Genomic DNA, 288,358 nt, shown 5'->3' on the forward strand with positions numbered 1-288,358 from the left:
TCCAAGTGCTATCAAGGCAGTGTTTCAACCTCAAACCTTTTCCAGGTTTCACTGATCAGCTTTAGAGTTCTCTGCAGGTTACATCCTATAGTTAAAAATGGGCAAGACCTTGAGTTCAGATCCTACTATTGAAAAATAAAAATAGCCGGGCGCTGGTGGCTCACGCCTGTAATCCTAGCTACTCAGGAGGCTGAGATCTGAGGATCGCGGTTCAAAGCCAGCCCGGGCAGGAGAGACCGTGAGACTCCTATCTCCAATAAACCACCAGAAAACCGGAAGTGGCGCTGTAGCTCAAGTGGTAGAGCGCTCGCCTTGAGCTGAAGAGCTGAGGGACAGCGCCCAGGCCCAGAGTTCAAGCCCCATGACCGACAAAAAAAAAAAAAAAGAAAAGAAAAATAAAAATGGTCAGGAGCCAAGCATTGCAGTTCCCATCTGCAATCCCAACACTTCTGAAGCTAAAACTGAAGGAATTTGGGCTGGGAAGATGGCTTAGTGGTAGAGTGTTTGCCTAGCATGCATGAAGCCCTGGGCTCCATTACTCAATATCACATAAACAGAAAAAAACAGAAGTGGCACTGTGGCTCAAGTGGTAGAGTGCTAGCCTTGAGCAAAAGAAGCTCAAGGGGGCTGGGAAGGTGGCTCAGGGGTAGAGTGCTTGCCTTGCATGCATGAGGCCCTGGGTTCGATTCCCCAGCACCACATAAGCAGAAAAAGCTGGAAGTGGTGCTGTGGCTCAAGTGGTAGAGCACTAGCCTTGAACTGAAGAGCTGAGGGACAGCCCCCAGGCCCAGAGTTCAGGCACCATGACTGGCAAAAAAAAAAAAAAAAAAAGAAGAAGAAGAAGCTCAAGGATAGTGCCCAGGCCTTGAGTTCAAGTCCTAGGACTGGCAAAAAAAAAAAAAAAAAAAAGGAGAAATGAGTTGAAGGTAAGACTCTGGGGGTAAAAATGGGCAAGAATTAACATTTGAACTCAGTGGTAGCATTTGTGATTTGCATGAGAAGCCCTAGATTCGGTTCTCTGCACTGCAAATAATAATGATAATAATACCTAAGAAATGTCATGCTCTCCCTGTAGGAAAGAGAGTTAAGACTTGATCATAAGGCAGAAGCCTGGAAGAATTTTAAATATAACCTCACAAAGGTTTCTTCTGTCTCCCCCACAACTCCTCCCTGCTTCCTTTTAGAACTGCAGCTCATCTTTACACTTTAAAAAAATTTTTTAGTTCCAGTCCTGGGGCCTGAACTGAGGGTTTGAGCACTGTCCCTGAGCTAGAGGTTACCGCTCTACCACTTGAGCCACAGCTCTACTTCCAGTTTTTTGGTAATTAATAGGAGTTAAGAGTCTCATGGACTTGCCTGCTGGGCTAGCTTCAAACCACAACCCTCAGATCTCAGACTATTGAGTAGCTAGGATTACAGGGGTGAGCCATTAGTACCTAGCAAATGGTTTTCTTTTCCTTTTTTGAGCAGGAGATTTTATTGCAAAGTGAAAGAAAAAGGCCCCTCAGAAGAGTGAGTAGTAGGACCTGGAAATCAAGTCTGCTTTGGCTACTGGTATGTGTGTGGGCTCTCTCTCCCTTTACCCTGAGTCAGTCCACCTAGGACCTATTTGATCAGTTTAATTTATAGGCAGCATTTCAACTAGTCAGGAATGGTTTGGACAATTTTCCAGAACCCTGGGCAGGGAAGGGTCAGTATCCAAGAATGCTGATAAGCATGTAATGAGGACCCTCCCAGCTCCGGCTTCTGAGAAGACTGGTTGGGAGATGGCTGTAAGCTCTCACTATGTAGAGAATACTAATGAACCCACTAATATGTTACAATCTATAAGGCAGGTTAAGCAAAGTTACAAGACATATGATCAATAAATAAAAATTAATTGTATTTATATTAGGAGTGAGAAGTTTAAAACTAAAATACAAATAAATTCAAATTACAGTGCTATCGAGCTGGGAGCCAGTGGCTCATGCTTATGATCCTAACCATTCAAGAGGCTGAGATCTGAGGATCAAGATTTAAAGCCAGCTTGGGAAGGCAAATTTGAGAGACTATCTCCAATTAACCAGCAAAGAATGAAGACTGGAGGTGTGGTTTGAGTCATGAAGCTGTAAGCCAAAAACTGAATGAGAACAAGAGGTCCTGAGTTCAATCTCCTGAACTGGCACACACTGGCACATGTATGCACGCATGTGCGTGCACACACACACAGACACAGACACACACACACACACACACCCTAGCATCAGAAAGGTTTAAAAACAGATAAATTTAAGAGGAGAAATATAATATTGATATACTGAAAACAATAAAACATTAAGAGTTTAGAGAAGATCTACAGCAATGGGGAGACTATGCCAATAGTAATGAAGTCTAATATTGCTAAGATTACTATACTCCTCAAATTTATCTATACATTCAATTAACTTCCTATCAAAATCCTATCTGGATTTTTTTGTAGAGTTTGACAGGATGATCCTAAAATTTGTGTGGAAAAGAAAAGAACTCAAAATACTCCAAATATTCTTGAGAGAAGGATAATAAAGTTGGAGGATTCATACTTCTCAATTTCAAAACTTGCTACAACACTCAAAACAGTGTGGTACTGGCATTAAAAAGGCATGTAAATCAGTAGAATAGAATGGAAAGACAACAACAGTGCTAAAATAATTCAGTGAGGAAAGAATTACCTTTTTAATTAAAAAGAAAAATGAGGGTTGGGGATTTAGCTCAGGGGAAGAGCAGTTAAGGCCCTGTGTTTGGGGCTCAGCTTTGAAAAAAAAAAAAGTCTGGAAGAAATGGATATCCACACACAAATAAGTTGGACTTCTACCTGCCACCATGTACAAAAATTAAGTCAAGCCAGGCACTGGTGACTCACACCTGTAATCCTACTCAAAAGGCTGAGATCTGAGGATTGAGATTCAAAGCCAGCCGTGAGACTTTTATCTCCAATTAACCACCAGAAAACCAGAAGTGGCAGTGAGGCTCAAGTGATAGAGTGCTTGCCTTGAGCTGAAGAGCTGAAGGACAGCAGCTAGGCCTCAAGTTCAAGACCCACGACCAACAACAAACAAAGGTCAAAATGGGGGCTGGGAAGGTGGCTCAGTGGTAGAGCGCTTGCCTTGCATGCATGAGGCCCTGGGTTCAATTCCCCAGCACCATATAAGCAAAAAGAAAAAGAAAGCCAGAAGTGGTGCTGTGGCTCAAGTGGTAGAGCAGTAGCCTTGAGCTGAAGAGCTGAGGGACAGAACCCAGGCCCAGAGTTCAGGCCCACGACCGGACCCCCCCCCCCGCCCCCCAAAAAAAGTCAAAATGAATCAATGAACTAAATATAAGAATTAAAACAATATAATATTGAAGAAAGAACTGGTGTAAGTCTTCCTGACCTTGTATTAGCAATGGTCTTTTAGCTGTGATACCTAACCCACAAGAAGCCATGTGAAAATAAGTTGGACTCTATTAAAGAACACTACGATTGGTTCTTCCTTCAGAGCACTTCAGTGACTGGAAGAAGTAAACACTACAGGACAATGTGGATAGAGCTATGATGACACAGATTGCTATGGACATGTTAGACCAGGAAAATTACAATATGGTGATGAAGAACAAACACACTGAAATTACAATCACATTGAAATTGTATGCACATTGCTTCATGCCTGTAAATCACAGCACTGAGAAAGCTAAGGTTAGAGGATCATGAGTTTTAGGCCAGCTTGGGCTACATAGTAAGTTTTGTTTTGTTTCTATCTATATAGTCCTGCCTAGGAAGCAAAATGAAATCACCACTACAACGAAAAGAAGTGGGATGGTTGAGGTTAACTCAAGGTTCTGCCATTAACTAAGTGAATGACCTGAAGTTTCTTTTCTTAATTTTTTTTTTGGGGGGGGTTAGTCATAGGGCCTGAACTCTGGACCTGTGCGCTGTCCCTCACTCTTCAGCTCAAGGCTAGTGCTCTAGGGGCTGGGAAGGTGGCTCAGTGGTAGAGTGCTTGCCTTGCATGCCTGAGGCCCTAGGTTCGATTCCTCAGCACCACATAAGCAAAAAGAAAAAAATGCCAGAAGTGGCGCTGTGGCTCAAGTGGTAGAGCGCTAGCCTTGAGCTGAAGAGCTGAGGGACAGCGCAGAGGCCCAGAGTTCAGGCCCCATGACCAGACCCAAAAAAAAAAAAAAAAGGCTAGTGCTCTACCACTTGAGTCACACCACCACTTCCAGCTTTTTCTGCTTATGTGGTGCTGAGGAATGGAACCCAGGACTTCATGCATGCAAGGCAAGCACTCTACCACTGAGCCACCTTCCTAACCCCTTCTTAATGGTTGTTTATTTTTTTGTGTCCGGTCATGGTGCCTGAACTCTGGGCCTGGGCGCTGTCCCTCAGCTCTTCAGCTCAAGGCTAGCACACTACCACTTGAGCCACAGCGCCACTTCCGGCTTTTTTCTTTTTGCTTATGTGGTGCTGAGGAATCGAACCCAGGGCCTCGAGCATGCAAAGCAAGCGCTCTACCACTGAGCCACCTTCCCAGCCCCCTTCTTAATGTTTTTAAGCCTTACTTTACTCAGTAAAATGGATATTCTAGCAATGATCAGGTAATGAAATGCTGAATATAAAAAAAGCCTTTCAGCCATGTGCCTGCTCACACAGATAATCTTGGTACTCAGGAAACTGAGCTCTGAGGATCACGGTTTGAAGCCAGCCTGGTCAGGAAAGTCCATCAGACTTTTATCTCCAAAAAACTACCAAATAAGCCAAAGTGGAGCTATGCCAGAATGCTAGCCTTGAGCAAAAAGAAGCTCAAGAACAGAGCCTAGGCCCTGAGTTCAAGCCCCCAATGCTGGCATACACACACACACACACACACACACACACACACACACACACACACACACACACACACACAAATGCGTGCGCGTGCGCCCGCAAGAGCCCTTCAAAAAGTGATACTAAGGCCAGGCACCTGTAGCTCACGCCTGTAATCCTAGCTACTCAGGAGGCTGAGATCTGAGGATCATGGTTCAAAGCCAGCCTGGGCAGGAAAATCCATGAGACTCTTATCTCCAATAAAACCTCTAGAAAACTGGAAGTGGCGTTGTGGCTCAAGCAGTAGAGCACTGGCTTTGAGCTGAAGAGTGCAGGGACAGCACCCAAGCCCAGAGTTCAAGCCCCATGACTAATTAAAAAAAAAAAAGTGATACTAAGCTTAGTTATTATTATTATTATTATTTTTTTTGTCGGTTGTGGGGCTTGAACTCTGGGCCTGGGCGTTGTCCCTCAGCTCTTCAGCTCAAGGGGAGCGCTCTACCACTTGAGCTACAGCTAAGCTTAGTTATTATTATTAGAGGAAGATTGGGACTCCTTAATGCAGTGTTGAAGTCTTAAATATGTGTTAACATGTCAAATATAAAAAAGCTTCTCTTGCCAGGCACTGGTGGTTCACACCTGTAATCCTAGCTACTCAGGAAGCTGAGATCTGAGGATCATAGTTCAAAGCCAGCCCCGGCAGGAAAGTCCGTGAGACTCTTATCTCCAATTAACCACTAGAAAACCGGAAGTGGTGCTGTGGCTCCAGTGGTAGAGCACTAGCCCTGAGCTGAAGAGCTGAGGGACAGCGCCCAGGCCCCAAGTTCAAGCTCCAGGACTGAACAAAAACAAAACAACAAAAAAAAAACCACCTGGCCAGGCACTGGTGGCTCACACCTGTAATCCTAGCTACTCAAGAGGTTGAGATATGAGGATTGCGATTCAAAGCTAGCTGGGGCAGGAAAGTCCGAGAGACTCTTATCTCCAATAAACCACTAGTAAACCGGGAGTGGCCCTGTGGCTCAAGTGGTAGAGCACTTGCCTTGAGCTGAAGAGCACAGGGACAGCACTCAAGCCCAGAGTTCAAGCCCCATGACCAAAAACAAAACAAACAAACAAAAAAAACAACTGGTACCAGGGGCTTCGAATGTAAAAGTGATAGAGTGCTTGCCTAACATGCATGAAGCCCTGGGTTCCATTCCTCAGTACACATAAACAGAAAAAGCTGTAAGTGGTGCTGTGGATCAAGTGGTAGAGTGCTAGCCTTGAGCAAAAAAGCTCAGGGACAGTGCCCTGCCCTTGAGTTCAAGCCACAGGACTAGCCAAAAAAAAGATTTCTATATATTTTTTGTACCCGTTCTGGGACTTGAACTCAGGGCTTCAACATTGTCCCTGGGCATTTGCGCTCAGGCTACTGCTTTACTACTTTAAGCCACAGAGCCATTTCTAGCCTTTAGGTAGTTAAGTGGAGATAAGAATCTCATGGACTTTCTTTTTGTGGTCTGGCTTTGAACTAGGACTGGCTTGAACTGCAATCAAATCCTAGGATTTCAGCCTCCTGAATAGGTAGGTATAAGCCACTAACATTTAGCTCTATATATTCTTTCCTCTATGGAAATAAGTTAATGGAGTCTAGAAATGCCCTGGTTGGCACAAGATGATACCATAGACTGAGGTTAGCTATTGTGTTTTCTTTACCACAAGAGGGCACCAATCAGTCAAATCATCCTGCCAGTATGAATCAATATAGACAGCTCTAAGAAATTGTGCTTTTCTTTGACAAAAAAGCTTTGAGCACCTAGCATGCAGTAAACATTGGAGTAACTTATATATGATCATACAATGTATAGTCTTGACAAGCACCTACCATGCCTGAGACAGCCCAGACATGGAGGTGGAGGGTGGGGTTCAATGTGCTATTTTGTGATAGGGATTGTCTTGTCTTCCTGCCCTTGGCTGTGAGTCTGGGAGAACAATTACTTAGTGTCTACTTTGTGTCAGATGGTGTGCTGGTTGCTGAGATACAGGATGAATAAGATACACTTGCAGCCTACTACTAGATAAAATGTCTTTGCAGGTTATGATAAAAAGACTTGAGCTAGTTCTGTGGAACTGTAGTTCCTCTGACCTGAGAATGCAGAGCCTTGAATACAAAATACACTAACACATGAAGCTGCCAGCCTTCCAACTTAGAGCCATACCCACAGTAGATACTGGGTACTGAGTTTGTGAGTTGATTTGAGCGGAAGGAACAGCTTCTGCTCTGAAGTGGCAGGTGTATGTTTCAGTGGGGTTAGACTAAGGATCTATCATCCTATAAATTAGGGTGGGGCTATGATGAATTAATGTGGGTGAGCTGCTTTGAAGATGAGCTTTCTGCCTCTTTATCTACTCACAGCCTTGCTATTAAAGGTGTCACCATCATCTCTGAGGTTTCCAGGTCAGCAATCTTCTTGTCCCTAAATTGAATGGTGGAGGAAGGGAAGCCAGAACTAAGCATACATCATCATTTTGGGAGGAAGTGCTGCTTTGACTAGGACACACTTCTTCCTTGAGGGGAGCTCTAATTCCAGTGGGGTTTGGTCTCAAGACCTAGACAGTATTGTAGGTTACAGAATGATGCTCTAAATTACAGTTTGTTTCTTAAACCTCATTTATGGGTGGCGAGACATCAAAAAAATGAAGGAGTGCTTCTTAAGTTTGGATTATACCACACTTAGTACATACAACATACAAGGGGGTGGAGAAGAGGAAGAATTAATCTACAGCGGAAGTACCTGACATACTACCTCAGCCAGTAATTAAGGTCAACATAAACAATGCTAAGTCATGTTGCTTTATTATTGGCTTTGATGTGATGTGATGAAAATGGCATTTTACACCACCCTCTTTGATCTTTCCCTTAAAAAAAAAACAAACACAGCCCCAGTCTTACTATGAGAGAAAAAAAAAACCCAAATCCTAGTTGAGGAATTGTCTACAAAAACTTTGACCTAAAGCCGGGCACTGGTGGCTCATGCCTGTAATCCTAGCTACTCAGGAGGCTGAGATCTGAGGATCATGGTGCAAAGCCAGACTGGGCAGAAAAGGCTGTGAGACTATTATCTCCAATAAACCACTACAAAACCAGAAGTGGCGCTGTGGCTCAAGTGGTAGAGTGCTCGCCTTGAGCTGAAGAGCTCAGGGATAGTGCCCAAGCCCAGAATTCAAGCCCCACGACCGACAAAACAAAATCACCCCCCCCCAAAAAAAAAAAACCAAAAAAACTTTGACCTAGCTGAGTGTGGTGGCTGGAATTCCAGCATTCAGGAAGTGGAGGCAGAGTATTGAGTGTTTGGGGTCCCCTTGGAATATATAGAAACCTTGAGGCTAGTCTGAGCTACAGAGAACATCTGAAAACAAAAGAAAACAAAACTAACCAAGATGGTTCAAAATTTTTTAAATCAAGCCAGGCGCTGGTGGCTCACATCTGTAATCCTAGCTACTCAAGATGCTGATATCTGAGGATTGCGGTTCAAAGGCAGCCTGGGCAGGAAAGTTCGTGAGACTTATCTCCAATTTACCACTAGAAAACCAAAGTGGCTCTGTGGCTCAAAGTGGTAGGTAGAGCACTAACCTTGGGCTGAAGAGCTCAGGGACAGTGCCTGGAGTTCAAGTCCCACAACTGACAAAAATAAAAAATAAATAAAATAAAAATCATTAAGAAGAAAACTGAGACAAATGTCAATAAATAGGAAAACTAAATGTGGTTTGGTAGCTTAGATGGAATCCTGGAACAGAAAAATATTGTTAGGTAAGAACTAAATAAATATGACTAAAGGGTGAACTTGAGTTAATAGTAATGTATCAATATTGGCTTATTAATTGCATAAATAGACTATCTAATGTAATAGGGCGACCGGTGCCAGTGACTCACACACATGCCTGTAATCTTAGCTACTCAGGAGGCTAAGATCTGAGGATAAAGATAAGAGTCTCATGGTGGGGAGAAAAATGAGGGAGGGGACAATAAGTTTGACAAGGAATGTACTATCTTATGTATGTAACTGTTAAGCCCTCTGTACATCACCTTGACAATAAAATTAAATAATAGAAAAAGTCTTATGGCCTTTCCTGCCCCTGCTAGCTTTGAAGTGAGATCCTCAAATCTCAGCATCAGTAACTAGTGTTATACGTCTCTGAGCGATTAGCACTCAGCTTAATCTAAAACTTCTCTAAAAATAAAGTGAATTAAAGAAAAGAAAAGGTGGTATCCAGAATACAGCTATGCCTTTATTTAAAAAAAAAAAAGTTCCCTTTCTTTTTTTGCTTGTGTACTGAGGCTTGAAATCAGGGCCTGGGTGCTATAACTCCCCCCACCCCTCAAAGTTGGCACTCTACCACTTGAGTCACAGATCCACTTCTGGTGTTCTGCCGGTTAATAAGATATAATAATCACAGACTTTCATGCCTGGGCTGGCTTTGAACAGGCAACCGGCTTAAAGTTCCTCTTTATAGATAATTTACCATATATAGTAAATGCTGTACATAGATGATCTCATTTAATCATTACAATTTGTTGTGTTAGGTGTAATTAAATCTGCTTTTAAAGAAGCTGATGAAACAAAGAGAGGTAATATGAATTGGAACAAGGTTCTTTCGATCCCCAAATGGTGCAGGTGGAACTCTCCCAATAGCCTGCCTTCCTAAAAGAGTCTAAGTCACAAAGACTGAAGACTTTGCACGCCTCATTTCAATCACGATTGTTTTTCAAAGTTGCTCAGTTCCTGGTTCAAGCTGAATGGACCTATAGAGGGAGGATCAAAGTCCAAACACAAGTGCTGGCCCCAAATCCCTCTGAGGAGGCCCAGGAACTCAGAATATCTATTTCGCAGTCTTTTCTGGTAACTTCTAGTCTTTAAGAAGGGAAGTGGGAGTTTCTCTTTTGGGAACTCTTCCTCCGTGCGGCCTGGTGGATGACTTGCCCAGGGGCACACTGTCTGGCCTGGGGATCTGCATGGGGGGGGGGGAGAGATGTCGGCCAGGCTGGTTCCTGCTTTTCAGATCCACACCGTTTCATCATCATCTCCAAGTCAAGAACCCACAAAGTGCAGGGACTGCAGACCGGGCGTCCTCCAGGGGGGCCCGGAGGCTGGCGGCCGCGGACCCGCAGCGGGGAGGGTGCGGGGCGCTCTAGAACCCGAGGTTCCTTCCGGGACGCGGACGCGCCTGGGGCACCGCGGCGTCGGGCCGCACAACAGTCGCACAGGGGCCGAGGCGATCCCCGTCCGTCCGTGTGGGGGCCCCCGCGGCCGCCAGGCCCGGGAAGGGCGGGGGACGCGCGCCCGCGTCACAAAGCGCCGCCACCTTGCCGGCAAGCAGGGAGGAGGCGGGCAAGTGGGAGGAGGAGGACGAGAAGCAGGAGGAGGAGGGAGAGGCGGGCGGCTGAGGGAGGGAGGGGCGCGCGCAGGCGCGTCGGGCCGCAGCCACCGAGAGCCGCCCCCCTCCCGGCGCGCCCCTCCTCCCGCTCTCCCTCCCTCCCGCCCTCCCGCCCTCCCTCCTTCTCGGGCGCTCCCGCGGCGCGCGGCGCTCACGCTCTCCACCTCCGCCCCTCCCCCCGCGCCGCCGCCGCGCCGCCGCCGCCGCCGCTGCCCGGAGACCCCCGCGCCGCGCTCCCCTCCCCCCGGCCCTGCGCGCCCTCCGACCCGGGCGGCCCCCGAGGAGAAGGCGAGGGCGAGCGAGCGAGCGAGCGCGGTGCTCCCGGGTGGGCCCGGCCCCCTCTCCTCATCGCCGGCCCCCACGGTCGCCTTCGTCCGCTTCCATCTCCGCTCCCCCCCCTCCCCTCCAAGTAGAGGCCCCCTCGGGGGGGGGGAGGCCCCGGACCGGGAGCGAATTCCCCGAACTCCCGCCACCTCCCCCCCCCTCCCCGCTCGGCCCGAGTGTGAAGAGCAGGGCCCCGGCCGGCCTGCGTCGAGCGTGAGGAGGACCCCGGGCGGGCCCACGGGCCGTCTGGGGCCTGGTCCCGTCCGCCCGCCGGGCGTGTGAAGACAGGGGCCCGGTGCGCGGCCCGGCCCGGCCCGCGGGCGAGCGGAGGGGAGGGGCCTGGTGCGGCCCGGCCGGTGCGCGAGGACTGGGGCCCCGGCCCCGCACGGCCGCCGCCGCCGCCGCCGCGATGGCCCAGCAGCAGATGACCAGCTCGCAGAAGGCCCTGATGCTCGAGCTGAAATCCCTGCAGGAGGAACCGGTGGAGGGCTTCCGGATCACCCTGGTGGACGAGTCCGACCTCTACAACTGGGAGGTAGCCATCTTCGGACCCCCCAACACCCTCTACGAAGGCGGCTACTTTAAGGTATTCCCCACCCCCCCTCCGAGCCGCGGCTTCCCCGGCCCCAGGCCTCGGCTCCCTGTCGCTTGGGGGCTGTTTGTAAACTGGGCGGGGAGGGGGCTAGGAGTGTGAGCGCAGCACCCCCCCCCCCCCGGTGGAGGCAGGAAGGCCTGGCTCACTCAGTGCCTTTTCTTTGTCATGGGGCGGGGGCGGGAGGCCAGGCTGCACCGGGAAACGGGAAAGCCTCCCCCTGGCTGGGGTACTGACTACTGAGGAGAGGATGGCTGTCTTTGTTTTGTTTCTCCAGCTGAGGGGGTTTGGAAAGGGAGATGTCTTCTCCTTCTCGATCTCCCCTCTGGGCCCTCTCTGCGCAGGCTGGAACTGCCCCAGAGGGCAGGGTGACCTGCACTTACTGGATTGGACTTTTTTTTTTAGAGGAAGGGGTAGTGGTGGGAGAGGTGCCTGTCATTCCTGAGGCCCTGACCTTTTGAGTATTCCTTGAGCTTCTTGGGTAGTGAGAGTTCCAACTTTATATTCTAGTGGGTAGTAATGAAAAGGGAGTGATATGTGTGTGTGTGTGTGTGTCTGAATATATGTACACCAAGGTGCTCCGTTTTCTTGCCAATCTCCATCGGAGGGAATTTTAATTTAGCTTTCTTTCTGGTCTTACTCTACATTTACCTCGGTCAGTGTTTCTTTTCAATAATGCCCTTTGTCCTCACCCTGCCGCCACCAAGTTTACTAGCTTTTATTTATTTCCCCTTTTGGAGAAACATCCACAAAGGGTGGATCATGACATGTTGGAGACATTATTCAGTTTCTCCCTTTAGGGAGTTAACGTTGAAAGCTTTTGTGCCCAGGTGGTTAACTCCACCAGAATGGGGTCAGCTCACAGATGAAAAGTATCTTAGAGGAGGCGATTCTTGGGGTGAGATGGCTCCTGAGGCAGGCATTGTAGACATTGTTTCTATTGTTTTCCATGAATTATTCTGGAATCCAGTGGTTTTTGTTCTAACTCCAAGGTAGAGAACTTGGAGATGACTGATTTTATTTTCCTTTTTTTTTACTTGAGCATATTTGCAGGGTGGGCTCCCAGTCTGAAGATTAGAATGTTTTACATTGTGGGGACAGAGCTAGAGGAAATGAATGTTAAGGAATTATTTATTTTTTTAATTTCCAAAATTAAGTAAAATAGGCCTGTGAGTCAATTTTAGTTTGTTTTGAAGGGAGGGGTTATTTTGGCACAAGTTTTAAACGAGTTATCTTAGTCATGTAGTTGTGATGTGTATTTTTAGGACTACCCAATTACTTAACTCTTATTTTCTACCCTTCAAAAGGTATAAGCTTCTGTTTCTGGCTTCAAATTGGGTCAACTTTGTTTAATATTTATGTCTGTGATAGTCACTGAATATCTAGTAAAAAGACATTTTTAGGATATTATGTAAGAGTTGTATCCTTACCAATTATTTGCTTCATTTTTGTGGTCAGCATACACGTATACTTTTCAGTTGGAGATATTTAAAATTACTAACTAAAGGTACAAGTTATTAGTGACAAAATAATAGAAGATAGAAAAGATATTACCCTATCCATGTTGAGACACATACTCTATTTAAAGATGCTGGAAATAGTCACAAATGGAATTTGTTTTGACTTTTCTAACAATTTTTTTTTTTTTAGTAAAATCTACTGGCCAACTTTTGTGGATCAAGTTTAATTTCCAACAAGTATTTTTTAGTCAGGTGCCAGAAGCTCACCCCTGCAATCTTAGCTACTCAGGAGGCTGAGATCTGAGGCTTATGGTTTGAAGCTAATCTGGGGAAGAAAGTCTGTGAGACTCTTATCTCCAGTTAACTACCAAAAAAGCCAGATGTGAATCTCTGGCTCAAGTGGAAGAGTGCTGTCCCTTGAGCAAAAAAGCTCAGGGACAGTGCTCAGGCCCTGAATTCAAACCTTAGGACCCGCACGAAAAAAAGTATTTTGTTTGGGACAACTAACACTAAGGTAAATAGTACTAGTTAGATAATAATATTACTCCATAGCAGTTTGCTAAAAACAAAGCAAATATATGTGAAAGAAGGGATTGGAAATTAACATATTTTGCCTGGTATTTAATTGGTAACAGAGCATAGTAAACCCTCCTTAATGTGAAATTGGTAATAAAGAAGATACTCCCTATTCTGTGTGTACACTGATTTAGAATGCTTGCCTAGCATACTGGAGGCCCTGCCCTGGGTTTGATCTATACATAGACACACAGACATTTAATAATGTGATAATTTTCATTTTCTTTAGTAGTTTATTGGGAATAAGAATTTCATGCTGGGCGTCGGTGGCTCACACCTGTAATCCTAGCTACTCAGGAGGCTGAGATCTGAGGATCTCGGTTCAAAGCCAGCCCGGGCAGGAAAGTCCTTGAAACTCTTATCTCTAATAAAACCACCGAAAACCGGAAGCGGCGCTGTAGCTCAAATGGTGGATGGAGCGCTAGCCTTGAGCTGAAGAGCTGAGGGACAGCGCCCAGGCTCAGAGTTCAAGCCCCACGACTGACCAAAAAAAAAAAAAAAATCACAGATTTTTCTGCCAGGGCTGGCTTTGAACTGGGAGCCTCAGATCTCAGCATCCTGAATAGTGAGTATTACAGGAGTGAGCTGTTGGCACCAGTTTTAATTCGTGTTAGTTTTGTTTTGAATTTTGGGGGTTAGAGATTGAACCAGAGTCTTTCCTGCTCTTCCTGCTTTACCTTTGATTCTCAAATATGCTTTATATTTTTGTTTTGTGTGAGAAATTTGTTAAGTTGCATTTCTTATATTTTGTCCCTATTGTATTGCCTTTTATCTGATTAATCCTTAGCTGAAAAAAAGGCAAATTCATGGTCATTGTTTTTTATTTCACTGTTTTTTGTCTTAAAACAAGGCTTTTAGTGTATTCCATTACAGCTGCAGTTAAAAGTGGCACAGGCTGGGTGCTGGTGGCTCATTCCTGTGCAGGAAAGTCCATGAAACTTATCTCCAGTTAACCACCAAAAGCTGTAAGTGGAGCTGTGGCTCCAAGTGTTAAAGCACTAGCAAAAGAAGCTCAGGGACAATGTCCAGGTCCTGACACCCCTCCACCCCAGTGCACACAAAGATGGCACAGATTTTTTTTTTTTGATCAGTCTTGGGGCTTGAACTCAGGGCCTGGGTACTGTCCCTGAATTTTTGTGCTCAAGGCTAATGCTCTATTACTGGGAGCCACAGATCCACTTCCTGTTTTCTGGTGGTTAACTGGAGATAAGAGTCTCCCTGTCTTTCCTGCCAGGGCTGGCTTTGATCCAAGATCCTCAGAACTCAGCCTGCTGAGTAGCTAGGAGTTATAAATGTGAGCCTCCAGCTCCTAGCTTGTGCAGCTCTTATCAAATAATATAGTCTATTTTCAAATTAAACTTAACCACTGTATAAGACAGTCTCTTGAAGGCATTGGGGCCATCTGTCATTCTTTAAATTTTTGATCAACTACTCTAGCTTGAAGATATTCATAGATTATTAATTGATCTTTTTCATCATGAAATGACTGGTTTAATCATTGTGATCTGTGTTGGGGACAGATTTCTTAGAATTTTCATGATTTCTCAGAATTTTTAGTATTGTCCTGTTATTTTCTGTTATGATGTGATTCTTAGCTTTGTGTTAGCTGGTAATGGGTACATATGGACAAAAGTAGTTTCTTTGTCATATTATTAAAAAAATCTTATTAGTGCTTGTATTTGTAAAGGGAAATTTCTTTTTTTTTTGCCTTTTTTATTTTTTTGGTCAGTCCTGAGGCATGGGCGCTATCCCTCAGCTCTTCAGCTCAAGACAAGTGCTCTACCACTTGAGCCACAGAGCCACTTTTGGTTTTCTAGTGGTTTATTGGAGATGAGTCTCATGGACTTTCCTGCCGGGGTTGGCTTTGAACCGTGATCCTTAGATCTCAGCCTCTTCAGTAGCTAGGATTACAGGTGTGAGCCACCAGTGCTCGGCAACCTATTATTATTAGTATTATTATTATTATTTTGTTGTTGTTGTTCCTGAGTTCTTCAGCTCAAGGTGAGTGTTCTACCACTTGAGCCACAGAGCTACTTCTGGTTTTCTGGTGGTTAATTGGAGATGAGGGACTTTCCAGTCGAGGCTGGCCTTGAACCGTGATCTTCAGATTTCAGCCTTCTGAGTAGCTAGGATTACAGGTGTGAGTCACCAGCACTGACTTTAAAAAAAAAAATTTTTTTTTTGCCAGTCAGGGCCTGGGCACTGTCCCTGAGATTCTTTTTTTTTTTTTTTTTGTTGGTTGTGGGGCCTGAACTCTGGACCAAGGTGCTGTCCCTCAGCTCTTTAGCTCAAGGCTAACAACTCTACCACTTGAGCCACAGCACCACTTCTGGGTTTTTCTGCTTATGTGGTGCTGAGGAATCGAACACAGGGCCTCATGCATGCAAGGCAAACACTCTACTACTGAGCCACCTTCCCAGCCCCCCCTGAGTTTCTTTTACTCAAGGTTAGCACTCTACCACTTGAGCCACAGTGCCACTTACAGCCTTTCCTGTTTATGTGGTGTTGAGTAATTGAAGCCAGGGCTTCATGCATGCTAGGCAAGCACTCTACCTCTAAGCCACATTCCCAGCCCCTCTGGTGTTTGTTTTTTGGTATGCTGGTCCTAGGGTTTGAATTCAGATTCTAGGCACTGTTCTGAGCTCTTTTGCTCATGTCTAGCACTGCACTCTACCATTTGAGCCACAGCTCCTTTTTTTTTTTTTTTTTTTGGTGCTGGTTATGGTGCTTGAACTCAGGGCCTGGGTGCTGGCATTGATCTTTTGTGTATAAAGCTAGCATTCTACCACTTGAGCCGCAGCTCCACATTTGGCTCTTTTTTGGCTAACTAATCACAAAAAAAGACAGAAGTGGCATTGTGGTTCAAGTGGTAGAATGCAAGCCTTGAGCAAAAGAAGCTCTGGGACAGGAGTTCAAGCCCCAGATCAGCACAAAAAAGAAAAAGAAAAAAAAGGGAACTGTCTTTTGAAGTAACTCCTGATAATGATCATAACTTAAGTGTGAGTTGCTTCAGTATAAAACCTCTTTGGAACTCCTGTATCTGAAAGGATGATAGCAATGAGTCTAGAGTCAGAAAATGAGAGTGCCTCCTTTATAATATAAAAGTTTTAAGTAATAAAGAGCCTGGTGCCAGTGGCTAATGCCTATACCACTCAGGAGAATGAGATCTGAAGGACTGTGTTTGAGAGCAGCCCTGGCAGAAAAGTCCAGGAGATTCTATCTCCAAAAATAACCAGCAGAAGCTGGGCTGGAGGTGAGGCTCAAATGGTAGAGCTGTAGCCCAGCAAGTAAGCCACACTGGCATGGAGCTGAGAGTTAAAATCCTGGGGCAGTGGGGGGTGGGGGGGAATTTAAATATTAAAAGCTTTTAAGTATTGAGGCTAACATTTTCTTTTTTGCCATTCCTGGGGCTTGCACTCTGCATGCTATCCCTGAGCTGCTTTTGTTCAAGGGTAGTAGTGCTCTACCACTTGAGTCATGCCACTTCTTTTTCTGTGATTAATTGGAATTAATTGGAGCTAAGAGTCCTATGGACTTTCCTGCCTGGGCTGGCTTCAAACTGTGATCCTCAGATCTCAGCCTCTTTAGTAGCTAGGATTACAGGCATAAGCTACCAATGCCCAGCCTAACTTTCTGTGTTTTTATTTTATTCATAATTTGAGGTGATGAAGTATATTTTAAAATAAATGTTGCTGGTGTTAGTGCACACCTGTAGTCTCAGCTATTTGTGAGGCTGAGGCAGCAGGATTGTTTTGGGGGAGAGGGGGTTTGAACTCAAGGACTGAGCACACTGTCCTTGAACTTTTTGCTCAAGGCTAGTGCTCTGCCACTGGAGCCACAGCTCTGCTTCTGGCTTTTTGCTGGTTAATGGAGATGAGTCTTATGGACTTTGCTGCCTGGGCTGGCTTCAAACAGCAGTCTTCAGATTTTTTTTTTTTTTTTTTTTTGGTCGGTAGTGGGACTTGAACTCTGGGCCTGGGCGCTGTCCCTCAGCTCTTCAGCTCAAGGCGAGCGCTCTACCACTTGAGCTACAGCGCCACTTCCGGTTTTCTTGTGGTTTATTGGAGATAGGAGTCTCACAGTCTCTCCTGCCCGGGCTGGCTTTGAACCGCGATCCTCAGATCTCAGCCTCCTGAGTAGCTAGGATTACAGGCGTGAGCCACCAGCGCCCGGCAGTCTTCAGATTTTATCTTCCTGGGTGGCTAGGAATGTAGATGTGAGCCACTGGCGACCAGCTAGGAGGATCATTTTGAGTCTAGGAGTTCTGGGTTGTATATTACTATGCTGATTGGGTATCTGCACTACACTAATGTGGTGAATTTCTACCAGTGGGGGATTACCAGGTTACCTAAGGAGAGGTAAACCACCCTAGGATGGAAACAGCAGTTCATTAGTGAGACTGTACCTGTGAGTAGCCACTGAACTCTAATCTGGGTAACATACTGAGTGAGACTCTTTATCTTTTTGTATGTGTGTGTATTCGTTTTGTGCTCAAGGTTAGTGTTCTACCACTTGAGCCACAACTCCATTTCTGGCTGTTTGTGGTTAACTGGAGATATGAGTCTCTTGAAGGGCTGGGAATGTGGCTTAGTGGTAGAGTGCTTGCCTTGTATGCATAAAGCCCTGGGTTCTATTCCTCAGTACCACATAAACAGAAAAGGCCGGAAGTGGTATTGTGGCTCAAGTGGTAGAGTGCTAGCCTTGAGTTAAAAAAAAAAAAAAGCTCAGGGACAGTGCCCAGGCCCTGAGTTCAAGCCCCAGGACTGGCCAAAAAAAAAAAAAAAAAAAAAAAGTCTCACGGACTTTCCTGCCTGGGCTGGCTTTGAACCACGATTCTCAGAATAGTTAGATTCTCCTGAGTAGTTAGAATTACAGGTATGAGCCACCAGCACCCAGCCCTTCTTATCAGTTAATTTTGGTGACATCTTTTTAAAAATTAGCATATGTTAGTGTTGTACCTGGGGAGTTGGGTGTGACATTTCTACATGTGTAAATAATTGTATCAACCTCATTCTGTTACTCCCCCGTCCTATTGCCCCTTTATAAAACCATTTCAACAGGTTTTGTTCTATTTTCATACATGCAAAAGAACTTTGACCATATTCATCCTCATCTATCCTCTTCTTACCTGCCCCTCTAGGGTCCATCTGTCCCTTTGCCTCTCCAAGATTGTTTTTCATTCTTTTTTTTTTTTTTTTTAATGGTCCTGGGCTTGAACTTTAGGCCTTGGCACTGTCTCTGAGCTTTTTTGTTCAATGCTAGCACTTTACTACTTGAGCTACAGCTCTACTTGCTTTTTGTGATTAATTGCATATAAGAGTCTCACAGACTTTCCTGCCTTGGCTGGCTTTGAACCACAATCCTCAGATCTCAGCCTCCTGAATAGCTAGGATTACAGGCCTGAGTCACCAGCACCCTGTTCTCCCCTTTTATTTATTTATTTATTTATTTATTTATCTATCTATCTATTTATTTGTTTATATTTTTGCAGACCTGGGGCTTGAATTCAGGGCCTGAGCACTGTCCCTGAGCTGCTTTTGCGGCCTTTTCTGTTTATGTGGTACTGAGCAATGAAACCCAGGACATACTAGCCAAGCACTCTACCACTAAGCCACATTCCAAGCCTCTTATTTTTAAGTTTTTAATGTATATTAATTGACTCAAGGGAATTTACTGTTATATTTTAGATGTACATATATTTTGCTTGGAGTAATCATTGTTTTTCCTTTTCCCTTGCCCTTCAACCCCTTATTGATCAGTAGTTTACAGCATCTCCATATATAGTTGCACTGTATTTCAGAATTATTCACTTTCCATCTCTATTCTTTTCCAGTCATCCTTTTACATTGTCCCATAGTTAGAATCATGTTCTATGTATGTATATATGTGTGTATAATATATATAAACCATATATTTATACACACATATATATATACACACACGTACATGTACAGGAATATTTTTTTGTCTTTCAGTTCTAGGTTTTACATATGAGCAAAAACATCAAATATTTGTTTTTTTTTTAAATTTGTTTGCTTGTTTTTTTCCTTGTGCTGATACTAAGGCTTGAATTCAAGCCTTGCTTGCCCTTTATCACTAACAACCTCATTCTCTCTTATCATTTGAGCCATACCTCCAGTTCAGGCTTTTTGCTAGTTTATTGAAAATAAGAGTCTGAAGGATTTGCCTATCCAGGCTGATAGTGATAGTGAGTTGTGATCCTTAGGTCTCAGCCTTCAGCCCTCTGAGTAGCTAGGATTATGGACATGAACTACAGGTGCCTGACAAGCCATTGGTACTGGTGCTTAAACTGGATGCTAGATGCTGTCCCCTTACTTGGCTTTTTTTGCTAAAGGGTGGTACCCTACCACTTGAGCCACAGCTCCATTTCCAGCTTTGTGGTGATTAATGAAAGATAAGAGTACCATTGACTTTGTGCCCATGCTGGCTTTGAATAACTATCCTCAGATCCTCAGATCTCAGCTTCCTGAGTAGCTAAGATTGCAGGCATAAGCCATCAGTGGTTGGCAGTAAAATTTAGTTTTAAGTGTACTAGATCTTCTATGAATTAAAAATTATTAGGCTGGGAAGGTGGCTCTGTACATATAATGTATATAATCAAACTCAGTCCTTCTGTCATTTTTTCCTCTCCCCTCAGTGGCTCAGTGGTAGAGTGCTTATCTTGCATGCATGAGGCCCTAGGTTCGATTCCTGAGCACCACATAAGCTGGAAAAAAAAAAAAAGCCGGACGTGGCACTGTGACTCAAGTGGTAGAGCGCTCTCCTTGAGCTGAAGAGCACAGGGTCAGCGCCCAAGCCCAGAGTTCAAGCCCCACGACCAACCAAAAAATAAACTATTTCAACTATTTCACCCTCATTCATCCTGTCCATTTGCTTTTTCTTCTTCCCCTGATATTATCACTCACAGCTCCATACAACAACCTGTTTTACTTTCTTGTCATTCATTTCTTTTTTTTTTTTTTTTTTTGGGTCGGTCCTGGGGCTTGAACTCTGGGCCTGGGCCCTGTCCCTCAGCTCTTCAGCTCAAGGCTAGCACTCTACCACTTGAACCACAGCACCACTTCCGCTTTTTTTCAGTGGTTTATTGGAGATAAGAGTCTTACGAACTTTCCTGCCTGGGCTGGCTTCGAACTATGATCTTCAGGTGTGAGCCACTGGTGCCCAGCTGCTGGACATACATTTTAGCACACATCCTTAGAATTGTTTCTTTTCTTTGAAATTAAATATTTTATGTGTGTGTGTGTGGGGGGGCATATTGCAGGCACTTTACTTTTTGAGCCACATCCTCAAACCTGAAATGAAATATTTTATTTTTTATTTTACTTCTTGTTTCAGGCAAGGCAAAATTTATTTCTGTGCAGAAGGATGTGCCACTGGCAAGCAAGCACCTGAAATGAAATATTTTAGACTTACAAACGCAGTTGAGCTCAGTATGTGTGCATCTGTAGTCTAAGCTATTTAGAATGCTTGTGGGCTGGGAAGGTGGCTCAGTGGTAGAGCGCTTGCATTCATGAGGCCCTGGGTTCGATTCCTCAGCACCACATAAGCAAAAAGAAAAAAGCCGAAGTGGTGCTGTGGCTCAAGTGGTAGAGCGCTAGCCTTGAGCTGAAGAGTTGAGGGACAGCGCCCAGGCCCAGAGTTCAGGCCCCACGACCACACCCGCCCCCCCTAAAAAAGCTTGAGTCCAGAAATTCAAGACCAGCCAGGGCAATGTAGCAAGACCCCATCTCAAACCAAAACAAAAATAAAAAACAATAAGGAAAATAAATTAATGGATTAATATAATGAATATACATAAACATTATAAAATGTGTTTTAAAAGTGTATTGGTAGCTGGGTGCTGGTGACTCATGCGTGTAATCGTAGCTACGTAGGAGGCTGAGATCTGAGGATCACAGTTAAGGTCCATGAGACTCTTACCTCTAGTTAACCACCAGAAAACTGATAGTGGCGCTGTGACTCAAGTGGTAGAGCACTTGCCTTGAGCTGAAGAGCTAAAGACAGCACCCAGGTCCAGAGTTTAAGCCCCAATGACTGAGCAAAAAAAAAACCCCAAAAGTATTGGTACATAATACTGCAAATATGTGGGGTTTTTTTAGTAGATGTTTATAGAAATAGATTTTATGGGTCAAACTGTTAATATGTAGAGATTTTTAAATGATTTCCACAAAAAAAATGAAATTAAAGCAAGTTCTTACAGGATATTTTTGATTTTTTTTTTTTCTGAATGATATCCATCCTTGAATGGTGTTGAGTATTAAATGCTGGTATTTTTCAGTAACCTTCATTTACAGGAAAACAAAGTGTGGCATGTTTCATGCTTCATTTAGTATAAGCAAGGATTCCCAATATTTAGTGGTCTTTTTTTTTTTGGCCAGTCCTGGGGCTTGAACTCTGGGCCTAGGACACTGTCCCTGAGCTTCTTTTTGCTCAAGGCTAGTGCTCTACCACTTGAGCCACAGCACCACTTCCAGCTTTTTCTGTATATGTGGTACTGAGGGCTTCATACATGCTAGGCAAGCTGTCTACCACTAACCCACATTCCCAGCCCTGTGTACATGTTTTATTAGGATTAAAATATTTGAAGAACCATTGTCTCATTGGCACATCAAAATTAGATAATACTACTGTGAAGCAACGTTTCTATTCCTGGGATTCATTGTGATTCTGTTTTGCTTTAGGAGTAGTAGAATGCCTTTTAAAGATACATGTCTATACCTTTTTTTTTTTTCTTCTGATTGTACTGGAGTTTGTGCATACTAAGCAGATGTACTACCTCTTGAGCCATACCCCTATACCATAGGGATTTTTATTATTTATTTATTTATTTTTGTCAGTTGTGAGGCCTGAACTCTAGGCCTGGGCGCTGTCCCTCAGCTCTTCAGCTCAAAGCTAGCTCTCTACCACTTGAGCCACAGCGCCACTTCTGGCTTTTTTTTTTTTTTGGGTCCGGTCGTGGGGCCTGAACTCTGGGCCTGGGCGCTGTCCCTCAGCTCTTCAGCTCAAGGCTAGCGCTCTACCACTGGAGCCACAGTGCCACTTCTGGCTTTTTTTTTCGTTTTGCTTATGTGGTGCTGGGGAATCAAACCCAGGGCCTCAGGCATGCAAGGCAAGCGCTCTACCACTGAGCCACCTTCCCAGCCCAGGAATTTTTTTTTAAAATAGATTGTATAACCTTAAGTCTTTGTGTACCTGTGTGTTTGTTTCATTTTGTTTTGGTTTTTGAGATTGGGTCTTTGTTGTTGTTGTTGTTGTTCTGGGTTTTTTGTTTCGTTTTTCTTGGGGGTCTGGTCGTGGGGCCTTAACTATGGGCCTGGGCGCTGTCCCTCAGCTCTTCAGCTCAAGACTAGCACTCTACCACTTGAGCCATAGCGCCACTTCCGGCTTTTTTCTTTTTGTTTCTGTGGTGCTGGGGAATTGAACCCAGGGCCTCATGCATGCAAGGCAAGCGCTCTACCACTGAGCCACCTTCCCAGCCCTGTTTTTTTTTTTTTTTTGGTGTGCTTATTTTTTTGAGACATATCTCAGTGAATTTCTACCTGGCCTGGAATTCTTGTTCCTTTTGTCTCATACTACTTAGTAGTGCTAGGATTTAGGCTGGCTGAGGCAGGTGTGTACCACATTGTGTAATTTGTGTATACTATGTTTGTAATGAATAATTTTACCTTAGTTCAGACAAAGCAGTTAACCTTAGAGCACATCTAATTTCTTTCCTCCTTCCTTGCTCTCTTTCTCATAGTGGATAGAGCAAGTACTGTAAGTACTGAACTACACTCTATACTTCAACCAGTTAATGTGTTTCTAAGTTAGAAATGTTTACCTTAGTAAAGGAGAACGTTAGTAGAAACTTGAATATTTTACTTTCTTAGGTAATATGTTACCTAAAGAATTACTTGGGGGCCTATGTAAAATTATTTGGGGGCCTATTACTGTGAGTTTTCTTAACCTTTTTTTTTTTTTTTGATGGTCATGGGGTTTGAACTCTGGGCCTGGGCACTGTCCCTCAGCTCTTCAGCTCAAGGCTAGTGCTCTACTTGAGCCACAGCGCCACTTCTATTTTTCTATTTATGTGGTGCTGTGGAATTGAACCCATACCTAATGCATGCAAGGGAAGCACTCTACCACTGAGCCACCTTCCCAACCCTTAACCTTTTGTGAAACAAAATACTGTTAGCTTTGGAAATAAGTAATATATTTGAATTTTTTTCATGGTTTATATCAAGTACTTTCATGTACAATTAAGTAATTATATAACTGTTAGACACTATTGTAGGAATCTAGGATACAGTTAATAAAGCAGACTATTCCTTTATGGAATTTTAACATTTTAGTGGAAGAATAGACAATGAACAAGAAGTTTATTAAGTGTAAAAGTGTATTAAGATAAAAATGAAGCAGAGAAATAGGATCGGAAGTTGGGAAGAATATATAAATATGTGTGTATGTGTGTGTGTGTGTTGTGTGTGTACACGTATGTATGTATTATGCCGGTCGTGGGGCTTGAACTCTCAGGGTATGAGCAATGTCTCTGAGCATTTTTTGCTCCAGGCTGGTGCTCTGCCACTTGAGCCATGGCACCACTTCCAGCCTTTTAGCTAATTGGAGATAAGAGTCTCATACTTGGGCTGGCTTTTTTTTTTTTTTTTTTTAGGGAGGCCTTAGGTCTTGAACTTAGGGCCTGGGCACTGTCCTTGAGCCTCTTTGTGCTCAAGGAAAGCACTCTACCACTTGAGCCACAGCGCCACTTCCAGGTTTTTCTGTTTATGTGGTGCTGAGGAATGGAACCCAGAGCTTCATGCATGCTAGGCAAGCACTCTACCACTGAGCCAACTTCCCAGCCCCTATCTCAGCCTCTTGAGTAACTAGGATTACAGATGTGAATTTCTAATGCTGGCTTGGATGGATGGACTGTTTTTAAAAATTGCTACTGCTTTTCTACTATTTAGTTATCCAAAAGATAACTAGGAAAGTAGGGCACATCCTTGATTCTTTGCTTTTATCTTTTCCTTTTGACTATGTTGTTAGTTCTCTATTCTCTAACAGAACCAGCTATTTTTGAATTATAAAGTCAGTGGATTAAAACAGTTAATCAATAGAAATGTTATTATTGATGTTTAAATTGTCCTATCTTTGGGTAGTCAAGGTGGTAGAGCACCTGCCTAACAAGTACAAGGCTCTAAAGTTCAAATCCTTAGTACCTCCAAAAAAAGAGAAAATTGCTCTTGAGTGACTTGATTCATTTTTTTTTTTTTGTCAGTCGTGGGGCTTGAACTCTGGGCCTGGGCGCTGTCCCTCAGCTCTTCAGCTCAAGGCAAGCGATCTACCACTTGAGCTACAGCGCCACTTCTGGTTTTCTGGTGGTTTATTGGAGATAGGAGTCTCACGGTCTCTCCTGCCCGGGCTGGCTTTGAACTATGATCCTCAGATCTCAGCCTCCTGAGTAGCTAGGATTACAGGCGTGAGCCACCAGCGCCCGGCTTGATTCATTTCTTGTAGGATTTGTAGCACCCTTGCCTTGGTATGACCAAGTAGACTAGGCTTATATTTTACTTTTCTTACTCTAGCTTTGTAACCTTCGTTTCTATACTAAACTCTGATTTTAGTGGGAGATGGTATGGGAAATAGTATTGGAGAACCTAATGTGAGCATTTAGGATGCTGCAGTGGTTTTGGATGTGTTTTGTTTCCCAATGATTCATGTATTAAAAACTTGGTCCTTGGGCTGGGAAGGAGGCTCAGTGGTAGAGCGCTTGCCTTGTATGCATGAGGCCCTGGGATCGATTCCTCAGCACCATATAAGCAGAAAAAAAAGCTGGAAGTGGCGCTGTGGCTCCAGTGGTAGAGCGCTAGCCTTGAGCTGAAGAGCTGAGGGACAGTGCCCAGGCCCAGAGTTCAGGCCCATGACCAGACCCCCCCTCCAAAAAAAAAAAAAAACAAAATAAACCCCAAAACAACAAACTAACTTGGTCCTCGCTGGGTGCTGATGTCTCACACCTGTAATCCTAGCTACTCAGGAAGCTGAGATTTGAAGGATCACAGCAGAGTAGCTAGGATTTACAGGTGTAAAAGACTAGTGCCTCACTGGATTCTGTTTCATTGGATTCTATTTATGCTAGTTGCTATGAAGTTCTTACCAGAGTATGAGTTGATAGCAAGGCATACCTTTGAACTATAAAGCCTTGAGCTTCTCTTTCCATACTATCAAACCCGTAGTAATTTGTTATAGCAACAGAAAATAGACCAATACAAATGTAGATGTATTGTGAGTTGTTGTTTCTTTTCTTTTTTTATTTTTTTGGGTCCGGTCGTGGGGCCTGAACTCTGGGCCTGGGCGCTGTCCCTCAGCTCTTCAGCTCAAGGCTAGCGCTCTACCACTTGAGCCACAGCACCACTTCCGGCTTTTTTCTTTTTGCTTATGTGGTGCTGAGGAATGGAACCCAGGGCTTCATGCATGCAAGGCAAGCGCTCTACCACTGAGCCACCTTCCCAGCCCCGTGAGTTGTTGTTCCTTTGTCCTTTTGAGATAGGTTTGTGTAGTACCAGCTGGCCTGGAACTAGCAGTCCTTCTGCCAGTGTTGAGTTTACAAGCCTGTAGTACCACTATGCCCAGCTGTCATTTTTCCATGTATATACAGACATGTAAATTTTTTTAAACTCATGTATACTACACCTGAATATCTGTTCTTCCTGTACTCAAAATCCTAATTCTTTCTTTCTTTCTTTCCTTCCTTCCTTCCTTCCTTCCTTCTTTTCTTTTGGTCGGTTGAGCTCTTCAGCTCAAGGCTAGTGCTCTAAAGTGCACTTAAGTGCACTTAAGCCACAGTTCCACTTCCAGCTTTTTGTCTGCTTATGTGGTGCTGCAGAATTGAACCCAGGGCCCAAGCATTCTACCACTGAGCCACCTTTCCAGCCCCTCAAAAGAGGGCATAATGAATTGAAATATACTCACTGTTAACTGTTTCCTCTGATATATAAATCTCAGAATAAAATCCTAGTATTACCTTTACCAATGTGACTTCTTTCTTTCTTTCTTTCTTTCTTTCTTTCTTTCTTTCTTTCTTTCTTTCTTTCTTTCTTTCTTTCTTTCTTTCTTTTCTTTCTTTCTTTCCTTTCTTTCTTTCTTTCTTTCTTTCGTCTTGGGCCTTGAACTCTGGGCTTAGGCACTATGCGAGCGCTCTACTGCTTGAGCCACAGTGGTTTATTGGAGATAAGAGTCTCACGGACTTTTCTGCCCGGGCTGGCTTTGGACCGTGATCCTCAAATCTCAGCTTCCTGAGTAGCTAGGTTTACAGGCCTGAGCTACCGGTGCCCGGCTTCTTTTTTTTTTTTTTTGGTCAGTTGTGGGGCTTGAACTCTGGGCCTGGGCACTGTCCCTGAGCTCTTTAGCTCAAGGGTAGCTCTCTACCACTTGAGCCAAAATGCCGCCTCCAGTTTTCTGGTGGTTTATTAGAGATGAGAGTCTCACAGACTTTCCTCCTTGGGCTGGCTTTGAACCACAATCCTCAGATCTCAGCCTCCTGAGTAGCTAGGATTACAGGTGTGAGCCACCAGTGCCTGGCTTACCAATATAACTTCTGAGAATTCACATAAATTGCTCCATATGTTGTCCCCACTCTCTCCATATTATATTTGCATAATATTGATACTGTGAGAATATATAGTCATTACATACTGTAATACTATTTTGTTCTTGGTGGTGGTACTGAGGCTTGAACCGAGGGCCTTGTGCTCTCACTTGACTTATTTGTTCAAGGCTGTCACTTTAACACGAACCACATCTTCACTTTGGTTTTTTTTTTTGTTTTTTGTTTTTTTTTTTGGTCAGTCATGGAGCTTGAACTCGGCCTGGGCGCTATCCCTCAGCTCTTCAGCTCAAGGCGAGCGCTCTACCACTTGAGCTACAGCACCACTTCCGGTTTTCTAGTGGTTTATTGGAAATAAGAGTCTCATGGACTTTCCTGCCTGGGCTGGCTTTGAACCGTGATCCTCAGATCTCAGCCTCCTGAGTAGCTAGGATTCCAGGCATGAGCCTCCAGCCCGGCTATTCACTTTGGGTTTTTGATGGATATTTGGAAATAGCGTTTCACTGGTTTGTCTACCTGGGCTGATGTTGAACCATCACCCTCAGGTCTCAGTCTCCTGAGTAGGTAGAATAGACATGACGCATTAGCACTAGTCTGACTTCATTTCTTGTTTTTACTTTGAATAACAGAAAGAATGTAACATAGTGTGACATTACTTATTCAAATGATTTTAGTTTTCCAGTTTTATGTTTACTGTGTATGTTTTACATGGGAGTACTGTTTTATTTTATGATTTTAAATTCATTAAGAAGCATTATGGGCTACTCAGGAGGCTGAGATCTGAGGATCAAGGTTCAAAGCCAGCCCGGGCAGGAGAGACCGTGAGACTTCTATCTCCAATAAACCACTAGAAAACCGGAAGCGGCGCTGTAGCTCAAGTGGTAGAGCGCTTGCCTTGAGCTGAAGAGCTGAGGGACAGCGCCCAGGCCCAGAGTTCAAGCCCCACGACCGACCAAAAAAAATAAAAAAAAGAAGCATTATGGGCCAGGCTCTCGTGGGTCTTACCTGTGATTCTTTTTTTTTTTTTTTTTTTGCTGGTCGTGGGGCCTGAACTCTGGGCCTGGCTGCTGTCCCTCAGCTCTTCAGCTCCAGGCTACCACTTGAGCCACAGCCCCACTTCCAGCTTTTTCTGCTTATGTGGTGCAGAGGAATGGAACCCAGGGCCTCATGCATGCAAAGCAATCACTCTACCACTGACCCACCTTCCCAGCCATCTTACCTGTAATTCTAACTGTTCAGGAGACAGATCTGAGGATTGAGATTTGAAGGCAGTCCTAGCAGGAAAGTCCGTGATACTCTTATTTCCAATTAACCACCAAAAAGCTGAATGTGGAACTCAAAACAAAAAGTAAGGGACAGTGCTCAGGCTTTGAATTAAAGCTCCTGTACTGGCACAAAAAACAAAACAAAAAATCTAATTTTCAAAGCCATTTGGTTTTTTTTTTTGGGTCCGGTCGTGGGGCCTGAACTCTGGGCCTGGGCGCTGTCCCTCAGCTCTTCAGCTCAAGGCTAGCACTCTACTACTTGAGCCACAGTGCCACTTCCGCCTTTTCTTTTTGCTTATGTGGTGCTGAGGAATTGAACCCAGGGCCTCAGGCATGCAAGGCAAGCGCTCTACCACTTAGCCACCTTCCCAGCCCCCCATTTGGTGTTTTTATAACAGTGGTTCATCTTCAGAAAAAATTCTTAGCCCTAGCTCAAAAAGTTTTAGTAAAATACTACTGTCAAGCCATTGAATTAATGTGAATAAGGACATGTCAAGATATTTAGCTTCTATTTGGGTACCTAATGGTTTTAATATACAAAAGTGAATGAAATTCATCTTTTTGTACCACTTGTCAATTACACAGGATAGTTTCTAGTATTTTCAGCAAGTACATGCTAATAAATACTAAGACATATAAATCTGAAACACTTGGTTACGTTTATAATTATTTTCAGAAATTTTGTAAATTTTATACAAATAACTCTTTTTCTGTCCACACATACTTATTGTTGCCATCAAATGTAATGTAGAGTCTACTTCAGGTTGTACTGAATTAGTGTTTTCTCCAGTGTGAAAATATTTTTGCCTGTAGCTGTTCTAAATAAACATTCATATAGTCTTAATTCTTCAGTCTGTTGAAACTGTATTGACTGGTCAAATAAACAGCAACTGAGCCGTATCACAGTGTCAGTGATACTGCTGACTCATGTAGAGCCAGGGTAAAATACTCAAAATCATTTGTCTTGTTTTTTAGCCATTGATACTGCTCCCAATATTTGTAACTTCCTGAGTACTATTTTCTTCAAAAGGTTAATAAACTTGAACAAGTTTATTTTCTCTGGAGAAAATTCTTTGCTCTAGTCACACACTGTTAATTCACCATTAGTCACCATTAGTCAGTAGCTAATAAGTTACTACCCTAGTTTGGTTGTAGTTTATTTTCTGAAGAAATTTTGTTGTGATGAAATAAATACTCCACTAAGAATTCCCAATTTTTTTGTTCTACTTTCTTGTGATTTGAGGATTGTTGTAAATAATTTAATTTGGTAATGTCATTCTTCTTAACATAGTTATTATTAAATAACAAAAAGAATACTTTGCCATCTAATTTGATAACAGAACACTCCATTGTGCCTAAAAATGTGACATTTGAAGTTCATTTTATTTCCATATACTCAGTTATGAAATGATAGTAAAAATTAAAATTTCTTAGTACTTAAAGCACTTGTCAGACAAGTGATATTATTGATTTTTGGTATACTATGCAGGAAACAATAGGAAACCATGAGAATGCCACATGTAGTCTGGGAGACTACTGAACTCTGCCATTGTACTATTAAAGAAGCTGAACGTGGAGCTGTAGGTAACTAACATTGAACAAAAAAACTCGGGCAGCACCCAGGCCCTGAGTTCAAGCCCCAGGACTGGAACCAAAACAAACAAAATAATTGAATGTGGCTGTGACAGTTGCAGTAAAAGTTTTTGGATATTGAAATCTGTTACTAATTCTTTTGTATTTAATCACATACTTCTGCTTATGTGGTGTTGAGGAATCGAACCCAGAGCCTCATGCATGCAAGGCAAGCACTTTACCATTGAGCCACCTTCCCAGCCCCATTTTTTTGAAAGTAAAATTTTATTGTTATTTATTATGGTGTTGTATAGGGGGTTACCATTTCATAAGTCAGGTAATGAATACTTTTTTTTTTGGACAGTATCACCTCCATTCACTTTCCCCCAGTTTCTCCTTCATGTCTATACCTACAAGTTGCATAGTTTATTTTCCACATAGTGTCTACTGAGTATAATGCCTGCATTTGTTTTATTGATGTACTTTTTTTTTTTTTTTGCTGGTCGTTGGGCTTGAACGCTGGGGCCTGGCTTCTTCATCTAGGCAAGTACCCTACCAATTGAGCCACAGCGCCACTTCCGGTTTTCTGGTGGTTAATTGGAGATGAGTCTCAGACTTTCTCGCCTGGGCTGGTTTTGAACCACAGTCCTCAGATCTCAGCTTCCTGAGTAGCTAGGATTACAGACATGAGCCACTGGAGGGGCCTGGTTTTATATCTGTATCTTTATATATTGCTTCTGGTCTGTTTCTTTCCATTTGTACACAATCACATATTGGACCTTTTGACTATATTTCACCATATTTTACACTCTGTTCTGGCACAAGTCTGTAGGTGTGTGTGTGGTACCGAGGTTTAAACTTAGAGGATCTCATACTTGCTAGGCAAGTATTTTAACACTTGAGTCACACTCCTAAACCATTTTGCTTTATTTTTCAGATGAAAGTCCTTTTTTCCTGGGGCTGGCCTCAGACGCCTACCACCTATGACCTCTCACATAGCCGAAGCTACTGGTTGCATGCCAGTATTGACTAGTTTTTTTGTTGAGAATGGGGTATTGCTTTTTTTTTGTTGTTGTTGTTGGTCATGGGAACTCTGGACCTGGTTGCTGTCCCTGAGCTCTTCAGCTCAAGGCCAGAGCTTTACCACTTGAGCCATAGAGTCACCTCCGGTTTTCTGGTGGTTAACTGGAGATAAGAATTTTACAGACTTTCCTGCCTGGGCTGGCTTTGAACCAGGATCTCAACCTCCTGAGTAGGTAGGATTACAGAGCCACAGGTACCCAACTCCGAGAGACTCTTATCTCCAATTACCATCAGAAAACTGGAAGTGTTGCTGTGACTCAAGTGGTAGAGCACTTGCCTTGAGCTAACAGAGCTCAGGGACAGTGCCCAGACCCAGAGTTCAAGTCCCACGACCACCAATAACAGCAACAAAAAAGAACTCTAGGGTTAAGGATAGTCCTCCAAAAATGTTGTTCTTTCTGTTGGGTATATAGGTGGTACTAGCTGTTCACCTCAAGCCAATCAAGGATGGCTTTAGTTTGAAATGGGGTTTTATTGTGGTGTTTGTATTGTTGTTGATGTTGCTTATACTGAGGCTTGAAACTCAGGACCTTACACTCTCCTTCAGTCTTTTTTTTTTCTTTTTGGTTGGTCGTGGGGCTTGAACTCTGGGCCTGGGCACTGTCCCTCAGCTCTTCAGTTCAAGGCAAGTGCTCTACCGCTCGAGCTACAGCGCCACTTCCGGTGTTCTAATGGTTTTATTGGAGATAAGAGTCTCATGGACTTCCCTTCCTGGGCTGGCTTTGAATCGGGATCCTCAGATCTCAGCCTCCTGAGTAGCTAGGATTACAGGCTTGAGCCACCGGTACCCAGCTTTTTTTTTTTTTTTTTTTTTAAACTCACAGCTGGCATTCTACCAATTTAGCCTTACCTCCAGTCTGGCACTTTGCTTGTTAATGGAAGATGGAGTCTCACAGGCTTTTCTGCCTAAGCTGGAGGTGATTCTGTGGGCCTTAGCCTCCTGAGTAGCTAGGATTATAGGTCTGCACCAGTAGTACATCCTTACCTAGCTTGGGATTTTGTTGTTGTTATTATTGATTTTTTTTAATTTTAGACAAGGTCTTGTTGTTTAACACAGGCTGGCATCAAACTCAACATCACTGCCTTTCCCCTGAATGCTAGGATAGATTAGTTTTTATGTAAGACCTGGCCAGTCTCGATGTCCTTGTGCTTAGGGTGTGCCCTTCCTGGGCTGTTGATGAGGTAAAGTGATCTTTTGTTGCCTTAGCTTTTCAGATAAATTATTGAATTAATTAAGAGTGGACTGGGCACCAGAATACCCAAAAAACTCAGCTTTTGGGGGGGAGTGGGAGTGGTTGGGGAGGTGATGGTGTTATTGAGTATGAACTCAGGGGACTCGCTACCAACTTGAGCTATCTATTTTAAAACCTTTAAAGGAATGCCAGGCACTGGTGATTCATGCCTGTAATCCTTCCTAGCTACTCAGGAGGCTGAGATCTGAGGATTGCAATTTGAAACCAGCCTGGGCAGGAAACTCTTGACTCTTCTCTCCAATTAACTACCGCAGCTCAAGTGTTACAACACTCGCCTTGAGCAAAGAAGCACAGAGGCAGTACCCTGAGTTCAAGCCCTATGGGGTCCCCCCCCAATAAAGTAAAACTTCTAAAGTGTTCAGTATGTGTTCTAAAGTAGGCCAGTATTGGGCTTGAGCCGTAGGGCTTTTGCATTCCTTGGCTTTTTCACTCAGTGCTGGTACTCTACCACTTAAATCACACCTTCCAATTCTGGCTTTTTGCTGGTTAGTTAGAGATAACAGTCTTCATGGATTTGTCTACCTCAACTGGCTTCTAACCCCAATCCTCCAATCTCATCCTCCTCCTATGTAGCTAGGATTCTAGGCAGGAGCCACCAGTATCTGGCTATCCCTCCCTCTTTCCCTTCCTTCCTGAACTCAAAACCTCAAACTTGCTTAGCTTTTTTAATTCACAGCAGATGCTCTACCACTTGATCCACTTCCCTAGTTCTGTTTGTTTGTTTTTTTAATGTTTTTTTTTTTTTGTTTTTTTGTTTTTTTGTTTTTTTTTTTTGGGTCCAGTCGTGGGACCTGAACTCTGGGCCTGGGCGCTGTCCCTCAGCTCTTCAGCTCAAGGCTAGTGCTCTACCACTTGAGCCACAGCGCCACTTCCGGCTTTTTCTTTTTGCTTATGTGGTGCTGAGGAATCGAACCCAGGGCCTTGAGCATGCAAGGCAAGCGCTCTACCACTGAGCCACCTTCCCAGCCCCTGTTTTTTTAATGTTTAGAGGACCTGTCTGCCTGGTCTTGGTTCAAACCTTGATCCTCTGATTGACTCAACCTTCTGAGTAGCTAGGTAGCTACCACCAGACTTTTTTTGTTGGTGGTGGTGGTATTAAGGTTTCAGCTCAAATGGTGCTGGCGTTTCAACTCAGGCTTCATGCTTGCTTAGGCAGGTGCTATCACCCTTGAGTCACATTTCCAGCCCTTGTTGATGGTTCTTTTCTTTTTGAGATTGGGTTTACAAAATATCCTAGACCTTGGTCCTTATATTTAATCTTCCCATCATAGCTGTGATGACGTGTTGTTACCACATATAGCATTTATTGATTGATTTTGATTGTCCCCAATTTTCATGCCCAGGCTAGTCTAGAACCATGATCCTCCTGATCTGTGCCTCCCAGGTAGGAATATGGTCATGCTGCATCAGCACCTGGCCTTAAGCACTTTTAAATCCTTCATTTCAGCTTCAAATTGGGCTTGTTTCTTTTTCTCTTAGAATTCCTCTGCCGAGGCCTGGCCTGATTCTCTCAGATTTGCAAATGCCCCTCAGAAAAAGAAAATGCCTTCAATTTTATTTATTTATTATTTTTACCAGTCCTGGGGCTTGAACTCAGGACCTGGGCACTGTTCCTGAACTGCTTTTTTGCTCAAGGCCTGGTCCTCTACCATTTGAGCCACAACACCACTTCTGGCTTTTTCTGTTTATGTGGTACTGAGGAATCGACCCCAGGGCATCATGCATACTAGGCAAGCACTCTACTACAAAGCCACATTCCCAGCCTCTGCATTCTAGGATTACAGGTGTACATCTCTGTGCTTAGCTGTATATTGTTTAATTGCATGCTTATGTTGACATAAATGGAATTATTTTCATGTATAACTGAAAATACTAAAATATGGTCAAAATATAGTAGTCATAGTCTAGAATGGTGATTATATGATTGGTGGTAGGAATCTCCCTACCATAAGGAGAAAGGTGAAGATAATTTAAGAACACAAAATATGATATAATGTTATTTTTATCCTGGAGGAATTGAATCTACTTGATTCAAATATGATACAATCTTGGCTGTGGTTTGCTGCCACCTGGTGGCAGTTGTCTTCAGTGTAAATAAGTGGGACCAAACCTAGCTGGCTAAGACTTCCAGGCATTGGCAGCAGTTTCAAGCAAGGTTAGTTGATGCCAGCTTCTTTGGCACAATCCTGGGAGATTGGGCCAGGAGAATACTGAAAATGAAAAATCTCTTTCTTTACCCCTGCTTTCTAAGACAGGTGGCCTTGCTTTTGGCTTCCAGGCTTTGCCTCTGTGAGGGTGGGAATAACGGGTGAGGAGAAGTGTTAACTACTCTATCAGTGGTTTTTATTTTATCTCTTTGAAAATATGTACTTGCTATTTTTTTCAAGTTAGTATGTATATATGAATATTTAATTTTTGACAAAGAAAAAAATGAGTAAAAATAGAAGGCCTAGCTATCTCTGGAATAGGAGGAAAAATATTAAGTAGGTAGTTCATGTAGAAAATATTTTCTAGCACTTAATTTTTTTTTCAGGCAGTATTTATATAGTCTATCAGCAGTACTAGTTACCTCTTTCAAAGCAAGACTTACCTGGCTTTATATTTCTTTATTATGTATTCCCATCACTTTCAAATTTAGATGGACTTATCCAACCTATAAGCACTTTATTTTTGTTTTGCGTTTCCTTTTACTTATTTTTGTGCTGATACTGGGCCTTGAACCTTGGGGCTTCATGCTTTTACTGCTTTTCTATTGAAGGCTGGGCATTCTGTCATGTTGAAACATCTTCACTTTTGCTGGTTAATTGTAGATAAGAGTCTCATTAATTTTTTTGCTTGGGCTGGTTTTGGACCATGATTCTGAACCATGATCTTCATATCTTAGCCTCCTAAGTAGCTAGGATTATAGGTATGAGCCACTAACACCCATCCTTTTAATAGTTTTGAAGTAAGGTTTCACTACAGAGCCCAGGCTACTCTTAATACTTGTTATGTTATTCAGGTTAGCCTTGAACAACTCTCCTGCTTTATTCTCTGAAGTGCTGGGATTACAAGTTTATTAAAATTTGTATAGCAGTCCATAAACCCTTAAATTCTTTTTTGGGTATCAAATCCAGAGGTTAAGTTTACCATAATACTTTGTTTATATCTACTTTGTCATTGATATGTGCAAATTACTTCTCTTATTTTACTTCCTTCTTTTTCTCCCTACCCCGTTTGCATTTTTTTTCCTTCCTAGGCAACCTTTCCAATGTGATTTTTTCCCCCTTGTTCCTACAAAATCTGTATTGTTAATCTTTATATAATTTTGATATTATTTCTCATACTTCATTCTGTGTTTTCCCATTAAGCAGTGTTAGTGATCCATCCATGTTGTTACACATATACCTTGTCTAAAAGAGTAATAAGCAACTTCATCTCCAAAATAGCCAGCAAAAAGCTGAGCTGGAGTTATGGCTCAGGTGGTAGAACACCAGTGAAACAAGGAAGCAGAGTGAGAGCAAGGGCCTGAATTCAAACTCTAGCTACCGTCCTATTTTCCTTCCTGCCTTCTTTCCTCTTCCTCTTTCTTTCTTTCTTTCTTTCTTTCTTCCTTCCTTCCTTCCTTCCTTCCTTCCTTCCTTCCTTCCTTCCTTCCTTCCTTTCTTTCTTTCTTTCTTTCTTTCTTTCTTTCTTTCTTTCTTTCTTTCTTTCTTTCTTTCTTTCTTTCTTTCTTTCTTTCCAGTCCTGGAGCTTGAACTCAGGACCTAGCCACTGTCCCTGTGTTATGCCTAGGTCGCAGGACCCTCACCAAGAAGACCACCGAGAGTCAGACTCTACAGCTGTTTTATTTAAACGGGCTGTAGCTAAGGCCTCGTCCTACACTCCGACACAGCGGAGCCCAGGAGGAGAGCCCCAAGCTAAAGATTTGCAGGTCTTATAAAGGCACACAACTAGGTGGTTTAGCACCACGCGTTGCTCTGCTACAAACAAGCAACAAGTGGTCACTGACTCAAAACTTTAACCCTTCATTCTCCCCCTTGACTTATGGTCCTGAGACACAATCTTGTGGCTTTGGCCCAAAACTAAACTCCAACAGCTCTTGATCTTGAACGGGTATAGTACCTCTCTGACTTAACCATACTATTAAACAATAGTACCAATAACAATCAGTCCATTTTTCTTTTCTTGAGGCATATGCGGAGTGGTTGGGTAGGATGCTTGGAAACTTCCCATGTTTCCCCACGGTCATCCAGCGCAAAGGGGTCAGCCGGTCTGGCGTGGGAGCAGTGGATCCAAGCAGCAATGTGGTCCACCTTAAGGGCAGTAGGTGTAGCCAGTAGCACCATGTAAGGTCCCTTCCACCGTGGTTCCAGAGATCTCAAGTTGTGCCTTCGAACAAATACTCAGTCCCCTAGTTTAAACGAATGGGAGGGGGGCGGGTAGGAATAGAAGCAGAATCATATAATGCTCTAAGCTGGGGCCACATACTTTTATGCACCAGCTGTAAATAGTCAAGTTTACACAGAAATTCAGTATCATCCAAATCAGCAAGCAATTCAGTCTGAAGGCTAGGGATAATGGGTGAAGGGTGTCCATACATTATTTCAAAAGGAGTAAAGCCAAGCTGATAGGGTGAATTTCTTACTCTAAACAGGGCAAAAGGAAGGAACGATACCCAGTCTGCGCCAGTCTCCAAGGCCAATTTAGTTAAAGTCTCTTTTAGAGTCCGATTCATTCTTTCTACCTTCCCTGAACTCTGGGGTCTATAAGCACAGTGCCAATCCGTCCCCAGTTCCGTGGCTATTCCCTGACTTTTGAGACAAAGGCCACTTCATTGTCCCACCCGATGGTGGATGGGAAGCCGTACCTGGGTAGGATTTCTTCCAGGATCTTCTTAGCCACGACGTTCGCGGTCTCATGCTTTGTTGGGTAGGCTTCAACCCATACTGAAAAGGTGTCTACGAAAACTAGCAAACATTTATATCCAAATTTTCCAGTTTTAATTTCTGTGAAGTCTACTTCCCAATACATACCTGGCCTATCTCCACGGAGGCGAGCTCCTTTTGTAACCGGTTGATTGGGGGCATTGGTGAGCTGACAGGCTTTACAATTATGTCCTCAATGAGTTGATTTCCTTGCCTAATTTTTACTTCTGAGTGTCGGAGCAAGTCCTGCATTCTTTGGGTTCCCATGTGAGAGACCCGATGGATTCTTTTTTTTTTTTTTTTTTTTTTTGGGTCCAGTCATGGGGCCTGAACTTTGGGCCAGGGCGCTGTCCCTCAGCTCTTCAGCTCAAGGCTAGCGCTCTACCACTTGAGCCATAGCGCCACTTCTCTGGCTCTTTTTCTTTTTGCTTATGTAGTGCTGGGTAATCGAACCCAGGGCCTCAGGCATGCAAGGCAAACGCTCTACCACTGAGCCACCTTCCCAGCCCCCGATGGATTCTCTTAAGAATCCCCTTGCCCAATCTTCGTGGCAAGATAAGTTTCCCCTCACCAGTTTTCCACCAGTCTTTGTTTCCTTCTCTGTCCGGGGGTTTATAGGCCATGGGAATTTTCTTTATCCACTCCAAGTCTTCTTGGGAGTACTGAGGCTCAGGAGGCAAAGCTCATGGCCCTGAGTCTACTAGAGTCAGTACTTCCACTCTGGGCTGGAGGGCTACCTCTTTAGCTGCCTGATCGGCCAACTTATTTCCTTTGGTTATAGAATCAGTTCCCTTTTCATGGCCAGGGCAGTGCATAATGGCAATATTTGCTGGTTCCCATATGGCCCAGATGAGGCTTAAAATTTCTTGTTTGTTTTTAATAGTCTTTCCCTCAGCCGGGCGTTGGTGGCTCACGCCTGTAATCCTAGCTACTCAGGAGGCTGAGATCTGAGGATCGCGGTTCAAAGCCAGCCCGGGCAGGAGAGACCGTGAGACTCCTATCTCCAATAAACCACCAGAAAACCGGAAGTGGCGCTGTAGCTCAAGTGGTAGAGCGCTCGCCTTGAGCTGAAGAGCTGAGGGACAGCGCCCAGGCCCGGAGTTCAAGCCCCATGACCGACAAAAAAAAAAAAAAAAGTCTTTCCCTCAGCTGTCAGCAGCCCCCTCTCTTGGTAAATGGCTCCATGGACATGCACGGTGGCAAAAGCATACCAACTGTCCATGTAAATGTTTAGTCTCTTCCGTTTTCCCATTTGAAGGGCTTTTGTTAGTGCCACTAGCTCTGCTCTTTGTGCAGACGTTCCCTGGGGGAGTGCTTCTGCCCACACTATGTCAGTGTCCTTGGTGACTGCTGCGCCCTCGTACCTTTTTCCATCTTGAATGAAACTGCTGCCGTCTGTGAACCAGGTATGCTGCTGAGCATACCTGGCGAGTCCAACAAGTCTGGCTTCTTTTCCTTGGCCCGGTCTCTATTTTCATGCTCAATTTCATGTTCTCTGTCCTTCTTTTCCTGTCTTTGCTCCTCTGTCTTTCTCTTATTGTAAACCTTTTCTGCCTTGGCTACTAGATCCCTAATAGACTTCTCACCAAGTCTGTCTAGAGCCTGCAACTTTCGCTTTATGTCTGGTGCAGCTTGATTTATATAGGCAAACATAATCATCTGAGCTGACTCCTGGGTCTCAAGATCATATGGGGTATATTGACTAAAAGCTTCCATGAGCCACTCAAGATATGCTGCCGGACTTTCACTTCCTCCTTGTCTAACATCATAAACTTTGGCCATATTAGTAGGTCGGCGAGCCGCCACCTTGAGACCTGCCAACAGAGCCTGGCAGTAGACGAGTTGCTTCCTACCTTCAACCGTATTGTAGTCCCATGTTGGTCGGATCTCAGGAAAATAGGCAGCGATCAGGGCAGGATCTGTGATGGGCGCTCCTGTGGGGCCAGGGATATGTTTCCGGGCAGCCTTTCAGATACGGTCTCTCTCTTCGGTGGTAAAAAGGACCTGTAAAAGCTGACTGCAATCATCCCAAGTGGGCTGATGAGTAAAGAGAATAGTTTCAAGCAAACGAATTAAATCCTGGGGTTTCTCAGAAAAGGGGGCATTTTGGGTGCGCCAATTGTATAGATCACTGGTAGAAAATGGCCAATATTGGAGTTGCTGTTGACCATCTGCATCTACAGGACCTACGGCACATAAGGGAAAAACAGCTGCACTAGAAGGGAGGCTGATCCCACGGTGTTGTCGAGTGACTGGCTCCTCAGAAACTTTAAGGGCAGGTGCTGAGGGTTCGGCTGCTGGTTCTATAGCTCCCTCCTCCTCTTGATCATTCTCAGGCTCTGCAGAAGGAACCTGGGAAGGGGAGTATGGGGGAGGAAACATTTCTTCAAGTTATCTCCCTGAAAAACTGGGGGGTACAATTTCTTTTCCTCTTTCTTAGTTTCTTTTTGTAAGTCTAGGGGGCTAGATGGAGGGTTGCCCATGGTTTCCAGTCCCATCAGTGGTACAGTCCAAAAAACAAAGAGTACAAACAAAACATACACAGGCCTGAAAGCTTATGAAGTGGAGATCTCCCGAATTGGTCCTCTGACTCCTGTCACGGTGGGGTTCCACACCTCCCCACACCCCACAGTAGAAGGAGCGGATCCACAGTGGGCGAGTTGGGCCTCGGTTAGGAGACCTCTTGGTCAGTTCTGGCCCAACACCGAACCGACCCCCGCCCGACAATTCACAGGGGCGAGGGTCCAATGACCACCCCACCCCTCCCCCCCCCCCCCCCCCCGCCCCACACGGCAGGGTTCCAAGGACCCCCCCCCCCCCCCCCCGCCCCACACGGCAGGGTTCCAAGGACCCCCCACTCCACACGCAGGGTTACCCCCGCCCCACAGGAGGATCTGGGACGTCTCCCAGTTCCTCCAGGGTTGTCGTGCAAGCGTGTCCGCTTCTACAACCCCTTATGAATTGGAGCGGCCCTCCTCACAAGGAAAAACAAAAGTAAAACAGACAAACGACAGGACAAGACAAATTAACAAAGACATCGTTGTTTTACCTTTGGAGTCTGAGGTCTCGGGGGTCTTTGGGGGGATCCCGGATGAGCCCCCACTAATATGTTATGCCTAGGTCGCAGGACCCCCACCAAGAAGACCACCGAGAGTCAGACTCTACAGCTGTTTTATTTAAGAGGGCTGCAGCTCCGGCCTCGTCCTACACCTGAAGCTTCTTTTGCTCAAGGCTAGCACTCTACCATTTGAGCCACAGCACCGTTTCTGGTTTTTTCTGTGTATTGAGGAATCGAATTCAGAGCTTCATGCATGCTAGGCAAGCACTCTTATCACTAAGCTACCTTCCCAACCCGATTTTTTTTTTTTTTTTTTGCTTGTTGTGGGGTCCACTTAGGGCTTGGGCACTGTCCCTGAGCTTCTTTCACTCAAGGCTACCACTCTGCCACTTGAGCCACAGCTCAACTTCCAGCTTTTTTTTGTAATTTATTGGAGGTAAGAGTCTCATGACTTTCCTGCCCCTTCCGGCTTCAAACCGTGATCCTCATATCTCAGCCTCCTAAGGATTATAGCCTCCTAGGATTACAGATATGAGCCACCAGCACCTGGCTCTCCAGTACCAATTGAAAAAAATTCTAAGCCTTGTCAATTTATTAAATTTGGGTTACTATATTGATATCTGTTCTCTTGTATCTTTGTTAAAAAGATGTGCTTTAAGTAGATGCTTCTTTCAAGGCCAGTGTATATCCTTCAAATAAATATTTTCCTTTTTTTTAAATTAAATTAAATTTAATTTGTGAACATACTGTACAGAGGGGTTACAATTACATGGGCAGGATAATGCGTACATTTCTTACCAAGCATTGCAGCCTCCTCCTTTGTTTACCCTTCACATTCCTTCCCAGCCTCCCCCCTCCCCCCCAAAATATTTTCCTTTTTGAACACTTGTGACCAAAAGAGATATTTTACTATTCGTTCCCTTCCCTGTCTCCTTCCCTCCCTCTTTAGGTATAGATATTCTGGATCAATTCTCATTTGAGTCAAGTAGGAAAGTTAGAAGAAAATATGCACCAGGCACCAGTGAGTTATGCCTGTAATCTAGCTACTCAAGATACTGGGATCTGAGTATCACAGTTGGAAGCCAGCCTGGGCAGAAAAGTTTCCATGAGACTTTTAGCCCCAATTAACCACTCAAAAATCGGAAGTGGAGCTGTGGCTCAAAGTGGCAGAGTGCTAGGCTTGAGCAAAAGAGCTCAAGGACAGCATCCAGGCCCTGAGTCAAGCCCCACAACCAACAAAAAAAAAAGAAGAAAAGATGCCTTTTTTTTTTTTTTTTAAGGTGATTTTGTAGCTTAGTGAGGGAGTTTGAAACTGAAAAGAGGGCCAATGTGCTTTTAATCAATATATTAACAGAGTGTTTATCTCTGAATTTCTGGTTCCTATTTCCCTTGCCTCACTTTCCTTAATTTGTCCTACTTCAGTGACAAAAAAGAGTACAGTAATTAGTGCAGATGTCATTTTTTTCTTAAATATTTTCTTTTATGATAGAGATTGAACCCAGAGCCTTGCACATGCAAGACAAGCACTCTACTACTGAGGGGACACCTTCAGTCCTTTCTTGAATATTTTTAATCTCAAATTGCTGTTTCAACACAGATGAAAATCCTTTGGTGGGAAAGACCAACTATGTTTTTTATTTAAACTGTATGTTTTTTCATTGTCCTCTTTAAAACTTGATTATGGAAAATATAAGTGTAAAAGAGTGGAATGGATGTTAAAATGAACCCTGATGGGCTGGGGTTGTAACTCAGTGGAAGAGTACTTGCCTAGCATGTGAATGGTCTTGAGTTCTGTCCCTAGCATTGCCGAAACAACCCTCATTTGCCTGTTAACAAGCTTAGTGGTGATCATTTTGTCTATTTTGTTTTCTGCTTGTAGTTTCTTTGAGGCTCATATGATTTTACTTCTAAGTAATTCAACATGCTTCTTCAACTGTGTGTGTGTGTGTGTGTGTGTGTGTGTGTGTGTGTGTGTGTGTGTGTGTGTTGTGTACATGTGTGTATGTACGCACGCGCGCACACACACGTGTGTGTGCTGGTCCTGGGGCCTGAATTTATGGCATGAGTACTGTCTGTGAGTTTTTCTGCTCAAGATTAGTACTCTACCACTTCTGGCTTCACCTCTGGCTTTTTGGGTAGTTTAGTGGAGTTTCCTCCTGAACTGGTTTTGAACTATAATCCTCAGAGCTCAGCTTTCTGAGCACTGGTGCTCAGTCAATTGTGGTTTTATTATCACTAACTAGAAGACTTTTTTTTTTGGATCCAAGACTGGAGCTTGAACTTGGTATCTGATGGTTTTGCTCATTGGCTAAGGCTCTTACCGACTGAGCCATGCCTTCAACCTCTACAAGATAGTCTTTTTTTTTTTAAGTGTTCTTACTTTGTGAAATAAAAGCTGAGGATATTAATTATAATGTTTCCTTTGTATTTGCTTTATTCAAATTGCGTTTGTTGTTTAATTTTGAGATTTTCCTCAAATGTCTCATTTTGTTTTGCCCTTTATTCATATTTCATATTTATTACTCTTTATTACCAAAAAGTAATAAATGGAAAATTGTGAATACAGCTTGCTGATAAATGAGCCTCAACAAGTTGAGGAGCCCCCAAATGTCAATATCTAGCCTTTTTTTTTCTTGAGTAAATAGTTTGTATTGAGAATAATCCTCTAATCTCCACTTATGGAATACAGGGTTGGTTCTGGGTTGTGTAGTAGAGTGACATAGCTTGTGGTTTTATCATTTAGTTACAGATTACTTAATTTCTGCTTTTAATTAATCTACTGCTTTTAATGCTAGCTACTCAGGTTTTATCGTTTAGTTACAGATTACTTAATTTCTGCTTTTAATTAATCTACTGCTTTTAATGCTAGCTACTCAGGATGCTGAGATATGAGGATTGTGGTTCAAAGCTAGCTAGGGCAGGAAAGTCTGTGACTCTTATCTCTTAATGAACTACTCAAAAAAAGCTGGAAGTTGGGGCTGGGAAAGTGGCTCAGTGGTAGAGAGCTTGCCTTGCATGCATGCGGTGCCCTCCTGGGTTCTATTCCCCAGCACCACATAAGCAAAAAGAAAAAAAGCTGGAAGTGGCGCTGTGGCTCAAGTGGTAGCGCTAGCCTTGAGCTGAAGAGTTGAGGGACAGCGCCCAGGCCCAGATCCAGGCCCCACAACCGGACCAAAAAAAAAAAAAAAAGCTGGAAGTGGAGTTGTGGCCTAAGTAGTAGAGTACTAGTCTCAATCAAGGAAGTTCAGGGAAAACGCTTAGGCCCTGAGTTCAAGCCCCAGGACTGGCACAAAAGCAAAACTAAAAAATTCTAACCTAATTTCTAGTTTTTTTTCTTTTTCTTTCTTTCTTTTTTTTTTTTTTTTTTTTTTTTTGCTGGTCATGGGGCCTGAACTCGGGGTCTGGGCGCTGTCCCTCAGCTCTTCAGCTCAAGGCTAGCGCTCTACCACTGGAGCCACAGCACCACTTCCGGCTTTTTCTGCTTCTGTGGTGCTGAGGAATCGAACCCAGGGCCTCATGCATGCAAGGCAAGCACTCTACCACTGAGCCACCTTCCCAGCCTCTCTAACCCAATTTCTATTCAAAGTTAGTGGTTCTCTGGTTTAACCTTTGCTGAATATAAATCTTTAGTCTTCTGTTATCTGGGAACAGTCATTTTCTGAAAGGCTGAAGGAAATAATCTAGGTGTTTAATTTGTTAACTTCCTTTATATATCCTTTCATCTTTCAGTTTCAGCCCCAACTCCCACCTTGACTTTCAGAAGTACTAAGTGTTCTGTTCCTAAGTCTTTCTAGGTTTTTCTATATGCATGAACTTGGTTCAACTCCTTGTTCTACATCTCCCACACACTTAGGCTTCAGTCTTGTGGTGTCTGTTAGATCTCTTTATCGAATTACTTCTTTCTCCCAAATTTACTTTGTGAGCTTATATGTTCTCCCAACTTTATTTTGTGAGCTTATAAGTTTGTTTTATTATTCTTGCTGTCAATAAGGTTTTTGAAGAGAGTAGGGATGAAATAAAGCTCATTTTTCTGTATTTAAAATGAAATTGAACCGGGTGCCTATGGCTCACACCTGTAATCCTAGTTACTCAGGAGGCTGAGATCATGGTTCAAAGCCAGCTTGAGCAGGAAAGTCCGTGAGACTCTTTGTCTCCAGTACACCACTAAAAAACCAGAAGTGGTGCTGTGGTTCAAGTGGTAGAGCACTCGCCTTGAGCTGAAGAGGTGAAGGACAGCACCCAAGCCCAGAATTCAAGTCCCATGACTGACCAAATAAATAAATAAATATTGACTTAGCTTTGTGCAGGTGGCTCACTCCTGTAATCCTAGCCACTCAGGAGGCTGAAATCTTAGTATTGCAGTTCAAAGCCTGCACAGGCAGGAAAGTCTGTAAGTCTTCTATCTCCAATTAACCACGTAAAATCAGGAAGTAGAGCTATGACTCAATGTGGTAGATTGCTAGCTGTGAGTGAAAAAGCTCAAAGATAGTGCCCAGGCCCTGAGTTCAAGTCTCATGACCAACAGAAAGAGTACTGAGTTAATTTCCTGTAATAAACTACACTGGAAAGTTATAATATAGTTATTTATATTATTTGTTTAGCTGTGTTTGTATAAAATCAGCTAGCTGATTAGACTGGCAAGATTGTTAACCCTTTTTTTTTTTCTATACAAAACTTGATAATTTTTTTCTAGTGATGGGAATTGACGCTGGAGCCTCAGACATGGTAGGAAACAGTTCTGTTACTGAGTTAGATTCTTTTTTGTTGTTGTTGTTGGTCGCGGGGCTTGAACTCTGGGCCTGAGTGCTGTCCCTCAGTTCTTCAGCTCAAGGCTAGCTAGCGCTCTACCACTTGAGCTACAGCGCCACCAGTTCCAGTTTTCTGGTGGTTTATTGGAGATAAGAGTTTCACGGACTTTCTTGCCCAGGCTGGCTTTGAACCTTGATCCTCAGATCTCAGCCTCCTGAGTAGCTAGGATTACAGGCATGAGCCACAGGCACCCGGCTTCTGAGTTACATTCTTTTTTTTTTTTAATTTTTATTTTTTTATTGTGAAAATACTGTATAGAGGGGTTACAATTACATGGGCAATTGAGTTACATTCTTTTTTTTTTTTTTTGGGTCCAGTCGTGGGGCCTGAACTCTGGGCCTGGACACTGTCCCTCAGCTCTTCAGCTCAAGGCTAGCGCTCTACCACTTGACCTATAGCGCCACTTCTGGCTTTTTTTCTTATGTGGTGCTGGGGAATCGAACCCAAGGCCTCATGCATGGAAGGCATGCGCTTTACCACTGAGCCATCTTCCCAGCTCCTTGAGTTACATTCTTAACACCTCTTTTTTTCTGTGTGTCAGGTACTGGAGCTTGAACTCAGGCCTTGTACTCTTGCTTAGTCTTGAGATTTGTGTGTCCCAGTTGACTCTCAACCAAGATCCTCAGATCTTAGCCTAGCCTCGCCTCGCCTCCCCCTCCCCCTCCCCCTCCCCCTCCCCTCCCCCCTCCTCTCCTCTCCTGTTTTCCCTTTACTCCTCTGCCCTCCATTCCCTTCTCCTCTGCCTCCTGATTAGCTAGTATTATAGACATAAGTCACTGGCATGGGCTCTCTACCCTCCCACCCCCACTTTACTCCTTCATTTAGTGCTGATTCTAGGGCTTGAACTGAGAGCCTCCAGCTCTTGCTCTGTTGTTTATGATTTTTCTTAGGCCTGGTGCCACATCTCTCCAGTCTAGCTTTTTACTGGTTAATTAGGAGATAAAGTCTTGTGGACTTTTCTGCTGGATTGGCTTTGAATTTCAGTCCTCATATCTCAGCTTCTGAGCAGGCTAGGATTTCAGATATGAGTGCCTGGTTCCTATGTTTTTAAAAAAACTTTTTTGAAATATGGTTGTCTGAACAAGTTGATTCTTCTGACTTCAGCCTCATTAGTGCTGAGATTATAGTCATATGCCACTGCTCCTGAATAAAAAAGTTGTTTTTTTAAAAATGGTATATGAATCAAGCTGGGTGCTTGATTACAGGCTCATTCCTGTTATCCTAGCTACTCAGGAGGGTGAGAACTGAGGATCGTGGTTCAGAGCATCCTGGGCAGGAAAGTTCATGAGACTCTTACCTCCAATTAACCATCAGAAAACTGAAAGTAGCATTGTGGCTTAAAGTGGTAGAGCACTAGTCTTGAGGTTGAAGAGCTCAGGGACCTCATCCAGGCCCAGAGTTCAAGCCCCACGACCATCAACAACAAAATAGTATATGAGAATTATTTGGCCTATAGTAGCATACAATGTTCAGTTCTTTAATAATGACTAAAGCCTATCAGGTATGTGACTTAATGTCTGAAATGCTAGCTGTTTGAGAGACACAAATTGGGAGGATCAAGGTCTAAGACTAGTTTGTGCAAAAACTTAGTGAGACTGTCTCAAGGAATCTTAAGCTGGGCCTGGTTCACATTTGTAATTCCAATAGGTAGAAGGTTTGTGGCTCTGATGAAAAATGGACTATCTTTGAAAAAAAGTGAAAAGGACTGGGGCATGGCTCAAGTAGCAAGCGTGAGGCTCTTTGTTTAAACTTTAGTACTTCTCTTAAACTTAAGTACATATTCTCTCTTTTTTTGGGGGGGGGGTATCCAGTTGTGGGGCCTTAACTCTGGGCCTGGGCGCTGTCCCTCATCTCTTCAGCTCAAGGCTAGTGCTCTACCACTTAAGCCACAGCACCACTTCCGGCTTTTTTCTTTTTGCTTATGTGGTGCTGAGGAATCGAACGCAGGGCCTCTGGCATGCAAGGCAAGCGCTCTACCACTGAGGCACCTTCCCAGCCCACTTAAGTACGTATTCTCTTAAGAATATGTTCTTTCTTTTTTGGGGGGGGGGTCCGGTTGTGGGGCCTGAACTCTGGACCTGGGTGCTATCTCTCGGCTCTTTAGCTCAAGGCTAGCGCTCTACCACTTGAGCCACAGTGCCACTTCCGGGTTTTTTTCTTTTTGCTTATGTGGTGTTGAGGAATTGAACCCAGGGCCTCATGCATGCAAGGTAAGCGCTCTACCACTGAGCCACCTTTCCAGCCCCATGTTATTTCTTAAGTGTGTTAGGAAGTATTGATCATATTCTAAATCCTAGATGTGAACTTTACATTAATTTAAAAATTACTTTTCAGCTAGGTTCACATGACTCATGCCCGTAGTTTTAGCTACTCAGGAGGTTGAGACCTGATCTTAGTGCAAAGCCAGCTCCAGAAAAGTCTGTGGGACTCTTATCTTCAAAAAGACAGAAGTGGAGATATGGCTCAGGTGGTAGAGCCACCAGCCTTGAGCAACAAAGCTGAAATACTGGTCCTGAGTTGAAGCCCCAGTACCACTCCCACCCCAAGCCCAACCCTCCCCAAAACATTTTTTTTTCAACTCGGAATATATAATAAAAGTTAACTTATGGAAGTTCTGTATATAGCTCAATAGTAGAGCATCTGTCTGGAATGTACAAACAAGGATGTGGGTTTGATCTCTTATAGTTAGCATTATGATTTGAATTTAAAGCTTGCTTGCTTAGTTGTCACTGTTATTTGAACCATGTCTAGCCCTACTTTTTGCTGGTAATTTTTGAGATTAAGTCTGGAAGACAGTTCTTTGAACCTTTATCTTTTGGATCTCAGCCTACTGGGCATCTATTACAGAAGCCACTAGCACCTGGCTAAAAGTAAGTTTTGATACAGTGTCTTGAGGTACCTTGAAAATGCTAGCAGGGGGGCTGGGAAGGTAGCTCAGTGGTAGAGTGCTTGCCTTTCATGCATGAGGCCCTGGGTTCAGTTTCTCAGTACTACATAACCAGAAAAAGCTGGAAGTGGTGCTGTGGTTCAAGTGGTAGAGTGCTGGCCTTGAGCTGAAGAGCTGAGGGACAGTGCCCAGACCCAGAGTTCAAGCCTCACAACCAACAACAACAACAAAAATACTAGCAGGAAGATTAAATTAGATTTGCTGCTTTTTTGTTTTTGTTTTTGTTTTTTTTGTTTTATTGTCAGTCATAGGGCTTGAACTCTGGACCTGGGCGCTGTCCCTCAGCTCTTCAGCTCAAGACTAGCACTTTACCACTTGAGCCACAGCACCACTTCATAAATTAGATTTTGAAGAGTAGCTGGTTGTCATTATCACAAAATAGTGCTTTTTCAGAAGATGTCTTAACTTGGCATTGTAGCCAGAGGTTAATGAAAATGTAAAGATGATTACTAGAGCAATTTTGTTTAGCTTTAGTTGCTTGAAAAGTAATCTATAATACGGTATAGATGTTAATGTGTTGTATGTATTTTTATTTCACTGGGGATTGAATCCAGGGTCTCATTCATGCTTTACCACAGAGTTATACCTCCAGCCTTTATATATATATATATAGTATGTTTGTTTGTTTTTTGGAGAAAGGGTGTATATAGGCTGCCCTGGAATTTGGAATCCTTCCTATTTCAGCCTCAAGTAGCTGAGATTGTATGCATGCACCACTCCACTGAGCTTAGTTAGCTACATTGAATTTCTAATTAGAATTATTGTATTATATTGTGAGATTATGACAGATTATAGTCTTTTTTTATGCTGGTAATGACTTGAATTCAGGGACTCAACTCTTGCTTAGCTTTTTCTGTTCAAGGCTGGTGCTCTAGCACTAGAGCTATACTTCCCCTTCTGTTGCTTTTGGCTGCCTAATTAGGGATAAGAATCACTTGGATTTGTTTACCCAGGCTCACTTCAAAATGCAATCTTCAGATGTCAGCCTCTTAAGTAGCTAGGATTACAAGTATATGTATGAGCCACTGGTGCCAGGCTAATAGTGTATTTACTTTACATTTGGGTTTGTGGAAGAGTTCATTTGTTTTAATCTTGTAATTGCTTTTTTTTTGAATGAAGATCTTAACTTGATTCTGGTCTGGAATTCCTTATATAGCGAAGTCTGTCCTTAATCTTGTGATTCTCAGTCTCTCTAGTGATAAAATTATTGCCACCGCATATGCCACCACAATTAGCTAATGCCCCACTTTTAATTTTTAAAAACAGTAGGTAGTCCTCATGTGAATAGAGAAAAACTTATGTCTTGATCATACCAGTGTAACTTAAAAAATACAAGTTAAGAGCCAAGTGTTAGTAGCTCATACCTATAATGCTTGCTACTTAGTTGGCTGAGATCTGAGGATTGCAATTTTAAGCTAGCCAGGGTAGAAAAATTTGAGAGACTGTTATCTTCCAATTAGCTATCAAAAAATTGGAAGTGGAGCTGTGGCTCTAGCTTGGCCCCAGCCCTAAGTTCAAGGTTCAAGTCCCCAGACCAGCACCAAAATTGTGTGTGTGTGTGTGTGTGTGTGTGTGTGTGTGTGTGTGTGTGTGTGTGTGTGTGTGTGTGTGTGTGTGTGTGTGTGTGTGTGTGTAAATATATGTAGGGCTGGCAATCCTCACCTGTAAAAAAAAAATCTCAAACATTTAATACATCAAATATACATCATAACTTAGCCTAGCCAATGTTAGTAGTACTTCAGGGCAAGATAATCTTCATATAAAACTTATGTTACAATAAACTATTGAATATCCTTTGTAATTTCTTGAGTATTTGCATCCAAAAGAATGTTGACTATGTAGTACAATGTAAAATATCAACATTGGGCTGGGAAGGCGGTAGAGCGCTTGCCTTGCATGCCTGAGGCCCTGGGATCCATTCCTCAGCACCGCATAAGCAAAAAGAAAAAAGCAAGTGGCGCTGTGGCTCAAGTGGTAAAGCACTAGCCTTGAGCTGAAGAGCTGAGGGACAGCGCCCAGGCCCAGAGTTCAGGCCTCACGACTGGACCCAATAAATGAATGAATAAATAAAATATCAATATTTTACCTGTTTTGGTTCCATAGCTTGTTGATATTGCCCTGTATTATGAGACAATGGCATATTTGTCAGCCTGAAAAAAGAGCCTGAGAAAAGATCAAAGTTCAAAATTTAAAGTATGGTTTCTACTCAGTATTTTCTCACAGGGTGTCAGTTAAAAAATGATAAGTTGAACCTTTGTAAGGAAGTCAGAGACACTATGTATACTGTGGATTATGAATTATGTTTGTTTCTTTGGAAACAGTAATACAAGTATTTTGAAAATATCAAAAACCTTTGAGGCTGGGAAGGTGGCTCAGTGGTAGAGTGCTTGCCTTGCATGCATGAAGCCCTGGGTTCGATTCCTCAGCACCACATAAGCAGAAAAACCCGGAAGTGGTGCTGTGGCTCAAGCAGTAGGGCACTAGCCTTGAGCTGAAGAGCTGAGGGACAGCGCCCAGGCCCAGATTTCAGGCCCCACAAGCAGAAAAAAAAAAAAAAAAGAAAGAAAAAAAGCCTTTGATATTTGATATTTAGATTTTTAGTTTTATAATGTTCATTACTGGTTTGAGGAAGGCTCAAGTGGTGAAGTTTCTGCAAATGTGAGGTTCTAGGTTCAATCACCAATACTACAAGTAAAAAGTTTATTATCAGATACAAAATTCCTTTTGTGTAGTTTATCTTTGGTAGACAAAGAATTCTCTTATACCTGCTCAAAACTGACATATACTCATTTATGACAAGTAAACTCTGAAGTATGGCTTAATATTTAAATTTTTTCAGGCTCATTGCCCAATTTTATTTTTTTCTTCTCCTTGTGTTGGTACTGGAACTTGAATTCAGGGCCTGGACACGGTCCTGAGCTTTTTCACTCAAATTTGGTGCTCCACTCCTTGAGCCAAGGCTCCCCTTCTGGCTTTCTGGTGGTTAATTGGAGAGAAAAGTCTCACAGTCTTTACTGGTGGACTGGTTTTGAACCAAACTCTCATATCTCAGCCTCCTGAGAGCCTGGGATTGCAGGTGTGAGCTCCTAGGACCTGGCATTTAAGCTACAGTTTCAAGAAGTATGTCTGCATAATTTTGAAATGTTGTATTTATTGAGCATTAATTAATGCATGCGACTCTCATTTAAGTTCACCATGGAGAAAATTTTTTTAAAAGATAGAATTGTTACATTGTCTGAATTCAAGACTTTTACTGCTTCCATCTTATTGCTTGTCATAGCTTGCTTAAAATGGTTTGTATCTTCTTGGTTCAACTTTGGCAGCTCATATGGATCTAGAAAATGTATCCATCTCCTTAAGATGTTTCCCTTTTTCTTGTATAGGTTTTCTTTTTTTCTTTCTTTTTTTTTCTTTTTTGGATCCAGTCGCGGGGCCTGAACTCTGGGCCTGGGCACTGTCCCTCAGCTCTTCAGCTCAGGGCTAGCGCTCTACCACTTGAGCCACAGGGCCACTTCCGGCTTTTTTTTTCTTTTTGCTTATGTGGTGCTGAGGAATCGAACCCAGAGCCTCAGGCATGCAAGGCAAGCGCTCTACCACTGAGCCACCTTCCCAGCCCCCCTTGTATAGGTTTTCAAAGTATCCTCTGATGATATTTTGGATTTCTTTAGTATTTATTGTGACTTTCCCTTTTTCACCTCTAAATTGATTTGCATCACTTCTCCTAAAAAAAATTTTTTTTGTTATTTTTAAGCTGTTGTAAGTCAGGTAATTGAGTACTTTTTTTGGACAATGTCATCCTTTCCTTCTCTCTCTCTCTCTCTCTCTCTCTCTCTCTCCCCTCTCTCTCTCTCTCTCTTTAAGGGAGCTAGGGGGAACTATTTTTTTTTTTTTTTTTTTGGGTCCAGTTGTGGGGCCTAAACTCTGGGCCTGGGCGCTGTCCCTCAGCTCTTCAGCTCAAGGCTAGCGCTCTACCACTTGAGCCACAGCACCACTTCCGGCTTTTTTTCTTTTTGCTTATGTGGTGCTGAGGAATGGAACCCAGGGCCTCAGGCATGCAAGGCAAGGGCTCTACCACTGAGCCACCTTCCCAACCCCTAGGGGTACTATCTCAGTAACTTTGTTTCATTGATTCTTTGTAGGTTTTTTTATTTTTTTTTATTTTTTATTTTTGTCGGTCGTGGGGCTTGAACTCTGGGCCTGGGCGCTGTCCCTCAGCTCTTCAGCTCAAGGTGAGCGCTCTACCACTTGAGCTACAGCGCCACTTCCGGTTTTCTGGTGGTTTATTGGAGATAGGAGTCTCATGGTCTCTCCTGCCCGGGCTGGCTTTGAACCGCGATCCTCAGATCTCAGCCTCCTGAGTAGCTAGGATTACAGGCGTGAGCCACCAGCGCCCGGCTTCTTTGTAGGTTTTTTAAGTTTCTATTTCATTAACTTCTGCCCTAATTTTTACTATTTCTACTAGTTTGGTTTGTTTGAGTTGAATTGAATCAGTTATGTATTTGAATGTTCCTTTCCCCCACCCCTAAGCTTTTTGATTTCTTTCTCTCTCTATTTCTTCAGTGATCTACCAGTTATCCAACAATGTGTTATTAAGTTTCCATATGTTTGATATATTTTCTGTATTACCTTTTGCCTGTTGAGTTCTCATTTAACTCCATTATACTCAGACATGAGATTATTTCAGTTTTCTTGTGTTTGCTCAGACTTAAAGTATGTCCTAGAATTTTATCTGTTTTGGAGACAGTTCCATGGGTATATTGTGGGGTTACTGGGTAAATATTCTGTAGATATCTGTTAAGTCCATTTGGTTTGTGGTGTCATTTAAATCTGCATTTTCTTTGCTTATCTTCTGTTTGGATGACTTATTATTTATTGTTAAAGTCTCCCACTGTTATTGTGTTGGGAATCTTACCAAGGAGTTTTTGTTTAATGAACCTGAGTATGATGTATATTGCATATTGCATGAATGTGTTGATGCTTATATATTGACAACTGTAATTTCCTTTTCATGAATCACTTCCTTTTTTTTTTGTTGTTGTTGTTGTTGTCAGTGGTGGGCTTGAACTCTGGGCCTAGGTACTCTGAGCTCTTTCACTAACGCTAGCATTCTAGCACTTTGAGCCACAGTGCCACTTCTGGTTTTCTGGTGTTTTAATTGGAAATAAGAGTCTCATGGAATTTCCTGCCCCAGCTGGCTTTGAACTGCAATCTTCTGATCTCAGCTTCCTGAGTAGTTAGGATGAGAAGTGTGAGCCACCAATGCCTGGTAATCATTTCCTTTATTAATATGAAATGACCTTTTCTGAATGATTTTAACTTGAAGTCAGCATTAGCAGATAGATGTAAGTAGGGCTACTCCTGTTTACTTTCAGGGTGCATTTTCTTGGAAAGGCTTTTTTGGTCCTTTTACTCTCAACTATTTTTGTCTTTATCAGTGGTCTGTTTCTTGAAGGCAACAAATAGTTGGACCTTGTTTTCTTTTTTTTTAATTGTGAAAATACTGTATAGAGGAGTTACAATTACATGAGCAAGGTAATGAGTACATTTCTTATCAAACATTGTTGCCGCCTCCTCTGTTATCCCTCCCCCCCAAAGTTGTAAAGTTCGTTTTAATGATTGTTTCAGTGGGTCCACCTGTATCTCTATTTAAACCATTTGATGATTTCTTTGTTGCTTTGTATGTCTCTCCCCCACAGTATAACCCCTGCTTTCACTGTATTTGATGTTGGTATAATTTGTGGAAGGGAAGGGAAAGACCTTGTTTTCTTATCCAAGCTACTATTCAAGCTCTCTCTCTCTCTCTGTGCCAGTCTTAGAGCTTGAACTCAGGGCCTGAGCTGCTTTTTTTTAAAAATTTTTTTGGTCCAGTCATGGGGCCTGAACTCTGGGCCTGGGCGCTGTCCCTCAGCTCTTCAGCTCAAGGCTAGCGCTCTACCGCTTGAGCCACAGCGCCACTTCTGGCTTTTTTCTTTTTGCTTATGTGGTGCTGAGGAATTGAACCCAGGGCCTCAGGCATTCAAGGCAAGTGATCTACCACTGAGCCATCTTCCCAGCGCCCCCCCCCCCCCCCCCCGGGGCCTGAGCTTCTTTACTGAAGGCTAGCGCTTTGCCACTTGAACCACAGCTCCATTTCTGGAGATGAAGTTTCATGGGCTTTTCTGTTTTGGGCTGGCTTTAAACTGCAATTCTCAGATCTCAGCCTCCTGTGTAGGTAGAATTATAAATGGTTGTCACCAGCACCCAGCCTGTTCTGTCTTTCAGTTGGAGAGTTGAGCTCAGTAACATGTGTATTTCCTCTTCCTGTTTTGCTGTTCATCTAGAAGGGTATATTCATTCCTGTATTATTTTCTTCTTAAGCTAGGCTTCCCTTAGATATTTTTTGTACTGCTAGTTTAGTGATAATAAATTCCTTTAGATGGGCTGGGAAGGTGGCTCAGTGGTAGAGCGCTTGCCTTGCATGCCTGAGGCCCTGGGTTCGATTCCTCAGCACCACATAAGCAAAAAGAAAAAAGCCGGAAGTGGCGCTATGGCTCAAGTGGTAGAGCGCTAGCCTTGAGCTGAAGAGCTGAGGGACAGCGCCCAGGCCCAGAGTTCAGGCCCCATGACCGGACTCCCCCCCCAAAAAAAATTCCTTTAGTTGATGTTTATTATGGAACTTTTTTAATTTTTCCACCAGTTATGAAGGGTAGCTTAAATCTAGGTTGATAATTGTCCTTTAGGGCTTGAATATAGGATATTTCTATATCCTTCTTTCACTTAAGTACTTGCATCAAGAAATCTGCTGTTACTCTAAATGAGTCTGCCATTGTAGGTCACCTTCCTCTTTTGCTGCTTCCTATAATCTTATTTGTTCTGTGTATTTAGTGTTTTTACCATTATATATCTAAGGGTATTTCTTCACTGATCTTGTTTGGAGTTCTGTATGTCTATATCACATGGACAAAACTCTTAAGGTTGAGGAAGTTTTTTGCCCTTTTTTTTGAATAATTTATCAGTGCCTTTATTTTCATTTCTTCTCCCTCATCTAATTCCATTATGTATAAAGTTGTTCTTTTGAAGGAGTCTGAGAGCTCTTTAAGTCCTGGTGTCTCGTGTGTGTGTGTGTGTGTGTGTGTGTGTGTGTGTGTGTGTGTGTGTGTGTGTGTGTGTGTGTGTGTGTGTGTGTGTGTGTGTGTGTGTGTGTGTGTGTGTGTGTGTGTGTGTGTGTGTGTGTGTGTGTGTGTGTGTGTGTGTCGTAAGTCCTGGTGTCTCATGTGTGTGTGTGTGTGTGTGTGTCGTGTGTGTGTGTGTCCAATGTGTTTGAATGTTTGATCTAATTCCTCTGCTTTATTTTCAACATCTGATACTTTTTTTTTTTTTCAACATCTGATACTCTTGACTCAAACTTTTTCTGTTCTGTTTCCCTAGGTATCCAATGAGCTTTTTTACTTGGGCAGTTGAGGTCCTCTAAGATTTCAGTTTGATTTTTTCCCCCAAGATTTCCATATCTTTATTGAATTCTTCTTTCACATTCTGCATTACCATCTGTTTTTATTCTCCTTTGTTCTTGCTGTTTGAATCTTTTATGAATCTGTAAAGTTGTTTAACTATCAGTATCTTTATTTCACTAAGCATTCTTGTCATTGTTTGGAGTTATGTTGTGTGAGTGGGGCTTTTTTTTGGGGGGGGGGGTGCTGGTTTGAGGGCTTGAACACAGGGCCAGGGCGTTCTCCCTTAGTTGCTTTGCTCAAGGCTGGTGCTCTACCATTTGAGCTACAGCTCCACTTCTGGCATTTTGGTGGCTAATTGAAGATAAGAGCCTTATAAATTTTTTTGCCTGGGCTGGCTTCAATCTGTCATTATCAGGTATTAGCTTCCTGAGTAGCAAGGATTATAGGTGTGAACTACTGACACCTGTCTAATTTTTTTCTTTATTATTATTTTTTTATTTTTAATTTTATTTTTATTGTGAAAATACCATACAGAGGGGTTACAATTACATGGGCAAGATAATGAGTACATTTCTTATCAAGCATTGTTGCCTCCTCCTTTGTTTCCCCATACCATCCCTTCCCATCTTCCCCTACCTCCGAATTTCTTTATTATTTTTTAAATTTAAATATTATTGTAAAGTGGTGTACAGAGGGGTTACAGTTATGTAAGTAAGGTAATGAGTACCTTTATTTTTGAAAAGTGTTACCCCCTCCCTCATTTTCTCCCAATATTTTATTTTATTCTTTTGGGGGGTCTGGTCGTGGGGCCTGAACTCTGGGCCTGAGCACTGTCACCTATCTAATTTTTGAGGGAAACATATTGCTGTGTGTTTATTCATGAATTTTGTGTGGTTTGTGCCGCACATCTGGGTCCAGAATCTGGAGATTTAAATCTCCTATCTCCTTTTAGTTGGTGGTTTCTTGTAGTTTCCTTAAAATGGGTGATGGCTATGTGGTGGTATATAAACTGGAAGGGTGAATCTTGGCTGACAGTCAATTTCAGAACTACATTGCAACACTATTTCAAAGGCTTCTTCCTGTATGTGGAACTCTTCTCAGTTGGGTGAGGAAATTTGTTTTCAAAGGTTATTGGTAAATCATGTTATTGTGTTTGTGGCAAACTCTTAATTGAGACCAGTCACCACCACTGCTTCAAATTTTTTAGAATAATGTGAGATCCAAGGTGTATCTTTATTCTCTAGGAAGATTTTGTTGTTGGTGGTGGTGGTCGTGGGGCTTAAACTTAGGGCCTGGGCACTATCCCCAAGTTTTTTCACTGAAGGCTAGCCACTCTACCACTTTGAGCCACAGTGTCACTTCTGGTTTTTAGGTGGTTAATTGGAGATGTCTCAGACTTCCCTGCCTGGGTTTGGCTTTGAACTGTGATCCTCACATCTTAGCTTCCTGAGTAGCTAGTATTATAGGGGTGAGCCACCCATCTTTTCTAGGAAGATTTTTCTTTCTTTCTTTCTTTTTTTTTTTTTTTGGTCCAGTTGTGGGGCCTGAACTCTGGGCCTGAGCACTGTCCCTCAGCTCTTCAGCTCAAGGCTAGTGCCCTACCACTTGAGCCACAGCGCCACTTCCGGCTTTTTTCTTTTTGCTTATGTGGTGCTAAGGAATCGAACCCAGGGCCTCAGGCATGCAAGGCAAGCGCTCTACCACTGAGCCACCTTCCCAGCCCCAGGAAGATTTTTCTTAACCAGGGTGATAGGAAGAGATACAGCTGACTTCTCCCATTTTTCACATTGAACTGACCTTTTCTTTTTAGAGCTTCTGCACAGCTATAGAGCATAGGATTGGAGAAGGTTAATTTAAAACTCCAAAACTTTTTGTTTTGTTTTTTAAATTAAGTTTAGCTGTTTTTCGCGAATTGTTGGAAGCTTTTTGTTTTCTCTCCCATCCTTTTGACAGTCTTGATAAGTGACCAAAGCTAGATTCAAACTCAAGATCCTTGTGCTGGCACAACATATGTACATTTCTGAGTTTGGCTATTTTCAAGAATTCTAAAAAAGTTCATCTTTACTTTTTTTTTTTTTTTTTTTTGGTGCCAATCCTAGGGCTTCAGCTCAGGGCCTGGACAATGCCCCTCAGCTTTTTTGCTCAAGACTACCTAGTAGTCTTATTGTTTGAGGCATAGCTTCACTTCTGGGTTTTGTTTTTCTTTTTTATATTGGAGATAAGAGTCTCCTTAGATCTCAGCCTTCTGAGTAGGATTGCAGGCGTGAGCCATCGGTGCCTGGACATCTTTATGATTTTTGGCAAATTTCTCATTGCTTTTTTAGTAGATAACTTTTTTTGGCGGGGGGGGGGGGTGGTCGCACCAGTCCTGGGGCTTGAACTTCAGGACTGTTCCTGGGTCTCTTTGTGCTTAAGGCTAGCACTCTACCATTTGAGCCACAGTGCCACTTCTGGCTTTTTCTGAGTAGTTTATTAGAGATAAGAGTCTCTCACAGACTTTCTTGCCTGCACTGGCTTTGAACTACAGTCCTCAGATCTCAGCCTACTGAGTAGCTGGGATTACAGGCATGAGCCACTGGTGCCCAGCTAGCAAAGAACTTTGGAGGGCTCACCAAAGATACTCACTACAATAGTATCCATAATTGCAAACATGTGGGAAGCTGGATTGGGGATTTGGCTCAGTGGTAGAGTGCTTTGCTTGCCTGGTATACTTGAGTCCCTGAGTTTGGTCCCTAACAGCACCAAAATAAGAAACAAAAGAGAAGCACCCTAAATGCTCCAAAATAATTAAATCATTAAAAAAAAAGCTCATCTATATGAATATGATGGAATATGTATTTATCATATATATGATAGAATATTGTGTTAATGAGGCTGGGAATGTGGCTTAGTGGGGTTGACTCCTCAGTACCACAGAAACAGAAAAAGCCAGAAGTGGCGCTGTGCTTAAGTGGTAGAATGTTAGCTTTTAGCAAAAAGAAGCTCAGGGACAGTGCCCAGGCTCTGAGTTCAAGCCCCAGGACCAGCACAGAAAAGAAAAATCTTTACATTTATGATCATTAGGATTAACACAGTATTTTTTTGGGGGGGGGCATCCTGGGGCTTGAACTTAGGGCCTGGGCACTGTCAAGCTCAGGGTTAGCACTTTACTTCTTGAGCCACTGTTCCACTTCTGGTTTTTTTTGTTAGTTAATTGGAGATAAGGGTCTCAGAGGCTTTCCTGCCCAGCCTGGCTTTGAGCTGCAATTCTCGATTTCAGCTTCCCAGTTAGCTAGGATTATAGACATGAGCCACTGTTGCTTGGCTTAAAAGTATTTTTTTTTTGTAAGGAAATGAAAACATGGATAAAGCAGAAAACTATTATAAGGAACTACATCAGAATGCTGTTATTTCTAGGTGAGAAGATAATATTTAAACTATGTGAGTAAAAAGAAAAATATACTACCTTTTCATTTTTGATGCTGTACAGAATGGCCTTATTAGTTGTTTATTGCTATTAAAAAAATCAGTATTCCATGTTAGGTATGTAGCTCAGTGGTCAAGTGCTTGCCTAGCTTGTGAAAGAAGGGCTCTGGATTCCATCCCCAGCACTTCAGAACAAAAAAGAAAAACAATGGATGTAACATGCATTCCCATGAGTTGAATTAAAAATTATAATACTTCAGTTTTGATAGTGTAACATAGTCTCATATATGTTTGAAGGATTCCTCAAAGATCATGCTTTTATAACTGCATCACTAGGGATAGTAAATTATAAATGAGTTACTTTATACTTAGGAGTATGCTTTATAGAAAGAAGCTTTGTTTCTTTGGGAGTTTAACAGGGTGAAGTATTAGATGAATTAGTTTCATTTATTAGCATGTCTTTCTTTTTTTTTCAGGCACATATTAAATTTCCTATTGACTATCCATATTCACCACCTACCTTCAGATTCTTGACCAAAATGTGGCACCCCAACATTTATGAGGTAAGCAATGTAATCATAAATTTGTGTGTAGATTTATTTTCCTGGTTAATTCTTAAAATAGACTGGGACTGGGAATGGAGCTCAGTGACAGTATTCAGTTAGCATACAAAACACCCTGAGTTCCATCCCCCACACCACACTTGTACACAGTTGTTCTTTTAAAGCTCTCTGTATGTCATTATGTACTATAGCCATACAGAAGTGTTCATGATTTTTGTACATTCAGTTAATAGTCTCTAAGTTTAATTATCTAAAATTGAAGTGGATTTATAATACCTAGAATGTATTATCTAATTATTGAGGCTTTAAACCTATTACCTTATTGCTGAGATTACAGTACACATGTGTTAATGTAGGCATCTAAATATTTAATAAAGGCATATAAATTTATTTGTGTACCTATCCTCTAACTTCACAGCCAGGGTCACCTGTTGATCAGAGATTCAGCTTTTTGGGGGGATTTATTCTACATTTGGACTGGCCTCCTTTCAGGAGTTACTGCTGAACATTTGAAAGCCTTTTTTGGAATAAATCCAAGGTGAGGTTCTTCTGAACAAATCAACATGCCTGCAGAAACTAGCATTACCTTAGGTGATTGAAACATATTAGCTTCAGGCTAAGTCATAACATTGCAAGAATAATGTACTAGCATAATGGAGCAGCTTTTAAGTTTCACACATGTGCTTTTTCTGTAATTCCTGACTTTTTTTCTGTTCTCTCCTTTGCCCTCTTTCCGACTCTTTCTTTTGTGACAGGATTTCATACTGTATCTCAGGCTAGCCTTGAATTGGGGCTATTCTAGTCTAAGCCTCATATCTGCTGTGATTTCTTTTTTTCAAATAGGTCATACTAGTACTGAAAAGGTAATACAGTTTTCCTTTCCAGAAATAGTAAGTTCCTAGGGTATTAGTGGTTTGATTTTGTTTTGGAATTTAAAATAATAAACATTAGAGAAAATACAATTCTGTATAACAAAGTTTACCCAATTGTAGGAGAGGTATGTAGAACTAATTTATTATTTCTTAAGATTAAACTGTCAATAGTCTCAGAAGAATACTTAGTACCTTAGGTTCACTGTGTTGCTATAGCAAAATACCTTAGTTTGAGTAGTTATTGAGCAATTAAATTATATTGCTTATATTGGTGCTGAGAGTTGGGAAGACTAAGAACAAAGTGCCAGCAGATTTAGTGACTCCTGAGAATTTTTGTTCTATTGAGATAATGCCTTGATGCTTTATCACATCGCTGAAGAGGTATAGCAGCTTTCTTTTGCATCTTTTTTGTTGTTCTTGTTGGTCCTGGGGCTTGAACTCATGGTCTGGGTGCTGAGCTTTTTTGCTTAAGGTTAGGACTCTACCACTTGAGCCACAGCTCCACTTTTTGGTGGTTAATTGGAAATAAAGGTTTCACAGACTTTCCTGCCCAGGTTGGCTTTGAACCTTAATCCTCAGATTTTAGCTTCCTACTGAGTAGGCAGAATTACAGGTATTAGCCACCAGCACCTAGTGCTGGCTTCAAACTGCAGTCTTCACATCTCAGCATCCTGAGTAGCAAGGATTATAGCTGTGAGCCACTAGCACTTAACTTTTGCAGGTTTTTGTTGTTGTTGTTGTTTTGCCTGTCCCAGGGTTTGAACTCAGGGCCTGGATTCTCTTTGAGCCTCTTTTTGTTCAAGGCTAGCACTCTACCACATGAACCATAGTGCCATTTCCAGCCTTTTCTTAATAACTTATTGAAGAGTTCACAGACTCTTGTCCAGGCTAGTTTCAAACCATGATCCTCAGATCTCAGCCTCCTGAGTAGCTAGAATTACAGGTGTGAGTTGCTGGCACCTGGCTTTTTTTTACATCTTTTATAAGGGCACCAATCCTAATCATGAATATAGAGTGTGAAGACCCCACTTTTTTGTATGTGTGCGTGTTCTACTTGTTTTTGGTGGTTAATTGGATAAGTCTCAGAGACTTGTCTCTCTGAGCTTGGCTTACCCCACTTACCATGATTTGTTCTATCTCCATCCATTTCCCTGCAAACGACATAATACTCTTTCTAGTGGCTGTGTTGAAATTCCATTTATAAGTACTGCAGTTTTTGAATCATCTATTGTAGGACAGAATTGAATTTCTTTTTTTACTCCAGTCGTAGGGCTTGAACTCTGGGCCTGGTTCCTCAGCTCTTCAGCTCAGGTGAGCACTCTACCACTTGAGCCACAGCACCACTTCTGGTTTTCTGGTGGTTTATTGGAGATAAGAGTCTTAGGGACATTCCTGCCCAGGCTGGCTTTGAACCAGGATCCTCAGCTCTCAGCCTCCTGAGTAGCTAGGATTACAGGTGTGAGCCACTGGCGCCCGGCAAACCTGAGAGACTCTTAACTCCAATTAACTAGTAAAAAGCTGGTACCTAGGGAAGGATGCCTGAATTGGTTTGCTTCTTATTCCCTATGCAGAGAAGGATGTATGCTAACGCACATAGAGTAGGAACCTCTAAATAATACTGAAGTGCTACATACACCTGGCTATTAGCCAACAGAGGAAAGGATTATGTTTGATTTATGGTTGTTGTACATAACTTTTATTTTTTAAATTGATTATTTTGGATTGAATTCAAAGCCTTGGGCTTACTTGAGCAAGTTCTCTGACACATGAGCCAAGGATTTTATTTTTTGTGCTGGTGTACTGGTGCTTGAACTCAGGGTCTTACGCTTTTTGATGGTTAGTTGGGAATAAGAGTCCCATGGCCTTTCCTGGTTTGGCTTCAAACCATGATCCTCAAATTTTAGCCTCCTTAAGTAGCTGGGATTACAGGTGTGAGTCACTGGCTTCTGGCTGCTCTACTTTTTTTTTTTTTGCCGGTCATGGGGCCTGAACTCTGGGCCTGGGCGCTGTCCCTCAGCTCTTGAGCTCAAGGCTAGTGCTCTAACACTTGAGCCACAGCGGCACTTCTGGCTTTTTCTGCTTATGTGGTGCTGAGGAATCGAACCCAGGGCCTCATGCATGCAAGGCAAGCACTCTACCACTGAGCCACCTTCCCAGCCCCTGGGGATGATTCTTTTATGGTATTAATATGCCTAAATTTAGCTGCTTAGCAGACTCATTAATTGAATTTGGGTAGAGTCTGGGCTAGATGTTTCATTTATTTCTATATTTATTTATTTGTTTGTTTGTTTGTTGGTTGGTCGTGGGGCTTGAACTCTGGGCCTGGGCACTGTCCCTCAGCTCTTCAGCTCAAGGCTAGTGCTCTACCACTTGAGCCATCTCTAGTTTTTTGGTGGTTAATTGGAGATAAGAGTCTCACGGACTTTCCTGCCTAGGCTGGCTTTGAACTGTGATCCTCAGATCTCTTTAACCTCTTGAGTAACTAGGATTACAGGCATGAGCCACTGGTGCCAGCCTGGGCTAGACATTTTATTTTATTTATTTTTTTATTTTTTATTTTTTATTTTTTTGCCGGTCATGGGGCCTGAACTCGGGGTCTGGGCACTGTCCCTCAGCTCTTCAGCTCAAGGCTAGCGCTCTACCACTGGAGCCACAGCGCCACTTCCGGCTTTTTCTGTTTATGTGGTGCTGAGGAATCGAACCCAGGGCCTCATGCTTGCAAGGCATGCACTCTACCACTGAGCCACCTTTCTAGCCCCTGGGCTAGACATTTTAATTTCACATTTTTTTCTTACTATTTTGAATTTCATCTCTCTCTTTTTTTTTTTTTTTTTTCTGATGCTTTGTTTATCCAAGCTGGCTGGCTAGGAACTCTTGAGATCTTCCCATCTCCAAAATTCTAGGGTTGTAGTCTTGTGCACCATCACATCCAGCTGCTTTATTGATCCTAGGGATCCAACCAGAGCATGCATTTTACCACGAGCCCTACTCCCTTACCTCTTACGTTTTAGAACTTCCTTTCTAGAAGCCAAGAACTCCTCCCTACCTGGCTCCTTCTTTCTTTCCCCTTCACTCCCATCACCTCCCCTCTTCCCTTCCCTTCCCTGCTCTTCCCACAGTTTGTCACGATAAAATTTACATACAAGCTGGGTGTGAGTGGCTTTTGCCTGTAAACCTAGCTACCGAGGATGCTGACATCTGAGGATCTCCATTCAAAGCCAGCCCATAGGAATGTTTTGTGAGACTCTTATTACAAAAAAAAAGTGGAGCTGTAGCTCACTTGAGCCCTAGCCTTGAACAAAATACCCTTAGAAACAGTGCCCAGGTGAAGTTCAATCTGGGGATTGAACCAGCATGCATCATATTGTGAACATGTGCGCATAGGCAGGCGTGCGTGCGTGCGTGCGTGCGTGAGTGTGTGTGTGTATGCACATGCACGCACCCCCCATATACATCACATCCATTAACCTTTAAAAATAACTATTATTATTAATGTGTTGTACAGAGGGATTACCATTTCTTAAGTCAGGTAATGAGTACATTTCTAATTTTTGAACAATTATTTTCTTTTTCTTTTTTTTTTTTTTGGGGGGTCCGGTCGTGGGGCCTGAACTCTGAGCCTGGGCGCTGTCCCTCAGCTCTTTAGCTCAAGGCTAGCACTCTACCACTTTGAACCACAGCGCCACTTCCGGCTTTTCTCTTTTTGCTTATGTGGTGCAGAGGAATCGAACCTAGGGCATCATGCATGCAAGGCAAGCGCTCTACCACTGAGCCACCTTCCCAGCCCACATAGGTTCTTTTCTACATAGTGTATACTGAATAGCATGGTTGTGTTTGTTCATCCTTGCTTCGTCCCTTAAAACAAAAGCCTTTTAAATGAAGGATTCAGTTGAAAATGTAACTCAGTTGTAATGTGCTTTCCTGGCATATATGAGCTTGGGTTTGATCCCTAGCACTACAAAAAGTAATGATATATAGTATTTTTTTTTTTAATCAGTCATTGGGCTTGAACTCTGGGCCTGGGCACTGTCCCTCAGCTCTTTAGCTCAAGGTAAGTGCTCTACCATTTGAGCCACAGCGCTACTTCTGGTTAATTGGAGATAAGAGTCTCATGCACTTTCCTTGCCTGGGTTGGCTTTGAACTGCCATACTCAGATCTCAGCCTCCTGAGTAGCTAGGATTATAGGCGTGAGCCAACAGTGCCTGGCTTTAAAGTAAGTTCTTAATGTTGTACAATTGCTATGTCTAGTAGCTATAAAGTCTATTACTCTAACGTAAAGCGTTCTACTTACTATATAGTTTCTTCCCATTCTATTATCTCCATATTCTCTAGCAACTACCAGTTTGCTGTCTGCTTATATATTGTGGATATCTAATATAAATGGACTTACAGTATAAAATATGTGATTCTTTATCTGGCTTCTTTAACATGTTTTGAAGAGTCATCTTCTTGGTACTATTTTATCATTATTTATTTATTTATCATTATTTCACTGTTTCCAGTCCTGGGCCTGAACTCAGTCAGGGCTTGGGTGTTCTCCCTTAGCTTTTTTGCTCAAGGCTAGCACTCTACCACTTGAGCCATTTCTGGCTTCCAACCTTCCCCCCCAGAGCCAAAGACTGAACTCAGGGCCCTGCTTTCCCTGGCAAATGTTCTTCCACTGAGCTAAATCCCCAATTCTCATTTCTGGCTTTTTGGTGGTTAATTGGAGGTAAGAGTATTTCCTTCTGCTGGCTTCAAATCATGATCCTCAGATCTCTAGTAGCTAGGATTATAGGTGTGAACCACTAGTTCCTGGTACTTCATTACCTTTTATGGCTGAATCTTATTCCATTGTATCGATATGCAAATTAGTTTATACAGTTATTTGTTCATGGACATTACTTCAGAGAGGAACAATGGAGTTAAATGGGAACGCTGTCTAGCTTGTTTGAAGAGCTTTTTTCTTTTTTTGTTCTAGTACTTAACCATCTTGTTATTCTTACGAATACTATCTTACTGAGAATTCCAGTTCCTCTAACGCCTCATAATATTAGTTATTTTCTCTTTTTTTTTTTTTTTTTCGTGTTTGTTTGGTTGGTCGTGGGGCTTGAACTCTGGGCTTGGGTGCTGTCCCTGTGCTTTTCAGCCCAAGGCAAGCGTTCTACTGCTTGAGCCACAGCACCACTTCCTGTTTTCTAGTGGTTTATTGGAAATAAGAGTCTCATGGACTTTCCTGCCTGGGCTGGCTTTGAACCTCGATCCTCAGATCTCAGCCTCCTGAGTAGCTAGGATTACAGGCATGAACCACTGGTGCCTGACTTATTTTCTCTTTTCAAGTATAGTCATGCTAGAAAAAAAAAATAAAAACAAAACCAAATGTAGCTATACTAATCTTTCATTGTGATTTTGATTTGTAATTCCCTAATATCCAGAACATCCTTTCATTTACTTATTGGCCATTTGTGAGTTTTTTTTTGTTGTTGTTGTTTTTGTTTTGGTCCAGTCGTGGGGCCTGGATCTGGGCCTGGGCGCTGTCCCTCAACTCTTCAGCTCAAGGCTAGCGCTCTACCACTTGAGCCACAGCACCACTTCTGGCTTTTTTCTTTTTGCTTATGTGGTGCTGAGGAATGGAACCCAGGGCCTCAGGCATGCAAGGCAAGTGCTTTACCACTGAGCCACCTTCCCAGCCCCCCATTTGTGTATTTTTATTGTAGAAATGATTGTGCTTTACCTATTAAATACATACCCATCATACCCATATGTATGTATTTAAAGACAGATTTTCAGGTTGTCCAGCTTTTGTTGACTAGGCTGTCCTCAAACTCCTGGATAAAGTGATCTTCCTGCCTTTGTTTCTCAAATTGCTGGTAACTATTGCTGTGTACTCCTGTGCTCAACTTTGTCTGTTTTTTTTTTGTTTTTTGTTTTAATTGTCAAGGTGATGTATAGAGGTGTTATAGTTACTGGGTAAGGTACTGAGTACATTCCTTGTCAAACAATGGTACCCTCCCTCATTTTTCTCCCACTTTCCCTCCCTCCCCCCTTTGTCCATTTCTTAGTCAGGTTGTTTATCTTTTTGTTACTGAGTTTTTGGAGTTCCTTATATAGTACAGGTATTATAAACCTTCGTTAGATTTGATTTGCAATTTTTTTCCCATTTTATGTGTTACCTTTTCACTTTCTTCATGTTTTTTAAATGTGCACATTTTTTTTCATTAATTAACTGATTTAATTGGGCAGTACTGGTGTTTGAACTAAATCTAGTGCTTACTAGGCAAAATGTTCCAGTATTTGAGCAGTATCCTGAGTAATTTTCAGTTTTAACGTAGTCTAGCTTCGTTTAATTTTGCTACTGGAGACTGAACTCAGAGACTTCTACTTCCTTGGCAGCGCTCTATGATTTGACCTAAGCCCCTAGCCTGGCCCAGTTTATTTTTTCCCATAATGGCACTCAGCTAAGATAAGCCACCTTACCACATATCTAAAATTTTTACTCTATCACTTAAGCATTTTATGCTTTTGAAACTTTCCTGCCTTGAGCTGTCCATGAACCAATATCTTCTTGATACCAGCTTTCCTGAGTATCTGGGATTTGAGACTTTGGCCATCAGCACCTGGCTTTCATATGTTTAATTTGAGTTTGCATTTTTCTGATAGCTCAAGCTATTTAACATTTTCTAATGATTTATTGGCCATTTGTACTTCCTCATTTGAAAAATGTGTGTTTTTAATTGATTAGATTATTTCTTTTGGTATTTTAATTTTTTTCCAGGTTCTTTTAAGTAGTGTAGATATTAAGCCCCTGTAAGATAAATAGCTGTCAAAGAGGTTTTTTCTAATTCTTTTGGCTGTCTTTTCAGTCTGGTAATTGTTTCCTTTGCTGTGCAGAAGCTTCTTAATTTGATGCGTTCCCATTTGTCAGTCTTGCTCTTATTTCCTGAGTGATGAAGTATTTTCCTCGAGTAGTTTCAAAGTTATATAAAGGGTTTTGAGCCATTTTTAATGATTATTATACAGGATTAGATCTAGTTACAGTCTTTGCCATACACATTGCTGTTTATTCCCAGCACCACTTTTCTGAAATGATTTTGGTATCTTTATGATAAATCAGATGTCTCTAGTTGTATGAATTTACATATAGGTCTCCTTTTGTATTCCATTGATCTACATGTTTTTGGGCCATGTCATTGTTACGATTGCTCTGTAGTATAATTTGAAATGAAATACTGTGATACTTTCAATGTTGCTTTTTTTTTTTTTTTTTTTTTTTTGTCGGTCGTGGGGCTTGAACTCTGGGCCTGGGCGCTGTCCCTCAGCTCTCCAGCTCAAGGCGAGCGCTCTACCACTTGAGCTACAGCGCCACTTCCGGTTTTCTGGTGGTTTATTGGAGATAGGAGTCTCACGGTCTTTCCTGCCCGGGCTGGCTTTGAACCACGATCCTCAGATCTCAGCCTCCTGAGTAGCTAGGATTACAGGCGTGAGCCACCAGCGCCCGGCTGTTGCTTTTTTTTTTTTTGCTCAGGATTGCTTTGGCTATTTGGGGTCTTCTGTGTTTCCATATAAGTTTCAGAATTTTTTCTATTCTATGAAGAATGGTATTGAGATTACTACTATTGGTTTTCTTTAGTACTTCTGGGATTTACAGCATTGCTCTTGCTAGCCTACTTCTTAAGCCATGCCTCCAGTCCTGTCATTGGAATTTTTATGGAGGTTACATTGAATCTGTAGATCAATGCAATATGTTCATTTTCCCAGTATGAATTCTGAGGATCTATGAACAGTTCTTGCCATCTCTTACAGTTTTTTCAGTGTTTTGTAGTTTTGTTATCTCTTACCTTCTTAGTTTTATTTCTATTTTATTTTTCCTTTTTGAAATTGAGTGGGATTTTTTTCCCTAATTTCAGAGAGAGAGAGGAAAGAGAGAGAGAGAGAGAGAGAGAGAGAGAGAGAGTGTAGTTCTATGGCTTGAACTCGGGGCCTGAGTACTTTCCTTGCTCTCCTGATTTCTTTTTTCGATGAGTGGTAGGGGTTTTTTTTTTTTTTGGTATATATTTTTTTATTGTAAAAGTACTGTACAGAGGGGTTACAGATACATGAGTAAGGTAATGAGTACATTTCCTATCGAGTGTTGTTACCTCCTCCTTTGTTTTTTCCCTACCATCCCTTCCCTCCCCAAGGGTTGGTTTCTTTAAATTGGTATATGGAAAAGCTGCTGGTATTAGTATGTTGATGTTGTATTCTGCTTCTCTGAAAGTGTCAGATCTGAGAGATCTGAGAAGTTCTGTGGTAGAGTCTTCAGGATCTTTTAGATACCGGGTTCTATAGTCTACAAAGAGAAATAATCTGACATCTTCTTGCCAATTTGTCTTATTTTTGCCTTTCCTTTGGTTAAAAATTCAAGCACAATATTAAATGAGTGGAGAGGGGATGGGAATGTGGCTTAGTGGTAGAGTGCTTGCCTAGTATGCACGAAGCCCTGGGTTCCATTGCTCAGTACCACATAAACAGCAAAGGCCAGAAGTGGCACTTTGGCTCAAGTGGTAGAGCGAAAGAAGCTCAGAGACAGTGCCCAGGTGCTTGAGTTCAAGCCCCAAGACTGGAGGGAAAAACAAAAAAAGAATGGAAAAAGTACATAAAGGCACAATGCCTATGTGTCTCTGATCGTATAACAATATTTATCAAAATGAACTCCCAAGAAATGGAAACGAGGTTTTTTTCTTTGTTGTTGTTTTTGTTTTCTTAGTCTTGCTTGCACATTTGTCTTGTTTGCCCTCTTTGGGGGGGGGCACAGAAATGGAAGGACAAAGGGGGAACAACTGCATCACTGGAACTCTCTGGGATCCTATGTTGAAAATGAACTGTACAACTTATGGGTGGGAACAGGAGAGAAAAACTAGGGGAGAGAGAAGAAAGGGGTGACATTGTCTAAAGAGAAATGCACTTATTACCGACTTAGGACACTGTAATCCCTCAGTACATCACATAATTTTTTTTAAAAAAGAGAATATTTTAAAATTTAAAAAATAATAAAAAAAAGAAAGTAGCCAGGCACCCTGTGGCTCATACTTGTAATCCTAGTCACTCAGGAGTCAGATCTGAGGATTGAGTTTGAAGCCAGCCCAAGCAGGAAAGTCTGGAAGACTTATTTCCAATTAACCATCAAAACGTTAGAAGTGGAGCTCTGGCTCAAGTGGTAGAGCACCAGCCTTAGAGCAAAAAATAAAAAAAGCTCAGGGACAGCATCTAGACCCTTAATTCAAATCCCAGGATTGGCATTAAAAAAAAGAGAGAGAAATTAGAAATCCTTTTCCTCTTTATTTTTATTTATTTATTTTGTTAGTCGTGGGGCTTGAACTCTGGGCCTGGACACTGTCCCTGAGCTCCTCAGCCACAAGGCTACTTCTGGCTTTTTCTGCTTATGTGGTGCTGAGGAATCGATCCAGGGCCCCATGCATGCAAGGCAAGCGCTCTACCACTGAGCTACCTCCCCAGCCCTTATTTCTTTTTTTTGGGGGGGGAGGGGGGGGTCTAGTCGTGGAGCCTGAACTCTGGGCCTGGGCGCTGTCCCTCAGCTCTTCAGCTCAAGGCTAGCGCTCTTCCACTTGAGCGACAGCACCACTTCCGGCCTTTTTCTTTTTGCTTATGTGGTGCTGAGGAATCAAACCCAGGGCCTCATGCATGCAAGGCAAACACTCTACCACTGAGCCACCTTCCCAGTCCATTATTTCTAATTTTTAAAGAAAGGTTTTTACCTAATATAACTTGTGCATAATTATTTTTGTATATATCCTCTATTAAATTCAGGTAGGATCATAATTCCTAATTTCTTCAGGGATTTGTCATAAAGATACTGCATTTTGTCAGAGGCTTTTTCTGGATCTATTGAGATAATTATTGTCTTTGATTTTATTCAAGTGTGGTGTACTGGAAGGAAACTTGGAAACTTGTTCATGGTGTATGGTTGTGTATATGTACATGCATGTGTATGCCAGCATGTGCAACAGTCCTGGAGCTTGAACTTGGGGCCTGGGCATGCTGTCCCTGAGTTTTTTTTGCACATAGCTAGCTAGTACTCTACCACTTAAGCCACACTTGCATTTCTAACTTTTTGTTGGTTAATTGGAGATAGTCTTACAGACTTTCCTGCCCTTACTAGCTTTGAACCACAATTCTCAGATCTCAGCCTTCTACTGTGAGGATTACAGATATGAGCCACTGGTACCCAGCCTTAAACTTTTTTTAGTAACCTCAAACTTTAGATTTTCCTGCCTCAGTCTCCTGAATGCTAGAATTTTGTGTGTGTGACCATATCTGGCTTATAAATCACTTTTTAGGTATTTATGTAGTGTGATATTTGTGTCTTGTAGAATGGAGATGTATGCATTTCGATTCTTCATCCACCTGTAGATGACCCACAGAGTGGAGAACTCCCCTCAGAAAGGTGGAATCCTACTCAGAACGTGAGGTAAGGTGCTAATACTTTTTGTTGTTCTGTTCTACTTCATTTTGCTCTTGAGACAGTCTTACTATGTTGCCCAGGCTGACTTCGAAAACTCCTGCTTTTAGCCTCCCAAATAGCTGTGACTATAGAAGCCTACCAGTTGATGTATTTTTGTGTGAACTTAATTCATTGTCTTTTAACTTGTGTGACAGGAAGTTTCCTATGTTAGGTTGGTTTTTCTTCCGCTAGTTTTTTTTGGGGTGAGTGTGTGCGCGCGCGCGTGTATGTGCACACTTTGCGTGCGAATGTGTGTGCCCGCATATGTGCCTGTCCTGGGGAACCCACTCAGGACCTGACACTGTCCCTGTGCTTTTTAAAAAAAACAAACAAACAAACACCCACTTCTGGCTTTTTGGTGGTTAATTGCAGGTAAGAGTCTTACAGACTTTCCTGCCTGGGCTGGCTTCAAACTGAGATCTTCAAATCTCAGCGTCTGAGTAGTTAGGATTATAAATGTGAGCCACTGGCCCTCGACACTTTCAGTTTTAAGAAGTATTTGAAGTTTCATCTAAATGTCTTGACCTTTAATACATGTGACTCCAACTTCCTTAGAGTTCACTATTGGAGGAATTTTTTTTTTTTTTTTTTTTTTTTTGGGTCCGGTCGTGGGGCCCTGAACTCTGAGCCTGTCCCTCAGCTCTTCAGCTCAAGGCTAACGCTCTACCACTCCAGCCACAGCATCACTTCCGGCATTTTTCTTTTTGCTTATGTGGTGCTGAGGAATAGAACCCCGGGCCTCAGGCATGCAAGGCAAGCGCTCTACCACTGAGCCACCTTCCCAGCCCCTATGGAGGAAATTTTTGAGCTAGAATTCTTTTACATTGATTAAGTTCAAGCCCATGATTTTTTGGTTACCTTTCCCCTTCCTTTTCTCTTTCCTTCCCTCTAGCCCTTTCTCTTCCCTTTCCTTTTGGTGTATGTCTCTCTGTCTCTGTCCAGGGCTTGAACTTATAGCCTGGGCACTGTCCCTGATCTGTTTGGCTCAAGGCCTGGTGCTCTATCACTGGACACTGGAGCCATAGCTCCTCTTAATGGCTTTCTTTTTTGGTGGTTAATTGGAGATACTAGTCTGGGCTGGCTTCAAATCACTATCCTCAGACCACAGTCTCCTGAGTCGCTGGAATTGCAGATGTGAGACACTGGTACCTACCTTTTTATCTTTTTAAAAATTACCATATAGTAGTTGTACAAAGGGCTTCCATTGTAAAATCTCCCCACATGCATGCATTTTACTAATTCCACACACCTTGTATTGTTCGCCTCTATCCCACTCCTCCTGCCCCAAAATAATTTCATCAGATTTAATTGTTCTGTTTTCAGACACGCAAACAAACTCCTTCACTCATAATCACCTTTATTCATTCTCCTTGTTAGTCCTCCCCCACTCACTGGCACATCTTTCCTCAGTGATGTGAGAATATTGCCTTATTGAGGATCCTCACTACCATCGTTTCTTTTCTTTTCCTTCCCTTTTTTCCCCTCCCTCTCTCCCTTCTGCCCCTCCCCGCCCTTCTCTTTGTTAGTTGTGAGGCTTGAACTATAGGCCTGGGCGCTGTCCCTCAGTTCTTCAGTTCAAGGCGAGGGCTCTACCAGTTGAGCCACAGTGCTACTTTTGGTTTTCTGGTGGTTAATTGGAGATACGAATCTCATGGACTTTCCTGCCTGGGCTGGCTTTGAATCGGGATCCTCAGATCTCAGCCTCCTGAGTAGCTAGGATTACAGGCATGAGTCACCTTTTTTTTTTTTTTTATACCTGATTTTTTTTTAATTTAATTTTATTTGTGAACATACTGTACAGAGGAGTTACAATTACATGGGCAGGATAATGCATACATTTCTTACCAAGCATTGCAGCCTCCTCCTTTGTTTACCCTTCACATCCCTTCCCAGCCTCCCCCCTCCCCCCCACCTTTTGTTTTTTAAGTAGTTGTACAAAGGGATCTCGGTTCAATGAGTCGATTTATGAATACAATGTACCTTGATTGAGGGCAGCTTTAACCCAGTCATTTTCTAGTTTACTGGTCTGTCCTTGGAAAGATTATAAATGGGAGATTAAAAGAACTCAAAGATTGGAAGGGTCAGTATAGAATACAAAGTCAATACAAGTGGTTTCATTGCACATTCCATTTCCTTGTGGCATTAGAATTGGGCTTTATTTTCCACACATCAGCTTAACACAAAATTATGTCCCATAAAATGCAGTCCAAATCTGTGTGTGTGTGCGCTCGCATGCGTGTGTGCGTACACTCGTGTGAAGTTGAAGTGAGCTAAACTTGCATTTTTACAAATGAGCCCTTTCTACCTCTCATATACTGCCTGGAGGGATATATGCATACACATACAGTTTTAATCCTGAAAAATTCTGAACTTTGCTGACCAAAATAAGATGGTTAGAGCTAAGATTTCCGTACCATTTCAGCCCCTTCCCAGAAACTCACAGAAAGGATTATATGCATGACGATTAATTCTTCTTGCTTCCGCAAAAGAAAATTCCATTTCTACCACTCATTTGTTTAGCCTTTTGAAATTCATTGTCCTTTTCTAGGTTGGAAGTAGCTATGTCTTGTCTACAAGTGTCAAATTTTGTTTTGTATCAGTCAATATTTGGGAAATCATGATTGGTCTATGTGCAAGTCTTTAAATTTTATATTACTTTGAAACTTTGCTTCTTTGAGGTTGGCATCCTTGCCACCTTGTCTAGGTATAAGAGGTCTGTAGTCTGCGAGGTGACAGCATGCTGATCTTTCAGTCTCTTTTCTCCACCCAGTTCTCACTACTTAGTAAGGTTTGTTTGAGGTCTCTTACATGTACATTCTGCAACCGAGTGGCTTTAAATAACACTGTTGGGACTGGTTGGGAGAAAGAGAAACCAATAATGCGTGTGTGTGTGTGTGTGTGTGTGTGTGTGTGTGTGTGTGTGTGTGTGTGTGTGTGTGTGTGTGTGTGTGTGTGTGTGTGTGTGTGTGTGTGTGAGTGATGTGTTCCCACATATGTAAGCACTTGCTGGTACTGGGGCTGAGAAACCAATAATGCGTGTGTGTGTGTGTGTGTGTGTGTGTGTGTGTGTGTGTGTGTGTGTGTGTGTGTGTGTGTGTGTGTGTGTGTGTGTGTGTGTGTGTGTGTGTGTGTGATGTGTACCCACATATGTAAGCACTTGCTGGTACTGGGGCTTGAACTCAGGGCCACACTTTCTCACTTGGCTTTTCACTCAAGGCTGGCACTTGAGCCACACCTCTATTTCCAGCTTTTTGGTGGTAAATTGGAGATCAGTCTCACAGAGCTGGACACTGATGGCTCACACCTATAATCCTAGCTACTCAGGAGGCTGAGATCTGAGGATTGTGGTTCAAAGCCAGCCCAGGCAAGGAAAGTCCATGAGACTCTTATCTCCAATTAACCACCAAAAAAACTGGAAGTGGCACTGTGGCTCAAGTGGTAGAGCACTAGCCTTGAGATGAAGAGCTCAGGGACAGCACCCAGGCCCAGGGTTCAAGTCCCCATGGAAGTTTGGAATGTCTTAGAGCCCTTTATTTGCCTTAGAGGCCTCTTCTGCGGTTCCTGGAACTTTAGTCTGTTAAGATTGACTGTTTGAAATTGCTGAATGTTGTATGAATCGACTGGAACTATTAGCACTGGGCAGTCAAGGATGGCGTCTAAATTGCTCACCATATGTTTGACATCTTACTTGGTGCCTCTGAAAGAGAGTAGGTAGTTAGTGACTATTTTTTGTAAGGTAGATTATTCAAGAGATCAGCTCTCCAAAGGCTTTTCTTTTCCTCTATTCTCTTGAGAAAATTGTTTTCCTTTGCTTATAGGTATAAAGTAGTTAATATTTTTCAGATGTCTTAAGTGCCCACAATACAAATAGGATAACTGGTATGTTTATCTTCTTCCATGAGAAAATAGCCTTAAAACTAAAGTATTTTATGTTTTTCTTTCTTTTTTTTTTTTTTTGGTCCGGTCGTGGGCCTGAACTCTGGGCCTGGGCGCTGTCCCTCAGCTCTTCAGCTCAAGGCTAGTGCTCTTCCACTTGAGCCAAAGCGCCACTTCCGGCTTTTTTTCTTTTTGCTTATGTGGTGCTGAGGAATCGAACCCAGGGCCTCGGCATGCATCCAAGGCAAGCGCTCTACCACTGAGCCACCTTCCCAGCCCCAGTTTTATGCTTTGCTTTTCCTGCTCCACCTAAGTTTAAGTAATCTATTAATACATGGTATTTGAAAGCTTCCAGATACCTGCTTTTTGCAGGATGGAACATGTAGGCAGTTGAGACAGTTCGTTCTAGCAATCATGCATTCCTTGCAATCTGACCTCCATGCCAGATTCATGTATTTGCTCTGCCCTGTCCCCCAGCCAGCAGACTTTTCTTTTGACTGTTGTAGCCCAGGCTAGCCTCAAACTCTAGTGGTCTTCTTGAAGAGGTTGAGTGTACCAACATGCCTGGTAAGCACCTGGTTCTCTAGCCTCGACAGCTGAATACTGAAAACATTTGATTATCTAAGACCTTAAATTGTATTGGAAAATTTGATGTGAGTATTCACAGCTGATCCTTTTCCCCTATTTTCAGGACTATCCTATTAAGTGTAATCTCACTGCTTAATGAGCCCAACACCTTCTCCCCAGCCAATGTGGATGCTTCGGTTATGTTCAGGAAATGGAGGGACAGCAAAGGAAAAGACAAAGAATATGCTGAAATCATTAGGTAAGGTACTTTGTTTTGTCTTTTTATTACTTCATCTTTCTATAAACCAAAACGTATTCTGGAGCCAAGGGTTTAAATCAGATTTAAATATCCTGACCACTGCAGGATGATTCCTCTCAGTTATATTTATAGTATACAAAAGGAAGGTTTCTGCTTGAATCCTCAAAATAGCGCTGAAACAGATCTAGTTTCCTAGGAACCAGCACTTCCAGATTCTTGGATTATCTGTATCTATCTATATCTGTCTATCTCTATCATCTATCTGTTGCTGGTCCTGAACTCTGTCCCTGAGTTCCTTTTGCTCAAGACTATCATTCTATCACTTGAGCCACAGAGCCACTTCCAGCTTTTTCTGTGATTAATTGGAGTCCCACAAACTTTCTTGCCTGAGCTTGCTCAAATCATGAGTCTCAGATCTCAGCCTCCTGAGTAACTCTAGAATGCAGGTGTGAGCCACTGGGGCCCAGATTTTATTTTATTTGTTTGAGACAAAGCTTCATTCACTTGTAATCTAGACTGGCCTTAAACTCATGACTCTCCTACCTTAGCCTCTTGAGTGCTTGGATTACAGGCTTGTACCACTATGCCTGGTTTAACTTGTAGCTTAACTGGTCTGTTTTGCAGGATTTCCTTCCTAGCCACCTTAAGAACCCTCTTTTGGCTTTTGTGTCGGTTAAATGTAGTAACCATGTTTATCCAGAGCATCAGACATTGCAGGTATACTACATACACTTGTATGAAAGACAGTAATTTTTAATAATGAAGTCCCATGATTTAAAGATTCTTTTGGCCATGGTGGCAAACATCTGCTGGATATCATTATTGTTAACAATAGTAATGTGGTAAAACTGATCTAGAACAAGAACCAGAATCTACTGTTGGTGTTGGCACATTTCACGTGACCACTTATCAGTTAACATTTGGGATGTTTAATGTCTCCATCTGTATAAAAGTAAGAAAATGGGCCAGGATTTCATTTCCCTGTCAGATGCTTCGGAAGATAGAAGGGTTACATAATGGCCAAGAATTTTGCAAAACTTTCAAGCCCCCTTCCCCTCCACAGTACTGACATTTGAACTTGGTTCATCCTTTGGACATCCAAAAGACATTTGGCGTTTAAAGTGGCTAGAACTCAGAAGAAATAGCTGACTTGTGATTTGAGAATTATCACTATAAATGGAGAGTGACTAGAACCATAGGAACAGGTAAGATGTGTCAGGAGAATGGTGAGAGCACAGAGTGAAGCCAGAAGCCTCAGGAACAACTGTGTAATGCATGCGAGTTAGGAGGGACAGAAGAGGATCTTTCCAGGTTAAATCAGGAAACTAATGTTCTTTTTTTAAAATTATTATTATTTTTGCCAAACCTGGGGCTTGAACTCAGGGTCCGGACACTGTCCCTGAGATTCTTTTTTGCTCAAAGCTAGCACTCTACCACTTGAGCCACAGTGCCTGTTTTGGAACTGTATTTCGAGGTTGTATTTTAAGGTTTAAAATATAGCATTAAGGAGAACGGAGCTAGTTGCAGTGGCATACACTTGTAATCCCAACTCTTCAGGATGAGTATATCATTGTTCAACCCATGAGATCAAAATGTTAGAAAGGCCCTTGTCTCAATAAGATGAACCTAATGGTAAAGATCTTCTCCTAATCTGTTGGCTGTCTTTTCTAGTTTAGAAACTGTGTCCTTTGCTGTGTAGAACCTTCTTAGTTTTATGTAATCCCATTTGTTGTCTCTCCCTGGGATTCTAAAAATATTCTTACCTATAAGTCCTAATGTTTCTCCTACTCCCTTCTAGTAGTTTGAAAGTTTCAGGTCTGACAATGAGGTGTTTGACACACTTTGAGTTGATACTTATGCAGTTTAGTTTTCTACATATGGATGTCCAATTTTCCCAACACCAGTTATTGAAGAGGCTATCTTTTTTTCTACTGTATGTATACTTTGGCTCCTTTGTCAACTATCAGATAACTGTAACTATATGGCTTTATTTCTGGGTCATCTAGTATGTTCATTGATCTTTGAAATTGTTTTTGTGCCATACCAACCTGTTTTCGTTATTTTGAGGGCTATCATTGTGATACCACTTGCATTGCTTTATTTGCTTAAAATTTGGCTATTCAAGGTCTTGAATGTTCCAAATATTAATTTGGAACATTATTGGGATTTTGATGGAGATTGCTTTAAATTTGTAGATCATCATTTGGCTGTATGGCCATTTTCACATGATCAATTCTACCTATCCATAAGCATGGTAGTTCTTTCCATTTCCTGATATCATCTTTGATTTCTTTCCTCAGATTGGTTTATTTACTATGCTGGTCCTGGGACTTGAAATCTGGGCCTGGGCACTGGCCCTTAACTTTTGTGCTCAAGGCTAGCATTCTACCACTTTAGCCACAGCTACATTTCCAGCTCTTTGGTGTTTAATTGGGAGATTAGATTTTCACTGATTTTTCCGCTCAGGATAATTGATCTTAGCCTCTTTAGTAGCTAGTAGCAGGTGTGAGCCACTGGCATCCAGCCCTTTCTTTAGATTTTTATAGTTTTCACTATAGAGGTATTTTTTGTCTCATTGGTTAGGTTTATTTCTAAATATTTTACTTTTTTTGAGGCTATTGCAAATGGAATTTTTTCTGATTTCCCTCTGATTGTAACATTGATGGTATACAAAAAAGCTACTGATTTTTTGTGGTTGTGTATCCTGCTAGTTGCCCAAGTTATTGGTCAACTCTAGGAGCTTGGGGGTGAAGTCATTGAGGTCCTTTAGATATAGGATCATGTTGTCTGCAAATAGGGATAGTTTGACTTCCTTCCCTATGTGAATCCTCTCTTTTATGTCTTTCTCTTGACTTACTGTTCTGGCTAGAAATTCCATATATTGAAAAGGAGTGGACATCTTTGCCTTGTTCTGATTGAAATTGGTTGTTTCTGTACCATAAAGCCTTTATTATGTTGAGGTGTTTTCTTCCTATTCCTACCTTCTCCACAGCTTTAAACATGAACAGATGTTAGATTCTATTGAAGGTTCTTTCTCATCTATTGAAACAATCATTTGTGATTGTCTTTGGCTCTGTTAAATTATGTTTATTTACATATATTAAACCAGCCTTGCATTTCTGAGATAAAACTTGACTTATTTTTGATGAGTTGCTGAATACTCTTGGCAAGTATTTTATTAAGGAGCTTTGTATCTGTGTTCATCAGAGATTGATTGGTCTTCTGTTGTTGGGCCCCTTACTGGTTTGGGATGAGTGTAATGCTGGTTTCATAAAATGTGTGTTGTAGTAATCCTTCCGCTTTATTTTGTATGTTTCAAGAACACTGGTTTATTCAAGGAAACATGTTCTGATATTTTGTTAATTTCTTCTTGATTTGGGTGGTACGGAGATTTGAACTCAAGTTGTTTACTTTTTCTTCCAATCTTGATTACTAGTTGTTGTTGTTGTTTTTTTTGTCGGTTGTGGGGCTTGAACTCTGGGCCTAGGTGCTGTCCCTGCGCCTGCACTCTTCAGCTCAAGGTCAGCGCTCTACCTCTTGAGCCACAGCGCCACTTCCGGTTTTCTAGTGGTTTTTGGAGATCAGAGTCTTACAGACTTTTCTGCCTGGGCTGGCTTTGAACCATGATCCTCAGATCTCAGTCTCCTGAGTAGCTAGGATTACAGGTGTGAGCCACTGGTGCCCAGCTTGACTAGTTTGTTTTTTAAAAATGCAATTTTAGGCTGGGAATGTGGCTTAGTGGTAGAGTGCTTGCATATTCATGAAGCCCTGGGTTTGATTCCTTAGCACCACACAAGCAGAAAAAGCCCAAAGTGACACTGTGGCTCAAGAGGTCAAGTGCTAGCCTTGAGCAAAAGGAAGCTGAGGGACAGTGCCCAGGCCCTGAGTTCAAGCCCCAGGACTGGCCTAAATAAATAAATAAATTAATTAAAAACCTAAACCCATTTTATTGTTATTATTAAGGTGATACACAGGGGAGTTAACCATTTCATAAGTCAGGTAATGAGTATAATATCACCCCTTCCTTCACTTTTTCCCAGTTTCCCTCTCTGTCCCTGCCCACAAGTTACATAGTTCACACTAATCCTATATGGAGAATAATGTGAAGAGTGGTATGAAAGTGACTGGATGGCTACTTGCCATTGAGCTGCCCATGGAGCTGGGGTATAGTTCAGCTATCTAGTGCAGTACCCCCAACTCAAAAAAAAAGGTTATCAGGGAAAGCCTTTTTTAAATTGACATAAACCAAGGAGGGAGATCAGAGGAAGAAACTGATCTAGACAGAAAAGGCATCTATATCCAAGCATTAAAAAAAGATTGGGCTCTCTGGGTGCCGGAGAGTCATGTCTGTAATACTAAGTACGAAGGTGGCAGAGACCTAAAGATCACAGTTTGAAGCCAACCCAAACAGGAAACTAGAGTACTTGAGTGCCTGGGGTTCTGTTTCTATACCACCAGAGAATTTATTAAGGGCTGCATAATGACTTGGTGGTAAAAAAAGGAACCCTTCCTCCAAAAACAGAATGTCTACTATTTAAGAACCATTGTTTTAAATTTTTCAGGTTTTTTTATCCCCCAAAGAAGGTCATTTATATTAAGTGAGCATATTAAAGGCCTTTTGTGTATGTACAGGGAATCTGCCAGATACTTTTAGGCAAGCAACAAAGTTTGGAAAGCAAATGGAGAAGGAGTCTTGATTAAAGCCAGTTATAAAATACATCTTTAAGACAGAGACTTACAATCATTTTTATGTCATCCTACCTTCAGGAAACAGGTTTCAGCTACTAAGGCCGAAGCAGAAAAAGATGGCGTGAAGGTCCCCACAACTCTGGCGGAATACTGCATCAAAACTAAAGTGCCTTCCAATGACAACAGCTCAGATTTGCTTTATGACGACTTGTATGATGATGACATTGATGATGAAGATGAGGAGGAGGAAGATGCCGACTGTTACGACGATGATGATTCTGGGAATGAGGAGTCGTGACGGGCTCCTTCAATGGCCCTGTACTGCCCTGCCGTCTCAGGCCAAAGGGAGGGGAGCCAAGTGGGGACCTAGCAGTGGCCCCTCAGCAAAAACTTATTCACAGGGGGTGGGGAAAACAGACATCTCCTGCTGACTCCCCTATGGATCTCAGTTTGCTCCTTTTTATGGACCTTTAATGGAGAGAAAGTAACCCTCCACAGAATGTCTGAATTCTTGCATTCATTATCCTTCCATCACTGTATTGATTTTTTTCCCCCTAAAAAACCACCATCATCCAAACTCCCACCTCACTTCGTGTCTACAAGAATGTTCACAGCAAAACACATTTGATCTGATTTTAGATTCCTGAAGAATTAGTTAAAGACATTTAATGTGTTTAAAGCTGGGAACCCATTGGGAGTTCATAAGTGCTGCATATATACTGGGTAGCAAAAGAAAATGGAAAAACAAAACAAAAACAAAAAAACCACAAAACAAACTAAAAAATCCTTTTCTTTCTTTCTTTTTTTTTGCCAAGGTTTAGCTGCTCATCTACATTAGTGTGCGTGCATATTTGTTCAGACCCATTGTAGTAAATTTTGTTTCTTTCCCTTCCTAAGGCTGGGATATGGCGGGCATCAGGGACTTACTTCATGCTAAGCCTGATGAAATGCGCTTCTTCTGCCTCCATGAAATCATCTGAACATGGTGGCCTCAGTTATTCTGAGGAGAGAAATCAGATTTTGTTTTTTGAAATCAATTGGGATCTAAAGCCTGAAATAAATATTCATACTTTACATAGACCTGAGCACTTGGTTGCTATTTATTTTAAAGGTAGGGTTATTTTTATCCCCACCAGGGAGTGGGACAAATGGGGAGGAAATGTGTGGATTTTTAGTGATGAGAACAAAGGGTTTTTTCTTTAAATCACACCAGTTTTGGTTGATGCTACTGAGGGAAAAAGTCAAACTACTGGTGGCCACGATTGGGAGAGAAAACACCTGTTTATGTATTTAACTTGGCCTTCCCCTCAAAGATTCATTCTCACCATGAGGTTTTGTTGTTGTTATTTTAATTTTAGCCACTTTTAACTACTCAGTATTAATCTTAGGTGCATGTGTTAAGGTTTTGGTTTTCATTGAGCTGCTTATAGTGATAAATGTGGAAGTGTGTGAGACATGAGTGACTGGTTCTTGCTTTCTTCAAATTGGATGTGATCTGGATTTTTTTCTTTCAATGTACTTTGGCTGTGGAGTGCAAACAGAAATTGTGCATGGAGCTTCCCCTGGGCTTTTCTTTTCTGGTAGGGTAGGGCCCAGGGAGGTGACTGCTGGCAGTTTTCAGCCCAGGCAAGGCTAGATTTTTTTGACCATACAATTGCAGCTTTGTTTCCCAGGTCTTAATCAAGTGTTGCTTCAATCAAGATTGAGATCCAATAGCCTTCACCATCCAGGGACTTCAGAATTTGAAGGTGATTTTTATTACTAGGGTATGCAAGTTCATACTGTTCTTTGGGGAAAACCTATAATGCAAAATCAGATTTCAGAAGGAAAACAGCAAGGATTGACTGCAGTCCTGCATAAGATCCCTGTGCACCAGTATCATCTTTTTCTTCAGATCATAGTTCAGAAAGAACCAAAGGGCAGATTAGGGACAGGAATAGGTTGATCCTAGGATGTCCAGAGTAGATGATCCTTACTTCCGTAGCTCCTCCTTCCTTTCTGATCTCAGGGTTTTCATTCACTCTTCAAACTCTCCCAAACATATGCTATTTCCCAGAAGCCCTCTCTAGCCTCTAAAGCTTGGTCTTTTATTAAATGGGAATGTTTTAACATGTTACGATTCTTAAGGGACTCTGTTGAGCCTGGTCCCAGAATCTCTATTTAATCCCCACAGAGTTGCTATTTGTACCCTTGATTACTTAATCGAGGAACAGAGCAGCTGTGCAGGAGTGCAAACTCTCCTAAAAGGATATTAGAACTAGCTTGTTGCTCCCTAACACTTAAATGCTTCCAGATAACCTGCAAACCTAGAGCCAAAGCCTCTCAATGCTCTGATTTACCTCCCCACCCCACAAGTTTACAGCCAGTAGGTTGGTCTCATTCTCATAGAGCTCTAAAATTCAGCCTTCTGTTCCCCTTACTTACTGCTGAAACGTCTTACTCCCAAGTTAGTCCAGGCACCTCGGCATTTTGGGAGGTGCTGTGATGTTCAGCTGTCCCATTAGGCCCTGTTTAGCATGTGTTGCATGTTGACTCAGGGAGCCAGAGAGCCAAGTGGAAGTTGTACCTCTCAGCACTTCTTGGTGTTACTGTTGTTGGCTGGGTGTGCCTCTGATGATACAACCAGTTCCAGGAGACTGGGGTGTGCTGACTTGTTGGCAGGTAGACATTCTGGTAGTTTAGATGAGTTATAAAACCCAGATGATGCTGGTTCCAGACTTGTCCCTGAGAACATATCCAGTGGAAAAATACTTGAGTATGTTTTCTCTTTGGGAGAGTGGATGGGAGTCTCAGGCTCACGCCAGAACCTTTTGAGTACACTTGTACTGCTTATTTGGTGTGAAATGAACTCAGAGTCCTTTGTTTTTAGATTGCTTTTGATTCTAATTGAGGCCTCAGTGAATTCTCTTCAGTTCCATGTATTTTGAAGCTCAGTGGAGAAAGTATAATATCATGATTCCATTGTTGCTTTTCCGAGTTTCCCTTCCTTTCCTATCATTCCAGAGTTCTTTTCTACCTTTTTTTTTTCTTTAGTCCTTTCTTTTCTTTCCCCCTTCCCTGGCAATTATTTGCTCTTTTACTTGCTGGTTTCTTTACGTTTGAGTATGTATCTAGTAAAAGATTGGAAGGGGACAGCTTACAGTTCTCTGCTGAAAATTAACTCTCCACCCTCCTATCCTGATTTTTTTAAAAAGGTTTACATTTACAACTAAAAAGATTCAGATGCAATTTTCAACTACTCTGAAACCAGCAAGATACACCTGACTTTAATAGTTTTCGTAGATGAAATTGTAGATGTTTTTCTTCAGTTTAACTTATGAGAAAAGATTTATCTGATGCATTTTCTGTTGACTTCCCCTTTAGTGGTTTTGTCTTTTTTTTTTTTTTTTTTGCCCATCTGTCTACTAATAAAATGTGAAATAAAATATACCTGTATTGCTACTTCCCCATGGCATGACCCTCTTTTTTTCCTTGTGTTAAAACTAAAAGATGGCCGGGCGCTGGTGGCTCACGCCTGTAATCCTAGCTACTCAGGAGGCTGAGATCTGAGGATCGTGGTTCAAAGCCAGCCTGGGCAGGAAAAGTCCATGAGACTCTTATCTCCAAATAATCATAGAAAAAGCTAGAAGTGGTGGTGCTGCAGTTCAAGTGGTGGAGTACAACCCTTGAACAAAAGGAGCTTAGGGACAGCGCCCAGACTCAAGTTCTAGGCCCAGTTCCTGGGGTGGGGGTGGAGGGGGAGGGCTTAAAAGGTGGACTCAAATTTTGTTACCTTGATTATGCTCAGTTGAAATTTAAAACCACCACAAAAACTGGCTGACCTTCCTAGAACATAACCGTCCCCAATGAGACATGGCCATTTGCTAAAATGGATTCTGAAATATAGGGCACAAGTCTCTGAAGAGATAGAGGGCGGAAACATCTTGTTTTTGTCATTTGTATTCCCAACTTTCTGTCGCTAGTAAATGGCAGGGAATCAAGTAAGGTCACTTTAATAAAAGTCCCTATTAAGTTTTAGTTGTGGACATTTGCCATTTTTCTAGCCAGCATCTTGTGTGTGTCCCATTTGAGCATTATTTCTGATCAAAATGGGGGGGAGAATTCCATGATCCTCTAGCCAGTTCTGAAACAGTAACTTGACCAGTACCTGTCAATCCTTATCTGAAATGATCCTGGAATACTTCTGATACTCAGCCTGTACTTGCTTGCAGCAGCACTCCATTTTGCTTACAAGCCTACTCTGAAGTTGTGACTTAGGATTGAAATTAAAGGCTGTAATTCTTGGAGTAACTTTTTCAGACCCTAACATCACTTCTAACATGCCTCCTAACATCACTCATGAATCATCTGTCTCAGCAGAGCCTCTGACTGGCAGTGTACACTGGAGATAGAGAATAGGTACACCATAGTTCTTAACCCTGTGCTTACTCCAGGTTTTAAAAAGGTTTGGAAAAGAACTTACCCTCTCCTAGCAGTCCTATTGACAGTGCCTGATTTCCACCCCCACCCCAGTTCTGGGGCTTGAACTCAGGGCCTGGGCACCCGTCCCTAAGCTTGGTTGTTTTTTGTTTTTTTTTTTTGCTCAAGGCTAGCAATCTACCACTTGGACTACAGGGCCACTTCCGGCCTTTTCTGTGTATATGGTACTGAGGAATCGAACCAAGGGATTCATGCATGCTAGGCAAGCACTCTAAGCCACACTGAGCTGAATTGTCAAGACAAGCTGTATTAACTTCCATTAACAGTGTGGACCCTGAAGAACTTTGTCTTTTCAGCCCTAACATTTGGGCTCAGAAAGCCCAGCAGAGAAGGAACTACAATAGGCTTGCCAGGTCTAATTGGTCCCAGGAAATTCCAGGGTGCCACCCCTCAGCCACACCACACAGAGACGAAGCATGCTCTCAGAACTTTATTAGGTGGAATCTGGGCAAGGGGAAACCCCCAAAACAGTTGCCTACCTGGTGCAGGACAACTGGCATAGAGGAGCCTTTACTTGGAGACGGGCTTTCACTGAAGTGGAAGCAGATCTTTGATTCTTTTTTCAAAGGGGAGCGGACTGGATGAACATCTGAGACCCAGTTTGAATTATTTGTAAAATGGTCGGCCAGAAAGAGGCAAGTCTCTAGGGATAGGACTGGACCAAGCGGAAGCCCTGGGTTTATGTTGGACAGGGGATCATCTCTGCTATTCCCAGATCAAGATTTGGTGGAAGAGGGACCTTGACAAATGACGAAAGGACCAGTTTCTCAAAAAAAAAAAAAAAAAAAAAAACAGGTATAAAGTAATTACAGAAGGGAGAAAACAAATAATGGTTCACAGGGAGATAAGTCGTGATTCTTCATTGGTACCTGACCCCAATACTCAAACTGCCTGAACTAGTCCTCCAGTGGCTGCTGCCCCTCGCAGCTCCCAGGACAGGGGCCGTGTGGAATGCCTGAAGGCAGAAGAGCTGTCGGGGCTTACTTGCTACAGTGAGGAGGGGTCTGAATTAGGAGAGCAGAGTTGGCTGCCACCTGAACCACACCCCCCCCCCCTCAGGCTTCTATCACATTTACAAATACATACATAAATTACATTACATACAATAGCAAGTCTGGGAGGCAGGCTCCCCGTAGAGGCTCAGCTGACATCGTTTACAAGTCTCAAGGGCACTGGGCTCCCAGAAATGTGCTCCGTGTGCTCTCTCCTGCCGAGGGTAAGCCCTGCCCCAGAGCCCACCCTTTCTTCGGGGGTCTAATTTGTCCAGTATGGTGAGTTCCCATAGGTAGGTTTGGAAGCTTGAGACTTGGGCTGCAGGGAGTTGGGCTGGTTGCGTTGACCCGAGCCACTCTGAAGAAGAGGAGGAAAAAAGGCTGTCAGAGCAGGAGGAGAAACCCCAGGCCAGGGCCAGGAAGGCACCTACATCACTGCACTCACCTGGGCATCCTGCGGAAGGTGGTGGTGCAGCAGCTGTGAGTGAGGCTGCTGGTGGGCTGGCAGGATATGCAGGAATGGTGGGGGTGCATAGCCAGCAGCTGCTCCAGGAGCCAGGGCTCCTGTGGAGCCCAAGGCCGAGGGTAGGCTGAAAGGTGGAGGCGTGCCTGCATGAAATCCCTGCTTGTCAAAGGTCTGCCAGGCAAAGATGACAACATGATGATCAGATTGAGCTATACTTGGATCGACCTACCTGCCCACCTTGGTTCATCCCCTCACCTGTGTCTTGTTATAGACCGAACCAGTCATATCAGGGAGGCCAGTGGCACTTGAAGATGCAGATGCTCCTAGGAGGAAAAGTAGTTCCTCCTTTGGCATTTGGACGCAGCTCCAGGGCCACTGCGGTAGCCCTGCCTGACACAGGGTCAGGAAGGAGATAACTACTCCAGCATTTTATATTGGGAAGCAGGGATAAACACTACCTTTGCCAGGCCCAGAACCAGCGGACTTGTTTGGTGCCTGTGATGATCCGCCATAGCCACCCTTGGTGTAGTCTCCTGCGGCTGTCCCCTGGGCTAAGTCGTCATAACCTAGCACAGCAGAGTGGAAGAAGCTAAGTGTGGCTAAGCAGTCCTGCCCTGCCCTGCCCTGTGTGTGTGTCTGTGCTGGGAGCGCCCTTACCAGTGCTGTAGCCATGCTGGCCATAACCACTGGCCTGCTGGAAAGGGGTGGGAGGGGTGCTGAGGTTCACACCATGCTGCTTGGCAGAGGCTGGCGGGACCTAGTGGAGAAAGCAGATGAGTGCAATGTATGTTGGACATGAAGGCAGATGGGGATGGTCTAGATGAGATGAAATGGGGTCATAATGCCTTCTTCCGCACTTTGCTTCCAGGATCTGTACTACAGGTCCTGGTTTTTAACCTAGAGGGGAAGGAACTGCACAGATACTCACGAACATAGTGGGCCCATACTGGAAGGCACTGGGCATGCTTGTATAATAGGGGAGGCCGGTGTAGCTGTAGCCAGGTGGCAGTGCAGGATTCAAAAAGGGCTGCTGGGCTGTGTGGTGGGCCTGGGCTTGGCTCTGCTGTGGCTGAGCTGGTGTGGTAGGGGGTGCAGGAGATGCAGAATCACCTCGGCCAAACTTTGTGACATCACCTGGAAGATAAACACTGAACCTGTATGACCAGAGAAAATTCCAGCCTGGCTCCTGCAAACATAAGCAGGTCTGGCTATCAGCGTCCATATGGGCAGCTTAAAACAAAATCAAAACACTCAGCACTCTGCCTTCCAGCCTCCTGTAGTCAGCTGCAGGCCAGCCCATACTCTCCCGCGCTAAACCACTGAAGTCCAACTAACCTGAATATGGATTATTAGCTAGGCTTCCATCTCGGCTGGCAAGGGCTGTGGGTGCAGCAAAAGGAATTCCATAATAATCCTAGGATAGATAAGGAGACTTAATTGGGCAAGGGTGTCACCTCATTCTCAGCAATAGTACAGACAACTGTAAGTCAACGGTACCCACGGGGCTGTGGCACTTGGGAGCCCCTTTTGCTGACAAGCATGTGGACAGACAAGCCCTTTGGCTCACATCTATGGTATACCATGGCCAGGTACTTGATGAACATTACAGGCTCAACCAACTCTACTGGCTTTTCCTGTGTCAGAAACTCCATAAAGAGCAGCCAGAAATGTTGATGAAACAGAATAGACCTGAAAAAGCAGATCAGAGAGGAAGAGCCTAGACCGTCTAAAGGAGGACAGGGAGCAGGGCTGGACGCCCAACTGACCTCCCTACATTGCTATGGCAACACACTGACACTGTAGTGGACTAGGGTTAAGAACGGCAGGCACGACAGTTTGGAGTCAAAAGCCAAAACACACGGGGCTGGGAAGGTGGCTCAGTGGTAGAGCGCTTGCCTTGCATGCTTGAGGCCCTGGGTTCGATTCCTCAGCACCACATAAGCAAAAAGAAAAAAGCCGGAAGTGGCGCTGTGGCTCAAGTGGTAGAGCGCTAGCCTTGAGCTGAAGAGCTGAGGGACAGCGCCCAGGCCCAGAGTTCAGGCCCCACGACCAGACCCCCCCCCCCCAAAAAAAAAAGCCAAAACACAGTGGAACCTTGAAGACAGGGGAACTGCCCAGAGCCTTGCCATCTCGGGCTTTGGCAGTTCAGGACACAGCTAGTGTCTGAGTCACAAACAAAATTCGTCCTTGGAAACTGGGCGCCAGGGGCTCACGGCTGTAATCCTAGCTACTCAGGAGGCTGAGATCTGAGAATCATGGTTCAAAGCCAACCCAGGCAAGTAAAGCCCGTGAGACTCTTATCTCCAGTTAACCACCAAAAACCCGGAAATGGCACTGTGGTTCAAAAAGAGTTCAGGGACAGCACCCAGTCCCAGAGTTCAAGCCCCATGACTGACCACACACACCCCAAAAAATTCCTCCTTGTTAGGAATGACACTTAAATCCTTTGGCCATGTCTATAGGTCACCCAGGAAACCTAGAGAATCCCCAGCCTCAAACCCCAAGAAGTGGCGGGCCTGCTGAACCGCATGGGTCTCCTGGGAACACAATCGGAGGCAGCCCAGGAGGAGGAGCCTTTTCACAGAAGAAAAAACGAGGCACAAAAATAGCAAAGGCTATGAAAGGACTCAATTAAAAGTTCCATATCTCAAATGTAGATTCAATGGAAGAAAAAGCAAAGGAGTCCTATGAATAAAAACAGAAAACCAGAAAGAGCCCCAAAGGCAGCCTGAATCCTTGCTGGCACCCCATTGAGTAGCTCTTGGGGGCTTTTCATGGCTGCTCTTTAGGGGTTCTGAGGAGACCTGCCAGCAAGGCCGCAGACAGCCTCTTGCCACTGAAGATGACTCTAGAAGGTAGAGAAAAAGAGGGTCCCTCCTGGTACACAGCTCTGTGGGCCTGGCAAAGGACAGGTAAAACTTCACTGGGGACAAAGCCCCCTTCCTCTGGAACAGAAAAGATGACATCCTGTGGTCCAACTGTCTCTGATGTGACTTTGGCTTTCCTAGGTTAGACCAAGTGCTTCATCCTCGTCAGCCAGGGTAATGTAGCAACCCTAGACCTACACAGTGAGACATCAAAGTGGGCATTCTTTTTTTTTTTTTTTTTTGGGTCCAGTCGTGGGGCCTGAACTCTGGGCCTGGGCGCTGTCCCTCAGCTCAAGGCTAGCACTCTACCACTTGAGCCACAGCTCCACTTCCGGCTTTTTTCCTTTTGCTTATGTGGTGCTGAGGAATCAAACCCAGGGCCTCAGGCATGCAAGGCAAGAGCTCTACCACTGAGCCACCTTCCCAGCCCCAAAGTGGGCATTCTTTTAAATGAAGATGAGGTACACTAAAGATGGTCAGTTCCAGCTGAACTTGCTTAAAAGTTCAAGGCCAACCTCAGCTTCTCCAGTGAGAGAAGAAAAACATACATACAGATATAGATATATGGGGAGAGAAAAAGAGAGAGAGAACATGAGAAAGAAAAAATTGGCTATGGAAGTGTTGCTGTGGTTCAAGTGGTAAAGTGCTAGCCTTATTTACAAAGAGGCTCAGGGACAGTGCCTAGGCCCTGAGTTCAAGCCCCATAACTGACAAAAGAAAAAAGTTGGCTTAAGCAAAGCATTAACTGTAGATTTCTATCAGTTTTATAGAAGTAAAATGTTTGGCTGAGCAGTGGTGGCTCATGTCTGTAATCTTAGCTACTCAAGAGGCTGAGATGTGAAGATCACAGTTTAAAGCCAGCCCAGGCAGGAAAAAAAGTCCATGACGCTCTTATCTCCAATTAACCACCAAAAGCCAGAAATGGAGCTGTGGCTCATGTGATAGATCACTACTCTTGAGCACAAAAGCTAAGGGACAGCATCCAGGCCCTGAGTTTAAGTCCCAAGACTGGCCCCCACACAAAAAAAGTATGAAAAAATAGCACAAATACCAAGAAAGGTGGAATGAAAATATGTTCTTGAAAGGATTTTATTTTTTTTTTTGCTGGTCGTGGGGCCTGAACTCTGGACCTGCGCACTGTCCCTCAGCTCTTCACCTCAAGGCTAGTACTCTACCACTTGAGCCACAGCGCTACTTCCAGCTTTTTCTGCTTATGTGGTGCTGAGGAATCAAACCCAGGGCCTCATGCATGCAAGGCAAGCACTCTACCACTGAGCCACCTTCCCAGCCCATAAAAATTTTTAATTTTTTTTGGGGGGTCCGGTCATGGGGCCTGAACTCTGGGCCTGGGCGCTGTCCCTCAGCTCTTCAGCTCAAGGCTAGTGCTCTACCACTGGAGCCACAGTGCCACTTCTGGCTTTTTTTTTCGTTTTGCTTATGTGGTGCTGGGGAATCAAACCCAGGGCCTCAGGCATGCAAGGCAAGCGCTCTACCACTGAGCCACCTTCCCAGCCCCTTGAAAGGATTTTATATTATACATAAAGTGTTATAACAAAAAAAGACATGTAATGAAAAGCCCAAAACAAGCTCTAAGAAAATATATAGAACAGATGAAACAGAATAAAAATAGAAAGCAGATAGACTTAAGTCCATTTATCTGAACAATTACATTAAATCCGAATGGTATGAACAACTCCAATTAAGAGATAAGGAGATTAAAAAAAAAAAGAAGAAGAAGAAGCAAGAGATTTAAAAAGGCAACAAAAAAAGCTTGACTGGTGGCTCACACCTGTAATCCAAGCTTCTTGGGAGGCTGAGATCTAAGCATTAAGGTTTTAAGCTAGCCTAGGCAGACAAATCCATGAGATTCTTATCTCCAATTAACCAGCATAAAAACTGGAAGTGAAGATGTGGTTCATGTAGTAAAGTGGCAGCCTTAAGTGAAAAAGCTAAGCAAAAACAAGAAGCCCAGGGGCTGGGAAGGTGGCTCAGTGGTAGGGTGCTTGCCTTGCATGCCTGACGCCCTGGGTTCGATTCCCCAGCACCACATAAGCAAAAAGAAAAAAGCTGGAAGTGGCAGTGTGGCTCAAGTGGTAGAGCGCTAGCCTTGAGCTGAAGAGCTGAGGGACAGCGTCCAGTTTCCCAGGAATGAGCGCATAATACTCATCTAATGAAACTCTAACCATCCCAGGTACACCACCAGTGGTGGTCAGGGTATTCCACAGGCCAGTGATCCTGAAGACTTAGCAGGGTAGCAGTCAAGACCAACGGAGGGAAAGACCCAGTCTAAATGGCCAACTCACCATGGGCAGCCGAGACTGCAGCATCTGGAGCTCATCATAGCCATAGATCTGCATGAGAACCAAAAATGTATTAGTGACTACAACCTACCTACCAACCTCTAGGAAGTCCATGCCCATCAAGGGGTCAAAACAAAGTCAGAGGCATAAGTCACATGCAGAAATGGGACTTGGATCAGCTACTATGTGATCTGCCTGGATGAAGGAAGATGTGTAAGGAATCAGAGGGGTAGACAGGGAGTGAAAAGCAGCCCAAGGTGGGCCCCCTTGGCCCAACCCACAACCCCCTCAGGCTCTACTAGGTGCCAGCCCCTAAGCCAGCCAGAAGCTCCACTGGGCACTCACCGGGTAGGCAGGAAGCAGTCCTCCAGGGCCCACGAGGTACTGGTTGTGCAGCAGGGGAGGCACCCCTTGAGGCAGGTTTGGAGGTGCTTTGCCTGAAGAAGGGAAAATGAAATGGGGTGGCACAATCACCACGCAAGTGAAAATTCCCTGGCTGCTTTGGGAGGAAGCACAGGTCTCTGAAGTCACTGTTGGTGACAGTGCTGCTCCAAATGTGCCATGGCTACAAGGGCAGGGCAGTGCCTGGGGCATGCGTAGGTTCATGCTAGCAAGTGACCCAGGGAAGACACAAAACATAAGTCACCATATTTTGGATGTTTCAAAGCAAGAGAGACACATTCTCTTGCCCTCCAATGCCAAAGAACACACTGCACTGAATAAACAAACTGTTTCCTCACAACAGAAGGAAGTCATGCAGTTCAGCCCACTATAACAGTCTAGGTCTGGTGACAGACAATTGGTCACATAAAATGACCAGAAGCAGCCCATGCTAGCATAAAAGTTGTCAGGAATGGGAGAGCTGATCAGCCTTACGAGGTCAATAAATACAATGGCTAAGACAGGGCAAGAGTGAGCGTGGGATCTTCTGAGGGACAGCCTTCCTACAAAGCCAAGTTCGTATATTTAAGGGAACCAGAAAGGCTCCTGGGGCACATACCTGAGGTCACCAAGGGCGTGGCCCTGGTGCTACTGCTAGGTGCGCTCACAGTGGTCCCGCCCAGGCAGAGGCTGTTCACAGTGCTCATGCTCCCAGGCAGGCTGACACCCGAGGACTGGGCACTCGAGGCAGAGGTTGCTGCCGTTGAGAAGGTGACCGAGGACTGGAGGGGAGGGGTGCTCTCCACACTGGCATGCTGGCAAAACAAAAGCCAGGACACATGGATCTAGAGGTAAAGAAGAAGATGCTGGGAGAGACTGGCCAGGCCTTTGAGCCTGCAGTCTCATGGCACAGCAGGCAGATGACGATGCCAGGGACTCGGGTCAGAAGCTCAGTGATCATTGTGGCCTGTCTATGGCCAGATTTGGGCATCAGGACTTACAAAGTAGAACATTAGGATCACTAACACTGAACTGTGATCAATGCCTCTAATCCTGCAAGTTGCTCATGCTTTGGTATCTGAAACAGGGCACCGGAATACTAGGCAGACTTCAGACCAAAAATGAACACAGACCACTTAAATATGGGGGCAGAACTCACCTCACAGACCAACTGGTCCCACAGGTGGTAACCTAGCTCAAACCATAATCTTTGGACTTCCTATTAGACTTCTTGATACTTTAGCCTGGAAACCACAGGAAGCCATGAAAAGCTTTTAATTGCAAACCTAGTAACAGCCTAGAGTCTGGATGTGCTTCACAGTTGCTACCTAAAAGGGTATAGCTAATCACTATGCCTGTTTAACAAGATCAACCTGGGAAGGACAAAATTCAGCAGAAAGTACCAGGTCTGCTTTCTGGAAGGGCATCAAGCACTGAGGTTGGTGGAAAAGAGGCACCAGATTGGATAAAATTCCAAATAGGTAGGAAAACACCTAAAGACCAACACCAGTCTCTATACCAGATGGTGTGCTGTACACAGACACTCCCAGAGAACATGAACATGAAGACCCTAGAAGAAAGGGTAAGGCTGCCGCTACTCAGTCCCTGTGCATATCCCACCACCTTCCTCATTAAGGAACAAGCAGAAATGATTCTCTAAGCTCCTTCAGTGCAGAACCAGGGTGGGGAAGGTCTCATGAGAGGCAGGTGTAGGACACATTGTTCTCTTAAGCTCCTAAGTCTCAAACTTCTTTAAGAAGCCAGACTTGCACCCCAGACTACCTGTCACAGAAATAAAGAGGTCTCTCCAAGGCTCAGAAGAGTTACTAGACATGCAACCTTATACAGAAGGAAGAAAAATTCTCCATCCAGAAGAGAAGCATCTGATTGCTGAGAAGGCATTCAGAAAGCTTTCCTTCACTGATCCACACAGGGGCCATCTCTGCCCCTCGCACTGTGAGGACGCCATACCCCAGGCTCATCTGACTCCTATCTGTTGCTAAAGGGCCCACTCAGCCTGCCCTGGGCAGCTAGCTCCCCAAGGAGCAAGTGAAGGAGAAAACAGTGAGATTTCCTTTATAATTCTAGAAAGATCTAAGGTACACTATGAAAGAAAAGATATATTTGACTACATTAAAAAGACAAACAATGATACGACAAACCTAAGTGGAATATATGTACCTTTCACCAAAATTGACTACTAGTATCCCTAATTTCAATGTTCTTAAGAGATTAAGGACCCAACAAAAATGAACCTAAAATATAAACAACTCACAAAAAAAGTAAACTCAATGTCTATTTAAATGTCCAAATGTAAAATGTAATATGACTATAAAATATAAAATGTCAAATTAAGTTAGTTTAAAAAGAAGGCTGAGGGCTGGGAAGGTGGCTCAGTGGTAGAGCGCTTGCCTTGCATGCCTGAGGCCCTGGGTTTGATTCCTCAGCACCACATAAGCAAAAAGAAAAAAGCCGGAAGTGGCACTGTGGCTCAAGTGGTAGAACGCTAGCCTTGAGCTGAAGAGTTCAGGCCCCACAACTGGACCCCCCAATAAAACAAAAAACAATAAATAAATAAAAAGAAAAAGAAGGCTGACATGGTGTGGTAGTGCACAACTAAAATCCAAGCTACTATAGATGCAGAAACAGGCAGTTTTGAAGCAAATGTGGGTAAAAAAGTGAGACTCTCAACAAAAACAAGACGGGCATCATGATCATGGTGAATGTCTATCATTCCAGTTACTTGAGAGGCAGAGATAGGAGGACTGTGGCTAGGAGAAAGTATGAGACTTTACCTGAAAAATTAAAAGCTAAAGGACTGGGGACATAGATCAAGTAGTTAAGTGCCTGCCTAACAAGGACAAATTAAATTCAAACCCCAGTACAGAAAAAGAAGTAGTATCTCTATCCCTGAAGGGCTATTTTTTTTTTTTACTACAAATTGGAAAAATGCCAACATACAATGAGACCACTTTAAGAAGGCTGTGGGAATAAAGGCATTCTTATGTGGGCTGCCTTTGAACTTCTATCCTTAGACCTCAGCCTCCTGAGTAGCTGGGATTGTAAGGTGTGAGTCATCAGTGCTCGTTTTTTCTATAAGAGTCCTATAAGAGTCTCATGGACTTTCCTGCCTAGGCTGGCTTTGAACCATAATCCTCAGATCTTAGCCTACTGAATAGTTAGGATTACAAGAGTAAACCACAAGCACCCAGGCACATTAATTTTTGGGAGGCATATTTTCATGAAATTAAGGGCAGGGAAACATTCAGATCACACAAAGATTTAAGCATAGCTGATGACAACTTGGGATTCTTCATATCAACTGAGCTACAGAATGTTATGTGTGGAAAATAATTGTTTTTGAAATTCCTTTCAGTTTTCAATATACATATGTATTTGTATCACATTTGGTCAAAACTATATTTAATAAATGTGCAAATAATATAGGCTTCCTATACAAGGCAACACTAGCATCAAGACAAAAAAAAGGGGGGGGGGGCTGGAAATGTGGCTTAGTGGTAGAGTGCTTGCCTAGCATGCATGAAGCCCTGGGTTCAATTCCTTAGTACCACATAAACAGAAAAAGCTGAAAGTGGCACTGTGGCTCAAGTGGTAGAGTGTCAGCCTTGAACAAAAGAAGCTCAGGGACAGTGCCTAAGCCCTGAGTATCAAGCCTCAGGACTGGCAAAAAAAAAAAAAAAAAAAAAAGCCAACTGTCAGTGGTTTGCACATGTAGTCTTAGCTTCTTGGGAGACTGAGAACAGGAGGAGGATGGTTTGAGGCCAGCCAGAGAAGAAAAATTTTAGACCCTTTCTAAATCTAGCTAGGGCTCAGTATTATATCCTGTTACCTCAAGCTACATGGGAGGTGGAGAAGGAGAATCATGGTTTTATGCTAACACAGTGTACAGTTCACTACAAGTACAAGAGCAGGAGGTTCCCAGATATAGGACTGGAGTCAGGGAGACAGCTCCTCAGCACTCATGGTGAGGGTGGCATGACCAAAGGCAGAGGCAGGTATCCACACTGTGCTCCATGGTGAAGATGGCATCCTATGTGGTTTATGAGAAAAGATCATGTTTGAGATTTTACTTAGAAGATCAGACACAGAGATGGAATTGCCACCATCTTACTTTGCAGTTGATTCTTTTACTATCTTCCTGCCTCTCAAATTCATCTCTAACCAAATCCTGCCTCCTTGTGGACCTGCTACTCCAACTTGCCTGCAGCCTTGTTGCCCAGGAGCCAGCATTCTGTGTGGCCCAGCATTTCCTGTCTGTGCTAGCTCCTACCCACCTCCTCTCCAGTCTACCACCACTCCTTCTACCTCATCACCGGCCCAACCCACATCCCCTAAAACAATGCTTCAATTTCATAGATCAAATTACAGTTCTTAGTTACAAAGAGAAACCATGATCTGGGGTTACTCTTTGGTACACAGAGGACACATCCTAGCTGACACCTCCACTTGGAATGTCTCCTGACCTGGCTTCTGCTTGACTTTTTGTGCCCCCCGCCCCTTCAGATTTCCAAGCTACTCAGGAGACTGAGGTCTCAACATCAAGATTCAAAGCCTGCCTGTGTGAGACTCTTATTTCCAATTAACCAGCAAAAAACCACAAGTAGAGGTGTGGCTCAAGTGCTAGAGTGCTTGCCTTGAGGGGAAGGGGCACGGGGGAAACAGCAGAGTGCCAGACCCCAAGTTCAAACCCTAGTGGTGTCACATGCAAGTAATTTTAATCAAACATGCGTGAACATAGAAAGCTCTACCCTACTGGGTAGGAATATCTCCTGTAAGGAAAGAGGAACATAGTAAGCTCTTGGGTACAAGGCTCACTGCTAAAGCCCTCCTGAGAGCACATGGGTCTGAGGCAGTACTTCCAAGGAGTCAGACCTCAGTAAGCAAGCTGGTCACCACAGAGCCCAGGAATCAGCACATAGAACCATGGAACTGCATAAAGACACCTCAGCTAAGAGACTCCAGATTGTCTCAGATCTTCAAAATGCATCAACTAAAGCCTCAGCTTCACATGGGAAACTGCCAGTGTGCCAGGGAGGGTGGTCTGAGGATACTTACTGTGTGCGGTGTACTCGAGGATCGTGCTGTAGGCACAGAGGAGAGGCTGCTCTGGTGGCTCGAGAGGGAACTAGAAGACAAAAGAGAAGACCAAATGTCCACTCAAACAAGCTTCTCCACACGAGTCAGGTCTCTCTGGCTTGAATGGCTACAATGAAGCTTATGCCCATCCTGGGGAAGCCTGACCTTCAGACCTCCTGCCCTCAGAACCTAGTGACGAGGTCCTGGTGTTTAGGAATGACCTAAAGGATCCCTTGCCATGAGATCTGATGTATCCTGGCCAAAACTTCCACAGGCAAGTTCAGAAAACAAGAGATTCCTTTGCTCTTGCAGAGAGAATAAAAACAGTACCACACTGGGGTTGGGAAGGTGGCTCAGTGGTAGAGCGCTTGCCTTGCATGCTCGAGGCCCTGGGTTCGATTCCTCAGTACCACATAAGAAAAAAGCTGGAAGTAGCGCTGTGGCTCAAGTGGTAGAGCGTTAGCCTTGAGCTGAAGAGCTGAGGGAGAGCGCCCAGACCCAGAGTTCAGGCCCCACGACCGGACCCAAAAAAAAGAAAAACAAACCAAAACAGTATCACACTGCCAACTCTGCCATACTTAAGAACTCATAAAATGACACAATATGACAGAGTAAGAACCTGATTTCTCATCATGTCCAGAGGCCAATCCCAACTAAAGGGGCTAAAAGAAACTGTACACTGAAGATATAGGTAACAAACAAACCCATTTTCCTACATCTTGTTCTCTGGAGCCATGACAAGTGCAAGTCAGACCTCTGCTCAGAAATCCAACCTCATTCTTATTCCACGTCACAGCAACCTGGCTGAGAGCTGGGGACAAGTTAGGCTTATAGCATCTGCCTGAGGTCCAAGGAAAGTGCAGGAGTCCAAGGCCCCAACCCTTCCCAGGAGACCCAGATCTCTATTGCAGCAGAGGCATTACAAGCAGTTAGTTTTCACATCTGGTACTTTTGAGACCTGGCCAGCCCCAAACCTAAACTAGGGTACTAAGGGAAAAGCTCAAAGCATCATGTAAGGGCCTACAAATGGATTTTGTTCATGGGAACAACCCTTTGAAGGGGTTCAAGGACTTTGCCCCAATGTACTTCTCACTTTAGGCCCACAGTTCCTCCATACCTGCTAAGCTGAGAGAGGGAACTGCTGGCCAGGTCACCAGGCTGGGACAAGGAGGGCAAAGTGGCAGTGTGCTGGGATGCAGAGGGCAGAAGCGCAGTGCAGGAGGTGGTGCTGGGCAGGGAACCCACAGATGGGAGGGTGGAAGGAGGGTCTGTTGTCTTTGGAGCTGGAACGGATGAAGTAGCTGTAAGAAACAAATGCATTGAGGTCCTGAACCAACACTGATTATTGGAAATATGCTCAGTATCTTGTGACATGTTAGGCTCAGATGACACATATAAAGTTATATAACCTAGGACAATTCCCAAGCATATCACCAGATGGCTCCATCTCTGTCAGACTGTACTACTGAAACTGTGAGATGACTGGACATGCAAGATTTGAACCCAAAACAGGCAATGACATTTTAATAATCATTCACTGTCCTGTGAACATACCTGTCCCACCTACTGACACCTAACATTTGCAGCAACCAGAAAGGAAAATAGATGCTGAGATTGGTATACATAATTACAAGCTAAGGCCAATTTTCCTCCAAAGGCTCAACAGAGAAGAGTGCAGAGCTGACTAGCAAGCCACTCCATGGTGCTTTCATCTACCTCGCACCAATGCAAATGGGTATCAGCTCGGAGCAAGTGGGTACGAGAATGCAGAGTGTACACACTGTGGAGATGTCTATAACTGACTATAATATGCAGAAAGAAAACATGTTGCTGCTCGATACCTACTTCCAAATGCCCTGCAAGAACATCCTTGGAATGTGCTTCAACAGTTTACTCTCGAGGCACATAAACAATTTATTGGATTTCAGAACGGTCACGGACATAACCTGACTGGTGGGAAAGACTCAGCTTCATTTTGTCCACACATACAATTCAGATATGTGCTTGGAAGAACATCACCGTCTTTCCCTTCTGCCAGGCTCTATATAAGCACCAGGGGCAGCACTCTGACAGGAAGAACAAGAAGCAGCAGGCCAACTGTCTTTAGGTCAATTCTTGAGAGTCCTTTGCATTCCTAAGTCCTCCCTCTCATTGACAGGTTATTCCAAAGATTAATTTGGTTCTTAGACAGTCAGATAAAGACAAAATTGCTGGACCTCACCTGAAAGTACTCGCCTGAATTTGGGGATGACCTGACAATAAGCCCACAGTAAAGCTCCCTCTCAAAGAACAAGAGATGGGAAGGAAGGGGAGGAACAGATGGCAGAGAGTACTGAAAATAAAAACCAATCTTAGTTGGTCAGGGTGGCTCACATATGTAATCTCAGCTACTTAGGAGACCAGAAAGATCGCATTTTGAGGCCAACCACAGACAGATGCACCAAGGGTTGGGTGCTGTGGCTCAAATAGTAAGGTCCTGAGTATAAATGTCAATGCCACTTCCCAAAAAAACAAAATAATTAAAAATAAACCCAAACTGTTTTAGTTACATATGTTTTCTAGATACTTCATATATTTATTACCCCACTTAAAACTTCCAAACCATTTAGGACCTCTCTATATGTTCTCAACCCCATGACTGATCAGAAGAAATTTGTCACCATAGCTGCTGGAGGGAGATGTCCCTTAAATCCAACAAGCTCAGAGCTCCTCATCTCTCAAAACAGTTCTAACAGCCTAGCATTATCATCAAACACAAATTCTGGAGCTTTAAACCTATCATTTCAACTGCAACGGAGGATTACCCTGGTCTAAATATCTCTATTCATACTCTATATCCCCAAAACTCTATTTAAAAACAAAAACAAAACAAAACAAAAGAAAGACAATTTGCCTTGTGAAGGTTAAAATGTGTTTGTTACTTTAGTAAGTATCACTATCCCACAATACTGTAAAATTTGTGAAAATTTATGTAATCAATTTCAATAAAAAAAATTATTTAAAAAAAGGCTTTAGGGATAGAGGCATGGCTATCAAGGTGAGGAACTGAGTTCAATTGCCACTACTGGGGAGGAAGAGGGAGTAAAGCCATCAAGAAACAGGCTTCCATGGAAGCAGATGTCTGTAATCCTAGCACTCAGGGTAGGAGTGTCACAAGTTCAAAGCCAGCCTGGACTACAGAGTGAGACTCTATCTGCTTCTTCCTCCTCCACCTCAAAAAAAAAAAATCTGGCTTCTAGATCCACAGGGGATATCTATTTGCCTTACTTAATGATAAAAGAAAACTACTATCAACAAGCACAGACAAGCTAAAAACAACTAACAGGGATTCACCTGAGGATTCTCCAGTAATCACTGAGCTGTTATAGGTATAGAAGAAAAGGATCCTCATTTTCCTGTGCAGCATCCACAGTAAACAACACTTAGGTCTCTTCCTAAGCAATAGTCCTTCAGGTCTTGTAAACAAAAAGCACAGTCATTTTCTGTACTAAGGATAATTTCTTCTGTAGAAGTCCTTGATTATTTTAAAACATTACTGATGTGATAGCCCTTTCACCAACTTGGAATCTGTCTGTCAAAGCATCTTTGAAATGAGTAACATATATTGCACTGTGGTGCAGTCTAATATGGCAGAATAACAGAAGATCACCTCCGTTTTGTGGCTGTGATATTTCTACTATACTACCAGCTATAATTTGCTCACATAGGAACTTCATGCTAACTTTACTGATTTTGCCACAGAAAGAGGGATGAGTCTGTCTTAATTTTTTTTGTTGTTGTTCCAATGAAGTGGAAGTATATGGTGGCATATTCCTGTTTTCTCAGGCAAGAGGATCTTGAGGCTAGCTTGGACTATACAGTAAGACCTGCTTCAAAAAAAAAAAAAAGAGGGGGCTGAGGCATGGCTGAAGTGGTAGAGTACATCCCTTGCAAGCCTGAGGCCCACAGCTTAAACTCCATTATGTCAAAAAATTAATTAAGGGGCTGGGAAGGTGGCTCAGTGGTAGAGCGCTTGCCTTGCATGCCTGAGGCCCTGGGTTCGATTCCTCAGCACCACACAGGCAAAAAGAAAAAAAGCCGGAAGTGGCGCTGTGGCTCAAGCGGTAGAGCGCTAGCCCTGGGCTGAAGAGCTGAGGAACAGCGCCCAGGCCTAGAGTTCAGGCCCCACGACCAGACCAAAAAAAAAAAAAAAATTAATTAAGTACTTAATTAATAGGGTAGAGAGAAAGGAAAGAGTGAAGTTTCCAAGAAAAATACAAAAGGGCTGTTTGGGTTGGTTTGTTTTTTTAGTTATTCAATTGGCCAATTGGTATTTTCCTCATTATATCACCTACATCACCATGTTTCTTTGATTTCTGCCAGCCATATAGTTAGCTGATATACTCACTAGTGTCTAGTGTCTGCTGACTTCGTCCACCACCATGTCCATTCTACAAGGAACAGAAGAGAAAGTAAGTGTACCCATGTACATACCCACATGATTACCCAGATGATTACTGGGATCTAGCAGTAATCATATGAAGTACAGATTACTGAAGAAACAATTCTGTTTTATCCTCCAAACAACGAACTCTAATAAATCCCAAGGAGCTGACATTATTTGTTGTTGTTGTTTGTTTGTTGTTTTTTTTGGGTCCGGTTGTGGGGCCTGAACTCTGGGCCTGGGTGCTGTCCCTCAGCTCTTCAGCTCAAGGCTAGTACTCTACCACTTGAGCCACGGTGCCACTTCCGGCTTTTTTCTTTTTGCTTATGTGGTGCTGAGGAATTGAACCCAGGGCCTCATGCATGCAAGGCAAGCGTTCTACCACTGAGCCACCTTCCCAGCCCCGCTGACATTATTTGAAAATCAGATTTAGTATTTGGGGAAGAGGACATAGCAATGAGATAGTCTTAAAATATCCAACTATATAAGGAATATATACCCATTAAAGAACATAGTACCTTTTTTTTTTTTTTTTTTTTGCCAGTCCTATTGTTTGAACTCAGGACCTGAGCACTGACCTTGAGCCTCTGTGCTCAAAGCTAGCGCTCTACCACTTGAGCCATAGCACTACTTCCATTTTTTTCACAGTAGTTTACTGGTGGTAAGAGTCCCGTGGGCTTTTGGGCCTGGGCTGGTTTCAAACTGTGATCCTCAGATCTCAGCTTCCTGAGTAGCTAGGATAACAAGAGTGAGCCACCAGTGTCCAGCTGCACCATTATATTTAAATCACCAGATACCTTTATTGTCTCATGCAAATTCTGCCACTTGTACAAGAAAGAAAATGTTAACCAAATGCAAAAAATGTAACTCCCATACTGGGAATTAACAGGTTTGCTTGCATGTTTGTTTGGCAGTACTGGGATTTTTTTAATTTTTAATTTTTGCCAGGCCTGGGGACTGAACTCAGGGCCTGGGCACTGTCCCTGAGCTGCTTTTTCTTCAAGGCTAGCACTCTACCACTTGAACCACAGTGCCACTTCCAGCTTTTTCTGTTTAGGCGGTACTAAGGAATCAAACTCAGGGCTTCATGCATGCTAGGCAAGCAGTCTACTACTAAGCCACATTCCCAGCCTCACAAAATATATTTTTATGATAACTGCATAAAATATATTTATTTTTATAGTATGTGTGCCAGATTAAAAAATCAAAAGGGATATGAAACAGTATTTATCACAGCTGAGGAATATTTCACTTCATCTTGAAAATCATTTTAAAAATTAAAATGATGGACTAGTCTGTGGTTTAAGTGGTAGAGCAAACAGGAGGCCTAGATTCAATCTCCAAGACCGCGAAAAAAGTTCTACAACCATAAGAGCTGGAGATGCAGCTCAGTAATACAGTGCCTGCCTTGCATGAACAAAGCCTTCAGTCTCTAGCACTATAAAAAATAAAGTACAACAGATGGACAGACACAACAGAGGGCTGCATGCTTCTAGGAGAAGAATGTAGAAGTTCAAAACACTCAAGTATCAAGGGTCCAGGGAAATCAGAATCAATAGCTGAAAGCAGAATGAAATGGGCAGTGATGTGGACAAAGATAGCTTGAACTAAAGCTAGAGCTGGGACTGAAATATCCTGGAGAAGAAGGGGACTGACGTATAGCTAGCAAAGGGCCTGATTATGCTTCAGAAATAGCATACCACCAACACTGTTAAAGAGAACTTTTTGCAATAATGGAAATACCTGTGTTTGCATTTTTTTGTGTAAGAACTACTACTATTAATTTACTCATTCAGTCTCACTAGCTTTGCCTCACCTAGACTTGAGCTTACAATCCTCTGACCTATATCTTTGATTTAGCTAATGTGTGTTTGTAGTTCTGGGCACACATTCATTGTTCAAGCTGGAGATGTCTACTATAACCAACCTCATGCATTACAAAGATTTTACTCAAATGGCTGGTCAATCTGCAAAATAAAAATCCTATCCAAAGGCATAATGCCTAAACCACAAACTAACTTTTTTTTTTTTGGTAGGTCATGCGGCTTGAACTCTAGGCCTGGGCGCTGTCCCTCAGCTCTTCAGCTCAAGGTAAGCACTCTTCCACAGCACCACTTCCAGTTTTCTTGGAGTTAATTGGAGACCAGAGTCTCACCGGGACTTTCCTACCTGGGCTGGCTTTGAACTGTGATCTTCAGATCTCAGCCTTCTGAGTAGCTAGAATTACAGGTGTGAGCCACCAGCGCCCGGCTACCACACTGACTTTTAAAGAGGATATCCAAAGAGGAGAAACTCAGAAAACTACTTACTGTGATGGTTCCAGGAGTTGACTCCGATGGACTTACAGAGCTTTGGTATGCGATCCTGTTGTGCACAGAACTCTGGTCATAGGAGGAAGACGTTGTTACTGGGCTAGTAGAGCTCAGGGCTGAGCTGGTCAGACTAGAGGAGGTAATGACTGAAGTTGTATAGGTGGTGTTCTGTACAGCACTGGTCATTGGTAAAGAGGTATTCAAAGGATCACTAAAAACAGTAAAGGGTATGGAGATAAACATTATGCCATTTGATTTAAGTAAAACCACAAAATCCATTTATAGTCATCTTCTAAATTAAATGAACATATAACATTTATATTACTATATTATGTGTTACAATTCAATTTCAAACACACACACACGCACACACACGATCCACCTGATTTAACTAACAAGTAGAAATTGTTAAAACTCTAGGTAACTTTGGATTTGAAAGGGATTAAATAAGTGTATGAAAACCAGAGAAGTGGGCAGGGTGAGAGAATATAGGAATACCCAGAACCAAAGCCAAAATACTGTATTTCTCTCTATTCTGTGTATGTGTCTGGAAGTCTATGCACACATTTATGTCCATGCTGGAGATATCTGCTACAACCAAATGCATGAACTCTTGCCTCTGTATGTGGAAACACTAACTGATAATACCTCAAATCTGGGATTTTTATTTGTAAAATTCCACTGGCTGTGGATAACACAGTGGATAACACCTGTATTTCTAGCTACTCAGGAGGTAGAGATGGAGAGGATCACAGTTCAAGGCCAACTAGGGCAAAAAGTTTGAGACCCTTATCTCTACCAACAGCTATCTGAGTTTAGATATGTTGGAACTGGAAGTGTGGCTCAAGGGGTAGAGCACCAGCTGTGAATGAAAGGCTGAGTGAGGTCCTGAATTCAGGCCCAATACCATCACCAAACCAAAATATACCAAATAAAAGCAATAGCTGGGCCTGGTGGTGGTGTCCTTGTCATCCAAGCTACTCTAGAAGCCTACATAACAGAATTATAGTCCAAGACAGTCCACATCTACTCAAAAAAGAATGAAATCAAAAAGGGCTGAGAGTATGGTTCAAATGGAAGAGCCTAGTGGAGTGCGAGTTCAAACTCCAATATGTACCTATGTATATAAATTCCACTGGAGAAAAGATGTGCAAAACTTGAGCTCTTCCCACATTACTGCAGTTGTAGAAAAAGCAAGTTATTCAAATAGTTAAAGATACAATAACCATAGGACCCACACATTCTGTTCCTCGGACATGTTCAAAAGAATGGAAAGCACACAAAATGCATAACTGAATGTACCCAGCAGCATAATTCACTATCATCAGAACAGGAAATAAACCAAATGTTTATCAACTAATGAATAGATAGGTACAATTTGGTAAGATGTATAATAAAACTTTGGCAATAAAGTATAAAACTTAGCTGGGGCATTGGTGTCCAGGCCTGTAATCCTAGCTACTCAGGAGGCTGAGAGCCAAAGATCACAATTCAAAAGCCAGAAAAGTTTGTGAGATCCAGCTCCAAAATAACCAACAATTGTCAGGTGCTGGTGGCTCACGCCTGTAATCCTGGCTACTCAGGAGGCTGAGATCTGAGTGAGGATTGAGGTTCAAAGCCAGTCAAGGCAGGAAAGTTCCTGAGACTTTTATCTCTCCAATTAATCACAAAAAAAGCTGGTAGTGGCACTATGGCTTAAGTGGTAGAGTGCTAGCCTTGAGCAGAAGAAGCTCAGGTTCAGTGATCAGACCCGGAGTTCAAGCACCAAGATTAGCAAACATAATAATAAGTAACAACAAAAGGCTGGGCCAGAAGCATGTCTAAGGTGGTAGAGAAGTACCAAACAAGCAAATATAGCAACCATGAGACCCTAAGTTCAAACTCCAATTTCAGGAAGGAATAAACCTTGAGAACTAGCGTGTAATGTCCAAATTAGGCAAATCCTGAGATACATTGTTAAGAGATGACAATAAATAAGAAAGTCTGATCCCAATTTTTTTTTTTGGGGGGGGGCGGGGGGGAGGGTCCGGTCGTGGGGCCTGAACTCTGGGCTCTACCACTTGAGCCACAGCGCCACTTCCGGCTTTATTTTTTGCTTATGTGGTGCTGAGGAATCGAACCCAGGGCCTCATGCATGCAAGGCAAGCGCTGTACCACTGAGCCACCTTCCCAGACCTAAATAAGAAATTCTGAATGTATGCTATAGGTTATGGGGGGAGGGAGGAGAAGTCCTAGAATTAAAAATCACTGATAGTAGCCGGGCGCTGGTGGCTCACGCCTGTAATCCTAGCTACTCAGGAGGCTGAGATCTGAGGAGATCTGCCAGCTGAGATCTGCCGGCTGAGATCTGCCAGCCCGGGCAGGAGAGACCGTGAGACTCCTATCTCCAATAAACCACCAGAAAACCGGAAGTGGCGCTGTAGCTCAAGTGGTAGAGTGCTCGCCTTGAGCTGAAGAGCTGAGGGACAGCGCCCAGGCCCAGAGTTCAAGCCCCACGACTGACCCAAAAAAAAAAAAAAAAAAAAAAAAAAAAAATCACTGATGGCTTCTCATACTCATTAACACAGGATTACACTATCTCCAACAAGGAATTTCTTTTTTTTTTTTTTTATCCAACAAGGAATTTCTTAGGACTGTTTTGTTGTTTTACAAACTAAGAACTAAAGTCAGTCAAAATAAGAAAAGTAGTTAAGTTTTGTACCTTACAGACTTCGAATATAAGCTGATGGGAATTTGATTACTATTTTCACTATTTGCAGATGATCCAAACTCAGAGAGAGAAGGTTCTGTTCCAAATTCCAAGGCCCCAAACTGAACATTTAATCCTGTGATGTCTGTTGAACCAGGCATTTCCACTGCAGAAGCTGGAACCTGAAAAAGTAGAGCTGTCATGTCAGGGACAGAAGTCAAGGACTCCAAATCTGAAAGCATGCACAAAAGTAACTGGGTTCCCTGGCTACACTGGCAGAATCAGGGAGTGAGAGACTAAGAGGAATTTATCTTTTAAGAAATGAGAGAAGGGAAGAGTAAAGAAGAATTAAAGTGTCACAGGGAGGTAGAGCGCTGGCCTTGAGCCGAAGAGCTCAGGGACAGCACCCAGGCCCAGAGTTCAAGCACCACGAACAACAACAACAACAAAGAAGTTTTCAAAGGGTCACAGGAGTAGATGTTGATGTTATTAATATAATGCTTCTTAAACAAATGCCAGATGAATTGTTGTAATGGTGAGGAAGGAGAATGGATACTGAGTTGACTATTTTCAGGGAGATATCAATTTTGGAAAACATTTGGTCAAGGAACCACACATTCTCCAACTACAGGAGAAAGCAGCATACGGAAGACCAAATGCTTTGAGCCAGATCATCAAGTTTATACATATGAATTAAGGTTCTCCGGCTCTCAGTACAAATCTATTTCCTCAAATACAAACCTAACCATTCAGAAAGGGCCAAATGCTCATAAAGCAGTAATCTATGTTTTGTTTTGTTTTGAACTCATGGAAGTAGTGGTGTTGCTCAAATGGTAAGAGCTCGGGCCACCCTGAGTTGAAGCCTTAATACTAGCACAAAAAGTTAAATAAACAAACAAACAAATAAATAAACAGGTCTCACTATGTAGCCCAGGCTAGAACTTTGTAGTCCAAGCTGGTTTTCAACCCTTGATCAGCTGGGGTTACAGTTATGAACTACAATACTTAGGTTACCAATGTGCTTACTACATCACATTGAGACTTATCTCACTACAAATAAATCCTCTAGGACTATAATTCCATGATAAAATCCTCACCTTAGAAGCTGGAGGTATGCGCCGCTTCGGGAGTTTGACGTGTTTGGGCTGTGGTTGGTGAGCAGATATGGAGATATTTTCCACAGCTGTGTTAGGAAGCTGCAAGAGTTTGTTCACAGTGGAGGTACCGTTTCCAGGTGCTGAATCTCGATGTTTTGCCTGAGAAGGAAAAGACTCCAAACCAGGAGGAGGAACACTGACTGTCTGGGTCTGGTGCTGTTGTCGCTGGCTCATTTGGCTAAGAACTGGGGACGGTTCAGGCTGAGATTTAAAATCTAGGAAATATGTAAAGGAACAAAGAAAAGCAACACTGTATTATTCTGTAACAAGAATTTTGAACTTCTTATATTGTTCATGAAGGGCTACTTCAGTATAAGTTCCTATAAGTCATCTTCTACTTGAATCTCAACAGGAGAGGGGAGGTGAAAGGTGGGAAAGAGGGAGAGAGAGGAAGAAGGAGAGAGAGAGAGAGAGAGAGAGAGAGAGAGAGAGGGAGAGGGAGAGGCAGAGGGAGAGGCAGAGGCAGAGAGGGAGAGGCAGAGAGGGAGAGGCAGAGAGGGAGAGGCAGAGAGGGAGAGAGGGAGAGAGGGAGATAGGGAGAGAGAGAAGGGAGGGAGAGGGAGGGAGAGAAAAGGAGAGAGGGAGAGGGAGAGAGAGAGAGAGAGAATAAATCAAGTTAGATAATGTACTACTGGTACATGGGAAAGCCTGCCTGAATTGGTTTGCCCTTACTCATCATGCACAGAGGACATACAGTTTATGCTAAAGTACATGGAGTAGGAACCTCTAAGAATAATAGTGAAGTGCTATTAGCCAACAGAGAAAGGATTATGTTTTGTTTTATGATTGCACAAAACTTTAAAACATTATCTTATTATTTTAACTGATGTTTAAAAGTTGTAAATGTACAATATAATGAATATATTCTTTCCCTGTAACAAAAAAATATAGACATGTCAATCTTAATGTATTCCTTAATTTCTCAAGTCATTTTAATTTTCAGAGACTGTTCCACATTAATATGGAAAAGCTACTTCCCTCATATTTACAACTACATATAAATCAAGGAACTGGATACATTTTAAACCAGTTCTATATTATGTGAGTTCAAATTTTCCTGCCTATGCCTTAAAAAATATGGAAATTGATATATTTGTATGTCAGATCTTTTTTTTTAATCTAAGTACAACTATCCCTGTAGCATCAATTGCTAAAAATACATACCCTGGTTCACAGAGTAGATATTTAAAATTTTAGCAAACACTTCAAAATTGCTGTATATAAGTAGGAAAACCTTTTAAAAACACTCTAGAGCTGGGAATATGGTTTAGTAGTCGAGTGCTTGCCTAGCATGCATGAGCCCTGGATTCAATTCCTCAGTACCACATAAAAAAGAAGAAAAAAAAAAGCCAGAAGTGGCCCTGTGGCTCAAGTAGTAGAGTGCTAGTCTTGAACAAAAGAAGCTCAGGGACAGGGAGTAGGCCCCGAGTCAAACCCCAGGACTGGAAAAACTAAATAAATAAAATAAAAACACCAGTTAGAAGCCAGTACTTATAATCCAAGCTCTTTAAGGGACTGAGATCTCAGGATCAGGGTTCAAAGCCAGCGTGGGCAGCAAAGTCCATGAGACGCTTCTCTACAATTAACCCCAAAAAGCTGGAAGTAGAGCTGTGGCCCAAGTGATAGAGCACTAGCCTTGAGAATAAAAGCTCAGAGACAGTGTGCAGGCCCTGAGTTCAAGCCCCAGGACTAGCACAAAAAATTGAATTAAAAAATAAAATGATAATGAATGAACGTAACCATCATTTCATATACTCAAAAGCTCTTTTTTTTTTTTTTTGGGGTCCATTGTGGGGCTTGAACTCTGTACCTGGGTGCTGTCTCTCAGCTCTTCACTCATACCACTTGAGACACAGTGCCACTTCTCAAATGTTCTTTCATATAGATTTTGTCCATATTTCATAGAGCTTTTTCTCTTTTTTTGGCCTGCTTGTTGGCCTATTTTTCACTACTCCTTTACATTAAGAAAGGTAATCCTTGCAGCTGGGAAGGTGGTTCAGTAGTAGAGTGCTTGCCTTGCATGCATGAGGCCCTGGGTTTGATTCCTCAGCACCACATAAGCAGAAAAAGCCAGAAGTGGTGCTGTGGCTCAATGGTAGAACACTAGCCTTAAGTTCAGGCCCCACGACTGACAAATAACAAAACAAAACAAAAAACAACTTAATCCTGGGTTTGGAAAGGTGGCTTAGTGGTAGAGTACTTGCTAGCACCCATGAGGTCCTGGGTTCAATTCTACATTAAAAAAAGAAAAGAGATAAAGAAACATAATGCTTTATCTTTGGTATAATTTTAAAACATGTTTTTTCACATTTTATCTTCTGACTTGGCTATGGTGTTTTCTTTCACAAAAGTACAAGTATTCTAAAAGAAAAAAAATGTCTCTGAGCTCAGTGCCAGTAGTTCACTCACACCTGTAATCCTAGCAACTCAGGAGGCTGAGATTTGAGGATCATGGTTCAAAGCCAGCCCAGGAAGGAAAGTCCATGAGACTCTTATCTCCAATTAACTACTAGAAAAGTGGAAGTGGTGCTAAATTCACTCTAATGATTATAATTCAGTACTCTACTAATAATAATTTAGCATGTCCACAATTATGGGCACCAGAACAAAAAAGTATACTTACCAAAATGATTAAGGACTGCAGACTGGGATACTGAGGGCTTGAGGTCCCAAGATGTAGTTGTGGGGGAGCTAGTACTATTCTGTTGTGAACTTGGGGTGGCAGTAAACTGGCTCAAACTTGAAGTATTCAACTGATCCAAAATCTGAGAACTGGTTAGGTTTGCAATTTTTGATGGTGCAAGCTCTCCAAATCCTGAGCCAAGGACGGATGACTTTAAAGAGAAGTAACAGAACAAATCCTCAGGAATATAGATAATGCCTGGCTCACATCATCAAAATATTTCCAGAAGTATTTTAAAGAGTATATCTTGGAACATCTAAACTAGTAAGTCACATTTTAGAAAACACTACATGAGGGCTGGGAAGGTGGCTCAGTGGCAGAGTGCTTGCCTTGCATGCATGAGGCCCTGGGTTCAATTCCTCAGCACCACATAAGCAGAAAAGGCCAGAAGTAGAGCTATGGCTCAAGTGGCAGAGAACTAGCTTTGAGCTAAAGAGCTGAGGGACGGCGCCCAGGCCCAGGGTTCAGGCCCCATGACCAGCCCCCCCCAAAGAAAAAGAAAAAGAAAATACCACATGAAGCCGGCGCTGGTGACCCATGCCTGTAATCCTAGCTACTCAGGAAGCTGAGGATCATGGTTCGAAGCCAGCCTGAGCAGCAAAGTCTGTGAGACTCTATGTCAATTAGTCACCAGAAAACTGGAAGTGGTGCTGTGGCTCAAAGTGGTAAAGTGATGACCTTGAGCAAAAAAAACTTAGGGACAGTGCCTGGGCCCTGAGTTCAAGCCCCACGACTGACAAAAAAAATTTTAAATACCACATGAAAATATGATTACATTCTAAGAAGAAACTGGAAGATCAGCCACCCTTCCAGGTTCTAACATGAGTTTTAAAAGGAGCAGAAATATCTGCCATAGATTTGAAGGAATTTTTTTCAAGTGATTTTTTTTTCAAAATCACAATTATAAATCACTTTTCTAAAACTAACGAGGAATGAAAGTAAATGACAAAGACATGCTTGACAAGCCAGAACAAAACTGCATCTGTCACCATAGTAGTCATCTTTTTTGTTGTTGTTGTTGGTCGTGGGGCCTGAACTCTGGGCCTGGGCACTGTCTCTCAGCTCTTCAACTTAAAGCTAGCGCTCTACCACTTGAGCCACAGCACCACTTCCAGCTTTTTATGCTTATGTGGTGCTGAGGAATCGAACCCAGGGCCTCATGCATGCAAGGCAAGCACTCTCACTGAGCCACCTTCCCAGCCCCTGGTCATCTTTTTTGTGTGTGTCAGTCCTAGAGCTTGAATTCTGAACCTGGGCTCTGGTCCAACTTTTTGTTCAAGGCTATCACTCTCACTTAAGCCACAGCTACACTGCTGTAGTTTTTGGTGCTTAAATGGAGATAAAGAGTTTCATGGGCTTTCCTGGCTAGGCTGGCACTGAACGGTGATCTTTATATCTCAGCCTCCTGAGTAGCTAGGATTATAGGCGTGAGTTATCAGTACCCAATCATACTGATCATCTTTAATGATTACAACAGAAGAGGTCAGATCTGAGGTCACACTGTATATCAAATACAGTATATATTAATACCCTATATCAAATACAGGTCACAGAGCTTAGTTAATATTCCAAAATCAGACAATGAAACACACAGGTAATTGATAAGCAAGTATCTTAAAACACCAAACATGTCAGGAGCTGGTGGCTCACGCCTGTAATCGTAGCTACTCAGGAGGCTGCGATATGAGGATCAAGTTTCAAAGCTATACTGGGCAAGAACATCCATGAGATTCTCTCCAATTAACCACCAGAAAACCAGAAGTAATGCTGTGGCTCAAAGTGGTAGAGCACTAGCCTTGAGCTAAAGAACTGAGGGACAGCGCCCAGGCCCAGAGTTCAAGCCCCAAGACTGACCAAAAAAACAAACAAACAACAACAAAAAGCCACCAAACATGCTCTGGAAAAATTAAGTACACAAAAAATAATGCTACTCCTACTCCTGTACTGTCCTAGTTCATATATATAGATCCAAAAAGACAAGTAGTAGCATAAGCCTAGCACTCAGAAGACTCAGCAGGAAGATTACAAATTCAAGGCCAGCCACTGCTACTCAGCAAGACTCTGTCTCTAAATAATAAAATAAGGATCCAAAAAGAATGAAAGCCGACAACTAGAAAATACAGTAAAAAAGGAATGGCCCTTTTACATCTCAGTACCATTCTGACAAATTTGTTATCAAAATAATACTAGATAGCCAGGCATTGGAGGCTTATACTTGTGATCCTAGCTACATAGAAGGCCTTGTACTAGGAAATATATAAAAAAATAGCACCAGTGCCTAGAAATAGAGCTCACTGGTAAAATATTTGACTAGTATGAGTTCCTTGGTTGGATCCTTAGCACTACCCAGAAAAATTAAAAAACAACAACAAAATACTTACCAAAAACAAAAAAAAAAACCTCTTCCAATTCACCTAGGATAAAAACCAGAATATAAGCCGGGCGCAGGTGGCTCACGCCTGTAATCCTAGCTACTCAGGAGGCTGAGATCTATAATCACATTTCAAAGCCAGCCTGGGCAGGAAAGTCCTCGTGAGACTCTTATCTACAACTAACGCCAAGAAAACCAGAAGTGTCACTGTGGCTCAAATGGTAGAGTGCTAGCCTTGAGCTGAAGAGCTGAGGGACAGTGCCGAGGCACAGAGTTCAAGCCCCACGATGGACCAAAAAACAAAACAAAAGAAAACAAAAAAACAGAATATACTGTTTTCCATAAGAAGTAAGATCAAGGAAATAAAAATAATTTTATTTTGTCATTAACATTGGAACACAAGGAGTATTCTAGTTGTAAGGAAATCCAAAACTGCTTCACTGTTCTACAGCTACCTTTTCACAAGATAGTCTCTAAGCTTCTATTCCCCTCAGCTTAGCTTCTCATTCTTCTCTAATGAGTTTCAGAAATTCTTTCTGATGGGAGTCTAACTCTCACCAGGAGTCAGTAATAAATACACACACACAATTGAAGGACATTGTTTCAATGAAAACACATTCAAATATAAGAACCTCTCTTTTACTGTTTGTCACTTTAAAAAAAGGAGCCTTTATTTTTTGGAATGAGATCAAAGAAAAGTACAAAAACACAAACACCTAGATAGATGTAGAATTAGTTCTGTAATAAGTCAAGACTGACAAACAGGGCTGAGAAGATGGCTCAGTGGTAGAGTGCTTGCCTTGCATGCATGAGGCCCTGGGTTCGATTCCTCAGCACCACATAAACAGAAAAAGCCAGAAGTGGCGCTGTGGCTCTAGTGTTAGAGTGCTCAACTTGAGCTGAAGAGCAGAGGGACAGCACTCAGGCCCAGAGTTCAAGCTCCATAACAGACCAAAAAAACAAACAAACAAAAAAACAACCTGACAAACATTTGAATTTAGGTCAACTAAAGATGTTAAAAATAGGGACACACTGTTAACAAATCTGAGGGAAAAAAAATCATTAATAAAAAGGATGTTTGGATTGGAGTGACTATTCCTTGAAAATGAATTCAATAAATCATGAAGAAATATTTTTATTTTGGTCCAGGAAACTCAGTACTTAAATTCCACATAGAATCATCAGATATGTGCTTGGAAATGATCACATCACTGTTTTCTGGACTGATATCTATTGCAGTAATTTTAGTATTCATAGTACATAAGAAAAGGCTTGTATCATATTGTTGACTACCACTGTAATAGGTATATTCCTTAAAATCTCATACTGAAATAAAAGTGAGTTACCAGACTCTGAGGAGAATAAGAGTTGGTAGTGGTGGAGTTGCCAGTTCCTGGTGTCATCTTATTATTGTGTTGAGAATTTGTGAAGACAAGGGCTTGGCCAAAGCCCTGCTGCTGGGAGGTTTCAAAGGAGTTGACTTCTGAGGGCTGACTGGGAGGAATGGGCTTCTGGAGCAAGGCTACTAGGTCGATACTACACAGACAAAATACAAATGAGAAATAAGTCATGAGCAACAAATGAATCTGAGAGGCAAATTAAAATGAAGTAAACTAACTTAGAAATTACCAAAGTGAGCAGAACCTTTGGAAAATAAGAGTTTAAGAGAAGACCTCAATCACCATAAAAAGGTTACAAAGCTATATAAATCAAATCATGGATTTGAAAAAATAAAAATATATTCTTAAAAATTTGCAGGAAAGCCGGACATCTGTGGCTCATGCCTATAATCCTAGCTACTCAGGAGGATGAGATCTGTGGATCGCGGTTCAAAGCCAGCCCGAGCAGGAAAGACCATGAGACTCCTATCTCCAATAAATCACTAGAAAAGTGGCACTGAGGCTCAAGTAGAGCGCTCGCCTTGAGTTGAAGAGCTGAGGGACATCCAGGCCCAGAGTTCAAGCCCCACGACTGAGAAGAAAAAGAAAAAGAAAAAGAAAAAGAAAAGAAAGAAAAATTATGTCATTTGCAGGGAAATGGATAGACCTAGAACAAATTATGTTAAGTGAGGTACACCATGCTGAGAGAGATAAACAGCACGTATTTTCTCTCATATGAGAAAGCTAGATCTAAAAAAAACCCAATAAATAATACCTGACTCTAGTTATTCACACAGTGAGACAAAAGGAGGATATTTTTAGGGGAGGAACACAAAGGCACAATGCCTAGGTTATTCGGATCACATAAAATACTATTTATTGAAATGAATTCCATGATTTGGAAACAAGGTTTTATTCTTTTTGTTGTTGTATTATTTTATTTTTGTCTTGTCTGTTCATTTGTATATAAGAGGGGTACAGAAATGGAGAGACAAAGGGTGAACAAATGAAGAAGTGGTACTCACTAGATACTATGTTGAAAATGAACTAATAAAGTTTACAACTTGTGAGTAGAGACCACAGGGACAAACTGGGAGTGAGGGAAAGGGTGACATTGGCCAAAAAGAAATATAGTTTATTTGACTTGTGTAACTGTAACCTCTATGTACAAATCCTTTATACTAACAATAAAAATATTTACAAAACAATGTTAAGTAAATTTAAAAATTAAGTAAACTTAAAAATGTTTCTGAAGGGCTGGGAAGGTGGCTCAGTGGTAGAGCACTTGCCTTGCATGCATGAGGCCCTGGGTTCGAATCCTCACCACCACATACGCAAAAAGAAAAAAGCTGGAAGTGGCGCTGTGGCTCAAGTGGTAGGGCACTAGCCTTGAGCTGAAGAGCTGAGGGACAGCGCCCAGGCCCAGAGTTCAGGCCCCACGACCAGACCCCCCCAAAAAAATGTTTCTGAAGTTTGGCTTATTTATTTAGAATATTTTATCACATTTGTTACTTGGAACTAGAGTTTCCTAAATTTTGCTAAAACAGAGTGAATCTATATTCCCAGGGAATGAAAAGCTCAGCTATGCCAGAAGGCTCGGTAATTCTCACATTTATTTTAAATATTCCTACAAGTTTTATATTCTATCCTACAATATACTTGAGCATGTGTGTAACTAATTTTCTTCTGAAATATTCAGGAATAAAAGCACAACAAAATAACTAAGATTATGTTAACAAGAACTCCTAAAATATCCCTGGAAAAGGATATTCTATGGCCTAACACCTTAAAGCATGACAAAGACATAAAAGCTATAGCTAAACACTACCTGACATGTGAATGAGATGCTAACCTCTTGTAACAATTCTCCAAATCTAATAGACAGACCTGCAAGGTACACTAGATTACCTAGCAGAGTGCTCATGAATCCTTTTCAAAAACCTGCTTTCTTTTTTAATTTATTTTTTATTTTTTTCAAAAACCTGCTTTCTAACTGAAAACTCTTAGCATTCCAGTGAGAAAGGCAGATTCTGGAAGTTGAAATAATTCAGGATTCAATTCTTTATACAAAGCAAAGTTCCAACACCGAGGTCCTATTCTTAAATATTGCCATTCTCATTCTCCAGGAGCCACATTAAATTCACAAACTAACATTTTAGACCCAAAGATAATGTTCTAATTTATAATATCCTAATTCCAGGAATACAAATCCCTAAACTTTGTAATTGTATTTGATTGCAAAAATTGCATTACTGAGCTGGGTGCATGACTCAAGTGGTAGATGCCTATTAAACAGGCAGTAGGTATCCAAAATAGATTTACATTGAAGCATATTTGTTAAGGGGCTGGGAAGATGGCTCAGTGGTAGAGCGTTTGCCTTGAAGCATATTTGTTAAAAACAAAACAAGTTGCATTATCACCCAAAACCTGAGCAAGTTCTAATCCAAAAAGTTGATAAAACATATATATGAAACAGTACTAACTGTCTTCTGGAAAACAAAAGAACTGGTAATGACTTTATAGTTATTAAAAAAGAAAATTAACCTAGGAAACTCACTAGATAATAAATACAATGGAGAAGGTAGATATATGCATCATTTTTTCTTTCTCTATAATGAAATTTTATGTAAGTGTGAAAAGGGAACAAGGAAACACATGATAGGAGTAGTATGGGAAAAAGGAACGGGGAGGTGGGAGAATGAGAAAGAGAACTATTATGACCGAAATGTAATATATACATAAATAGACTTGTTAAACCCCCTTTGCTAAACTAACTGACGTTAATTTAAAACATGAAAATAAACAATAGGCTTACAAAAATAAAAATAACCAGTAAATAAGTTAGGCTGCCCAACAGCTAACCACAAAATCAATTGCTATTTTTTTTGTTTCTTTTTTTTTATTGTGAAAATACTGTACAAGGGGTTACAATTACATGGGCAAGATAATGAGTACATTTCTTATCAAGCATTGTAGCCTCCTCCTTTGTTTCCCCTTCCCATCCATTCCCATCCCCCTCAATTGCAATTTTAAAGCTCAAATGGATATCACCAACTAGTGAAGCTGTTAACTCTCTAGATAGAGATACTGTGTTACGTCTTAGTTAAAAGGAAAAATAAACAGAGAGACCCAAAAACACAAACACATTTCCTAAGGCAAGAAATTTTAATTATGCTATGAATAACAATACAAAAATTGCCAAAATGTTTACCTTTGTCCAGGTGTGATGTGATTCTCCGCTGGAACAGATGAGGCAGTGAAGACTTTTGTTTCGGAAAGCTGTATAAAAAGTTTTTTGAAAACTTTTTAAAAAATCTTAACTATATGTAAGACCAAAATTTTCAGTCATCTGATAGTTCATGTATCACCTAAAAGATATTCACCTAGGATTGGGGGGGTAGGGGGGAGGCTGGGAAGGGATGTGAAGGGTAAACAAAGGAGGAGGCTGCAATGCTTGGTAAGAAATGTACGCATTATCCTGCCCATGTAATTGTAACCCCTCTGTACAGTATGTTCACAAATAAAATTAAATTAAATTTAAAAAAAAGATATTCACCTAGAGGATATTCTAAAGGAAATGAAATATACAAAGGACCATAACAAGTAATTTTCTTCAAATGGGATTAATTTTAGGTCAATAAGCTAACAAGTTTGACTTCACTGGCTGAGAATCAGTAGCTCATACCTGTAAATAATACTAGTAACCCAGGAGGCTTCGATCTAAGGGTTTAGATTTGAAACCAGCCCAAGCAAAAAGCTCTCAAGACTTGAGCAAATAATACTAGTAACCCAGGAGGCTTCAATCTGAGGGTCTAGATTTGAAACCAGCCCAAGCAAAAAGCTTGCAAGACTTGAGCAAAAGAACTGGACTGAAAATAGGGAACTGATGCTCACACCAGTGATTTAGCTACAGGATTACAGGATTGATCTCAGGAAGCCGAGATCTGAGGATTTCATTTCAAAACCAGCCCAAGCAGAACAGTACATGATACTCTTGACTCTAATTAAAAAGGCCGAGGTGGCTGGGCGCTGGTGGCTCACACCGGTAATCCTAGCTACTCAGAATGCTGAGATCTGAAGACCGGTTCAAAGCCCAGGTAGGAACATCCGTGAGACTCTTATCTCCAATAAACCACTAGAATACCGGAAGTGGTGCTGTGGCTCAAACAGTAGAGCGCTAGCCTTGAGCTGAAGAGCACAGGGATAGTGCCCAGGCCCAGAGTTCAAACCCCAAAACTGACCAAAAAAAAAAAAGGCCCAAGTGGAGCTGTGGCTGAAGTGGTAGAACACCAGCTTTAAGCAGAAAAGGATAAAGGACAGTGCTCAGGATCTGAATTCAAGCCCTAGTACCGGCACAAAAAAGAGAGGCGGGGGGGGGGGGGGGAGATTGGGAGATTGCCTGGAGAGGGGGCTTAAGCTAGAGAGTTCAAGCCCTGGTACCTGGTTTCATCAAAAACAAACAAATTAAAAAAAAAAAAAAAAGACTTCGTCAGCCAAGTGCAGTGGAAGACATTTTAATCTAAGCCCACTGGAGGAAGCAGTAAGAGACTTCCTGGTAACTAACCCAGGGAAACTTAGGAAAACATTGTCCCTAAAATTAAAATTTAAAAAAAAAACCATCTCACATCAGGGAAATGCTAAGAATGAAAACAACACAGTGAAACCAGACTTCAAGACTTAGTCTCAGCCTCAAAAATAAAAATAACACAAAAAACCAAAAGTATAAAACTTTTGGAGAATTTCACTTTTTCAACTGATGTTTTCTTTCCTTAAACTCAGACATTTGTATTCCACTGATAAGTAGTGTATATTGCTTTATTTTTTTTGTTTGTTTTGTTTTTGTCGGTTGTGGGGCCTGAACTCTAGGCCTGGGTACTGTCCTTCAGCTCTTCAGTGCAAGGCTAGCTCTCTACCACTTGAGCCACAGTGCCACTTCCGGTTTTCTGGTGGTTAATTGAGGAGTCTCACAGACTTTCCTGCCCAGGCTGGCTTTGAATCGCGGGCCTCGATCTCAGCCTCGGAAGTAGTTACAATTACAGGAGTAAGCCTCCAGTGCCTGGCTTTGTATACTGCATTTTTATTATCATGTTTCTTTTATTTTTTAATTAATTTTATTGAAGTATAGCATTTACAGTAAACTTCAAAAATGTTCAATTAAATAACTGCATATATACATACATACCTCCCTACCTACATATATATATATATATATATATATATATATATATATATATATATATATATACAGATACACATATACTACTGTGAAACTTTCATCATTAAGGTAATAACCTATTTCATTGTGTATGGGGTTTTTTTGTTTGTTTTTGGTCGGTGGTGGGGCTTGAACTCTGGGCCTGGGCACTGTCCCTCAGCTCTTCAGCTCAAGGCGAGCTCTACCATTTGAACCACAGCGCCACTTCCTATTTTCTGGTAGTTTATTGGAGATAAGAGTCTCACGGACTTTTCCTGCTGGGGCTGGCATTAAACTACAATCCTCAGATCTCAGCCTCCTGAGTAACTAGGATTACAGGCGTGAGCCATCAGCACCTAGCGCACTGTGTATGTTTTGAGATAGGGCCTCACTATATTACCCAGGCTAGTCGCTAACTCTTGAGTTCAAGTGATTCTCCAGCCAAGGTTTCCCAAGGAGCTAAGATTATAGGATCTCACTACCAGGTCTGGCTCATAAACATAATTCTTTTTTTCTCATTACTTTTTATTTTTGCCAGTCCTGGGGCTTGAACTCAGGGCCTGGGCACTGTTCCTAAGCTTCTTTTGTTCTAGCTAGGCACTCTACTACTTGACACAGTGCCACTTCCAGCTGTTTCTCTTTATGTAGTACTGAGGAATCGAACCTAGGGCTTCATGCATGCTAGGCAAGTACTCTCCCATTAAGCCACATTTCCAGCCTCAAACTTTTTTTTTTTGGTCAGTCATGGAGCTTAAACTCTGGGCCTGGGCACTGACCCTGAGCTCTTCAGCTCAGGGCTAGTGCTCTACCACTTGAGCCACAGCACCCACTTCCGGCTTTTTCTGTGTAAGTGGTGCTGAGGAATTGAACCCAGGGTCTCATGCATGTGAGGCAAGCACTCTATTACTGAGCCATCTTCCCAGCCCTCAAACATATTCTTTACTCCTCAGAAGTTTCCTCTTCAGCTGAGTGCTGGTGGCTTACTTCTATAATCCTAGTACTCAGAAAGCTGAGGTCTGAGGACTACAGTGTGAAGCCAGCCCAGGTAGAAAAGTCCATGAGAATCTTATCTCCAATTAACAACCAAAAGCCAGAAGTGGAGCTATGGCTCAAGTGGTAGAGCTCTAGCCTTGAGTAAAATAGTTCAGGGACAGTGCCCAGGCCCTGACTCTAAGCCCCAGGAAAACCCAAAACAAAGTTTCCTCTTGTTCCTAGGTACATTATTCCTACCATTTTTTGTACCTCTAAGCATGCATAAATATGTTTTCTGTTGTTATAGTGTGTGTTTTTTAGAATTTTAAATAAAAAAGTTAAAGTATGTAATCTTTCCTACTTATTTTCCTTAGTAAAATTATTTTGGAATTTCTGCATACTGAATGAACTCCAGACAATTGAGACAAATGAAGGGTATTTTCTTTTTGTGTTTTTGTGTGTGTGTGCCAGTGCTGGAACCTGAACTCTAAGCCTCATGCTCTCACTTGGCTTTTTCACTCATGGCTTCACTTTCAGCTTTTTGCTGGTTAATTGCAGAGAAGTCTTGAGGATTTGTCAGCCTCCACTTATTTTGAAAATCACAGTGTGAGCCATTGGCACCAATGTCTAGAATGGGTATTGAAACGCTAGGAATGTACTAATGAGGCAACATGATAACCCAATAAAACTATTATTCAAATATTCCTATAGAACTAGGAGCTGGTGGCTTATGCCTATAATTCAATCTATTCAGGAGGCTGAGATTTGATAATCGAGTTTTGAAGCCACTCTAAGCAGGAGAAATCCCTGAGACTCTTATCTCCAGTTAACCAACAAAAAGCTGGAAGTGAAGATGTGGTGCAAGTGGGCAAAAAAGTCAAGTGAGAGTTTGAGGCACTGAGTTCAGGCCCTGAGTTTAATCAGGTTTTAAATAAAACTGTGACCCAAAATGTATACTCTTTCTGGGGCTGGGAAGGTGGCTCAGTGGTAGAGTGCTTGCATTCCATGCATGAGGCCCTGGGTTCGATTCCTCAGCACCACATAAGCAAAAAGAAAAAAGCCGGAAGTGGTACTATGGCTCACATGGTAAGAGCGCTAGCCTAGAGCTGAAGAGCTGAGGGACAACGCCCAGGCCCAGAGTTCAGGCCCCATGACTGACCAAAAAAAAAACAAAAAACAAAAAACAAAATATATACTCTTCCTATCAGTAGAAATATTCTAAGAGTCAGTATACTCCACAAATAAAAAGCAGCATCAGCTGTCCCTCAAATCAAATTAGGAGATAAGTTTACTTATATAAAATTTCAGTCCCGGTGGCTCACGCCTATAATACTAGCTACTCAGGAGGCTGATATTTGAGGATCCTGGTTCAAAGCCAGCCCTGGCAGGAAAGTCCATGAGACTCTTATCTCCAATTAATCACCAGAAAACCAGAAGTGGCATTGTGACTCAAGTAGAATGTTTGCCTTGAGCTGAAGAGCACAGGGACAGTGCCCAGGCCCAGAGTACAAGCCCCATGACTGACAAAAAAAAAAAAGATTTTATTTGTCCCGCGTGTGCGCGTGCACGTGCGTGCGTGCGTGTGTGTAACAATACCATAATGGAACCCAGGGCCTCACACAGCTCAGCAAAAACTCTTCCATTAAGCCCTATCTGCTCATTGTTATGCAGATACTTTAAGACCAAATTCAAAAAATAAAACAAAACAGAAAATACTCTTCTGAGAGACATCAGCTGAAATAAAAATCCATTCTCTAAGAACTTGGCTAGGACAAATATCAAAAAGAGTTAAGATGAGACAAATGTCATCAGGCTTTTCCCAAGGACAGATACCCCATAAATACCGAAGAAAAGATGGCTTGACCTGATATCAAACACTTACATCTTCAGTCCAGTCTTCTGCTGTCCACTCTTCCACAGAATTCTTCCAGGCACCTGCTAAATACAACAAAGTTTATAACACAAAGTCAAATGTCATTTTATTCCCAATAGTTTTTAATTGTACACTGGGAATAAAAATTGTATCTCATTAGCAAATTAATTTATAATCCAAGAAATATTAAATTCTTAATCTATTTTCAAAGTCAGTCACGTTTTCAAATTCAACTTAGCTAATATTAAAAATATAAGCTCAAATCAATGTCTTAAAATGACTTTACCTCATCTAAATAACATCTAAACAATTCTGCCACAAATAAGAAACTATGGACATATCACACTTAATAATGGGCTAATACTTGTGAAATATATTAATTGGAATGGAACAACATCATTTTAACAAAAATCTACCATAGGTCCTACTTCAGATTAGCTACTGAGTTTATAAAATTCACAGACATGATCTTCTTATAAACTATTAGTTCCACCTATTTCAAGAGAAGACAAGACAAGTTGGGAGCTGGTGGCTCACCCCTATAATCCTAGCTACTCAGGACACTGAGATCTGAGGATTGTGGTTTGAAGCCAGCCCAGCCAGAAAAGTCCCCTTGAGACTTATCTCCAATTAACCACGAGAAAAACCAGAAGTAGTACTGTGGTTCAAAGTGATAGAGCTCTAGCCTTGAGCAAAAAAAGCTCAGGGATAGCACCTAGGCCATTAGTTCAAGCCCCAAGACCAAAAAAAAAAAAAAAAGGACAAAGACAAGGAGAAAAGGGAGAGGAAAGGAGGTAGTGAGAGAGAGAGAGAGAAATTTAAGTTTGAAAAGTATAATGAAAGCTAGAATATAAGATTTTCAGGAGAAAAAGATGAAGGCCAGGAAACAGACAGATGTACAAAGGGATCTTTCTTCAAGGAAAACAAGTATTGGGTATTACAAAAACCTACGTATAAAATATTTTGGAGCTGGGAAGGTTGCTCAGTGGTAAAATGCTTGCCTTGCATGCATGAGGCCCTGGGTTCAATTCCTCAGCACCCATAAGCAAAAAAAAGAAAAAAAAAGCCGGAAGTGGCGCTGTGGCTCAAGTGGTAGAGCGCTAGCCTTGAGCTTAAAAAAAAAAAAATTCAAATATCATAAAGTTTCAAATGTACATCTTTTCTTTCTTTCTTTCTTTTTTTTTTTTTTGGTCAGTTGTGGAGTCTGAATTGTGGGCCTGGGCGCTGTCCCTCAACTCTTCAGTTCAAGGCTAGTGCTCTACCACTTGAGCCATAGCGCCACTTCCAGCTTTTTCTGCTTATGTGGTGTTGAGGAATCCAACCCAGGGCCTCATGCATGCAAGGCAAGCACTCTACCACTGAGCCACCTTCCCAGCCTACATCTTCTTTTTTAAAAACAAAATAAATAGGGGCTGGGAAGGTGGCTCAGTGGTAAAGCGCTTGCCTTGAATGCCTGAGGCCCTGGGTTCGATTCCTCAGCACCACATAAGCAAAAAGAAAAAAGCCGGAAGTGGCACTGTGGCTCAAATGGTAGGGTGCTAGCCTTGAGCTGAAGAGCTGAGGGATAGCACCCAGGCCCAGAGTTCAGGCCCCACGACTGGACCAAAAAAACAAACAAAATAAATAATAGATGTCATTATACATTTTCATACATGTATTTCATTTACTTTGATCATATTCACCACGCTCATTACCTGCTTTTTTTTTTTGGGGGGGGGGTAAGTTGTGGGGCTTGAACCCAGTTCCTAGGTGCTGTCCCTGAGCACTTTTGTTCAAGGCTACCATTCTACCACTTTGAGCCACAGAGACACTTTTGGTTTTCTGGTGGTTAATTGGAGATAGTCTCATGGACTTGTCTATGCAGACTGGCTTTGAACCATGACCCTCAAACTCAGCCTCTTGAGTAGCTAGGATTACAGGTGTGAGCCTCTGTTGCCAGGCTCCATTACCCTCTTTCATTCTCCTTCCCTTCCACTGTCTTCCTCTTCTGAAATCATATATTCTCCCAGGCTTCTACCTTTTCTCTGTGCTGGCTTGAACTCAGAGCCTGGCTGCTGTCCTTGGAATATTTTTTCTGGGGTGGGGAGGGCGGTTATATTTTGTTTATATGGTACTATATGGTACCAAGGAATCCAACCCAGGACCTTATGCATACCAGGCAAGCACTCTACCACTAAACCACATTCCCAGCCCATCTCTGAGCTTTTACAACATTCAAGGGGACCAATTGGGCTATAGCTCCATTTCTGGCTATTTGGTAGTTAATTAAAGATAAGAATGTCATGGGGAATTGGAGGCATGGCTCAGTTAGTAGAGCACTAGCCAATGAGCGAAAACTTCAGGCACCAAGTTCAAGTCCCAGTCTCTGATCTAAAAATAAATAAATAAAAAGAATGACATGGATTTTCCTGCCTGGGCTGGTTTCACACTTCAGTCCTCACATCTTAACCTCCTGAGTAGCAAGGATTACTCAGCAACCCGAGTACATTTAAATGCAGATAGGAGTTGGGTATGGTAACACACACTTGTAATCCTAGCACTCAAGATGCTAAAAAGCAGGAGAATACTGAGCTTGAGTTCAGCCTGAAATACGTAATAAGTGCTAGTCTGGCCTGAGCTATGTAATGAGAAACTGCCTATAACAACAACAACAAAAAAAAAATTTTTTTTGGGGTCCGATCGTGGGGCCTGAACTCTGGGCCTAGGCGCTGTCCCTCAGCTCTTCAGCTCAAGGCTAGCACTCTACCACTTGAGCCACAGCGCCACTTCTGGCTTTTTTCTTTTTGCTTATGTGGTGCTGAGGAATCAAACCCAGGGCCTCAGGCATGCAAGGCAAGCACTCTACCACTGAGCCAACTTCCCAGCCCTATAACAACAAAATTTTTAAAATTTCTTCCTCAGGGGTGGGGGGGGAGGCTGGGAAGGGATGTGAAGAGTAAATAAAGGAGGAGGCTGCAATGCTTGATAAGAAATGTACTCATTATCTTGCCCATGTAATGGTAACCCCTCCGTACAGTATGTTCACAAAAAATAAAAATGAAAATGAAAATTTAAAAAAAAATTTCTTCCTTAAAAGAAGAAAGAAAAAATCCAGGCAAAAGAATAGTGCACACCCTACAGGGAAAAATAAGCCAACAAAGATAGTTGCAAGCAGCAGAAATGCAACATGATCTAGTGATATGACAAGAAATAGCAAGAAGAGCCTCATGTTAGGAGGAAGAGGCAAATTACAGTAACCTGCCTTACTTGTACATGCTATGAAACCACCAGAAAGACTTTTAAAAGCATGTAAGTTCAAGTCCTTAAATGACTTTGAACTATTCAATTTTTACAATAAAGATTTTGTCTGCTTTACTGAATTTTAGATCTGTGGACCGATACGCCAAAGCAGATGGGAAAACATTAATGACATTATTTACAATTTTTAACAATGGATATAGCTCAGTAGTAAAGCACTAGCCTAGCAGGTATAAAACTGGATTTGAGGGCTGGGAAGGTGGCTCAGTGGTAAAGTGCTTGCCTTGCATGCCTGAGGCCCTGGGTTCAATTCCTTAGCACCACATAAGCAAAAAGAAAAAAACCGGAAGTGGCGCTATGGCTCAAGTGGTAGAGCGCTAGCCTTGAGCTGAAGAGCTGAGGGACAGTGCCCAGGCCCAGAGTTCAGGCCCTACAACTGGACCCAAAAAAAAGAAAAAACAAAACTGGATTTGATTCCTAAAGTGTTAGGATTTAAATTAATAAAAAGTTTGGGATGAATATTACTATAAAAAAAAAAACTTCATTTACTAGTCTTAGGAAAATATTAACTAGTCAATGGGAAATACTGGAAGCATTTTTCAGTGTGTGCATATGTGTGTGTGTGGGGGGGGGGGTAAGTTGTGGGGCTTAAACTCTGGGCCTGGATGCTGTCTCTCAGCTCTTCAGCTCAAGGCAAGCACTCTACCACTTGAGCCACAGTGCCATTTCCAATTTTCTGGTGGTTTATTGGAGGTAAGAGTCTCTCAGGGAAGTGGTGCTGAAGCTCAAGTGGTAGAGTGCTTGCCTTGAGCTGAAGAGCTGAGAGACAGTCCTCAGGCCCAGAGTTCAAGCCCCATGACCTACAAAAAAAAAAGGGGGGGGGGTCTCTCAGACTCTTTCCTGCCCAGGCTGGCTTTGAACTGCGATCCTCAGATCTCAGCCTCCTGAGTAGCTAGGGGTACAGCCATGATCCACCTGTGCCCAGCTCTCAAGTGTTTTTTGTTGCTGTTGTTGGTCGTGGGGCTTGTACAATGGGCCTGGGTGCTGTCCCTCTGCTCTTCAACTCAGGGCTAGCACTCTACGACTTGAGCCACAGTACCACCTCCGGTTTTTTTATTTATGTGTTGCTAAGGAATAGAACCCAGGCCAAGGCCTCATGCATGCAAGGTAAGCATTCTACCCCTGAGCCACCTTCCCAACCCTCGGTGTGTTTTTTGTTTTTTTTTTTTTTTTTTTTTTGTCGGTCGTGGGGCTTGAACTCTGGGCCTGGGCGCTGTCCCTCAGCTCTTCAGCTCAAGGCGAGTGCTCTACCACTTGAGCTACAGCGCCACTTCCGGTTTTCTGGTGGTTTATTGGAGATAGGAGTCTCACGGTCTCTCCTGCGCGGGCTGGCTTTGAACCGCGATCCTCAGATCTCAGCCTCCTGAGTAGCTAGGATTACAGGCGTGAGCCACCAGCGCCCGGCCCTCGGTGTGTTTTTTAAACTCTCAGTACAGAGGATTAATCATAGAACTTTATCCATGCCAGACAGGCCCAGTACCACTTAACTCTACATCTCCATCCATTAAGTCTAAACTATGTAAATTCCTTTTTTTTTTTTTTTGGTTGGTTGTGAGGTTTGAACTCTGGGCCTAGGTTAGCTCAAGGTGAGCACTCTACCACTTAAGCCACAGTGCCACTTCTGGTTTTCTAGTAATTAATTGGAGATAAGAGTCTCACAGACTCTTTCCTGCCCAGGCTGGCTTTGAACCGTGATCCTCAGATCTCAGCCTCCTGAGTAGCTAAGATTACAGCCATGAGCTACTAGCACCAAACTTACATAAATTCTTTAAGTAAAACATTCATACCTTTGACTCCATAAGAAGTTTTATTTGGCAGATCTTGAGTTATACTGTGAGCCTTTGATACCATTTCTGTAAATCAACACAAAAAAGAAAATTTGAACAGTCAAAGCTAAGTACATTATCACTTCTCATCGATAATTTACATGTCTATGGTCAGCAAGGTCCAAAAATATTAAGGAAAAAAATTCCAGAAAGATATAGAAAAAACAAAAAGACAACCACATTCACATGACTTTCATTACAGTAAAGTGTTTGAATTGTCCCACTGTATTATTATTACTCATTTCTTATTGTGTCTTATTTATTTTGTTGTTTTTTTTAGGGGGTAGTACTGGTGATAGTGATGGCCCTGGGGCTTGAACTCAAGAGCCTGAGCACTTTCCCTTAGATTTTTTTTTTTTTTTTTGTTCAAAGCTAGTGCCTTAGCAGCACTACCATCTTTTTGGTAGTTAACTGGAGTTAAAGATCTCCTGGGAATTTCTTGCTTGAGCTGGCTCCAAACAATGATCCTCAGATCTCAGCCTCCTAAGTAGCTAGGATTATAGGCATGAACCAAGAGTGCCCAGCTCTGTGCCTAACAGATCTCAGCCTCCTAAGTAGCTAGGATTATAGGCATGAACCAAGAGTGCCCAGCTCTGTGCCTAACATAAACAGAACTTTATCATGGGTGTGTATAAAACACAAGATACATGATTTGGTTCTGTGTGCAGTTATAGGTATCCCCTTATGGGGGAGTCTTAGAAACGATCCCTCACAAACAAGGTGCTGGCCCTACTGCATATTCTATGCTACTATCCAAGGACAAGGAACCTGCAATGCACTCTATGAAAAATAACTGTAAAAAAATAATAACAGCTGGGCACCGGTGGCTCATGCTTATAAGCCTAGCTACTCAGGAGGCTGACATCTGAGGATCGAGGTTCAAAGCCAGCCCGGGCAGGAAAGTCCGTGAGACTCTTATCTCCAATAAAAACCACTAGAAAACCAGAAGTGGCGCTGTGGCTCAAGTGGTAGAGCGTTCTCCTTGAGCTGAAGAGTACAGGGACAGCGCCCAAGCCCAGAATTCAAGCCCCATGATCGACAAAACAAAAAAACAAAAACAAAACAAACAACAAAAAAACCACTGTACTTCAAGTTATGAAGATTGTGTCTGCTAGCTTATGAACATTCACACTGCATACTCTGTAACTGTTTTCATTTACCACTAGAGCCTTCCAATCTATTTCAAAGACCCTATTTTTTCACAAATTATTTGTGAATAATATTGTGAAGATATATCACTCTTTCTAGTTCGGTTAATGTGCTTTCCTCACATGAAGAATGGATTTTTTAGGCTAGACATACGATAACATACATCTGTAATTCCAGTAGCTGGTGAGGGCAGAGATCAGGATCACAATTTGGGGCCAGCCAGGGAAAGAAAATAACAAGACCTCCATCAAAAAAATAAAATAAAATAAAATAAAATAAAAAAATTGATGGGCTAGCTCAAGTGGTAGAGCGCTAGCCTTGAGCTGAAGAGCTGAGGGACAGTGACCAGGCCCAGAGTTCAGGCCCATGACTGGACCCAAAAATAAAAAATAAATAAATAAATAAAATAAAAAATTGGCCATAGTAGTACTTAGCTATAATACTAGCTATCACCTAAATAGTTCTACGTAGAAGGCTCATGGTCCCACAATCCTGGAGCAAAAACTACAAGACCCAGCTGGGTGCCTATGGATCATGCCTATAATCCTAGCTACTCAGAAGACTGAGATCTTAGGATCATGGTTCAAAACTGGGCAGTAAAGTCTGTGAGACTCTTATCTCCACCAAAATGCCAGAAGTGGAGCTGTGGTTTAGGTAGTAGTAAGCTATTCTTGAGTAAAAAAGGCTTAGGGACAGCACCAGGCCATGAGTTCAAGGCCCAGTAGCAGTGTGCACACACACACACACACACACACACACACACACACACACACACACACACACACACACACAAAAGAACAATAAACAAAACAGGGGGGCTGGGAAGGTGGCTCAGTGGTAGAGTGCTTGCCTTGCATGCCAGAGGCCCTGGGTTCGATTCCTCAGCACCACATAAGCAAAAAGAAAAAAGCCAGAAGTGGCACTGTGGCTCAAGTGGTAGAGCGCTAGCCTTGAGCTGAAGAGCTGAGGGACAGTGCCCAGGCCCAGAGTTCAGGCCTCAAGAAAAAAGGGAAAAAGAAGGATCTGTTGTCAGTTTGGTGACATACATATAATCTTAACTCTTGGGAGGCTGAAGCAGAATACTGAGTTTGAGGCCAGCCTAGACTATATTTAAAACAAGGCATCAAAATCCCTACCTAAGAAGTAGGTGGTATCAAGGGTAAATCTATACAGATTCAGTAGCATACCTATAATCCCATGATGAAGCAAGAGAATCACAAATTTGAAGCCAGCCTGAGACACAGTGTACTACTATGTCTCAAATCAAAATAAACAGACAACCCAAAAACACCACCATACAATGCCTGTGCTAGTCACATATATAATCCCAACTACTCGAGAGACAGAGATTGGGAAGATAGAGATTTGATGCCAGCCCAGACAAAAAATCAGGAAGGTCCTAACTCAACAAGTGTGAGGAGAACATCCCTGTGGATCCAGGTAAAAAAATAGGAAAATAAAAAAAAAAAAAAAGGCAAGAGAATAATAATCTGAGGCCTGCCCAAAGCAAAGAGAGACTCTAATCTAAAAAATAGCTAAAGCAAAGGGAACCAGGTAATGGCTTCAATAGTACAGTACGGACATAATAATCAAAAGACCTGAGTTCAAAGCAGTCATAAATAAATAAAATCCAGTAATCGTAGCTACTCAGGAGGCTGAAATCAGAGGATTGCACTTCGAAGCCAGCCTGGACAGGAAAGTCTATGTGACTCTTATCTCCAATTAATTACAGAAAAAGCACAAAGTAGATGTGCTGGAATTACAGGTGAACACCAGATGCCTATCTAAAATTCACCATTTAATCTGGGTACCAGTGGCCCACACCTATAATCATAGCTACCCAGGAGGCTAAGATATGAGGATTGTGGTTCAAAGCCAGCTCAGGCAGGAAAATGCATGATACTCATATCTCCATTAACCAATAGAAAACCAGAAATGTGGCTGTGGCTCAAAGTGGTACAGTGCTAGATCTCAGGGACAGAGGCCAAGCCCTGAGTTCAAGCCCCAGAACTGACTGAAAATAAAGTAAATTCACCATTTTAGGTAAACCAAGCTCAGAGAGACAAATGATATATTTTATCTCTCATATGTGGGTTATATCTAAAATACATGATAGCCGTGCAGTGGTGGCTCATGCCTATAATTCTAGCTACTCAGGAGGCTGTTATCTGAGGATCGTAGTTTGAAGCCAGCCCGGGCAGGAAAGTCTGTGAGACTTTTATCTCCAATTAAAAAAAAACTTAGAAAAAGCCAAAAGAGGTATTGTCACTCAAGTGATAAGAGTGCTAGCTTTGAGCAAAAGAAGCTCAGAGACAGCACTTGGGCTCAGAGTTCCAGCCCCAGGACCAGCAAAAAAATAAATAAAAATAAAAATAAAATAATTACATGATAATTCAGGATGCTAGGCATTTACACAGAGAAGACCAAAGGCACTCAGGGGAGGAACACAAAAGTGCAAGCTCTGATCTATAAAATCATATTTATCAAAATGAATTCTAGAAATGGAAATAAGAGGTTTTTAATTTGGTTTTTATTTTTTGTCTTGCTTTACTTCTTAGAGGGGTGGTGGGGAAGAAAAATGGAGGGACACAGGGCGAATAAATGCAGCAGCGGCACTCAGTAAAAATTATGGTAAAAATGAACTATAAAATTTGTAGGTAGATTGGGTGGGAGGAGGGGGGTAAAATTGGGTGGGGGGAGGGGGGAGGCGGGGAAGGGAAGTGAAGGGTAAACAAAGGAGGAGGCTGCAATGCTTGGTAAGAAATGTATGCATTATCCTGCCCATGTAATTGTAGCCCCCCTGTACAGTATGTTCTCAAATAAAATAAAATACAATTAAAAAAAAAAAAAACTTGTAGGTAGAAAAGGGAGGAAAAAACTGGGAGAGAACTAAGGAAGGGGTGACAGTGTCCAAAAAGAAATGTACTCATTACCTGACTTACAAAATGGTAACAGTAACTGTACATCACCTTTACAATAACAGTAAGAAAAAGAAAAGAACTTCTATGTATATGTGACATACTGCAAATGAATCACAGACAGTGCTGTTCATGCAAATTCCTTATAAAGCGTCTTTCTCAGAGCACAGAAGAGAAACATCAAACTTATAATCAAGGAGGGATTTTTGGTTTGGGTTTGTTTTCCACTGTTTTATGGTAGGGGATTAAACCCAGGACACCTTGAACATGCTAAGCAATCACTCTATCAATTGAGTCATGGCCTTCAATGAGGTTTTTAAATGAGAGACTTTGAGAGAAAGAGTAGTCTCGGAATAGTTTCCATCAGTGGGCTGGGAAGGTGGCTCAGTGGTAGAGTGCTCGCCTTGCATGCATGAGGCCCTGGGTTCAATTTCTCAGTACCACGTAAGCAGGAAAAGCCAGAAGAGGGTGCTGTGGCTCAAGTGGTAGAGCGCTAGCCATGAGCTGAAGAGGAAGAGCTGAGGGATAGTGCCCAGGCCCAAAGTTCAGGCCACACAACCGACAAAAAAAAAAAAACAGAATAGTTTCTATCAGCATACTTCCCCTATGTATGAGAATGTAAAACTCTTAATAGTGCAAACTTTAAATCATCTTTTACTGAAACAACTCTTACCAGGTCCCTCATCTGCACCATTTTGAGCAGCTTCCCAAACTACTAGCTTTGTTCCACAGCTATCTGTAGATGTAGAATCTGAATAATCTGCAGGATTAAATGTCCTGTGATTTGAAATAAAGAACAAAGGCAAAGAAATGAATTAAGCTGTAAAGCCACAAAAAAAGGCCCCTTCAAATAGCTACCACATGATTACAATTCTTCTGGCCATCAGAATGCACATCTCCTACAACAATCTTATGCAAAATATACTGACATATATTTGAGGATTTTTTTGTCCTCATTTTCATTTGATTCTAGTTCTTTATTTCCTCCTTGGTTTCTTCAATGATGTCCTGGTCATTCAAAAATGTACTGTTAGCCCAGAGCCAGTGGCTCACATCTGTAATCCAGATCTCAGGAGGCTGAGATCTGAGGATCACGGTTCAAAGCCAGGTGACAGTAGCTCACGCCTGTAATTCTAGCTACTCAGGAGACTGAGACCTGAGAATCACAATTCAAAGCCAGCCCAGGCAAGAAGATCTGAGACTCCACTTAACCACCAGAAACCCAGAAGTGATACTGTGACTCAAGTGGCAGAGTACTAGCCTTGAGCTGAAGAGCTCAGGGACAGCACCCAGGCCCAGAGTTCAAGCCCCGTGACTGACCAAAAAAAAAAAAAAAAAGTGCATTGTTTAGTCTCCATGTGTTTGTTTAGTTTCTTAAGTTTTTCTTATTTTCCATTCTCTCTTTTATTTGCCTATTTTCATGAAATGTGGTCCATTGTATCCTAAGCAGAGAACTGGAATCTTTCAAAAAAGACTCAATAGTTAAGTCTTTTTTTTCTCAAGTCTGAATCCAAGCTTGACTTTGAGCCTTTGTCAAGAATTTATATCTTTTATTTTTTTTTTTTTTTGGGGGGGGGGGGGTTGGTGCTGACCATGAACAAGAAAGTTACAGGACAGTGCAATGACCTGAATTCAAGTCCCAGTGCTGGAAAGATAAAGTGAAAAGTACTAATTATAACACCTATTCAGTATGTCATCTTTTATTACTTTCAATTCAGGGGGAAAAAGTGTCAGTTACATAAACATTTTAAGTATTTAGCAATCAATGACAATTGTATTTATCAGCTCTCATGCTGAGGCTTTCAATTAAGGCCATTTAGGCATACACAAATAGTTCCCACAATCTAAGGAAAATTTGCCAATGTCTGTAGACTTTTTTTTTTTGGTTGTGGGGCTTGAACTATGGGCCTGGGCACTGTCCCTCAGCTCTTCAGCTCAAGGCAAGCACTCTACCGCTTGAGCCACAGACAGCGCCACTTCCCGTTTTCTAGTGGAGATAAGAGTCTCAGACTTTCCTGCCTGGGCTGGCTTTGAACAGTGATCCTCAGATCTCAGCCTCCTGAGTAGCTAGGATTACAGGTGTGAGCCACCAGCGCCCGGCTGTCTTAGACATTTTGATTATCACAACCTCAGAAAGGTGTCACTGTATCAACTAGAGAGAGGGAAAGGATAATGTTAAACATACAGGACATCTTACCACCTCAATGAGTATTATTCGGCCCCAAATGTCAATTATGCCAAGGTTAGAAACTCTGCTCTAATGTCTATTGAAACATCAATGTTGCTTATTCTATTCCACATAGTCAATCTTTCTATGTACATAAAACATCTGGTTAACCAGTATAAAGAAACTTGGAACAGGACAAAGGAAGGAAGAGTAGAGTAACAACTAACAAAGGAAATAACTACAAAAACAAGATGGCTGTGACTTACCCCATGCTTTGAGTTGAGAATCTCCCTGCCCCTCTCCCTCTGCCACGTCCAAATCCTTTTAAAAAAAAATAGTATACATCACTATCAATATCATACACATTTAAACTTCTATTAGTTTCTACACCCTATATTCATCACTGAGACAATAATCAGACACTACTGGCACTGATTATCATCCAGGTCATGGTTGTCCTTTGTTGACATACTCAGTTGTAATTTGACTGAGGCCAAGATTAGTCCCCAGTACCACCAAAAGAGAAAGAAATTCTGACATATGAAACATGAACAGAGCTAAGCTGAAGTACATAATACTTAGATCAAATACTTGATCCAACTGGGGAGAGAAAAGAGTAGAAACTGTCATCTTAACCAACAGTAGTTAAATAAAGAAAACAGGCAAATTTAAAGTGAAGATTCTGCTAAGAAAACATAAATAATATTTACTTGGACTGGATCAAAATGCTCAGGAAAAAGGCAACAATAAATTAAAAAACAAGAAAATTAAAGAAATCCTGAAAGTCCCTAGGAAACAAATTAAATATATCTATCTTCCTCCAAAGAACAGCAACTATACTCAAGTATTAATCACAAATACCACTTTATAAAATATATTCTACCTTAGTCACAAATAGCAAAGTAAAATTATCCTTTCCCAATTATCTAGATGGTAATGTTACCAGTAGCACTGGTTTTATACATATAACATTTACCTACCATTGTTATTTGAAACAAATAAGTTCACCTAACACCTTAGCATAAAGATCTACAGCCACTAGATATGGTAGAAACAACTAGGTTCAAGAGTTTAAACCATGTACACCTATAACCCTAATTACGCAGGAGGCTGACATCTTAGGATTGTAGTTCAAAGCCAGTCCAGGCAGAAAAGAGTCTGTCTCCAATTAATAAGCAAAAGGTGAGCTAGCAATGTGGCTTAGTGGTAAAGTGCTTGCCTAGCATGTGTGAAGCCCTGGGTTCAATTCCTTACTACCACATAAACTGAAATACATAAGCAGAAAAAGGGAGAAATGGAGCTGTGGCTCAAGTAGTAGAGTGCTAGCCTTAAGCAAAAGAAGTACAGGAACAGTGTCTAGGCCCTGAGTTTAAACCCCAGGACTGGCATAAAAGAAAAAAAAAGGGAGGGGGGGAGAAAAAGAAAGAAAGGAATCTGAATTCATGTTAAGCCAAGACTCCAATCCCAACTCCTAATCCTTTCGGGGCTCACAGCTCAACTATCAGGCTCTCACAAGGACCAGAACCACTGCACACACACATACCTTCCCCCCACCGAAAAAAAAAGGCCAAAGTGGAGCTTTGCTTAAATGGTAGAACACCAGCCCTTAGGCAAAAAAGCCAAGAGTGCAAGGTCCTGAGTTCAAGCCTTGGTACCAGCACCAAAAATTAATTAATTAATTAACGGGAGCCAGTGCTTCCTGTAATCCTAGCTATTCAGGAGGCTGAAATCGATCTAACCTAGGCAGGAAAGTCCATGAGTCTCTTACCTCCAATTAAGTGGCACTATGGCACAAGTGGTGGAGTGCTAGCCTTGAGCTAAAGAGCTCAGGGACAGTGCCCAGGCCCAGAGTTCAAGCCCACAACTGACAAAATAAATAAATTATATATATATATATATCAAAGCTGGGCATTGGTGGCTTACTCCTGTAACCCCAGCTACTGAACAAGCTGAGCTTTAAAGAATGAAGCCAGCCTGGCAGAAAAGTCCATCTCCAATTAGCCAATGTTAATTGAAGGGATGGCTCAAGATGTAGAGTGCCAGTCATGAGCAAGAGTTTAAGGCCCTCTAAGTTCAAGTACCAGTATCAAAACACACAGACACAGACACACACACAGACACAGACACACACAGACACAGACACACAGACACAGACACAGACACACACAGACACAGACACACACAGACACAAACACACAGACACAGACACACACAGACACACACACACACACAGACACACACACACACACACACACACACACACACCGAGGTCAGTGTGAACTACAGAGAAGTAGCCAGGTGAACAGTTGTGTACTGTTGGTGGGAATACAAATTAGTGCACTAATTATGGAAATCTTTGAATGGTGGTCCTGTTAAAAAAAAAAAAACAACAAAACACTAAAAACAGAGTTAAGCCAGGCACTGGTAGCTCAGGACTCACTACCTACTCAGGAGGCTGAGCTTATTTAAGGATCAAGGTTTGATGCCAGTCTGGGCAGTAAAGTCTGTGAGATTTATCTCCAATTAACCACCATAAAACCAGAAGGGGGGCTGGGAAGGTGGCTCAGTGGTAGAGCGCTTGCGTTGCATGCCTGAGGCCCTGGGTTCGATTCCTCAGCACCACATAGGCAAAAAGAAAAAAGCCAGAAGTGGTGCTGTGACTCAAGCGGTAGAGCGCTAGCCTTGAGCTGAGGAGCTGAGGGACAGCATCCAGGCCCAGAGTTCAGGCCCCACGACCAGACCCCACCCCCACCCCCCAAAAAAACAAACAAACAAACAAACCAGAAGGGGCTCTGTGGCTCAAAGTGGTAGAACACTACTGTCAGCAAAAAAAAAATTCAAGGACAGTGCTCAGACTCCAAGTTCAAGCCTCATGACTGACCCAAAAAAAGCCCTAAAAACCCCAAAAAACAAAACAAAACAAAAAAACAACAAATAAATATGGCTCAGCAACCTCTCCTAAGGAACTGAAATCACTATATTAAAGAAATATCTATACCAGGCTGGGAAGGTGGCTCAGTGGTAGAGTGCTTGCCTTGCATGCCTGAGGCCCTGGGTTCCATTCTTCAGTACCACATAAGCAAAAATTAAAAAGCCAGAAGTGGCGCTGTGGCTCAAGCGGTAGAGCGCTAGCCTTGAACTGAAGAGCTGAGGGACAGCGACCAGGCCCAGAGTTCAAGCCCCATGACTGGATCAAAAAAACAAAACAAAAAAAAGAATATCTATACCTATTTTCATTGAATCACTTATAATAACTAAGATAAAGAAGCATCCTAAGGGTCTGGTACATCAATGGATGAATGTATAAAAAATAAGTGATATACATGGACCTCATTGGCTTATACTTGTAATCTTAGATATTTGGGAAGCTAAGATCTGAGGATCACATTTCAAAGCCGCCTTGGCAGGAAAGTCTGCAAGACACTTAACTCTAACTATCCACCAAAAAAGCTGAAAGTAGAGCTGTAGCTCAAGTGGTAAAGTGCTAGCCTTGAGCACAAAAGCTCAGGGACAGTGCCCAGGTCCTGAGTTCAAGCACCAGGACTGGCACAAAATGGAAGAGGAGGAGGAGGAATAATGGTATAATACACAATACTACTCAGCCTTTAAAAAAAAAGAAAAAAGAACAAAACTTAATTATTTGGAACATGAATGAAACTAGAGGATATATTAAGTGAAAATAAGCTAGGCACAAAAAGCCAAGTACTACATGATATCACGATATATGGAATCTTTTTAAAAGTTGAATTCAGAACAATGAATATAGTTAAGTGAGCATGTACTTTAGCATATTCACAGCATGGGGAAAAAAAGTTTGAATTCATAAAAGACAAAAATGATAGTTTCTAAAGGATGGTTTACAAAAAGGTATGGACTAGTTCCAGACAGACAAGAATAGCAAGTTTTGTGATCCATTACAAAGAAAGGTGACTTTAGTTGGCAATAATACATTATGTATTTCAAAATAATGAAGAGTACATTTCAAATGCATCGCCACAAAAATCATCGAGATGATATTTCAGCGTGGTTAATTCACACTGTACTCTATAATGTAATGAAATTCTTTGTCAACCAAAAGTACTATTTGCCAGAGGACAGTGGCTCACTGTCATAACATTTTAGAGAGTCAACCATTCTTTCGGGTTATGCTGTCATCCTGCCTCAGGGCCCTGTAAATCAACAGCTTGCCTTCTCCCCTCTGCTGCCAAGCATTTCCTCTGAGCTCACTGCAGCTTACCTCTACCACGAGCTCGCTTGCCGCGGTCTGAAGGCTTATCCCCTTGGTTGCAATCAATTCCATTCTCTTCACCTCTAACTAAGGAAGAAAGAAAAGGAAAAAAGACTTTTCATTCACAAACCTTTGACATAACCTTACTAAGGTGGGAGGGAAGCTTAATAAGCAGGCTGCAATCTAAAAAATGAATTCAGAAACCAGGAAAAACCAAAAGTGGTACAAAAGCAACACTTTTGTACAATTCATAGTGTGAAATCGCAAAAGAAATGAAAATAGGGCTGAGATTGTGGCTTAGTGGTAGAGTGCTTGCCTAGCAAGCATGAAGCCCTGGGTTTAATTCCTCAGTACCACATAAACAGAATAAGCCAGACGTGGCACTGTGGCTCAAGTAGTCCAGTGCTAGCCTTGAGCAAAAGACACTTAGGGACAGTGCCCAGGCCCTGAGTTCAAGTCACAGGACCAGCAAAAAAGAAAAAAAAAAAAAAAAAAGAAAAAGAAAAGAAAGAAATGAAAATAATGTAGGAATTTTCTTTCCTTCTATGTGGATTTGTTCTTTCCTAAATTAATCTGCAAAAAAAACCCTACACATTCATTATGTAACCATCTAATATATCACAGAATTTGTTCATAAGTTGAGTTAGAACCCTGGAATGGCAAAGAATCAATCAAAAGAACAATAGCAAGGAAATACTAAATCCTTGGAAATGCTAAAGTATTAAGAGAGGATTTATAGAATGTCATCCAGAAGATGTCAACACTTTTCTCTTTTCCTCTACACTGGTATCTTTCTACCTTCATTAAAATATAAATTTCACCTAGGCACTGGTGGCTCACGCCTATAATCCTAGCTATTCAGAAGGCTGAGATCTGAGGATCCAGTTCAAAGCCAGCCCAGCCAGGAAAGACTGTGAGACTCATATTCAATTAACCACCAGAAAATCAGAAGGGATGCCGTGGCTGCTCAAGTGGTAGAGTGCTCACCTTGAATTGAAGAGCTGAGGGACAGTGCCCAGGTCCAGAGTTCAAAGCCTCACACCCAGCAAATAAATAAACTTATTTATAAATAAGTATTTATTTATATTTGTTTATGTTTAGGTATTTATTATAAATAATTATTAAAGTTTATTTATCTGTTTATTTATTCAAAGCTGGGCATCAGTGGCTCATAACCATAATTCTAGCTACTCAGGAAGCTGAGATCTAAGGACTGACTGCAATTCAAAGCCAGCCCAGGTAGGAAAGTCCATGAGACTCTTATCTCTAATTAACCAGCAAAAAAACTGGAAGTAGGGCTATGGCGGAAGTAGTAGAGTGCTAGCCTTGAGCAAAAGAAGCTCAGGCACAGCAACAAGGTCCTGATTTCAAGCCTCAGGACCAACAAACACACAAATAAATACGTAAATAAATTTCTTTTGAGTGCTGGTGGCTCACACATGTAATCCTAGCTACTCAAGAAGAACTGCAGTTCCAGACCTGCCTGGGGAAAAGTTCACAAGGCCCCATCTGAACAGAAAAAGCTGTTGGCATAAATGAGGGTTATAGTCCAAGCCAAACCAAGCAAAAATGTTTGTGAGAATTCATCTCAAAAGAATAAGCCAGGGCTGGGAAGGTGGCTCAGTGGTAGAGTGCTTGACTTGTATGGATGAGGCCCTGGGTTCAAATCCTCAGCTCCACATAAGCAGAAAAAGCTAGAAGTGTTGCTGTGGCTCAAGTGGTAGAGCTTTGAGCTAAAAAAAAAGCTTTTAGCTTTGAGCTAAAGAGCCTAGGGACAGCACCCAGGCCCTGAGTTCAGGCCCCACAATGGAAGGAAGGAAGGAAGGAAGGAAGGAAGGAAAGAAAGAAAGAAAGAAAGAAAGAAAGAAAGAAAGAAAGAAAGAAAGAAAGAAAGAAAGAAAGAAAGAAGAGAGAGAGAGAAAGGAAAGAAAAAGAAAAAGAAAAAGAGAAAAAGAGAGAAAGAGAGAAAGAGAGAGAAAGAAAGAAAGAAAGAAAGAAAGAAAGAAAGAAAGAAAGAAAGAAAGAAAGAAAGAAAGAAGAGAGAGAGAGAGAGAAAAAGAAAAAGAAAAAAAAAGCCAGCCAGGTGCAAGTGGCTCATGCCTGTAACCCTAGCTACTCAGGAGGCTAAGATCTGAGGATCACGGTTTGAAGCCAGCCAGGAAGGAAAGTCCATGAGACTCTACTCTCCAACTAAATCACAAAAGAAGCAGAACTGGCACTGTGGCTCAAATGGTAGAATGCCTCCCTTGAGTGAAAGGAGCTCAAGGACAGCGTCCAGGCCCAGAGTTCAAGCCCCAGGACTGGCAAAAGAAAAAGAAAAATCTGTTGGTATAAATAGTAAGATAGCAGTCCAAGTCTTTCAGGGCAAAAAGTGAGACCTATATGTTAGAAATTATCAGAAGCCAGATTCTAGTGGCTCATTCTTCCAATTCTAGTTACTCAGGAGGCTAAAATCTGATAGAGAATTCTTTTTTTTTTTTTTTTTTTTTGGGCGGTCGTGGGGCTTGAACTCTGGGCCTGAGCGCTGTCCCTCAGCTCTTCAGCTCAAGGCGAGCGCTCTACCACTTGAGCTACAGCGCCACTTAGGAGGCTAAAATCTGAAATTGTGGTTCAATGCCGGCCCAAACAGGAAAATTGGTGACTCATCTCCAATTAACCACACTCTACCAAAAAGCCAGAAGTAGAACTGTGACTCAATTGGTACAGTACTAGCCTTGAGCTAAACAATCTCAGGAATGGTGCCTAGCCCCTGAATTCAAGCCCTAGGACTGACATGGAAGGCAGGCAGGCAGGCACTCTTCTCAAAACCTAAGAACAATTAACTACTTATGACTCAGGTCAGCACTGATATGAAACTGCATCACAGGGCCTAATGAACTACTAAGCGGCAACATATTTCTAGTATTAACTATTATAGGAACAATTTTGCATTTTTTTTTTGTTTTATTTTTCCTTTTTGGTGCCAGTTCTAGGGCTTGAAATCAGGGCCCAGGAACTGTCCCTGATCTCATTTTTTGTTCAAGGCTGGCGTTCTACCACTTGATTCACAGATCCACATGCAGTTTTTTGGTGGTTAATTGGAGAAGAGTCTCATGGACTCTTCTGCTTGACGTGACTTTGAAAAGTGAGCCTCAGATCTCAGACACCTAAGTAGCTAGGATTACAGGCGTGAGTCACTGGCACCAGGCTTACGGGCATTCTTTTGATTATTCTTTCAACTTTTCAGGATGCCTGAAAACTCAGAAAAACTTAACAAGAAAAATATGTACAAGCTGGGTGCCAGTGGCTTATGCCTATAATCCTAGATGAAGAGCTAAGAATTGAGGCTTGAAGCCAGTTTAGGCAGACAAATTTGTGAACTCGTCTCTCCCATTAACCAACAAAAAGCTAAAAGTGGAAGTACTGCTCAAATGGTAGACAGCTAGCCATAAAAGAAAAGGCTAAGGGGCCAATGTGGCTTAGTGGTAGAGTACTTGCCTAGCATGCATGAAGCTCCGGGTTTGATTCCTCAGCACCACATGAACAGAAAAGGCTGGAAATGGCACTGTGGCTCAAGTGATAGAGCACTAGCCTTGAGCACAGAGAGGCTAGGGGACATAGCCCAGGCCCTGAGTTAAAGCCCCAGGACCAGCAAGAAAAAAGAAAAGAGAGAGGAAAAAAAGAGAAAGAAAGAAAGCACGCATGAGAAAGGGTGCCAAATGATAGCAGGAGCCCCTGAATTCAAGCTCCAGTACCTGCATACACACAGAAAAAAGTATACTTATTACACTCTACACACACACACAAAAGTGTACTTACACTCTCTGCCTCGATTGCCACCTCTTCCTTTCCGGTTGTTGTTTCCACGTCCACGACTTGCTTCTCTCTCTATTTTCTTCTCTCTGTTCTCTTTGTTTTCTGAATTCTCTTTTCCAAAATTCTTTTTCTTTCCTCCAACAGTCTCCCATGATGTCTATCAAAAAAGAATTTGTAATTGTTATTCAAAGGGTATACAATTATAAATAGTGCAAACATGAATCTTTCAAACGTAATACTTACAACTTGCAGTTTCCTTTTCCATTTACTTCTACTTTTCTAATAAGATATCAACAATCTTGCTAAATTCTTGTTTCTATATAGTGCATAATTACTATTAGCTAACTCCACAATTTACTGCTCCTCCTCAGTCCTTTTCTATGCTGACTTACGAACTAAGTTAATATGCCCTTTTTTTCTTGTTGTGGGACTTGAACTCAGGACCTGGGCACTGTCCCTGAGCTTTTCTGTTGAAGGCTAAGTGCTCTACCACTTTGAGCCACAGTACTACTAGTGGTTTTCTAATGGTTAACTGGAGTCCAATTAACCACTTAAAAGCCATAAGTGGTGCTGTGGCTCAAGTGATAAGAGTGCTAGCCTTGAGCAAAAAGAAGCTCTGGAACAGTGCCCAGGCCCAAAGAGTTCAAAGCCTTAGGATCAATAAAAAACAAAACAAAAAGCCAGGCACTGGTGGCTCACATCTGTAATCCTAGCTACTCAGGAGGCTGAGATCTAAGGATTGCAGTTCAAAGCCAGCAGGGGCAAGAAAGTGCCTGAGACTTATCTCCAATTCTTTTTCTTTCCTCCAACAGTCTCCCATGATGTCTATGAAAAAAGACCAGAAAACCGGAAGTGGTAGAGTGCTTGCCTTGAACTGAAGGGCTCAGGGACAGCGCCTAGGCCGAGAGGTCAAGCCCCATGACTGACACAAAAAAATTTAAGTAACATACAGTACAATTTTCAGATAGAATCAAGAGAGTAAGGCCTGACAACAACCTGATATAGCTTCAGTTCCATATTTCCTAAAATCAAAGGGATTATCATCAGTGTGCCTATAAATTCACCAAACTTTAAATTGTTTTTATAATATTCATTTATATTCCTTAATTTCTCAAATATATAGATGATTTTTAAGGACATACTACTTAATATATATTTCCTAAAAATGTAAGTGAAAAGCCAGGCGCTGGTGGCTCACACCTGTAATCCTAGTTACTCAGGAGGCTGAAATCTGAGGATTGAGGTTCAAAGCCAGCCCAGGCAGGAAAGTCTGTGAGATTCTTATCTCCAGAAAACCAGAAGTGGTACTGTGGCTCAAGTGGTAGAGTGCTTGCCTTGAGCTGAAAAGCTAAGGGGCAGTGCCCAGGCCCAGATTTCAAGCCCCACAACCGACGAAAGAAAGAAAGAAAGAAAGAAAGAAAGAAAGAAAGAAAGGAAGGAAGGAAGGAAGGAAGGAAGGAAGGAAGGAAGGAAGGAAGGAAGGAAGGAAGGAAGGAAGGAAGGAAGGAAGGAAGGAAGGAAAGGAAGGGAGGAAGGAAAGGAAGGAAGAAAGGAAGGAAGAAAGATTTTAAGGTGCTGGGAATGTAACTCAGTGGCAGAGTGCTTGCCTAGGATTCATGAAGTCCTGGGCTCAACCAATCCCCAGTATTGAGAACCATTTTTAAAAACTTCTTTCTGGGGATGGGAAGGTGGCTCAGTGGTAGAGCGCTTGCCTTGCATGCCTGAGGCCCTGGGTTCAATTCCTCAGCACCACATAAGCAAAAAGAAAAAAGCCAGAAGTGGCGCTGTGGCTCAAGTGGTAGAGTGCTAGCCTTGAGCTAAAGAGTTGAGGGACAGCGCACAGGCCCAGAGTTCAGGCACCACGACCGGACCAAAAAAAAAAAAACTTCTTTCTGTCTGTATGTGTCAAAGTGTTATTGAAAACACATCCACAGAATACTCAACATAAGCAAATAAATGTATGAGCAAATTGTTTTTTTATTAGTCTATAAATAGAAAGAATAGAGGTAAAAACTAAGATGAAGACACAAAAGCAGTGTGTGGACAACTGAAAATTTTCAGATGATCAAAAGGGAAACTATGTAAGGCTAGAGTAGATTACCAGGTTAGTGTTTTTTCTGGAACTTAAATGTGGTACTGGCCTAGCATGCACAAGACCCTGGGTTTATTGCTTAGCACATTCCCTCCTCCCCACTAAAAAAAAAAAAATACAGAGTAGCACTCACAAACCACTCTACTATAATACAAAACTGGAAACAAATCTTAGCACTGCAAATGACGAACACTTACCGTATCTGAATTTCCTTCCAGCAATATATTGATAGCTTTGTTCACATCTCCATTACAGTCATGTAGGGCCACTATGCATTCATCCTGATTTTTTCCTGTCACTTCCATAAGCTATTCAAAGCATTAGAAAATAGTTACATGGACCAAAAAGTAGCACTTGATATTTTTAGATTCTTCCATGTAAATATAGAAAATATTCAAACCTTCTACATAAATATAACCTTTTTCATTCTGTTTATGATCTGACAAGAAGTTAACTTGTATTTTTGAGGCTACCCTATGTCCTAATACTAATCACTAAAAATCAAACTCCTCCAAGCTGACCAAATATTAGAATACTAAATAAGTACCACATACACATACACACTCAGGATCTGCTCACACTTAAGTTTAATGACACAAGATTCTCAAAGTTTTGAACTTAAATATTAAGTGGAACTATATAAGTACAGTCACCAGTCACAGAAATCATAGTCAAACATTTTGTACAGCAGCAACATTTCATACACTATCACTGCTTATAACATAAACTTAGTTATAACAGCCTAAAATCTTACAAATAGAATTTTGTTGCTGTCACAAACTATGCTCCTCAGACATATTTTCTCAAGAAGCTTCAACAGGGTATTATGTTCGAATAAACAAATCCATTCCTTTTTTCAAGGGAAGGTTGGGAAATGACAAGATCTTATTATGAAGCCTAGGCTGGCCTCCAATTTGCAATGCCTCCCAAGTGTTGGGATTACAGCATATAATCTAGCATTAGACCACTTGCTTTTTCTTTTTTGTTTGTACCTGTCCTGGGGCTTGAACTCAGGGCCTTGGCACTATCACTGAGCTTTGTTTTGTTTTTGTTTTTTTTGTTTTTTTGCTCAAGGCTAGCACTCTACCATTTGAGCCACAGCTCCAGTTCTGGCTTTTTGGTAGTTAATTGGGACCTAGGAGTCTCAAGGAATTTCCTGTTTGGGCTGGTTTCCAACACTGATCCTTATGGACTCATGTGATTAATACTCTTCAGCCTCCTGAGTAGCTATGATTATAGGTAGCTATCGATGCCTGGCTTGTCCATTTTCTTTAATGAGGGAAACTAACCACTTAGTTTTTTCTTTGCTAGAATCATCACAGACTAGACACAAGTTCTTCAATTATCAGTGTACAAACCTATGATTTAATTATATGTTGTTATTCTAACATATACTAAAGTTCAAAACAGCTTGACTCAACATTTCAAGGGATTTGTGCCTATGCCATAAGATTAATTAGTAGAAAAGTCTGACTAAATCACAAGTCTCCTGATCTACCAATCACACTTCTTGCACCATACCTCAATTTGGTATCTTCCATTTTTCTCTTCTCATTCAACAGAAAAAGTTCTATCAACTCTGTAGTTTCCCAGTATTTTTATGCAATCAGAATCAAAATTTTTTAATTGATTGGGTACATTAAAAAGAACTAGAGTTAGAATTTCATTCTCTGAAATATGTCTATTTTTTATCTGCTATTCTATAGAGATAACAAGTAATACAATATATGGACAAGTATCTCTCAAACTGTAGCCACATCTCATTCTTGAGAATGAGGAATGAAGTTTATAGGCTTTGTTTTGCTTTTTTTATGTTGTTTTGGGGGAGTAGAGGGGAGGATTAGAATGGGAAAGAGGAGGAGGACAGGATCTACATTGCCATTTGATTCTCCAGCCTCAGACTCCTAGGTAGCTAGGATGATACGAGCATGTAGCACCACAACCATGAGTTATGTGTGGTGTGTGTGCTGGTCCTGGGGCTTGAACTCAAGGCCTAGGTGCTATCTCTGAGATTTGCTCATGGCTAACACTCTACCTCTTGAGGAACAGTTCCACTTCTGGCTTTTTGGTAGTTTACTGGAGATGGGAGTTTCATGGACTTTTCTGCCCAGACTGGCTTCGAACTGCAAACCTCACTTAACCTCCTGAATAAGTAGGTGCTATCCTGAATAAGCCTGAGTCATCAGCACCTAGCTTATAAGATTTTTTATAAACAATTTCTCTGGCCCTCAAAAAAATACTTTTAGGTTAACAGTAGAGCTACAAAGAATTATGTAGAAACAAAATAATTTGTATAATAAAGTAGTACACTATGGGACACACACAAATAACTCAGAAAGATTTTAATGTCAGGCAGATGACATTTCTTTACCTACCTACCAGTGTATGTAATCAGACATCCAAAATCCAGTATATGGATGAGTATGCAAGAAGAAGGCTTGAAAATGAAAATCTTTAGTCAAAATTATCTTCTTAAATGCACTAAGAAGAGATTACAACAATAATAGTATCCTTTGCCAGAAACATACCTGTTTAACTTTAGCTTCAAAATCTGAATCATTCTTATCAAAGATCACTTGAGCGAGACGCATCTGTTCGGCTGTTGCCTGGAAAGCATGTACAACTGGTTAAGATTTGAGCAACAGAATAAGTTAGAAGCAAAAATCTGGATCAAGTTGATGAAGATCTCAAGTTCTAAGCACTACAATAACAAAAATTGATAAACCAAAAGAGGGGGCAGATTCTGGATTTAGGCCTCTCTATTTGTATAAAACCTTTACTCACAAAAAAACTAAGAATAGTTTACAAAAGACTTTATTTTGGTAAAATGACCTAAAATTTGTTTTTTGCTTTTGGTTTTTTTGCTGGTCTTAAGGCTTGAACTCTGGGCCTGAGTTCTGTCAATTCTACCACTTGAGGTACTTCCAGTCTTTGCTGAGTAGTTTATTGGAGCTAAGTGTCTCATAGACTTTCCTGCCTGGGCTGGCTTTGAACCAAAATCCTCAGATCTCAGCCTCTTCAGTAGCTAGGATTACAGGCATGAGCCACCAGTGCCTAGCTTCACTGGTGATGTGCCTTAAATAGATCTTTTTTTTCTTTTCTTTCTTTTTTTTCTTTTTTTGGTCAGTCATGGGGTCTGAACTCTGAGCCTGGGCACTGTCTCTCAGGTCTTCAACTCAAGGCTAGCGCCCTGGAGCTACAGTACCACTGGAGCCACAGTACCACTTCTGGTTTTTCTGCTTATATGTTGCTGAGGAATCAAACTCAGGGCCTCATGCATGCAAGGCAAGCAATCTAACACTGAGACAACTTCCCAGCCCTTAAAATGGATTTTCTTTATGTCCAGAAAAGAAGAAAAGTATAACAAGAAGCAATGGAAACAACTGCCCATACACAGGAGTACAATCAGGCTGCTGATAGAGTAAACTGTCAACTCTAAAAAGTATACTAATCAGCTCTGAAGAGAAAAGGCTGCCAATGCTTAGCTAAGTGAAAAATGTTTTGCTAAGTCACCTCTTTTTTAAAACACAATTTTACAGTTTCTAATTAAAAAACAGGGAAACTTTATTTTCCCCTTAGGTAGTGAGGCTTGAACTCAGGACCTGGTAGTATTCTACCACTTTGAGCCACACCACTTCTGGTTTTCTGGTGGTTAATTGGAGATAAGAGTCTCCTGTCCTTTCCTGCTGGCTTTGAACTGCAATCCTCAGATCTCAGACTCCTGAGTAGCTAGGATTATAGGCATGAGTCACTAATGCCCGCCAGAGAAACTTTTAAACACTACAATTAGTCAACTCTGCAGAAAACCATAAGTTACTTTCTTCATTCCAAATCCTGTTTTCATAAACCAAGTTACTGAATACTTAAGATAATTTTTCCTACCACAAGTATTTTATAAAGTTAAGCAATTGACACATGTCTGTAACCTATGAAAAGCAGGAAGATTATGAAATCAAGGCCAACCTAAGAGTAAGACCCTGTCTCAAAAAAAAAAAAAAAAAAAAGGAAAAAGAACTATTAACTACATGTAAATGCAGTAATAAGTCTATATTGTGAACAGAAAATATGCCAAAAGAGTACTTAGGTAATTTAAATTGAAAAGTAAAATATGAACTGTATAAACAATGTAATAAATTTGAATTTATTAAACTTGGTATCTGAACTTTGCTTTACAAAGCAACATCCTTATTCTCCAAAAATATACACTTTATAGTCTTAAAAGGAAAATTAGGTGATAATGATAAATGCTTATAATCCGAACACTCAGGAGACAAATCCTGAACTTGAGGCCAGCAGGGCAACACATTGAGATATTGTCTCAAAATTACGCAAATAAAAATTTTTAAAGTTTACTGAGTTGCTCACTCTTGTAATCCTAACTACTCAGGAGATGAAAGGGATCATGAGTTAAAGCCACCCTGGGCAAAGAGTTTGCAAGGCAATATTGCAACAGAAAAGGTTGGAGGCATGGTGACATGTGTCTAGCATTCCAGTTATAGCAGAAAGCATAACAGGAATGAGTATCTTAGTACTGGTCAGTCCAAACAAAAAGAGTGTTTTTGGTTTTGTTAGGGTTTTTGTTTTTTTTGGTGGAGGGAGTCAGTTGTGGGGCTTGAACTCAAGGCCTAAATGCTTATCTTATATCAGAGCAAAAAAACCCTATCTCAGAGCAAAAGGGTTAGGAGTGGCTCAGGTTGTAGAACAATTATCTATCAAGTACAAGGCCTTTGGTTGAAAACCTTGAACTGCAATATATATATACACACACACATATATATTTGTGTGTATATATAAATATATATATAATTTTGAAATTCCAAGACAATCCACTATCCTAAACTTTTCAAACTTAATCAGCCAGGGTTCCTAGGATGAGAAACTAGAGTATAACATCAAAACTGAACAAAACATACAGGACAAGAAGGAAACTGAAAAGGGAAGGAGAACAGAGGCGAGAAAGCTCAGAAAGCAGGTCAGCACGAGGGAAATTGTTGAAATTAGAAAAGCCACCCTAAATAATGTCCATAAAAGTCATTTCATATAAAAATGAAGAAAAAAGTCAAATCCCATACAAAGTTAATATAAAAGGAATATGAACCAAGATAAACACTCCATCACAATAAAAGCACACACGGAATAACATGATTAAGAACAAAAATAAGTCCGGGTACCAGTGGTTCATGCCTGTAATCCTAGCTACTCAGGAGGCCATGATCTGACAGATCAAGGTTCAAAGCCAACCCGGGCAGGAAAGGCCATGAGACTCTTATCTCCAATAAACCACCAGAAAACCAGAAGTGGCACTGTGGCTCAAGTGGTAGAGTGCTTGCCTTGAACTGAAGAGTTGAGGGACAGTGCCCAGACCCAGAGTTCAAGCCCCATGACCGACCAAAAAAAAAAGCCAGGCATGGTGGTTCAGCCTGTAATCTTAGCTACTCAGGAGGCTGAGATCTGAGGATCGTAGTTCAAAGCCACCCTAGGCAGGAAAGTCTGTGAGACTATCATCTCCAATTAACCACCACGAAAGTGGAGCTGTGGCTCCAATGGTAGAGCATAAGCCTTGGGCTTGGGACAGCGCCCAGGCCCAGAGTTCAAGCCCCACAACTGACAAAAAGAAAAAAGAAAAAAAGAAACACCTACTGTCTGTTCAAATGGAGCTAAAAGATACTACGTACTGCCAGGCACCAGTGGTTCATGCTCGTAATCCTAGTTACAGGAGTAGCTGAGTACAGGAGACTGAGATCTGAGGACTACTGTTTAAAACCAGCAGACAGGAAAGTCTAAGAGACTCTTCAATAAACCACTCAAAAACTGGAAGTGACACTGAGCTGGAAGTAGTCAAGCACTAGCCTTGAGCAAAAGAGCTCAGGGACAGCATCCAGGCTTACAGTTCAAGTCTTATCAACCCTCCCCACCCTACTCCACCCCACTCCATCCCCCCACACACAAAGGTAATACAAACCAACAAAATAAGACACTAATGAAGATATCAGATAGCTAGGCACTGGAACTCAGCCTACAGTCCTAGCTACTCCAGAGATTGAAATCTGAGGATCAGGTTTCTAAATTTAGCTACTCGGGAGGTTGAGATCTGAGGATCAGGTTTCTAAGCCAGCCCAGGCAGTAAAGTCTAAGAGACTCTTATCTCTAATAAACCACACAAAAACAGGAAGTGACCCTGAGCCCAAAGTAGTAGAGATCTAGCCTTGAGCAAAAAAGCTCAGGGGCAGCATTTAGGCCTTCAGTTCAATCCCCACAACCAACAAAAACAAAACAAAACAAACAAACAAAAAAAAGGGTACTATGAATCAACAAAATAAAGATACTAATCAAGAAATCAATCATAAGACACCAGATAGCTGCCAATAGGAGGTCTTGCCTATAATCCTAGCTACAGAGACTGAGATTTGAGGATCACAGTTCAAAAACAATCTGAGCAAAAAAGTCCAGGAGACTCTAATCTCCAACAAATTACCAAACAAAACAGAAGCGACACTGTGGCTCAAGTAGTAGTGTGCAAGCTAGCCTTCAGCAAAAAAGCTCAGGGACAGCACCCAGGCTCTGAGTTCAAGCCTCAGGAGCAGCACACACACACATTAAAAAAAAAAAAAGACAACTGATAGAACAATAATACCATAGTGTAAATTTTTGTTTTCCAAACTCATCTTCAATTTCTAAGCTTAAGCAATCCTTCCACTCAACCTGTAATAGCTGAGAAAACAGAAGCACAACACTGTACTCAGCTAGGAAACTTTAAAGTAAAAATGAAACTGATAAAAGATAAATTAAATGAAAAGATCAAAAACAAATTAAGAGGAGGCAAATAGTCAAATACTAAAGCTAAAAAAAAAGACAAACCAACCATTAGTGAGAGATAATACAAGTCTCTGAAGAAAAGTACACATACCAAATAGTTGCAAATGTTTAAAACTAAAATTCAGGCTGGGTACCATGACAAATGCCTTTAAACTCCAGCTGCTTACTAAGCAGATAAATGGAAGACTGTACTATGAAATCAGTCAGAGCAAAAAGCTGGTGACATCCCATTTCAATCAATAAACCAGGTGTAGTTGTTCACACACTTGTGTTCCCAGATACTAACGACAGCAGGCTGAGGCTAGTCCCCTAGAGACAAATGTAATATCCTATCTGAAAAATGATTAAAGCAAATGGACTGAGGGTCTGAATGATAGAGAGCCTGCCTACCTAGACCAAGAAAATCCTGAGTTTAAATCAGTACTACTCAAGAAAATTTTAAAAAGACTTAAACTCAAATAAATTATGAGGAAAACAAACAAAAAATGTTTATGTAAAGACAACAGGTTGATGATCATCTCAACTTGTAATAACCCACATTGACAAAGAACAGTTAAAGAAATGGACTGTACAAAGCAAACATTAGGTATCCAAGGCAGAAATGGCAAGAGATTTATTGAGCAAAACATAACAAAAAGCCAAGCAGGGGATGGGAATGTGGCTTTGTGGTAGAATACTTGCCTAGCATGCATGAAGCCCTGGGTTGAATTCCTCAGTACCACATAAACACAAAAAACTGGAAGGGCGTCTGTGGCTCAAGTGGTAGAGTGCTAACCTTGAACAAAAAGGTCAGGTACAGTGCCCAGGCCCTGAGTTCAAGCCCCAGGACTCGGGGGGAAAAAAAAAAAAAAAGGCCAAGCACTGGTGCCTCAAGTCCATAATCCTGGCTACTTAAGAGGCTGAGATCTGAGGAGCAGGGCTCAAAGCCAGCCCTGGCAGGAAAGTCCAGGGGACTCTTATCTGCATTTAAAAACACACACACACACACAAAAAAAAAAATGGAAGCAGAGCTGTAGCTCAAGTGGTAGAACACTAGTCTTGAGCACAAAAGCTCAGGGAAAGCACCCAGGTGGAGCTCTAGGACCAGCACATACACACAAAACTCATAAATAAAACCCAGATTATGTCAAAAGTGATACTGTCAGCAAGCATCAAGACACTCATTATTTATAATGAGAGAAGAGGGTGAGAAGAGGGCCCCAAGGGAGAAGGACTACAAATTCAAGGTCAGCTTGGGCTGCCTAAGCCATTTCCAGGATAGCATGGACTACATAACAATATCTCAAAAGGCAAAGACAGCTACTCAGGAGGCTGAGATCTGAGGATTACAGTTCAAAGTCAGCCTGGGCAGGAAAGACTGTGAGACACTTTGGTGTTGTGGTAGAGCACTCACCTTGAGCTGAAGAGCTGAGGAAAGGAGGCCAGGCCCAGAGTTCAAGCCCCACAACCAATAACAATAACGATAAGATAATAATAAGATTAAAGGGCTAAGAATGTGGCTCAGTGGTAGAGTGCTTGCCTTGCATGCATGAGGCCCTGGATTTGATTCCTCAGTACCACAAAAGCAGAAAAGGCCGGAGGTGGTGTTGTGGCTCAAGTGGTAGAATGCTAGCCTTGAGCTGAAGAGCTAAGGGACATGGGGCTGGGAAGGGGGCTCAGTGGTAGAGCACTTGCCTTGCATGCATGAGGCCCTGGGTTCGATTCCTCAGCACCACATAAGCAAAAAGAAAAAAAGCCGAAAGTGGTGCTGTGGCTCAAGTGGTAGAGCACTAGCCTTGAGCTGAAGAGCTGAGGAACAGCGCCCAGGCCCAGAGTTCAGGCCCCACAACTGGACCCCCCCCAAAAAAAAGAACTGAAGGACAGCACCCAGGCCCAGTGTTCAGGCCCCACAATGGAGGGGGGGGAGAGGATTATTTAAAATATATAAAGAAAGTCTGAGGTTTGAGGGTATGTCTCAGTAATTGCAAGGCAATCTCAAGGTCCTGAGTTCAAACCCAGCAATATTAAAAAAAAAAAAAAAAAGCAACGGTGAGCCTTTAATTCATACCCAGTAAAACTAGCCTTAACTCCTGTCTAGCTAGCATGAAGCCCTGAGTTCAAAGTAATTAAAAACAAAACAAAAACTGTTTTTAGTACACACTTCAGCAACACCTATACTAAAATTAGAATGACACAGAAATTAGCAACAGCTCTGAACAAAAAGATACACAAAATCACTGGGTACCAGTCGTTCATGCCTATAATCCTAGCTACTTAGGAGGCTGAGATCTGAGGATCACAATTCAAAGCCTTTCAGGCAGCAAAGTCCATGAGACCCTTCTTTCCAATTAATCACAGAAAAAGCCCTAAGTGCTAGCCATGAGCAAAAGTTGCTCAGGGACAGTACCCAGGACCAGGGTTCAAAAGCATCAGCAATCATCATAATCTTCTTCTTCATCATCATCAATCATTTTAAAGAGACATATATCCACAAATGTATAGATATATAGATATACACACAATGGGTACATAAACAATGTAGACATAGTACATTACTTTAAAAAGAGGTCAAGTGTGCAGGGGCTGAGAATTGGCTTTGTGGTAAAGTGCTTGCCTAGCAAGCATGAAGCCCTAAGTTTGATTCCTTAGTACCACATAAACAGAAAAAGCCAGAGTGGCGCTGTGACTCCAGTGGTAGAATGTTAGCCTTGAGCTCAGACACAGTGCCCAGAACCTGAGTTCAAGCCACTGGAGTGCTCCCCTCTCCCCACTCCTGGTCAAGTGTGGCACACATCTCTCAACTTCTTGAAAGGAGGAGACTGCGAAGAACAGGCTGGGTGTAGTGATACATACGTAATCCACAAGGAAGATGAATATAGGAGCATAGACGGCAAAGGTAAGATCACAATTCAAGGCTAGCCCCATGCAGGAAGGAAGGAAGGAAGGAAGGGAGGGAGGGAGGGAGGGAGGGAGGGAGGGAGGCCACTTGAGACAGTAACCCAAAAAATGATATAAGCAAAAAAGGACTAAGGGGGGCTGGGGAGGTGGCTCAGTGGTAGAGCGCTTGCCTTGCATGCCTGAGGCCCTGGGTTCGATTCCTCAGCACCACATAAGAAAAAAGAAAAAAAGCCGGAAGTGGCGCTGTGGCTCAAGTGGTAGAGCGCTAGCCTTGAGCTGAAGAGCTGAGGGACAGCGCCCAGGCCCAGAGTTCAGGCCCCACGACCAGACCCAAAAAAAAAAAGGACTAAGGGGATGAGTGACTCAAGTGGTAGAGGGCTCTGAGGCTCTGAATTCAAATCCTAGTACAGATAGCTAGGTAGCTATCTAGATAGATAGATAGATAGATAGATAGATAGATATAGATAGATAGATAGATAGATAGATAGATAGATAGATAGATAGATAGATAGATAGATAGATAGATAGATATTGCATAGAAACAGAACAAAACAGAATACAATACAATGATGAAAAAAATCTATGACTTCAAGCAGAAGCTAATCTACCTAAAACAATAGGTGTACCAATCTGTTGTTCAGGATCTCTGGATTTTTTTATTATCACTATTCACCTGAGGGCTACTACTAGCAAGTAAAATGTTTCAAAGACCCTTAATTGAGATGGCTGAAAGTGGGTTCCAGATTCTGAGAAACACCATTAAATACCATTAATTGTAAAAACAAACCAAAAAAAGCCAGAGATCCCTGTTGTATAAAAGAATCAAATACTTGTTAGGTCCATGCACAGAATGCCTCTTTGTTGTATAATAATGTTCATTATTATTAATAAAAACTAAAGCATGCTACTGAAGAAGTAAAAACAAACCAACTGGTTTCCTTGAAAAACATATACAGAACATACGACATTTGTTTTATCAACTGATTTTAATCTATCTGAAATATATTAGGAGGAGTTGAACCCTTATTAAGCCAAGATTTATGGAAACCTATGGAATGAATAAACATCTGCTTACATTAATTCAGTATAATTTTAAACATAATCAGGGGAAAAAAAAGACTGGAAAAGTAGCTCAAGTGGTAGAATCCAAGGCCCTAAATTCAAACCCTAATACTATGGGGGGGGGGGGGGGGGAGATCCCAAAGTCCAGAGCAGTGATAAACCACAGTGCTTGTAGTAAAATGGCCTAGGTTCATCCCCAACACCACAAAAAGGGAAGGAAGGAAGAAGAGAATTGTGCTATGTCTACGATGAGTGGAACAGCACAAGAGGAAGTATCAACAGATAATGCAGTGTCATGGATGAATCACAATATAATTATGCTAAGTAACAGAACCATTAATATAAAATTGTAAGAAATAAAATTTATCTGTCCTTAGTACCACCAAAAATAAAAATTGAAAAAAAGAACAGAGAGGCTCAGCGACAGTGCCCAGGCCCTGAGTTCAAGCCCCCCAGGACTGGCAAAGAAGAAGAAGGAGGAAGAACAGGAGGAGGAGGAGGAGGAGGAGGAGAAGAGGAGGAAGAGGAAGAGGAGGAGGAAGAAAAGAAGAAAAAGAAAAGAAAACTAATGGGAAAAAAACTAATCTTGTGAAAGAAAGCAGTTAGTACTTGCATGGAGTGCAATGAAAATAGGAGACATTACTAAGAAGCACAATGAATCTTTGGAAAGTGATGGACATGTCACAATTTAATTATGGTCATGGCTACACAAGTGTATATGTATATAAAAATTATCAGATTGAGCTGGGCATGGTGACTCATATCTATACTCCCAGCACTCAGGAGGCTGAATTGGGATCATCTCCAATTTAAAACCAGCTTAAAGCCCAGCTCTGGTGGCTCATGCCTGTAATCCTTCTCAGGAGGCTGAGATCTCAGAATCATGGTTCAAAACCAGCTCAGACAGGGAAGTCTGAGAGACACTTATCTCCAATTAACCACCAGAAAACTGGAAGTGAAGCTGTAGTTCCAAGTGATAAAATAGCAGCCTTGAGCAGAAGATCTCAGGGACAATGACCAGGCAACTCACTTCAAGCCCTACAACTGGCCCTCCCTGCCCCCGCCCCCCAAATAAAGCTAGCTTGAGCTTCATAAAAGTTATGGAAAAAAAATACAAAATAAAAAAGTGTATACTTAGCCAGGCACCAGTGGTTCATGCCTGTAATCCTAGCTACTCAGAAGCCTGAGAATATAAGTATCTCTGTGTGAAGCCAGCTCAGGCAGTAAAATCCATGAGACTCTTATCTCCAATTAATAACAGAAAAACCCAGAAGTAGAGCTGTGGCTCCAGTGGTAGAATGCTAGCCCTGAGCAAAAGGAGCCCAGGGAAAGCTCCTAAGCCCAGAGTTCAAGCCCCAGGACCAGCCAAAAACAAGAATAAGTTATATACTTAATACAACAGCTTATTTTATGTCAATTATACCTAAATAAGCGAATTTTTAAAATGACAGACTGGGTTGGAAATGTAGCTAACTGGAAGAACACTTGCCAAGCAAAGCCCTGGGCTCAATCTCTGACACTGTCAAAAAAGAAAAGATTGCAGCCACTTGAAAAACCCAGTACATTATTTAGATACTAAACATCAACCTGGAGATAGCAAGTGATATCTTCAGGGGACAGGGAGAATTAAGAGATTGAGGAGCTCAGCCCTTAACCTGTGAAACAGGTCAGTATCCTCACATAGGAAGTGTTTGAATTAAATTGGATTAGAGGACACCCACTAGTGTCTGTGACACACTTAACAGCTCACTTGTTGGTTGGGAAAAAAAGCCCATTTTATTTTCTTTTTGAGACTTGGTCTTGACCTGTAACTCAGTCTGGCTTCAAACTCATAATCATCCTGTCAGCCTCCAAATTCAAGGATTACAGATGTGGACATCACAACTTTTTAAGGTTACAGGCTGTTTCTTGGGTCCAGTCCTGGGGCCTGAAGTCTGGGCCTGGGCACTGTCCCTCAGCTATTCAGCTCAAGACTAGTGCTCTACCACTTGAGCCACAGCGCCACTTCCAGTTTTTTTCTTTTCGTTTTTGCTTATGTGGTGCTGAGGAATCGAACCCAGGGCCTCAGGCATGCAAGGCAAGCGCTCTACCACTGAGCCACCTTCCCAGCCCCATTACAGGCTGTTTCACAAAAAAAAAAAAAAAAAATCTTTGAGGGAAAAAAAAAAGGATGAGCCATAAATCATCACAGCAATACCTGTAATCCAAGATACCCCTGAGGCATTGAGGCATAGGTAGGAGGATCTTGAGTTCAAGGCTAGCCTAGGCAGTTAGTGAGAGCCTATGTCAAGACTTAACAAAAGGGCAAGGGGTTCAGCTCTAATGGTATAGTACACTTCCTCAGCAGGCGTAATGCCCTTGAGTGCATTCCTCCTAGGGCAAGGGAAAGACACAGAAAACCAGATTATGTCAGCTGTGAGTTTTTGAGGAGTAACACAACTGGGGTTTGAACTTGAACTCAGAGCTTACTAAGCAGGTACTCTACCCCTTGACACCCCTAGTCCTTTTGACTTTATTTTCAGATAGCATCTCATATTTTTGCGTAGGACCAGCCACAGACATGATCTGCTTCCCAATGCCTCCCTTATAACTAGATTACAGGCATCCCTCACCACATTCATCTTAGATGGGGTCTAGTTAACATTATGCTAGTCTCAAACACACCATCCTCCTCCTGATTTCCACTTCCCAAGTAGCTGGACTTATATGTGTGTACCATCTCACACAATATGATTTTTATTTTTTTAAGAAATAAAGACAGCAAGATGCTAGTGACTTATGCCTATTATTCTAGCTACTCAGGAGGCTGAGATCTGAGATAGAAGTTCAAGGTCAACCCAAGCAGACAAATCTAAGAGTCTCTTATGTCTAATTAACTAGCAAAACGCCAGAAGTGGATGCATGGCTCAAGTGGTAGGTCACTAGCTGTGAAGAAAAAAAAGCCAAGTAAGAGCCCAAGGCTGAGTTCAAGCCCCATGCACAAACAACATATAAAGAAACAAAACATCACGTCTGATAGCCATATTGGTATCTGATAAAAATATTTTTCATTAAAATCAATACAAAGAGACAAGGAAGGTCATTACATATTAATAATGAGAATGATCCAAGAAGAGGAAATCACAGTGGTCAATATTTATGCACCAAACAATGGAGCACTTAAGTATATTAAACACTTTGGACTTACAGAACATGATACACAGTAATAGTAGTAGACTTTAGTACTCCACTCTCACCAAAGAACAGGCCAACCAAACAAAAGATAAGCAAAAAAGCTCAGAACTAAATGACACCATAACCCAAATGGTCTTAACAGACATCTACAGAGTAGACCACCCAACAACGCCTCAGTTCACATTCTTCTCAGCAGCCCAAGGAACATTCTCCAAAACTGATCATATCATATAACACACAAAGAACCTAAGCAAATAAAAGAGGAGTGAGATAACTCTTTACAGCCTATCTGACCACAGTGGAATCAAACTAGTTCTCAACAACAAAACATATTGCAGAAAACACTCAAACATATGGGGATTGAATAACACACTACTGAATAATACCTGGGTCACAGAAGAAATTAAGGACGAAACCAGAAACTTCTTACAATTCAATGAAAATGAATGGAACCTTTGGAATGCAGCAAAAGCAATGCTGAGGGGAAAGTTTATGCTCTAAGCACACACATACAGAAAACAGAAACAGCTCAAGTAAATATCCCCATGCTGCAACTAAAACTGCTAAAAAAAGACCAAACCAAACCCAAATCCAGAAAGAGAGAGAGCAAAGATTAAGGCAGAAATTAATGAAATAGACTTTTAAAACTACACACAGTGGCTGGGAAGGTGGCTCAGTGGTAGAGCGCTTGCCTTGCATGCATGAGGCCCTGGTTTTGATTCCCCAGCACCACGTAAGCAAAAAGAAAAAAAGCTGGAAGTGGCGCTGTGGCTCAAGTGGTAGAGTGCTAGCCTTGAGCTGAAGAGCTGAGGGACAGCGCCCAGGCCCAGAGTTCAGGCCTCAAGACCGGACCCCCCCCCCAAAAAAAAAAAACTACACATAAAATCAATGGAACAAAAAGCTGATTTTTGAAAAAATTAATAAAATAGACCACTAGCAAGATTGATGAAGAGACAAGATTCAAATCAATAAAATCAGAGATGCCACAAGAAACATTATAACGGGGGGGGTGGGGGAAGGGGGTATGGGAAGGGATGGGAAGGGGAAACAAAGGAGGAGGCAACAATGCTTGATAAGAAATGTACTCATTATCTTGCCCATGTAATTGTAACCCCTCTGTATGGTATTTTCACAATAAAAAAAAATAATAAATGTGAAAAAAACATTATAACAAACTTCCAAGAAATCCAAATGATTATAAAGGACTACTTTCAAAAACTACACTCAAAAAAGAAGGAAAACAGTGGAAAGAGACAAATTTCTCGAGACATATAAACTACCTAAGCTAAACCAAGAAAATATAAACCAGTCAAAAGAGCAGTAACATGCAACTAGACTAAAGAAGCAGAAGTCTTCCAACAAGGAAAAGCCCAGGCCCTAATAGATTCACTGCTGAATTCTCTAAGAGTTTCAAGGATGAACTAAAACCAATACTCCTCAAGCTTTTCTGTGAAATAGAAACAGAGGGAACAATTCAAATTCATCCTATGAACCAGTATCACACTCATCCCCAAACCAGTAAGTATCCAACAACAAAATAAAAAGAACTACAGACCAATTTCTCTGATGAACACAGATGAAAAGTTCTTCAATAAAACATTAGCCAACAGAATCCAGAAAAACAAATCAAAAAAGTAGGCTTCATCCCACATATGCAAGGCTGGTTTAACATACACAAATCATTGAATGTAATTCACCTTGTCAACAGAGCCAAAGACAAGAACCACAAGATCATCTCAATAGAGGCAGAAAAGCCTCTGACAAAAAAAAATCATCCATTTAGCTGGGCGCTGGTGACTCACGCCTGTAATCCTAGCTACTCCAGAGGCTGAGATCTGAGGATCGTGGTTTAACACCAGCCCGGGCAGGAAAGGCAATGAGACTCTTATCTCCAATAAACTACTCAGAAAACCAGAAGTAGCACTGTGGCTCAAGCTATACAGCCCTCGCCATGAGCTGAAGAGCTGAGGGACAGCGTTCAGGCCCAGAGTTCAAGCCCCACGACCCACCCAAAAAAAAAAAAAAATCATCCATTTGTATTAAAAGCTTTGGAAGAGCTAGGAATACAAGGAACATTCCTTAAAACAATGAAGACTATATGACAGACCAACAGCCAATATCATACTCAATGGGGAAAAACTAAAACCATTTCCCCTAAAATCAGGAATAAGGCAAGGATGTCCGCTCTCTCCATTCATCTTCAATACAGTTCTGAAATTCCTAGCCAGAGCAATAAGGCAAGAAAAAGAGAGATTCACATAGAGAAAGATGAAATCAAACATCCCTAGAGCAGATATACCATAAGGACCCAAAAAACTCCACCCTCAAACTCCTAGATCATCCACTTTGGCAAAGTAGCAAGATACAAAATTAACCTACAAAAATCAGTAGCTTTTCTGTATGTCAACAATGTACAAGCAGAAAGGGAAATCATGAAAACAACTCTATTTGCAGTAGCCTTTAAAAAAATACCTAGAGCTGGGTGCAGGTAGCTCTCGTCTGTAATCTTAGCTACTCAGAAGTCTGAAATCTGAGGATAGCTGTTCAAAGCCAGTCCAGGCAAGAAAGGCCTTGAGACTCTTATCTCCAATAAACCACTCAGAAAACAGGAAGTGGCACTGTGGCTCAAGTGGTAGAGCACTAGCCTTGAGCTGAAGAGCTGAGGGACAGTACCCAGGCCCAGAGTTCAAGCCTCACAACTGACATACACACAAAAAAAACTAGTAATTAACCTATCCCAAAACATAAAAGATCTTTATAGCAAAAACTATAAAAATATGAAGAAAAGAGGACACTAGGAAGTGGAAAGACCTTCCATATTTAGGGATAAGTAGAATCAAAATTGTGATAGTGGCCATATATTGCCCAAAGTGATATACATATTCAATGCAATCCCCATTAAAATCCCAATGACATTCTCTACTGAGATAGAAAAAAAAAATCCAAAATTTTATACAGAACAAAAGACCTACAATAGCCAAAGAAGGAAAAAAAAAGCAGCAATGCAGGTGGTATCACAATACCACACCTCAAACTACACTGCAGAGCAATAATAACAAAAACAGCTTGGTATTAGCACAAAAATAGACCTGAAGATCAATGGAACAACAGATTAGAAGACCCAAAACTAAAACCATACACTTAAAAGCCGGGCGCTGGTGGCTCACGCCTGTAATCCTAGCTACTCAGGAGGCTGAGATCTGAGGATCACGGTTCAAAGCCAGCCCGGGCAGGAGAGACCGTGAGACTCCTATCTCAAATAAACCACCAGAAAACCGGAAGTGGCGCTGTAGCTCATGTGGTAGAGCGCTCGCCTTGAGCTGAAGAGCTGAGGGACAGTGCCCAAGCCCAGAGTTCAAGCCCCACGACCAACCAAAAAAAACAAAACAACAATAAAACCATACACTTAAAGTTATCTGATATTTGCTAAGGGGCAAAAGTCATACAATGGGGAAAAAAATAGCCTCTTCAACAACTGGTATTGGGAAAACTAGACAGCCATATGCAGAAATTAAAAGTGGATCCTTGTTTGTCAGCATATACTAATATCAATTCAAACTGGAACAAAGACCTTAACATCTGGGCTGGGAATGTGGCTTAGTGGTAGAGTGCTTGCCTGGCATGCATGAGGCCTTGGGTTTGATTCCTCAGTACCACATAAACAGAAAAAGCCTGAGGTGGCACTGTGGCTCAAGTGGTAGAGTGCTAGCCTTGAGCGCAGAGAGGCTCAGGGACAAAGCCCAGGTTCAAGCCCCAAGACAGGCAAAAAACAACAACAACAACAACAAACCATCAGACCCAAAACTCTGAAACTACTCAAACTACTGGAGAAACATTAGAACTTAACAACAACAACAACAACAACAACAAACCATCAGACCCAAAACTCTGAAACTACTCAAACTACTGGAGAAACATTAGAACTTACAGGTAGGTATAGGTAGAGTCCCAGGAGTATAACAGGAGAGAGACTTGACAAGTGGGACTACACCAAAATAAAAAGTTTCTGAAATAGTTACTAAACTAGAAAGACAAACCACAAATGTGGGGAAAAGATCTTCACCAGCAATATCTTTAAAGAAACTATCTTTACCAGACAAAGGCCTATATCTAATATAAACAAGGAGTTCAAGAAACTAACCCCTCCTAAGCCTAATAAACCAATCATTAAAAGGGCAAAAGAGTTAAGGAGAGATTCTCAGAAGAAGAGATAAGAATTGTAAAGAAATACAACAGGAAATTTTTGTTTTGTTTTGTTTTTTGGTCGGTTGTGGGGCTTAAACTCTGGGCCTGGGCGCTGTCCCTCAGCTCTTCAGCTCAAGGCTAGTGCTCTACCACTAGAGCCACAGCGCCACTTCTGGCTTAAGAGTTTCTGCTTATGTGGTGCTGAGGATTCGAACCCAGGGCCTCTGGCATGCAAGGCAAGCGCTCTACCACTGAGCCACCTTCTCAGCCCCAACAGGAAATGTTTTCATCCCTGGCCACAAAGGAAATGCAAATCAAATCAACCCGGAGATTCCATCTTACCCCAGTAAGATTGGCCAACATTGTGAATTTGAATAACAACAACAACCAACATGGGCTGGGATGTGGAGGAAAATGAATCTTACTGCACAGTTGGTTAGAATGTAAAATAGAACAACCACTCTGGACTCTGGAGGTTCCTCAAAGAATTAAACAAAGTGGTAGAGTGCCTGCCTAGCATTCATGAAGTACTGAGTTCCATTCCTCAGTAGCACAGACACAGAAAATGCCAGAAGTGGCACTGTGACTCAAATGGTAGAGTGCTAGCCTTGAGCAAAAGAAGCTCGGGGATAGAGCCCAAACCTTGAGTTCAAGCCCCAAGACTGGCAAAAAATAAATTAAAAATAACAACAACAACAACTAAACATAGCTGGGCGACGGTGGCTCATGCTGAGATCTGAGGATCACGGTTCAAAACCAGCCCGGGCAGGAAAGTCCATGAGACTCTTATCTCCAATAAACCACTAGAAAACTGGAAGTGACACTGTGGTTCAAGTAGTAGAATGCTCACCTTGAGCTGAAGAACACAGGGACAGCACCCGAGCCCAGAGTTCAAGCCCCACAACCAACCAAAAAAAAAAAAAAATTAAAAACCATACATAGACTTTCCCTACAACCCAGCCATACCACTCCTAGGCATCTACCCTGAACATCATAAGCCAAGATATGATAAGGACACCTGCATATTCATGTTCACTGCCTGACTATTCACAATAGCCAAGATACCGCAACAGCCAAGATACCCCACAACAGATGAGTGGATCCAAAAAATATGGTTCCTATACCCAATGAAATTTTTTTTTCTTTTCTGGTTCTGAGGCTTGAACTCAAGGCTTACGTGCTGTCCCCTGAACTCTTTTTGCTCAAGGCTAGCTCTCCACCATTTTGAACCACAACTCCACTTCGGGATTAATTGGAGATAAGAGTCTCTTAGGAACTTTTCTTCCCTGGCTAGCTTCCAATTTTGATCCTCAGATCTCAGCCTCCTGAGTAGCTAGTATTACAGGCGTGAGCTACTGGTGCCAGCTACTCAATGGAATTCTACACAGCCATTATAAAGAATAAAATCATGTCATTCGCAGAGAAATGGGTAAAACTAGAACAAATCTGTTAGTGAGGTAAGCCAATCTCAGAGACAAATGGGGCATGTTCTAATATGTAGAAGTTAGATCTAAAATGCACTGGGATATGACAAATTATACAGATTTCTAGATACACACAGTGAGACCAAAGAGGATACTCTTAGAGGAGAATCACTAAAGCACAGTGCCTAAGTGCCTCCTCATATTTATATAAAATAATATACATACTGAAATTAACCCTAAGATATGGAAACAAAAGACTTCCTTTTTTTTAAGTTTTTAGTTTTTGATGATTCTGTCTGCCCAGGACTGACTAAATAAATAAAATAAATCCATCATCACCATTTTTTTTGTCAGTCTAAGGGCTTGAATTCAGGGCACTGTTTGAGCTCTTTTGCTCAAGGCTAGTACTCTACCACTTGGAGTCACAGCTCCACCTCCAGTTTTCCATGACTAATTAGAGATAAAAGAGTCTCATGGATTTTTCTGCTGGTTTTGAAACATAATCCTCAAATCTTGGAGGGAACTAGCATTACACAGGCATGAGCCACCAGCATCTGGTGTTTGACCAATCAATAGCCCCTTTGGTATAGGGGTAGGAGGGGTGTATACATGTACATGTATGTTGATCTTAAGGGCTTAACCTCAGTGCCTTAACCACTGTTCTGGCTTTTTCACTAAAAGCCAGAACTCATAATACTTGAGCCAGCCTCCACTTCCAGCTTTTTGCTGGTTAACTGGAGGTAAGAATGTCATGGACAGTCGGGCGCCAGTGGCTCACTCGCTACTCAGGAGGCTAAGATCTGAGGATCAGGGTTCAAAGGCAGCCCAGGTAGGAAAGTCCATGAGATTCTTATCTCCAATAAACAACTAGAAAACCGGAAATGGTGCTGTGGCTCAAACAGTAGAGTGCTCACCTTGAGCTAAAGAGCTTAGGGACAGCGCCCAAGCCCAGAGTTCAAGCCCCACGACTGACCAAAAAAAACCAAAAAGCAAAAAACATTGAAAAGATGCAGAAGAACCTGTGGCCCTGACCTCAGAAAAACAGACCTCTCAAAGGAGATCTGAGATCATTGGACAAGTATTTCCTCAATCTCTTTTTCCTCAACTTTTCTTTTTTTTTTTTTGGTTGGTCGTAGGGCCTGAACTCTGGGTCTAGGTGCTGTCCCTCAGCTTTTCAGCTGTAGACTAGCACTCTACCACTTGAGCCTCAGCCCCACTTCCAGCTTCTTCTGCTTTTGTGATGCTGAGGAATCGAACCGAAGGTCTCATGCATGCAAGGCAAACACTCTACCACTGAGCCACCTTCCCAACTCCTTTTTCCTCAACTTTTATATTTAATCAACAAATGGTAAAAGAATCCTTTAAAAAGGCCAAAAGAAAGAAGAAAAACACCTAAGAAAATTAAATAATGGATAAGTTGTAGACTACATTCACAAGAATGTGACATTTTCAGACAGAAGACACTTTCTATAGTAATGTCAGACAAGACAGACCTTCCCTTCTAAAAATGGCATTAAAAAAAAAGTAGTGGGGGTTATGGCAGAGACAAGAGCAACAAATGTGTCTCTATGTAAAAGCACTTATACTTTGCTTGTCATGCATACTAGAGATTGAACCCAGAGCCTTATTATGTCAAGCATGAGCCCTATCAAATCTGTGCCTACCAACACAAGAGAAATTTAAACTTAAAAAAACCCTCTGAGAATTGCCAGTGCTTTGTAAATGTAAAAATACAGTTTATTAAGAACAACAACAACAAAAAAAAACCCTATCCTAATCCTGTTAAGCTAGAAAATGGTATTTAAAAAAAAAAAATCTAGTTTAAAGGTTTTGTTTTTTCCAGTCCCAGCCAGGGCTTGAACACTGAGCCTGGGCACTGTCCTTAAGCTTCTTCTGCTCAAGGCAAGCACTCTACCAATTGAGCCACAGCATGCCACTTCCAGCTTTTTTGAATAGTTTGTTGGAGATAAGAGTTTCCTAAGGGGCTGGGAAGGTGGCTCAGTGGTAGAGCGTTTGCCTTGCATGCATGAGGCCCTGGTTCGATTCCCCAGCACCACATAAGCAAAAAGAAAAAAAGCCGGAAGTGGCGCTGTGGCTCAAGTGGTAGAGTGCTAGCCTTGAGCTGAAGAGCTGAGGGACAGCACCCAGGCCCAGAGTTCAATCATTAATGATATCATATATGCTAAGCAGTAGTTCTACCATTTAGTTACATACCCAACCTCTATGTATTTCTATATTTTTATTTTGATATTGGTTCACCCATACATCTTTAACTAAAAAGGCAACTACTTAAATACCACTTATTGATTTATCAGACTTAACCCTTTAGCTTAAGGATTATGACTCAATATTTTTTGCATTCCTCTTCAGCGATACCATGTTTTATTCTAACAAGGCACAGACTAGACAACTTCCAAAAGCACAGCTGATATACTTAACAGCTGTTAACAAGCACAGTACTGTAACACTAGAAGTATATTAATATTAATTTTTAATCAAAATGCTAATTTTTTACCTTTGTAAGATACCTATATCTTAGTCAAGAAGAAAATTACTTTGTTCAATAAACAATTCAACAAATATTCAAAAACAAAGCACCAAACATAAATTAAGAGTATAATAGGGAAGTTACCAGGCTGAGCTCTAGAAGTGTCAAGAGGTCTGTACAGCTTGGGGGAAAAAAGAGGAAAAAGCAGGGTCAACTGGTAATCCAACTTAAACATGTTCAGTGTACCCTCCCCATTACTGACATTCATCAGGCCAAGTCACAAATTAAGAGCAAGTATGGCCAAGAAAAGCAGCATTGCCTTTTCATCTCTGAATCTCTCTGCCACTCACATGGTTTATAAAAAGCAAAGTTGCTTTCATAATGAAAAACGGTGCTGGCAGCTTTTCTAGTAAACCAAATATTTTTTATTGGACATGTCAGCCAGAAATTTTGGAAAACATAATAAAATAGCTTTCATTTAAAATATCCTCATTATGCCCACCACCACCAATCAATATTATTAACATAGTCTAATAGCATTTTTCTTTAATATTCAATAGTTTGCTATAGCTTACATCTTTTTTCTACTAAACAGAAAACCATTAATTTTCTACAATATTTTGTATAACTGGCTTTTAAAGTTTTTTTATTATTTATTTACTTATTTTTGAGACAAGGTCTTACTATGTATCTCAAATTCATTGCAACTTTGCTAGCAACCTAGGCTACATGCCCAGCACTTGAAAGACAGCACTTAAAGACAGAGGTAGGAGGATCTCAAGTTCAAGGCCAATGTATGCTCCAAGGTAAGTTTGAGGACAACCTGGACTATAGAAACTGTGTCTCTAACCAAAACGACAACAAAAAGCCCAGTCTGGCATAGAACTTGAAACTCTCCTATCTTTATCTGTGTCCCCACTGCTGTGATTACTCAAATTTCAAATATTATTAAAATCACTTCATAATTTAAGTGGAATACATAGTAACAATAATCATTTCCTGATCACAATCTTAAACAATTTCTAATTCCTTACAATCATCCTGCAAAAACCATGTACCATAGTCTATTTTTATACTTTTAAAAAACTAATTGGTTAGATCTCCAACAAATACTACTTTAAGTAAGTGGTAAAACAGATCGTTAGTGTATGGGACAAACTTACATACTTTTACAGCATGCTATAATGCAGTAACCGATCAGATCTGGTTGGGAATGTAACTCAGTGGTAGAGTATTTGCCTAGTATACGCAAGGCCCTCAATTCAATCCATACCACAACCACACAGACAAAAAACAAAACAAAAAAAACCCCTCACATCTAGGGTACTTCTACCAAAAATGCATGAAATAATTCTAATGATGAGGAAGTATCAAAGAAACCTAAACTGAAGATACTTACAAAACAACTGGTCTATATTCTTCAAATAACTATCATGAAACTGAGGAACATTTCCACCATAAAAGAACCAAACATGGTAGTGAAAATGAAAGGTTGGAGGATCAAGAGTTGTTATAGGCCCCTCTGAGCCATATAGCAAGACGTTGTCTTTAAAAATAAAATTTAAAACCCAAAAGGGAAGAGGAGCATAGGTTGATTGAAAGGACTGAGGATATAGCTTAGAGGTAGAGCATGTACTTATCACAACCAGAGTGGAGTGGAGAAGGAGAGTGAGAGGGAGAGAATGAGAGAGACATACTGAAGAGTCCTGCCACCTAAATACAATGTAAGATTAAGGACTTACCTAAAACCATTATTGCCAGTGATAAACAAGTACACAATTTTAGCTTTCCAGAAGCTGACTACAAGATCAAAGTCAGGCTATTGTGCCAGCCTATATTATGTACTGATAGTGAGATAGGGTCTCAACAACACAATAAAAAGATATGGCGCCCGTGGCTTACGCCTGTAATCCTAGCTACTCAGGAGGCTGAGATCTGAGGATTATAGTTCAAAGCCAGCCCTGGCAGGAAAGTCTGGGAGACTCTTACCTTCAATAAACAACAAGAAAACCAGAAGTGGCACTGTAGCTCAAGTGGTAGAGCGCTAGCCTAGAGCTGAAGAGCTGAGGGACAGCGCCAAGGCCCAGAGTTCAAGACCCAGGACTGACAAAAAAAAAAAAAAAATATATATATATATATATATATATATAGAGAGAGAGAGAGAGAGAGAGAGAGAGAGAGAAAAAGAGAGAGAGAGAGAGAGAGGGCACCGAGGGCTCACACCTGTAATCCTAGCTACTCAGGAGGCTGAGATCTGAGGGAAGTCTGGAAACTCTTACTTCCAATAAACCACTCAGAAAACAAGAAGTGGAGCTTTTTGCTGTGGCTCTAGTGGTAGAGCACTCGCCTTGAGCTGAAGAGCTGAGGGACAGCATCCAGGCTGAGCTCAAGCCCCACAATTGACAAAAAAAAAAAAAAGATATGGAGACAACTAAGATAAATATAAATATAATAATCTATAAATTAGATAATAACCTAATTTTCTGACTTTGGATAATTATACTGTGACTATGTAAAGGAAGATCTCCATAAACAAGACATAGTAATACACACTTGTAAATCCCTTAGGACGTTGAGGAAGGATAGTAAATTCAAGGGTAGCCTAAGCTATGGTGAGTTCAATGCCAGTTAGGCTGAAAAGGCCCTGTCTCAAAAATCAGAGGGAGGTCTGGGGAGGTGGCTCAGTGGTAGAGTGCTTGCCTTGCATGCATGAGGCCCTGGGTTTGATTCCTCAGCACCACATAAACGAAAAGAAAAAAGCCGGAAGTGGTGCTGTGGCTCAAGTGGTAGAGTGCTAGCCTTGAGCTGAATAGCTGAGGGATAGCGCCCAGGCCCAGAATTCAGGCCCCACGACGGAAAAAAAACAACAACATCAAAAATCAGAGGGAGCAGCCGGGGGCCAGTGGCTCACTCCTGTAATCCTAGCTACCCAGGAGGCTGAGATCTGAGGATCACAGTTCAAAGCCATCCTAGGCAGCAAAGTCCATGAGACTCTTTTTTTTTTTTGGGTCCGGTCATGGGGCCTGAACTCTGGGCCTGGGGGCTGTCCCTCAGCTCTTTAGCTCAAGGCTAGCACTCTACCACTTGAGCCACAGCGCCACTTATGGCTTTTTTCTTTTTTTTTTTTTTTTTTTTTTTGAGTCCAGTCATGGGGCCTGAACTCTGGGCCTGGGCGCTGTCCCTCAGTTCTTCAGCTCAAGGCTAGCGCTCTACCACTTGAGCCACAGCACCACTTCCAGCTTTTTACTTTTTGCTTATGTGGTGCTAAGGAATCGAACCCAGGGCCTCAGGCATGCAAGGCAAGCGCTCTACCACTGAGCCACCTTCCCAGCCCTCCATGAGACTCTTATCTCCAATAAACCACTAGAAAACCAGAAGTGTCGCTGTGGCTCAAGTGGTAGAGCGCTTGCCTTGAGCTGAAGAGCACAAGGACAGCACCCAAGCCCAGAGTTCAAGCCTCACGACCAACAAAAAAAAAAAAAAAAAAAAAGCTTGGGGAAAGACATAGTTGTAAAGTCATGGCCCTGAATTCATCCCCAGCATTACAAAAATAAGTAACATTCTCGATAAATTATCAAAATAGTACAGAAAAAAGTTAAAAGTTGATAGATAAGGGCTGGGAAGGTGGCTCAGTGGTAGAGCGCTTGCTTTGCATGCCTGAGGCCCTGGGTTTGATTCAGCACCACATAAGCAAAATGAAAAAAAAAAAAAAAGCTGATATACATACATACATCTGAGGGATCTAGAAAAAAGAGTCTGTAGAAATTATATGACTATCTTTTTTTAATGTGTGCTGGTCCTTGGGCTTAGACAAAGGTCTCAAGCTCTCACTTGACTCTTTTGCTTCTTGCTGGCATTATACTACCTGAGCCATATATCCGTATCTGGCTTTTTTTTTTGGGGGGGGGATCCAGTTGTAGGGCCTAAACTCTGGGCCTGGGCGCTGTCCCTCAGCTCTTCAGCTCAAGGCTAGCACTCTACCACTTGAGCCACAGCACCGTTTCCGGCTTTTTTCTTTTTGCTTATGCGGTGCTGAGGAATCGAACCCAGGGCCTCATGCATGCAAGGCAAGCGCTCTACCACTGAGCCACCTTCCCAGCCCCTATATCTGGCTTTTTGCTAGTTGATTGGATAAAAGACTCTTGGAATTATCTGCTTGGACTGGCTTCAAACTTTAATCCTCAGATCTCAGCCTCCAGAGTAGCTAGGATTACAGATGTGAGCCACAGGTACCTAGCTTTTATATGTGCTACTTTTGAAACTCTTTTGAGGCTCAGTGGTAGAGTGCTTGCCTACTATGCATGAAGCCCTGGGTTTGATTCCTCAGTACCACATAAACAGAAAAAGCTGGAAGTGGTACTGTGGCCCAAGTGGTAGAGTGCTATCCTTGAGCTAAAGTTCTCAAGCACAGCGCCCAGACCCAGAGTTCAAGCCCCTGGACCAACACAAAAACAGCAACAAGAGTGTGTCCAGGCTAGGAATATGGGTTAGTGGTAGAGAGCTTGCCTGGTGTGCATGAAGCCCCGGGTTAGATTCTTCAGTATGACATAAACAGAAAAGGCTGGATGTGGCACTGTGGCTCAAGTGGTAGAGTGGTAGCCTTGAACAAAAGAAGCTCAGGGACAGAGCCTAGGCCCTGAGTTCAAGCCTCAGGACTGGCCAAAAAAAAAAAAAAATAGAGTGTCCATGTATGTAATTTTAAAAATTATATTCAAAAGAAAGAAAAGATAGTTTGGTAGCAGTCTATAATAACAATGTCCATGATCCTAGCATTTAGGAGGTTAGGGCATTTGCTAAGTTGGTTAAGTAAGGATCTAAAAGTGACCTGCACTACTTAAAGAGTAGAAAGACATTGTCCAAAAAAAAAAAAACAAAACAGCTGAGTTCTGGTGGTTCACACCTGTAATATTAGATCAAGATTCTAAGCCAGCCCAGGCAGGAAAGTCCATGAGACCCTCATCTCCAATTTTTGTTTTGTTTTGTTTTCTTTTGTTGTTGTTGTTTTTCTGTGTGTTTTCTTGTGGGTCATGGGGCTTGAACTCTGGGCCTGGGCACTGTCCCTGAGCTCTTTAGCTCAAGGCTAGCGCTCTACCACTTGAGTCACAGTGCCACTTCTCGTTTTCCGGTGGTTAATTGGAGAAGAGTCTCACAGACTTTTCTGTCTGGGCTGGCTTTGAACCATGATCCTCCGATCTCAGCATTCTGAGTAGCTAGAACTACAGGGGTGAGCCACCAGTGCCCAGCTAACACCAATTAACTACAAAAACAAAAACAAAAACAAAAACAAAAACAAAAAAACCCACACCAGAAGTAGAGTTGTGGTTCAAGCGGTAGAATGCTAGCCTTGAGCAAAAATAGCTCAAGGACAGCACCTATGCCTTGAGTTCAAGCTCCATGACCAGCACAAAAACAGCAATAAAAACAAACAACTAGGGGCTGGGATAAATCTCAGTGGCAAAGCACTTGATAACAATGCAATATCCTGGGTTTGATCCCCAGTGCCAAAAAATAAAAATTAAAAAACTTAGCTTGTCTAAATTGTAAAGTGACTGGCCAGAGATCCAAATCCAGATTTATACAAATTCAAAAGTGCTGTGCTCTCTTTCAGCATGAAACTTAGGCAGGTTCAATTAGAACATCACTACTCTATTACAATAGAACTGGGCACTTTTTGCTCAAGGCTAGCACTTTACCACTTGAGCCACAGCACCACTTCCCTTTTTTTTTGGGGGGGGGGAGGGGTCCAGTTGTGGGGCCTGAACTCTGGGCCTGGGTGCTGTCCCTAAGCTCTTCAGCTCAAGGCTAGTGCTCTACCACTTGAGCCACAGCGCCACTTCCAGCTTTTTTCTTTTTCCTTATGTGGTGCTAAGGAATCGAACCCAGGGCCTCAGGCATGCAAGGCAAGCACTCTACCACTGAGCCAACTTCCCAGCCCATCATTTCTTCTGTTTATATGGTACTGAGGAAACTAACCCAGGGCTTCACACACACTACCATTCTACCACTAAGCCACATTCCCAGCCCCTAAATATATGTAGTTTTTGTTATGAGATTGCACTTAAGATTACTCCTAAGGGGCTGGGAAGTTGGCTCAGTGGTAGAACGCTTGCCTTGCATGCCTGAGGCCCTGGGTTCCGTTCCTCAGCACCACATAAGCAAAAAGAAAAAAACCGGAAGTGGTGCTGTGACTCAAGTGGTAGAGCACTAGCCTTGAGCTGAAGAGCTGAGGGACAGAGTCCAGGCCCAGAGTTCAGGCCCCACAACTGGACCCCAAAAAAAAAAAAAAAAAGATTACTCCTAATATATTTCTTCTTTTGTTAGAGCCATTTATGAAACAACTTTTTCCTTAAATACTCCTCTATCGAGGGATGTTGTTAACTGGGTACATGTGACTCATGTCTATAATCCTAGCTATTCAAGAGGCTAAGATCTGAGGATCACAATTCGAAGCTACACTGGGCATGAAACTCCTATCTCCAATTAACTACCAAAAAACTGTGGCTCAAGTGGTAGAGCTCTATCTTTGAGAACAAAAGATCAGGGTCAGCAATCAGGCCTTGAGTTCAAGCACCAGGACCAGCACCAAAAAACAAAGGGATGGCCTTACCCCCCCAAATCCAAAATTTTCCAACAGTAACAGTTTTTCTTGATCTATTAATGAATAAATACTTATCAGAGTAGGAGTACTCAGGAGAAAGCACTGAATAGCAATGATGTGTTTCTGTTAATACTAACAAAATACAAGCTAGCTTCACATTGAATTTAACAGGACAAGTAAATAAATAGTATACTGACTATCAGCAGGGTATGAACAATTATAAAAGTACTTATAAGGGAAAGGGATGGAACTCAGCGGTACAGTACTTGCCAAGCATGTACAAAACCCATTACCCCCCCCCAAAAAATCACTTATAATTAACTATCAAAATTCAGTCAAAGCTGGGTATGATGACACAAGCCTATCATGAATTTGAGGCCACTCTGGGTGAGTGTGTATGTGTGTGTGTGTGTGTGTGCATAAATACTGAGACCCTGTCTTTGAAAAATATAGAAAAGTCCTCAGTCTGAAATTAGGATGAACCAGGTAAGGTTTATTTATTTACTCACTTACATACTGCCTCTGAAAAGACACTTGCCAATCTACAGAATGTTAACTTTGTACCAGATTACTGTATGTCTGACTTCATTTAAAATAATAATTATAGGGGCTAGGAAAGTGGCTCAGTGGTAGAGTGTTTGCCTCGCATGCATGAGGCCCTGGGTTCGATTCCTCAACATCACATAAACAGAAAAAGCCAAAAGTGACGCTATGGCTTTAGTGGTAGAGTGCTAGCCTTGAGCTGAAGAGCTGAGGGACAGCGCCCAGGCCCAGAGTTCAAGCCCCCACGACCACCATCACCAATAATAATAATAATAATAATAATAAATAATATAGTAGCTAGGGTTGTAGCTCGGTAATACAGCATTTGTCCAGTACACAAGAGGCCCACATTTAATCCCCAGCACTGAAAAAAATAAAAATAATAAAAAAGAAAAAGGAAAGTAGAAGGAATGAATGGATGAATAAACAATGAACAAACAAAAGAAAGAAAAAGAAAAGAGATAGGAAGGGACAGAAAGAATGGGAACTGGAAACAAAAGGATATGACCTAGATGATAATAGGTAGCTTGAATTCAGAATTAAATAGTTTACATTGAACAACATTCATTTGTATCTGAATCATCAATATTACTTCTTTCCTAGTATTTAACTGTATAGTTTTTAAACACAAGTTCAAAATCCTGAAGTTTCCTGAAAAGGAAAACATTATTTATGTTCTTTTCATTTCATTCTAAACAAGAGAAACAAAAGTTCCACAAAAACTTACCTGGACCACTTGTTTCTGTGGTTGTGTTGCCTGTGTTGCTGAAATCTGTGTTTTTTCCCGAGCACCTCGGCAACGATCATTGCTCACCGAAGTCATCATGTATAGTATATACAAAATAATGTATGTACAAAGTAGAAAATCTGCAAGAAAACAGACAAGAGTAAGCAAAACCTTCAAATCATGGTAAAAAGAAAACTTAATTTAAGGACTAGATGCCACATAAAAGTGTCAGGTACTGGTGGTTTCACACTTGTAATACTATTAACTAAGGAGGCTGAGATCTGCGGGTTGTAGTTCAAAGCCAGCTCAGGCAAGAAAATCCATGAGGCTGTTATAGCCAATTAATTTGCAAAATGCCAGAAGAGGAGCTGTGGCTTAAGTGGTAGAATGCCAGCCTTGAGCTAAATAGCTAAGAAAGAACATGAAGTCCTGAGTTCAAGCCCTAGTACTGGCACGTACACACACATATTCTCTCAAATAAAAATTTTCAAGAAATATCCCTTTCATATTAGTAGGTTAGTATTAGGGTTTTTTTATTGTTATTATAAAGGTGATATAGAGGGGGACAGTTATATAAGTCAGATAATGAGTACATTTCTCAATGTCACCCCTTCCCTCACTCTCTCCCAGTTTTTTGTTTTGTTTTGTTTTTGGGTCCGGTCGTGGGGCCTGAACTCTGGGCCTGGGCGCTGTCCCTCAGCTCTTCAGCTCAAGGCTAGCGCTCTACCACTTAAGCCACAGCACCACTGCCGGCTTTTTTTTGTTTATATGGTGCTGAGGAATCGAACCCAGGGCCTCATGCATGCAAGGCAAGCGCTCTACCACTGAGCCACCTTCCCAGCCCCTGTTTTTAAAGTTCTTAACCTTTTAAATTAAGTATTTAAAATTAAGCACCCAATCAAAAACTGTTTGGTGTTCAGTGGTGCTAAAATCTTCAAACAAATAATCATTAGTTTGCTTATAGCTATCAAACAATTCTGTTCACTGAACTATATGTTCCGATTTATCTTTTGAACTGTTTATTCCTCAGTGCTTTGTGAAAATATTTAAAAATACACTGTAACAAAGTAAGAATTTCTCCTTACAGGATGCCATCTAGTGATAAATCTTTGCATGTGCACAGAGCTTAAGATTTACACTGAGTTGAATAGATGCTACAATGGAATTTTTTTTGGGGGGGGGATGGGGGGTCTGGTCGTGGGGCCTGAACTCTGGGCCTGGGTGCTGTCCCTCAGCTCTTCAGCTCAAGGCTAACGCTCTACCATTTGAGCCACAGTGCCACTTCCGGCTTTTTTCTTTATGTGGTGCTGAGGAATCGAACCCAGGGCCTCAGGCATGCAAGGCAAGCGCTCTACCACTGAGCCACCTTCCCAGCTCCCTACAATGGAATTCTTTTACTGACCAAAAAGTCTTAATTTTTTATAGCCTATTACAACCAAACATTATTTTGCCATAATATTCAGTTATAAGTAAGGAAAAACCATAAGACTTTCTCTATTTCTCTGAGTATAAATATTAACAGTTCATATTTCCTTTCTAATCAGCAATCCTTAGCATAAAACAGTCCATAATGACTAATTAGGCTATAAATAAAGGTCCTAGTTCCATAATGAAGTCAGATTAGCTGCTTTTTGGTGAAGCGTAAGTACATGGCATACTTTATTCTTAAGTGTTGTTTAAAAATAACATATTTTTCCATTTTTAATTAAGGTTTAGTGTTGCTACATATTAACAAGTTATTAGTATTATTATATATTATTACTATGAAAAGCCTGTAGCTTATAAATAACATAGAAGCTGGACTCCAGGGGTTTGTGCCTATAATCCTAGCTTCTCAGAAGGCTGAGATCTGAGATTTAAGATTCAAGGCCAGTTCAGCCAAGCACACAAATCCAAGAGATTCTTATCTCCAATTAACTACATAAGTCTAGAAGTAAAGGGCTAAGTCAACAGTCATTATTAGAAAAAGCCAAGGGACAGCATAGGGCCCAATTTAAGACCTGGTACTGGTACACACACACACACTGGTACACACACACACTGGTACACACACACACAAGTATACACAAGTATACACACACACTCACGCGCATGCGCGCATGCGCGCTTGCGCGCAGGGGGGGGGGGGGGAACACTTCAAAGGACTATTGAAATGGGTGCAGATGGCTCATGCCTGAATCCTAGCTACTAAAGAGGCTGAGAACTGAGGATCACAGTTCAAAACCAGCCTAAACAGGTAAGTCTGTGAAACTCATCTCCGCTAAACTACCAAAAAAGCCAGAAGTGAAACTGTGGCATAAGTGATAGAGTGCTAGCCCTGAGCAAAAAAGCAGCTCAGGGACAGTGGCTAGGCTCTGATGTCAAGCCCCAGAAACAGCACCAAAAGAAAAGAAGAAAATGAAAGCAAGAGTAATGAAGTCTTATGTCTTCAGATGAGTATGTCAAAATATTCAGATTAGCTTGTTTTCTGGAATTATGGCTCTCCACATTTAAGACTGAAATTTCAGAATAGCTGACTTGCTCTTCATAAAGAATGTCTTGATGCTGAAGATGTCCAGCAAAAATATTTTCAGAGCTGGCCACAATGGTATTCGCCTGTAGTCTCAGATACAAAGTATTGGAGTACAGCCCTGGTAACAATGAGACCTCATCAGAGAAGGGAAAAAAAGAAAACCTTCCAGAGACAAAACTGAGGCTCTCCAGAAGAAGAACAGAAGAAAATATAACTAAAACACAGAGAACAGAAAATACATAAAGTTAATGACATGACTCAACAAAATTTTCTCATATGAATTTTATATGGAACTTCTAAAGATTATGAATCAAAGTTACCAAAGTAACCATCAATAACCTTTAAGTTTTTTACTCTGCACTGTAAAAATAATAGTCATGGGAAATAAACTGTAAGATTCAACACCCACAATTAACATACTGTTATCTATGCATAAATTCCAGAAACAGAACTAGATGTAATAAACAGAATTGCTTCTGCCAATAAGTACCCAGTTGCCAGATCATAGGAATTCAAATTATTCTTGTGTTCCATCCTCTCTATTACTTCTCTACCCTCAAGAGCTCTATTACTAGGGAACAGGTTCCAAGAGATTGCTTAGAATAGAAACAGACAAGAGCAAGAGATTCTAAAAATAATCTAGCAGAAACACAAACATGCATATCTCAGGTTCTTTAGCTGCAAGACACACAAGGTTACAATTCAACAAAATTTAGAACCTTATGTATCTCACTTTATTCAAAGTAAATGAAAGCTGTGACCAATTTTAACACAAGTAAGAGTTGCTGGTATATTTTTAATTTTTTTCCCTTCATTTTCTTGTCAGCACTGTGGCTTGAACCTAGGTGTTGTCCTTCAGCTTAAGGCTGGCACTCTATCATTTGAGCCACAGCTCTACTTCTGGCTTCTTAGTGGTTAATAGAGATAGAAACCTCAAACTTTTCTGTCTGGGTTGGCTTCAAACTGAGACTCTCAGATCTCAACCTCCTGAATAACTAGAATTACAGACAGGAACCATCCTCTATTTTTAACTTCTTTAAAACAAAATCAGGGCTGGGAATGTGGCTTAGTGGTAGAATGCTTACCTAGAATGCATGAAGCCCTGGGTTCAATTCCTCAGAACCACATAAGCAGAAAAAGCCAGAAGTGGTGCTGTGGCTCAAGTGGTAGAGTGCTAGCCTTAGGCAAAGAGAGGCTCAGGGACAGAGCCCAGGCCCTGAGTTCAAGCCCCAGGACTGGCAAAACAAAAACAAAAACAAAAATCACCCAATTGTAGTGGCATACACCTGTAATCTCAACACTCAGGAGACTGAATCAGGAGGATTTTGAGTTCAAGGCCAGCTTGGGATATATAGTAAGACACTATCTCCAAAAGAAACAAAAGAAAATCAACAAATACAATATAAATTTCCAGTTATCTAAGGTAAAAAAAATGGTCAATATAATTTATAATATAAAAAAACAGCATAATAAACTAACTTGTTGGGATTGGCCAGTGGGAGAGGGGTTGGCATACTAGAGTTTGGACTCAGCCTTTCTTGGACTTGCTAGGCAGCTCCACCACTTGAGCCACACCCCCAAAACTGCTATTATTTTTTTTAAGGACTACTTTGAAAATTAGATACTTCAAAAAGCTGTGGGGTTTTGCTGTTATTGTTTGGCCAGTCTTAGGGCTTAAACTCAAGGGCCAAGGCACTATCCCTGAGCTTCTTTCTGCTCAAGGCTAGCACTCTACCACTTGAGCCAAAGCTCCACTTCCAGCTTTTTCTGTTTATGTGGTACTGAGGAATCCAACCCAGGGCTTCATGCATGCTAGGCAAGCACTCTACCACGAAGCCACCTTCCCAGCCCACAGCTGTGTTTTCAAAAGTTATCAGTTCAGAAAAAGAAAAAAAAATTTCCGTTTGGAATGAATAGAAGATGGTTAACAGTCACCAATGCTTAATTATTAAAGCATATATAAACTAATATCACAGATTTATCCTGAGGACACTAACTTTTTTTTTGGGGGGGGGGGGATCAGTCGTGGGGCTTGAACTCTGGGCTTGGGCGCTGTCCCTGTGCTCTTCAGCTCAAGGTGAGCACTCTACCACTTGAGCCACAGCGCCACTTCTGGTTTTCTAGTGGTTTTTATTGGAGAAAAGTCTCACGGACTTTCCTGCCCAGGCTGGCTTTGAACCGCAATCCTCAGATCTCAGCCTCCTGAATAGCTAGGATTACAGGCGTGAGCCACCAGCGCCTGGCTTGACACTAACCTTAAGGTATACAAAAACACTATGGGATAAAAATATTTAAAACTGCTATCAGCCAGGCACCAGTGGCTCACACTTGAAATCCTAGCTATTCAGGAGGCTGAGAGCTGAGGATAGTAGTTCCAAAGCCAGCCCAGGCAGGAAAGTCCAGGATTCTTAACTCCAATTAACCACCAGAAAACAAGAAGTAGCACTGTGGCTCAAACTGGTAGAGCACAAAAGCTCAGGGACAGTGCCCAGTACCTGAGTTCAAGCCCCATGACAGACAGGAAAAAAAAAAGTTATCATATCATATCCTAAAATAAAAACATTGACAATCACATTTGATCAATTTGAAATGTTACAGAATACTTGTTGATAACATTTTGAGACTAAGGAAGATTTCAACAGTCATTGATACGCTTGTGCATCAGCTACTAAACCAAGTAAATATTACAGGAATAACAAAATGAATGCCTTTTTTAAACAGACATGAGTTACTAAGTGAACTAAGAGCTCAACTGAAAATAGGATAGAAGTTGGGAATGTGGCATAGTGGTAGAGTGCTTGCCTAGCATGCATGAAGCCCTGGGTTCCATTCCTCAGAACCACATAAACAGGAAAAGCTGGAAGTGGCAGTGTGGCTCAAGCAGTAGAGCACTAGCTTTGGGCAGAGAGAAGCTTGGGGAGAGATACCAGGCCCTGAGTTCAAGAACTGGCAAAAATTAAAAAAAGTGCACATGCACATGCATGTACATTACATGCCAGTACTACAACTTGAACTCTTTTTTTGAGCTTTTTGGCTCAAGGTTGTTCTACCACTTCAGCCATACTTCCACTTCTGGCTTTTGATTAGAATTTGTCCTTGTTGGATTCAAACCTCAATCCTCAGGTCTCAGCCCCCGAGTAGCTAGGATTATGAGTAGTTAGGACTATAGAGCTAAGATTATGAGCCACGGATATCCAGTTTAGGATGTATAACTTATGTTCAAGAAGCCAAACTCAGGCAGATGCCACTGGTTCGTGCTACTTCTCAGGAGGCTGAGATCTATCTAGAGGGTCATGTATAGTTTGAAGCCAACCTGGATGGAACAAAATCCAAGAAACTTCATCTCCAAAATAACCAGCAAGAGGCTGAGAAGGTGGCTCAGTGGTAGAGAGCTTGCCTTGCATGCATGAGGCCCTGGGTTCAATTCCTCAGCACCACATAAGAAAAAAGAAAAAAAGCTGGAAGTGGTGCTGTGGCTCAAGTGGTAGAGTGCTAGCCTTAAGCTGAAGAGCTGAGAGACAGCGCCCAGGCCCAGAGTTCAGGCCCCACGACCAGACCCAAAAAAAAACAAACAAAACAAAAACAGTAAAAAAAAAAACAAGCTAGAGGCATGGCTAGAGTGCCAGCTGAGCAAGCAAGCTGAGCCAAGTGCAGGGCCTCAGTTCAAAGCCATCCTGCAAAAATAAAGAAGCAAGTCTCTTAAGAATGCCCATAGTGGGCTAGGAATGTGGCTTAGCTTGCCTAGCATGCATGAAGCCCTGCGTTGAATTCCTTAGTACCACATAAACAGAAAAAGTCAGAAGTGGTGCTGTGGTTCAAGTGGTAGAGTGCTAGCATTGGGCACAGAGAGGCTCAAGGACAATGCCCAGGCCCTGAGTTCAGTACAGGCAAAAAAAAAAAAAAAAAAAAAGAATGCCCATAGATTCTGTTCACTCAATTATGAGGCCAGTGTTATAAGGACTATGTGTCCAACTAGTTAGGATGGGCACAGCTGTACATTTATATACAAGTCTAAAATTATTATGTAATGATACTTCAATTGATCTTGAGTTTAGCCAAGAAACAATAAATAATGGTAATAATGATGGCAAATACATACTATCCACCATACACTATGTTATAGGATATATATATATATATATATATATATATACTCAACACTCTAGGTACATATATTCTAGGTACATAATAACACATAATACATAATACTATATTTGTTGTTGTTAAGAGTTCTGCTATACACTTGCTAATTAGGCATTCTACTACCTGTACCATGCCCACAGCTAATTAAAAGATGAAGCTAAGGATTCAAATTGAGGCCATCTAACCACTGGACCCTTAACCACTGTGCTATGTTACAAAGTGTTCAGTTACAGATAGACAACAGCCTCCAGCTCAGCCTCCTCTTCTACAAGGCAACAGAACTACTGTGTGTGACCTACAATGCTCATGACTAATGAGAAAGAACTGCTATGAGCCAAAATCTTACTAAGCTCTATGATCTTCCAGATACCTCTCAGTACTACCTTTGGGTCTCTATGAACTCCTATGACCAGTTTTACTACTTTTGTTTAATTTCCAATCTGTGCTCTTGATATTTCTACTAAGAAAAGATCCATTATTCTCAAACTTTTCTAGAGAAAATTAATTTAAAAGAATCTCAATTGGTTTGCAAAGTGCAGAACAGGCAGTGAGAAGAAGATAATAATGGCCAATCCAGGAGAGAAATAAGGCAACGAGGATGCCAAAGTACGAAATTATGAGACTAATTCCATGCAGCTTAACTGCCAGTGTCCTGAATGCCAGGAGCTGACCAAGCTAATACTTTTATTCTCCACAGCTGTAGAGGGCAGGGTCAGGCTTCTAGCAACTGGTGGACAAGGATGAATTTCTCTACACCCACTTGGCAGACAGTAGAAGGACAATGTTATCAGCTGTCCCATGCGTATAACCTGTCCATGGAAAAAATGAGCACTGGTGAACTCTTGAACATTACAGAACATCAAATTTCATTTGCTACATTCACATTTCTCATTTGGGTACCTAAGATCCAGGAGGGGATGGGCTGGGAAGGTGGCTCAGTGGTAGAGCGCTTGCCTTGCATTCATGAGGTCCTGGGTTCGATTCCCCAGCACCACATAAGCAAAAAGAAAAAAGCCGGAAGTGGCGCTGTGGCTCAACTGGTAGAGCGCTGGCCTGAGCTGAAGAGCTGAGGGACAGCGCCCAGGACCAGAGTTCAAGTCCCATGACTGGACCCAAAAAAAAAAAAAAAACACAAAGCCGGGCGCTGGTGGCTCACGCCTGTAATCCTAGCTACTCAGGAGGCTGAGATTTGAGGATCGCGGTTCAAAGCCAGCCCGGGCAGGAGAGACCGTGAGACTCCTATCTCCAATAAACCACCAGAAAACCGGAAGTGGCGCTGTAGCGCAAGTGGTAGAGCGCTTGCCTTGAGCTGAAGAGCTGAGGGACAGCGCCCAGGCCCAGAGTTCAAGCCCCACGACCGACAAAAAAAAAAAAAAAAAAACACAAGATCCAGGAGGGGAAAGTATTCTCTATGACTATTTCCATACATGTGTCCTATTCCTACCTTGAATTCCCAACTCTAAATCCTGCCTCCCTTTTTCTTCCATTCTTTCTGGTGATTTAGAGGACTTAACTCAGGGCTTGACATATACTGAGCAAGTATTTTATCACTGAGCTACACTTCCAGTATTTAAAACTTGTCTTTAAGCCAGACGCCGGTGGCTCACGCCTGTAATCCTAGCCACTCAGGAGGCTGGGATCTGAGGATTGCAGTTCAAAGCCAGCCCAGGCAGGAAAGACTGTGAGACTCCTATCTCCAATAAACCACCAGAGGGGCTGGAAGGCGGCTCAGTAGTAGAGGGCTTGCCTTGCATGCCTGAGGCCCTGGGTTCGATTCCTCAGCACCACATAAGCAAAAAGAAAAAAGCTGGAAGTGGCGCTGTGGCTCAAGTGGTAGAGCGCTAACCTTGAGCTGAAGAGCCGAGGGACAGTGCCCAGGCCCAGAGTTCTGGCCACATGGCCGGAACCAAAAAAAAAAAAAAAAAAACCAAATCCAATAAACCACCAGAAAACTGGAAGTGGTGCTGTAGCCCAAGTGGTAGATTGTTCGCCTTGAGCTGAAGAACTGAGAGATAGTGCCCAGGCCCAAAGTTCAATCCCCACAACCGACAAAAAAAACAAAACAAAACTGTCTTTAGGACTGCGAAGGTGGCTCAGTGGTAGAGTGCTTGCCTTGCATGCATGAGGCCCTGGGTTCGATTCCTCAGCACCACATAAGCAGAAAAGGCCGGAAGTGGCACTGTGGCTCAAGTGGTAGAGCGCTAGCCTTGAGCTGAAGAGCTGAGGGGCAGCGCCCAGGCCCAGAGTTCAGGCCCCACAACTGACCCAAAAAAAATAATTAATTAAAAATTAAAATTTATCTTTAACTCAGCAGCTGCTAGGATTCCTTGTCTTTCAATTACTCAAAAAGTCTCTTCATTCTTTACATCTTTACTTTTACTTTTTCTTGTCTTTCTTTTTTCTTTTTTGGAAATACCGGGGGCTCAAACTTGCTAAGGCAAGCAACCTATCATCTTAGCCGTACTCTCAGTTCTTTCTTTGGAGATCGGGTCTTGTTAATTTTGCTGGAGCTAACTTAAGTCAATTTCTCTTACCTCTTCCCCACAAGTAGCCAGCACCACCAGCCTAACCTCTTTTTTTTTTTTTTGATCCGGTCATAGGGCCTGAACTCTGGGCCTGGCCACTGTCACTCAGCTCTTCAGCTCAAGGCTAGCACTTTACCACTTGAGCCACAGCGCCACTTCCGGTTTTTTCTGCTTATGTGGTGCTGAGGAATCGAACCCACAGCCTCATGCATGCGAGGCAAGCACTCTACCACTGAGCCAACTTCCCAGCCCTAACCTCTTCTTAAAAATAAAAATTTTAAAGACCTGCACTAGCTCAGTGCTGGTGGCTCATGCCTATAATCCTAGCTACTCAGGAGGCTGAGATCTGAGTATCTCGGTTCAAAGCCAGCCCACGCAGGAGAGTTCATGAGACTCTCATATCCAATGAACGACGCAGAGAAGGTCAGAAATGCTGTTATGGTTCTAGTGGTAGAATCGTAGCCTTGAGCAAAAGCTCAAAGACAGTGGCCAAGCCCCAAGTTCAAGCCCCAAGACCTGGAGATAGGGGCAAAGGGAGAAGCCTGTACTATATATAGTTTTTATTAATAAGGCCTATCACATTAAAGGAAAATGTAGTTTTGAGACTGAACAGGGAGCTGGGAAGGTGGCTCAGTGTTTGTAAAACGCTTGCCTGTGGCTCAAGTGGTACTAGCTTTAAGCACAGAGAGGCTCAGGGACAGTGCCCAGGCCCTGAATTCAAGCCCCAGGACTGGTGGAAATAAAGATTACTACTGGGCTGGGAATGTGGCTTAGTGGTAGAGTGCTTGCCTAGCATGCATGAAGCCCTGGGTTTGATTGCTCAGTACCACATAAACAGAAAAAGCTGGAAGTAGCACTTTGGCTCAAGTAGTAGACTACTATCCTTGAGCAAAAGAAGTTCACAGACAGTGCCCAGGCCCCGAGTTCAAGCCCCAGGACTGGAAAAAAAAAAATTTACTCCTCTGAGCTAAGGGTGTGGCAAAAGTCTACACTCCCAGAACTTAAGACGGTGGGACAAGAACCTAAATTCCAGGCCACCTTGGATAACACAGAGTCAGTCTCAAAAAAAAAAAAAAAAAAGAAAGGTAAAGTTTAGTTGGGTACCAATGGTTCATACCTGTAATCCTAGCTACCCAGGAGTCTGAGATCTGGGGATCACAATTTGAAGCCAGGTGGGCAAACAAATCCAAGATTCTTATCTTCGGTTAACTTGTAAAAGCCAAAAGTGAAGATGTGGCTCATGTGGGTGTGGCTCCAGTGGTACAACACTTTGAGCAAAAAAACTAAAGGAGAGCTGGGTCAGAGTACAAGGTCCTGACTTCAATAAATAATAGTACCAGCAATAACTATCCTTCCAATGGTCTTTTTTGCATCACTACCAGGATGTAATCTACCAGGAATAGCTACATTATGCTTTTTGTCACTGAACATTAATAAACTATTACATAGGACTGGGAATATAGTGCAATAATTTAAACACTTGCCTAGCAGGCACAAAGCTAAAAGTGGTTAACCCACAACTTTACAAAGCTTCAATTCTGCACTGGGGATATATAATTCAGTGGTAGTCTTTTTAGGAATAAACAGCTCTCAACATTATACACTACTCATTGAGGTTTTGGTGCTAGGTATAGAACCTTGTACATGCTAATAAACGTGTTCAACATGTGTTCCATCACTGAACTATAACTTCAATCCTTGTACATAAAGTACCAAGTTTTTAGTCTTGTTTTCAGTAGTTCTCAAAGCTTCCTTTGAACTCCTGGGTTCATGTGATCCTCTAGTCTGAGACTCCACAAGTAGCTGGGATTACAGAAGCCTGATACAATGTCCAATGAGGGTTTGTTTTTGTCAGGAGTGGGCTTGAGCTCAGGGCCTGGGCACTGTGGCTGAGCCTTTTTGTGCTCAAGGCTAGCATTCTACCACCTAAGCCACAGCACCACTTACAGTTTTGTTTTTTGTTTTTTTGGGGTCCGGTCGTGGGGCCTGAACTCTGGGCCTGGGCACTGTACCTCAGCTATTCAGCTCAAGGCTAGCGCTCTACCACTTGAGCCACAGTGCCACTTCCAGCTCTTTTTTTCTGCTTATGTGGTACTAAGGAATCGAACCCAGGGCCTCATGCATGCAAGGCAAGTGCTCTACCCCTGAGCCACCTTCCCAGCCCCACTTACAGTTTTTGAGTGGTTAGATAAATCTCACAGGAAGTTTTCTACCTGGGCCGGTTTCAAACAGAGATCCTCAGAGCTCAGGCTTCTGAGTAGCTAGGATTACAGGCATGAGCCACCAGCGCCCAGTTACAGTATGTTTGTTTTGTTTAGTTTTGGTCAGTTGTAGGGGCTAAACTCTGGGCCTGGGCGCTTTCTCTCAGCTCTTCAGCTCAAAGCTAGCACCCTACTCTTGAGCCACAATGCCACTTCTGGCTTTTTTTCTGCTTATGTAGTGCTGAGGAATTGAACCTAGGGCCTCATGCATGCAAGGCAAGCACTCTACCACTAAGCTACCTTCCCAGCCCACAGTATGAGTTTTGATTATGTCTGTTTGTCACATATATAACCCTGGAATAATATTTTAATCAACCACAATATCAGTAACTGTCTCCTCTATTACATTGTTTTCATGCCCTATTTACCTGCCTGACCTCTCGATTATAAAACTAGTATACAGTTTACTTTGCTAATAACACTGCCAACACTTTCCTATTCCCTGTTCCCTACACTTTATTCAACCTTGCCATTATCCCAAATTACACCTGTTTTTTTTTTGTTTTTTTGTTTCTTTTTGTCAGTCGTGGGGCCTGAACTCTGGGCATAGGCGCTATCCCTCAGCTCTTCAGCTCAAGGCTAGCACTCTACCACTTGAGCCACAGCGCCACTTCCAGCTTTTTTTTCTACTTATGTGGTGCTGAGGAATCGAACCCAGGGCCTCATGCATACAAGGCAAGCACTCTACCACTGAGCCACCTTCCAAGCCCAGCTCAAGGTTTTTTTAATTAAAGATACTCTATTAAAAGTAATTGTAAAAGGAGTTACAATTCCATAAATTAAGCTCAACTAGTTTTTTTGTTGCTTTGTTTTGGGGGTTTTTTGGCTTTTTTTTTTTTTTTTTTTTGCCAGTCGTGGGGCTTAACTCTGGGCCTGAGTGCTGTCCCTCAGCTCTTCAACTCAAGGCTAGTGCTCTACCAGTTGAGCCGCAGCGCCACTTCCGGCTTTTTCTGTTTATGTAGTGCTAAGGAATGGAACCCAGGCCTCATGCATGCAAGGCAAGCACTCTACCACTGAGCTACCTTCCCAGCCCCAAGCTCCCCCAAGCTCAAGTTATAAAACTAAGAATTTTTATCCCTTTCTGTATAACTAATGAAGCTAATAACAAAAAAAGAGTAAGAAAAAGAATTGTCATGGGATGGTCCGCTCTCTAGTAATTCAAAGAAACATTATACCAAGTAATTGATATTGAAACAATATATTATTGTGTAGTGACATCTATCTCTAATCCCAGCACTTGGGAGGCTAAAGTATGGCTCAAGGCCATACTGGGTTATACAGCATATTCCAAGCTGTCTTAGACTACATACCAAGACCTGTCTCAAAAAAAAAAAAAAATTAAAAATAGAACTAGGGGTGAGGAGTTCCCATGAATTATCCCAGGAACCTTCTCTTCCTCTTCCTGTAAGTAGCCTGAGATGACCTGCAAAAACAGTTTGCAACTCTCTTGACCCAGTAAACCCCACAAAATCATGCAAATCAAGAGTTTCAAATCTTCATGCTCACTTTAAGAACACCTGAGAAACCACTCAGGGTATGTATATCAGAAAAGCTGCCAAGTGGGGCTGGGAAGGTGGCGGTGGCTCAGTGGTAGAGCGCTTGCCTTGTATGCATGAGGCCCTGGGTTCGATTCCCCAGCACCACATAAGCAAAAAAAAAAAAAAAGAAAAAAGAAAAAAAGCCGGAAGTGGCGCTGTGGCTCAAGTGATAGCGTGCTAGCCTTGAGCTGAAGAGCTGAGGGACAGCGCCCAGGTCCACAGTTCAAGCCCCACGACCGGACCCAAAAAAAAAAAAAAGAAAGAAAGAAAAAAGGAAAGTTGCCAAGTGGTGCTATGGCTCAAGCGCTAGAGCGCTAGCCTTGAACTAAAGAGCTAAGGGACAGCGCCCAGGTCCAGAGTTCAAGCCCCATGACCGACCCCCCCCCAAAAAAAAAAAAGTTGCCACGTATCTTGAAGATGTCACTTTAACAAAGCAATCTGTACCATTCCAGCATTACAACTGTAGAGTTGATAAGAGTGCCCAGACCAAACAGCAGACCTGGACACAAGGCTGGTGGCCTAAAGAATCCAAAAGCTTTTCTGCAAAGCTTATAAAGGTGAAGAGTAAGCCTGGTGGCTCACACTGTAATCCTAGCTGCTCAAGAGGCTGAAATCTGAAGATTGTGGTTTGAAGCCAGCTCTTATTTCCAATTAACCACCAGAAAACTGGAAGTGGAGTTGTGACCCAAAATGTTAAGAGAGCTAGCCTTGAGCGAAAACACTCAAGAGATAACGCACAGGCCCTGAGTTCCAACCTCACAACCAAAGGGGGGGGGGGGGTGTATGGAGGGTGAAGGTTAAGACACGAGGCTCATTCTTGTGGCCCAAGTTTCTAGGAAGCTAACATCAAAGGATTTCGGTTCAAAGCCAGCAGAGCAGCCGGGAGTTGGTGGCTCACACCTGTAATCCTAGCTACTCAGAAGGCTAAGATCTGAGGATCAAGGTTCAAAGCCATCCCAAGCAGGAAAGTCCCTGTGAGATTTTTTTTTGGGGGGGGGGGGGGGGGCGGGTCGTGGGGCCTGAACTCTGGGCCTGGGTGCTGTCCCTCAGCTCTTCAGCTCAAGGCTAGCGCTCTACCACTTGAGCCACAGCACCACTTCTGGCTTTATTTTTGCTTATGTGGTGCTGGGAATCGAACCCAGGGCCTCATGCATGCAAGGCAAGTGCTCTACCACTGAGCCAACTTCCCAGCCCCCCCTGTGAGATTCTTATCTCCAATTAACCCCGAGAAAGCCAGTAGTGGTGGTGTGGCCCAAGTGGTAGAGCTCTAGTCATGAGCAAAAAGAAGCTCAAGAATAGTGCCTAGGACGAGTTTTCCCAGGACTGTCAAAACAAACAAATAAATAAAGTGAAAAATAAAACAAAATCTTGACTGGAAGAAAGATCTGAGACTTTAGCTTATGGAAGAAAAAAAATTTTAGGCCAGGTATGGTGGTGCACACCTGCAGCCCCAGTTCCTCAGGGAACTGAGGCAAAAGAAATCTGGTGTTTGACGCCAAGAGGCCAAGGATTGACCAATCTTCCAAACAGGAAGGGGGGAAAAAACTCTCTTTCACACAGTTCCACAAAGATACTATCAGCCAAGGACAAAAAAGAGATAGTTATCATATGCTAATTAAAATAGCTGCAAGGTTAGGAGTATGGCTACGGGGTTCAGCTCTTACCCAGCACACACTAAATTTTGGGTTCTATTCCCAGAAGAAAGGAGGGGAGAGAAAGGAAAAGACAGACAGCAAATTCTAATAAAATTGAATTATGCATACAAAATTCAAGTGTTTTAACAACCAAGGATTACAGGTAAGAACCAGAAGCACCAGGCTAAAAAAAGATTTCCATCATTGTTTCAAAACATGGGATCTGGGGGCTGGGAAGGTGGCTCAGTGGCAGAGTGCTTGCCTTGCATGAATGAGGCCCTGGGTTCGATTCCTCAGCACCACATAAGCAAAAAAAGCCGGAAGTGACACTGTGGCTCAAGAGTAGAGTGCTACTGTGGCTCAAGTGGTAGAGTGCTAGCCTTGAGCTGAAGAGCTGAGGGACAGCACCCAGGCCCAGAGCTCAGGCCCCATGACTGGCAAAAAAAAAAAAGAGTAGAGTGCTAGTAGCCTTGAGCTGAAGAGCTGAGGGACAGCACCCAGACCCAGAGTTCAGGCCCCACGACCAGTAAAAATAAATTAGTTAAAAAATAAAAATAAAAATAAAACTGTACAGCAATAGTAGGATAAAGCACATAGCATTATTTTGTGTGTGTGCTGGTCTGGGGTTTGAACACTGGGGCTTGAACTCAGGGCCCCAGCACTGTCCCTGAGCTTTTGTGCTCAAGGCTTGTACTCTACTACTTGAGTCACAGCTCCACTTCTGGCATGGGGGAATGGGGGGATGGGGGGGGAGAGAAGGTGAGTAATTAGAGATAAGGAAATCACAAGTTTTTCTTGTATGGGCTGGCTTTGAACTGCAGTCCTCAAATCTCAGCCTCCTAAATAGCTGGGGTTACTGCTGTATTCTAATATTGCTGTACAGATCAGTTTTATTTTTATTTTTTAATTAATTTATTTTGACTCAAGTGGCTGAGCACCTGTTTAGCAAAAGCACAAAGCCTTGGATTCAAACCCCAGGACCAATCATTAAAAAAAAAAGGGGGGGGGCGGGGATGGCTGGGAATGTGGCTTAGTGGTAGAGTGCTTGCCTTGCATTCATGCAGCCTTGGGTTCAATTCCTCAGTACTACTAAACAGAAAAAAGCCAGAAGTGACACTGTGGCTCAAGTGATAAGAGTGTAGCCTTGAGCAAAAGAAGAAGCTCAGGGACAGTGACCAGGCCCTGAGTACAATCCCCAGACTGGCAAAGGAAAAAAAAAAAAAAAGGGAGGTTATTTTTCAGGTAATAAATATATGTATTAGATATGATACATAGATCACTATGTATATCAGTATCATATAGATCACAGATACATCTATACATGATTCACATATATATGTATCATACATATGATACATATATACATAAACACATATAATTAAATCATTACCCATTTCCTAGTTAAGACATCATTGTGAGCTTTTTGTTGTAAGAGAAAGTCTCTATGTAAGTTCCTAAGGAACTATTTGGATGCAAACATCAAAATGATTACATTACACTGTCAAATCATTTAGCCTCAAAATTATGTCTACTGCAGTGATACATGCTTATAATCTCAGTTATAATATTCCAAAAGCTGAAACAGGGGTAACACTTGAGCCCAGAAGTCTGAGACCAGCCTGGGCTATATAGTGACACCTTGTCTCAAAAAAAAAAAAAAAGAAGGTGGGGACAAAATATTAAGTAGTGACTCCAGAAAAGAATATGGAAGAGGGGCTAGGAAGGTGGCTCAGTGGAGGAGCACTTGCCTTGCATGCATGAGGCCCTGGGTTCGATTCCCCAGCACCACATAAGCAAAAAGAAAAAAAGCCAGAAGTGGCGCTGTGGCTCAAGTGGTAGAGCACTAGCCTTGAGCTGAAGAGCTGAGGGACAGCACGCAGGCCCAGAGTTCAGGCCCTACGACTGGACCCAAAAAAAAAAAATATGGAAGAGCTGGGGGTGTAGCTCAGTGGTAGTGAATACTTAGCATTAGTGAGGTCCCAGCACAAAAATAATAAACACAAAATGTAGAGGTCACTTCTGGAAAATGGAAAGAAGTATCATGGGAGATGGTGTAACTATATTTCCAGATATTTTAATATTCAATTTTCTGGCTGTTCATTTATTGCTTTTTAAAGTTCTACATACTTTTTTTTAACTTATGTAACTTCTACTATTTGTATGCTGTTATTTTTCAATAAAAATCAGCAAATACAATCCCACTTTTGTCAAAAGTATAGGGCTGGGCCGGGCGCTGGTGGCTCACGCCTGTAATCCTAGCTACTCAGGAGGCTGAGATCTGAGGATGGCGGTTCAAAGCCAGCCCAGGCAAGAGAGACTGTGAGACTCCTATCTCCAATAAACCACCAGAAAACCGGAAGTGGCGCTGTAGCTCAAGTGGTAGAGCACTCACCTTGAGCTGAAGAGCTGAGGGACAGCGCCCAGGCCCAGAGTTCAAGCCCCACGGCCGACCAAAAAAAAAAAAAAAAAAAAAGTATAGGGCTGGGATGTAGCTGAGAGGTAGCCTGCTTGCCTAGCGCTCATGAAGACCAGTTTTGGGGTTTTTTTAATGAGTATATACTTTATGTAAAAAAATAAGGACCTATACTAAAATCTTAAACCATATAGTATTTTTATTATCATGATCATGTTTTGTTTTCTCTAATTTTCTTTTTTCTTTTTTTTCTTTTCTTTTTTTTATTTTGTCTAGTCATGGGGCCTAAACTCTGGGCCTGGGTGCTGTCCCTTAGCTCTTCAGCTCAAGGCTAGCACTCTACCACTTGAGCCACAGCTCCACTTCTGGCTTTTTTCTTTTTGCTTATGTGGTACTAAGGAATCGAACCCAGGGCCTCAGGCATGCAAGGCAAGCGCTCTACCACTGAGCCACCTTCCCAGCCCCTTGTTTTCTCAAATTTTTCTAAGGTTATTTTCCTAGGTAAAATAATGCCTGATGGCCTGAATGAAAGCCCATTCCAGAGGCTAAGGCTCAATGGTAAACACTAGGAACTTAGGAAAGCCCTGGGTTCAAGTCATAGCATGGCAAACAAACAAATTTTTTGCGTAAATAAAACTCTAAAGTGGACACTTATACATTAAGGAGGTAGGGGCCTAGTGAGAAAAAAAATTTTTTTTTCCTGTGATAAAGAATGAACTCAGGGCCTTAAGCATGCTTAGCAAGTACACTAAGCTACTAGAAAACTACTCAGTATTATTTTCTAATCAACCCGTAATAGACTTGTTTTCTTCTAATCGCTACTTCAATTAAATTGGTTTGTTTGTTTTGGGGGGGTTGGTTTTATTGTTGTTGTTTGGCTTGTAATATTAGGGTTGAACTCCAGATCTCCTGCAGGCTATACTATGTTTCCAGACACTAAACTTGCATTTTTCTTTTGGTTGGGCTGGGAGGGAGAAGGTTTTGGTTTGGGGGGTTTTTTGGTCAGTCATGGGGCTTGAAGTCTGAGCCTGGACACTGTCCCACAGCTCTTCAAGGCGAGCACTCTACCACTTGAGCCAATGCGCCACTTCCAGTTTTCTGGTGGTTAATGGGAGAGATAAGAGTCTCATGGACTCTCCTGCCCAGGCTGGCTTTAAAACCACAATCCTCAGATCTTAGCCTCCTGAGTAGCTAAGATTACAGGCCTGAGCCACCCCAGCATACCTAGTATTCTTGTTTAAGAATTTGACAGGGCCAAAAACTTCAGATGTAAAACTTCACCCTTCAGAATGCACCAATCCAGCCAGGTATGCATACATAATACAGGTAGCCCTAAACACCTTGCTCAAGTCTGAGGTTGCAAAGGTATTTTAGGTTCCATTACATTTGCCTGGGAAGCAATATATTATGGTGACAGCTAACAGAGCCAGAAGCCCACTTTGCAAGGCTGAGGATGTAGTTTAGTAGTAAGAGTGCCTGGCCTCACATACACAAAAACCTTGTTTCAATCCTCAACACTGGGGGTAAAAATTCCAAAGAAACAGGGGTCCACAATAACCTCAACTGAAAGTTAGTGATTATTCAGTGTTATTGTAAATGAGATGAAGGCACAAAAAAGAGAAAAGAGTAAAGGCTAGAATTAAAGAAGGTACAGAGAGAAATAGATATTAACAAGAAGCATTTCTCTGCCTCCAAAACTTCAGTAAGTACACTTACGATTAATTTGATGAGCAGATTGAAACATTAAAAAAAGCTTACATAAATTATTTTAAAAGATGATCTATTGGATCATGTATATACAACAGAGCTTAAATTGAGGAAGTTCCCATGTGATAGCTTAGCTACAGACAAGTAAATAACACTATCAGGAAAGGAAAGTCACAAAAGATTAAAATCCAAATGAAATATTCTCCAAGAAAAAAAAAAATCACTAAAAGTATTCTCAACTAATTTTAGACCTCATATAGCATTCCTACAGAGAGAGAGAGAGAGAGAGAGAGAGAGAGAGAGAGAGAGAGAGAGAGAGAGAGAGAGAGAGAGAGAGAGAGAGAGAGAGAGAGTGTAAATCCAAATGAAAACCTGGGCGCTGTCCCTGAGCTCCTTTGGCTCAAGACTTGGGCTCTACCACTTGAGTCACAGCTCCACTTCTGGCTTCGTGATTAATGAGAGATAAGATTTTCACCAACAAACCAAGCTGGGCAAGCAGGGTTCTAGTGGCTTGCCCCTGTAATCCAGTAGTCTGGGCAAGAAAGTCCATGAAACTCTTATCTTCAATTAACCACCAGAAAACCAGAAGTGGAATTGTGGCTCAAAGTGGTAGAGGACTAGCTTTGAGCAAAAAAGCTCAGGGAAGACACCCAGGCTCCACAACAAACACACACATCTCATAGACTTTTCTGTCTGTGCTGGCCTTGAACCGTGATCCTCAGATCTTAAGCCTCCTGAGTACCTAGGGTTACAGGCATGAGCCAACTGCACCTGGCTTCTACAATAATTTTTAAAGTACCAAATTGGAGGGCTGAGGAACTACACATTCCTTTAAAAGGAAAAATTGCAGTACTGGGGACTGAACCTAGAACTTCTTTCATAAATCCCAGGAGTTCTATCACTGAGTTATTACCCCCACACACACATTCCTAACAATTTTCAAAAGAACTTAGCCTAGTCTTAGGAAAAACCCAATCCTTCAATGCAAGTACTTTTTTGTTCCTCAATTTCAAATATTTAATTAGGTTCCAAATCAATGAACTCATTTAGCATGAAAATGTGTTATCTGGGGCTGGAGGTGTAGCTTAAGTGGGAGACTGCTAACTTATGAAGTGCAAAGCTCTGAGTTCAAACCCCAGTACTGTTCTCTGTATGGAGAAAGGAGAGGGAGAGAGAGGGGGAGAGGGAGAGGGGGGGACAAAAGGGGAGAGGGGGAGAGAAGGAGAGAGGAAGAGAAGGAGAGAAGGAGAGGAGGAGAGGAGAGAAGAAGAGAGGGACAGAGGGACAGAAGGACAGAGGGAGGGAGGGAGAGAGGGAGGAAGGAAGGGAGGGAGGGAGGGAGGGAGAGATATCTCCTGAAAAACTGAAACAAATCAACTACAACTGTAACTATAGTCCATGCCAGAAATTCACAACACTGGTCTTCAATGCCAAAAATCAGAAAATTCCTGAACTAAAATAACTTCCTTTCTTTAAATAGTACAAAGAAATAAGGGTGTAACTCAATGTTGGACCACATACTTAGCACTTGTGAGGCCATCAATTCAATCCCCAATACCAAAAATAAATAAGAGAAAGCATAGGGTATACACTAAGTTTGGGAGAAACACAATCAAGGGGGGAAAACGTAGGAAAATACCAGCAAAAGCGGTTTATATTCCAATTGTGGAAACAAAGATTTGTTTCTTTAACTTCAAAAAGAAAAAAACTGGGGGCTGGGAAGGTAGCTCAGTGGTAGAGCGCTTGCCTTGCATGCATGAGGCCCTGGGTTCGATTCCTCAGCACTACATAAGCAAAAAGAAAAAAGCTGGAAGTGGCGCTGTGGCTCAAGTGGTAGAGCACTAACCTTGAGCTGAAGAGCTGAGTGACAGCGCCCAGGCCCAGAGTTCAGGCCCCATGACCAGACCCAAAAAAAAAAAGAAAGAAAAACTGGATAGTTGGTAGTTGGAATAAAAAATATTTTAAAATCTACCAGAGGCTTACATGGGGAAATGGACAAATCTGTCTTTAAGTTCATCTCTACTCTTCGTTTTACAAACAGCAACAAAAACAGCTTACTTGCTTACCATCAACACCATGGGTGCTGTAATATTTATCAGAGATTACTAGCTTACCATCAACACCATGGGTGCTATAATATTTATCTTTTAAGGACACTCCATTTACTCAAAATAACAACTAAGAATGACCTGGTATTTGCTGACAACCTGGGTTACCTTGCAAGAAGACACGAACACAAATGAAACAGCCAAGAGCAGAGAATCTTCCCTACCTATGAATTCAATGCACAGCTTCTTTTGAGCAAGAATTAGCTCAACATAACCTTACCTTCCCCCAGTAAAAGTCCTATTATAACAAAGAAAATATACATAACTTTTTTGAGTTAGGGCTTATCCATGTAGCCCAGGCTAACCACACTTTTTCAAATGATGAGCTACTAAGACTTTCTTTGGTCAGACATGGTGCATGCTTTTAATCTCAAATAGGAGGTTGAGGCAAGAGGAGCTAGAATTTCAGGTCAGCCCAAACCAGAGCAAAGCTGTGTCTCAAAAAAAAAATGACTACACACACAACTCATGGTGACTCAAACGTGGAATTTTAGCATGTTTTGAGGAGATCTAGGGATCTCAGTTCAAGGCCAGCCCAGGTATAAAAGTTCTTGAGACTCCATCTCAACCACTGGGTGTGGTGTTTCCTGCCAGTCATTCCAGTGACAAAGGAAAGCATAAATGGGAGACTCAGTCCAGGCTAGCCCAAACATAAGACCCTATCTTGAGAATTACAATTCAGAGAGTTGGCAGAGAGTGGCTCAAATGATATAGTGTCTGTTTAGAAACCCCAAGGCCTTGAGCAACCACAAAAAAGAAAAGAAAAAAAAAGTGCATACTGAAATAAATCCACTCTCATGACAATGCTCTCTCCCATTTCTCCATAAATAATAAAAGTCACTCAAACTATTACCCAAAAAAGATACTCCCGCTAAATACTGCACAGGCTCCACCAATTACCAATTACCAGGAAGGCAGGCCAAGGTGTTGTTGTTCCAGTATAGATCTAAGGAAAGCTCCATGTGACTACTGCTGATCCAGCCCACATTTAAAGAGGCCAGAGGAAACCAGAGCAGCAGGAAACAGTCAGGAGAGGCAATTATCACAATCCTTTTCCATGGCCTCATTCTCTCTCATGCCACCACTTCCAGCCATATTTCAAAAATCTCCCTTCTCTGAAATGTTTCTTAATTATTCAGGGTCAGAGGTATCAAGGAAGCAAATGGGGAAAATAAAAGGATGTGAGAACACAGTGAGTGGGGGTGGGGAGGAGGTCTCCTACAACACCTGTGACTCACCCAGAAGTCAGAAAATCAGGGAGAATACCTTGACACTAAGCACAAAAATTATGCAGGAAACTGAGATCTCTGCTAAGAGAAACCTTTACAGAGCCACAGACCCGAGCCAAGAGGCCCTACAGGCAGGTAGGAATTGTTACTGGCCCATCGCTAAGACAGAAGAATTCATCCCCTGTTCTAAGATTATAGAGACCAACATAACCATCAACTACCTAAACTATAAGAGGCTAGATATAATGTTCACCTTCCTTCCATTTGTGAGAAACTAACAATGAAAAGGGCACATAATTCATAGGAAAACGTGAGGAACATACTAAGCAAGGGTTAATTTAAAAAGCCTTCAAATGTAAGAGAAAATGCATGAATAGTGTTAAGAGAAAAATCACTGAACAAGTTAACTGTAGGCTTGGCATGGTAGTACACACCTGTATTCCAGCAGCTGAGGACAGAGCTGGAAGTGAGTGTGAGCTACATAATGAATTCAAGACCCACCTGGGCTACAAAGCAAAAACCTGTCTAGAGGAAAGGAGAAACTCTTCTCAGTAGTTAGGATACATGGATGTGAAACAAAGTAAACCTAAATATTGGTAGATTGTATTCCTTAGACATGGGTAGAAATAATATCCAAGAGTGGGTAATCAACTACAGGATTATGTCAACCAAGAAATAACAGGAACTACAGAATCAATCCCTAGAGAGAACATGGGTAAGTAAGAGACCAGCGTGGTGACTCTCCAGATGCCTGGGTAACTATTTAAACTTAATACTCCACGGAGGGAGGTGGGAAATCCTAGTGGAGTGAAGTGAGTGGCTAAGAACACTGAGTTGTAATGCACCAGTGAAAGAATAAACATTTTGAATCTGTAACAGCGCGTCTTACAGTTTACCAAGCGCTCTAAACCGACATTAAAGAATAGAGTAACCCAACCGGACTACAAGAACCGGGAGTAAGGAGGAAAACTGAGTCCAAACGGAAACCAAAGCCCCTCAAGGAATGCAAAGGACAAGTGGAACTGAGCTGGGACTCCAGGGTAAGCTGGGAAAGGCTCGGAAGTTGAGGTTCTTAGAGGGTCAGTCTCAGGACTAACGCCAGAGGTGAGAGCGAGAAGATCGGGAAGGGAGCGACGACAGCGTGGCGGGGAGCTCCGGGCGACAGGCAGCAACCCAGGCGGTGGGAGAGAAAAACCACACCCTCCAGGACTGAAACCCAAAGGGGGGGGAGGGGAAGCGCCCCCTGGGGCTGGGTGCGGCCCGGTCCACTCGGAGGGGGGGGGGGGGGGGGAGACAGGAAGAAGAGGCACCAGGAGACTGGAGCTCGAGAGGAAGGAAGGTGCCCGGGCCTGGACCTAACGAAGGAAGCGTGGAGCCAGCCAGGGAAGCTCGGCCCGGTCCTCACGGGGTGGGCGCTGAGGAATCCTGAAGGGGGTTGGGAGTTGAGAGGACCTGAACGCAGGTCTAAAAAGCTCAGACTGCAGCGCTCGGGACCCTAAAGGGGAGAGGGTGGCAATTACCGCTGCTGCTCTTGCTGGACTCGGGACCCGCCGCCGCCGCCGCTCGTTACCTGCCAATGTGCCTCTTACAAAGCGGCGGCGGCGGCAGAGGCGACCCTGCCCGTCACGTGACCTTCACGTCGCTGGGGGGCGGGGCTTCACCACGTCGCTCGTGCGCAGCACCGCCTCCGCCCAGCCTCCCCCCTCTCCCCCCGCAGCTCCCCTGACTGGGCGTGGCCAGCCGCGCCGCCGAGGTGGAGACTCGAGATGGATGCAGCCCGCCGCGGAGTGTGTGGCATTTCTCGCATTCGGAATTAGTAAGGAGGTTATTGCTGCCTACGAAGTGTCCAATGCAGCGCAGCTGGTTCCTCGTCGCGCGGTGATGACTTCACGAGGCAGCATAAACTACTGCCTGGTGGCAGTCTCTGACGTGACCTAACCACTCAAGGCAAGCTTGGCCTGTCCATGTTGCCGGAAGGGACCACGACCCCCCCGCGCCGCCCTGCCGAGGCGCCCGCCGCGGCTGGCTCTCCCGCTTGAGGCGCCGCTCCGGGGCCTCCAGCGCGCTAGGCTGGCTTCCGGGACTCACACCGCGGGTGCCACCTGCCGGGAGTCCCTGCGTGCTTCCCACTGGGAGATGTAGTCCTGGCGGGGAGTGGGCTCTGCTACCACGTGGCCGGGCTCGAGCTCACGCTGTCCCCGGCGCGGGAAAACGCTAACGGCTCGCCGCGGAACCCCGAGCCCGGGAACGTCCATCCCAACCCAGACCTCGAGACTTCGGGCTGGCTAAAACTGCACTCAGGCCCCAACGCTGGCGGCCCAGGCCTATAATCCCAGCCAGTCAGGAGGCTGAGATCTGAGGGTCTGCGAGATTTCCGATCGCCAATAAACTATCAAAAGAGCCTGAAGTGGAGCTGGGGCTCCAGTGGTAAACATCAGCCTTGAGCAGAAGGAACTAGGGACGAAACCTATGCCCCAAGACTGACAAAAAAAGAAAGTAGATTGAGTTCTGCACTCCCAAGTGCCTTCTGCATGATTAGATCATTCACAGGACTCCTACACGATGTCAACCGTTTATGCAATTGTTTTTATTTTACCAGCGCATTGAAGCTAAGATTGGCCCTCTTTTCATGATAAGGAAAGCGGCTGAGAGACATTTCCTGGCGTAAAAGACCCGAATCGGGTTTGGGGCTTAGAAAAACTGAATGGCCAACTTCTCAGTAAGAACCTGTTAACTCGAGTTAATCATAAATGATAATAGTGTGTAATTGTAGTAGAATGGCTTTATTTGATCCTCAAAGGTACCATCCAGAGCGGGAAATGTAGCTCAGTGTTAGAACACACATGCACAAGGTCCTGGTGGGTTCTAAATGGAGGCAAGATAGAGTAAGGAAAAGTGAGGCATGGTAAACAGTAGCCATGAATTCAGAAACTGTATTTAGAAACATAGATACGATCTTCCTTGCTTCTAAATTCACAGTTTCTATCAAGGATGAGTCTGATTTATGACAGGAGGCATTCCTTATCTCAAGGATAAAAATCTCTTTTATGGCCGGATGAGTTCTTTTCTAAAAGGGATGCCCAAACATAATGATCAAATATTTAAAGTACAGGTCAGTCTTAGAGAGACACTGAGCCCAAGTAATAAAAGTGTAACACCAAGATAAATGCCTATCTTTGCAGACCTTGCCTTTATTGTTTCTGATTTTTTTTTTTATTTATTTTTTTTTTCCAGTCCTAGGGCTTGACCTCGGCCTGGGCACTGTCCCTGAGCTTTTACTCAAGGCTAGCACACAGTGAGCCACAGTGCCACTTCCAGCTTTTTCTGTGTATGTGGTAATGAATCGAACAGAGGGCTTCATACATACTAGGCAAGCACTCTACTATTAGGGCACATTCCTAGTTCCAGAACCTGGCTCAAATACCCCTGATATAAAGGAACTCAAGGTCCGGCTAGCATGTAGCTCAGTGGCAAAGTGCTTGCCTAGCAAGTGCAACATCCTACGTTCAATCCCCAGTGTAAAATACAAAAAAAAAAAAAAGCTCAGTGCCTCTCTCTTTAAGAGCACCTACCCTCAGTGTATGCCTCTGCCTTCTGCCTGTCTGCCTGATTGCTTGCTTGCTTGCTTACTTGCTTATTTACTCAATAAAGCTCCTCCCAAGTTTCCTACCATTATGACTTGTCTGGGAATTCTTATTCTGTGGAAGTGAAGGACCCTAAGTGGAGAGAGTCTCTACTTACAAAGGGAAACTTCACGAACCCTCACCTGCACCTGGTGACACTATCTCTAGCACCAAAAGAAAATAATGTGCACATGCAAGAGTGTGTGTATTCCCACACAGTAACCTTGACCTCTTAAAACCACATATTTTGGAGTCCAGCAGGCCTTATTTCAAAATCACTGGTTTGTAGCTGGGCACTGGTGGCTCATGCCTGTAATCCTAGCTACTCAGGAGGCTGAGATCTGAGGATCACAGTTCAAAGCCAGCACAGGCAGGAAAGTCACTGGTTTGTGAAAGTTTAGTAAAATTCTGTAAAGTGTCTCAAATATTACAATTGTTTTCCCACTCAGTTTGTATCCATTAGAGCCAATAATTTTAAGTAAGGTAGACAGGGAATTCATTTATTACTGAGCTTGGTGCAGGGCATTACTAATGACTAACTTGCTAATTACTTTTTTTTTTTTCTGTTTTAAATTACCTTATGAAAACAATTGAAAACTTAAAACAGTCCTGCTCAGTTCAAGGAAATCCTTTTGTTTTTCATCAACTCAGTCTAAGAATCTCCAACTATGCCTCTTTCTAACAGAACTTATTATCATGTGTATTCGGGTTTAGAAAATATCTAATCTTTTCTCTTTTGCTGTAAGCTAGGATTGTGCCTAGTCAGTTCAGCCTTCCTCCTGTTTGTATACTTGTTTTATAGAAATGTGTGGGAGAATATAAGATAAAAACTAAAAAGAAAAAAAAAACTAAAAAGAGAAAGAGAGAAGCCAAAAGTGGCATTGTAGCTCAAGTGGTAGAGCGCTCACCTTGAGCTGAAGAGCTGAGGGACAGCACCCAGGCCCAGAGTTCAAGCCCCATGACCAACCCAAAAAAAACCTAAAACTAAATTAGCCAGGCACTAGCGGCTCATGCCTGTAATCCTAGCTACTCAGGGGGGCTGAGTTCTGAGGATTGTAGTTCAAAACCAGCCCAGGCAGGAAAGTCCATGAGACTTTTTTTTTTTTTTTGGCGGGGGGGGGGGGGGGGGGGGGTCTGGGCTTGGGGCCTGAATTCTGGTCCTCAGCTCTTCAGCTCAAGGCTAGCGTGCTACCACTTGAGCCATAGTCCCACTTCCGGCTTTTTTTTTTTTCTGCTTATGTGGTGCTGAGGAATTGAACCCAGGGCCTCATGCATGCAAGGCAAGCACTCTACTACTGAGCCACCTTCCCAGCCCATGAGACTTTTATCTCTAGTAAACCACCAGAAAATCGCAAGTGGCACTGTGGCTCAAGTGGTAGAGTACTTGCCTTGAGCTGAATAGCTGAGGGGCAGTGCCCAGGCCCAGAGTTCAAACTCTAGGACCAGTAAAAGGACCAAGCTCTAGAACCACACACACAAAAAATTAACTTTAGTTGGCATGGGATTGTATACCAGATTTCCCAGTAGTGAGGAGGCTGAGGTAGGAGATCCATGATTGTAAAGCTAAACTGAGCTACAAAAAGAGATGCTATCTCTAAAAGAGACACACACACAAAAAAAAAGTGAGCAAGAGAAGGGAAAAAAGAAAATAGAGGTGCAGGCAAAGATGCCTGTTATCCTAACAAACACTTGAGGGTGAGGCCAAAGCTGATTGGAGGTGGGGGAGAGAAGAGGAAGGGAGGCACTGAGATTGTAGCTGGGTACAGCAAGTGCCCAAGGTCCTTTCCACGCAGGCTAACTAGAAGACCTTACCTCTGAAACACATCCTGTGACTACAAAAAAACAAGAGCTTTTTACAAGCTCTTCTTTGCTTAAGTCTTCCTGACTGAACTGAGGTAAAAGCCTAATGTAATAGGAAATACACTGGAAAATTTCTCAAAAGTCTGTTCATGTACACATGGATGCAGTAAAGCAAGTCAAAGAGGCCCATTCTCAGAAATCAGGAATAAGTGGCAGACACTTAGGAAGATGTACTCAAAAGTGCATAAACTACAAAGCAGAATTTTCACAAATTAGATAAAAACTAATTACAGTTCAAGTCTAATTTACTTACAGCAAAATGAATTATCATGATCAAATGTACTGTATGCTACCTGAAGAATGGGATTACTGAGAACAAATAGATTTTATTAAATCTTTTTTTTTCTTATAAAGAGAATGGTAAGAAGCCAAATTGTACAGTGTATAGAAAAAGGGTAGCCTGACCAGCACATGGAACATTCTGGTCCCACTGGCAGGTCCCTGCCTTTAATCTCCTGGAAATGGTCATTCATATTTATTATCTTTAAAGATCACCCAAAACTCCCTGACCTGGTGATCCATGTTGCCAGGCAATGTTCTGATTAGAATTTGGCTTCTCATTAAGACTTTTATCCAGGCTGGGAATATGGCTTAGTGGTAGAGTGCTTGCTTAGCATGCATGAAGCCCTGGGCTCAATTCCTCAGTACCACATAAACAGAAAAAACCAGAAGTGGTGTTGTGGCTCAAGTGGTAGAGTGCTAGCCTTGAGCAAAAAGAAGCTTAGCGACATGCCCAGGCCCAGAGTTCAAGTCCCAGGACAAGCAAAAAAAAAAAATAAATAAATAAATAAATAAATAAATAAATAAATAAATAAATAAATATATATATATATATATCCAGAGAAGTGAATATGTCATTGACCAGAGGACCAAATTATTTTTCTTGGCATAAAATTAGTACACCAACAATGACAATTTTGAATATACTGCCAATTTCTGGTGTTTATAACTATAGTCAGTTGAGTGTGGACATGTTAATCTTTGAATCCAGTGACCAAGCCCAACCACTATATGAAGCCTGTTCAGAATAACCAAAAGGCCTCTAGTAACTCTATACTGTCTCATTTCCCTAAAAGTCCAGCACATTCCCATCTAATTCTATTAATTAATAGCTTATCGTTGAGTTGAAGTGGGTACGTAGCTCCCTAGGAAACCCTGAGATAAATCCAGCACCAAAAAGAAAACAAAATAAAATAAAGAAGCTTAATTCCAGAAGAGATGGTCGCTCATGCCTGTAATCCAAGCTATTGAGGAGATCACTGCAGTTTGAGGTCAGACAGGAAAGTTTTCTAGATTCAGTTAAAAAAAAAAAGATAGGCGGCTCATGCTTGTAATCCTAGCTACTCAGGAAGCTGAGAACTGAAGATCACAATTCAAAGCCAGCCTGGGCAGGAAAGTAATGTGAGACTGTTATCTCTAATAAACCATTAGAAAACCAGAAGTGGAATTGTGGCTCAAGTGGTATAGTGCTCGCCTTGAGCTGAAGAGTGCAGGGACAGCGCCCAAGCCTAGAGTTCAAGCCTCACAACCGACCAAAAAAAAAAAGCTAGACACCAGTGGCTCTGGAGGCTGAGATCTGAGGATCACACCAGCCTGAGAGGTAATTCTGTGAGACTCTTATCCCCAATGAACCACCAAAAAGGACACAAGTGAAGCTGTGGCACTAGCCTTAAGCAAAAATGTCCCAGGGACAGGGACCAGGCCCTGACTTCAAGCACCATGACTGCCACAAACACACTAGCAAAAGTAGAGCTAGAGGTGTGATTCAAGCAGTAGAATACCAGCCAAGCATGCAAGCTAAGCAAGCATGAGGACCCAAGTTCAGGTCTCAATAACTCAAAAAGTAAAAAGAAGCCGGGTGCCGGTGGCTCACGCCTGTAATCCTAGCTACTCAGGAGGCTGAGATCTGAGGATCACGGTTCAAAGCCAGGCAGGGCAGGAAAGTCCATGAGACTCTTATCTCCATTAAACCACTAGAAAGCCGGAAGTGGCGCAGTGGCTCAAGAGGTAGAGCACTTGCCTTGAGCTGAAGAGCACAGGGACAGCGCCCAAGCCCAGAGTTCAAGCCCCGTGACCAACAACAAAAAAAAGAAAAGTAAAAAGAAGAAACAGCAGCAGCAACAGCTAAGTTTTATTTACTGTATATGATGCATTGTCAGATTCATGCAAAATAATGTCAGAGAGCCAAATACTGGTGGCTCAAACCTGTAATCTTAGCTACTCAAGTGGCTGAGATCTGAGGATCGAGGTTCAAAGCCAGCCAGGGCAGAAAAATCAGAGAGACTCTTAACTCCAATAAACCACCAGAAAACCAGAAGTAGCACTGTGGCTCAAGTGGCAGAGTGCTAGCCTTGAAGTGAAGAGCTGAGGGATAGCTACCAGGCCCAGAGTTCAAGCCCCACGACTGACAAAAAATAATAATAATAAAGTCAGAGACTTCAGAACATAATAACAATTATAGGAGGCTGGGAGTGTAATCAGAGGACATACTTCTAGTTCTCAATACCACAAATACATATGTGTGTATACACAAATGAATGTATATGTATATGTACACAAATATGTATGATATATTGTTACTATTATCAAAAAAGAACTTAATCTGGTCAAACAAGTACTTATATAGTCAGTGGTTAAAGCATTCAGAAAGGCCTGAATTGTAGAGTAGACTAAAAAAAAAAACAAAAAAAAAAACAAGAGCTCATAGACCAAATCCAGCCAATTCTATGAATGGCCAAATAATAGTTCTTACATATTTAAAGACTAAGGGAAAAAGTAAAAAGAATGTTATTTCATGACATATAAAATATTTAGAAAATTCCAATTTTAGTGTCTATTATTTTGTTCCAATGTAACTAATGCTTATTTACTTATTGTCTGTGACCATGTTTGTGCTGTACAGTAATAGCAGAGTTGAGAGTTGCAACAGCGATTGGGTAGCTTTCAAAGCCCCAAAATTTACTGTCTGACCCTTTACACAAAACTTTGCTAACCTTTGTTTTTGAAAAATGTAGGTGTGTGACCTTAGACAAGATACATAATCTCATGATCCTCAATTTTCTTATCTGCCAAATAGAAATAATCATTAATTCAGAAGATTATTGGAGAACTAAGGAGTTAAACTGTGCCAGGCACAAAGGCAGCCTTGAGTAGTCCATGCCAGTTGGGAAACTGAGGCAGGAAAGTAGCTTGAGAAGTTCAGGGGCAGTCCGAGCAATATAGCCAAGACTGATCACTAAAAATAATAACAACAACAAAAAGTTAGGTTTTATTGGGTTTTACTTTTTGGGGAAAAAAATGTTTTTGTATATTGATCCTGGGACTTTGAACTCAGGACCTGGGCGCTGTCCCGTAGCTTTTTTGCCCATTGCTAGCACTCTACTACTGGAGTCACAGCTCTACTTCTGGGTTTTTTGGTGCTTAATTGGAGATAAGAATCTAACAATGAGCCGGGTGCTGGTGGCTCACGCATGTAATCCTAGCTACTCAGGAGGCTGAGATCTGAGGATCGTGGTTCAAAGCCAGCCCGGGCAGGAGAGACCGTGAGACTCCTATCTCCAATAAACCACCAGAAAACCGGAAGTGGCGCTGTAGCGCAAGTGGTAGAGCGCTTGCCTTGAGCTGAAGAGCTGAGGGACAGCGCCCAGGCCCAGAGTTCAAGCCCCACGACCGACAAAAAAAAAAAAAAGAGAGAATCTAACAAGGGGGCTGGGTAGGTGGCTCAGTGGTAGAGCCCTTGCATGCATGAGGCCCTGGGTTCGATTCCTCAGCACCACATAAGCAGGAAAAGCTGGAAGTGGCGCTGTGGCTCAAGTAGTAGAGTGCTAGCCTTGAGCTGAAGAGCTGAGGGACAGCACCCAGGCCCAGAGTTCAGACCCCCACGACTGAAAAAAAAAAAAAGAAAAGAAAAAAGAAAAAAGAATCTAACAAACAGACACAGGTAGTTCTTACGTGTAATCCTAGCTACTCAGGAGGCAGAGATTTGAGGATAATGGCTCAAAGCTAGCTGGGGCAGAAAAGTCCCTGTGAAACTCTTACCTCCAATTACCCACTCAAAAACCAGAAGCGGTGTTGTGGCTCAAAGTGGTAGAGTACTAGCCCTGAGAAAAAGAGCTCAGGGACAGTGACTAGGCCCTGAATTCAAGTCCCATGGGTGACCAAAAAATCTAACAGCCTTTCCTGGCTGGCTTTGAACTGTGATTCTCAGATCTCAGCCTCTTGAGTAGCTAGGATTAGAGTTATATGCCACTGGCACCCTGCAGAAAAAAAATAATTAAGTTACCATACTCATGTAAATACACATTACTCTCCTATAGTATTTGGGTTTAAACTCAGAGCTTCAGGCTTGCAAGACAGGGAATCTACTACTTGAGCCACAAACCTAACTTATTTGTGTTTTTGTCTAACAACTGTGGGCCAAGAATACCATTTTCTTTCTTGATAACCTTTTTTTTTTTTTCAGTGCAAGTGATCAAATCCAGTACCTTGCCCAAAACAGGTAAGCATACTATCACTGAGCTACATTTATCATCCCTAAAACAAACCTCAAAAATGTTGGGCTGGGGTTATGACTCAGTCAGTTGTAGAGTACCAGCCATGAGCAGACATTCAGGACTTTGTACCCGCTTGGCTTATTTGTTTATGAGTTCATGTCCCATAAGGACATAAGTTCAAGTCCTAGTACTTGTATACACACACACACACACATGCATGCACACATGTACACAAGGCAAATATTTAAGGAGAAATCAGATACTTGCATAGCCTCAACATTTCCACACATTTCCCCCCCCTCCAGATTATTATTATTATTCCCATGAGTTAAATCATGGACTGCTGGCCACAGTCTATGACAATTAAAGAAAACGAAAAACACAACCATAAAAAAATCATAAAAACATACGCACAAGCAAGCACCAACATATACAATGCCATACTTAACACCCAGCACTGAAAAGGAAAAACAAAAAGCCCAACTAAATCTCTGAGTAAATATACCTATAGAAAACACTGTTATGGTTTGAATATGAAATGTCCCTCACAGACATGTTGAATTTCATTAAGTCTTGGTTCCCCACTGGTGGCACTATTTTGGGAGGTGATAGAAACTTTAGGAGATAGGGCCTGGCTAAGGAGGAAGTAGGTCACAAGGGGACTGCCTTTGAAGAGCATCTTGTCCCTGTTTCTTCTTGCCTTTATCCATTTTCCCATCACAATTAGGTGTGTGGTTCTTCTACATCATGCTCCTGACTCCAGGCCATTCTGTCCCAGCTCAGGCCCCAAGCAATGGAGCCAGCTGTTAGTGAATTATCTCCTCTATATAAGAAGCCCAAATAAATCCTCCCGTTAGATACTTGTTCCTGGCAGGACTTCCTCACAAGGACAAAGCCCTGACAAAAACAGTACAAATACTAGTATTAAATCCAGGGCACTGGGCTGGGAAGGTGGCTCAGTGGTAGAGCGCTTGCCTTGCATGCCTGAGGCCCTGGGTTCGACTCCTCAGCACCACATAAGTAAAAAGAAAAAAAGCACTGTGGCTCAAGTGGTAGAGTGCTAGCCTTGAGCTGAAGAGCTGAGGGACAGCGCCCAGGCCCAGAGTTCAGGCCCCACAACCAGACCCAAAAAAAAAAAAAAAAAATCCAGGGCACTGCATAGACTAGGCAGGTATATTATCATTTAGCTACATCCTCAGCCATTCTACTTTTTTTTTTTTTTTTTTTCATCAGTCATAGGGCTTGAACCCTGAGCTTGGGCGCTGTCCCTGCTCTCTTCAGCTCAAGGCGAGCGCTCTACCTCTTGAGCCACAGCACCACTTCCAGTTTTCTTGTGGTTTATTGGAGATTAGAGTCTCACAGACTTTTCTGCTTGGGCTGGCTTTGAACCATGATCCTCAGATTTCAGCCTCCTGAGTAGTTAGGATCACAGGCGTGAGCCACCAGCGCCCAGCTCCATTCTACATTTTTAATTTTAAAATAATGACCTCACATACACACACACACACACACACACACACACACACACACACACACACACACACACACACACACACACACACACACACACACACACACACACACACACACACACACACACACACACACACACCCCTAACTGAAGGGCTGACAGTAGAGCTTAGTGGTTGAATGTGTGCTTAGCACATATGAGGTCCTCTGTTCATCTCCCAGCACCACACACAAAAATAAATAAATAAATAAATAAATAGCTAGAGTGGAATCTCATAACAGTTGAGAGTAGAAAGAACATTTGTTCCAGAGATTAGGGACAATGGAGGTGGGAGGGTTGGAGGAAGATTGCTCAATGGGGACTGTTACAGTTAGAAGGAACAAGAAGCTCTGGGGTAGAGTGGCACAGTATGGTGACTATAGATAACAATTATGTACTCTACATGTCAAGACGCTACAAGTACAAACTTTGAAGGTTTTTTTGCCACAAACAAATGATAAATGTTTGAGGAGAGGTGTTGGAGGCATGGCTCAGTTGATAGAATGCCAGCCAATGAGTGAAAACATCACTAAGTTTGAGTCTTGAACCAAAACAACAATAACAAAAATATTTGAGGAGCAGGGTGCCCGTGGCTCACACCTGTAAGTCTAGCTACTCAGGAGGCTGAGATCTGACGATCATGGTTCAAAGCCAGCCGGGGCAGGAAAGTCTTTGAGACTCTTATCTCCAACAAACCACCAGAAAACCGGAAGTGGCACAGTAGCCCAAGTGGTAGAGCACTAGCCTTGAGCTGACGAGCTGAGGGACAGCATTCAGGTCCAGAGTTCAAACCCCACAACCAACAACAACAAAAAATGTTTGAGGAGATAAACATGTTTCCTGTATACATGTATGGAACATTGCATGATACCCTGTCATGATATAACTGTCATGTTTTTGTGTACCAGTTAAAAATAAAAGTAACTAGGTATTCTAGCCCATACTTTTAATCCCATCACTCAGAAAGGGGAAGCAGAAGGATCCAGAGTTTGATTTAAGCCTGGGCTCCAGTATGAGACCTCATAAAAATAAACAAATAATGGGGGCCGGGAATGTGGCTTAGTGGTAGAGTGCTTGCCCAGCATGCATGAAGCCCTGGGTTCAAAATCCTCAGCACCACATGCACAGAAAAAGCCTGAAGTGTTGCTGTGGCTCAAGTGGTAGAGTGCTAGCCCTGAACACAGAGAGGCTCAAGGGATAGTGCCCAGGCTTGAGTTCAAGTCCCAGGACTGGAAAAAAAATTCAACAACAAGAACATATAACTGGGTACTGGGTGTATAGCTCAGTGGTAGAATACCTACTTACCATACACAAGGTCCTGAGGTCAATTCTCAGCACCAAAAACCATTTAAAATTTTGAATGAGGATATTTACTCAGTAATAAGACTATGTGTTTAACATGTATGATGTTCTGGTTCATTCCCCATCATTAGAAAAAATATTAATTATGTGTGTATACATACATGCATATGTGTGTGTGTGTGTGTGTGTGTGTGTGTGTGTGTGTGTGTGTGTGTGTGTGTGTGTGAACAACACTTTTTTTTTTATTGGTTGTAGGACCTGAACTCTGGGCCTGGGCACTGTCCCTCAGCTCTTCAGTTCAAGGCTAGTGCTCTACCACTTGAGCCACAGCGCCACTTCTGGCTTTTTCTGTTTATGTGGTGCTGAGGAATCAAACCCAAGGCCTCATGCATGCAAGGCAAGCATTCTACCACTGAGCCACCTTCCCAGCCCACAAAACAGTATTTTTAATTTTAATTTTATTTTGATGTAAGGGTAATGTCAGAGGCATTACATTTACATAACTAGGGTAATAAGTATGTTTCTTGTCAAACATTGTTACCTCCTCTCTTGTTTTCTCCCACTTTGCCTCCCCTCTATTCCCCCCCTCAAGTTGTAAAGTTCATTTTCAACATAGGAACACTATATGTTAAAAACAACGTAACTTCTCTGCTTACTTCTCAAAGCCAGAACTCCATCTTATGTGTCACAGTATTTCTCTTTTCTATCCCTGGAACCCTTCCACTGTATCTCAATTTAAAAAAAAAAAAGAAAAGGTCCTTCTAGTCTCCACTCGCCCCGCAACACCAAACTTCTCACTTTCCTCTGAAGGAATCGGAGGCAAGTTTGACCTGGGGTTTAATATATGCCCATACCATGTGCTCAGATGCATTCTGAATCCTGGAAGAAATTTTAAAAGTGGAAAGCTGTAGACCAGTGGGACAGCACTGAGCACTGAGCACTGAGCTAGCTAGCGTATGGGAGGCCCTGGCTTCTATCCCTAGCACTACAAAACCTTTTTTTTTTTTTTTTTGGTGGGTGTGGGGCTTGAACTCTGGGTTTGGGCGCTGTCCCTGCACTCTTCAGCTCAAGGCGAGTGCTCTACCGATTGAGCCACAACGCCAATTCCGGTTTTTTAGTGGTTAATTGGAGATAAGAGTCTCATGGATTTTGCTGCTCGGGCTGGCTCTGAAGCGTGATCCTCAGATCTCAGCCTCCTAAGTAGCTAGGATCACAAGCATGAGCCACTGGTGCCTGGCTATCCACAAAACTTTTTTTGTGTGGGTATGCTAGTGCTAGTGCTTGAACTCAGGGCTTAGGCACTGTCCTTGAGCTTTTGTGCTTAAGGCTAGTGCGCTACCATTTGAGCCACAGCTCCACTTCCACCACAAAAACTTTTTTAAAAATCTGTGACACAATACCACCATGGTGGAATGTATGCTAAATCAATGTCTACCAAGAGAGGAAGCAGGACGCAGAAGACGTAGAAGACTCGCCAGGCAGGGAAAATTGTGTGGACCACAGGTACAGGAACTTGTTAAGCTCAGTTTGGTTTTATTAAATGTTTTGATAGTCAATGTAAAGAAAGATAAAGTTGTTGAGGTACACAGTATCTGTGCAATTCTTACATGCCAGGCTAAGGAATTTATTTCCTCCTGTTAGTAATCCTACTAAAATGCTTTTCGGTAAGAATTTCAATGGTAGTAGGAGACTTTAGAAGCAGGAAAGCCTCTTTAGAGACACTAGGACTTAAGTTCTAATGGTGGAATGACAGGTGGTTGGTTGATATTTTAGATGGGGAAGCTCCCGCCCACCCCCCAGATCCTCTGCTGCTGCTATGGCGCCAGTTCTGACAACTTAAAGATGGGCCAATTGTGGTCCCTAAAGAAAGAAAACTTTCCCTTAACACTCAATTGCATGTGGACTTTTTTCTTTTTAATCCAATTGCATTGGATGTAAGCATTTTTTTTTCTATTGAGCTTACAAGACTATACAAATGGTAGTTGTCAGAAGCAACCTGCTCTGATGAGGATGAATATCATGCCAACACAACTGTGAAAGAAAATATACTTCTCACAGCATACTAGGGAGGAGAGGAGGGTGCTCAGCAGCCTGTTCAGCCCAGACCTTTCTTGACATTCCCCCAGTCAAGGCTAATCTCCCAGAAGCTCAGGACCCTGTTTTGTGCCAAAGATAGTTCAGTGTGGCATTTTGCAGGAACAGAATGGCTACACCTGTTGTCTTTCTAAAGCAAGATCAAATGCCTTTTGGTTGAAGGATATGCCACAATACTTTTGACTTTTCTGACACTGGGCACTGCTTTAGGAAAAATTTCAAAGTAGGTCACCAATCTGGGAAATGATATCTGAGCTCATATTCATCAGCTTCTTGGCAGGCAAGAAAACATTATTCTTTTCTTTTAAGTTTAGCAAAGATTTATTTACTAAAACAGGTTAAAGTTAGGAGAACTAAAGCCAGATGATGATGGCTCATGCCTGTAATCCTAGCTTCTCAGGAGGCTGAGATCTGAGGATCACAGTTCAAAGCTAGCCCAAGCAGGAAGGCCTATGAGACTTTTTTTTTGGGGGGGTGGGTGGTCATGGGCCCTGAACTCTGGGCCTAGGTGCTGTCCCTCAGTTCTTCAGCTCAAGGCTAGCACTCTACCACTTGAGCCACAACGCCACTCCCGGCTTTTTCTGCTTATGTGGTGCTGAGGAATTGAACCCAGGGCCTCATGCATGGAAGCCAATCACTCTACCACTGAGCAACCTTCCCAGCCCTCAAATATAAATTCTTAAAAGATATTCTTTTATTTATTTTTTTGCCAGTCCTAGAGCTTGAACTCAAGGACACTGTCCTTGAGCTTTTTTGCTCAAAGCTAGCACTCTATCACTTGAGCCACAATATCCCTTCTGGCTTTTCTATTTATGTGGTACCGAGGAATCAAACCCAGGGCTTCATGCATGCTAGGCATGGGCTCTACCACTAAACCACCTTCCTAGCCCTTGAAAGATATTCTTAAGAATTTCGCTCAACTTGGGGCTTGGAAGGTGGCTCAATGGTAAAGTGCTTGCCTTGAATGCATGAGGCCCTGGGTTCGATTCCTCAGTACCACATAAACAGAAAAGGCAGGAAGTGGCGCTGTGGCCCAAGTGGTAGAACGCTAGCTTTGAGCTGAAGAGCTCAGGGACAGCGCCCAGGCCTAGAGTTCAAGCCCATGACTGACCAAAAAAAAAAAATTTTTTTTTTGCTCAACTTGTCAAGCCAGGCAATACAGTATGTCATTGGTCACTATAGGACACAGAAATGTCCATCTCTGAACTATTCAATGGAAGCTAGTGGGTCACGTGACCTGCCTGTCATTTCAGTAGGAACCACTGGTGGCCATGGTTTGTTTTTGTTTATTCTCCCTATGTAGCCCAGGCTAACCTCAAACTTGCTAAGTAGCATAGACTGGTCTCAAACTTATAATCTTCCTCCTTCAATATATCCCAAGGATTATCTTAGCTTCTGAAATATGATTCTATAGGTATCAAGAATGAGTTCCTGTAAGGCGCTGGTGGCGCCTGTAATCCTAGCTACTAAGGAGGCTGAGATCTGAGGATTGCAGTTCAAAACGAGCCCAGGCAGGAAAGTCTGTGAGACTCTTATCTCCAACTACCAGAAAACTGGAAATGGTGCTGTGGCTCAAGTGGTAGAGCTCTTGCCTTGATCTGAAGAGCTCAGGGACAGGGCCCAGACCCAGAGTTCAAGCCCCACAACCACCAAAAAAAAAAAAAAAGAATGAGTTCCTAAATAGTGTCAAGACCTACTCAGCCAAAGTTCCCAGATATTGATACAGTGTAGCTCCAACAAGTATCAGGGCCTTAAAAAAAGATGCTCTCTGGCTGGGAAGGTGGCTCAGTGGTAGAGCGCTTGCCTTGCATGCCTGAGGCCCTGGGTTCGATTCCTCAGCACCACATAAGCCAAAAAAAAAAAAAAAAGCCAGAAGTGGCGCTGTGGCTCAAGTGGTAGAGCGCGAGCCTTGAGCTGAAGAGCTGAGGAACAGCACCCAGGCCCAGAGTTCAGGCCCCACAACCGGACTCAAAAAAAAAAAAAAAAAAAAGGTGATCTCAAGCCACCATACCTATAATACCAGAATGCAGGATCACAAAAGGCAGACTCCTTAAGGAAGGTCATGGGGCTTGAACTCTGGGCCTGGGAGCTGACCCTCAGCAATTCAGCTCAAGGCGAGCACTCTACCCCTTGAGCCACAGTGCCACTTCCTGATATAACTTTCTTATATCCTCATTTCTCTTAAGATTCACTTTGAGGGCTGGGATGTAGGTCAGTGGCAAGGAAGGAAGGAAGAAAAAAGGAAGGAAGGGAGGAAGGGAGGGAGGAAGGGAGGGAAGGAAGGAAGAAAGGGGAAAAATGCAATTATAAAAAAAAAAGAATCAGGCCGGGCGCTGGTGGCTCACACCTGTAATCCTAGCTACTCAGGAGGCTGAGATCTGAGGATCGTGGTTCAAAGCCAGCCCGGGCAGGAGAGACTGTGAGACTCCTATCTCCAATAAACCACCAGAAAACCGGAAGTGGCGCTGTAGCTCAAGTGGTAGAGCGCTCGCCTTGAGCTGAAGAGCTGAGGGACAGCGCCCAGGCCCAGAGTTCAAGCCTCATGACCGACCAAAAAAAAAAAAAAAAAAAGAATCAGCTGGGCGCTGGTGGCTCATGTCTATAATCGTAGCTACTCAGGAGGCTGAGATATGAGGATTGCGGTTCAAAGCCAGCCCAGACAGGAAAGTCCGTGAGACTCTTACCTCCAATAAACCACTAAAAAACCAGAAGTAGCACTGTGGTTCAAGTGGTAGAGTGCTGGCCTTGAGCTGAAGAGCGCAGGGACAGCGCCCAGGCCCAGAGTTCAAGCCCCACAATAGACAAAAAAAAAAAAAGAATCACAGCTGGGTGCTGGTGGCTCACACCGGTAATCCTAGCTACTCAGGAGGCTGAGATCTGAGGATCGCGGTTCAAAGCCAGCCCAGGCAGGAGAGACGGTGAGACTCCTGTCTCCAATAAACCACCACAAAACTGGGAGTGGCGCTGTAGCTCAAGAGGTAGAGTGCTTGCCTTGAGCTGAGGTGCTGAGGGATAGCGCTCAGGCCCAGAGTTTAAGCCCCACGGCCGACCCAAAAAAAAAAAAAAAAAAAGAATCACTTCAAGGAGCAAGACACAGGGTAGATATTACTATGTGCCAGTGGCTGGTGCTCTATTACTTAAGCATGCCTCCAGTTTAGTTTTATTTTGCTAGTTAGTTAAAGTCAGACTTTTCAACTTAAGCTGACTTCAAATCATGAACATAAGATATCAACCTCCTGAGTAGCTAGGGTTTCAATCCTGAACCACCAGCACCTGGTGAGGGATTTATTTTGAGTCATGGTTTCAGACATTTCAATTTATAGTTGGCTGGCTCCATTGTTTCTGGGCCATGGTGAGGGAGGGCATCCTAGCAGAACAGGAAGGAACAAAATTGCTCATCTCATAGTAACTGGAAAGAAGAAAGGACACCAGACAAGATATTCTTTCAGGGCAAGCCCCAACTTTCTCCATCTAGGTACTATCTCCTACTTTTCACCTTTTCCCAATAATGCCATCAAATATTGTTAATCCATCAAGGAGTTAATTTATCAATTAGCTTAGAGAGCCCTCAGAATCCAATTGCTTGCCAAAAGATTATCATCTGGCAACCAAGTCCCCAGTATACGAGCCCACTGGGAGGGCTTATGTTCATATTCAAGCCATAACAGTTACTTCTAGTGACTTTCTTTTTTGAAAAGCTATCTTTTTTAGGAGAGTGGGTTGGAGATAGGGTTTCAGTATGTTGTCCATGCTGATCTCTAACTCAAGAACCTCCTGCCTCAGTCTTCTGAATGTTAGGACTATAGATGTGTGATACTACAACCAGGCCCGAAATACAATTATATATATATTTATTTGTTCTGGGGTTTGAGGAAAGAGCCTCACACTTGCTAGCAAAGTGTTTACTACTTGAACCATTCTGCCAGTCCTTTTTGTGTTGTTTATTTTTGAGCTAGGTTTTCATTTTATGCGTGGGAAGGCCTAGACTTTGTGCTTCCTTGAATAGCTGGAATGACAGATAGGCACACACTACCATCCATACCCAGCAATTGGCTAAGTTAGAGTCTTGTGAACTTTTTTCTCTAGGCTGGCCTGTAACTATAATCTTTCTTTTTTTTTTTTTTTTGTCGGCCGTGGGGCTTGAACTCTGGGCCTGGGCGCTGTCCCTCAGCTCTTCAGCTCAAGGCGAGTGCTCTACCACTTGAGCTACAGCGCCACTTCCGGTTTTCTGGTGGTTTATTGGAGATAGGAGTCTCACGGTCTTTCCTGCCCGGGCTGGCTTTGAACCGCGATCCTCAGATCTCAGCCTCCTGAGTAGCTAGGATTGCAGGCATGAGCCACCAGCGCCCGGCAACTATAATCTTTCTATCTCTGGCTTCCAAGTAGCTAGGATTACAGGCTTGAGCGTGAAGCTTGAACCCTGGGCCTGAACACTGTTCCTCAGCTTTTCAAGGCTAGTGCTCTACCACTTGAGCCACAGTGCCACTTCCAATTTTCTGGTGGCTAATTCGAGAGAAGAGTCTCATGGACTTTCTCTCTGCCTGGGCTGGCTTTGAACCGGGATCCTCAGATCTCAGTCTCCTGAGTATCTAGGATTGCAGGCGTGAGCCACCAGCTTATTTTGTTTTCTTTTGTGCCTACACTGAGACTTGAACTCAGGGCCAAGATGTTCTTGCTTAGCTTTTTGTTCAAGGCTGATACTCACCACTTGAGCCACAGCTATATTTCTGGCTTTTTGGTGGTTAATTGCAGCTTCCCCTTATGATGTATTACTTGTCTAGCCCCTCCCTCACGTCTGTGCGCGAGTATGTGTGTATGTGCACATGCATGCATGTGCATAAGAGTGCACAAGTGCACGCAAGTGCACATGCCCATACTTAGACTTGAACTCAGGGCCTTATGCTCTCTTATTCAGCTTTTTCCACTCAAGGCTAAGCACTCTACCACATAAGGCACACCTCTACTTTTGGCTTTGTGCTGGTTATTTGGAGATGATAAACAAGTGAATTTGTCTGCTAGGGTTGGCTTCAAACTGTGATTCTCAGATCTCAGCTTCTTTAGTCGCTAGGATTACACATGCAAGCCACTAGTACTTGGCTTCTCTTTTGATTTTGAGAGACTTCCTCCTAGGTCCAAGAAGGGAGGTTCCTTACTGATGACATATGTAGCCACCTGGGTACAAATGCCCAATGTTGTGGAGAAACTAAAATTCATTTTATGTCTTCCTTTCTATCTCTATCCTCAATATAGACTTAAACTCCTAAATCCTAGAGACTTGTTGGGACTTGACCCAAAAATTGATTAGCTGTAGGTCAGGTGATCTAGACTTCCAGTGACACCACCTAGACAATGTCTCTCAAAAGTAGTTTTGCTGGGGCTGGGAAGGTGGCTCAGTGGTAGAGTGCTTGCCTTGCATGCATGAGGCCCTGGGTTCGATTCCTCAGCACCACATAAGAAAAAAGAAAAAAGCCGGAAGTGGTGCTGCGGCTCAAGTGGTAGAGTGCTAGCCTTGAGCTGAAGAGCTGAGGGACAGTGCCCAGGCCCAGAGTTCAGGCCCCATGACCGGACGCAAAAAAAACAAAACAAATCAATAGTTTTGCTTTTTCTGGACTACAGCTATTCTAACTGGTAATTTTGCCATTTTTGTTTCATTTCCTGAAAGTCATCTAGTGAAAAGTTGTTAAGCAACATTCTAAATGTGGGCTGGGAATGTGGCTTATTGATAGAGTGCTTGCCTAGCATGAAGCCCTAGGTTTGATTTCTCAGTACCATATAAACTGAATAAGCTGGAAGTGGCACGTGACTCAAGTGGTAGAATGCTATCCTTGAGCAATAGAAGCTGAGGGACAGCTGAGTTCAAGCCCCAGGATTGGCAAAAAAATTCTAAATGTGAAATGTCAATCTTCACTCTAAACTTTCCCTGTTAAGGGCATCTGATGAAGATTTCATAGCAGCTTTCTTATTTTGTTAGCCTTTATTAAAGGAGTTTGAAAGTTGAATGTTCTCTTTAAGAGTGGCTGTACATAGTCAGTCTGAGTTGCTATGATTGTTTATTATGATAAAGCTAAGGAGGTTTGTGCATACCTATAAACTCAGAACTAAGGTAGAATGATCACAAGTTTGAGACCAGACTTGGCTACATAGTGAAATTCTGCTGGTTTATGTCTGTAATCCTAGTTACTGGGGAGACTGGGAGCAGGAGGATTGTGCATTAAGTGAGATCAGTCCCAGCCAAAAAAAAATTCTGGAGACCCATTTTCAACAGATAAGTCTGAGCATGCTAGTATATGCCTATCATCTTAGTTATGCAGGAAGTGAGACTCTTATCTCCAATAAACCACTAGAAAACTGGAAGGGGCGCGTGGCTCAAGTGGTAGAGTGCCTACATTGAGGAAGATTTCAGTCTAAGCCAGCCTGGAAAAAAGCAAAACCCTATTTAAACACACACACACACACACACACACACACACACACACATATAGAAAGCAAACAAAATAATTCAGTGGTAGAGTGGTAGAGAGTGCTTATCATAGATAAACTTCTGGATCAGATCTCCAGAATTGCAAGAAAAAAGACCAATAGTAAGCGCCCAGGATTATAAACCTTTCAGCTTTTTTTTTTTTTTTTTTTTGGTCATGGGGCTTGAACTCTGGACTTGGGCGCTATCCCTAAGCTCTTCAGCTCAAGGTAGGCACTCTACCACTTGAGCCACGTGCCCCTTCCAGTTTTCTAGTGGTTTATTGGAGATAAGAGTCTCACGAGGGGCTGGGGAGGTGGCTCGGTGGTAGAGTGCTTGCCTTGCATGCATGAGGCCCTGGGTTCGATTCCTCAGCACCACATAAGCAAAAAGAAAAAAAGCTGGAAGTGGCGCTGTGGCTCAAGTGGTAGAGCGCTAGCCTTGAAGCTAAAAGAGCTGAGGGACAACGCCCAGGCCCAGAGTTCAGGCCCCACGACCGGACCCAAAAAAAAAAAAAAAAAGAGTCTCACGAGACCATACTAAAGCTACAAGCAAACTATGTTTATTGCAGCATTATTTACCATAGCTAAGATATGGAATCATCCCAGATGCCCCTCAGTAGATGAATGGATCAAGAAAATGTGGTATATATACACAATGGAATTCTATGCCTCCATCAGAAAGAATGACATTGCCCCATTTGTTAGGAAATGGAAAGACTTGGAAAAAATTATATTAAGTGAAGTAAGCCAGGCCCAAAGAAACATAGTTCCCATGGTTTCCTTTATTTGCAATAACTAGTATATGTCTGAGACAAGCAGAAAAGGTCAGATAAGTTGATGTTAGGCAAAATGAACCCCAAGGTAAGTATTCAAATATTTTTTCTTTCATGTGATTGTTTCTAATATATTTATGAGTTCTTTGTTGCTTTGTATGTCCCTCCCCCACAGTATAATCCCTGCTTTCACTGTATTTGATGTTAGTATAATTTGTGGAGGGGAAGGGAAAAAAACAACTCATTTAAATAGGGATACAGGTGGACCCATTGCAACAATGAGATGTACAAGTTATTATGTCGAAAAACAAACTTTACAACTTTGGCTGGGGGTGGGGTGGGGGGGTGGGGGGTAATGGGGGACAGGTGGTGGAGGGGAAACAAAGGAGAAGGCAACAATGCTTGATAAGAAATATATTCATTATCTTGCCCATGTAATTGTAATGCCTCTGTACATTATTTTCACAATTAAAAAAAAAAAACTAAAAAAAAAAGTCTCATGGACTGTCCTGCCCAGGCTGGCTTTGAACCATGATCCTCAGATCTCAGCCTCCTGAGTAGCTAGAATTACAGGCGTGAGCCACCAGCGCTCAGCTCCTTTCAGCTATTGTTAGCTATACTATTAAGCATGTGACCTTATGAAAGACCCTTCTCTCTGGATTTTCTTCTTTTATCACTTTATTATAAATAATCTTGGATGTTCTTCTAGTTCTAAAAAATCTTGGGCCCGTCTATGGCTCCAGTTACGGAGAAATCTTAGCTTCCTTCTCTTTTTTAAGTACTTTTCCTGAAATCACGGGTTTAAGACATCTGGGTGATACAAGAAACAGCCAGGTGGATTCTGTCCAAAGTGGATTCAGTCCAAAGTGTAAACTTAAAACTAATTGTCCGGTTTGGCCTCAATCAGTCTGGGAAAACTTTTCTGGGGCCAAAACTTTCCAGCATGTGGTACTCTTCCTTTGACTGACAGCTCCAGGTGCTGGTCAGTTATGGCTGCTTAGTTTGTAAGCTTGCCAGATGTCTTTGTTTAGGAACTTATTGATTCTGCCCTGCTGATGAGGCTGGAGGTGGGGTAGGAATCTTTTGCTTTGCTTTGCTTAGTTTTAGTGGAGAGAAGCAGAAAAACAGAAAGAAATACGAAGAGAAGTAGAGGCACAATTAATAGCAAAGGACTGAGTAAAAACACCAGAAAGATTTTCTGACGTTTTCTATTGAGAAGAAAAAGACTAACAGAAGCAAAAAAAGAAATAAAAGCTGATTCCTATCACAACTCTAGAGATTTTCTCTTTCTCTTTCTTTCCTTCCTTCCTTCCTTCCTTCCTTCCTTCCTTCCTTCCTTCCTTCCTTCCTTCCTTTCTTTCTTTCTTTCTTTCTTTCTTTCTTTCTTTCTTTCTTTCTTTCTTTCTTTCTTTCTTTCTTTCTTTCTTTCTTTCTTGGCAGTTGTGAGGCTTGTACTCAGGACCTGAGCATTTCCTAAGCTCTTTTGCTCAAGGCTAGTGCTCTACCACTTTGAGCCACAGCTCCACTTTGGGTTTTCTGGTAGTTAATTGGAGGTAAGAGCCTCATAGATTTCCCTGCCTGGGCTGGTTTTGAGCCATGATCCTTAGACCTCAGCCTCCTGAGCAGCTAGGATTATAGACATGAGCCACCAACACTCAGATTATGGATAATTTCTCACAAAATGCCATGTTTAAAATAAATATGCAGCCAGGCACTGGTGGGTCACACCTGTAATCCTAGCTACTCAGGTGGCTGAGATCTGAGGATCGAGGTTCAAAGCCAGCCAGGGCAGGAAAGTCCGTGAGACTCCTATCTCCAATAAACCACCAGAAAACCGGAAGTGGCGCTGTGGCCTAAAGTGGTAGAGTGCTAGCCTTGAGCTGAAGAGCTGAGGGACAGTGCCCAGGCCCAGAGTTCAGGCCCCACGACCGGACCCTCCCCCCCCCCCAAAACAAATGTACAAGGGGCTGGGAAGGTGGCTCAGTGGTAGAGCGCTTGCCTTGCATGCCTGAGGCCCTGGGTTCGATTCCTCAGCACCACATAACCAAAAAGAAAAAAGCCAGAAGTGGCGCTGTGGCGAGTTCAGGCCCCACGACCGGACCCAAAAAAAAAAAAAAAAGAACAGTCTATCAGAACCCAGCAAGAAGAAATGGATAGCTAATGTTGTGGTTTTTTGTTTTGTTTGTTAAGTGGTGAGGCTTAAACTCAGGACCTGGGCACTGTCCCTGAGTTCTTTTGCTCAAGGCTAGTGCTCTACCACTTTGGGCCACAGCACCATTCCTATTTTTCTGGTAGTTAATTGGAGACAAGAGTCTTACAGACTTTCTTGCCCAGGCTGGCTTTTTTTTTTTTTTTTTTGTCAGTCGTGGGGCCTGAACTCTGGGCCTGGGCGCTGTCCCTCAGCTCTTCAGCTCAAGGCTAGTGCTCTACCAGTTGAGCCACAGCACCACTTCCGGCTTTTTTCTTTTTGTTTATGTGGTGCTGAGGAATCAAACCCAGGGCCTCATGCATGCAAGGCAAGCGCTCTACCCCTGAGCCACCTCCCCAGCCCCCAGGCTGGCTTTGAATTGTGATCCTCAGATCTCAGCCTCCTGAGTAGCTAGGATTACAGGTGTGAGCCACCAGTGTTCCACCCCATGTGAGTTTGATCAAGGAAAAGCAATAAAACAGTGTATAGTACCTCAGGGCTAATAACAGTGAAGAAACCTGATCATTACTGGGCCAAAGTGGACAACAAAGAAGCAACAGAGAGACTAATAGAAGGGTCATCTGATAGGGTCTGCAGAGATTCTGCTGGTAGGAAGGTGGAATGTGCAATAGGGAATAAACAAGCTCATGTCCCTCTTCTTACACCTTATCTTCATCAGAGGACAAGAAAGCAGCTTGATAGAGACCCAGCAGGTACTCAAAGCTGACCTAGAGAAGCAGCAAGGAGGACTGTCTGCCTATTATCATTTTATTTATTGAATTTCAAACTGCTCTTGTTCTGCCAAGGAAACAACTAGAGAGTCTAGAGACCTGCAAGTTAGGGCAGGCACCAAGCTGTCATGAATGACAAAAACAAGACTGGAAGAATGGAAGTTTTTCAGGGACTGCTTTGCTCTGTGGCCCAACATTGACTCCACACAGACCTGGGGAGAGATTCAGCTGACAATTCAGGCCTTAGTGGAGGAACCTGACTCTACACAGGGTGAGGGCTGGAGACCTTCATGATGGCAACTTCCTGGAGAACCAGAAGTGACACCAGGTGACACCAGGCCTGGGGATGTAACTCAGCGGTAGAGACTCTGGGTTCAACCCCCAATACTGCCCCCATCCCCCTACAAAAAAAGTGACTTTCCAAGTGTGGGGTACATGCCTGTAGTATTAGGTACTTGAAAAATGCCAGTGGCTCACAGCTGTAATCCCAGCTACTTAGGAAGCTGAGATCTGAGGATCGCAGTCCAAAGCTAGCCTGTGCAAGAAAGTCCATGAGTCAAATCCCCAATTAACCACCCAAAACACCTGGAAGTGGAGCTGTGGCTCAAGTAATAGAGCACTAGCTTTGAGCAAAAAAGAATTTCAGGCCCTGATTTCAAGGCCTAGGATGGAGGGCACAAAAAACAGCAGGGGTTGGGGGGGAGGCTAAGGCAGAGATGCACTTGAGCCACGAGTTTGATTAGCCTGAGCAACATAATAACACTTCATCTGAAAAAAAGAAGAATAAAAGAGTAACATTAAGAACACCAGGAAGAACTAGAGACAGAGGCCTGTCCTGGGACCTATGAGGAAACTCTAGAGGGAATTCAGGAAGTCCTACTAGACCCTCTCCTTCCCCAAAGTAAGTCACCTCTCCAGGGACCTCCTAGACTTGACTGTATCAGTCCTTCTCCCTACAATCCTCCTTTCTCCTGAAGGCAGAGGAGTTTAGGGTGGAGTCAAGATTTTCAGAAGCAAGTTAAACCAGTTTTTGCAGGCCTAGACAGGTCCTACTAAGAAGTAGCCCCTGCCCAAAACTCTTATCTTTAGCTGCCACAGTCAGCTACAGAGGTACAGATGTGGACAGGGGAGAGATCTCAGGGAAATTAGAAATTAGCACCCACTTTCAAACACAGATGGGCCCACATAGGGCTGCTCTTTGCCTACAATGCAAAGCTAATGCCCAAGTCACTCTCTTTCCCTGCTCAGCCCGGAGCTGCTTCTGCCTTAGGAGAGCATCTCCTATGAATCTCAACACTGTTTATGGGGGCCTTACTCCAATTACACCAGCTAAGAATCTCAGCATCTGGCTGGGAATGTGGCTTAGTAGTAGAGTGCTTGCCTAGCAAGCATGAAGCCCTGGGTTCAATTCCTCAGTGCCATATAAACAGAGAAAGCCAGAAGTGGTGCTGTGGCTCAAGTGGTAGAGTGTTGCCTTGAGCAAAAGAAGCTCACAGACAGTGCCCAAAGCCCTGAGTTCAAGCCCCAGGACTGGGAAAAAAGAAATCTCAGCGTTTCCAATGTTTTCTGAGCAACAACTCAGGTAAGTCAGCTTCCAGCTTCTCTCTCCAGGTTGCTCAGTTATCAGAGACCAGATGCGTCTTTTCTTCTAGTGTGAGCCACATGGCTGGCTGGTCATCAGCCCACTTTGGTTCAGACAGGGTAGGTTTCAACCAGAAGGAATACCTTGCCGGGCACTGGTGGCTCATGCCTGTAATCCTAGCTACTCAGGAGGCTAAGATCTGAGGATCAAGGTTCAAAGCCAGCCCAGGCAGGAAAGTCCGAGAGACTCTCCAATGAACCAATAAAAAACTGGAAGTGGCATTGTGGCTCAAGCAGTAGAGTGCTGGCCTTGGGCTGAAGAGCGCAAGGACAGCGCCCAGGCCCAGAGTTCAAGCCCCACGACCGGAAAAAAAAAAAAAAAAAAAAGAAGGAATACCTTGGTTGGGGTAAGGTCCTGACTGGAGGCTTGAGTGCTTAAAGCTATGCGTTAACGTTATTTTCAAGTATTCCTGTGTTCCAGGCTGCTCCAAAGACAGTTATTTGGGATGAGTTAAAGTGAAGATCTGCCTTCTCCCTCGGACTGTGAAATCTCTTTTTTTTTCTTTTTTTTTTGTCAGTCGTGGGGCTTGAACTATGGGCCTGGGCGCTGCCCCTCAGCTCTTCAGCTCAAGGCTAGTGCTCTACCACTTGAGCCATAGTGCCATTTCCGGCTTTTTTTTTGCTTATATAGTGCTGGGGAATCCCCAGGGCCTCATGCATGCAAGGCAAGCACTCTACCACTGAGCCACCTTCCCAGCCCAGGACTGTGAAATCTCAAAAGATTACTCAGGAGTCCTAAGGTGACTTAGGAGCCCTAAGAATGCCTTACAGTTGTGCTTTGTGTGAAAAGCACCTCCACATACATCCCTTATCAACAAAGTTCATAGTGAGCTCAGAGAGGTTACCTGCTACAGGTCATGCCAGTGGCTCAGAAGGCTGAGACTTGCAGGACTGATTGTGATTCAGGGCCAGCCTGGCAGAAAAGTTTGCAAGATTCTGATTCAAATTAACCAAAAAAATGCTAGGCTGGAGGTATGGCTCAAGTGGTAAAGCACCAGCTGTGAACAATCAAGCCAAGCAAGAGTGAGGCACAGAGTTCCAGCCCCCAGCTTGGAAAAAATGAACAAATAACAAAAAACCCAAAGAGCTGGCTAGAGTCAGGAGATGATAGCTGATATAATCCCAGTACTCAGGAGGCTGAGGCAGAAGGATTGAGAATTAGAAGTCAGCATGAGATACAGAGAGATACATAGCATTACCCTGTCTCAAAGAGACAATGAAACGCCGGGCGCTGGTGGCTCACGCCTGTAATCCTAGCTACTCGAGGCTGAGATCTGAGGATCATGGTTCAAAGCCAACCTGGGTAGGAAAGTCCGTAAGACTTTTATCTCCAATTAACCACCAGAAAACTGGAAGTGGCGCTGTGGCTGAAAGTGACAGCACCCAGGCCCAGAGTTCAAACCCCACAACTGACTGAAAAAAAAAAAAAAAAAAGGCAATGAACAAACAAAACAACAAAATCGGGGCTGGGGAGGTGGCTCAGTGGTAGAGGGCTTGCCTTGCATGCATGAGGCCCTGGGTTTGATTCCCCAGCACCACATAAGCAAAAAGAAAAAAGCTGGAAGTGGTGCTGTGGCTCAAGTGGTAGAGCGCTAGCCTTGAGCTGAAGAGCTGAGTGACAGCGCCCAGGCCCAGAGTTCAGGCCCCATGACCAGACCCAAAAAAAAAAAACAAAACATAATCCAGTTGGCTAGTGATTAGAGACAGATTTAACTAGCTTCAGTGCTCTTTTTCTAAGATACTTCCTGCCTAACTCTTTCAACAAAACATCCAATTGGGCAATCCAAAGGCAGCATCATTTCTTATACAATAAAATCCATCTGGCTATCCCATATTATAACATTATTTGTATGTGCTGTACTGGGAATTGAACCCAAGGCTTCTGGCATACTAGACATGTGCTCTACCATGGAGTTACATCCCTAACCACAATACATATTCACTTGAGAAGTTGTATGCATTCATGTACCTTTGTAAATCAAATTAACACATAAAAGTATAGGGTAGATTGGTTCAAGTATTACTATTTTGAGCGAGGCACTGGTGGCTCATATCTGCATTCCTAGCTACTCAGGAGGCTGATATCTGAGAATCAAGGTTCAAAACCAGCCCAGGCAGAAAAGTCCTTGTGAGACTCTTATCTCCAGTTTACCACTCAAAATCAGGAAATGGAGCTGTGGCTCAAAGTGATAGAGAGCTAACTTGAGTGAAAGAGCTCAGGAACAGTGCCCAAGTCCTGAGTTCAAATGCCAGAATTGACAAACAAAAAGGATTAATACTCAGAAAACTTGATTAGCTGGGAAGGTGGCTCAGTGGTAGAGTGCTTGCCTTGCATGTATGAGGCTCTGCATTCAATTCCTCAGCACCACATAAGCGGAAAAAGCCAGAAGTGGTGCTGTGGCTCAAGTGGTAGGTAGAGTGCTAGCCCTGAGATGAAGAGCTGAGGGACAGTGCTCAGACCCAGAATTCAGGCCCCATGACTGGAAAAAAAAAAAAAAAGGAAGAAAGAAAACTTGATTAAAGAAAATTAAACCAAGAACTCCCAAAAAACTCCTTCAAAGATTGACACTTCAGGGCTGGGAAGGTAGCTCAGTGGTAGAGCGCTTGCCTTGCATGCCTGAGGCCCTGGGTTCAATTCCTCAGCACCACATAAGCAGAAAAAGCCAGAAGTGGCACTGTGCTCAAGTGGTAGAGTGCTAGCCGTGAGCTGACGAGCTGAGTGACAGCACTCAGACCCTAAGTTCAAGCCCTAGAACTGGCAAAAAAAAAAAAAAAGACCCTATAGTTTTGTCCAATTTCCCCTTAAAAATGTGTTTTTCAGGGTTGGAAAGTAGATCAATGGTAGTATGCTTGCTTAGCAAAGAAAGCCCCTGGGTTCAATTCCTCACAAAACAAACAAAAACATGTTTTGAGTCAGGCATTAGTGACTCATTCCTGTAATTCCTGTAATCCTAGCTACACAGAAGGCTGACACATCCAGAGGATGGTGCTTCTAAACTAGCCCAGGCAGAAAAGCTCACTTGTCCATCTCCAAACAGCCAGCAAAAAATGCAGGGCTAGGCTAGTGGTAGAGTGCTTGCCTAGCATGCATGAAGCCCTGGGTTCCATTCCTCAGTACCACATAAACAGAAAAATCCAGAAGTAGTGCTGTGGCTCAAGTGGTAGAGTGCTAGCCTTGAACAAAACAAGCTCAGGGACAGTGCCCAGGCCCAGAGTTCAAGCCCCAGGACTGGCGGGGGTGGGGGGTGGGGGGGGGTGGGGGGGTGGGGGGGGTGGGGGGGGGAGGATGTGGGGGAGTGTAGCAGGGCTGGAAGTGTGGCTCAATGGTACAGTATCAGCTGAGCAAGCCTTGAGTTCAAAATCCAGTACTATAAAAACCATCACTAGCCGGGCGCTGGTGGCTCACGCCTGTAATCCTAGCTACTCAGGAGGCTGAGATCTGAGGATCGTGGTTCAAAGCCAGACCGGGCAGGAGAGACCGTGAGACTCCTATCTCCAATAAACCACCAGAAAACCGGAAGTGGTGCTGTAGCTCAAGTGGTAGAGCGCTCGCCTTGAGCTGAAGAGCTGAGGGACAGCGCCCAGGCCCAGAGTTCAAGCCCCACGACCGACAAAAAAAAAAAAAAAAACATCACTAAAATATAAACCATGTTTTGTGCATAGTTTGGTTTCCTCACTCCCTCTTTAGGGATTTTGTTGATGCAGAAGTACCTGGAGTTTGGAAACTAAACTCTGGCTCCCCCTACTGGGGTATGCATGGATTTATTGGTCTCATGAGGAATTAGTCCTCCACTCCTGTTCTTAGCTGGGCTTGATGAGACCATGGAAGAAAAAAGTTGGAAACTTAGTTATACCTTGAGAGATTTTTTTTTGGGGGGGAGGGAGGTTGATCTTGGGGCCTGAACTCTGGGCCTGGGCGCTGTCCCTCAGCTCTTCCGCTAAAGGCTAGCGCTTTACCACTTGAGCCACAGCACCACTTCCGACTTTTTCTGCTTATGTGGTGCTGAGGAATCGAACCCAGGGCCTCAGGCATGCAAGGCAAGCACTCTACCCTGAACCACCTTCCCAGCCTCCTTGAGCGATTTTGACAGAAGTTATTTGACAGCAATTTATTTTCTCAGTTGAGAGGATTTGGTTATGTGGCTGTCTAAAAAATTTGGCTTTTGGGGGCTGGGAATGTGGCTTGCCTAGCATGCATGAAGCCCTGGGTTTGATTCCTCAGTACCCCATAAACAGAAAAAGCCAGAAGTGGTGCTAGTGGAAGAGCTGAGGAACAATGCCCAGGCCCAGACTTGAGGCCCCATGATATTAAAAAAAAAAATTGGTATCTAACAGGAGGAAAAAGATTTGTTCAAGCCGGGCACTGGTGACTCATGCCTGTAGTCCTAGCTACTCAGGAGGTTGAGATCTGAGGATCACAATTCAAAGCCAGCCAGGACAGGAAAGTCCATGAGACTCTTATCTCCAATAAACCACCAGAAAACCAGAAGTGGTGCTGTGGCTCAAATGGTAGAGCACTCACCTTGAGCTGAAGAGCTGAGGGACAGCGCCCAGGCCCAGAGCTCAAGCCCCACGATCAACCAAAAAAACAAAAACAAAAAACTTCTTCAAAGCCGTATGGACATGGTCAGCAGCAAAACTGAAACTGCACCCTCCGCTTTTACCCTGAACAGTTGGCTATTGGTGGTGGGGATATTTTTCAAAGAATAGCTTCAATATCTTTAACTACTATCCCATACCTTAAAAAAAAAAAATCTAACAATGAGGCTGGGAATGTGGCTTAGTGGTGGAATGCTTGCCTAGCATGCATGAAGCCCTGGGTTTGAATACTCAGTAACACACACACACACACACAGAAAAAGCCAGAAGTGGTGCTGTGGCTCAAGTGGTAGAGTGTTAGCTTTGAGCAGAAGCTCGACAGTGCCCAGGTCCTGAGTTCAATCCTCAGGGACTGGCAAAAAAAAAAATCTAATGGTGAAACCTTATACATGGTAATTATAGCGATAATTTTACTTTTGTTGTTGTTGGTGGTGGTGGTCATGGGGCCTGAACTCTGGGCCTGGGCGCTGTCCCTCAGCTCTTCAGCTCAAGGCTAGCGCTCTACTACTTGAGCCACCGGGCCACTTCCGGCTTTTTCTGCTTATGTGATGCCGACCACTGAGCCACCTTCCCAGCCCTAATTTTATTTTTTATTAGTGTAACAGCTGAGAGAGGCAGAAAGGCTGTAAAGGTAAGGGCTGTTTCTCAGGTAAGTAACACACCATAGAGCCAAAACTTCCTTAAGTCATGCCAGGATAGTTCAGGGGCTCTTGCCTGCCAGTGAAATGCCTTTACCATGGTATATTATATCAGGCTCTTATTACTGTGACAAAATGTCACAGCAACTTAATAGTTGGAGACTGGTATCTTATCCTTATTTTGGTTATGGTTTCAAAGGGTTCAGTTCATGAACCCCAGCTCCATTGCTTTTGGATCTGTGGCAAAGCAGTACATAGTGGCAGGGAGCCAATGGCAGAGCCAGCTGGGAAGCAAGAGAGAGGAAGAAGCTAGGGTTCCAACCAGTGCATATATCAATGACCTAATTTCCTTCCATTCGGCCCCACCCCCTAAAAGATTCTAGCAACCAATGAGCTCATTAGCTGAGAACAAAGACTTTTAACATAAGAGCCATTGGGACACACTTAAGATCCAACTCTTAATACCAGGAGAACCAAGAAAGCTCATCATTATTTTCAGTCAACAGTCCAGGCTGCCATTTAACTAAGAAAAAATAGCTACACTTGAGAGGAGTTTAAGATAGTGGTTGATCATTTGCTTGCTTCCAGTCCACAGCACTAGAAATGTTAATTACAGATGAGTAGATAACAAGTAGGGTAAACGTGTGACTCTACACTCAGTTAATGAGTATTATTATCCTTTAAAAATTCTTACTTTGGCAATTACACACTAATCAAAGGGAGAGTTCTTATGTAGAACTTGCAAGGAAGGCTTAAACCTCTGTCTTTGAAAACTGAATAAAAAAAGAGCTCAAAGCTGGGTGCTCACACCTGTAATCCTAGTTACTCAGGAGGCTGAGATCTGAGGATCGTGGTTCAAAGCTAGCCCAGGCAGGAAAGTCCGTGAGACTCTTATCTCCAATAGAAAACCAGAAGTGACACTGTGGCTCAAGTGGTAGAGGGCTCGCCTTGAGCTGAAGAGTGCAGGGATAGCACCTCAGCCGAGTTCAGGCCCCACGACCAACAACAACAACAAAAAGAGTTCAAAGCCCAATTTCTCCCCCTTAGTAGTTCCCCCTTACACTTGAGCCACACACCTCAAGACTTCAGAGCCTAATCTTGAGTTCAGATCATGTCTTTATTTCTGGTAGCAGTGTTCCTTTTGCTCACATTTCCCTGAAATGATCCTTTGGAGCAACTGAGGTAAGAGGCAAAGCAGCAAGCTAAGAAACCCAAGCTGCTTCTTTGTTTTTGAGACAAGAGTCTTGCCATGTAGCCCAGGCTGGCCTCTCAGGTAGAGCTGGGATCATAGATGTACACTATCAGATTTCTGGCATCTTTATCAGTGATTGCTCAATCAGAAGCCCATGTGTTTGCTCCCTCAAAACTTCCCAGGAAGCCGGGCGCAGGTGGCTCACGCTTGTAATCCTAGCTTCTCAGGAGGTTGAGATGTGAGGATCATGGTTCAAAGCCAGCTGAGGCAGGAAAAGTCCGTGAGACTCTGTTCAATAGACCACTAGAAAACCGGAAGTAGTGCTGTGGCTCAAGTGGCAGAGTGCTCGCCTTGAGCTGGAGAGCTGAGGGACAGCACCCAGGCCCAGAGTTCAAGCCCCACAACTGACCAAAAAAACAACAAACAAACCTCCTCCCAGGATCCCATTAGTATGCAGTGAAGTATAATTTTGAAGCAAGTAACAGTGAGGGACCCCTAATATTAACTTCTATCTCAACAGCTACTTCTATCTCAACAGCTGATGCCTGAGGGCCTTGACATCTGATATCCTTGTTATTTTTGGTTATTGTCTGGATGGTACGTGGATGAGAGAGCTAGTCTACTCCATCTTTACCCCTATTATAAGCATTTGGGACCAGATCTGTAACAAGACTGGTGGGGACCTGGGTTTACTACCCAGATCAGAAGAGAAAAAAAAAAAAGTGATAGGGAGCTGGGCACAGTGACCCGTGTTTATAGTTCCAGGTACTCTGGAGAATGAGGGACAATTGCTTAATGAACCTAGGAGTTTGAAGCCAGTCAGGACAATATAGCAAAGACCCACTTAAAAAAAAAAAAAAAAAAGGGGGCTGGGAAGGTGGCTCAGTGGTAGAGTGCTTGCCTTGCATGCCTGAGGCCCTGGGTTCAATTCCTCAGCACCACATAAGCAAAAAAAAAAAAAAAAAAAAAAAAAAAGCCGGAAGTGGCGCTGTGGCTCAAGTGGTAGAGCGCTAGCCTTGAGCTGAAGAGCTGAGTGACAGCGCCCAGGCCCAGAGTTCAGGCCCCAAGACCGGACCCAAAAAAAAAAAAAAAAAAAGGCCAGAGTAGGAGGGAGTATTGGGGAACTAGGGATATAAATGAGGCTTGAAGGACTTGGAATTCACTTCACTTCCAAAGTGAATTGATCCTTTCTGCAAAAGGATCCAAAGGAGGATGGGAGGAGCTGGCAGGTCATTTGGAATGTGGCCTGACCGTGAACAAGGAAGTTCTTTCATAGCTCAGGAGAAGGGACTGCTTGCTAGCAAGAAGGGAATATCATAAAATCCACAAAGGCCTTCTGTGATATATATATTGCTGGAAAGTCTGGCTGGAAAACAGGAACAAGGCCAAGATTCCACAGAGGCCACAGCCCAGGCCAAGTCTGCCTCGCATCTCCTGTCACCATTCTTGGAGCATGTTCCAGAGAACAGGAGCCCTGTAATAACACACCAACAACCTAAGAGTAAGGTGATGTGTTGGGCTGGGAAGGTGGTTCAGTGGTAGAGCACTTGCCTTGCATGCATGAGGTTCTGGGTTCGATTCCTCAGCACCACATAAGCAGAAAAAAAAAGCCAGAAGTGGCGCTGTGGCTCAAGTGGTAGAGCGCTAGCCTTGAGCTGAAGAGCTGAGGGACAGCACCCAGGCCCAGAGTTCAGACCCATGAATGGACTCCCTCACCGCCCCCCCCCCCACCAAAATAAGATGATGTGGGTTTTTTTTTGTTTTTTTTTGTCAGCTGTGGGGCTTGAACTCAGGGCCTGGGTGCTTGTCCCTGAGCTGTTTTGTTCAAGGCTAGCATTCTACCACTTTAAGCCACAGTGCCACTTCTGGCTTTCTGGTGGTTAATTGGAGATAGTCTTACAGGGGCTGAGAAAGTGGCTCAGTGGTAGAGTGCTTGCCTTGCATGCATGAAGCCCTGGCTTCAATTCCTCAGCACCACATAATCAGAAAAAGCCAGAAGGGGTGCTGTGGCTCAATTGGTAGAGCCTTAAGCTGAAGAGCTGAGGGACAGCACCCAGGCCCAGAGTTAAAGCCCCACAACTGACCAAAAATAAAAAAAAAAATGTCTTACAGACTCTCCTGCCCAGGCTGGCTTTGAACCATGATCCTCAGATCTCAGCCTCCTGAGGATTACAGGTGTGAGCCACCAGCACCTGGCTCTATCCTATTTTGTTGTTGTTGTTGGTCGTGAGGTTCGAACTCTGGGCTTGGGTCTTGTTCCTCTGTTCTTCAACTGAAGGTGAGTGCTCTAACACTTGAGCCACAGCATCACTTCCAGTTTTCTGGTGGTTTATTGGAGATAGTCTCATGGACTTTCCTGCCTGGGCTGGCTCTGAACCAGATCTCAGCCTCCTGAGTAGTTAGGATTACAGGCATGAGCCACAGGCACTGGCTATCCTATTCTTTAAATCCCTCAAACATTAGAACACTGTGCAAATACAAATGCTGTTTAGGACTTAGTATTCTAAACTCATTTAAAAGGTTAGCTGCAGTCTCTGTTCAAATCTAACTGCTCTTCTAGAAAACCCTCTCAAATTTTGTTTTCACTCCCCCTTTTTGTCTCATAACCTTTGACCAAACAGATCATCATGAGTTACGTTTTTTTCTCTTTTTTTTGCCAGTCCTGGGGCTTCAAATCAGGGCTTTGGGCACTGTCCCTGAGCTTCTTTTGCTCTAGGCTAGCACTTTACCACTTAAGCCACAGCCACTTCCGGCTTTTTCTGTGTATGTGGGCAGTGAGGAATCAAACTGAGGGCTTCATGCATGCTAGGCAAGCACTCTTCCACTAAGCCACATTCCCAGCCCAATGAGTCATGTTCTGAACCAGTCTAAGGTAGGTGTGAAGAGTAGTTGTGACCTTGCTCAGGAAAGGAACAAGTGCCATGTGGCAGAGTAATAAGCACTGCCTTGCCAGGCTCAAGTGGCAGAGCATCCAGACATCGATGATGGCATGAAGGTGCCATACCCAGTCGTCTGCCTCTTTCAGCTATAGCTTCTATCAGGCATCACTCTCTGTAGCCACCATGCCCTCACCTTATAAACAGCAGTGAAGAGCTACAGTTCCAACTGCAAAAATATGGCATGTTTCCCAGGGCACAGCACAGCCACTTTTGGTCATTCTTGGGGGAATATCCACTGAAGTAGAATATCCACTGAAGTAGGCAAAGCCTATCATTAACCTTGATTTATGTCAGAGGAACTGGTTGACTGGTACAAATGCAGACTCAGAGCAAAGCATCTCTCCATTTTTAGCCACTGGATTTTTTTCTTTCCAGGTACTATACTACTTCCCTTGGATGTAGACATTTTCTTTTTTCTTTTTTTGTCAGTCATGGGGCTTTAACTCTGGGCTTGGGCACTGTCCCTGTGCTCTTCAGGTCAAGACAAGTACTCTACCACTTGAGCCACAGTACCACTTCTGGTTTTCTTCTAGTGGTTTATTGGAAATAAGAGTCTTACGAGCCAGGCACCGGTGGCTCACACCTGTAATCCTAGCTACTCAGGAGAGATCTGAGGATCACGGTTCAAAGCCAGCCCGGGAGCCGGGCGCTGGTGGCTCACGCCTGTAATCCTAGCTACTCAGGAGGCTGAGATCTGAGGATCGCGGTTCAAAGCCAGCCCGGGCAGGAGAGACCGTGAGACTCCTATCTCCAATAAACCACCAGAAAAACCGGAAGTGGTGCTGTAGCTCAAGTGGTAGAGCGCTCGCCTTGAGCTGAAGAGCTGAGGGACAGCGCCCAGGCCCAGAGTTCAAGCCCCACGACCGACAAAAAAAAAAAAAAAAAAAGCCAGCCCGGGCAGGAAACTCGTGAAACTCTTATCTCCAATAAACTAGCAGAAAACCAGAAGTGGCACTGTAGCTCAAGTGGTAGAGCACTAGCATTGAGCTGAAGAGCTGAGGGACAGCGCTCAGGCCCAGAGTTCAAGACCCATGACCAACAAAAAAAAAAAAAAAAAAAAAAGTCTCACAGACTTTCCTGCCTGGGCTAGCTTTGAACCGTGATCCTCAGATCTCAGCCTCCTGAGTAGCTAGGATTACAGGTATGAGCCACAGGTGCCCGGTGGATATAGCCATTTTCAACTGGATCCACAGAGCAACTGATCTTGAGCCAATGCTAGGAAGTAAGGGAGCAAGCAGCCTTATATGTATCCCTGCTTCTAACCTTGAACAATCCCAGTGTACCTTCAACCAACCATGTAAGGTCTTTTCCCTGAAGCCTCGTGACTACACACACTCATTTAAGCCATTCTGCACTGAAATAATATTTATTTATTTTCCTTGGCAAAAAAATGCTACATTTTTAAAAACAAAATTTCAAACAATCAAACGCATTACCCATCATTGAAGAGGGTCTGGCAACAGTACAAAACATCCTACTTAAAGATTTTTTTTTTTTGTTTTAAATATACAAGTCAGTTTCAAATGATAGAAGTTCTGTGAGAACTAAGAAATCTACAGACTGTAGTTTAATAATAGAAAAAAATTAAGACAAAAAGATTTATAGCAACCAGCATTTTGCTTAATTCCCTGTTTATAGCACCTATTTTTCTAGGTTAAAAGATGAGAATTCCAGAACCTGCGGGATAATGCTGTGTGCCCCAAGGTTAGGGTAGGCTATTTTCCTTCCCCAGCAGGCACCCCACACACACACACTCAGAAGAGGTATAATAGAGAGTGACTAAGAATCTGGGGTGCAGGAATATGACTGCATTTCCCCAGGACAGGAAGCTGACAGAAGCATTGTATGTACCTAGAGGAAGACTGTGGAAATAGCTGTTATCTTCAACATGATGCATAAAAAGCAGGGAACAACTGGACATTACAGTCAGTGTCCTGCAATTTTAAAAACCTCAGACTAAACAGACAGTTCAAGGGAGGAACAGGCAAATCACTAATCTGTTACATGCACAACAATGCAGGCTACTGGCCACTCCATCACCATCCCAGGCTGGGCTAACAGAGTAGGAGAGGTGGCTTCAACCCTAAGCCCCACTGCATTGAGAAAACAAATACTCCATACATGAAGCACTCACTACACACAGATAACCCCCCTGCTCACCACCATGCTCCTGGCCTGAAGCCAATTTAGCAAACAACAGCAAAACCCACAGGAGATTAGGAGAATGGTAAGGGAAAAGCTTTTTCCTTCAAGCCAAGGGAACTGTGTTTGGGAACCTTAGCAGACTTGAAGCCCTCCCAGCCCTAGGGTTTGACAATGCTAGACCAGGTCTTGCTTGAGGGGAAAGGAATATTAGGAAGAGGATTCTCCTCACCAAATCCTATGAAGCTTCCGCAGCCTGCAGAGCTGCACCTGTTTTGGAGGAATGGCCACTGGCTAGTCAGATGGGAGCTTGGGAAGTGGAAGGGACACACCCACAAAATTCTCACATGGGGAACACCCTGATGGGATGACAGTAGGGCTGCATTGGAGTCCTGACATGGAAGGCGCCAGGCAGCCTGTGAGCTAGCTAACTCAAAGGTGTTACCAGTGATTTATTTGTTTCTCTTTCTGATTTTTGCTTCCTACAATCATGTTGATTAAAACTTATAAAAACGAGATACAGGCCAAACCCAAAGCTGGACTCTGTGAATAAGTTGTTTCTTTTATAAATATTTTAATTACAAGTAATCCTCACTCCAGGTAATTTCAGTGACACACAGTACCCACAGGTACACAGGTTCACACGCATACACGCGCATACTCACATGGCTCCCAAACTTTCACAGAAAGTCTGACAGATACCACATAATTATAAAGAAGCCCTACCTCTCAAGAATGAAGTAAGGATGAGAATAACTATGTTATTTCAGCCTCAAGAAGCCAGGGGAGTATGTGTCACTTAAAGAAAAAATACAAATAGGAATTTGCAACAATGTTTGGTTGAGAAGTCAGAAACAAAACCAAAAAAAAAAAGAAAAGAAAAAGAAAATTCTGATTACTGAAAGGAGAAAAAAAGCAATACAACAACAACAACAACAAAAACACCCTTTGGATTTCTTTACAGAGCTTCTTCCTATGAAGTGCCTAGACCACAGATAAACTGGTGTTCCCACTAAAATAGGAGAGCTTCCACAATCGGAAAAAAAAATCGAAAGAACCAAAGAAACAGAGGGTGGAAGTTAGTGTAACTCTGCATTTTGGGAGAAAGTTAGCTGTCATTAACTCCAGAGTCCAGCATAGTTTCCATGGAGCCCTGAAGGGAGGGGACCTCCTGCCACAAAGAGTTTCGTTCCAGACGAGTCGTAGCAGTGGGTGTAAACAGCATTGGGGAAGAAATCAATATCTGAGAAGTAATTCCTCCAGGTTTCATCATGATTCTATGGAAGAAGAAGAGACCATTAGTACCTCTAGGCCGTGGGGTAGAAGAGAAGGAAGAAGGGATAAGAAAGATTTCTGGTCTTAGTAAGAACTCTATAAAAAGCTGAATTAGGGGCTGGGAAGGTGGCTCAGTGGTAGAATTCTTGCATGCATGAGACCCTGGGTTTGATTCTTCAGCATCACATAAGCAGAAAAAGCTGGAAGTAGTGCTGTGGCTCAAATGGTAGAGAGCTAGCCTTGAGCTGAAGAGCTGAGGGACAGCACCCAGGCCCAGAGCTCAGGCCCCATGACCAACAACAACAACAAAAAAGTTGAATTAAAGAAGAGAGGAGGCCAGGCACTGGTAGCTCATGCTTGTAATCCTAGCTACTCAGGAGGCTGAGATCTGTGGATCACAGTTCAAAGCCAGCCTTGGCAGGAAAGTCCATGAGATTCTTATCTCCAATTAACCACCAGAAAACTGGGAAGTGGGGCTGTGGCTCAAGAGGTAGAGAGCTCACCTTGAGCTGAAATGCTGAGGGACAGTGTTCAGGACCCAGTGCTCAAGCCCCACAACCGACAAAAAAAAAAAAAAAAAGAAGAGAGGATACTGACCAAGAAGCACTGTACATATTACCTGACGTATGGAATTGTAACCTCTTTGTATAAATTTTAAAAAACAAAACAAAAACAAAAAACAGATTGGTTCTCATGGGAATTGGGCTCTCCTCTCCCTTTCTCTCTCTCTCTCTGTGCTGGTCCTGAGGCTTGAACTCAAGGCCTGGGCACTGTCCCTAAGCTTCATTTTGCTCAAGGCTAGTGCTTTTACCACTGGAGCCACACAGCATCACTTCCAGTTTTGGTGGATAACTTTTTTGCCCCGGTTGGTTTCAAACCACCATCCTCGTTTCTCAAGTAGTTAAGATTACAGGTGTGAGCCACCTGGCCAGGCCTCTTCCTAACTTAACATTAAGAGAAACTGAGCAGGCTTAAGTATTGGTACACAAAGCACAGGTCTTCAGGAGACAGTTGGAAATGAACTCCATAATTACTCACTGGAAGCCATGGTGTAAGGTTCCTCATCCTTCCTGCTCTATCACCACTTGGGGGATTTCGAAGTCAACCAGTGTGCTTTACTAGGGCCTTGTACTCTCAGACGTAATATGGAACATTCAGGGCAACAAGCTGCCTTCTCTGTTCCAGACAGTGCCTCTTACTACTGAAAAAGTGTGGGCAGGTAAGTGGTGTGTCAGCAGAAGTAAGGGTAAATGAGTAGAGGGAAAATAATTTTTGTCACTTCCAGCAACCATCTCAGGTGGAGGCTTACTCACCAGCCAACCTTTGCCAGTGGTTAGTTTCAGATTTTCCCCTGCTAGTCTGGGCTTGGATCCATAACACGCTGAAAACCTCTCTTCCAGAAATCTCTGAGCTCGGATATCATAGAAGAGCAGGGAGCCCTGCCCTGTGCCCACAGTGATGATATGCTCATAGAAGCTCACGGATCGGATCCCTGAGAGACAAAAGTAAGGGCAATGAAGACAAAAAACATGTGCTTAGTAAGTAGTCTGTTAGCCTGAGTTTCTCCAACACTGAATTTGTGCAGCACCTACAAAAATCATATCATTAGCCAGGCACCATTGTCTCACTCCTGTAATCCTGGCTACTCAGGAGGCTAAGATCTGAGGATCATGATGCAAAGCCAGCCCCAGCAACAAAGTCTATATGACTCTTATTTCCAATTAATTACAGAGAAAGCTGGAAGTGGTACTGTGGCTCAAACAGACAGCGTGTAGACTTGAGCAAAAGGAGCCCAGGAACAGTGCCTTGGCCCAGACTTCAAGCCCCAGAACTGACAAAAAAAAAAAAAACACTAACAACAACAACAAAAAAAAAAATCACACTATCACACTTTTCTATGGTCAAGTACCCAGAAACCCTCTGCAAGGCTAGATCCATGATGACAGCCAATGTTTTTGGTCAAAGAATGTAAGTGTGTCTGGAACTCCCCCCAGCCACTCTGGAATCACCTATTTTATACCTTAAGATGATTTGCAGGGGCTGGGAAAGTAGCTTAGTGGTAGAGTGCTTGCCTTGCATGCATAAGGCCCTGGGTTTGATTCCTCAGCACCACATAAGCAGAAAAAAAAAAAAGCCGGACGTGGCGCTGTGGCTCAAGTGGTAGAGTGCTAGCCTTGAGCTGAAGAGCTGAGGGACAGCGCCCAGGCCCCACGACAGGACCCCCCCCCCAAAATAAAAAAAATGATTAAGATGATCTGCAGCACTGCAAAAAGGTTTTTTGTTGTTGTTGTTTTTCTTGTTGTTGTTATTTTTTTTGTGTGCCAATCTTGGGACTTGAACTCAGGGCTTGGTTACTGTCCTTAGCTTTTTTGTTCAAGGCTGGCATTCTACCACTTGAAACATAGCTCTACTTCCAGCTTTTTGGTTCTTGCCCAGACTGGCTCCGTAGATCTATCTGCTATCCTTAGATCTCAGCCTCCTAAGTAGCTAGGAACACAGGTATAAATGATCAGCAGTTGGTTACAAGTCGCCATCTGAAATTAAGTGTGTTATTAGAGTGGTAAAACACACATCAAATCACACTTTCTCTCACCTATAGTATGAAATTTTAAGTTAAGTCATTTACTCTCTGTGGGCCACAGAAAAAACATATTCACTGACAATGTAGTTAAAATAAATCCCTGAGATACAAAGATGTCTCTTGGCACATAAGAAGAGCTGCATAGGAAGTGGCGCTGTGGCTCAAGTGGTAGAGCGCTCACCTTGAGCTGAAGAGCTGAGGGACAGGCTAGGAATGTGGCTTAATGGTAGAGTGCTTGCCTAGCATGCATGAAGCCCGGGGTTCCATTCTTCAGTACCACATAAACAGAAAAGGCCGAAAGTGGCGCTGTGGCTCAAATGGTACAGTACTAGCCTTGAGGAAAAAGAATCTCAGGGACAGAACCCAGGCCCAGAGTCAAGCCCCGAGACTGGCAAAAAACAAAAAACAAAAACATAGCCCAAAACAAAAGCCTATTTTGAAAGAAAGAAAAGACTACATTGGGACAGGTGCCGGTGGCTCACAACTGTAATCCTAGCTGATACTCAGGAGGCTGAGATCTGAGGATTGCGGTTCAAAGCCAGCCTGGGCAGGAAAGTCCCTGAGACTCTTTTTTTTTTTTTTTTTTTTGCTGGTCACGGGGCCTGAACTCAGGGCCTGGGCGCTGTCCCTCAGCTCTTCAGCTCAAGGCTAGCACTCTACCATTTGAGCCACAGTGCCACTTACAGCTTTTTCTGCTTATGTGGTGCTGAGGAATCGAACCCAGGGCCTCATGCATGCAAGGCAAGCACTCTATCATTACTTTCCTAGCCCCTCCGTGAGACTCTTATCTCTAATAAACCACTAGAAAAAAAAATGGAAGTGGCGCTGTGGCTCAAGAGGTAGAGCGCTCGCCTTGAGCTGAAGAGCGCAGGGACAGCGCCCAAGCTCAGAGTTCAAGCCTCATAACCAACCAAAAAAAAAAACTTTGTTAAATTGGAAACCTGGATTTGGTCCCTGTAAATTTCCCCATTAAATTGTATGATACTGGGTCTTAAGTCTTGCCTGTATGATAGGATCAACACTATCTTTTCCTCTCTGCTTCCCACAGGATTCTTGTTCGGATGCAAGGAGCTATGTGAAAAGGTTATTCTGAAACCTAAATAAATACAAGTCTCCTTTTCTCTTCCAAATTAGAATATGCTTTAAAAGAGTGGAGGCTGGGGACTAGGGTACAACTTGGTGGTCAAGCACCTGCTAAACACTTGCTAAGGCCATGGGGGTCAATCTACAGCCCACAGCCCACAGCACAGCTAAAAGCTTTAAAAAAGGAAAGAGGGGGCTGTGAATGTGGTTCAATGGTAGAGTGTTTGCCTAGCATGCATGAAGCCCTGGGCTCAATTCCTCAGTACTACATAAACAGAGAAAGTCAGAAGTGGCACTTGTGGCTCAAGTGGTAGAGTGCTAGCTTTGAGCAAAAGAAGTTCAGGAACAGTGTCTAGTCCCTGAGTTCAAGCCCCAGGACTGGCAAAATAAAAAGAGGCTGAAGAGTAACATCCATTAGTCAGAATGAACTTAAAATCAGTATTCTCCTTAGTTTTATTGTGTATGATTGTCACATAATACATGTAAGGTCCGCTCCTGGTGGTGAGCAGACTCCACCCTCCTTGCAGAAAAGTCTCTACCCAGTACCTGCATTACCTAGGCAACTAGCACACCTGGAAGAGGTCACATCTGCACTTGCTGAGGTCACATCTGAATTTGATGTGGCCACACCTTTCTCCGCCCATACCCTAGATAAGGCCTAGCCCAGGCCCAGAAGCTCTCTTTTCCAGCTCTTTCTTTCTCAGCACTTTCCCAGCTCTTTCCCAGGTCTTTCCCAGCCACATGGAGTGCCAACCGGGCCTGGTGCCAGCCAGAACGATAAATTTACCCCTTACCTGAATACCACGTGCGTGGTGTGGTTCTTACTCGGCAACCTCCTTTTAAAAACCTAACAATACACAGTATCCTCATGTCCCTTTATAAATTCTTCCTCACCCCATCATGCCAATTCCTTTTAATTCAGAAAGAGATCCAGCAAAAAAAGTTACCACAGAATAGAACATAGAGCTCTATGAAAGAACATGGCAGGCTGGGAAGGTGGCTCAGTGGTAGAGTACTTGCCTCGCATGCATGAGGCTCTGGGTTTGATTCCTCAGCACTACATAAACAGAAAAAGCCAGAAGTAGTGCTGTGGCTCAAGTGGTAGCACTAGCCTTGAGCTGAAGAGCTGAGTGACAGCACCCAGACCCAGAGTTCAAGATCCACAACCAACAGGAAAAAAAGAACACAGAAGTTACTAATATCTTCACTAGTGGTTTCTGTAACAAAGACTTCTATGGCCACATATTAGTACTGCCATATTTGCATATCCAAACTCTCCTTTGTCACCAATGATTCTGTATTATACATACAGATCACCGTACTTGTTTGGAAAACAACATAGAAACTGAGCATCAAAACTCATTTTACAATGTAACTGTAAACTGGAAGGGCACATGGAGACTTACCACTGCCTCGCTCCCTGGAACAGACAGACTTGACACTGTATGATGGCTGCCGTGGATCCAAAAAGGAGACGTGAGCCTGAGAGCCCACTGCATACACTGACCATTCACTACCATAGGCCAGACACACATTCTCACGGCAATACGGAAGTTTGGTGGATAGGAGCTGAAAACAATGAGAAGACATATAGCTGTGACATCAAACCAGTAATCCTACACACAGGAGGCTGAGGTGGGAAGATCCAAAGTTTCGGGCCAGTCTTGTCTACAAAGTAAGATCTTGTCCTGAGAACTGACACAAAAAAAGGGAGGGAGAGGAATCTTTCCCTACCTTTGTAGGGTTTTTCATCACACACAAGCAATGTTAAGTCACGAGACCAACTCAGAAAAAATTGGTGGCTCTTGCCTGCAACCCTGTCCTACTCAGGAGGTTGAGAACTGGAGGTGGTGGTTTGAAGCCATCCCAGGCAGAAAAGTCCGCAAGACTTAGTCACCATCAACCAGCAAAAAGCCTAGCTGTATGGCTCAAATGGTACAGTACCACCCACAGGCAAACAGTCAAAACAAAATGTTTTAAGTTTAAGTCACAGTATTGCCACAAAAACAAAACCTCCCCAAATTAGGGAAAAAGGTAAATCTAAAATTAAATACTCAGAATGGTAGGAAAGGCTTAAAATTACAGGCTGTTTCCAGGAATAATCCCACAGCAAGAAAGCTAACATCCACATCCTGTTCTATCTCTAGGAAGGGCCACTACCTTCTTCACTTCTCTTTAGATAAAGGAGCTAATTTCTGCCTGCCTTTAGTCTATCTCCCCAGTTGAACGGGAATTGCATACTACAGAAAGTAAACCCACAGAACTGGCTTCATCCCAGATAACCTAAATCCACCTTAGATGCTAAATGCTTGTAATCTAGCAAATCTATACCATATAAAGTCAGTAGAGCTCAAAGCTTTTGGGATTTAAAATTAGTAATTCCTAGAGCCTTGCAAGCAAATGCCTATCACAGAAGAAACAAACAAGCAAAGGCCTCTGAATATAGACAAATAACACACATGTAGGTTGTTTATAAGTGCTATAAATTCAATCCATTTTTTAAAGTGGGGCCTGATGCTACACATCTGTAAACCCAATGCTTGGGAGACTGAGGCAGGAAGATCTCCACTAAGAGGCTAATTCAGACTATACTGTAAGACCTGCCTTAAAAAAAAAAAAAAAAGCAAGCTGGGTGCCAGTGGCTCATGCTACTCAGGAGGCTGAGATAGGAGGATTGTACTTCAAAGCCAGCACGGGCAGGAAAGTCCGGGAGACTCTTATCTCCAATAAACTACTCAGAAAACCAGAAATGGCACTGTAGCTCAAATGGCAGCGCTCTCACCTTGTGCTGAAGAGATGAGGGACACTGTCCAGGCCCAGAGTTCAAGCCCCACGACCAACAACAACAACAACAAAAGCATTGAGGGAATGGAAACAACGTTTTTTGTTGTTTTTGTCTTGTTTGTTCATTTATGTTTTGGGGGGCACAGAAAGGGAGGGACAAAAGGGTAAACAAATTCAGCAGTGATACTCACTAGAACTTGTTGGTAGGGATGGGAGGGAAAAATGGGAGAGAGTGAAGGGGTGACATTGTCCAAAAGAGAAACTCTCTACCTGACTTACATAACTGTAACCATCTATTCCTTTATTATAATAATAATAATAATAATAATAATAATAAATTTACAACAACAAAAACATCAAACCAGCCAAGCACTAGTAGCTCTTACTTGTAATCTAGCTACTCTGAAGACTGAGATCTTGAGATTTGAGGATTACAGTTTGAAACTAGCCTGTGCAGGAAAGTCTGAGTGATTCTTTATTTTCCAATTAACAACTGTGGCTCAAGAAGTAGAGAGCTAGCCTTGAGCAAAAAATCTCAAGGACAGTACCCAGGTCTGGAGCCCCAAGGCTGGCACAAAACAAAACAACAAAACCTCCTGCAAATTGCAGTTTAGAGTTAGCACAGTCAAATTTTTGAGACTCTTACCTCCAATTACTAGTAAAATGCTAGAAGTGGAGGTGTGGCTCAAGTGGTAATTATGCCAACCTTGAGTGAAAAAGTGGAATGAGAGTGTAAGGCAGTTACCTATTTCACAGGTGTTTTGCTCCTTTTACATTTCTCTGCTCATACAACATACTAAGCAATCAATAATCTATGCACAATGCCTAAATATACTGTGGACTGGAGGAAATGTAAGGAAGGCCCTCAGTAAGCCTGTGTGATCTGGAGAGGCTCATCCTCAAATCTTTTTCTTTCTTGCTTTTTGTCTCTCTCCTTCTCCTTTTCTCTTTGTCCTTCCTGGGCCCTGAGTTTAGGCCTAAGTTTCTTTTGCTCAAGGATAGCACTCCATCACTTATGCTACAACGCCACTTTTGGCTTTTTCTGTGATTAAAGATAAGATTATCATGGGGGGGGGAAAAAAAAAGTGTCTCAAGGACTTTCCTGCCCAGGCTGGCTTTGAACCGCAACCCTCAGATCTCAGCCTCCTGAGTAGCTAGGATTACAGGTGTGAGCCATCAGTACCTGGTTCAGATCTTTTTTTTTTTTTTTTTTTTTTTTTTGTTGGTCGTGGGGCTTGAACTCTAGGCCTGGGCACTGTCCCTCAGCTCTTCAGCTCAAGGCGAGTGCTCTACCACTTGAGCTACAGCGCCACTTCCGGTTTTCTGGTGGTTTATTGGAGATAGGAGTCTCACAGTCTCTCCTGCCCGGGCTGGCTTTGAACCGCGATCCTCAGATCTCAGCCTCCTGAGTAGCTAGGATTACAGGCATGAGCCACCAGCGCCCGGCTTTTTTCTTGTTTTGTTTTTGTTTTTGTTTTTTTTTGGGTCCGGTCGTGGGACTGAACTCTGGGCCTGGGCTCTGTCCTTCAGCTCTTCAGCTTAAGGCTAGCACTCTACCACTTGAGCCACAGAGCCACTTCTGGCTTTTTTCTTTTTGCTTATGTGGTGCTGAGGAATAGAACCCAGGGCCTCATGCATGCAAGGCAAGCGCTCTACCACTGAGCCACCTTCCCGGCCCCCTCAAATCTTCTTAAAAGACTTTTCCCTTTGCCAGGTGCTGGTGGCTCAGGCCTGTAATCCTAGCATCCTAGCTACACAGGAGGCTGAGATTTGAGGATCACAGTTCTAAGCCAGCTTGGGCAAGAAAGTCCACAAGACTCTCAACTCAATAAACCACCAGCAAACCAGAAGTGGCACTGTGGCTCAAGTGTTAGAGCACTCACCTTGAGCTGAAGAGCGCAGGAACAGCACGCAGGTTCTGAGTTCAAGTCCCAGGACAGACAAAAAAACTTTCCCTTCAAAAAAAGCAGGCCAGGACTGGGAAGGTGGCTCAGTGGTAGAGGACTTGCCTTGCATGCATGAGGCCCTGGGTTCGATTCCTCAGCACCACATAAGCAAAAAGAAAAAGCCAGAAGTGGTGCTGTGGCTCAAGTGGTAGAGCGCTAGCCTTGAGCTGAAGAGCTGAGGGACAACGCCAGGCCCAGAGTTCAGGCCCCACGACCGGACCGCCCCCCCTCAAAAAAAAAAAAAGCAGGCCAATAAATGACATGCAAATTAAAACAACCCTGAGATACCATCTTACCCTAGTTAAGACTGGCCAACATTTTGAATTCTAGCAACAAATGCTGGTGGGAATGTGGGACAAAGGAACCCTACTGCGCTGCTGCTGGAAATGTATACTAGTACAACCACTATGGAAGGCAGGCTGGAGGTTCCTCAAGGAACTAAACATAGACCTTCCTTACAACCCAGCCAAACTACTCCTTGACATCTACCCTGAGCATCTGAAGCCAGGATATGATAAGAACATCTTCACATCCATGTTTATTGCAGCACTATAGCCAAGATACAGAAACAATCCAGATGCCCCACAATAGATCAGTGGATCCAAAAAGAGTGGTACCTATATGATGGAATTTTACACAGCCAATAGAAAAAATAATGTCATCTCTAGGGAAATAGATGGAACTAGACCAAACCATGTTAAATGAGGTAAGCCAAGATCAGAGAGAGAGACAGTGCATGTTCTCCCTGCTATATTACATCTAAAAGGCACTGCGAGAGCTGGGAATATGGCTCAGTAATAGAGAGCATGTCTAGCATGCATGAAGCCCCAGGTTTGATTAATTAGTACCACATAAACAGAAAAAAGCCTGAATGTGGTGCTGTGGCTCAAGTGGTAGAGCTTTAGCCTTGAGCTCTTGAAGAGCTCAGGGACAGCATCTACACCCTGAGTTCAAGCCCCATGACAGGCAAAAAAAAAAAAAGCGAGGCACTGGTGGCTCACGCCTATAATCCTAGCTACTCAGGATGCTGAGATCTGAGGATCACAGTTCAAAGCCAGCCCAGGCAACAAAGTCCATGAGACGCTTATCTCCAATAAACCACTAGAAAACCGGAAGTGGCATTGTAGCTCAAGTGGTAAAGCACTTGCCTTGAGCTGAAGAGGTCAGGGACAGCACTCAAGCCCAGAGTTCAAGCCCCATGACTGACTAAAAAAAAAAAAAGATACTGAGATATGAGAAAATACACAGAATTCTAGATACCCACATACAATGGGACCAAAAGAGGATTAGTCTTAGGAGAGAATCACAGAGATACAATACCCAAATACCTCCTCATATGTATATAAAATAATATACAAACTCCAAAGATATGAAAACAAAGGACTTTTTTCTTAATCTGTTTGTTCTTTTTTTGTTGACTCTGTATTCTTTAACTTACATATGGTGTATTTCACATCCACATCTGAGAAAGGTTGGGGGAAGGCACAGAATCAGAGAAAAAAGTGCAGCAGTAGAGCACACTGGCTGCACCAGACATTGATTAAAGTGAACTATGCAACTCATGGGTGGAAATGGGACAGAGGGAATAGGAGAGAATGAGGGAACAGATGCAAAAGGAAATGTACTTCCTTTCCTATGCAAAAGGAAATGTACTTACTTCCAGATGTATGTAAAGTAACTCTGCTGTCAATCACCTTTAAAACAATAATAAAGTAAGTTGGAAAAAAAAAAAGAAGTAAGCCAGACTCAGAATTTCAATGTCCTGTGCAATAACATGCCCAAACCTTTGGAAAACAGGTGTTTTAGTCAACAATAATTTACACACAACTATATGGGGAATCATTAGGTAAAATAAAAAAATTATGTTCATCAAACCTTAGATAATGTATTTTCAGCCTTCCAAAGATGAAAGTAGCCATCCAGAGATACTGCTCCTAGTTCCTACAAGAGCAATGAAAAACAGGTTACAGTTCAATTTGTACCACAGTAAGCAGGGGAAGACCTTGAAGCATGGGGTCTTCCTGTCCTCTTCTCCTATTCTCATGATATTCCCATTGAGTGTACCAGGAATTATCAACCTATCAACTCACCCTATAGACTATAGCCGAACAGTGTATTACTACGCAAGCAATACTACAGGCACTCATGATTGAAAAAGTCCCTACTCCGCCACCTGGTTGTACTGTTGCAGTAGAGCACACAAGTGAAGCCCAGTTTTCTTAATACTCAATGTGACAGCTGGTAAGTGGAAAGAAATGTGGATGGGAGGAGGAGGCTAAGGTAACAATTTTCCAAGTTATGGCCTCATTCAGATTTTGCAAAAGCTTTTCTCCTTTTCTAGCTCTGTCTATTTAAGACTTCAGCATCTGCTAGGCGTCAGTGGCTCATGCCTGTAATCCTAGCTACTCAGGAGGCTGAGATCCGAGGATCACAGTTCAAAGCCAGCCCAGCCAGGAAAGTCCATGAGACTCTTATCTCTAATAACCACCGCTCAAGCGGTAGAGCACTTGCCTTGAGCTGAAGAGCTGAAGGACAGCACTCAGGCCCAGAGTTCAAGCCCCACAACCGACCAAAAAAAAAAAAAAAAAAACAACTTCAGCATCAGATCTGACATAATAATTAGGTAAGACCTGGTAGCAATGAAAGGGAAAAGAAGAATGAGAAGAAACATAATACTTAAGCGGGGTAGGGGGGCTCACGCCTATCATCCTGGCTATACAGGAAACTGAGACCTGAGGATCCAGTTTAAAGCCAGTTTGCGCAGAAAGTCTGTGAGACTCTCATCTCCAATTACCACAAAAAAACGTGAAGTAGAGCAATGTCTCAAGTGGTAAAGTGCTAACTATGAGAAAAAAAGAAACCTCAGCAGGCCCTGAGTTCAAGCCCCACCCAGGACCAGCGCGCGCGCGCACACGCGCGCACACACACACACACACGCACGCACACACGCACGCTCACCTGCGCCCTGAGTTCAAGCCCCACCCAGGACCAACACACAGACACACACACACAGTGTTTTCATAGGCAAGTATGAAAATCACCCCCCAAATAGAGCACCTATAAAGACATACCATGAGAGAGTCAAGTCAGACTGGTCTGGGGAAAGTACAACGTTACCCCACAAATATGGTCCACTCAAGAGAAATATGAGATTAATCCAAGGGGGGATTGGCCTCAGTTATAATTCTTTGCCAGCATTCCTGAGCCTTTAAGAGGTACTCAGTTGGGAGAGAAGGGATGGTAGGGGAAAAATAAAGGAGACAACAATGCTTGAAAGGAAATGTACTCATTACCCTGCTCATGTAACTGTAACCCCTCTGTACAGTATTTTTACAATTAAAAAACGCATTAAAATTTAAAAAAAAAAAAGAGGTGCTCAGAAGCCAGGCACCAGTGGTTCATGCTTATAATCCTAGCTACTCAGGAAGCTGAGATCTAAGGATCTTTGTTAAAAGCTAGCCTGGGCAGGTAAGACGGTGGAACTCTTGTCTATAACTAACCACCAAGAAGAAAGCAAGAAGTGGAGTTGTGGCTCAAGTGGTAGAATGCTAGCCTTGAACCAAGTAATACAGCAAGTACTCCATTCATGGGCAAATGAGAAGAGATTGCATTTCCCAAGCCATAATTAAAGAAAATAGACTCCAGGGATCACTTGGCGAGTTCGTACCTTGTTCTTGCTGTTAAAGGCCAGAGCCCGGACCTTGCAGTTGTCAGGGTTTGTGTTCTCCTTAGGGATGTCCTTTAAGACCTTGTGAGTAATGTGAGCATATACAGGGACCCGTGACACATTGTGCCTTGCATCACTTTTGGTCAATACATCATCCGTCACTTCCCAGAGTCCCATAGAACCATCACGCGAACCTGTGTAGTAGGCAACACAGATGTCAAGCTCCATAGGACAATCTCACAGAACCAAAGTATTTTTTTCTTAGTTTTTTTTTTTTTTTTTTTGGGTCTGGTCATGAGGCCTGAACTCTGGGCCTGGGTGCTGTCCCTCAGCTCTTCAGCTCAAGGCTAGCGCTCTTCCACTTGAACCACAGTGCCACTTCCAGCTTTTTTTTTCTTTTTGCTTATGTGGTGCTGGGGAATCAAACCCAGGGCCTCATGCATGCAAGGCAAGTGCTCTACCATTGAGCCACCTTCCCAGCCCATAGTTCTTAGCATCATCTTCATATATACTTATCCAGGTGGTCTACCCCTAAATACAGAGCTATGCTGACAATAGTTATGCTAAGATGACAATTTGACTAAGGTCTAAGAGTTAAAACACAGTCTACATGGTTAAAGAGAATTTTATACAGCTTAATAAAACCAGGTAACTTCCCATGCTCAGGTCATTTGGCATATATTAATACCTAACTTCCAATGGACAGTAGGGTGTTAGAAATCAAAGGAATTTAAGTCGTGTGTGTGTGTGTGTGTGTGTGTGTGTGTGTGTGCATGTGTGTGCGCGTGTGTGTGTGTGTGTGTGTGTGCGCACGCGCACGCACTGGCACGCCAATCCTGGGGCCTGAACTCAGGACCTGAGCACTGCCTTGAGCTTTTGTCCTCAAGGCAGTGCTCTTCCACAGCACTATTTTTGAGCTTTGTGGTGCTTAATTGGAGATAAGAGTCTCATGGAGTTCCTGCCTAGGCTGGCTTTGCACTCAATCTTCAGGTCTTAGCCTCCTGAATAGCTAGGATTACAGGTGTGAGTCACTAGGGCCCGGCCTTACTTACTTTTAAGCCTTGACCTAGGAGATATTATAGACTCCCTCCCTTCTTCTCTCCCTCTACTTCCTTCTCTCTCCCTTTCTTGCTATTTAGCCAAGACTGGAATGGAACTTACAAATATCTTGCCTCAACCTCCCTCAAATTGGGACTACAGGTGTTTACCACCAAACCCTGCTTAGACTTCTTCCTCTAAAAATTTAATATTCAATTTCAGGGAAGCCCATTGATCTACAGTGGCTACAATCCCTTTAAGAGAGACTTAAGTCAGGAACTGGTGACTCATACCTGAAATCCTAGCTGCTCAGGAGGCTAATATCTGAGGATCAGAGTTGGAAGCTAGCCCAGGCAGGAAAGTCTGAGACTCATCTCTAATTAAACACCAAAAAGTCAGAAGCGGAAGTTTGGCATAAGTGGTAGAGTGCCAGTCTCCAACAAAAAAAATTAAAGGAAAGTACACTGGTCCAGAATTCAAGCCCCAGTATTATGTGTGCATGCATATAAACACAAAAGGTAAATTGCTGGTGACAAGCTCTGACTGTGCTTTTGGTAAACAATCACAACAAAACCTTCAAAGTTTAAATTCTGATTTAAGAATGGTCCCATAAACAAAAGTGTTTATTATTACTAAACAACATGGCAAGCTCATAGCCATAAAAAAGAGTACAGCTGGACATGATCATTCTCATCTATAATCCCAGAACTCAAGAGGCTGAAGCAGAACTGTGATTTTGAGGCCAATGAAATTTTGTCTTAAAAACACAACAAAATATAAACCTAAGCACAACTCAAAAATTTCTTTCCCAGCCAGATGGTGGTGGCTCACGCCTGTAATCCTGGCTACTCAGGAGGCTGAGATCTGAGGATCATGGTTCAAAGCCAGCCTGGGCAAGGAAATTCCAGTGAGACTCCTATCTCCAATAAACCACTTAGAAAGCTGGAAGTGGCACTGTGGCTCAAGTGGTAGAGCACTAGCTTGAGCTGAAGAGCTGAGGGACAGTGCACAGGCCCAGAGTTCAGGCCCCATGACTGACAAAAAAGAAAAAGAAAAAGAAAAGAATAGTTCATTCTAACAGTGAAATGAGTCACAGGGTTTACAGATGGACTTGTATTTGAGAAGCTGACTGCAGGCAGGCAGGGATCAGTAATACTTGGAAAACACTACGTAGTAGTGGGTACTACGTACCCACACTACGTACACACACTACGTAGTAGTCATGAGTGTGAGTCCTGGATGTGAGCCCATTGCATCCCTATTTAAGTAATGACTACTGTTCCTACTGCAGGATTTCTTAAATTGATCTCTGCAGGCAAGGTCAAAATCTTATGTATTTTTGAGGAGTAGCACTACATAGAAGCTATTGTTTTACTGTATGCAACAAAAGCGTACAGTATATGCACTAAAGAAAGATTGTTAGAAAAAGCCTTGTTGCTATGGAAGAAAGAACCTATTAAAACTTTTCCTCCTGCTTTTTTGGTTAGCTTTTCCACTTTCCCTTGAGTAGCATTTTGGAGAATAAAATGAATTAAGGTTGGAAAACAGAGTTTCATTATGAAAAAATGTTGAGGGGCTGGGAAGGTAGCTCAGTGGTAGAATGCTTGCCTTGCATGCATGAGGCCCTGGGTTCAATTCCTCAGCACAACGTAAGCAAAAAAAGCCAGAAGTGACCCTATGGCTCAAGTGGTAGAGCACTAGCCTTGAACTGAAGAACTGAGGGACAGCACCCAGGCCCCAAAGTTCAGGCCCCATGACCCACAAAAAGAAAAAGAAAAAAAAAAAGGAAAAAGAAAAAAAGAAAAAGAAAAAATGTTGAGTCAGGCGTAGTGGCACAGGCCTGTAATCTCAGCTACTCAGGAGGATGAGGCAAAAGACCAGCCTAGCAACTTGCTAAGATCCATCTCAAAATAAAGTACTGGGGGTCTGGGCACAAGTGGCAGAAAAACTCACTAGACAACATCTCCAAAAAGTAGAGCTAGAGGCATTATTCAACTAGTAGAGTGCCAGCCTACCAAGCATTAGGCCCTGAAAGTTCAAATCCTTCTACTACCAAAGTAAAAGAGTGTAAAAAATTTCTATTATCCAACATGTATTTCTTATACAGTATGGGGAAATTATTTCAAGTACTAATCTGGCAGCCACATGAAGACTGCATTGGAAAAGGTAAGACTAGACTAAGCAGAAAGTATTTGAGAAGAAAAGAAGGTGATACATTTAAGTGTTATTATATAAAATAGTTATCAATAGGGCTTGGTAATGAAGGAGACTGAAAAGCCTAAGACAAATTTTGGTTCCCTGGCTATGGCACCTGAGTGAATAGGAGTGTTAAGCCAGATATTAGTAGCTCAAGTGGTAGAGCCCTGTAATTCTAACCACTCAAGAAGCCAGGATCTGAGGATCCTGGTTTGAAGTCAGCCCAAGCAGGAAAGTCCATGAGTCTCTTACCCCCAATTAATCACCAAAAAGCCAGAAGTGAGCTGTGGCTCAAGTGGTAAAACACTAGCCTTGAGTGAAGATAGTTGAGAGCACGTATTTACTAATAAAACTCCATGACAAAGAGAGAGGAATTTTTTTTTTTTTTTTGCCAGTCCTGGGGCTTGAACTCAGAGCCTGGGCAGTGTCCCTGAGCTTCTTTTGCTCAAGGCTAGTGCTCTACCACTTGAGCCACAGTGCCACTTCCAGCTTTTTCTGTGTATGTGATAATGAGAGATCGATCCCAAGGCTTTATGCATACTAGGCAAGCAGTCTACCACTAAGCCACCTTCCCAGCCCCAGAGGGATGAATTTTGAAAGGGAGATGATGAATTTGAGTCTTCTGATTCTGAGGTAGAATACTCAAGGGTTGATGCCAGTATCAATACTGCCTAACAAGTACAACCAGGCATCACTTTAACAATGGGAATACATTCTGAGAAATGGGTTGAACTGGGGATATAGCTCAATGGTACAGCATTTGCCCAGCCCAGGAAAGGTGCTGGATCAGATCCCCAGCACCATAAGACAAGCACATGAAAGATTGTTAGTCATCTTTATTGTTGTGAAAATTTCACAGAATATATTCGCACAAACTAAAATGGCTAAAATGGGGCTGGGAAGGTGGCTCAGTGGTAGAGCGCTTGCCTTGCATGCCTGAGGCCCTGGGTTCGATTCCTCAGCACCACATAAGCAAAAAAAAAAAAGCCAGAAGTGGTGCTGTGGCTCAAGTGGTAGAGCGCTAGCCTTGAGCTAAAGAGCTGAGGGACAGTGCCCAGGCCCAGAGTTCAGGCCCCACGACAGGATCCAAAAAAAAAAAAAAAAAAAAAAAAAAAAAAAAAAAAATATATATATATATATATATATATATAAATAAATAAATAAATAAATAAAATGGCTAAAATATCACTGGGCAATATTACCTATGAGCTGATCATCATGTATGTGATTGACAGATAAGTGGTAAGATGATCATACTAAGTACCAAAGACAATACTGCTGGGCATTGGTGGCTCACGCCTGTTATCCTAGCTACTCAGGAGACTGAGATCTGAGGATAGCGGTTCAAAGCCAGCCCAGGCAGGAAAGTCCATGAGACTCTTATCTCTAATAAACCACTGAGAAAACCGGAGTGGTACTGTGGCTCAAGTGGCAGAATGCTTGCCTTGAGCTGAAGAGCTCAGGGACAGCACCCAGGCCCAGAGTTCAAGCCCTACTACCAACAAAAATAAATAAATAAATAAATAAGAGTATGCCCAAATATGATTTATTGAAAGTTACAGTTAAGTCAGAAAAAGAACCAATACTAGAAGCAAGCTCTCATGGCCTCCAGCCAATCTTTCTTGTTTACTGAACTAATTGCTATTACAATTACTATGGCTTTTCAAACTCTAGCCCTCCCTTTCTACCATGCCAAAAACCCCTAAAAAAAAGTTAAATTTACCAGACACTGCCATAGTATCGTTGATCCATGCAATGGAAAAGATCCAATCTTTGTGTCCATCCTGAGAGCAGAGCAAAGAAAGTAAGAGGTAGAGGGAAGAAAACAAAAAAAGGATCAGTAAAATAAGGACTTTACTCAACTCTCCTAAAAAAGCATACAAGTTTGATCAAAAATTCTTTGGCCAGGCATAGTGGCTCACGCCTGTAATACTAGCTACTCAGAGGAGGCTGAGATCTGAGGATTGCGGTTCAAAGCCAGCCCGGGCAGGAAAGTCCGTGAAACTCTTATCTCCAATAAACCACCAGAAAACCGGAAGTGGCGCTGTAGCTCAAGTGGTAGAGCACTAGCATTGAGCTGAAGAGCTGAGGGACAGTGCCCAGGCCGAGTTCAAGCCCCAGGACTGGGGGCAGGGTGGGGGGGAGAAGGGGAGGGTCTTATGTGATGATCATACAGCTCGAGTGCCAGGATTCATAGACTGTGAGTGCTGACTTGAGCTCCTACCCCAGACCTGCCACTGCTCCAACATCATGCTGATATTTGTTGCAAACAATATGTTCTGCGTCTCTGTACTAAAGGAGCTCCTCTCTGAGCTTACTTAGCAACTGAAACAGGTCACAGTACAGATGGTCTCCAACCTGCTGATGGCTTTCAGTATCTCAAGAGAACCTCTACAGCCTCTGAATCCTACCCACATAGCCAAGAATCTGCGTATCAGCCTGCTCAGGATATATCCCAATTACCAGGATATGAACTGGGCCACTTAGGCTGATATAGCTCTACGTTCACTTAACAGCTGCAGTACTACAGTCTTACCTGGGGCCATGCCACCTGCAGGGTTATATGCTCATCCAACCTGAGCTCCTCTACCTCCAGGTCAGGAAAAATAAGTGGTTTAGAAACAACAACAACAGTTTTTAAATAACTGTGAGCATGGGACAATGGCAAATCCACATCAGTCAGGGGCAAAGGCAGGATGATTACAAATCTAAGCCCAGCCTGGTAAACATAGTGAAATCCTATCTCAAAACACAGCCAGGCAATGGTGGCTCATGCCTGTAATCCTAGCTACTCAGAAGGCTAGATATGAGGACTGCGGTTCAAAGCCAGCCCAGGCAGGAAAGACCATGAGATTCCTATCTCCAATAAACCACCAGAAAACCGGAAGTGGTGCTGTAGCTCAAGTGGTAGAGTGTTCACCTTGAGCTGAAGAGCTGAGGGATAGCACCCAGGCCAAGTTCAAGCCCCAAGACCGACCAAAAAAAAAAAAAAAAAAGTTCACACTGTAGTATTGCCAAAAACAAAAAACAAAAACAAGTTAGGCACTGGTGGCTCATGCCTATAATCCTAGCCACTCAGGAGGCTAAAATCTGCCAGCCTGGACAGACAGGAAAGTCCATAAAACTCATTTTTTTTTTGGTCCGGTCATGGGGCCTGAACTCTGGGCCTGGGCGCTGTCCCTCAGCTCTTCAGCTCAAGGCTAGCGCTCTACCACTTGAGCCACAGCGCCACTTCCGGCTTTTTTCTTCTTGCTTATGTGGTGCTGAGGAATCGAACCCAGGGCCTCATGCATGCAAGGCAAGCGCTCTACCACTGAGCCACCTTCCCAGCCCCTCCATGAAACTCTTTTTTTTTTTTTTGGGGGGGGGGGTCCGGTCGTGGGGCCTGAACTCTGGGCCTGGGCGCTGTCCCTCAGCTCTTCAGCTCAAGGCTAGTGCTCTACCACTTGAGCCATAGCACCACTTCTGGTTTTTTTCTTTTTGCTTATGTGGTGCTGAGAATCGAACCCAGGGCCTCAGGCATTCAAGGCAAGCGCTCCACCACTGAGCCACCTTCCCAGCCCCAATGAAACTCTTATCTCCAATAAACCACCAGAAAATCAGAAGTGGTAGAGTACTCACCTGGAGCTGAAAAGTGCAGGGACAGTGCCTAGGCCCAGAGTTCAAGTCCCACGACCAACAAAATAAATAAATAAATAAATAAAATAAAAACATGTCTATGGAGTTCAGTCCCTACTCTGCTATTTATACCCCTTTACCTTCATATTTACAGGTGAGAGAAATCTAGAGAACATCATTCCTTTCTAGAAGGAAAAGGAGTTCATACTAGGCAATGTTTAAAAACTACAACCAATGGGAAAACTTACATCGCCTACACACACAGGATCTAGTGTAGGCAGTCGATAGATGGCAAGACTGTTAGGGTTGTCTCCTCCAGTGGCCAGCAATGTCCTTGAGGGATTCAGCTCGATTGCATGGATACCACAGCCCTGCTGGGTCACACCTCCAGGTTCCCGGTCTTTCAGAATGGGGATCTTGGTGATCTGGCTTGTCTGAACATCTACTACAAATAGCTACAAGAGAAGAAGGATGCACAAAAATAAATACAATTTCTATTTCACCTGGCTAACTGGATGCAAACATTCATTTGTCAGTCACCAAATGTACATGTCAAATGAAACATGAAAATAAATATAACATCATGTTAAACAGAAATATAAATGCTACCATGACGACATGAACAGATAATCATAAATAGTAAATTCTGCCCAGATTGAGTATGATGGTATATGTTTATAAATTCCAGCACTCAGGAAACTAAGGCAGGAGGAAAAGTAATGTGATGCCACCTTGGGCTTATAAAGTGAGACTCTAGTCTCAAAAATCTAAACAAAGAGCTGGGCGCCACTGGTTCACGCCTGTAATCCTAGCTACTCAGGAGACTGAGATCTGAGGATCATGGTTCAAAGCCAGCCCAGGCAGGAAAGTCCATGAGACATTTTTTTTTTAACCACTACAAAACCGAAGTGGCTCTGTGGCTCAAGTGGTAGAGTGCTCACCTTGAGCTGAAGAACACAGGAACAGCACCCAAGCCCAGAGTTCAAGCCCCACGAACAACCAAAAGAAAACAAAAAAAACTAAAGAAAGCCAGCCACCAGTTGGCTCATGCCTATAATCCTACTCAGGAGGCTGAGATCTAAGGATCGCAGTTCAAAGCCAGCCCAGGCAGGCAACAAAGTCTATGAGACTCCAATCTCCAATTAACAACCAGAAAACCACAAGTGGCACTGTGGCTCAAGTGGTAGAGCACTAGCCTTGAGCTGACGAGTTGAGAGACAGTGCCCAGGCCCAGAGTTGAAGACCCATGACCAACCAAAAAACTAAATAAATAAAAAATCAATCAATCAAAGAAAAACAAAACAAACCTACTCAGGACCATAGATGGCTTCAAAGAGGCCTTATATTAGTCTGTGGACAAAAGTGCCAGACCAAAACAAACCTTTTTGTCACCCTGGGCATCTAATCCTCCTTATATAAAAGGAAACTTGTAAATAAAATATAAGTCTCTGAACATCTCATAGTCCCTATTAAACATACATATTAATTCTACTAGGACTTCTAGAATGACTCCAGATTTATCTATCACACACACTATTCTGCCTTTGCTTGACAGGCTTTCTTCAAATCTCTATCAATCTCACCTTTGTTCACTCTCCAAGATATAACTCATGTTTTATGAGTTTTTTTTTTTTTGGGGGGTGGGAGTTGTGGGGTTTTTTTGGTGGGTCATGGGGCTTGAACTCTAGGCCTGAGCCCTAGCTGTAGCCCTGAGCTCTTCAGCTCAAGGCTAATACACCACCACTTGAGGCACAGTGCCACTTCCAGTTTTTTCTGTTTATGTGGTGCTGAGGAATCAAACCCAGGGCCTCATAAATGCAAGGCAAGCACTCTACTGCTGAGCCACCTTCACAGCCCCATTATGAGATATTTTATGGAAAAGATCAGTCTTAGAGAAGGAACTTCATCCCCAATGGACTATTACTAAACTCTCTGTGTGATTTAATGGTTCAATTTTTCATTCACTCATCCATTTGCCAGTATTGTTCTAGAGGCTAAATGTAACTATGAACAAGAGATAAAACAACAATCCCTTCATTGCCCCATACAATGGCTAGTGTTCATAGTTTTGCTACTCAAGAGGCTGAGGCAGCAGAAGTGTTTAAGCCCAGTTCGAAAGCCCAGTCTGATCAACATATCAAGATCCTCACTTCCAAGAAAAGAAAACTCAGCAACGGTCACAGTGAAGCAACGTATAAGTACTTCTGCTGCTTGCATAGGATGTCCACAAGGAGAAACTCAAGTTTCTCCTTGATAACTCAACTTTAAAATATAAAAAGGCACGCTGGTGGCTCATGCTTATAATCCTACCCAGAAGGCTGAAATCAGAGGATCAAGGTTTGAGGCCAGCCTGGGCAGAAAGTTCACTAGAGTCTATCTCTAAAATAACCAGCAAAAAGTGGGACTGGAAGGGTGGAAGCATGGTTCATGTGATAAAGTGCCACTGAACAAGCAAGCAAAGCAAGCTAGAATCATAACCATCACCAAAATTATTCTATTGTAAGCATAGTTGAAACTCCATTTCAGTTTCCAGTTAGAAAATACTGTGGCTCAAGTGGCAGACCTCTAGCCTTGAGCACAAAGAGGCTCTGGGGCAGCACCCAAGCCCTGAGTTCAAGCCCCACAACAGGCGGGGAAAAAAAAAAGAAAAGAAACAAAAACTAAGAACAATTGAAACTAGGAGATGGAAACACAGAACTGAGTCTGAGTCTGTATAAAGTTCTGAAAACCAAGATCACATCTTTGCAGAGAAATGACAAAGATGTGCTTCTTTAAGGGAAGTGACAAGGATAAGGATGACCTGCCAAAGAATTACTCTTCATGCTCTCTGACAAGGGGCCAACAAGGCTTCATGCAGCTCCCTGTAACACATCTCAGAAGCGGCTGTTCCATATTAACCTACTAGGATCCCTGCCAGGAACTGGCAAGAGGGCAAGGTGAGCCTGAGACTCTAGCTTCCTGCCTCTCACACTGCACGGCAGAGGAGGAAAAGCAGGCAAAGGCTGGTGCTCAGAAAGATACAAGACTAGCAGGCACCTCTCTACAAGAATATGGGTATATAGACATATGTAAATGGTGTGCTCAAAGACTGTTGGGTGTAGTGGCACACACTTCCAGTCCTTGCACTCAGGAAGCAGAGGGAAGATTTTGAGTTTGAAGCCTGCTTGGGCTATATAAGACTTGCCTTAAACAAACTTCTTGTCCAAAAAAGGGACAGGAAGCGGGGCACCTAGACTGCAATCGGAGGATCATGGTTCCAAGCCAGCCCAGACAGGAAACTCCATGAGACTCTTATCTCTAACGAACTATTCAAACAAAGCAGGAAGTGGCACTGTGGCTCAAATGGTAGAGCCCTGGTGAGCAAAAGAAACTCAGGGACAGTGCCCAGGCCAAGAATTCAAGCTCCAGGACAAAAAAAAAAAAGACAAGAATCTGGGCACTGGTAGCTCACACCTATAATCCTTGCCATTCAGGAGGCTTGAGATCTGAGAATCTTGGTTTAGAAGACAGCTAGCTAGTGCAACAAAGCCCATTAGATACTTAACTTCACAATCATCGGAAAACTGAAGTGGAACTGTGGCTCAAAGTGAGAGTACTAGCCTTAAACAACTCAGGGACAGCATTCAGACCCTGAATTCAAGTCCCATAACCACCAAATATATATATATATAACCACCAAATATATATATATATATATATATATATATATATATATATATATTTTTTTTTTTTTTTGGGTCCGGTAGTGGGGCCTGAACTCTGGGCCTGGGCGCTGTCCCTCAGCTCTTGAGCTCAAGGCTAGTGCTCTACCAGTTGAGCCACAGCGCCACTTCTGGCTTTTTTCTTTTTTCTTATATGGTGCTGAGGAATCGAACCCAGGGCCTCAGGCTTGCAAGGCAAGCGCTCTACCACTGAGCCACCTTCCCAGCCCACCACCAAATATATTTTAAAAAATTAAAAAGGACAGGAAGCCTCATGAAGTTTTTAAATTTCAAGTTGGGGGTAGTGTGAAACCCATAATCCCAGCTATTCCAAAGACTGAAGCAGATAAATCATATTTCAGGCCAGTCCAGCAAAACTCTGTATACAAACACAGTTAAAAAAAGGGTGAGGGGGGCTGGGAAGGTGGCTCAGTGGTAGAGCGCTTGCCTTGCATGCTCGAGGCCCTGGGTTCGATTCCTCAGCACCACATAAGCAAAAAGAAAAAAGCCGGAAGTGGCGCTGTGGCTCAAGTGGTAGAGCACTAGCCTTGAGCTGAAGAGCTGAGGGACAGCGCCCAGGCCCAGAGTTCAGGCCCCACGACCGGACCAAAAAAAAAAAAAAAAAAGAAAAAAGAAAAAAGCTGGAAGTGGTACTGTGGCTCAAGTGGTAGAGTGCTAGCCTTGAGCTGAAGAGTTGAGGGACAGGGCCCAGGCCCAGAGTTCAGGCCCCATGACCGGACCCAAAAAAAAAAAAAAAAAAAAGGGTGGGGGAGCAAAGCCCCCCTCCCAAAAATAAAAGAACAAGTTTAGATAGGGTAGAAAGATAACAGAAATCAGGAGTCCTTCCTTCCTTCCTCCAGTCCTAGAGCTTGAACTCTGAGCCAGGGCACTGTACCTCAGCTTCTTTTTACACAAAACTAGCACTTTAACACTTGAGCCATAGGGCCACTTCTTGTTTTCTGATGGTTAATTTGAGATAAGAGTCTCATGGACTTTCCTGCCCAGGTTGGCTTTGAACCGTGATCCTCAGAGCTCAGCCTCCAGAGTAGCTAGGATTACAGGCGTGAGCCATGGTGCCCGGCTTAAAAAAACAATTTTGATGTAACTGCTTATTCCAGTTAAGGAAACACCTATACCATAGGAAGGGAGGAGGTTTAGAGGTAAGAAGATGTTAAAAAGAACTTACAGCAAGGCAGTGTTGGCTCACACCAACTCCTAGATACTCAGGAGATCTGAAAAGTAAGGTTCAAAGCCAGCCTGGGCAGAAAGATTTGTACAATTATTATTTTTATTTTTATTGCCAGTTTTGAGGCTTGAACTCAGGGCTGGGTGTCGGTGAGCTGCTTTTGCTCAAGGTTAGCACTCTGCCAATTAAGCCACAGTGTCACTTCAGGCTTTTCCTGTTTATGTGGTACTGAGGAATTGAACCCAGGACTTCATGCATGCTAAGCAGGCACTCTACCATTAAGCCACATTCCCAGTGCTATGAGATTCTTATCTCCACTAAACTACAAAAAAAAAAAGAAAGCTGGAAGTGGAACTGTGGCTCAAGTAATAAAATGATAGCCTTGAGCAAATGAAGCTCAAGCACAGTGCCCAAGCCCTGAATACAAACACCAGGACCTCCCCCCCCCACACCAAAAAAAAAATAATTGTGGTGCTAGGCACCAGTGGCTCACACCTGTAATCCTAACTCTTCTGGAGGCTGAGATCTAAGGACTACAGTTTGAAGCTAGCCCAGGCAGGAAAGTCTGTGAGACTCTTATCTTCAGTTCACTACCAGAAGTAGATTGGCTCAAGTGGTAGAACACCAGCCTTAAGTCTAAAAGACTTAAGGACAGCATCCAGGCTGAGTTCAAGCTCTAGGACTGGCACAAAGCACACCTCATGGCAATGCCATGATATACCATGATATGCTATGATATGCCACGGATATAGATCCAAATGTAGTAATCTGTAATCCCACCTACTTGAGAGGCTGAGGCAAGATGGTCTTCCAAGTAGGGGTTTGACACCAACCTCAAAAGTAAAAAAAGAAAGAAAAGAAAAAATCTGTTTACTCATTATTATTTCCTTGGCATAAATTGCAAGATATCTGATTTTTGTTGTTGTTGTTTGGTAGTTAGGAAGGTTGAAATTCGGGGCCTTGCACTTTCCAGGCTTGCTTGCTTGGTTCCCAAAGCTAGCACTCTTACCTCTTGAGCCATATCCCTAACCCATGTTTTTCATTTTCAGTCTTGTTTTTGGTCTTGACTCTCTTTGCTCTTATTGTCTTGATTTGAAATATAGAATGGGGGCTGGGAATATGCCTTAATGGTAGAGTGCTTGCCTAGAATGCATGAAGCCCTGGGTTTGATTCCTCAGTACCACAGAAACAGAAAAAGCTGGAAATGGTGCTGTGGCAAGTGGTAGAGTGCTAGATTTGAGTAAAAAGAAGCTGAGGGACAGAGTCCAGGCCCAGAGTTCAAGCCCCAGGACTGGCGAAAGGAAGGAAAGAAGACAGGAAGACAGGAAGACAGGAAGGCAGGAAGGCAGGAAGGCAGTTAGGAAGAAAGGAAGGAAGGAAAGAAGGAAGGAAGGAAGGAGGGAAGGAAGGAAGGAAGGAAGGAAGGAAGGAAGGAAGGAAGGAAGGACTCCTGATTGCTGTTATCTTTCTACCCTATCTGAACTTGTTCTTTTGGTTTTTTTTGGGGGGGGGGACTTTCAGCCATTCCCCCACCCTTTTTTAAATTGTTTGTGATACAGAGTTTTGCTGATAGATCATAACTGACTTGGCCTGGACTGGCCTGAAATATGATTTATCTGCTTCAGCCTTTGAAATAGCTGGGATTATGGGTTTACACACTACCCCCAACTTCATTCTCTTTCAAAAGACTTAGACTGCCCACCTGCCCTTTTACTGTCTAACTATAATAATTAATCTTGGTATGAGGTAGGGGAGCTATATGAATTTGCATTGTTTTCCCCACTAGGCTTGATTTATGAAACACCTTGAAATTTAAAAACTCCATGAGGCTTCCTGTCCTTTTTAATTTTTTAAAATATATTTGTTGGTCATGGGGCTTGAACTCAGGGTCTGAGTGCTGTCCCTGAGTTGTTTAAGGCTAGTGCTCTTTCACTTTGAGCCACAATTCCACTTCCAGTTTTCTGATGATTAAGTCAAGCTCTTCAGCTTAAGAACAGCACCCAGGACAATAATTCAAGCCCCATGACTAACAAAAAAAAGCAGGTCCCTGTAGTCTTTGGCTGGTGGGTATTGATAATGGGAAACCCACACATAAATATCACAAACTCGGTCTGTGTGTGTCTGTGTATATAGACTCAATGATAGAATGCTTAAAAATACAGCGCTCCCTTTGAAAATCTAATGAAAATTAAGGGCCACCTCCATAATCCTTCCTAGAAAATGTATGTACAGTACAAATTGTATAATTTTAGGAAAGGTTCAAAGGACTCAAGCCAAGAATGCCTCCTCCTGAATAGTAATATAACAATCTCAATAATCCCTAGTATAGGAATGATTCCTAAAACCACATAATTCAATCTTTACTTTCCCCCAAATGTCAACTAATTGATAGAAAACATAAAATGGAATTCACCTTCTCTTTCAATCTGCTCCTTAATATTCACCTTAGCACCTTTCCAACCACCCAGATTCAAGGTATCATTATCAATTTTTAACAAAAGATTAAATCTGAGCATATCATATCATCACTTACAGATTCTACCTTAAGATATCTTTTCTTAAAAAAAAAAAAAAAGATGTCTTTTTTTTTTTTTTTTGGCCTGGGCACTGTCCCTTAGCTCTTCAGCTCAAGACGAGCGCTCTACCACTTGAGCTACAGCGCCACTTCCGGTTTTCTGGTGGTTTATTGGAGATAGGAGTCTCACGGTCTTTCCTGCCCGGGCTGGCTTTGAACCGCGATCCTCAGATCTCAGCCTCCTGAGTAGCTAGGATTACAGGCGTGAGCCACCAGCGCCCGGCTAAGATGTCTTTTCTTTTTGTCGGTCATGGGGCCTGAACTCTGGGCCGTGGCGCTGTCCCTCAGCTCTTCAGCTCAAGACTAGCGCTCTACCACTTGAGCCACAGCACCACTTCCAGCTTTTACTGCTTATGTGGTGCTGAGGAATCGAATCCAGGGCCTCATGCATGCAAGGCAAGCACTCTACCACTGAGCCACCTTCCCAGCCCCCTCTAAGATGTTTTGTACCTCTCTCCTCCTCACCCTCTCCCTGACACTGTCTTGGTTTGGTCTCTCATTACCTCTTATGATATACTGTGGCGCTAGCCTCCTCTAATAGCTTGCCATGGATCATTACTCCAACCATGTATCTCTCTACTGATCCTTATTGTTTTTGTTATTGTTTTCCAATCATCCAGAATACAACAGTTAGATACTCAAAGGTTTTTACAACCTGATCCATTCCAAGTCTCCTGTAGACACCCATAACTTGTTGTAATCTCATTATCTTTAGAAATGGTCAGAACTTTAGACACACTAGATAGTGTTACTACTGTTTTACAGAAACCAAAACAAAGGCACAAATAGAGAATTATTTGTCAAATGTCACAAAGCTTGGAGGAAAGCACTGTTCTTGGTTCCTTGCCTTGGTGGGAAGCTAGACAAAGAGAAACAAATACTATTAAAAAGAGGCAGAAAGTAAAAGTAAATTATTACTTAACATGTTCACCTACAAAATAGTGCAATAAGTTAAAAAAACAAACAAACAAACAAACAGGATCCTGATGAATAAATTCAGGTTGCAATCCAGGAATATTTTTCTGGACAAAAACAACTGTGCCGGGGCTGGGAAGATGGCTCAGTGGTAGAATGCTTGCCTCACATGCATGAGGCCCTGAGTTCGATTCCTCAGCACCACATAAGCAGAAAAACCTGGAAGTGGCGCTGAGGCACAAGTGGTAGAGCACTAGCCTTCAGCTGAAGAGCTGAGGGACAGCGCCTAGGCCCAGAGTTCAGGCCATGACCGACAAAATAAATAAAAATAAAAAAAAAAATAAGGGCTGGGAAGGTAGTTCAGTTGTAGAACGCTTGCCTTGCATGCATGAGGCCCTGGGTTCAATTCTTCAACACCACATAAGCAAAATGAAAAAAGCCAAAAGTGGTGCTGTGGCTCAAGTGGTAGAGCTCTAGCCTTGAGCTGAAGAGCTGAGGGGCAGCACCCAGGCCCAGAGTTCAGGCCCCACAACGACCAGACCCCCAAAAAATTAAAACAAAAAACAAACAAACTACTGTGCATGTATGGAGAGCGAAATGAAAACTTTCTGATGTTTTTCTACTCCAAGTGACAATGACAGTTCTCTTAAATCATGAATATTCAGGATGAGACTAAGAAAAAGGAAGTTTTATTAAATCTTGCTCTTCCTACTTAGTTTTGAAAGGCTTTTTGTATTAAGACAAGCCACCTCAGCAGAAGAGGAAGTGAAAATTTGGGCAAAACCACCATTTTATTTCTTACCCCAAAACTGTTTAAGTCCTTTATAAATATACTCAAATTTGTTTTTTTGTTTTGAGACAGGGTCTAGGTAGCCAGGCTGGCCTCAGTTTCATGATCCTCTTGCCTCAGTCTCCAGTTCTAGGATAACAGGTAGGTATCACCACTCCTGGCTATGATTTTCCTGATATAATCTCTCTTTCAATTGGCTCCAGATGTCTTCTGGTCAAGGGTCAAATTATTCAGCCATTATGACATTATCTTTTCACAGAGTGAAGTCCAGCCTTTTTTCACTTGTCACTCCTGTGACATCAGACTATTTGTATCTATCTGTTCCAATCACATCCACTATTTAAATAGTGCATATAACTGTGATAGTGCATGGACAAATTTTTCCCTTTATTACATATGTAAATTATTCTCTTTAAAATTAGTTCTAACTTGCATGTCATACATACAAGTCTTCTCTCTTCTGAATCCTTTTTACAAGGCTACTTTACAAAGAGCAAATGATCACACCCTCAAATATGTCACCAAATATTTCCTGTCTTTTTTTTTTTTTTTTTTTGTCAGTTGTGGGGCCTGAACTCTGGGCCTGAGTGCTGTCCCTGAGCTCTTTAGCTCAAGGTTAGCACTCTACCACTTGAGCCACAGCATCACTTCCTGCTTTTTTTCTGCGTATGTGGTGCTGAGGAATCGTATCCAGAACCTCATGCATGCAAGGCAAGCACTCTACCACTGAGCCACCTTTCCAGTCCTTCCCTGCCTTCCTTATGGGAAACAACAGTTCATGTCCTATACAGCTTTAGATTCCATTACAGAGAAAAAGAATATTTTTAGCCAAGTGTTGAATACTTTTTCTTTGAGTTTTCTTACTTTAAAAGGATCACAGTTCTAAGCTAGCCCAGGCAGGAAAAGTCCATCAGACTCACCTCCAATAAACCACAAGAAAACTGGAAGTGGCGCTGTGGCTCTAGTGGTAGAGCGCTAGCCTTGAGCTGAAGAGCTGAGGGACAGCACCCAAGCCCAGAGTTCAAGCCCCACAACCAACCCCCCCCCCTCCAAAAAAGGAGGCCACAGCTGAGGGTGTGGCTCAAGTAATAGAACACTTCCCTAGCAAGTGCAAAGCCCCGAGTTCAAATCTCTAGAAACACTAAAACACACACACACACACACACACACACACACACACACACACACACGCACACACGACCAAAAAAAAAAAAAAATCCCACAAGTAGCAGGAGCATTTACAAAGAATTAGGTGCCTAAAGAAATATACTCTTTAGCAGAAGAGAAAGGAGAAAGGAGAGTAAGCCAACTCCTTCACAAAATAAACTGAAGAGGGCTGGGAAGGTGGCTCAGTGGTACAGTGCTTGCCTTGCATGCATGAGGCCCTGGGTTCAATTCCTCAGCACCACATAAGCAAAAAGAAAAAAGCCAGAAGTGGCGCTGTGGCTCAAGTGGTAGAGTGCTAGCCTTGAGCTAAAGAGCTGAGGGACAGTGCCCAGGCCCAGAGTTCAGGCCCCACGACCGGACCCAAAAAAAATTTTTTTTAAATAAAATAAAAAAATAAACTGAAGAGGAAAACAAGCAGTGAAAGATTTTAGAGCACGTAGAGCCATTACATCCAAGACCTGGGAGTAAGTTCTCTAAATCCCAAACACTTACCGTATTGCATTTTGTGCCACACACCACTTGCCTATGATTCAACCATTGAGAAGCAAACACTTTATTAAGGGTCCCAAGATGAAATTCTTTCTCCTTCAGTAGACTGGGAAGCTGTTGTGCTGCATAACCATGCAAGACTCGAGAATAGTTGGTTTCATTCTGTAGCCTGACTTCCCGGTTCTTCAAGTAATATACTAAGGATCTCTTCACTGGGGGGAGTCTTTTCCTTTTGTGAAGGGAGTGATCCCAGCCAAACTGTGGAAACAAACAGAAATCAGGGCTTTGGCTATCTTTCTTCAGAACAAGAACTTCTACTGTACTACACACAAGTAACCAAAAACTCATCTGGTAGGATTTACATGTAACAGAAATAGAATCTAATCCAGAAAGTCCAGTTTAACTCTTCCTGCATTGAAATAATTTTTGCTCATAGTTAAACCTATATACTTAAAGGTTTATTAGCGTGAAGGGCACAGACACCTTGTACATATCAAGGGAGTAAGAGGCCTAGTGATTCCCAAATGCACCTGGGCTGCATCTCTACCCAGCCCTCTTCTCCTGTTCACCCAGAAGAGCACAGTATAGCTCAAAAAGCCAGACTGTGGTCCTAGGTCTTACAAGGATACCATCAATAGCTGCCCCTCAGCTATGCAGTTGTAGAATTAGAAAAACATCCATAAGGATAGAGCAGCATGGGAAAATCAGTGCTATTCCAAGAAGGCCTTCCTCTCCAAAGGGTAAAGGAAAAACATCCTGTAATCGTTTTAATGGTCCTAGTCCACCCTTGTCTTGTCCAAGGCCAACCTCAAGCCTTGGGTACCCAGAGGTAGGGAGAGTTGCTTCGGGCCGAGTGCTGCTCCTTTCCTCACTCCCCAAAGTCAGTTCTGTGAGGTTGGTTTCACTCCAGATTCTCCTCGACTTCGACTCCCCTTCCTCCCCAGTAAAAACTCTTGGGTTTGTTCTCTGCTCCACAGGCCTCTCGAGGAAGGACCCCATTTCTGAGTTCCTCTTTGGCTCCTCCGGCCTATCTGCACTCCACGGAACTCAAGAAGGACCAGCCACGACTCTACAAGGGCAAGCAGCCCTGGTTCTGTCCCACTGCTCACTCACAGCCCTAGTACCCACATCCGAGGAGCCTTAACCCCAGGCAGGCTTCCCCACCTTACCACCCCGGACCTCGGCCTCCAACCCCTCACCTGCGGACCCTGAGCGTCGCTCCCAGCTCCTGGCGAGGCAGGCGCTTTCCGTTTCCTGCTAACTGCTTTCCGGGCCATAGTGGGCAGCGCCGCGGCGACCCCGCAGCCACATGGGGCGGGAGGTGTAAGGGGTAGCCGGACGGTGGGTCATGCACCGCGCCCCGGGGCCGCGCGCTTCAAGGCGCCCGGCCCGGAAAAATGATCCGGACCCCGGAGGTGTCGGTGAAAGAACGAAAGGTAGACGGAAGGGAAGGAAGGAGGGAGGGAGGGTCGGGGAAGGGAAGGGGAAAAGGGAAAGGGGAAGGTAGGAAGCAGAAGGTTTCCGACAGAGATGTCGGTCTGGGGAAGACGGCGAGCGGCAAGAACCAAAACACCCCCTCCACCCCCCTGGCCCGCGCTCCGTCACCCCTGCGCAGCCGCATTTCGCAGCGCGTCGCTACGGGAGACCCCGCCTAGGCGAGAGGGGCGGGGATTTAGGGCGGGGAGGTGAAATGGAGTCTGTTTGCCTCGCGGTCGACAGTCCGCTTCTAACCGCCCGTTGACGGCCGGCCGCTGAGGGGTGCCGGGGGTCCGCCGAGCTTCCATCTAAGGAATCTGGCTGCTGACCGCTGACCTTCGACCCCTGACCCCAGCTCGTCCATCCGCCGGCACCCGGAAATGAAAACTAGCTGCGCCGCCGGGCGAGGGCATGCCCGCTGGCGCTCTTTGTCCCCTCGCCACGGCTTCCTGTCTAGTTCTGCCCTGTTGCCTTCGTAGTTGATGGGCCTGGCTCCGAGCCCTGGACGCTGGGGAGGCAGGACCTCCGTCCCCACATCAAGGTGAAATCTAGCTCCGAAGCACGCCCTGACCTTCCCATGGCCGGTCGCCACCAGCTCGGGCCCCCGCGGGGGCCCGGGGGCCGCCCCCTCCCCAGCCCTTCACCCCCTCCCCACTCGACCTCCGGACTCGGGTTTACTACCGGCCACCCGGCTCCCTTTGACATTCCCACGACGTGCTATCAGGGCCATCCTTACTGGTTTTTTGTTTTTGTTTGGGTTGTTTTTTTTTTTTAAGTTAAGCCTTAGGCTGTGAGTTGTCTGTCACTGCCCTCCTAAGTCCGGGTTCTCAAGGTCTGTCATTGAAGAAGGATGATATTCCAAACCACAGGAAAGAGAGTGGCCATCTTTTGGCTTGTCAGTCCAACTTGGACTGGCATTGGTCACCAATGGAGGTTTTCAGGATCACCTCTGCCCCCATTTTCGGAAGATCCTGAAAGAAATATATGAGTGCCAGCCTCCAACTTTCCTCTGGCAGAGAATTCTTGGAAGAAACAGGATGCACTTGTTTGAGACCAAGGCCTCAGGCTGAGGTATACCCAGTTACCTGCTGGTCCCTTCAGGCTTCAGGCCTCATACCTCCATGGAGTTGTGTTGGCCCATCTGAAGTCCTGCCCACAAGAAGATTTGGTTTTGTTTTCCAAGCTGAACCAAATACCAGATTGAAACAGGGTTCTCCACCACCATCCCAAGTCATCACTGCCACTAACCCCTAATACCATCTTGGGAAAGTCATCTCTGTCTTTCTTGGTCAGGCCTATCCCTTCAGAGACGTACATACAGTGAATGGATCAGGAGGGGGTCAGTTTCCTTTTTCAGTTCTGTTCTGGTTCTGTCTTGCCTCACAATGCTCAGGAGCCCATTGGACAAGAGCCTGGAATTCTTTGAGAATCTCTAGGTTCCCCTCAACCCCTACCAGAGGGGTACACTGGACATTGATGCAAGCCCATTCTTAAAGTTTGTTTTGTTTTGTTTTTACACTTCATCTTGACATCCTAGGAACCATCCCCAAATCTACCTTGCAGTAGAGGATTACTATATCTGTGGAAGTAAAATTGAGTAAAGTCTGGAAGTTTAATAATCACAGCCAGATGTCAGTGGCTCATGCTTATAATTCTAGCTACTCAGGAGGCTGAGATCTGAAGATAACTATTCAAAGCCAGCACTGGCAGGAAAGTCCATGAAACTTTTTAAAATTTTTTTAATATTTATTTATTTTTGTCGGTCATGGGGCCTGAACTCTGGACCTGGGCACTATCCCTCAGCTCTTCACCTCAAGGCTAGTGCTCTACCACTTGAGCCATAGCGCTACTTCTGGCTTTTTCTGCTTATGTGGTGCTGAGGAATCGAACCCAGGGCCTCATGCATTCAAGGCAAGCACTCTACCACTGAGCCACCTTCCCAGCTCAAGTCCATGAAACTCTTATCAGCAATTAACCACCAGAAAACCCGAAGTGGGGCTGTGGCTCAAGTGGTAGAGTGCTCGATTTTAGCTGAAAAGCTCAAGGACAGTGCCCAGGCCCAGAGTTCAAGCCCTATGACAACAAAAAAAAAGAAAAAGAAAAGAAAAAAGTTCATAATCACTTAGAATGCATTGTACATACAAATTAACATTGAATTAAAACCTTTTTGTACAACCACTAAAAATAATTTAAAAGTCACTGCTGGTGGTTCACACCTGTAATCCTAGCTGCTCAGGAGGCTGAGATCTGAGGATCGCAGTTCAAAGCCAGCCTGGGCAGTAAAGTCCATGAGACTCTTAGCTCCAGTTAACTACCAGAATACCAGAAGTGGTGCTGTGGCTCAAGTGGTAGAGCACTAGTCTTGAGCTAAAGAGCTCAAGGACAGCAGCCAGGCCCAGAGTTCAAGCCCCACAACTGACAATAAAAATGATTTTTAAAATTTACCCTTGACACAACTGTAATCCTATCTACTCAGTAGGCTGAGATCTGAGGATCACAGTTTGAAGCCAGCCCAGGCAGAAAAGCCCATGAGTTTCTCATCTCCAACAACTCAGAAAAAGCCGGAAGTAGTGCTGGGACTCAAATGGTACAGTACTAGCCTTGAGTACAAGGAGGCTTGGGATAGCACTCAAGTCCTGAGTTCAACCCCCGGGACTGAAAAAAAAATGGGGCTGGGACTGTAGCTTAGTGGTTGAGTGCTTACCTAGGATGCATGAACCCTAGGTTCAAGTCCTCAGTACAGAAATAAACAGAAAAAGTCAGAAGTACCGCTATGGCTGAATTGGTAGAGTGCTAGCCTTGAGCAAAAGAAGCTCAGGGACAGTGTCCACGTCCTGAGTTCTGAGTTCAAGCTCCAGGACTACCAAAATAAAAATTAAGCTTATGATTTTTTTTGAGGTGAGGTATCAAACTCAGGGTCTACTATAACAACACTTGAGTTATGCCCCCAATCCCATAATTACTGGGTTTTGTTTGGTTGTTGTTTTTTCTTAGTTGTGGGGCTTGGACTCTGTGTCTAGGCGCTGTCCCTCAGTTCTTCAGCTCAAGGTGAGTGCTCTACCACTTGTGCCACAGCGCCACTTCTGGTTTTCTGGTGGTTAATTGGAGATAAGAGTCTCATGGACTTTCCTGCCTGGGCTGGCTTTGAACCATGATCCTCAGATCTCAGCCTCCTGATAGCTAGGATTACAGGTGTGACCATTGATGCCTGGCTCCATAATTGTTTTTATTTTCCTTTTCTTACTTTCTCTTCCTGATCTGAGTATATGGTCTAGGGTGACCTTGAATCCTCCTTCCTCAGCATCTTGAGTAGCTGGGACTATAGTCACTACACCCTGCTTACTACAAGTTGTGTGTGTGTGTGTGTGTGTGTGTGTGTCTTCCTGATCTGAGTATATGGTCTAGGGTGACCTTGAATCCTCCTTCCTCAGCATCTTGAGTAGCTGGGACTATAGTCACTACACCCTGCTTACTACAAGTTGTGTGTGTGTGTGTGTGTGTGTGTGTGTGTGTGTATGCATGTTCATGTGCAGCTTAAACTTGGGGTTTGCTTGGCTTTCTTGCTAACAGCTGGCCTTCTAATACTTGAATCTAGTCTGGTTTTTAACTGGTTAATTGGAGTCTTCCATACTTTTCCAACAATAGTTTGCTTTGAACCACTATCCTCCATGTCTCAACCTCCTAAGTAGCTAGAATTACAGGCATGAGCCACTTTCACCTAGCCCACAATTGGTTTGTTTCGGTACTGGTACCATGGCTTGAATTCGAGCCTTGTGTTCTTGCTTGGATTCCTCACTAAAGGCTGGTACTCTACCACTTGAGTTATAGCTTCACTTCTCCATAAGTTGTTGTTGTTGTTTTTGGTTGGTCATAGGCTTGAACCCTGGGTCTGGGCACTGTCCCTCAACTCTTCAGCTCAAGTCTAGCACTCTACTACTTGAGCCACAGCGCCACTTCTGGTTTTCTGGTGGTTTATTGGAGATAAGAGTCTCACAGATTTTTCTGACCATGCTGGCTTTGAACTGCAAACCTCAGATTTCAACCTCCACATAGTTAAGATTACAGGAATAAGCCATCAGCACCAGGCTTTTCTGGTCTTTTTTCTTTTTATTTTTTTTTGGGTCCGGTCGTGGGACATGAACTGTGGGCCTAGGCGCTGTCCCTCAGCCTTTTAGCTCAAGGCTGGCGCTCTACCACTTGAACCACAGCTCCACTTCGGGCTTTTTTCTTTTTGCTTATGTGGTGCTGAGGAAACAAACCCAGGACCCCAGGCATGCAAGGCAAGCGCTCTACCACTGAGCCACCTTCCCAGCCCTTTTCTGGTCTTTTTAAAAAACAAATATGCTTGTATATATAAACAAGTATTTCATACTTAGTATCAGTCTTTTAAGAACAGTTATGGAGCTGGGCACCGTTGGCTCATGTCTGTAATCTTAACTACTCAGTAGGCTGGGATCTGAGGATTGCAGTTCAAAGCCATCCCAGGCACCAAAGTCCTTCAGACACTTAATCTCCAGTAAACCACCAGAAAACCAGAAGTGGCGCTGTGGCTCAAGTGATAAAGCGCTAGCCTTGAGCTGAAGAGCTGAGGAATAGCACCCAAGCCCAGGGTTCAAGCCCCACAACTGACAAGGAAAAAAAAAAGACAAGTAAGAAGTTCTAGCTGAGGTCTGGGAAGGTGTCTCAGTGATAGAATACTTGCCTTGCATGCATGAGGCCCTGGGTTCGACTTCTCAGCACCACATAAGCAGAAAAAGCTGGAAGTGGCACAGTAGTTCAAGTGGTAAAGGTCTAGCCTTGAGCAGAAGTGCTCAGGGACAGAGTTCAGGCCCATGACCGACACACACACACACACACACACACACACACACACACACACACACACACACACACACACACACACACACACACACACACACACACACACACACACACACACACACACACACACACAGAGTTCTAGTTGAGGGGCTGGGAAGGTGGCTCGGTGGTAGAGCTCTTGCTTTGCATGCATGAGGCCCTGGGTTCGATTCCTCAGCACCACATAAGCAAAAAGAAAAAAGCCTGAAGTGGCGCTGTGGCTCAAGTGGTAGAGCACTAGCCTTGAGCTGAAGAGCTGAAGGACAGTGCCCAGGCCCAGCATTCAGGCCCCACGACCGGACCCAAAAAACAAAAAACAGCTCCCATGACTGGAAAAAAAAAATATATATGTATACATATATTTATATATATGTGTGTGTATATATATATATACATATGTATATATATGTATATATATATATTAAATGTCCCCTCTTTTTTTCAATATTTGGGATTGAATCTAGGGCCTCATACATCCTAAGCAAGTGTTCTATCACTGAACTATACCCCTATCCCTAAATGTTCACCCTTCTATCAATTCTTTGATTAATTAATTAATTAATTAATTAATTTATTTATTTATTTATTTATTGTCAGTCGTGGGGCCTGAACTCTGGGCCTGGGTGCTGTCCCTCAGCTCTTCAGCTCAAGGTTATCACTCTACCACTTGAGCCACAGCGTCACTTTTGGCTTGTTTTTATGTGGTGCTGAGGAATCAAACTCAGGGCCTCATGCATGCGAGGCAAACACTCTACCACTGAGCCACCTGACCAGCCCTGGATCTATCAGTTCTACTTCTGGGTTACAAACCCAACAGAAATTCATGAGTCTACCAAAAAGTATGAGGAGAAGAATGGTCATAGCAGCTCTATACATAATGAAATAGGGATATTGGATCTAAGTAACTCCATTTTGGCATCTTAATAGAAGATGAGGAACTTTCTGAGAACTCTAGAGGTAACAGAGGACATCTTTGGATTGCAGATATGTCCTGAATTGTTAAGCTCCAGGAAAGTCTTGCTGGGGTCCTGAGGAAATAAGGAGACTGGGTCTAACCAGCACTATCTTGGCCATGTGGTGGATGATAGGGAATTGATTTTAACTCACACTATCTCGTCTTCTTGGTAGAGGCAGGGAAATTCACCCCCAGGTTATAGGTGTGTCTGAATTCCTAGAGATTGGGGTGGGGCTAGGATGCTAGGTTATTGGACCTATCAGTCCTGTGCCTCCAACTCAAGAAACTCTCAAGTTTCCTATGACCCTGACCCCTGACCCTGACACACTATTTAGACTTGGACCAGCTCAGGTGCCATTATGTCATACCTCATGTCTTGTGTCTCCTGTTTCCTGGCTTTCGTCTGGTCACCATGGTGTCCCACTTCCGCTATCTTCTGGAGTTAATCTGGTTTGTTGGTATTGTTTTTCTGTTCTTTGCTCTTACTCCTGTCATGGCTCAGTTTTCTTTTTTTCTTTTGTCGGTCATGGGGCTTGAACTCTGGGCCTGGGTGCTGTCCCTCAGCTCTTCAGCTCAAGGCTAGCACTCTACCACTTGAACCACAGTGCCACTTCTGGTTTTCTGAGTGATTTATTGGAGATAAGAGTCTCACAGACTTTTCCTGCTCAGACTGGCTTTGAACTGTGATCCTCAGATCTCAGCCTCCTGATCCTGAGTGGCTAGGATTACAGGTGTGAGCCACCGGCACTCAGCCATGGCTCAGTTTTCTTTTTTTTTTTTTTGCCAGTCATGGTTCCTGAACTCTGGGCCTGGACACTGTCCCTCAGCTCTTCAGCTCAAGGCTAGCGCTCTACCACTTGAGCCATAGCACCACTTCTAGCTTTTTCTGCTTATGTGGTGCTGAGGAATCGAACCCAGGGCCTCATGCATGCAAGGCAAGCACTCACACCACTGAGCCACCTTCCCAGCCCCCATGGCTCAGTTTTCTAATAGTGTTGAGTGTATTCGAGGAGCTACTGGTCTTTGAAGCCTGCAGCCATTGGCTCTCCAATAAAGACTCCCAATTTGACCTCTCAAAATGTGGCTTCTCTGTTTTCTTATGACTAAGTTCCAGTACAACAATGATTACTCCTGATTGTTTCCCTGGGTAGTTTGTTTTGCCTATGTGCAACATTTTTGTTAGATTTAAGAATTCTCATCTAGCCGGGTGCTGGTGGCTCACGCCTGTAATCCTAGCTACTCAGGAGGCTGAGATCTGAGGATCGTGGTTCAAAGCCAGCCCGGGCAGGAGAGACCATGAGACTCCTATCTCCAATAAACCACCAGAAAATTGGAAGTGGCTCTGTAGCTCAAGTGGTAGAGCGCTCGCCTTGAGCTGAAGAGCTGAGGGACAGCGCCCAGGCCCAGAGTTCAAGCCCCCACAGCCGACCAAAAAAAAAAAAAAAAAAGAATTCTCATCTAGCTTGCCCTGCCTATCTATAACACTTTGGTTAGGTTTAATTTCTCATACCAGTTATATGGTTTTTGCCTTTAAAAGGTTTGTACAGAGGGCTGGGAAGGTGGCTCAGTGGTAAAGCACTTGCCTTGCAAGCATGAGGCCCTGGGTTCAATTCCTCAGCACCACATAAGCATAAAAGAAAAAAGCCGGAAGTGGCGCTCTGGCTCAAGTGGTAGAGTGCTAGCCTTGAGCTGAAGAGCTGAGGGACAGCGCCCAGGCCCAGAGTTCAGGCCCCATGACCGGACCCAAAAAAAAAAAAAATGGTTTGTACAGAGACATTCTAGGCTGTAGGTCTTTGAGACAGGAGTCCATCTGCAGTCGCCAGCTTTATAATAAAGACTCCAAATTCAACCTCTCAAATGTGGCTTCTGTTTTCTCATGACTGAATTGCCATACAATAGTAGCCCAAAATTAGAAGTCAGATGTTGTTCACATGACTATTATGTAGCAGTGCTATTTATGGATACTATAGGGATTCATTTTACAGTGTTGAAAGAAATACAGCAATAATTCCTGTGTAACTAATAAATGTAGGTGGTTAAAGTAATACAACTGGGCCATAGAGTGTTTAGGTAGCATTTGCAAAGTACCCAGTACTGAAAACAACTTTATCTGACCTATATATTCTCTGGCTCCCATTTTGACTCTAGTCATACCTCATAACATCCTCCCTTCTCAGTTTCAGCTGACTTATCTCTCAATCCTTCCTAACCAAAATGCCCTCTCCTGCTACAGGCCCTGGGCACATATTTACCTCTGTTTACTACATTGCTATACTTTACACTCACACTCATTTTGCAGGCGTCTGAACTCAAAAATCTCAGCTTGCTTGGAAGCCACTTGAGCCCGGCCCTTTTTATAGTGGATATTTTAGAGAGAGGGGTCTCACTGTATGCCTGGACTAGCTTGAACTAGCTTGTGTTTCTCTTCATAGCTAAGATGACAAGCATGTGTCACTTTAATTGGACATTGGTTGAGGTAGAATCTCCAGAATTTTTCTTGGTTGGCCTCAAATTGTGGTCCTCCAGATCTCCATCTCCCAAGCTGCTAAGATTACAGGACTGAGCCACTGCACCTGGCCTATTTGCTACATTCTGACCCTCTTTGCTGCTGTGATAAGTAATTATCCTCAGATCTCAGCTAAAATATTACTTAGTCACAAAAGTGTACCTGGCCTCGCTGAATTTAATTCCTCTTTATTATTAGATTTCATAGTACCATATGTTTCTTTTTCATGGAGCTTATCACAATTTGAATTTTGCATTTATTTGTATGGTTATCTGAACTTTTCCTTTTCTAGCCTATAACTAGTAATCCTCCTGACCAAGCCTCCCAAGTGCTAGGGTTACAAGTATGTTACCAACATGTCTGGTGTTGATTATCTGATTTTGTTTGTGTTTAATTTAGGAAACACTTGTAGAATTCGTAAGTATAGACAACTCTTTTTTTTTTGGGGGGTCCGGTCGTGGGGCCTGAACTCTGGGCCTGGGCACTGTCCCTCAGCTCTTCAGCTCAAGGCTAGTGCTCTACCACTTGAGCCATAACGCCACTTCAGGCTTTTTTCTTTTATGCTTATGTGGTGCTGAGGAATCGAACCCAGGGCTTCATGCATGCAAGGCAAGCGCTCTACCACTGAGCCACATTCCCAGCCCGTATAGACAACTCTTAATCATTCAGGGATTGATTAAAGAGTTTGTAGAGTTTTTTCCTGGGGATCTTTTACAATGAATAAGTACTAGGGTTTTTTTGTTTGTTTGTTTGTTTGCGAGTCCTGGAGCTTGAACTCAGGGCCTGGACACTGTCCTTGAGCCTCTCTGTGCTCAAGGATAGCGCTCTACCACTTGAGCCACAGCGCCACTTCTGACTTTTTCTGTTTATGTAGAAGTGAGGAATCGAACCCAGGGCTTCATGCATGCTAAACAAGCACTGTACTTCTAAGCCACATTCCCAGACCAGTACTAAGGTTTGAACCCAGGGTCTTTGAGATATTAGGCACACACTCTACCTCTGGTCTACATCCTCTTCCTAAAATATAGATAGACAGATGAAGATAGATGGAAAGATAGATAGATAGATAGATAGATAGATAGATAGATAGATAGATAGATAGATAGATAGATGGTTTTGTTGTGTACAGGCTGGCCTCAAAATCACAATCCTCCTGTTTCAGCTTTCTAAGTAGCTAGGATTATAGGTTATAAGCCACTGACACCCAACCAGGTGTCAGTCTTCCAGTTTAATATAATCTTTATTGTCTTTAATAAGAGCACTAAGATATCTAGACAGAAAGCAACATTTTTGCTACTGGATCACTCACTAACAGGTCATTCTTGTTTCTACATTTTAATTCCTGTATCCTTCTATTGAAGAAACAGGATCATATACTTGATACTGATTTAGAGTATAAAAGCTTCCTGGAGATATTTTTGTTCATATTTCTGACTTCATGAGATGAACTTCCAGAAGAATCCTATAATGGGAACTTAGAAACTGCTTTAGCAAAAGCACTGACTCTTCACTTGAGTCTACAGATGTTTGAATGGTAATAAAAAGCTGCATGAAAACTTGGCATCACTGCTTTCATTTTGCATATTTTAACTTTTCTGACTTAAATTTTGGGTCAGACTCAATGCAGTTTTGTTTTTTTTTAATCAGTCATGGGTTTTGAACTCTGGGCCTGGGTGCTGTCCCTCAGCTCTTCAGTCGAGACTAGAGCTCTACCACTTGAGCCACAGTGCCACTTCCGGTTTTTGGGTAGTTTATTGGAGGTAAGAGTCTCACAGCCTTTCCTGCTCGCCTGGCTTTGAACTGTGATCCTCAGATCTCAGCCTCCTGAATAGCTAGGATTACAGGTGTGAGCCACTGGCACTTGGCCTCAGTACAGTTCTGTATCTAAGATATGGTCATCATTAAACTGGTATTCATCTAAAAATCATAATCCCTCAAGGTTAAAGACTCCAAGATAAGAATAAGATAAGTTCAAAATTTGAAGGGCCATCCAACTCAGTAGATTATCAAACATCAACTTTTACAACATATTCCAGACACCAGAACAGCACAGTACTACAGTTATTGTCCAAAACCAAGGAGGACATAGTCATTGCACCAGTTTTATTCCTCTGGCCTGTTCTTTCTTCAAGTTATTGTCTCCTCAGTTTATTTCAAATTCTGGAAATGGTGAACCTTGCAGCATTCATCTCTCCTGGTGCTAGCAGAACCAGATCTGAGATAATAATCAACTAGAGCACAGTCTAACCAACACTCCTTGACTGTGAATGCTTCTTATTGACTTTCATTCCTTCTTTCTATAACCCCAAGATTATTGTTAATAGAGAGACAGATTTTTAGTCACTAGACTTACCGTTTTTCTCCCCAGTATGGACATGCAGAGTAAATTCCTTTCTTATATTCACTATCACTTGTTGCTTGTTTGGTCAGTTAGGGAAAGTGGCTGGGCTAGTTAGTGAGTAAGGCTCCTTTTACGGCCAACTCTTATAACAATGGACCTTCAAAGAGTCCTTTGTCTTTATTTTTGCTAAAACTGTTACAAAGCCAGGTGCTGATGACTTACATCTGTAATCTTAGCTACTTTGGAGGCTAAGATATGAGAATCATGGTTCAAAGTCAGTACAGGCAGGAAAATCCATGAGATAGCCATCCAAAAGCCAGACAGGGAAGTGCGGCACAAATAGTCAAGCACCAGCCTTGAGTGAAAACTCTAAGGGACAGCACCCAGGCCCTAAATTTAAGTCCCAGTACCAGCATCAAAAAATAAAAATAAAGCTGGGCAATGGTGGCTCGTTCCTGTAATCTTACTACTAAGGAAGCTGAGATCTGAGGAGTGCAGTTTGAAGCCAGCCTGGGCAGGAAAGTCCATGAGACTCTATCTCTAATTAATTACCAGAAAACTGGAAATGGTGCTGTGGCTCAAAGTGGTAGAACAGTAGCCTTGAACAAAAGAGTTCAGGGACAGTGCCCAGGCCCTGAGTACAAGCCCTATGACAGGAAAAAACAAAAAAGAAAGAAAAATCAAAACAAAAATTATGACAAATCTGAGAATACTCAGACATTACTATCTTCCATTTCAAACATGACTTGGATTTAAGCATGCTAAAAAAAATACCTGCCATATTTTTCCTTGAATTATGGCTTTAAACTGAGCATGCTCAAGAATACTACCATCCCTTTACATTCCTATATGAAAATGTACAGATTTCCCTAATAAAATCCCCGTGCTTCCTTGGTTCAAGAGGGTATTCACTGCTTTGGAAATAACTTCCATGTTCTTACCTGCTGCAGGTAATAAATCTCTAATCTTGAGGCTGGGAAGGTGGCTCAGTGGTAGAGTGCTTGCCTTGCATGCCTGAGGCCCTGGGTTCGATTCCTCAGCACCACATAAGCAAAAAGAAAAAAGCCAGTAGTGGTGTGCTGTGGCTCAAGTGGTACAGTGCTAGCCTTGAGCTGAAGAGCTGAGGGACAGCGCCCAGGCCCAGAGTTCAGGCCCCATGACCGGACCCCCCAAAAATAAATAAATAAATCTCTAATCTTTTATTTTTAATTTTTGTTAACCTCTGTTAGTTGTATAAGGCAGTTTCATTTTGACAGTTCACATATGCTTACAGTACACTTTGATCAGACTTAACCCTTCCATAACTCTCCCTCATCTCTTCTTCCTTCCTTCCATCCAATCTCAACTGTTCTTTGTTTTATATTTTAGTCATGAAGACATGAATCACTGTTTAGTTACAATAAAACCTGGTCCATTTGACTCTTGGAGTTGTGCCTCTGGCTTAGGACTCCAGTAACATTACTAAGTCAATGGGCATAAGCATTTTTTTTTCCAGTCATGGGGCCTGAACTCTAGGCCTGGGTGCTGTCCCTCAGCTCTTCAGCTCAAGGCTAGAGCTCTACCATTTGAGCCACAACGCCACTTCCGGTTTTTTCTGCTTATTTGGTGCTGAGGAATCAAACCCAAGGCCTCATGCATGCAAGGCAAGCACTCTACCACTGAGCCACCTTCCCCGCCCGAGCATAAGCATTTTTAAAGTTCTTGATAGTTTGCTCCATTGCTCACCAGAAAGGTCATGTCTATGGTCACACTTTTTAGCGGCTTATTGCTGAATATTTGAGCAGATTGTTATCAGTATATCCCTGTGTATTATCATTGTCAGCTACCTTGAATAAACTTTCCTCAGGGAGTTTGTTTGTTTGTTTTTGTCAATTGTGAGGCTTGAACTCAGGATCTGGGCACTGTCCCTGAGATTTTTGCTCAAGGCTAGTGCTCTACCACATTGAGCCACAGTGTCTCTTCTTGTTCTCTAGTGGTTAATTGGAAATGAGTCTCACAGACTTTGCTGCCCAGTCTGGCTTTGAACCATGATCCTTAAATCTCAGTCTCCTGAGTAGCTTGGATTACAGGTGAGAGCCACCAGACCACAGACTTAGGATGAATTTTTAAATCTTCCAAACCAGCCATCAGAAAACTTGTACAAAGAGAAAAAAAAGAAAAAAATATAGAAGGGAGAGCAACAACTGTTTTTCTTCTTCCTTGTCACTAGCTGATTTATTACTCAGCAACATAGATAACACAGTTGGCCAGAGGCCTTTACAAGCTATTACAGCAACAGGAAAGGACACCTCCCTTTTGTCTAATTTGCTATGTGAATGAACACATGCCCTCAATGAACCTGTGCTTCAGTAATCTGTATCTCTCTAAATTCATTTCTGTCCAGGCTTCATTCTGTACCTTCTTAAATCATTGTGTGGTCTTGTTCAAATGACTTCTGAGCGTAAGAATCTAGGTTAGGGCTGGGAAGGTGGCTCAGTGGTAGAGCGCTTGCCTTGCATGCTCAAGGCCCTGGGTTCGATTCCTCAGCACCACATAAGCAAAAAGAAAAAAGCCGGAAGTGGCGCTGTGGCTCAAGTGGTAGAGCACTAGCCTTGAGCTGAAGAGCTGAGGGACAGTGCCCAGGCCCAGAGTTCAGGCCCCACGACCGGACCCAAAAAAAAAAAAAAAAAAAAAAAAAAAAAAAAAAAAAGAATCTAGGTTAAAGGAACTATTCATGCATTTAAAATGGAAAAGAGGGGCTGGGAAGGTGGCTCAGTAGTCCAGTGCTTGCCTTGCATGCCTGAGGCCCTGGGTTTGATTCCTCAGCACCACATAAGCAAAAAGAAAAAAGCCGGAAGTGGCGCTGTGGCTCAAGTGATAGAGCACTAGCCTTGAGCTGAACTGCTGAGGGACAGCGCCCAGGCCCAGAGTTCAGGCCCTATAACCAGACCCAAAAAATAAAATAAAATGGAAAAGAATGAGAAAATTGGTAAAGAGAAAAATTGGTAAAGAATAATGTTCAGTACATTTTATAATCTTTAATGCTTCTTAAAACACTGTCATGGCATTATACTGCTCAAAAATGAAACCGTTATCATTGCCATTCAAGAGGAATTTGAGGGGCCTGGGAAAGTGGCTCAGTGGTAGAGTGCTTGCCTTGCATGCCTGAGGCCCTGGGTTCGATTCCTCAGCACCACATAAACAAAAGGAAAAAAGCCAGAAGTGGTGCTGTGGCTCAGGTGGTAGAGCGCTAGCCTTGAGCTGAAGAACTGAGAGACAGCGCCCAGGCCCAGAGTTCAGGCCCCACAACCGGACCCCCCCCCCCAAAAAAAGAGGAATTTGAGGCTTAGAGAGGTAAGGCAACTTGGAAAAGCCACACCGCAAACTAGTAACAGAGATAGGACTATAGTAAAATCATTATCCAGCTGAATGGTCTTTCCTCTGTAATACTCCTTTAGGCACAGTCCACAATCTGTTGCGGTGGGAACAATCTTCGCACAGTAAGAAGTTCACCCTAGGCACAGGTTCGTTTAAGGCTATGTATTTTTCTGATTCTTTATAACTTCTCCTTGTCATTGGTCTGGGCCAAACCATGTGTCCAACACCAGATCCCCAGCACCTACCAGTATGAATGACAAGGTACAACTAGTAACCACAAAGTATCCCTCACCCTTTACTTATGGCATGGTTCAGAATTAAGCAGTAATTACTAATTCCAGGAGCTCAGATGAATTTTTTTTTTTTTGGGTCCGGTCATGGGGCCTGAACTCTGGGCCTGGGCGCTGTCCCTCAGCTCTTCAGCTCAAGGCTAGCATTCTACCACTGGAGCCACAGCACCTCTGGCTTTTTCTGTTTATGTGGTGCTGAGGAATCAAACCCAGGGCCTCATGCTTGCAAGGCATGCACTCTACCGCTGAGCTACCTTCCCAGCCCCTGTCCCTCAGCTCTTCAGCTCAAGGCTAGTGCTCTACCACTTGAGCCACAGCGCCACTTCCAGCTTTTTTTTTTTCTGCTTATGTGGTGCTAAGGAATCAAACCCAGGGCCTCATGCAAGCAAGGAAAGCGCTCTACCACAGAGCCACCTTCCCAGTCCCAGATGAATTCTTGACATCATTCATTGTCCTCTAGGATATTATTCCCCACTACTAAAGACAATTCACTGAAGTAATGGGAGAAAGACAATTCAGCTGAAGTAATGGGAGAACAACACCTTTTCTATCAAAGTAATTTGCATCCTTCCTGTTAATCTTGTGAGAATTGTTTTTCTGAAAAGTTTCTACTTTGGCTAGATGGTTTGACTCTTGTTAATTACATTTTAGTTAATTCTGTTTCTACTGCACTTTTATTAAGACATCCTGTTAAAAGTTCCTTGAGTTTTTGTTACATCCTGTTAATTAAACTACATCCTTTTGCAGATGGTGAACCTGCAGCCAACCAATGTGAACAGATAGGCCGGGCCTGCTGGGTTAGGAATAAAAAAGGAGCAGCCTGCCCTACTCTATGGGCTTGTTGCCAGCTTTTTGGCTGATGGTGTAACCTTTTGCAGAAATAAACTTTGCCTTGTTGGTAAACAGAAAAATTTTTAGCCTAGCCAAGACATTAGTCAAGTCTCCTTAATATATCAGCCAACCGAAAGAAAATGAGGGGAGTCATAGGATGATGTTACTGGCAAAAAATAATTCTGGAAATTAAAAGAGGGAAATGGGAGAGTCTAATACTTCTGGGGAAGGAATGTCAAGCTATGACATTTTGCCAAAAAAAGACAGGCCTAGAGAAAGAGTCAAAGGATCTTCTATATCATTCTATCTTTTTCCTTTCCTCCCTTTTTTCCTTCCTTCCCTCCTTCCCTTCTTCCCTCCCTTCCTTTCTGAGTTTGGCTGTATAAGGATCAAAATACACTGGGGATTTAATTTCTCTAATCACTTGGAAGACCATCTGTGCCCTGTTTTGATGCATTCTGCCCAGCTTTGTGTAGGAAACCCAGTACTGATCTACTTGAGGCCTTTCTTTCTTGAGCCTTCCCTGTTCCTCATCCCCTGCCCTCTGGTTATAGCATCATTTTTATGGAAAGTGGAATTCTATAAACAGAAGTTCTCTCTACCATTGTGTTCCTGATACCTTGGAGATCAACAATCATGAGGGGATCATTTGTCTTTGGCCACTAAGCAATATCTATTTGTGGGTGGAAACTTACTAAGGTTGAAGGAGTGAAAGTGTTTTTCTCCCCATGAAGATGTTTGAAGTTTTATCTCCCCTTAGCAGACCTCACTTAAGTTCAAGGCTGAGTCATTATGGTGAGCATGGGAATATTTTGCTATGCTTAAATATAAGTTAAGATATTATAGCAGAGTTCTAGTAAAGATGGCATGTTGATTTAGTTAAATGTACTTTCTATAATGAAAAATCAGGAGCAAAAATGGATTTTTGAGATTCCTATTTACTATCTAGGATGAGACAGACTTATAGGCTATATAGGAAGAGGAGCAAGTTGATTTAAATTATTTGTTTTTTTTTTTAAATATACTTTCCTTTAGGCACCATGACTTTGTATTTTATTTTATTTTATTTTCTGGGTCCGGTCGTGGGGCCTGAACTCTGGGCCTGGGCGCTGTCCCTCAGCTCTTCAGCTCAAGGTTAGCGCTCTACCACTTGAGCCACAGCGTCATTTCCAGCTTTTTTTCTTTTTGCTCATGTGGTACTGAGGAATCGAATCCAGGGCCTCATGCATGCAAGGCAAGTGCTCTACCACAGAGCCACCTTCCCAGCCCTATTGTTCCTTTCTTTGACCCACCTTTCTTTACTAAGAGACTGCAGAAGGAAGAAAAGTTTGAGAAATAGATCCTTTTGATTCATTATATAGGTGAGGAGATTGATGAGGCTACCTTTCATCCCAAGAGTGGAAAGCAAAGTTACCACCCTGTAGCCTCAGTAGCAAACCAAGGAAAACTCCAGATAAACATAGTGGAGGTATAGTTGATAAGATACTTGCTTTTAGACTTAGATCAGCTCTGATTTGAAAGTCAGTGATGCCCAGTAAAATGAAACTTAACTGTTGAAACCTGAATATTGGGGGAAATAATTTGCTTACTTAAAAAAACCAAATGCAGGAGCTGGGAAGGCGGCTCAGTGGTAGAGCGCTTGCCTTGCATGCATGAGGCCCTGGGTTCAATTCCTCAGCACCACATAAGCAAAAAGAAAAAGCCGGAAGTGGCGCTGTGGCTCAAGTGGTAGAGTGCTAGCCTTGAACTGAAGAGCTGAGGGACAGCGCCCAGGCCTAGAGTTCAAGCCCCACAACCGGACCCAAAAAAAAAAATGCAAAGATGAATAAAAGACAATGCTTGCCAGGTATGGTGGGGTGTGCTGTAGTTCCATCTACTCAGGAGGCTGAGGCAGAGGATTCCCTTGGGCATAGTATTTCCAGATCAGTCTGGATCACATAATGAAGCTCCTTCAAAAAAAAAAAAAGCAGCCGGGCGCTGGTGGCTCACACCTGTAATCCTAGCTACTCAGGAGGCTGAGATCTGAGGATCGCGGTTCAAAGCCAGCCCGGGCAGGAGAGACCGTGAGACTCCTATCTCAAATAAACCACCAGAAAACTGGAAGTGGCGCTGTAGCTCAAGTGGTAGAGCGCTCACCTTCAGCTCAGCTGAAGGACAGCGCCCAGGCCCAGAGTTCAAGTCCCACGACCGACAAAAAAAAAGAAAAAAAAAAGGCTTGGAGCACAGTTAATTTTTAAAATTATTATCATTTTGGTGCTTGCTCTGCATGCTTGTTTGGCTAGCACTCTACCATTTGAGCAACACTTTTAGCCCAGCTTTTTTTTTTGGGGGGGGGGGTCATGGGGATTGAACTCTGGCACTGAGTGCTATCCCTCAGCCCTTCAGCTCAAGGCTAGCGCTCTGTCACTTGAGCTACAGCGCCACTTCTGGTTTTCTGATGGTTTATTGGAGATAAGAGTTTCATGGAATTTCCTGCTCAAGCTGGCTTTGAACCATGATCCTCCGATCTCAGTCTTCTGAGTAGCTAGGATTACAGGCGTGAGCCACCGGCACCTGTCATCTAGCCCAGCTTTTTGATGGTTATTTTTAGAGACAGAATCTCAGGTCTTTTCTGCCCAGTCTGGCTTTGAACCTTGATCCTCTATAGCTCTGCTTCCTGGGTAGTAAGGATTATAGGCATGAGCCAACAGCCACAGTTCATTTGTTGTTGTTGTTTGGTTTGGTTTTATAGTCCTGGTGCTTGAACTCAGGGTCTGGGCATTGTTCCTGAGTTTCTTTTGCTCAGGGCTAGCACTCTACCACTTGAGCCATAGCACTACTTCTGGTCTTTTCCGTTTATGTGGTACTGAAGAATGGAACCCAGGGCTTTATGCATGCTAAGCAAGCACTCTACCACTAAGCTATATTCCCAGCCTTTTTTTTTTTTTTTTTTTTTTCTGTTGTTGGTTGTGGGCTTGAACTCTGGGCCTGGGCGCTATCCCTCAGCTCTTCAGCTCAAGGAGAGCAATCTACCACTTGAGCTACAGTGCCACTTCTGGTTTTCTGATGGTTTATTGGAGATAGGAATCTCATCGTCTTTCCTTCCTCGGGTTGGCTTTGAACTGCGATCCTCATATCTCAGCCTCCTGAGTAGCTAGGATTACAGGCCTAAGCCACCAGTGCCCGGCTTTGTTTTTGTTTTTGAAACAGGATATTGATATGTAGCCCAGGCTGACATTGATTCTTCTGCCTCTCCATCTAAAGTGCTGGGATCATAGGCATATTAATATATGCTATAACCAGCTCTCTCTCTCCTTCTCTTGCTCCCTCCCTCCCATCCTTCTCTTCCTCCCTTTCTTTTTGTCTATGTTACCTAGGCTAGCCTCCTACTCTTAGGCTTAAACCATCTTCCCACCTTAGCCTTCAAATAATTGGGATTACAGATACATTTCACTGGGCAAAAACTATTAACATTATGTGTTTCATTATACCATTTGTTCTTCATCTAATCAGTGACAGAAATAAAGGAAATATGAAGTTCCTCACTCCCTAGCTGCTCTGCAAACTTGAAGCATTTAGGTAAAATATCTGTACTACTTAGGAGACTCAGAGCAAGTCATTACTTTTCCTGTTTCTGGGAAAACTGAGGAATAGTAGAAACTTAATATTCTTCCCTATGTAAGAGCACGTTATAAAGTAAGAAATGTATCTACAAAGCCAAGCACTGGGGCTGGGAAGGTGGCTCAATGGTAGAGTGCTTGCCTTGCATGCTTGAGGTCCTGGGTTCAATTCCTCAGCACCACATAAGCAGAAAAAGCTGGAAGTGGCTCAAGTGGTAGAGCGCTAGCTTTGAGCTGAAGAGCTTAGGGACAGCACCGAGGCCCAGAGTTCAGGGCCCACAACTGGCAAAATTAAAAAAAAAAAAAAAAAAAAAAAAGCCAAGCACTGATGGTTTATGCCTATAATCGTAGCTCATCAGAAGGCTGAGATCTGAGATTCTTGTTTTGAAACCAGCAGGGAGGAAAGTCCATGAGACTTTTATCTGCAGTTAATCACCAAAAAAACAAAAAGAAAACAAACAAAAATCCAAATAGACAAGTGATAGAACCCTAATCCTGTGCAAAACATATATAAATGCTCCTTAATTTATAATAGAGTTGCACCCAGTTAATCTATTGTAAATGTAAAGTATAGTTGAATCAAAGATTCATTTAAGCCAAGCAAGTGTAAGACTGAGTTCAAACCCCTGTACCACCAACAAAACAAAAATGTATTTAATAATCTTAGCACCCTGGAGAATGAGACTGGAGAATTATAAGTTATAGGCCAGTTTGGGCTATATATTGAAATCCTGTCTTAAAAACAAAACAAACATGAATTTAATACACATAACCGCCAAAATATCATTGTTTAGCAACACAGCAAGCTATAGAGTATCAGTTGTTTATCCTCATGGCTTTCTGGTTGATTGAGAGCTGTAGCTTGCCACTACTCCTCAGAATCACAACAAAGTGTTGCACACAATGTTACTAGCCTGACTAACTTGCGGAAAATGTTTAAATGTTTTCTTTCTTCTTTCATTATTTTTTTTGTACCAATACTGGGGCTTAACTCAGAGCCTAGGCACTGTCCCTTAGCTTTTTTTGTTTTTGGTTAGTCATGGGGCTTGACCTCTGGGCCTGGGCGGTGTCTCTGAACTCTTCAGCTCAAGGCTAATGCTCTACTATTTTGAGCCACAGCACCTCTTCCAGTTTTCTGGTGGTTAATTGGAGATAACAGTCTCAGGGACTGGGCTGCCTTTGAACTGAAATCTTCATCTGAGGATCATCCTCTTGAGTAGCTAGGATTATAAGCATAAGTCATCTGTGCCTGGCTGTACCTTAGCTTTTATGCTCAAGGCTGGTGTTGTACCACTTAAGCCACAGCTCCACTTCTGGCTTTTTGGTGGTTAATTGGAGATAAGTATCTCAAGGACTTTCTTGCCCAGGCTGGCTTTGAACCATGAGGCTCAGACTCCAGAGTAGCTAGGATTATAGTTGTAATCCATCAGCCCCTTTTTTTTTCTTTTTAATTTCACAGTTTATTATAATAAAACTTACCATTTGTGAACTGCTAGTGATTGTGGTCTGCTTTATTTTTGATTTAGCTTTTAAAACATTTTATATTATTTAAAAAATAAATTGCAGGGGCTGGGAAGGTGGCTCAGTAGTAGAGCACTTGCCTTGCAAGCATGAGGCCCTGGGTTCGATTCCTCAGCACCACATAAGCAAAAAGAAAAAAGCCGAAGTGGCGCTGTGGCTAGCCTTAAGCTGAAGAGCTGAGGGACAGCGCCCAGGCCCAGAGTTCAGGTCCCACAACCGGACCCCCCCAAAAAAATTGCAATTGCTATGATTGCACATAATTTTTTTCCTGATCCTTAGAATATTAGTTTTAAATGACTTGACAAATAAAAGAACATTGCAGACTAAATGTACCTGTGGAACATATTTAATTACCACAGTCATTAAAAAGTCTTGATTTTGACTTCTTCATTCATGCACGAGTCTCTTGGATTACTGTCGTACACCACAATGGTGTGGACAATGCCCTCTCTGCTTCTGGCTGCTCACCACTTTTATGTAACAGTTGTGCTTCTCAAGGCTGAAATATATTTCCATCCCATCACCCACAAACTCCCCTGCTATTTCCATTTGCTTTCTATTGCATCAAATGTCCATAGTGTCTTTTTCCAGAACAAGTCTGAAGTCCTGACCATCCAAATGCATCATCTACATATTGGTGATCTTTGACTTGCTCTCCTTGTATGCTTGAGGCTCTCCCCACTAATTTCTAGAGTATATTCATAAGCAAAGCCAATGACAACATCATGTTTATATGGTGGCTTTGGTCTCTGCAGCTCTCACCCACTAATTTAAACATCCATTCTTTTTCTTTTTTTCTTTTTTATGTCAGTCATGGGGCTTGAACTTTGGGCCTGGGGCCTATCCCTCAGCTCTTCAGCTCAAGGTGAGCCCTCTATTGCTTGAGCCACAGCATCACTTCAGGTTTTCTGGTGGTTTGTTGGAGATAAGAGTCTCATAGACTTTTCCTGCCTCGGCTGGCTTTGAACCATGATCCTCAGATCTCAGCCTCCTGAGTAGTTAGGATTAAGGTGTGAGCCACTGGTGCCTAGCACATCCATTCTATTTTTTTTTTTTTTTTTTTTTTTTTGTGGGACCTGAACTCTGGGCCTGGGTGCTGTCCCTCAGCTCTTCAGCTCAAGGCTAGCGCTTTACCACTTGAGCCACAGTGCCACTTCCGGCTTTTTTTCCCCCTGTTTATGTGGTGCTGAGGAATTGAACCCAGGGCCTCAGGCATGCAAGGCAAGCGCTCTACCACTGAGCCACCTTCCCAGCCCAGAACATCCATTCTTTTCCCACCCTTTCCTTCCCAACTACGTACACTACTCATTTTCCTGAGTTGGTTTTGTGTTTGAATCCATCGTGTGGATTCCATCACTTAAAGTCACATCCCAGACAGCTATAAGATACGTCATTTTTTCCCATGCTATATAGAGAGACTTTTTTTAATCAGGCTTAGTTTATGGCATCTTGAGTGTCATGTACAAAACTACCTGTCAGGGCTGAGAAGGTGACTCAGTGGTAGAGGGCTTGCCTTGTATGCAGGAGGCCTTGGGTTTGATTCCTCAGCACCATATAAGCAGAAAAAGCCGGAAGTGGTACTATGGCTCAAGTGGTAGAGTGCTAGCCTTGATCTGAAGAGCCAAGGAACAAGGCTCAGGCCTCGAGTTCAGGCCCCATGACTGACAAAAACAAAACTACCTGTCATCTTCAGCATTTCTGCAGTCCGATAACTGCCACTTCCAGTTTTCTGAGTGGTTTATTAGAGATAAAGAGTCTCATGGACTTTCCTGCCCAGGCTGGCTTTGAACTGTGTTCCTCAGATCTCAGCCTCCTGAGTAGTTAGGATTATAAGCATAAGCCACCAGTGCCTAGCTTTTTTTTTTTTTTTTTTAAAGACAGGGTATTACTTTGTAGGTTACACTTACTTTGAATTTGTAATCATCCTGTCTCTGCCTCCCAAAGGCTGGGATTTTAGGCCTGCACTACCACACCCAGCTCAAAATACAGCTTCTATTGAATGCATTGCTTCTACACGATCACAAAGTTGAAAAATTTTAAGCCAAACCTTCAAAAGACAGAGAACATCTTTATTGGTCCTTGACCCTGATTCTTTTTTTTTTTTTTTTTGTGGTCCGGTCTTGGGGCCTGAACTCTGGGCCTGGGCACTGTCCCTCAGCTCTTCAGCTCAAGGCTAGCGCTCTACCACTTGAGCCACAGTGACACTTCTTCACTTAAACTTTTTAAAGCTTGGCTGGGTGCTGGTGGCTCATGCCTACAATCCTAGCTATTCAAGAGGCTGAGATCTGAGGATCATGGTTTGAATCCAGCCCAGGGAGAAAAATCCCTATGAGACTCTTACCTCCAACTAACCACTCAAAAACAAAGTGGTGCTATGGCTCAAAGGGGTAGAGTGCTAGCCTTGAGCAAAAGAGCTCAAGGACAGCACCTAGGCCCTGAATTCAAGAACTACAACCAACAACAAAAAATATCTAAAGCCTGAAATTTAACTTTCAAATCACAAGAAAATATTACTTACATTCTGAGGGCTGTGGTTCCAAGCCAGGCAG

General features: G+C 42.9%; 3 protein-coding genes, 4 non-coding genes and 1 pseudogene across 17 annotated transcripts; 2 read left to right on the forward strand and 6 right to left on the reverse strand.

Moving 5' to 3' along the window:
* Positions 1-10,187: 10,187 nt before the first annotated feature.
* Positions 10,188-81,406, forward strand: Ube2r2 (ubiquitin conjugating enzyme E2 R2). 2 transcript variants are annotated; one of them, XM_070008761.1, is made up of 5 exons: positions 10,421-11,126; positions 58,977-59,063; positions 70,286-70,383; positions 74,984-75,118; positions 79,886-81,406. In XM_070008761.1, exons 1-5 carry the CDS (start codon positions 10,950-10,952, stop codon positions 80,103-80,105), a joined length of 717 nt encoding a protein of 238 aa, XP_069864862.1. In that variant the 5' UTR covers positions 10,421-10,949; the 3' UTR covers positions 80,106-81,406. The 2 variants fall into 2 exon arrangements, with proteins under 2 accessions (XP_069864870.1, XP_069864862.1); XM_070008769.1 differs by lacking the exon at positions 74,984-75,118 and having other exon boundaries at positions 10,188-11,126.
* A 3,295-nt stretch (positions 81,407-84,701) lies between these two features.
* Positions 84,702-196,514, reverse strand: Ubap2 (ubiquitin associated protein 2). 9 transcript variants are annotated; one of them, XM_070008791.1, is made up of 30 exons: positions 196,399-196,514; positions 172,809-172,948; positions 165,085-165,121; positions 145,443-145,520; positions 143,112-143,222; positions 140,826-140,979; positions 137,037-137,114; positions 133,066-133,120; positions 131,306-131,409; positions 126,527-126,592; positions 121,452-121,504; positions 116,615-116,682; positions 113,371-113,560; positions 109,594-109,804; positions 106,911-107,185; positions 105,826-105,995; positions 103,122-103,335; positions 100,777-100,819; positions 97,507-97,690; positions 96,369-96,438; positions 91,912-92,137; positions 91,257-91,348; positions 90,915-90,962; positions 87,080-87,158; positions 86,673-86,878; positions 86,402-86,501; positions 86,203-86,310; positions 86,000-86,067; positions 85,724-85,915; positions 84,702-85,636 (listed from the first exon to the last, which is right to left on the reverse strand). In XM_070008791.1, exons 2-30 carry the CDS (start codon positions 172,886-172,888, stop codon positions 85,541-85,543), a joined length of 3,456 nt encoding a protein of 1,151 aa, XP_069864892.1. In that variant the 5' UTR covers positions 172,889-172,948; positions 196,399-196,514; the 3' UTR covers positions 84,702-85,540. The 9 variants fall into 9 exon arrangements, with proteins under 9 accessions (XP_069864892.1, XP_069864876.1, XP_069864941.1 ...); XM_070008775.1 differs by having other exon boundaries at positions 121,452-121,507; XM_070008840.1 differs by having other exon boundaries at positions 91,912-92,107; positions 196,399-196,513.
* LOC138822382 (small nucleolar RNA SNORD121A) lies at positions 98,343-98,420 on the reverse strand. Its single transcript, XR_011370418.1, has one exon. It is a non-coding gene; the product is annotated as a small nucleolar RNA SNORD121A (small nucleolar RNA).
* On the reverse strand, positions 113,168-113,248 carry LOC138822381 (small nucleolar RNA SNORD121A). Its single transcript, XR_011370417.1, has one exon. It is a non-coding gene; the product is annotated as a small nucleolar RNA SNORD121A (small nucleolar RNA).
* On the forward strand, positions 185,826-185,900 carry Trnat-ugu (transfer RNA threonine (anticodon UGU)). Its single transcript has one exon. It is a non-coding gene; the product is annotated as a tRNA-Thr (tRNA).
* On the reverse strand, positions 186,900-186,979 carry Trnaa-ugc (transfer RNA alanine (anticodon UGC)). Its single transcript has one exon. It is a non-coding gene; the product is annotated as a tRNA-Ala (tRNA).
* Positions 196,515-232,258: 35,744 nt separating the features above from the next.
* Positions 232,259-266,870, reverse strand: Dcaf12 (DDB1 and CUL4 associated factor 12). Of its 2 annotated transcripts, none has more exons than XM_070008857.1 (9): positions 266,667-266,870; positions 264,077-264,331; positions 253,499-253,705; positions 251,356-251,416; positions 246,399-246,592; positions 244,607-244,672; positions 239,408-239,570; positions 235,651-235,829; positions 232,259-234,339 (listed from the first exon to the last, which is right to left on the reverse strand). In XM_070008857.1, exons 1-9 carry the CDS (start codon positions 266,772-266,774, stop codon positions 234,181-234,183), a joined length of 1,392 nt encoding a protein of 463 aa, XP_069864958.1. In that variant the 5' UTR covers positions 266,775-266,870; the 3' UTR covers positions 232,259-234,180. The 2 variants fall into 2 exon arrangements, with proteins under 2 accessions (XP_069864958.1, XP_069864967.1); XM_070008866.1 differs by lacking the exon at positions 266,667-266,870 and adding an exon at positions 265,273-265,695.
* A 19,301-nt stretch (positions 266,871-286,171) lies between these two features.
* LOC138817038 (fas apoptotic inhibitory molecule 1 pseudogene) overlaps positions 286,172-288,358 on the reverse strand; it is a 3,069-nt pseudogene continuing 882 nt past the window's right edge.

Source organism: Dipodomys merriami, unplaced genomic scaffold (genome assembly GCF_024711535.1).
Source record: "Dipodomys merriami isolate MVZ:Mamm:240054 unplaced genomic scaffold, mDipMer1.0.p SCAF_11, whole genome shotgun sequence".
Lineage (NCBI taxonomy): Eukaryota > Metazoa > Chordata > Mammalia > Rodentia > Heteromyidae > Dipodomys > Dipodomys merriami.

Excerpts from the sequence above, each read along its gene's own strand:
- Ubap2 (XM_070008775.1), bottom strand. The coding sequence starts at position 172,888 with ATGATCGTTGCCGAGGTGCTCGGGAAAAAACACAGATTTCAGCAACAC. Across the intron at positions 137,115-140,825 it reads TGGCAATCGAGGCAGAGAGT|TTAGAGGTGAAGAGAATGGA; the intron begins GTAAGTACACTT and ends TTTCTTCCTTAG. Across the intron at positions 121,508-126,526 it reads AACTTCTTATGGAGTCAAAG|CAGGTGCCTGGAAGAATTCT; the intron begins GTATGAATGTTT and ends TGTTGTATTTAG.
- Dcaf12 (XM_070008857.1), bottom strand. The coding sequence starts at position 266,774 with ATGGTGGTGGAGAACCCTGTTTCAATCTGGTATTTGGTTCAGCTTGGA. Across the intron at positions 264,332-266,666 it reads GCCAACACAACTCCATGGAG|TTTGGCTGGGATCACTCCCT; the intron begins GTATGAGGCCTG and ends TTGTTTCCACAG. Across the intron at positions 239,571-244,606 it reads CTGAAAATACATTATCTAAG|CTCCTATCCACCAAACTTCC; the intron begins GTTTGATGAACA and ends CATTGTTTTCAG.
- Ube2r2 (XM_070008761.1), top strand. The coding sequence starts at position 10,950 with ATGGCCCAGCAGCAGATGACCAGCTCGCAGAAGGCCCTGATGCTCGAG. Across the intron at positions 59,064-70,285 it reads GGCACCCCAACATTTATGAG|AATGGAGATGTATGCATTTC; the intron begins GTAAGCAATGTA and ends TGTGTCTTGTAG. Across the intron at positions 70,384-74,983 it reads AATCCTACTCAGAACGTGAG|GACTATCCTATTAAGTGTAA; the intron begins GTAAGGTGCTAA and ends CCCTATTTTCAG.